This window comes from Rhinopithecus roxellana, chromosome 8, assembly GCF_007565055.1.
Source record: "Rhinopithecus roxellana isolate Shanxi Qingling chromosome 8, ASM756505v1, whole genome shotgun sequence".
NCBI classification, from domain to species: domain Eukaryota; kingdom Metazoa; phylum Chordata; class Mammalia; order Primates; family Cercopithecidae; genus Rhinopithecus; species Rhinopithecus roxellana.
In genome coordinates, this window is record NC_044556.1 from 94,343,581 (window position 1) to 94,610,970 (window position 267,390).

The window sequence follows — 267,390 nt, forward strand, 5'->3', positions numbered from 1 at the left end:
AGTGTTGGCCACCGCCCCCCCCCCAGCCTGGCTCAGTCTTTAATAAGCAGGTAAGGGCATCTATTTCCGGGGAGGAAGATGTTCCATGATGACTGGTTTCTAAGGACAGAAGGGTGGGCAGACGTGTAGATGTTTTAGACCATTTGTGTTACTATCAAGGCATACCTGAGGCTGGGTAATTTATACAGAAAATAGGTTCAATTGGCTCATGATTCTGCCAGCTGGAAGATTACACATGTGGTGAAAGCCTCTGGCTGCTTCCACTCATGATGGAAGCTGAGGGGCAGCCAGCCTATGCAGAGATCATAAGGCAAGAGAGAAAGCAAGAGGTGCGCGGGGAGATGCCAGGCTCTTTAACAATGAGCTTTGTGGGAACTCATACAGCAAGGACTTACTCATTACCTTGAGGATGGCACCAAAAGACATTCATGAAGGATCGGCCCCTGTGACCCAGACACCTCCCAATGGGCTCCATCTCCAACATGGAGATAAAATTTCAACAGGAGGTTTGAGGGGACAGACATACAACAATAAGGTGAAGATTACTTGGAGAAAGCTGGAGGCCTGAGTCCTCAGCACTGTGCAACTGACAAAGAAGGAGGGGGAGAAGAAGAAAGAGGAAGATGAAGAAGAAAAGAAAAAGAGACGAAGATGTTTGTATTTTCGTAGTCCGTTCTCACAGAACAGAGTTCCTTGTTAGGCCAGGCTTTAAACACCTTGAAATCAGGGACTGGTCATTCAGCAGCACCGTCTGCAATGCCCATACTGCTGGGTACGAGGTTGCATGCAACCATGGTTTGCTGGAGAACAACAGTGAGATGTATGAGGCAGGGCTTTAGCCTCATACAGGATAGTAGGGGAGATGGATGGGTACAAGAGCCATTACCATGTAATAAGATAGGGGATCTATGTGTGCATGGTATACTCAATAGTAGAGCAACACTTAGTGGAGAGAGTTTCTGTAGGCTGGGTCTGCAGAAGGCTTTATGCTAGTGGTCACCTTTGAGTTAAACCTTAAGGTTTTACAGGTAGCAAAAGCAAGAGCTGTATGTCATGACATTCACTCTGATCTCACCAGTGTCTGTTTCCTCCCACCTCTCCACTGCCTAACAGAAAACCAATTTTAATTCCGGCATCTACCTCTTGCCAACACAGGCTAAGCACTTTGGGAAATGCTTGACTGATCTTAAGCCAGTCAGCACTGTCCATTCCTCTGGCCATCTCATTATTTTGGTGAGAGTATTGTAGTAATTATATTTTCTTATTTTCTGTATTCTTGATGCTCTGACATCTGGGTCCTCACTGACTGGAGAGAGACTGCCTCTTCTAGGGCTCAGAGATAGAGTAGCAAAAGGTCCACCCAGGTCTTTCATAGGCAAACTAACAAATCCAGAGCTCATACTCTGAGCCACCTCTCCTATCTGGCTCTGGCACTCCAGGAAGCAATATTCCCGTGCCTTAAATCAACCCAGGGCCCGGTATAGCCAACTTGGGCCAGCCCCTACACTCCAGAGCCCACTGAAATTATTCAAACTAAGCCCATTGAAATTATTCAAACTAGCCAGGCCTAAGCCTGCTTACTGTGCCTTGCCTAGCCTTTCCTATAGCAACCACAGTAAAGGCTCCTGGTCATGCTTTTCCCTCTCTCCCTCTGCCCTGAGATCCACCTTGGCGTTTCCTCCTGCACCGGCAGGGATTGCTTCATCTCAGGAACTGTGAGTAACAAACTGTCTTTTCAGTGGTGGCCATTTCATGACCCATTGGCCTCATCATACCTGAATAATAATAAAGCCTATACTTTAAAGCAAGTATGACTTACGTCCATGCAATCAGGGTAAATTTCTGGGGTCTGCTTGGAATTATGGCCCGAGAAGCACTCTCTCTTTTCCAATGGATATCAGTGAGGAAAGGTTATGGTCTTTGTTGCATATGGCAGCCATCCAAAGATCACAAGAGGAGTCACCTGAGCTGGACAGAAGATTGGAGAGGTGGACACAGTCTTCGAGGACATCACTGAACCTCCAAGCCACTGACTAACTACACCCGAAGTCCACCTATCTTGTCAGTCAACAGAGCTCCCTTTAGATAGTTTAAAGGCAGTAATATAATAAAGACTATTCAGAGGCTCAGAGAATGGTGGGAAGTAGTCTCTGGGTTGCATTTATAGGGATAGCTTCCAGCTCTCCTTTGCAGAACTGATGTGAAATGGAAACTGTTACTGCCATCGACCTCAGCTGCCTCTGCTTGGGCCAGCACAATGGACGCCTCGGCCCTTGTCTTCTATAGCTGGCTTCAAACAGAGTGACCAACTCAGCTCAGGTTACTCAGGACTTTGCCAATTTTTGCACAGAAAGTCTCACATTCAGGACTCCCTCAGTGCCAGGCAAACCAGAATGGCTGGTCACCCTACTTCCCAATAGAAGTTATAGGAGAGTGCAACTGAGTGATAGAATCTATTTCCCTAGCAGCAAGAGGGAATGGGTCTCTTCATTGGAAAGGTGGGATTTACAATGTGGGGAATGACCAGAAATGTGGAGAGGATGTTTAAGCAATTTTGAGCAGTCAAGAATGACAAATGTATTTAATACAATAAAGCATCATACCCAGACTTTCCAGGTCCATAAGCAAGATAAGGCGCTTGTAACTGGGCTTGCAACCAGAGCTCCCTACTTGATACAGAGGCTTTCAGCAGCTTCTATTTGAGAGCCACTGTGCTAAACTGAGAGCGAGTACCCTGGGGTTATTCACAAGAGGATGAGGTCTGATGTCTAGGGTTTTTCTCATAGGATTGCAGATTTACCATATTTTACCTTGTGGTGCCAGGGACAAAGATGTGAAAAATAAGCAAATAGATAGAAAGGGGGGCAATAAAATCCACTATTTATTAAATTAAAGAATAAATTTAATTTTTTAACCCTTGATGAACTGTGCCACCTTCTTGCAACTATGACACCAAAGTCCAGACGACCAAGTAATAAGCCTAGATGTCCCTGAATATATATCTGAATGAAGTAGTGAGTGAGAGGCATAGAAGATGATGTTTCACGAGTCATTTATCAAACTGTCTGCCCTACAGTATTCAGCATCTGGAACAGCTCTGTCAACCTCACTTGCAGTTGCTGTTGAATCACATGTGACATGACAAGTCCCCAACAGGTCTGGGCTGGTAGCCAGCCTGCCTCCACTGCAGTGACACCTAGTGCAAAACCTGTATTTGTGGCTCAGCCTGTAAAAGAGGACCACCCACCCCTGTCCACCACCACGGTTGCCTGCCGTGGTTGTAGAACAAACTACAGGAGAATGTCACACATACCCTAGGGGACACATTCACTCTGCTCTTTGAAAAGTCCTTGCATAAACTGTGTCTCAGGTGAGCCCCTCCTATGTTGCCTGGAGAGACAGGCAGGATAGGTGTTGTGATGTCCATGTTAGAGTAAAGTAAACTCAGATCCCAAGAGAGTACAACACACCTGCTGTGATACCGTTTGTCACAGGTAGCTCTTTGCCTTTGACGGGTGAGAGAGACAAAGAAGGTGGCAAGACTAGTCTCATCTGTTAAATGTCATTCATCAAAACCAAAGTTGAGGTCAGGCACTGTCACTCACACCCATAATCCCAGCATTTTGGGAAGCCAAGGTGGGAGGATTGCTTGAGCCCAGGAGTTCCAGACCAGACTGGACAACATGGTGAGACCCTCATCGCTACAAAAAAAAAAAAAATTAGCGAGGTGTAGTGGTGTGTGTCTGTGGTCCCAGTTACTTAGGAGGCTGAGATGAGAGGATGGCTTGAGCCTGGGAGGTTGAAGCTGTAGTGAGCCCTGATTATGCTACTGTACTCCAACCTGGGTAATAGAGCCAGACTCTGTCTCAAAAAAAAAAAAAAAAAAAAAAAAAAAATGACAACAACAACGACAACAACAAACCAAAGTTGATACTTTTAAAACATCAACTTTGATATCAACTTTTAAATATTTTAAATATTTTTAAAATATCGACTTTTATATATTTTAAAAATATTTCTAAATGTTCCCCAACTTTGGGCAGATTCATTTCATTCTATAGCAAATTGGTTTCTGCACTTGGGCTGAACCACTTGATAGACACATATTCTGCAGTTATATATATAATATATATTTTATACTCTATAGTAAGTTGCCTGAAGTGCCCAATATATTCTAAGAACATGAAAGAAACGATTCCAGAATAAATGATTTCCATCAGCCACTTGAAAGTGTCTGAGACCTCACTCATTTCTCTATTGTTCTGCCTCATTCTGTGGTAATTGCAGTGGATAAAACATTACCTGGTCTAAATTGTCTTGTCAATAGAACTTTCACTTTCGCTTTTGTGTGCCTCTGCTTCTCACTCCTATAGCCATTCAGACCCCGGCTTTGCTTCCTTTCATCTCTCCTGAGCCCTCGGCTTATGTCCACAGGGACTGGCTCTCTGTGGAGGAGAGAGGACTGGCTCTCTGTGTGGAGATTTCTGGCTCTCTCTTCAGGGTCCCAGCTCTGCTCTGTTCTCCTCGCCCCAGCCCTCACCTTCCAGCAGTGCATCTAAAATGGGCCCTTCTGCCCTATTTGCATTCCACGGCTCTCCCATCCAGTCCCCCACTGACCTCCCCAAGCCTTCACTGTTTGAAGCAGAGGTAGGCATTTTCCTTGATTCCACCAAGCAGATTTTCAATTCCTAGGATTCTGGAGTTGAGCCTCAGGGATCGTCCGTAAAATCTTTTAGGTGGTGAGAGTGAGAAGCCACCTGAGACCAGGTCTGGGAGGGCCAAGGTTGACCTTGTCAGTGCAAGGTCAAAAGCTGTAGCGGAGAAAACCAGATATTTTAGATGGTCATGAAGCCAAGCAAAAGAGATCGGGAGGCTCTGAGAGGCCACATGGGAACCTGGTTCTTGTGGAGATCCCAGTTCTGGGAACCAGCCCTTTGGAACCTGACCACTTTTCCTGTCCTTGCCCTGTTTTGCTTAAGTGGCAGGGAGGGGGATTCTGTTTATTGTACTCCTAACCATGGCTGCTTCTGACCTCACCTGTAATTTGCTGGGAAGTTCTAGCTAACAGCACCCGTCCCACATTCACTGCAGCTTTATTCTGCCTCTAGCTTTACCATGTCAGGAGGAAATCTGATATAATCTCATCTCTCTACATTATGGGCTAAACTGTTTCCCCCCAAAAGTTCACGTGTTGAAGTCCTAACCTCCAGGATCTCAGAATGCAACTGTATTTGAAGACATGTGCTTTAAAGAGATAAACAAATTGGAATAGAATGAGGTCATTAGGGCAGACACTACTGCCATATGAATGCTGTCCTTACAAGAAGAGAAGCCTAAGACAGAGATGCATTCCAAGGGAGGACCATGTGAGGATGCAGGGGGCCATCTGCAAGCCAAGGAGAGAGACCTCAGGAGAAACCAACCCTGCTGACACCTCAATCTTGAACTTCCAGTCTCCAGAATTGTGAACAAGTAATAGAGCTGAGGGCAGCCAGCCACCAATTTTCATTGCTCAGGGAAAAATCTTGGAACCAACCTTACCTCCTTCTTTCTCCCAAACCCTACCTCCCACTCATCAGGAAACCCTGCTGGTTCCACCCTCACTGCTGGCTCTTCTCTTCTGCTTGCTCCCACACTGATCTCAGTACCAGCCGGCTGGAGAGTTTCCTAAAAGGTCCGAAAGACTGCTTCTGCCACTGCCTTCTATAATCAAACTCAACATAGCAGCCAGCATCAGATATGTTTGCTCTTCTGCCCAAAAGCCTCCACTCTGAGTAGAAGCCAATCCTGAGAGCAGCCTGCAGGATCCTACATTCTCCAACTTGCTGTGACCTTCTAACCCAGCTCTGACCTCTTCCTTCTTATTCTCAATCCACCATGCAGGCTGGACAAGCTCTGCCTCGGAGACTTCACCTGGCTGCTCTAGCTCCTGCGTGGAAGACCCTTCTCCCAGGTGCCTGCTTGGCTAATTCTCTCACCTCCCTCTAGTTTGGGCTCAGATATTCCCTCCTCACCATATCTGGGGTGGCCAATGAGTCCACACTCACTGTCACTCTCCCCTTCTCTGCTCCACCTGTCCTTGTGTGCAGTGTACATGTGACCTTCTAACACACTACAGGGGACCCTTGAACAACATGGGGGCTAGGGCACTGACCCCCTTTGCAGTCAAAAATCCACATATAACCTTTGACTCCCCCAAGACTTACCTACTAATAGCCTACTGTTGACTAGAAGATTTACTGATAACATATGCAACCCATGACCACGTATTATGTATATGTCTTATATACTGTGTCCATACAATAAAGTAAGTCAGAGAAAAGAAAATATTAAGAAAATCATAAGGAAGAGAAAATACATTTCCTATTCATTAATTGGAGATGGATTGTCATAAAGCTCTTCATCCTCATGGTCTTCATGTTAAGTAGGCTGAAGTAAAGGAGGAAAAGAGAAGTTCTTGCTGTCTCAAGGGTGGCAGAGGTGGCAGAAGAGCCACCTATGAGTAGACCTCAAGTGGTTCAAGGGCCGATTTGTATTTACTCTATCTACTCATTGTGTTGAATGCTTACTGCCAGTCCCTCCCTTCCCCATCCACCACTGTGCTACAATAGGAACCCCAGGAGGGCAGGGACCTAAGTCTGTTTTTGTTTGTTTGTTTGTTTCATTTTGTTTTGTTTTTGGAGACAGTTTCACTCTTGTTGCCCAGGCTAGAGTGCAATGGCATGATCTTGGCACACTGCAACCTCTACCTCCTGGGTTCAAGCAATTCTCCTGCCTCAGCCTCCTGAGTAGCTGGGATTACAGGCATGCGCCACCATGCCTGGCTAATTTTGTATTTTTAGTAGAGATGGGGTGTCTCCATGTTGGTCGGGCTGGTCTCGAACTCTCAACCTCAGGTGATCCACCCACCGCAGCCTCCCAAAGTGCTGGGATTACAGGCGTGAGCCACTGTGCCTAGCCTGGTTTTCTTTTTTTTTTTTTTTTTTTTTTGAGACAGAGTCCACCCTCTCACCCAGGCTGGAGTGCAGTGGCATGACCTGAGCTCACTGCAACCTCCTCCTCCCAGGTTCAAGTGATTCTCATGCCTCGGCCTACCAAGTAGCTGGGATTACAGGGGTGCACCACCATACCCGGCTAATTTAGTAGAGATGGGGTTTCACTGTGTTGGCCAGGCTGGACTTGAACTCCTGACCTCAGGTGATCCACCCACCTTGGCCTCCCAAAGTGTGGGGATTACAGGCGAGCCACCACGCCCAACTCTAAGTCTGTTTTGTTCCCTGATGTAACCCAAGTTTCTAGAACAGTGCCTGGCACAAAGCAAGCGCCTAATAGAGAATGGCTGACGGAATAAATAGAACTTCTCACTAAAGTCCACCCATTTCCTTAAGTCTGGGGCTATGGGGGCGTCTTTAACCACGAGTCTCCTTTCCTGCCTAAACCTTCCCACTCAAGTCCAGCTGCTGCTGCTTCCCAGCCAGCTCTTGTTTGACTCCTCCCTGTTCCCTCAGAGACCTGACTGGAGCTCAAATCCGCCCCACCCCCATCCAGCGGCAGAGCATCGACTCATCCCCTTACCCCAACAGGTCCTGAAATCACCTATTAATCTTGTAAAATGTTGCTTTTATCCTACCACTCCATTGCTCTAAAAAAACCCACCAGCCCTCTCTTAGCTGTTGGATCAAGTTCAGGTATAGCAGCCTGAGAGCCAAGCTCCATTTGCATCGGCCAGGGATCCAGGGCCTGTCCTCCTCCACCACAGCTGTCTGTGGTTTAGAACACCTCCCAGAATGCTCACCCTCATATCTGAACCGTACCCATCCTCCAAAGCCCAACTCAAACCCTCCCCTCAGCCCTTCCTTGGAACTCCAGCCCACACCGATGGGTCCATTCTCTGACTTCTCCCAACAACAATTGAGGGCAGCTCCTGATTTAAAAGTTGGATCAATGCAGCAGGAGATTAAGGACAATAAACCTTTTATCATTTGGAAATCCCCAAGAGATTTTGATAGCAACCTGGCTTGCTGTCCGTCATATATATTACATCTTAAATTTTCTGTTAACCTCTTAAGTGTCCATATCCAGCATTTGCCACTTTATTTATTGCCTTACTATCTATTTCACATATGCATGCTCTGTTTGTCAAACAAGGAAATAAGTTCCTTGAGGGTAAAGGCTGGTTTATACAGTGATACGCTGATTAGAAATTCCTCAGGAACAAGGCTCATTTATTCAAAATCGACTATGCTCAAAAATAAAAACAAAACATCTTCATAAATCATTCTAAGCAGAGCTGCCAGCTTGCAGCTGCATGTCGGAAATATTTCAATGCACAGTTTTGGTTTGTCTCTACTGATTCTGAAGTCAACAAGACCCGTCTTGGGGAGAATCTGCAGTCTGGGAAGTTTGCTCTTGGCATGCAGAGCCTCCTCATTTCCAACTTAAGCTTCAGCAGCACCACTGTCAGGTCCCTGAAAGGCGCACATCTCCACCTCCGCACTTCCCCAACCCCCTGCAGAGTGGCTGGACCTGGGAGACTGCTCTTTTTCTTCATGGATGCATTGAAACTGACTCCCTCTGCACTATGTGCACTACACTCACTCTTAGAAGGTATGAGATTTTTTCTGAAAGCAGAGATGTTCTTCGCCTTCTTCATCCGTGCACTCCAGTAATCTAGAATAGAGCTTGGCACAAGGTAAATACTCAATAAATATTTGTGGAATCGGTGATTGTTATCTCAATGGGCATTGATACTTTCAACCTTTTATCTCCAGTTGTTTCATAAATGGTTGAAGATTTGTCAATCACCTACATGGCAGAAATGTTCTCCCTCCCCATACCTTCTTAAGCAAAAATGCCCCTGAGGTTATAATTAGGCTGGTCAATCTGACCTGTAGCTGGTCTGGCCTCCTTCTGGAGGAGGTGATTCATGGAGACTTTCCCATTGTCTTTCCAGCTCACTGCCTGATTCTTGTAGAGGACAAGCTGTGGTGGGATCCCTTTCTCATGGCCCATCCTCATCATGTCTACAGACTCATCCAGCCCCTCTTTTGAGCTCCCTTCTCTCCAGGGCTCTCCTCTATCACTTACCTCTGCAAAGGTCAAGCATTCACCCTTAACAATGACCTAATTCTGCCCTCCCTTCCCCTCCCTAGACTTCCAAATGCACCATTTTATGTTGCCTCTATTTGGGATCTGATTTAAGGACTTTTCTTAGTAAAATCTCTCTTTTCTGACATCCTGGAGAATCCTATATCATTTATCTTCCTGGTTCAGAAGTTTCTAACAAAGATAATCTGCCTGGTAAAGAAACCTGCTTGCTAACAGAGCTATAATTTGGGTGCTTTTAAAAAACCTCCCAAGGAATTATATCCAGGACAAAAAATCTTCATGGAGCTGAATTTAATCATTAGCAGCTCAAGGACAGGAACCCATAGGGTACATTTTTGGTTTTATTTTTTTCCTCACTGTTTGTAGAAGTCCTAGGCCCAGCATAGACCTGTAATAAACACCTGTTGAATAATTGTTGAATAACTGATTGATTGACAGCCTGCTGAGCATGCCGGATGTTTCTGTCTGGCTACAATGTCTGGGTTTTTCTTTTCTTCAATAAAAGTTGTTATGATTTGCACTGCAATTATTCACCAGATTTTCCTCATGTGCTCTTTCTTTTTCTTTTTCTCCCAGCTTTTCATTTTGAAAAGTTGAAGTTATAGATAAAAGTTGAAAAAAACAGAATAATAACCCCATTATGCTCTCTACCTGGATCCAACAACGAGTGCTTCCCCACATTTGTTTTTATCTCTTGCTATACTATGCCTATATTTTTATAACTCTCTACAATATAAATACTTCCGTTGCTGGGTCATTGGAAAGTAAGTTGCAGACATCAAGAACTTTACCCATAAATACTCCAGCACACAGCTCCTAAGAATGAGGACATTTTTCTAAGTAACCACAATAGCAATATCACAGCTAAAAAGATTAATAATAACTCCAGAATATAATCTAATATCCCTTCATTTATTCTCAAATTGGAAAAGCTTGCCTTTTGATCAGACAATGACTTTGCTTTCCAAAGTGGAATTCTAGTCCTAGTTCCCCACAGATCCATTAGGATTTATAGGTATAGTCAATATGTACAGTTCACGTAAGAGTTGCATTCTCTGGTTCTGGTATGACAAAGGGAAGTTCAGGCCCCCAGAATGGTCTGTTTCTAGGGTAGACCAGGTCCATCATCAAGCAGGACCAGGGAGATGTTGCTTTGGGACTCTGAGGGTTGCCATGAGCCCCCACATAGCTGTTAGAGTTTCTAACCCCACAGCTCCACAGTGTATGCTTGCTCTGTTTCTTTCTAAAATCCCTGTTTCTACTCTCCTTTGTCTACTTGCATTGGCAAATGGAAACACTATACACTATTCAGTTCTACTCTTGGCAGTTCTGATTCAGTAGGTCTGGGATGGGAATCTCGAGAAATTTTATTTTTAAAAAGCTCTCCAAGATCTGCAATCTGGCAGGGGGAGGGGGGAATGGAAAATCCCTCATGAGTTACGTGGTCTGCCTACACAGCTCTGCACATCTTATGTATATGTGTTTGTGGGTTTCTGTGAAATGTCTCCAATTATCTTTGGAAGTGAGTGGAGTATAAACTATAAATAAATGAGAGACTTTCTCAGAACATCTATGTGCAGTGGGACCAGTCTTGGGGACTCTGCAGCTGATGGTGTGGGACGGTGGAGAGAGGCTGTGAACTTTGAGGGAGATGACCGGCTGGGTCTGTGTTTGGTGCTACCATTGGCCAATTACATGGATAGTTTGGACAAGTTGCCTGAGTTTTCTGAGCCTCAGTTTGTCATCCTCTAAGATGAGCAGAGTAATATACACCTCATGAGACCTTGAGGTCGTGCATGTGAAAGTGCTTTGTAAACTATCTGCAGGGGTCTAAGCTGAGCCAGAGATAAGTTCACCCAAGAGTCGTATCTACCTGGGGGCAGGGGCAGGGGCAGGGGCAGGGGCAGGGGCAGGCACACCAGGAACCGGCTACTGGAGGAGCTGTGGGGCCTCTTGGGAAGAAGCTTACCCTAAAGGTAGCAACCACAGGCAGGACGGGTAGGAAACGGGAAGGGGCATTGCTGGGGTTAGGGAAGTATCATCTGGGGCCAAGAGGGTTCCACTGGCTCCTTTCCCCAGGACATAGGGAGGAAAGGGCTGTGATACAAGAGCGTACACGAACGAAAAGCACTGGCTGGAGATCATCTATGTGGAATGTGGACAGGGCAAGGTGCCCTTAGCCCCTATGGCTGGAGGAATAAATGGAACTCACTAAAGTCCACCCATGCCCTTAAGTCTGGGGCTATGGGGGCGTCCTTAACCACGAGTCTCCTTTCCTAGCACTCCTGACACTGGCCTCCTCCTTCCTAGGCCCAACTCACAGGCTCACTCAGGGACAGCCTGGGCTGGTGGGGCATCAGCAGAGGCCATAGTGCTATGAGTGCTGGCTGGCGGCACCGTGACATATTCCCTGGGAGCCTGAGATGAGAGGGTACACAGTGGGGAAGGTAGGGACAAGAAGACTGCCTCTCAGCAGAATATCCCCAGGATCCCCTAAGCCCCCATGATGCTGTGTTTGGTTGAGTTCCTGCCCCACCCTATCCAGGTAACTGCTATCTTGCCTAATGGGGAAGATTCCTTTCCCCCGCGTACCCCACCCCTACCCGGCATGTGGCCAAGTGCCTCCTAGTGACTCACTCTCCCTGACTCTGCTACTCGCTGAGCTGCCTTGGGCAAGGCACTTAACAGCACCCTGCTATAAAACTGAAATAGTGAGAGCAGTTACTTGATAGGACTGTTGTGAAGATTTAATAAAATAATACACAAACAGTGCCTGGGATATGGTAAGCACATCATTAATGTTTATATGTTCAGGGCAATTGATTCCTTTAACCTAAATCACATTGATAAACTATTTCTCAGTCACAATTCAAGTCAAGCAATTTCTGGGAAGACAGCAGCAGGTGGTTAACACTGTCCGCTGGGTGTGGGGATTTTGAGCTTAGTGTCACTAAGAGCTGCTCACTGAGGATAGAACTGTAGTACTTCGAAATGTTCTCTCTCATTAAAGACAGCCCACTGTGGCTCCTGGGAGTATGATAGGGCCTGGGCAAGCTCTTTAACATCTTCTTTTTATAATAACCTCCATAGAAAAGTGCTTTCAGTTTGGTAGGAGGGGTGTGCAAACGATTTCCAATTATCCAATTTCAGTGTTTAATATTTTGTTCCTTTTAAGCAGTCATAATTTTGTTTCTCCTTTTCTCCTGATTGGGTATTGTCCTCCTTTAAAGTATTTTAGAAAAAGGGAAATTGGACAATCAGATTATAAGAAAGGTTCTATTATGCAAAATCACAATATATCATTAAATTGTACAGGGCTCCCGACATCTCTGATAATAGTAACTGGTACAGTGAATTGGCAGCAGAAATGCTGAAGCTATATTTATGTGCTGCTACAAATATGAAGTGTTCTTACTGTACTATACAGTCAGGAAAAAGCCCTAAGGGCTTCTGGCATGAAAATATTACATTGATAAATGACAGCCATGGTGCTGAACAGTACTAGGGTCTGACAAAAGGGCAAGTCAATGTATACAGAGTTTCCTACTTACCTGTAAACACTAGAAATCATGCACAAGTGGTTGAAAGTGTCTGTGGAGATATGTTAGGAAAGTAAATGAAGGTAGAAGAAAGACAAGGAGGGGATGTATATATGCCAGCTGCCTAAGGAAGCAAGTTGTAGTATCGTCTGGAGGCTTGGGCTGTGTGGTTGTTGCAGTGGAATGTTTTCAGGTTTCTGCCTTTTTCCTAACCAGCAGAATGAACTTCAGGGTCACCACATTGCAAGTAAAACCACTTTTAAAGAAAACGATTTTGAACGTACAAAAAAAGTTGCAAAAACAGTGCAGAGAATTCACCTATGTACTTTATCCAGACTTGTCATTTTAAAATATTTTGCCACTTTTTTAAATCATCCTCTGTCTATATTTTTCTTGAATCTTTTGAAAGCAGCTTGTGTATGTCATGCCCCCTTAACCCTTGACACTTTAGTTTATATTTCCTAATAAATATCATCTTTCCTAACATTCTATGCAACTATAGCACAGTTAGCAAAATCAGAAAATTTGACATTATACTATTTACCATACTGTACCATGGTATATCAGACTAAGATATTACCCACTCTATAGTCCATAGTCCTGTTTTGTTCATTGTCGTACTCATGTTCTCCACAGTATTTTTACTCTCCACTCCAGGGGCTTTATTGCATTTAGTTATCACGTCTCTTTAGATTCATTAATCTGGGACATTTCTTTACTCTTTCTTTGTCTTTCACAATAGACAAAGTGACATTTCTGAAAAATACACACCACTTATTTTACAGAATATTCCCCAATTTGTTTTCTTGATATTTATTCACAAATCAGGTTATACATCCTTGGCCAGAATACAAAAACCATGATGCTGTCACCTTCTTAGGGTCTCTCTGCAGACTCAGGATATCCATCTGACCCTCACGAGTGATGCTAGTTTTGGTCAACTGGCCAAAGTGCTGCCTGTTTCTCCACCAGCTACTAATTCCCCCATCCCCCTCACCACCACCACCCATACCCAGCAATGAATAATATGTCTATTATGCAACTAACAAATGTCTGTTGAAAGACATTTGAAGACCTTATAAATCTCCTCCTTTTCATTACACTCCTCACCTAACCACTTCAGCATCCATTGAGGTGTCTTCTCCAAACAAACCTTTACTGCGATGGTTGTGAGATGGCGATCCACCCTTCCCTGAATGTCTATCAGTTGGCATTCTACTCAAAGAGTTCTCCCTTTTTTCCATTTATTTATTATCACTCTGTATACCTAGATTTCTACTTTATTCAGTGTTTATTTTGATGCATATATTGTCTTACATTTAGCCAGTGGGGCCCCTTCAAGCTGGCTCCTATGTCCTTTTAACATTGTGCTCCCTGTCTCTCTGCTTCTCTCTTTCTCTCTCTCTCACTCTTTCTGCCCTTCTTTACTTTCTAGTACAACAAGATGTTCCAGGCTCATTTAGTACCCTCTAGACTCCAGTCCTGGAATCAATAATTTCTCCAGTGAAATCTTACAGTGGAGAATGGTATTTAGAAACCAAGATCTGGGTGCAAGGGGTGCTCATTGCTACTGGGATATTACTAATCAGTGCCCTTTAAGTGGACAGATCTAGGAAATATATATGTGTATTTATTTAAATATGCATACATATGAGCATAGATATGTGTGTGTATATGAAATAATGAGTTCATACTGCTATATCTGATTCCAAATCTACTCCACAGGAATCTTTCTTGCCTTCTTCCATCCCATACTATATCTCCCTTCTTCCATAGTGAAAATCCTAGCTCCCCAAAACAATGTATTTTCTGATTTTCTCAATTGCATACTATGCATAAAATAATTTAATTGCTATACCCATAACACTATGACAAAAATAAAGGGTTTTTAAATTCTTTCCAGTTCTAATCTGACAGCACATAGCTGGCAAACAAAGTTATGAATATTGATTTTTTTAACCTTTATATTATTCATTTATAATGTAATGGGATTCAGATATTTCTGTTTGAATTCAGTTTTTATTCCTCTCCCCTCAGCTTTCTTGACTTTATTTTGTTTTTTTTTTTTTTAATATAGAGAACACTATCATGTTTCCAAAATTTAAGCCTGGGAAAACAGTACACTCAAAGAAGCATCAATTCTTCTCCTATCCCTTCTACTTTTCCCTCCCACCCCTTCTAGGTAACCAATTCAATTGCTTTCTGGTTTACCACTATTGTGTACGTGAGTGTGTATGTGTGTTTTGCCAAAATACACAGATACATGTATCTTTTCTTTTCCTGCATGGAGTATTTTCCAGTGAAAACCAGCAAACCTAGACAAGTTCTAAAAGAGCTATAACACTTACATGTATGTTTTCTAGTCCCTTCTTTGTCACAGAAAATGTAGCAGATGATATATACCCTACTGCAACTTCCTTTTTTCATTTAACAAAATATCCTGGATATTACCCTATATCTGTTCACAGATGTCGTCCTTTTTATTTTATTTTAATTTAATTTATTTTTTTGTAGTCTTGCCAACAGAATGTTTTGTCAAGCTTTTGATTTTTTTACCTGTTTGATGGGAGGATAAATAGTATGTTTTGTGGTTTTAATTTACAAGTCTATTACGAGGAAAGTTTAATGTCTTTTCATATGTTTATGGACTCTTTGTAGATCTTTACTATGAATTGCCTGTTCACGCTTTTCCCCATTTTTTATAGGAGATTTGGGGTTTTTCGTTAATGTTTAAGTACTTTGTATGTCAGAGATATTACCCTTTTATCCATAATGTTGTGGAAATAATTTCTCCCAACTTGTCATTTGTGGTTTTTCCAAATTGTGACAAAATTCACGTAACATAAAATTTACTATCATAACCATTTTAAGTGTATAATTCTGTGCCATTAAGTACATTTACCATCCATCTCCAGAATGTTATCATCCCCAACTGAAACTCTGAACTCATAAACAATAATGGGAACTCCCCATTCCTCTCTTCCTCAAGCCCCTGGTGACTGCCATTTTACTTTTTGCCTCTACAATTTTGGTTACTGTGGGAAACTCATGTAAGTGAAATCATTTGGTATTTGTCTTTTTGTGTCTCGCTCATTTCATCTAGCATATCATCCTCAAGGTTCATCCATGTTCTGGTATGTGTTAGAATTTTCTTCTTTTTTAGGGCTGAATAATATTCCACTGTACGGATATACCACATTTTGTCCATTTATCTGTTGATGGACATATGTGTTGTGCCACCCTGTGGCCACTGTAAATAACACTGATATGAATGTGGATGCACAAACATCCGTTTGAATCCCTGCTTTCAGTTCCTTTATGTATACAATCAGAAATGGAATTGCTGGATCACATAGTAATTCAGCCTGGCCAATATGGTGAAAACCTGTCTCTACTTAAAAATACAAAAATTAGCTGGACATGGTGGCACATGCCTGTAGGCCCAGCCGCTCAGGAGGCTGAGGCAGGAGAATGGCTTGACCCCAGGAGGTGGAGGTTGCAGTGAGTCGAGATTGTGTCACTGCACTTTAGCCTCAGCGACAGAGCAAGACTCCATTTCAAAAAAAAAAAAAAAAAAAAAAAGTTTTATATAATAGCTATCCTAATGGGTATGAAGTGGTATCTCACTGTGGGTTTTTGTTATGTTTTTTTTTTTTTCATAATCAACACTGGAGGTACATTACAGTTTGTCCTCATGAATTCTAGTTGTTCTCATGAGACATATTTTGTCTTTGTAGTTTCAACTTTGCCTTTGAAGTGTGCCATGTCACATCTAGCTATTCTTCTGATTCCCAGGTCTACAAACTACAGCGACTTCAGACGTGCCCCATGTACAATGGAAAGGCTTCCATAACCTGTTTTCTTCTACCTCTAACATTGTCTAAAGTCTAATCCCTATCATATATCCCTTATTCCATCAAACTAATAATGATTTTACTTTGCAGATCAAATCCTAATGATATATAATTGATAAGTGTTTAGGAAGTGAGGTTTGGGGCTATAAATTTTTCCTCTTCATCTCATGTAATGCTTTTTGGCTTACTCTACTTTGTTTGATATCAGAATTACAGCACCTGCTTTTTTAGAGTTGGGGTTTCCTTTATGCCTACATTTGAAAATCTTTTCTTTTAAAGGGCGAACTGAGCCCACTTGTAAATTGGTATGACTGATGTGGGTTGGTCTCAGCTCTATCATATTGTTTCCTATTGTAACTACTGCATCACTGTGCTATACTTACTGTGTTTCTTTCATTATTTGGTATGTATTCTTTGCTATTTTTAGAACTTTTGGGGCTTTAGAATAGGGTTTCCAGTATTTGGGAATATGTATATTTTTAGTGATTTTTACTTATATTTTTAATATATTACCCCTAATTCCTATTTTTTGTTTCTAACCTTTTAACATTTGGTCTGTCAGTTTTACACGGTATCCTTTCACTCCTGCCTGCTACTGATATTGCAGACAATGATATTACTCTATTTTCCCTTCACTCTTCCCCTTCTCCTCCAGTTGTCATTAGTTGCACCTGTTCTAAGTTTATCAGAAAGTATAATGTGTATACACTATTCTTTCACCTACTGAATATACAAAATGTTCTCCGCTAGTCACTCTGCTGGCTTCCTCAGCTGTCTCTTGGTTGGAGGAAGCTCATTCTCTAAGATTCCTCATGAAAGGCCCATGTGTGTGATGTTCTCTGAATTTTTGCATTCAGATCACATCTCTTTGCCTATAACCTTGACCCTTGAGGGCTGGGGTATAAAAATCACTGCCTGGTACTTTTTTTTTGTGATGGAGTCTTGCTCTGCCACCCAGGCTGGAGTGCAATGGCATGATCTCAGCTCACTGCAACCTCTGCCACCTAGGTTCAAACGATTCTTCCACCTCAGCCTCTCAAGTAGCTGGGATTACAGGCACCCGCCATCACACCTGGCTAATTTTCATATTTTTTTTAGCGATAGGGTTTCACCGTGTTGGCCAGGCTGGTCTGACCTCAGGTGATCCACCCATCTCGACCTCCCAAAGTGATGGGATTACAGGCGTGATCCACCATGCCTGGCCTGCCTGGTACTTTTGTTCCTTGTTAATGCTGCTCCACTGTTGCCTGGTTTTGCCTGTTGCTGTTCAGAAGTCTGATGCCAGCATAAATTTTTATCTATATAAGCAATTTGATCTTTTTTGCCTTTAAAATCTAATCATTTTACTAAAATATATTTTGGAGTTGATAATTCCAGATCATTTCCCAAGGTACATGGAAGTCACTTTTGACATGTACATTTAAATTTTCCCTTATTCCTGGATTATTTTCTGAGGTTATAGTTTTAATATTAGTTAGATTTTATCGTTTAATGTTTGTACTTTAGGGACTCCAGTTACGTGTATTTTGGTCTTTCTTTCCTGGCTTTTATTTTAACCTTTTCTCTCTGAACCTTTTTACTTCTATGTTTATATTATTTTCAATTTCTTGATTGTTTTCTTGCCATTCTTCGGTGTCCTTTTACATATTTTCATTTGAATATATTCTCCCTTGGACACTTTATAATTATTCTTTGTTTCTGGGATAGTTTTTGTCATTATTTTCAATTTCCTTCTTGAATTTGCTCAACCCTTGTTGCATTTCTTCCTAATTTTTGTCTAGTATGTCTTTAGTTTTTGAAATTTCTTATTCTAGCTGTATGTGTGTGTGTATATATGTGTATACAAATACATGACACTTTGTTCAGTTCGATATGTAGTATTACAATTTTCTTATGCTTCATGGTTTTTATTGTGGGGGTTTTCATCAGCGAAAATGTTATGATTTATTTATCATCAGAAATGTGATTATTTTTCTGTTTTCTTTTTGCAGAATCTTTGTATGCAGTTGATTTGATGTTTTTCTGTTACTAGTCATTTTGAGGCAGGGTTCCCAGTTCAAGAGTGTTCTATCTGTGTACTGAAATGCAGTTTTTAATAGATAATGTTGGTGTTTGGGGAGGGGACTGGCGGTTTTTTTTATTTCTGCAGGATTTGTAATTTTCCCTTCTGACTTCCTTCTTTCCTTTCATTGCCAGGCCTCTGAAGGACATTATCTTTTTTGTATTTATCTGACGTTTTCCCAGAAGCAAGGCTCCTTCAAGGCTGCCACCTCTTGTCCCATTTTCTTTCAAATCTCTTCCCTTGATCAATAAGGCCCCTGACCTCTGTTCAGTTTTTAGTTCTTGGTGTTGGACTTTCTATTTATAAAGTGATGACAACCCTGTACTTCACTTAAGTCGTTGGCAATAGTGGAGGGAGCTCAGTTGGAATCTGATGTCTTTTCTTTCTTCTACTTAAGTAATTTAATGTTCAGTTCATGGTATTCTCTCTAAGTAATGCTGAAGGCTTGTTTTTGTTTCGTTGAGGATATGGGTAGGGATATATTCAGGCAGCTGCCATTATCCTCTGACTGAGAAGCTCCTGAAAACATTTAACATATCAAGTCTAAGTAAAATTTCTCTCTTCCTTAGGAAACACTGGAAACTGCGTGTTACAAGGGCATCACCAAGGTTAATAGATTCTGTTACAAGACAGATCGTTTCCTTGTATCATTCAAGATGCTTGGTGTGCTTTTTAAAGAAAGCAATGAATGAGAACGAAAAGATTTTAAACAATATATTATTGCTCTCCTTCTTCATTTCGCGTTTATTGAAAAGAACAACTCTACCATTGATAGCTCTGTCACCCACAGAAAAATGTTCTTTTGAAAATTACCTTCTCAGTTCCTACCTCAAAACCTCCACATCTGCCTAAATAGATAAATAAAACCGATACCAGCGGGTCAGGAATGTTTTGCTGCAAGGTTAGTGAGAAAACTGCAGCAAGCAGCAGCAAAGTCGGGTTCAGGCGGGCGGTTTGCACCAAAAACTCAGGTCAGTTGACCAATAAGAGCAAGCCCGTTAAGGGTGTGAGGTGGCCCCAAAGACCAAGGCTGAAGAGGTGACAGTCTGGGCAGGCAGTGCCTGGGCCACTACCGCCCCCGTAACCGAGAGGCCCCGTGTGCGTTAGCAAGGCTCTGTGCCCACGTGTGCGCCCGCTCCAGTCGGGTCCCGGGGCAGCCACCTGTCACTCACAGGGGAGGGGGCGGCCGGCGGAGGGAGCACGCTGAGGGGGCGGACGGGAGGCCGGGGGCGGGGCGGCGCCCAGGCCCTCCCGACTGAGCCCGGCGTGCTGCAGCCATGGAGACGCGGCAGTCCCCTCCCGCGGCCCGCGCCCCGGCCCCCGCAGCCGCAGCCGATTGGTCGCCCTTTGCTCCCTGACCCCCCCTCGCCGACTCCGAGGCCGCCGCTTCCTGCTCGGGCGCCGCGCGGCGCCGCCGGCCCGGGGCGGAGCTCGGGCGCCGAGCGCGCGCCGCCGCCAAGCAGTAGCCCCGCGCGGGAGGAGGAGCCGCCGCCGCGCCCTTCCCCTTCCTCCGCTCCTCCCCCGGCCCCCACCGCGCCCGCGGCCGGCCCAGGCAGCACTCGCGAGCAGCGGCGGCCCGCCGGCGGCCGAGTTAGGAGAATGCGGCGGCGCTCGCGGATGCTGCTCTGCTTCGCCTTCCTGTGGGTGCTGGGCATCGCCTACTACATGTACTCGGGGGGCGGCTCCGCGCTGACCGGTGGCACGGGCGGCGGCGCCGGCAGGAAGGTGAGTGGAGCGCCCTGCCGCGGCCGGGCCCCTGCGCCCACCCCCACCCTGCGCCCCTGTCCCCTGCCCGCTCCGCGCCGCCCCTACGCTCCTCCGCCCAGACCTCCGCTCGAGCCGCCCGCCCCCGTCCCGGGCCTCCGCGCCAAGTGCCCAGGGCAGGGGTGCACCCGGCCCCTCTGCGCACGCCGGGCTCGGAGAGGGCGGCCCCCGCAGTCTTTCTCACCCCTCCGCCCACTCTCGTGGACGTCACCCCTCTCTCTGCTCGTCGTAATTCGAGTCTTGTCCGGCCGCCGGGAGCCCCATCCCCTGCCGTTGGAAGTTTAGGGATGGGGGTGTTGGGAAACACAAAGGGGGTGGGGAGGAGAGGAGAGAGAGGCGACTGCCTTTCCAACGCGTCATGTACAGCGGGAGAGAGGAGTCCAAGTTTCTTTTCAGCCCTTTGATACCAGCGGCTGCAAATCCTCGTCCCTTTCCCCCTGTCGCTCCGCGGGGCGTGGGTTCCCTGTTTGTGCCACCTTCTTTGCCCTTTACCTTTTGGGGGCAGGGGCGGCCACTCCCGTGTCCACTAAAGCCCCAGGGCCCGTGCAAGCCGGGGGCTAGTGCGCCCCTGCGCCCCGAGCGAGGCCAGTCCTGGCCGTCCCCCTGCGGTCCCAAGTGTTACCCTCTTGCCCAACCGGGCCCCTGGCCCTCCCGCGCGAGCCGGACGTGGCCTCCTGCGCTTGCATTTTCCATCCCCACTCCCCGCTTCAGGGAGAATCCCTCTTCTATGGATGTGTTTTTAAGCTGCTCCGGGAGCCGAGTGATCCGGCTATGGGGACCGTGTGAGCCTCTCTGCGGTTCCGCGCCCTCGTCCCGCCGCTCCGGCTGGCCGGGCCCTGGGCATTCGGGAGGATGCTGAGCGCTGAGAGGAGCCGGGACGGCGCGGTCCTGCGGCCGGCCGGGAGAGCAGGGCGTCGGGCTGTGGTCTGGAGCATGCCGGCTGGGGACGTTTGTAGTGTTTTACTGGCTCCTTGGCTTTGAAAGCAGCGTTCTCTTTTCCGAATTCCTGTAACCCTCGTTACTGTGACATTTAGTGTCACTGCAAACCCAGGAAATTCTGAGTTAATGAAGATGGACTACGGGTGATTGGGTTGAAACAAGAGAGTGGTATCCTGAAACAAGCCAGAGGGAACTAACTAGATGAACAGACTTCAGTTCCGAAGTCAGACCCCTAAATGTCCATGCTGGGGTTTGGCTGCTTCAGAGGCTTTTTCTTTGCTTCATTCATTCATTCATAGCCGAAGATGTTAGGTGGAATGAGTGCCTTAGTTGGTTTCTGGTAAATTACATGGATATGTGAAATAAAGCCGTCTTTCCACGTGCTGAATCGGCCTAGCTTCTGAGCTGACACTGTACTGTTAGCGCTGTTTTTGTAAAAAATGGTATAGGTAGTATATGTATGCGAAGACTTGGTTTATTCTTGAACAGCGAAGAGCATGCAGCCATCAAAAGCCATGCAGTCCATTCAGAGATATAATCGTGTCAAACTGGAATGATTTTTTAAAACTTTGCTTCCCAGTAAACTGTGCCTTGGCCACTCTGCATAGCCTGGTGTGCTGGTGAGATCTGGCAAAGCTTTCTGCCTTTCATGCAAAGTAAACCAAACACGTTAAGCCACCCTTGGCGTTTCTCTTTCCTTAGTCTGCCACTTTCATTAGTACACGTGATTAGAAAGAGCAAACGTGCTTGTTCGCCTCTCGGAGGCTGATTCCTCACTCTGGTGGACTTCAGTTGCTGGATGGTGTGAGGGGTCTTCCATGCAGAAGTCTTCAGACACTCCTGAAGTGTGTGATTCTTAGTTTTTCTTTATTTTTTTAAAAGAATTCCTGGTGGCAATATAGAAAGGTACGGAGACCAGGTAGAAAAAGTGGGGGAAATGAACAATTACACATAGATTGGTGATTTGGGATTCTATTCTTTCTGTCAACGAACCATTAAATTTAATCCTAGCCCTTAGAATGCTTTAGTGATTTGTCGGTTGAGGAAGAGGTGTGTAAATGCAATAGCTTTTGAAATTGCAGTGGAGGACTCATTAACTGTGTGGTAGACCCTGGGAAGATGGTTTCTGAAGGGGGTAAATAGAGCCCTGATCTATAGGGCTGATCTATAGGAATGCCTGATCCTATAGGAAATCGTGATCTACAGGAAAATGCCTGATCTATAGGAAAATTGTGTAGTCTTCTTTCCTCCCCAATTGTTTCCATGGATTTAGACACTAGAAGTGTCTCTAAATTTAGTTCATTCTCATACCAAAAAAAAAAAAAAAAAAAAAAGCACGTGGTTTGTTTGGCTTGTAAAGCATGGACATAAAAAAAGATAGCGGGCCATGCACAGAAAGGCAGAATTTAAAAGCTCGCTATAGTTTTTTAGAGATAAGTGGACCTATATTTTTTCTCTTGCCTCATACTGTTCGAGTCAGGGCTCTCATTCCATATTTAGCCAATTTCTGCACATCCTAACGTTTTTCATAGGGTACAAGGCTGCAGTATGGGGCTTTGGGGATCGTTTGAGGGGAGTCCAACTAGGATTTCTGCTGCTTCAGCAGCCCAGCCCAGACTTGTCATTGTGTGCCCTGCCTGTCAAGTAACTCATCACAGAACTGTTATTCTCCACTTGGCAAAACCCAGAGAGCCAGCTCACCTCAGATTGCAGGTTTAATAAACTAAGCAGGAGGGAGCGCTGAAAACCAATCTCAGGCACTGCTGCACAACTCAGGACTCAACACCCAGGCTGAGGACATGTCTGTTAAAGCAGTTTATGCAAAATATTATTTAAAATTACATTTCATTTACTTTTGTGTCCATACCCTTTCCCCCCATATTTTGCTCTTTCCCCCTAAATTGATGATTTGCACTTCAAGGGTTCCTTTCCTTTGAGCTTCTTAAATGCTTTAAAATTTTAAGCATGTTAAGTCTCCCCTGGGCTTTGGTATGTTGGCAGTGGATGGAGCCGCAGAAGTGTGGAAGGGATTTCTCTGGAAATGAAGCTGCCTGTGGCTGGAGTGTGGCTGTTTAGGGTGGAAAGGGAAGGGTTTTCTCTCTGCTCTAAGAGTGTGTGGAGCCTGAGACCCCTTGCCTGTGCGCCTGCATGCTGGGAGGTAAGGGACAGTGTTAGTTGAGGGACATGATCCAGAGCCCTGGGAGCCTGTCCACTTTGCACAGTAGCATCACCCTTACTCAGTGAGCTGGCCTTGCCCGAGAGTCCAAGTGTGGGGGACTTTAGGTGGGATCTTCGAGGAATCATGGGGGAAGGCGGGCAGGTTATTTCTTGGAACAGTGAAGGACCTTGCCGGGCTAGACCGTGGTACACATGGAAGGGAACGTTAGGGTGTAAAGTTGGAGAAATTCAGAACTAAATTGTAACGGGCTTCAAATGCCAAGCTAACTTGTTGGTTCTTAATTTGGGAGCCAGTAATGTTTCTGAGCTACTAGTAGACATTCAAATAAAGGGAAATGGCACAAATCCACTTATTGGCGTTGAGTGAGACCTAGCTGTTTACCTCTTTGTGCTTAGTGACCTTCACTGATGCATTGAACCTCCCTGACCCTCAGTTTCCTCATCTTTGCTGTGGGAATAATCATTCTTACCTCATGGCCTTGTTTGGTGAATTAAATACTGTTAGTGGGTACTGAATAACTGCTATCTCTAAAAGAGGAAAATGAAAAAGTACAAGCCTGAATATCGCCTTGAAAGTATAGTGAACCGGGGAATCTTAAGGTCACGATATTCCTGATTTACTTCTTGCTTTCTGGAAGATTGTTGTCTTTCTTTTTTTTAATCCCTCGTCCCCACCTCTGAGATTGATCTGACTGGTTTGTTTGGGGTTTGGGTTATGAATCTTAAATGCTGTTAGAGAGGGACTTTTTGGGAAGTTGTCCAGACACCATGCCAGCTCTCTTGTACCCAATTGTGGTGTCAGAATGGGGATCTCAGTAGTGGGCAGCCATCAGGAATGTGGGTGGAGGGTGCAGCTTGCCTTGGTGGTTAGGCAGTTGGAGTGTCCACCAGTGGGTGGACGTGTCTGAGTAAGGGGTTCGTGGAGTGGGGTCCCAGGTTCTGAGCTCCACCACTCTCCCTCTGTATCCCTGCCCCTTTTGTTAGAAGGGCAGGTCGCTGTGATCACTGGAAACATGCGTGACTTGAGGTGGAGCATGGGGCCCTCATGTGGTTTAATGGGTGTCAAAAATCTGAGCGTGTCTGGGTGGATGCGGAGGGGGACACCAATACCACTCCTTGCCACCTATCATCAGTTTGGCGTTTAAAGAAAGTCCACTTGAAGTGAGAGTTTGAAGTTGACATAGGGAGGACAGTAGCAGGGAAAACCACTGTGTAGCCGGATCATCTGACAATGTCACTGTAACATAAATTTCTGTCTTTAAAGAAAATAAAGTTTCCCTATTCTGGACTGAAGTTGTGGCTGCCTCTGGGTCTGCAAACGTAAAGGAAACAGATTGTGTGACTGCTAAACAGTGCAGAAGTAACAAGGTCTTCCCTAGACCCTTGAGCAAAATGGAAAAGTTGCTGCTATACCCAGCACGGAGTGGGCTCAGCTTGCCCAGGCTCTGTTGGACCTTGGGGTGGGGGACACCTGGGAGGCTGGTGAAGGTTTTCTGAGTCTTCAGGCCCACTGTCAGCTTTTCCACCCTAGCTCCTGTTTGGATGAGTGATGGGTGAGTGGTTGGTTTCCCATTTGGAACAGAGGAAGAGGTGGTCAGAAAAACGATGGGAGAGGGGGTGGGGGAGATAGGGTCAGGGAAGACATAGTTTCTTCTTGCTACTGCTCATGTTTCTCAGGGCTTTGGGGAGAGGGAAGTCAGTTTGGGAAGATACTGATTTTAGTGTCAAAGCAGGCAAGGCCACTGTTCTGCCTAACTTCCAGCAAGTCCAGAGGCAGTGGGCTTAGTGAAAGGAGGTGTGGTGGGGCGGGGAGTGAGGCTGCCTGGGACAGAGACACAGGTGTAAGCGGGAGTTGACTGTGAGGCTCTGGCTCCGATCCCAGGAAGGGAAGCCAGGTATTCCTGGGAAAAGCCTGTGAAGGCTCCCGGAGCGCCCAGCAGAATTCACGTGATGAGAAAACACACAAACCTGGCCAAGTCTGCGCTCCCTGTTCGTTTTTGTGCTTTTGTCCTTGTGAAGCCTCTTCTGGAAGCTCTGTGTGGGTGATGCTGAGCCACGCAAGTCAGTGGATATGCAGATGGAAACACCCTGGCATAGCCATGCCACACGCATGTAACAGTGAGGCACTTCCATGCTGGCTGTCACGTATGCTTTGTCGTGAGGCCTCCCGAGTGCCCTCCAGTTCCTAGCTGCCCTGGTCTTTCCTTGGGATCTCTCTCCCATGTTCAGCAGTTAAAAGGGTTGAATCCTGCCACTTGGGGGGCCTCTTGGACCCACTTCTGTGCCTGTGCCATAGTGAACATGCTGATTGTCACCCCTGAAAATGTGCCACTTGGATAGAAGGAGGCCTAGCCCCACTTCCATGATGGGAACAATCCCTTTTCCCCTTGAGTAAGTCTTCGATTTGGTGTTACTGTTGAGAGTCCTGGTTCCACCATTGTAATCTTGTGGCCTTGCCTCTAGACTGCCTTATGGGTGAGGTGTTTTTAAGGAGAAGGGATGTCTTGGTACTTCCATATGCAAACCCTCCTGAACGGGTCTCGGATAGATTGGGCCTGGCGGGGAACTCTCCTCTCTGGAGAATTACGTTGAATTCATTGGTGTGTGCTCACCAGTGATCACTCCTGTCCTTAGAATGAAACTTGACCTTGTTCTCTTAACAGTGTGAAGATTCCCTCACCTTGGCCCTGTGCTTAATCTTCATGATGAACCCAGTGTGGAGTTGGCAGGAAAGCTGTCTTCAGATTACCTGCCTAGTCCAGAAAGCCTCTCCCACCTTTTTCTGTTGTAAACCATGGAAATAAACGGGAACTCAAGGCACTAATCTGTCTTCCCTGATGGGCCCCCACCTTTCTAGGGTTCCCTGCTCTAAGCAGGTGGCACTGTGCTCCTGCCTGGCTCTTGCCTCCTGCAGCACAGGGTGAAACACTGGCATTTTTGCACTTAGTCATGTCTACTAGTATGGGCCCCAGAAGCATGGGGTGTGTTATATGGATTAGGTTTGTTAGCATGCTGAAATGTAGATGACAGTGATTCATCAGGGCCGGATTTGGAGAAAAACAAAAACTGTCACATAGAGTCTCACTCACAGGCTTACATTTAAAAAGCTTTTCCAGGCTTTTTAAGTTAAGTGACTTTTCCAAGGTCACAGACCTCACAGGTGGCAGACCCAGGGTTGTCTGGTGGAAGAGATCTCCTCAGGGCCACTGGAGGCAGTGGGGTTTTTCTGCAACTCCTGGCCGAGGGTTTCTGGCAGCCATCAGTGAACCTGGCTCACTCCTGCTCCCTGGGCCTCTCATGTCCCTTCCTTGCCTTGGCAGTGCCCTTGTACTGTGGCCTCATTTGGAACGTTCCTGGAAGGCATCTTGGAGCAGATGCACATTCGGTAATGCTTTGATAGTAGTGCTGGTCTGTTTTGCTTTTTTTAAAAATTTTTTATTTTTGAGACAAAGTCTCACTCTGTCACCCAGGCTGGAGTGCTGTGGCACGATCTAGGCTCACTGCAACCTCCACCTCCTGGGTTAAGGCGATTCTTGTGCCCCAGCCTCCTGAGTAGCTATGATTGCAGGCACCTACCACTACCCCTGGCTAATTTTTGTATTTTTAGTAGAGACAGGATTTCACCATGTTGGCCAGGTTGGTCTCAAATTCCTGACCTCAGGTGATCCACCCACCTCGGTCTCTCAAAGTGCTGGTTTTACAGGCGTGAGCCACTGCGACCACCTGCTTTTTTCTTCATTTTTACCTTTTGCTCCATGGAATTTGTGTTCTTACCTTCCAGGCCTCTGCCTCTCCTGAAGGCAGCAGTCCCTCCGCTGCCTCTCTGGAAGGAACAGAGATTAAAACTGGCTCTGGTTCTTTTCACTGATTCTTTGAATGAGTATCTCTTGAGACCCTCCTATGTGCCAGGCACTGCTTGAGTGTTTGGGAGTGCACCAGTGCTTGTAACAGACATGAAATCCTTGTGGTCTTGGAGCTTTCATTCTAGTGGGGAGCTGTGGGGAGCCAGACAGTAGATACAAAGTCAGTTATGTAGCGTGCAGAAAGGTGCTATATGCTGTGGAAAAAACAGAGCAGTGCGTGGGGATTAGGAAATCAGAGCGGAAGGGTAGTTGCAGTATTAAAGTGGTGATCACGTAGGCTCATGGGGAAGGCAGGATTGGAGCTGAGACTAAGAGGGAGCCATTGTGGTTCCCTCGGCTTCTTTGGCAGCCCCTGGTTTCAGCTTTGTTCAGCCTCTTTTTCGGTGATCTCTCTACTTCTTGGTTTCTTTTGCTAAACAAGCGAGCCAGTTTTCTTTCCCGAAGGATGTTGCCTTTGGTTGGCTAGTGGTGGAGTTTCCCTCCATGCTGTGGACATCTTGGTCACCTGTTCTCGTTCTGGTCTCCTCGATGAGGCACGAACGCATCCTGGTTAAAAGGTTGTGTGTACTCTCATGATCGCCTCCCTTACTACAGACCTGCAGCTGCTCAAGCAGTTTAATTTGCTGATCAGCTTCATAAAATATGCTTGTGGAACAATCTCATTTCTTGATTCCTGAGCCGACTTCTGTGAAGCGCCAAGTTGGATCAGGTCAGTCATTCATTGTTAGGTGCCCCGTTGAAGAACACTACACATTCTTAAAGTGCTTTCTGCACATATTGCTATTTAACGAGGAATCCCCCTAGGTCCCTGTGCACTTTTTCCAGGACAGGATTTCCACTGTGATGTGATTTTTGGGAGTTGTTGGGGGTGGGAGTGGGGGTTGTTGATTCATGTTTGCAGGAAACCAGAGATCAGATGCCTGCCTGGTACCCGGGCTTTGGAGATGGGGGTTATTCTTGGCAATGTGGGTAACACTGAGCTTCTGTGATTGATAGTATTGTACTTGGGAACAATAAAGTGGAGATGTGACTTCATCACCCACAGCCACTTAGGGAGGTGGAACTGTGGGAAGTTGTAGCTGGTCCTGGTTCTCAAGGTGAGGGCATGCAGGTGCTTTTCATAGACGCCATTCGCATTTATGAGGGGTCATTAGATATTTTATGAGATTGGTAGTTACCAATCCCATAAAACCATTGAGATGGTTAGGCACCCAGCGTCCAGTGTTACTTCTGGATAAAACAAGTGGAGCATTTACATGGTGGCAAAAAGAACAGGTAATTTGAGAGGCCTTCGCATTCAAGAGTGGCCATCAAGGTTTCTTCCTCTCTGTGTCAGAGACTAGCCCAGGGAGTGAACTCTTTTCTTCCAGATAGGGTGCTGCTCTAGAAAAATGACGCACTTCAAATGAAAGGTCTTTCTTAGCTAAATTGCCCTGTGAGAGCTTGAGGAGCCAGTGCAAATTAAAGGCCTGTGTTTTGGAGATGCCCATAAATTAAGTACTCTGTTATCAGGATTTGAGTAAGTGTAGATGACTGTTGGGTAGGGGGATTTGTATGGCTGTCCTGGATGATGAGAGGGTAGGCCTAGCATGGGATGCCTCCCAGTCTCCTTGTCTTACTCCTTCCTGCCTCTAGGCCTTTCCCCTTGACCTAGATGTTGAGCTTTTGATCTGTGACCTTCGAAAGGCCTGCTTTGCCGCACTCTCCTTCCCCTCCCGCCCTTGTCCTGCCCCCATCCCCTATGCCAGAGAGCTCACTTAGTTGTCTTCTTGTTTAGATCATCACTAATTTCCCCTGTGTCTGGAATACACCTTTTTCATCAGTTCTGAGAGGCCATTATTTGTCAAACATGCCATTATTTTGTGGACCACGAGGAAAGAAAAAACACTGTCCATTGAACTGTGACACGATGGGTTCTTATCAGTTGGTGTTCTTATTTTCTACTTATTGAAAGAGCTCTTTCAGACTGAGACATCGATTTTTCCATATATCACTCTCGGGCATAGATAGATACAAAGGAAAATATAAGTGAAATACATTGAGCAAAGTGTTCTAAAACTTTTTCAGAGTCCAAGCACTCTGAGTCACTTTTTGACTCAGATGTTAGTGCCTATTTTCTTCAAACAGAGTCATCCACTGTGTCACCAAGAGTGCTGGTGATGTAGCATTTCCTAAGGAGAATAATCCATAAAAACACTAAGAGCCATTGGTTCTGGACTTTGAAGACAGCTTGGCAATTAAGTCGAGGTAGCCAGCTTTTGACTCTTCTGGGAATTTTGCCTAACTCCTCAATTTACCATCCATTCCTATCCCACTGTGATTTGTTTTTTAGGGATTAAGAGTGCTTGCTTCATTGTTATTTCTGGGATTTTCTTCTAAGTCATTGATGTGTATGTCCTGCAGATTTGGATGATTGAGCATGGGCTGGTAATAATGCATCATGGGCCTTGTCGTCCAGCCCATAGCATTGACGACATCGTTGATCGTGAGCCGCATTCCAATTGGGGGTGGCTGAAAAAAGGGCATCTTAGAATTGACCAATTACAGCCTTTGCTTTTCTCATGTGTCACACTGCAGTTGGGCCTTCGTATCTGCGGGTTGCACATCTGCAGATTCAACCAACCTTGGGTTGAAAATATTTGGGGAAAAAAATAAAAAGTAACACTACTACAATAAAAATAACAGATTTAAAAACCAATACAGTATAACAACTATTTACCTAGCATTTACACTGCATTAGGTATTATAAGTAATATAGAGATGATTTAAAGTATAAGGGAGGGTGTGTGTTAGGTTATATGCAAACATTACACCATCTTATATAAGGGACCTGAGCATCTGTGCATTTTGCTATCCTTGGTTAGGAGAGTGGGGTTTCTGGAACCAGTGTTGAGGATACTGATGGATGACTGTACTTGCTCACCTTTATAAGAACTTGGCTTCAAGCCTTCTGTCGCTGATGAAGAAGACTGAGAATCCTCCTTTTAATGTGTATGTCTTCACCTGTTTACTCCCGATTCCCAGAATCCACATCAACTGAAGTTCTTCTTCTGGTTCTTATTTTTGACAGAGCAGCTGATGAGCTGATGAGTATGAACCAATTCAGAAACATTTTTGAGCTTTTTTTTTTTTTTTTTTTTTTTTTTTTTTTTGTGGTAGGGTTTGGCTCTGTCACCCAGGCTGGAATGCAGTGTTGTGATCATGGATCACTGCAGTCTTGGCCTCCTGGGTTCAATCTGTGCTCCTACCTCAGCCTGTCAAATAGCTGGTAGCACAGGTGTACGCCACCACACCCAGCTAACTTTTTTGATTTTTTTTTTTTTTTTTTTTTTTATAGAGATGATGTCTCACTATGTTGCCCAGACTGGTCTTGAACTCCTGGGCTCAAGCAATCTTCCTGCCTCGGCATCCCGAAGTGCTGGGATTATAGGTGTGAGCCACTGCGCCCAGCCTTGAGCATTTTCTGTACACAGGTTACCAAGTTGAGTGCTGGTATCTGCAGGGGAACGCTTACAATCCCTGAACAAACTGACATATTTTGAGAGGGAGACTTTGATTTACAATTAGGGGTAAGTTGAAAAAGGACTGAATAAGTAGATGAAATTAAGACAATTCCTACTTTATTAGTCGTTATATTATTCAAAAATCCTTATTTTTTGAAGAACAATACAAACTGTGGATACAGTGTATCATATTTGGGGGAGAATCATGGAGGAAGCCATATGCGCTCTTGAAGTTGACCAGTGGATTCATGGAGTTCATTCTACTGTTTTATTTTTGTGTACTTTTGAAAAGTTCGTTTAAAAAATTTAAAAAGAGATTTACTGATGTATGCAGTATAAATTAAAGAAGTAGCTGAAAACTAGTATTTTTGTAAAAAGCAACTCTAAGGGGTTGTGATCGCATTAGTCCAGAGGTGCTTCGGCCTCACACCTCTTCCGCAGTTTGGGATATTCCACAGTGATTCTTTTCACAGGGAGCTTCGGAGGTCACGTTAGATCCTGGCTTAGTACGTGTATCACCAGGGAAGCAACATTGGTTGCTGTTTCTTCTGTGAGGAGTATCTACATTCTTTGGAAATTGCTAATCCTGGTGCAGTCTCTGGCAGTAGAGAATGAGCTCAGGTAGTCTGTGAGATCACTTCTGCCTAAGCAGACTGCCCTGTGGACCAAAGGCCCTGTTACCCACCAGAGTTCACTGTAGATGTTTTATTTTATTTTATTTATTTATTTTAGAGTCAGGGTCTTACCGTGTCGCCCAGGCTGGAGTATAGTGGCATGATCATGATCATAGCTCACTGCAGCCTCAAATTCCTGGACTCAAGCGATTCTCCACTTCAGCCTCCCAAGTAGCTGGGACAACAGGCGTGAGCCACTGTGCCCAGCCAGATGTTTTATTATCTTGACTACACCCTTCTCATTTGCCAGGCACCTCTTTATGTTCAGTCTTTCTGCCAGATTTTTCTCTCATGCTAGGCAGCTTTGCTTGCGGTTATAAGCTGTCCATCAGGAGCTGTGGATGACTTGGGAAGCTGAGTGGGAGACCGTTAATAAATATGTGTTAGTCCTTTTTGTTCTCCCAACAAGATATTAATGCTAAAGGCTATTTTACATGGTATTTGTAAATGAGAGATTTCAGCAAATTATGATACTGTGTGTCTTCTGTAAGGTATAGTTCCTGGTGCTTCAAATTTATATCAGCTTTGTCTCTGAGATGTCTGGAACGCTTTAGAGCCATTGCTCATTTATCTTGCTTTTCAGCATGCCTGGGAGAATGAGCAGCTGGGGAGAAAAGAACAGTTTTCTTCCCACATTCACACACAGTTTCTGATGGACCCGAAGGTTATTAGCCTGCCCCATGGGTCATGCAGTAGCAAAGTTGGGACTAGAATTTCAATGTGCCTCCACCTGCCTAAAATATGGCTCTGGAGAAAGTCAGCCCTGGCTGTCCTGGTCTTAGAGCTATGGTCTCTGAAACATCAAGTTACAAATAGCAGGTTTCCCTTTTGCTGATGCAGAACTGCAGCTTCAGGCTTGGAAGGTGCTGATTACTGGGGCTGGTGATCATCTACTAAACCTTTATTGAAACTGCTGATGTGGATGACCGAGAAGCAGAGAGCTGGGAGAAGAATGTAATTCAAGTCTGGGTTCTTGGGTGGTCTAAGCTCCAGGCCTGAGGCTGGCTGTCATGAAAGGAACATAACTGTGGCTGTCCAGGCCTCATAATTGGGCTCATGGAGGCAGACAGGGGCTCATGAGGAATGTCCCTATGCCAAGGGCTGCTGAGGCTCGGCCTCTGTCTGCGCTTCATTAACTTAGGAGCTCACACGTTCTTATGGATCAAGAAGTAATCTGGGTCACTAAGCATTTGCCTAGGAAGATGTGAGTTGGGTGTCCTTTGTTTTAGAAAGAAAAGGAATAGAGGTAAAGTTTCCCCTCTTCCTGGTAATCAGTGTGACTTGGCATATGTCATAATTGCAGTAGTATTTGTATCTAAGACATAGGTTTTATTTTAGAGTATTTTTCTCCTCATCTGGCAGTGGAGAGTGTGTGGAGTCATATTCCTTGTGCTGGCCCCGGAAGGGTATTTTTGATGATCTAATAAGGATCTAATTTTTTTTTTCCAGTGTTGCAAAGCACCGACATCATTATCAAATATGCCATAGTTGTTTGGAAGCAAAGCTGTCATCCGCCGTATAAGTTTTTATTTTAGGTTACTGTGGAGAAGGGGAGGCCTTGCTGGAGGACTGATATGTGTTCAGAGTCAGAGCTTTCTGCAGAAATTCAAGTCCTGTTGACCTAGGGAGTAGGCCTTGACATCAGGCCCGGTGCATGAAGCAGTGTGATGTCCCAAGCAGTAGTTGCTCTGACCACTTGTCCTTTAGGTCCTGGTGCCAGAGGGAAGGTCTAGCATCAGCAGGTTGCCAGGGTGACTCTGTAAATCCATACTGGGGGCTTTGGAAGCAATTTTGCCTGTTTCTGTCTGTAGCCTTGTTTGACAGCAGAAGCCCAGGAGGCTTGTGCATGGGAGCTCTTGGTGGACAGCTAGCTCTGGGTGTCTTTCTGGGGCTGCTGTGACATGGCAGAGAGGATGCATAGCACATGGGCCACTGGCCTGGGCTCCAGAGCAGACTCTGAGTGTGCATTCTGGCTTATCCAGTTAGCTCTGTGGCCTCGGGCAAGTCACTTAACCCTTCAGTGCCTCAGTTTCCCCATTCACCGATCAGGTTTTTCAATGATGAATAAATTAGTTTATGTAAAATGCTCCGAATGGTGCCTGGTACATACGTAGTAAGTGCTTAAAAGTGTTAACTGCTGTTGAATGTTAACTGTCACTTTAAAGGCGGAGAGGTGTTGACACGGGTTCTTGGGGAAGCTGCACCAGTGTGCTCTCACACCACATGTGACACGTCACAGGCATTCACGAGCCCAGAGGCTCCTGTTCCCCAGCCAGAGCCAGCCTCCTCTGCCAGGTTTAAAGCGAACCAACCTACTTTCCTCGAAAGCGCCTCCAGCCTCCGCAGACCATGTCTGAAACAGGCGTTCCTAGGTAGGTGGCTTGTCTTGGAAGGAGTGTGAGGATGAAGGGGCTCCTGCAGCCCTTTGCTTCTTCCTCAGGTGGGGAATCTGAGCCCCAGACAGCATGAGGAAGCTGGGCAGGGTCCCCCAGTCAGCTGGTGTGAGGACCGAGTGGCCCCTGGGGGTCTGCAGGTAGCTTCGGGCCAGAGCCCTTTCCCCATCTGGTGTTCGGTGGCCGGGAGATTATTTCCCAATCACACCCTTAATCTTTTTCAGCTTGTCTTTGAAAAATTATGCAGGAATATGGTTTTTAAGTGCAGTGCTGTTTAATTTTTTAATACTCTTATTGGCAATTGAATTTTTCGACATCTTGAGCTGTTAACTATCTGAATATAGCGTGTTATTTGAAAACTTTTCTGCAAGGTTTTAATTAGTAAATGTTCTTTCATTAGTTCAGTTTCTGGCTTGCTTTTGAAACTGTAGGTGAGTGACAAGTGGAAGACAAACTAATAATTGTGGCAATGCAACAAAGCCACCTGTGAGGGCTGAGGACTAGTTCTGTCAATTAGCAAAGTGTTCCTGTGGCTTTGCTGATGGCTGTAATTAAGACAACTCACAACTGGATTGCAGATCAATAGATACAGTCTGTGATGATTTTAAGGAGGAATAACCTGTGTAAAAACCCGGATGTTTGGTCGTGATAACCATGATGAGGAAGGATGGCACAGTGGTTGGGAGCCTGACCTGTCACGTTAGACCAGGTTCAGATCCTGCTGTTACTATGGAGTAGCTGTGGGACACTGGCTTGCCTTTCCTCATCTGGAAAAGGGGGTTAGTGAGCTGGTGAAGATGATGCTGACGAGCTTAGTAAGGGCGTTTATTTGTGCTTGCTCCCGCTTCCCGCAGGTACTTCTGGGGCCGGTCAGGCTCAGCTTCTCTGACCCAGGAGGGGTCTTGCTTGGAGCAGACCTGTAGGTCATTGGTGACATCAGGTGTGAATTTTTGGACTAGGAGTGTCAATCGGGTGCAGAGGCCTGTGGTGAAGCAGGCTTTTCCTTCCTTCTTCTCTGTTCCATCTCTCTCCTTTGGGCCATGTGGAATTGCCTTCTGTCTGGGAAGGTCTCTGTTTCTTTGTGTAAGGTGAAGCTGTGGTGATAAATGAAGCCGGTGTCACATTTGGGTTACATTTTTAAGGTTCTCTAATTGGTCAAAGTGCTGTGTAAGTTCCCAGGGGCACCATAGAACAAAGCAGGCCTAATGGATTAATGGATGTGATTGAGTGAACTGATGGGTTGGTGATTTCGTGGGTGTCTGGCTTTAAGCCCTGCCTTGCCTTTGCAGTTCCACAGCCATTCAGGCTGGTCATGTCTTCCTAGGGCCTCTGGAGCTGGCCCACGTTGGAGAGATCTCCAGTGTGCCATTCCTTCTGCAGCGGGTTCTCCTTGTCCCTACTTTCTTAGTGCTGAGTCAGAGGAGAGTACCTTTGATCATTTCTCTATTATTTATTTATTCCAGGAAGGGAGTGTAGTGGTTGTCAGGAGAGGGAGGCACACATATAAATCATGGACAAAGAGTAGAAACCTAGCCATTGCCCCTGCTCAGAGGAAGTCATATGCATGGAACATACACACTGGAGTGCTAGTTAGGCAGCTGGGATGATAGAGCAGGGGATCCAGGCTGATACATCAGGGGAGCTTGCAGAGAGAATAGGGGATCCAGGATGATAGAGCAGGACCAGGACAGCTATGGGATGGAGCAGGACAGCTGGATAATGGAGCAGGGAGCCAGGATGATGGAACAAGCAGCCAGGATGATGGACAGGGAGTCGGGATGATGAACTGGGATGACGGAGCAGGGAGCTTGGATGATGGAGCAGGGAGCTAGGATGATGGAGCAGAGCAGCTGGGATGATGGAGCAGGGCAGCTGAGATGAAAGAGTAGGGAGCTGGAATGATAGAGCATGGCTACTGGGATGATGGAGGACGGAAGCTGAGATGATGGAGCAGGGAGCCAGGATGATGGAGCAGGGAAGCCAGGATGATAGAGCAGGGAAACCAGGAGGATGGAGCAGGGAGACAGGATGATGGAGCAGGGAGCCAGGATGATGGAGCAGGGAGCCTAGATGATGGAACGGAGAGCCAGGATGACGGAGCTGGCAGTTGTGATGATGGAGTGGGGAGCAGGATCATGGAGCAGGGAGCCAGGATGATGGAGCAGGCATCTGGGATGATAGAGCAGGCAGCCAGGATGATGGAGCGGGGAGTGAGGATGATGGAGTGGGGAGCTGGGATGGTGGAGCAGGCAGCTGGGATGATGGAGCAGGGAGTAGAATGATGGAGCAGGGAGCCAAGGTGATGGAACAGGGGAGCCGGGATGTTGGAGCAGGCAGTTGGGATGATGGAGCGGGGCCTGGGATGATGGAGCAGGGGGCCCAATGATGAAATAAGAAGCCAGGCTGATAGAACAGAGGAGATGATCTGAGAAACAACTTTGAAAGGTCACATGCGGCCCCCTGATGCTTGCAATATGTTAAAATATTTGAAGATTTAGAATCCTCATTTTAAGGCATTGATCTTTCCTTCAGAAAGCCATCCTTGCTGTTAAATGGTGCCCAGAGAGTAAGGAGATGGTCAGCTCTGAGCATTTAGTTTCTTCAGAGGATGACAGTGGGGAGTTACTCTGTTTTTACTGGGAGTATCTGGATTGTTCAGGACCAACTAAAACTCTGTAAGAAGGATTGGAAATCCTGGTGGGCCTCTGTTAGCTGTTCCCCTGGGAGGGGGCTGGAGGGGGCCCACTGTCTGTGTCCTCTGACCTGAGTGCAAGCTCAAGGAAGTGGTGCCTACTGCACATGGAAGAGCTGGAGCCATGGACGGGCCTGAGCTCATCTCCACCAGCACCCCGATGTTGGTGTACATGCCTGTGAAGGTGGGGGTCTGCACTTCCAGGAGCCTTCCCCCTTTGCGTGTCACTTTGGACACCCGAGATTTCCCTGATCTACCTGGAGCCTCTGTATAATTTTTAATTTGATCCCCTGCGTCCCACTAGACTGTGAGTGTCTTGAGGCCAGCACAGGCTTGGCCCCTCCCACAGCAGGGAGGCAGTGGGGAGCCAGGCTAACATGGGCCCAGGGATGTACATTCTGGAAGGAGGGCAGGGTGGGGGACGGTCATGCCAGTATCAGACAGTGTGAAGTGGGGCTCCATGAGGGGTGAGTCCTCATCAGGAAGGGCCGAGGAGGGGACCTATGGGTGAGGCCTGGTGACCAGAATGATCCAGTGTGGCAGAAGGCTGTCTGGGCTTGGAGAAGATCCTGTGCAGAGATCCTGGCACCAGAATGAACTTGGCATGTCTGGGCAACCAAAGGAGGAGGACAGGCTGGTGAGTGGGACGTGAGGTCAGCAAGGCAGCTGGGGGATGGTGAGCATTTAGGATCTTATTTCGTCTGCTCTGGCACTTCCTGTGTCTGGCTCAGCACCGAGACATTGCTAGACGAGGGAGATGAGGCTGAGACTGGTGGGCTCAGGGGAGAATGGCTGAGAGCCAGGGTTGTGGAGCGTCTGCCACGTGGGGGACCATGCCGCACAGGTTCAAGGCATCCGTGGCCCTGGCCCCTCCTACTCTCCTTCAGCTGTCCGCCTGCTGGGTGACTCAGCTCTGAGCTACCAAGTCATTTTGCCTTTTTCTGCTGGGATCTGCATGCTGAGTCTCTGACTGGTAACATGCTGTGGTTTGGCAGCATGCTTGGTAGTCGACATCATTTCTGGGTGCAAGTCTGGCTTTTTCTCCCTGGTGCAGGGTGAACATTGGATTAGGGGAGACAAGAATGTCTGCTTTTTCGTCCAGACATGCTGCATTGCTCTCGCAGCTTAACAGACCCCAGCTGTATTTGTAAGTTAAGCCCTTAAATCCTTGTGCACTAAAGGTGGAGGTGCCGTTTCATCTCGGAGGAGTGGAGAAAGATTGTGCAGGGATGCTGAGGTATAGGAGAGAGCTGATGAGGAATAGAATCATCAGTTGTTTGTAAGCAGTCTCATCTCTTCTGGCTGTCTTTAGCAAAGGTTTTTATTATTAACCCTCCTTTCACCACTGTGGATGGCAGACGTATCTGGTGGCAATAACTGAAGCATACACTGACAGTGACCCTGTGGGGCAGACGCACCTGAATGTGTGTTTGGAGTATTGAGCTAAGGAATCCGGAAGTGGCCAACCTGGAGATTCATTCCTTGTTTATGAGGAACGTCTGAGCCCCCATCCTGTCCCGTGGAACACGGGGCATACGGATGAGTGAGGCCCTTTGTTTTGGGTTAAATGAAGGTTTCCGTGTGGAGGCTGTTAGAGGATGCTAGGTGGAAATGCTGTTTATAAACCGCGGGCCTCAAGCGGTTGCAGTTTTCCTGCCCAGTCCAGTGCCACTGGGCCGTCCTTATGTGCAGGTTTCCCACTCATAAGCCCCTGTGTCTCATTTGCTGGCTGTAGGTCTCCTTCAGCTTCTTGGACCTGGTGCCATCCCCAGAGAAGTTCATTAGGGGTCTGGCATGATCCGACTCATCACTGGAAAATGGTTCTGAAAGTAGGCGGTAATGTTTATGATTGTCTATGTTGAAGTCTAGGACAGTCTACTGTTTCGAGAAGATGGGGTTCTCTTATTCATTGCATTTTGGATCTTCTGGAGCTCCTCCTGGCTGGTTACTTTAATGCTCTATACTTTAGCCAACCACTTACAAAACTGTTTTGATATGCCACTGACTTCTGGTGTAGACGTTGGGGGTGAAGGATGTTTGACAGATGGGATTTAGATGGATTTATGTTTGTGAAATGTTGGGGAAACCCGAGGCAATACCTGGAGCCCAGAAGTGTGGACTCACCATGTGTTCACAGCTCCATCAGTGCCCCTAAGGTGATTGGAAACTGCTTGCTGACCTGCCTGGTTAAGGAAGGAACTCGGGTTCCACCAGAAATGTGCTGAGAGATTTCCATCCACCTTCATGGAATTCACAGAGCAAATGACAAGGTTTTAATCCAGGGCTTGGGATTCCTAGGGTGCCAGGAGTGAAACCAAGAAAATACTGCTTTCAATTATTTGGCGAGTTTGTAGGTAGAGAATAATACGAGCTCCTGGAGGGCTGGAATCTGGAAGCATTTCAATAAGGGTTTAGAAAGGGTGAGTGATGGTGACTAGGGATACAGCACGTTGCTCAGCTCTGGGCTGAAAGGTAGTTAGTTCAACCTGACGACCCGGCAGAGCACCTCCTGGTCATTCTGCCAGCCCTTTATCTGGTGAGGCAGGGCAAGGAGGGAGTTGGAGTGAGGAAAAATGCCCAAGTCAAGGGAGTAGAGGGAGGGCAAGATAGGAGATGGCCCTTGTGTGAGAACTGTCTGCATTGCTCGCTCTTTGGAGATTGATGCTTTCTCCATTTTACAGTTTTTAGGGGGATGTTCTTAGTGGCAAAGGAGGAAAACAGCTGTAAAATGAGCAGTTGTTTTTCCCCCTATGTGTTAAGGGAATTTATTTTCCTTTTCATTCTTTTTTGTTCCTCCTTGGCTCACCCCTGCTCAGGACATAACTTTTGCAGAAATGAGGATTTTGCTGCAGCCTGAATCTCCTGGGTTGGATCTCTTGGTGCAATGAATAACTTGTTAATTCAAGTGTTCAGGGGCGCAGCCCTTTGTACTCAGTGGTGCGTTGGCCATGCTGTTTGTGCTACTGGGGACCACTGAGAGTGCTCTAGAAAGTTGGTGTGGGCAGTGCTGAGGTTTGGAGTCACTGAGTGGCTCAGGTGTCAGCCCTGCCACTTAACCTGTGTGCCCTTACCTTTCTATGTGTCTGTTACTCCTCTACAAGATGGAGTTTATCACAGGTTTTACCACATGAAGCTGTCACAAGGCTTCAGTGAGATGTTGCCTGGTGAGCACTTACCCGACACCCAGGCACGTAGGGAGAAAGAGCTCAGTAGAGTGAGTGAGGGAGTGGTCTTCACCCATCCCAGGGAGGAGGTATTTCACCTGGGAAGGTCCTGGCTGGGAGCTGACTTCTACCCCTTCTTCATGCAGCAGGCTCCAAGCCAGCGTCTGGCACCGCCCCTTCCAAAACAGTGCACACTCTCCCCATAGGGAAGGGGCATGGCCTGCTGGGGCATGCTTAGTTTCTGTATTTTAAGAGCTCCCGCATCTGATGACCAGTACTAATTACTGAATTTCACAAATGAAATATGCGCAGGGTGAAGGAATGTGCCTGTTGATTGCACTCGAATTACTGCATTAAAATTAAATTTCAAGGAGCCTAACATCCTTCTGCTGTCCTCCCCTCCCCCCACCTTAACTGGTTTTCCTTGCCACCTGTCTTTCTTCCCTTTACTCCCCCATAACTGCCAGCCTGCACTGTTATCCAGCGGTTCTCAATCTGGCTGTGTGTGAGGAACACCTGGGGAAAACTTTGGGCTATAGATACCTGTTACCCACCCTAGACTGATTCAGTCAGAACATCTGGCTGTGGGGCCCAAGTGTGTTTTAAAAAAAGCTCCCCATGTGTGAATGACTCTCACTCAGTCAGGTCTGGGGACAGCTGGTTAGAAAGGCATCACTGAGAGTCTCCATCTTTTGGGAGTAACTGCTGATGGTCACGGAGCCCTTGAATATCCGTTTGGGCTTTTGGGGGGCTTTGAGCTTGAGCTCGGTCTTCTCTTTTGGAATACCTGGGGGTTTGCTTTAATATTCAGAGTTAAATATATATTGATGGGCATATAATGAAATGCCTACTGGATTACTGGATGATACTTTTGGCTATGAGTACGTATTCTGGAAGCGCTGAGAATACTAAAAACAATGAACAGCAGATATTAAGTGACAGTTTAGAACTGAAGAAAAATACAAGTTTTCTTACAGGCTCTGGGCTAAATGAATGTGGGGGTGGACTGGGGTATTCAGCAGTTGAGCAATCCTGGATTCTATTGTAACATATTTGTATCCCCCCCACAATGTTTCTGCTTTATTTAACAATTTTTGGGGTAAAAAACATGTAACATAAAGTTTACTGTCTTAACCATTTTTAAGTGTACAGTTTTGTAGTGTTAAGTGTAGTCCTGTTGTGAAACTTTTTTCATCTTGCGAATCTGGAACTGTGTATCCATTAAACAGTAACTCCCATTCTCCCCAGCCCCTGGCACCCACCATTCTGCTTTCTGCCTCTATGCACTTGACACCTCTAGGTGCTTCATGTAAGTGGAATCTTGTAATATTTGTCCTTTTCTGATTGGCTTGTTTTCACTAGCATGATGTCTTCAAGATTCATCTCTGTTGTTATGTGTGACAGGGTTTTCTTTCTTTTTTTTTTTTTTTTTTTTGAGACGGAGTCTCGCTCTGTCGCCCAGGCTGGAGTGCAGTGGCCGGATCTCAGCTCACTGCAAGCTCCGCCTCCCGGGTTTATGCCATTCTCCTGCCTCAGCCTCCGGAGTAGCTGGGACTACAGGCGCCCGCCACCTCGCCCGGCTAGTTTTTTTTTTTTGTATTTTTAGTAGAGACGGGGTTTCACCGTGTTACCCAGGATGGTCTCGATCTCCTGACCTCGTGATCCACCCATCTCGGCCTCCCAAAGTGCTGGGATTACAGGCTTGAGCCACCGCGCCCGGCTTTTTTTTTTTTTTTTAATTCATTTTTATTGAGGTAAAATTCATGTAACACAAAATTAGCCATTTTAAAGTATACAGTTCAGTGGCATTTAGTACAGTTGTGCAGCTACCACTTCTGTCTAGTTTTTTTTTTTTTTTTTTTCTTTTGTCTTTGAGACAGAATCTCGCTCTTGCCCAGGCTGGAGTGTGGTGGCACGATCTCAGCTCACTGCAAGTTCTGCCTCCCGGGTTCACGCCATTCTCCTGCCTCAGCCTCCCATGTAGCTGGGACTACAGGTGCCCACCACCATGCCCGACTAATTTTTTGTATTTTTAGTAGAGACGGGGTTTCACCGTGTTAGCCAGGATGGTCTTGATCTCCTGACCCCGTGATCCACCCGCCTCGGCCTCCCAAAGTGCTGGGATTACAGGCGTGAGCCACTGCACCCGGCCACTTCTGTCTAGTTTTAAAACATTTTCATCCAAATAGAAACCCTGTGCCCATTAAGCAGTTGTTCTCCATTTCCTTATCTCCCCAGTCGCTGGCAACCGCCAGTGTACTTTCTGTCTCTATGGATTTATCTATTCTAGATACTTTGTATAAATTGACTTGAGCAGTGTGTCCCCTTTAGTGTCTGACTTCTAATTGCCATAGTTTTTGAGGTTGATTCAGGTAGTAGCATGTGTCAACTCTTCCCCCCTGACATTTTTTTAATTGTAAAATACATATAACAAAATTTACCATTTTAACCATTTGTTTTTTTCTTTTTGAGATGGAATCTTGCTCTGTGACCTAGGCTGGAGTGCAATGGTGCGGTCTCAGCTCACTGCAACCTCCACCTCTCGGGTTCTCCTGCATCAGCCTCCTGAGTAGCTGGGACTACAGGTGCACGCCACCATGCCTGGCTGTTTTGTTTGTTTTGTGTTTTTAGTGGAGATGGGGTTTTGTCATGTTGGCGGGGCTGGTCTTGAGCTCCTGACCTCAAGTGTTCCGCCCACCTTGGCCTCCCAAAGTGCTGGGATTACAGGTGTGAGCCACAGCACTGGTAGCCATTTCTAAGAGCAGTTCAGTGACATTGTGTTCACATTGTTACCACCATCCATCTTTAGAACTCTTTTCATCTAGCAAAACTGATACTGTGTACCCAAAAAACGGTAACTCTCCATTCTCCCTCCCTGCAGCCACTGGCAGCCATGGTTCTGCCTTCTGCCTCTGTGAATTTGACTGTTCTAGGTAGCTCATGTAAGTGGAGTCATTCAGTATTTATCCTTTTGAATTGGCTTATTTCACTTAGCATAATATCCACAAGGTTTATCCATGTAGCATGTGACAGGATCTCCTTTCTTTTTAAAGCTGAGTAATAGTTCATTCTATGGACATACAACGTTGTGTTTATGCATTACGCTGCTTAACACAGTGCGACACATTTGCTATTCATGCTACTGTGAACACAGGTGTGCACATAGCCCTTCGAGACCCTGCTTTTCATTCTTTTGGGAGTATACCCGGTGGAACTGCTGGATCATATGGGAGTTCTGTTTTTTAATATACTGATGAACCTCCAAACTATTTTCCGCAGTGACTACACCAATTTTACATTCCCACCAACTGTACATAAGGTCTCCAGTTTCTCCACATCCTCACCAATACTTATTATTTTCTGTTGTTTGATAGTAGCCATCCTAACTGATATGAAGTGGAATCTTGTGATTTTGATTATCATCTTTTTTTTGGATGAGGGAAGGTTTGACCCCATATGTGGGTGTCTGTCACCAAGATAGATTTAATGTAATTTCCAAGGAAAAATCATCCCAGGCAACCTCTTCTGGATCATGTCCCAACTGATTGGAAGTGCTGGGAACTTTCTATGATTGAAGGACCTTGACATTTGTTGTCAAACTGCCTGTGAGTGAGTCACTTACCTTCTGATGGGAAATAAACACAACGATGTGTTCCAGTCTGAACTGGAGTGGGTGGGTGATTTGAAGCATCGCACACAACAGAGCCTGCTGCCCCTCCACAGCCTCTGCATGTGCCGGGTGAAGGTGGTTGACCTGCTAGCAGAGTGGGTGTCCTGCTGTCTCTGTAGTTAACTCTTAGGAGAAATAATGGTTGTGTGTGCGGAGGTGAAGAATGGGAAGGGAAGGAGGGGTGGGGAGGGCTGGTGCTTCTGAGGTTCCCCAAGTTCCTGGACTCAAATTTTCTGTTGGCAAATAAGCTGGTCAGAACTTAGGAATGTGGTAAGTTGATCCAGGAAGAAGTTGAAGGTTTCTGTCTGTGCTTTTCTTTATTTTATTTTATTTTATTTTATTTTTTTATTATACTTTAAGTTCTAGGGTACATGTGCATAACGTGCAGGTTTGTTACATATGTATACTTGTGCCATGTTGGTGTGCTGCACCCATCATCTCATCAGCACCCATCAATTCGTCATTTATATCAGGTATAACTCCCAATGCAATCCCTCCCCCCTCCTCCCTCCCCATGATAGGCCCCGATGTGTGATGTTCCCCTTCCCGAGTCCAGGTGTTCTCATTGTTCAGTTCCCGCCTATGAGTGAGAACGTGCGGTGTTTGGTTTTCTGTTCTTGTGATAGTTCGCTAAGAATGATGGTTTCCAGCTGCATCCATGTCCCTACAAGGACGCAAACTCATCCTTTTTTATGGCTGCATAATATTCCATGGTGTATATGTGCCACATTTTCTTAATCCAACTGATGAACCTCCAAACTGTTTTCCTCAGAGCTAAAGGAGGAATTACGTACCCAGCGCAAAGAAACTAAAAATCTTGAAAAAAGAGTGGAAGAATTGATAGCTAGAATAATTAATGCAGAGAAGGTCATAAATGAAATGACAGAGATGAAAACCATGACATGAGAAATACGTGACAAATCCACAAGCTTCAGTAACCGACTTGATCAACTGGAAGAAAGAGTATCAGCGATTGAGGATCAAATGAATGAAATGAAGCGAGAAGAGAAACCAAAAGAAAAAAGAAGAAAAAGAAATGAACAAAGCCTGCAAGAAGTATGGGATTATGTAAAAAGACCAAATCTACGTCTGATTGGGGTGCCTGAAAATGAGGGGGAAAATGGAACCAAGTTGGAAAACACTCTTCAGGATATCATCCAGGAGAACTTCCCCAACCTAGTAGGGCAGGCCAACATTCAAATTCAGGAAATACAGAGAACACCACAAAGATACTCCTCGAGAAGAGCAACTCCAAGACACATAATTGCCAGATTCACCAAAGTTGAAATGAAGGAAAAAATCTTAAGGGCAGCCAGAGAGAAAGGTCGGGTTACCCACAAAGGGAAGCCCATCAGACTAACAGCAGACCTCTCAGCAGAAACTCTACAAGCCAGAAGAGAGTGGGGGCCAATATTCAACATTCTTAAAGAAAAGAATTTTAAACCCAGAATTTCATATCCAGCCAAACTAAGTTTCATAAGTGAAGGAGAAATAAAATCCTTTACAGATAAGCAAATGCTTAGAGATTTTGTCACCACCAGGCCTGCCTTACAAGAGACCCTGAAGGAAGCACTGTCTGTGCTTTTCTATGCAGTTGTGTATGTGTAACACGTTGGCAGAAATAGTTGACGCTTATTGATTATTTTCTTCAAAATATCTTATTTTCCAGTGTGTAAATCACAGGTAATCAAATGTGAGTTAAAGTAAGAGAGAGACCCTTGGACTATTTCAGACTGAGCTTTGTGATAGAGAATGATCGTGGGTCTAAGGCATCACTCTTGGTTTTATAGGTTTGGAAACTCAATGTTACTAGTTCCTTCTAGGAGTTATCAATGGGGTATTGGGGTTTACATGCATCAGAATTGTAAGATACTGCTAACTAAGAATGACAGTTCATTAATTGATGAGAACTGTGCCTCTCTGAGAAAGACCTTGCTCCTGGGGTGTGTGTACTCTGCAAACCTTTTCTTTTCTTTTTTTTTTTTTTTTGAGACAGAATCTCGCTCTGTTGCCCAGGCTGGAGTACAGTGGCACCATCTCAGTTCACTGCAGTCTCTGCCTCCTGGGTTCAAGCAATTCTCCTGCCTCAGCCTCCCAAGTAGCTGGGGCTACAGGTGTGTGCCACCACGCCTGGCTAATTTTTTTGTATTTTTTTTTTTTAGTAGAGATGGGGTTTCACCATGTCAGGATGGTCTTGATCTCCTGACCTCATGATCCGGCCACCTTGGCCTCCCAAAGTGCTGAGATTACAGGCATGAGCCATCGCGCCTGATCCTCGGCAAACCTTGTCTATCGGCCTGTTTCTATCTATTTTCTGTCAGCCACCTTTTCTGTCGGTCTATTTCTATCCGTCTGAGGCATCTTGATGCATTGGGCTTCCTCGTTCTGGGGATCTTTCTGTGTATAGAATCAATACCCTCTCCTAAGGTAGTGATGGAGATTCATTTTTCAAAAATCCCAACGTACAATTTATGAAATTATTGTTTCAGCTCCAGACTCCGTGCTCTGTTCTGCAGTATTGGAGCTGGGACCGCACATCCCGGCTGCTTTGCCAGTGGCTTCCGGGCCGCCTCCATCAGGAGGGAGCGGTAGAAGCACCAGTAAGATGGGGCTTTGGTCCTTCCTGTTGCCCCAGCTGTAGCCGTTGAATTCAGTCTTCGGTTATCCCAGCACTGGCCAGCCAGCCTCATTGTCCACACTCCCTGCAGATCCCACCACTCCCCCAAGGAAGTCTGTACCTCAGGGCCCTTTGGCTGCGCTTCTAAGGTTAAGTCTAACCCGTTCCCTTTGTTCCCTCAGTCGCAGGGGTGGTGGCTGCTTCCTGTCCTTGCTGCTTCCCTGATACCTATAATTTTCCTTTTTCTCACCCAGTTACTTAGTTACTGACTTTCTACCCAGTTAACAATTTATGTTAAAGCCCTTCTGTTCAAAAAGCTTATGTAATTTCTGTGTTCTAATTGGATCCTAATACATCTGACTTTCAACATTCTTTAGTTATCAGTCAGCAAAATGATTTCAGGAGATAGACATATTATATTTAATTGGATTACAGTTCACCTTATATTCCTTTAGATTTTTTTTTTTTTTTGCACTGATCTTTCTGATTTTAGTTAGGCTCTTCTATGTGATTCGAGACATAACTCCTCTGATTAGCTACTTTCTAAATCATCAGACTGAGTTCTTTCCTGGAAAGATCACCACAGATGGCTAATGTCATTAATTTTGTTGGCTCTTTTGGCTTTATTTTTAGAGGGTGACATTTCTTTTGTTTTTGGGTTTTTTTTTTTTTTTTTTTTTTTTTTTTTTGAGCTGGAGTCTTGCATGACCTCACTGCAACCTCTGCCTCCCAGGTTCAAATGATTCTTCTGCCTCCCAAGTAGCTGGGATTACAGGCATGCGCCACCACGCCTGGCTAATGTTTGTATTTTTAGTAGAGATGGGGTTTCACCATGTTGGCCAGGCTGGTCTCAAACTCCTGACCTCAGGTGATCCGCCCGCCTCAGTCTCCCACAGTGCTGGGATTACAGGTGTCAGCCACCGCTCCCGGCCAAGGGTGACATTTCTAAACTTTATCTCTAAATTGTGTGTCCATTATTCAGTATTCCTTCAACTTGTAGATCATGGCTATTACATGTTTAAGCAACATATATCTCTAAAAAGATTTGAGGCAGCTTATAAGAAAAAGTATATTATATGTAAACACAGATTCATTATAGTAAGAGTTTAAAAATCTAGGGTCAAATTTAGGGGTAGAGGGGATAAGAGATAAAAAGGTGAAGGAAAAAAGAAGTGGAGAATTAAAGAATGAAGGAGAATTAACACTGGGCACCCCTCTGAAGCCGGATCCTGGCTAGGAGTTTGCCATCTGTGTTTAGTTTAATGCTCAGCATAATCCTGCATGGTAGGTATGTTACCCCCATTTATAGGTCAGGAAGCTGAAACCCAAAGAGCTGGCTGATGGTGGTCCAGTCCCCCTATACTTTTCTGCATGTGTCTACTGACACTAAGCTGAGGGGAGCTCCTTCAGTTGAACGTGCAATTGTATCTTGGTAGCCAAAGCAAGGAAGGAAGCAAATTGGGTTGCATAGTTCTCATTTGATAATACAGTGAAACATTTTCTTGAGAGAAAGAAACATTTTCTTAGCCTTCAAGCTTGATAAGAATCTAGTGGATATTAACTTAAAGGTCATTGAACATGATAATAGTGTCCGTCGGGGGGAGAAATAACAGAAACCAAATGCAGAGATGCACACCTGGCCATTTATTTAAATCAATACCTGAAGCAGAAGCAGAAACATTAAACCACAGTTGTGTAAAGGCAATTCTAGGAGAAAAGGATTGACTGTAGCTAGTTTTCTGCAGCCCTGACCTGGCCAAGGGTAAAACTAGATCAGCTGCGGGCTGTGTTCCCTGTGCTCCCTGCTACTTCACTCCTGGGAGGCAGCACAGAGTGGTTGCTAAGGGGCAGACTTGCATAAGTGCTGTGAATCCACCCTGGGCCATTTACTAGCCTTGCAAATGTGGGCAAGGTACGGTCAAGCTCAGCACGATGACATTTTAGTGAGTGACAGATCGCATACACAATGGTGGTCTCATAAGATTATATACTGTATTTTTACTGTACCTGTGTGTTTAGATACACAAATATTGTTATGTTATAGTTGCATACGGTATTCAGTACAGTAACAAGCAGTACCGGTTTGCAGCCTAGGTGTGTAGTAGGCTATGCCACCTAGTTTTGTGTAAGTCCATGCTATGATGTTTCCACAATAATGAAATCACCTGAGGGCACATTTCTCAGAAGGTATCCCTGTCATTAAGCAACACATGACAGTACTTAATCTCCCTAAGCCTTAGGTTTATCCCTTATTAAATGAGGGTAATAATACTGTTTCGTCCGTGTGTGTGTGTGTGTTTGAGATAGGGTCTTGTTCTGTCGCCCAGGCCGGCATGCAGTGGCACAAACATCACTGCAACCTCGATCTTGTGGGCTCAAGCAATCCTCCTGCCTCAGCATCTTGAGTAGCTAAGAATACAGGTGCGTGCCACCATGCTGGCAATTCTTTTTTTTTTTTTTTTTTGATAGAGATTGGGTCTTGCTATGTTGCTCAGGGTGGTGTCAAGTTCAGGGCTTCAAGTGATCCTCCCGTGTCGGCCTCTTAAAATGCTGGGATTACAGGCATGAGCCACCACGCCTGGCCTTATTTTTATTTATTTAAAAACATATGCTTTTGGCCAGGCGTGGTGGCTCATGCCTGTAATCCCAGCACTTTGGGAGGTCGAGGCGGGCGGATTACCTGAGGTCAGGAGTTTGAGACCAACCTGACCAACATGGTGAAACCCCTTCTCTACTAAAAATACCAAAAAATTAGCCGGCCGTGGTGGCGGGCACCTGCAATCCCAGCTACTTGGGAGGCTGAGGCAGGAGAATCACTTGAACCCAGGAGGCAGAGGTTGCAGTGAGCCGAGACTGCGTCACTGCACTCCAGCCTGGGCAACAAGAAGGAAACTCCATGTCAAACAAAAACAAAAACACCATATGCTTTCCCAACACATCTGGACAGCTGGCATTAGAAAAGGGTGTATGTAGTAGAATTAAAACTATTACAAGAGAAACAGAGCCAGATAGTTTGGGGAAGGGAGAAAACAGATAGGTTGTAGGGCACTTACCTTGAATCTTCTTAGGTCCATTGTGTTATTTTGCCTAATCCTCCCGACGCGTCTGCAAAGAGGATGATCTCCCCACCTAGCGACAGGAAGCAGATTCCAATTCCTTGCCTTACCTGTGTGTTAGATGTGCCCATAGCTCCTAATGAGGGTGAGGATTAATTGGAGATGATGCAGGTAGAGCTCTAAGCACGGGCTGTGATGATATCCATAGTTCACGGTCACAGGAGTGTCTCTGCTGTTACAAACTGGCCCTTCTGCTCAGACCCTGCTGGTCCTCAAATGGTTCCTTTCTGTCTCTGGTTGTGTTGGTTAAGACAGAGTAGCTGCAATCAGGGAGAGTGTCGACCCTGAGCCCCACGAGCAGAGAGAGCTAGTGCAGAATGTGGGTGGTAGCAGCAGACCCACGGGGCTGTGACGCTGTCCTTTCTGTGGCTTGGGTGGACTTCAGGGTGACCCATCTAGCAGAGAGTAAAAATAGTAACCCCAAGTGCTGACCGTGTGCCACCCGTTTTCATGCACTTTTATGGGTGAATTCACCTAATCCTTGTAGAAACTCCATGAAGTGTTTTTATTTTTCCCATTTTACAGATGAAGCTGGCAGGGAGAGAGGTTGAGTTGCCTGCAGTCTCACATGTAGAAGTGGTGGAGTGGTGGAATTCAGACACACCCCTGCGGGCTCCTCGGCCGGGCCCACTCTTAGTATCCCAGTGTGCTGCTCTGTGACTAGCCCCGGTGTTGGAGTCCACTCCCCAGACGAGGTTTGAAAAGTTCTGAAGTGGAACGTCTTTCTGGGTTGGCTGGTTGCAGTCGGGTTGGTGACTCCAGTGTCCTGTGGTGGCATATGGTCTCCAGCCATGGGCATGCGCTTCTTACCTCCCTGCCTTGTGAATCTGGTCAGTCTGGTGTCAGACTTTAACCAGTAGACTGCTATGGATGTGACACTGGGTGTGGTGCAGGCCCTGTCCTTGAGGGGCCTGGTAGCCCCACCTGGGTCCCCTGGGGCCCAGCTGCCGTGCTAGAAGATGTCCAGGCTGCTCTGCTGGAGAAAGAAACCGTGTGGGATCTCCTGGAGGGTAAGACACATTGGATGGGAGGGAGGGAGAGGCCAAGGCCTTAGACAGGTGAGAGAGCCCCAGCCGCCAGGCACCTGTGGTCTCACCATGGGACGTAAGAACTTGTTTAAGCCATGACATTTTGGGAGGGCTTTTGTGCAGGAATGGCACCTGGAACTCCTGTTTCCCATGAGCCCGAGGCTGTGGGCCTGGCTGCTGGGAGTGAGCCATTTGCTGGGCTAGGGGGGCTTACCTGGGGGCCCTTTTGATTTGGAGAGGACCTATACCTCAGCCTGCGTTTTTTTCTTCTCGCCAGCACCTGTCAGCCAAGGTTGAGCCATGGTGGAAAATTTTTCCTTTTAAGAAGATTCTAGTTACTGAACCAAAGATATTAAGTATGTGCTTATCTGTGGTAATTACAACTAAAACATTCTTTATCACTGCAGCTTAGTCATTTGCTTAAGTGATTTAAGTGTGATATTTGTTAATATGCATATCTCATCAAAGGGAGTCATGGGGGCGGCATGGTTAGACCATGCTGACTGAGGGCAGGAGGCTGGAGGTGTCTGCGACTCCCTCGTCCATCTTGTTCTTCCCTCCTGCCTTCCTTCCCTTTTCCCCTCCCTCCCTTCTTTCCGTCCCACCAGGCTCTCTTTAAGGTTTGCATTTCACCATCATCCTGTTTGAAAGTTTTTTTTTGTTGTTAATCCGTCAGTCTTTCTCAATGCATAATTAATTTCTTCCAACCTCCCTCCCTGCTCCCATTCTTGGCAGCCTGGGGGCACCAGGTTGAGAACTACCCTCAATGTTGCATCCTCTTAATATTCTTTTATGTATCTCTTCTCAAAGATAGAATTAGTTTGGTCCGAATTATACATACAATCATAGGATCAAAGTGGCTTGAAACCTAGATGGCGTATTTTCTTTTAGGGTTTAATTCACTCAGAGGTCCTCCAACCCAGCCTCTCATTCAGTAAAGACTTCCTTCAGCAACAGATGGTAAATAGATTCTGCAGAATGAGTAATTCCTTCATTTCTGTCTGAATGGGTTGTTTAGAAGCAAACAAAATGATTCCCTCCTCTTATTAAATTTGTCAGGAGAACATCAGGATCATATTAAGTTACTGTCCAAAGCTACAGCTGTGAAGAGGGGGTGCACAATGACAAAAAGAGAAAGAACTCACTTGACACTTCTGAATTCAGGCCCGGGATCATCGGTGCCCTCATAACATTACATGCCAAACCCTTTCATAAAACTGTCAATCCAGATTGTGAAAACACTGGGCAGTTTGCTCAGGAGATAGAATATTTATCATACTGAGGTTCCCAATTTTTAATGAGTCAAATATATTTCCTTATTTTTTCATTATCTTTAATTTATAATTTATCATCTTAACCATTTTTAAGTGCACAGTTAAGTGGTATTAAGTACATTCACATTATTGTGTAGCCATGTCCACTGTCCATCCACAGAGCTCTTTCATCTTGCAGAGCTGAAACTCTGTGCCCATTAAACAAAACTCCCACTCCCTACTCTCCCAGCTCCTGGCAACCACCGTTCTACTTTCTGTCTCTCAATCTGACTACTCTAGATACTTCTGTTAGTGGAATCATACAGTATTTGTCCGGTTGTGACTGGCTCATTTCACTTAACTTAGTGTCCTCAAGATTCATCCCTGTTAGAGCATGTGTGAGAATTTCCTTTTGAAGGCTGAGTAATATTCCCTTTTGAAGACTGAGTAATATGTGCATGTGCACATTTTGTGTATCCATTTATCTGTCAGCTGACTTTTGGGTTGTTTCCGCTTTCTGGGTATGGTGACTAGTAATGTTGTTCCTTACATTTTAACATTCAAATGAGACATCATAATTTCATTTATTCTTGATATCTCAGGAAAATTTTAAATACCTTTTAATAGTGGAGAATTACAGTAACATGCACCAAATATACATTATATTTTTAATTGCTTGGCAATTTAGGACAACTTATAAATTCTGAGTCTTTAGGTTTGGTCGCTATACAACAGGTAATGCTGCTAATTCTGCTTTAGTTTCAGCGATCAAAATGAGTTAATACGTATGAATGTCCTTTGTAAAGAGAGAATGTAAACGTTTGTTGATAGAACCGGAATACATTCTGAACTTTTTTTTTTTTTGAGATGGTGTCTCACTCTGTAGCCCAGGCTGGAGTGCAGTGGCGCGATCTCGGCTCACTGCAAGCTCCGCCCCCCGGGTTCAGGTTCACGCCATTCTCCTGCCTCAGCCCCCCGAGTAGCTGGGACTATAGGCACCCGCCACCTCGCCCAGCTAGTTTTTTGTATTTTTTAGTAGAGACGGGGTTTCACCATCATTCTGAACTTTCTTGTTTGTATTCTGGGTTGGTAGACATTTACAGTAGAGATTTCGCATAACTTAGTTCTTCCAGAAACTTCAGACACTTTACACTCACACTTTTTAGCCCAGGTTTGAATTATGTGGGATCATTCATGGGGTTTATGAGGTTTGAAGACATACTTAAATAACATGTGGGTTCTCTAGAATGAATGTGGAAGGAAACGTTGTACTCCTGTGGAATGCCGGCACCCTAACAGGAGTGGCTTTCTCTTTTCTCTCTCTTTTCTCCTTTTGGTCAACTCTGTTTGTATGTAGTATGAGGTCTATACTGTGGGATCGTGTTCTTTTTAGAATGCATGCATGCGAATTGTGTAGTGCGGAGATTTGCTGTATCCATTTCTGGAATGTACATATTGAACACTCTTTTGTGAAAGGCAGGTCTGTGCAAACTACCCCAAAGTCCGAGGAAGCTGAGAGGCTGAAGGAAGAGCCTGACAAATCCTGTTTCTTAGAAAGAAACATTTAGTAGAGACCTGCAAACTGAAGCCGTGTCTGTGTCTAGGGCAGCGGTAAGACAAGATTGTGGAGCCCCATGCCATTACCTCCCAGACCCAGAGCTTCTATGCCATAGGGGAGGGAGGGGTGGTTCCAAAGGGATATGTAGGACAGTTGGAGTAAGATGACATCAAGGTTGTTTGATCTGAGGGCAGGATTTACTCTAAGTACCTGCTCTTACACAGGAATAATAGATAAATGGGAAGTCTTAGAGGCCTTCTTGGACCAGGGGTTAATCAGAAGCCAACGTGGAAGATTAGCATCCAAGATGGAATTGCTTTAGCCTCCACAAGCACTGACTGTATGCCAGGAGTTGACCAAGATGTGGTATGAGGCACTGGGGAATTCACTTCTATATGAATCTGGATGATTGACAAGAAATTTTAGCGGAAGTGGCGTATAGGTTGAGCTGTGCATTGAGTGGGCTGGTCACGTGCTCCCCTTTAGATGTTCCTGATCACACCGAATCACGACATGAGAGGATGAGATGAGATCAGAGCTCTGTCAGCTTCACGTAGCCAAGGACTTTCAAGTTCTTTCTCAAGGAGGTGGCCCTCCCTAGTCTCCTCTGTCATCGCTATGTTAGCAGCTCTACAAAGTGCATATCATGCTGCATGTGCTCTGTGGGTGCTGTTGGCCTGAAGCATTGTCGTGGCCCTGCCCCGGGTTTGCTTCCCTTAAGGGCACCATTTGGTCCATTTTGTTAAACCCATTTGCTTACACAGGCTGCTACACTATTTCCATGATTGCAATTCCAGGGTTTCTGAGTCCCGGGATGGGGGTGTCTGATGTTAGTAGACCATGCCATGGTCAGATGTCTTGGGGAAAGCATAGTTGAATACACTCTCTGCTGCAAGTTTCTCAAAAATGTGAATACACCAACGGTGTTTCATGAATCCACCAAGACCATACAGAGCTACAGCTTTGCTTGGAGATTTTTCTCTCCTCAGCAAAGCTCTCCACCTGTCCCAAGTTGTGATTCCCAAGAAATGCCAGCTGGGAAGCCTGGTTTGGGGGTAGCATATGCTCCATTGCCATGGCCAAGTCAGTACAAGCCTTTTAGCAATGGTGTGTTCTCTCAGAAGGTTTGCTGTGGCCCATTTAGCCATATTTTGGCTTTGGTTCCTGGAAGGGAGATGTCTGCCTTCTTCCTAGTGGTGTGCTGCCCACCAGGCATGCCCAGTGGCTCATCTGACTCTGAAGATAGCTTGGCTGAACCCAAGGGGACTCAGTCCTTCCTGTGGGCTTGATGCCTGTAGGAAGGACCAGTCTTGTCCCCATGTCTGCAGTGTGCCACAGCCTCCTTTCCAATTTCTTTCCATTACAGAGTTATGAGACCTCCTGACTCTAAGGAACTATTTTATCTGGGGCTTGGTGTTGCAGGCACAGCACCTGTGAATAGTTAATGACATTTTTTATTCCTAACCAAGACCTAGGCTCCCTTAGGGTAAGGGCCAGTGTGGATCTGAGGATATGTTGCCAGCTCCTCATACAGTCTGTGGTGCAGACTAGGAGTTCCATAGATCGTTGAATGAATAGTTTAAAAAATGAAGGGATCAAGTCCTGGAAGTGGTTTTAATTTGCTGTGACTCCAGGTAGCTTGCTTAAACACTCTGTGTTTTCTAAATTTTAAAATAGAGCTAATATTTCTCAGATGGCTCCGTAGGACGTTGGTGAAACTCAGTTCTGCATCAGCTCTGTGCCTGGCACTGTGCAGGATGGGGGATGCCCAGGGTATCTTTTTATTCTTAAAATAATCCTGTGAGGTGTACGTAGTGTTCACCTGATTCTGCAAATGTGTAGGCATAGGGAACTGAGTAACTTGCTCAAAATCACAAAGGCTTTAAGTTTGAGAAGTGCAGTGAAAATGCAGGGCTGCCTCACTCCAAAATCGGGGTGTGTATATGTACATATAAGTATATATGCATGTGTACATGTACATATAAACAAAAGTACACATTTAGGAAGTATATGGGAACATACATGTACACATGCATATATGGCCATGTACTGCATAAGGACGTTTCGGTTAACAGTAGACTGCATATGTGACAGTGGTCCCGTAAGATTATAATCTTGTATTTTTACTGTATCTTTTTTATATTTAGATAACAAATACCATTGTGTTTCCTACAGTATTCAGGACAGTCACATGCTATACAGGTTTCTAGCATAGGAGCAAAGGCTGTACCATCTAGGCTAGGTGTGGAGAAGGCTGTACCATTTAGGTTTGTATAAGTACACCCTGATCACACGAGCAAGAAATCGCATAATAATGCATTTCTTAGAACAGATTTCCATTGTTAAGTGGCACATGACTGGATATACATATGCACATATGTATATGCCTGTATAGATGCATGTATTCTACATACTCCTAAATGTGTCATATGGCAAGGGTGCCTCATTGTAATTCTGGCTTTTGCCATAAATGTTAAACAAGCATTTTCTCCCACCGCCAGTCCTTTTCTTCCTTTGAGGGGTCAGGGCCTCTGGAGCTTGCGCCCAGCTCCTGTTGGATGCCCCCGTGTTCTGGTCACTTGTGTGCCCATCTTTTCACACTCAGTTTTCCCACCCCTGAGTGCCTCAGGTGCCAAGGTGTGTTTGTGGAACTGAAATTCTTAAGCCTGCTGAGTATATTCTCAGTTTGTCAGATAAAACAAATACCTTTTTAAGACGATTTAAAAGATTCTTGACACAATCCCGATGGTGTTTTCACAACTTTTCAGGTCCTGATCAGCCAAACTCTGGGCCAAATGTAAATGTTTAATAAACAGCATAAGAATCATGGAGGAAAAATGTATCTTAAGTGGAACTGTGTGTTCTGTCAATCTCTGACAGATTACTGTTCCTGCGTTTGTTGTGTATAATTATTCTTGTTCCTCCTGAGAATTGCCCTCTCTTTCATCATGAAACATATAAGATGGCCTCCTCCTCTGGTAATTTGGAGCAATTGACCTGGGAGAGGATGGATGTGTATGTAGTAAGGACAGTCTGTAGGAGAGATTTAGTGGGGGCAGTTTCCTTATCTTCTATTCTGTCCCTTTGCCAGACAGAAGCACAAAAAGTAGTTTGAGTGAAAATGCTGCGTCCTGAAATTAGCTCTCTGCTTTGTTTTCCAAATGCTTTTACTGGTTGATGCGGGTACAGTTTGCCTTTCTTGGTGAGCCTTCTGCATTGTATAAAGTGCAAAGAGAGATCTTCTATCACAGAAGCTAATTTTAGGTGCCAGTAAGTTTTAAGGGCATGCAAAGCTCAAAACTTTGCCTGTTCCCTTGGAGGAAGCTTTTTCCCTCCTGAAAAACAAGCTTCCTTTCAAAGTCAGCAAAGGGGAGCTTAGACAAAGTCCCAGGAGGGCAGGTATGTCTTGTTCACTGCAGTCTCCAGTGCCTTGTGAGGGCCTGGCACACTGTGCGCTCAGTAACCCTTGGCCTAATGTAGAGTTTTTCATACTGTGAATCGGGAATAGAGCAACATAAGGGGCGTTTCTGCTTGAGACAGCAATTGCAGCATCGAAATAAACGTGGCAATTTTGGTCTTAAGAGTGAAGTTGTGTCTCTGAAATTATAAGCCCAAATGGATCATTTCCTCTTTTAGGTTTTAGAATTCCAGGTTTATTTTCTGGAAGAACTTGCAGCAGATGGGCTTCTGTAGGGGAACGTTTCTACCTTGGGGGTTCCGTTTCAGGAGTCCTTGATTTATTATTGTTTACAAATGGTGGTTGGAAATTGTTCATTGATTTGACACAAAGCTACCCAGGCTTATTGTAAAAACACCTCTGCATCCAATTAGAGTGACAGACACTTAGTGTGATAACTCAGGACAGTTGATAGCCTTAAAAAAAAGAAAAGTGGACAGATTAAATCACTCTCAGTTTTTTCATAGCCATTGATGGAAACAGGTTCTGTGGGGTAAATAACAGAGACTTGGGTGGTGGAAAGGTTGAAGACATCTAGTAGTTGTGGCAGGGCAGGGGTGGAGGACTGGTAGAACTGGTAGAAGTCTAGTTTCCAAATCTGCCTTCTGAATCGCTGGCTTCTTTTCTATGTCCTCAGAAAAAAACATGGATGAACCATCAATATCCAGATAATACAAATATAATTGCTAATTCATTTTCCCAAGATCCTCCACCAAATGGAAGACTCTTTGCAGGGACAGTGGAGAGGCTGGGCCATGGGAGAAGACTAGAGAATACTCAGAAGGTAGCGTGGACAAGAGTGTTGTCTGATGACTCTGCATGTGACCAGTAGTGACATTTTACTCACTGTGGCTCATATTGAGGTTAAGCCCAAGGTCTGTTCGCCTTCCTGAGATCGTGTTTAGAACACAGCACTGCACAGTAAGAGACTCTTATAACTCTATCAAATTTGGATTTGGAGGAATTGTAAAGAGCCTCTACTACCTCCTAGGTGAGGCAGTCCAGGAAAACAGTTGCTAGGAGCTATTTGCAGAAATAGACAGTTGTGGTCCTTTCATGTTTTAATAATTGTTCCCTGGATTTCAAGGAATCCAAAAATCCCCATAATAGATGTTAGTAACGTTCATGGAATCTCAGTTTGTACATCATGACTCCTTTAGTGTGGTGTTTACGCTCTTCACCTTGATACACTTTGTGTCCATGAGCAACCTTGCTGCAGTTGTGCAAAGATGATTATTTTTCATTCAGCAATAATTAGCCACAGGGATGAGCACTGAGATGCTTTCCTGCAGCAGCCACCTTTTCTCCCCAGCCAGCATCTGCAACTGTGAACAGGTTTCCATCTTCAGCCTTGGTGGTTGGGAAGAAATGCAAGTTATCTTTTCTCCTGGTTGGTTCTGGGGCAGATGCCACCAGGCTACAGGGCTGTGTCTGTGGGGCTCACCAGAGCATGAGTTCTGCTCCCAGGAAAGAGATTCTTGCGGGATTTTGTGTGTGGTTCTAAGGAGACAAGTAGGTGGCACACAAAAACAGAAAATGAAAGAACCTATCTCTCCAAAACCACACACACAAAACCAAAAGGAAAAAAAAAGCACGTAATTATCATGTAGGCACTGTTGCAGCTAACCCTGATTTTGGCCTCAATTCTGGAACAAGTTAGCTGGTTTAGACAAACCCCTTATTAGGTAATGGATTGTTATTCATTCCTTCCCTTCTCCTAGTCATTTACTCTGTGAGAGCTGCTCCTACCTGACCTTCCACTGATTTTGGCAGCAGCATCTCCCAGAGCGACTGCTTCCTTCTTCAGCAGTGTTCTTTACACAGGGTGTAAGATCTTAACCCCACAGAGCCCTGTATCAGGTTTAATTAACTAATTGATTCAGCTTGAGCTTACTGAGTACGAGACAGTCGTGTGCTTCTGTTCAGTAAATGGCTGCATTTTCCCTCTAACTCCTGAGCATCCCGAAGCTTCTCTAATGGTGCTCTCCAAAGGAGTTAGCCTGCTGGCTCTGCAAGGGTCAGTAGGCTCTGGGGTGGTGGGGGGCCGAGGGAGGCATGGAGGTTGGCTCTGTCTTTATTTGGCATAGCTCCCCCAAACGGGGTCTCTCCTCCTTTCTCCAAAGGTTAATGGAACCACTATCTTAAAAAGCTGAAGTCTTCTCTTCTGGGGTATTTGGGTAGAGAAGGCTAGAGAATCCCTTTTCCATAGTGCTGCAGTAGGTTCTCAGAACCAGCTGGTGGGCCTCAGAGGGAGGCGGCTGTCATTTTAGCCTGATGATCTTGATTCCCGGTTTCCTGGCTCTGTAGCATCAGAAATGGGAAGCTTTAAAAGCCGTGCCTTGTTGGATGTATCGAGTCATAAAATAAATGTGATGTGTTGGGTGGGGGAAATTCGGGAGGAGGGAAACAGGTGGTTGGAGCTGCTTCGTGATGGCCGCCCACCCCGGCTCTCCTTTCTTAATAGGCTTCAGAAATCCTGGAATGCATAATTCACCAGCTTACGGAGTTCCACCCATGTCCCCAGTGGCTTCAAAATGTAAATGACATTTGCAGTGCTGGGAGGAAGGAGGCCGATCCCATTCCTTCCCTGGGTCTCAGTCGCGGAGGTGCTGGCTTGTGTCTGCGTGCAGCGGCTGGCCCGTCATTACTGGTCTTTGCAGGAAGCTGCTCTGAAGGCACTTGGGCCCTTGCCAGGCTGAGTCACAGCGGACTTAGGGAAATGCTACACAGGACGCTTGCAGTCCCCCCATTCTACGCGTAGGTTTTGCAACTGCATACTCGGAAAATGAATCAGAGTAGGGGAAAGTGTGAGAGAAACAGCAGAAATGGAAGTGTAGGCAGGAGGGCCACAGTGGCACTGTGGATTCAGACCACACCTTCGGCTCTGCTCGGTGGCCCTTCCCGTAAGGTGCATCCTGATGCCAGAGGCTGGGGGTGTAGAAGGGAAGCTGCTGTGCTGTTAGATCCATTCTGTTATTTAGCCAGCCTTTCTTTTCCCAGCTGGCACAGACAGGGTGTGTTAGAGAGGTGCTCAGACCTCCTTTCAGAGCAACTGAATCATTCTCCAGGAAGGGACAGGGAGTCTGAAATGCAAACAGGTTCCCAAGGTTATTGAAGAGCAGCCAAACACCCACTGCTCTGTGGGCTCAAGCTGGTGTTGGACATTGTCTGGTCAGGACCAGAGCCTGAGCTTTGGGGCCCACTGGGGGCTCTTGTCGCACCATCTCATTGATTGTAAAATGCACATTTTCCCCCTCTGTTTTAACGTGTTTGAAATCAGGATGCATCTTCCATGGATGGTGTTTCAGGGTTTTATTGATCATGTTTTTCTTCCTGAGTGGCACATAAAATTAATGGTGCTCCATAGAGTTGATGGTACCTGCGGTTCAGTGAACCGTGTTGCTCTTGCGTAAGCTCCTATGGGAACATAGAGTCTCTCTGTCCCACCTTGTTTCTCGCAGTGGTCAGCACGGATGAGGTGGGAGTTGTATAAACGTCAGCATTCAAAAGTAAGGGCTTCTATCGGTGCTATCTCACTCTGGGGCTTCAGAGAACCTGAGCACCTGTGTTTGCATTCTCCATCAAGGTTAATGTCCTGTCAGCTCATAAGCATGATTATATCCATTATACAAACTGGGGCACTGGCACCCAGAGAGAAGTCAAAAGACTTGTTCAAGATGGACAACTAGAAAGTGGTGGGGACAGACCAGTCCTGTCTGATGCCAGATCCAGCGCTGTATCTGCCAGTCAGCATGCACACTTTCATCTCTCCAGCCTCTTCCCACTCACCTTTATTCCCAACATTTCTGGGCCCCCATAGTATTCGTAGTAATTCAGGAAAGATGATTCATTTCTTTAGTCCGGTCTTCGAACCTGACTTCTTAGAAGCAGGTCTTGTGCAATAGTTGCATATTAACCACTTGGTGACACAGTGCATGAGGGCATGCCAACTCTTTTTGCTCATGGCCGTGCAGTGCAGAATTTCCAGGCATTGTCTGCTCTGTTTCCTGGACTTTGGAGTGATAGCAGAGTTTTGTATTCCCTGCATGCATGGATCGGCTGCGTATCTCTGAGCAGCAAGTTGATTTCTGTGTATAAGGGTGACTGTGCCCATGAAGGACGGCGTGCAATTGCCTAAAGGTTTCAGTCCGAGAAACAATACTGAATGGAGATAACAGGCTGAGTGCCTGCTTCCAGGAACCATGCCTCCTCCTGGCCTGGGATGAATACCTGTACCCCTGAGGCTCTGAGTTCCGGCAGTATGCTGAAACTGCTGTTGGTCTGGCCCACTGCCCCAGAAACCAGCCACCTGAGGTTGTGACTTTAGGGCTTCTAGTTTTGTATTTAGCTTTAATTGCCTCTGTGAGGCAGTGGAGACTGTTCATTTTATTTTACATCAAAGGCTTTTGGAGGTTGAGATGGGAACAGGATGATAGAACAGTAATGCATAATTATGGAGCATTTGCTGTATGGCAGGCATTCGTAAGAGTGCATTTGTTGATATTCTTGTTGTTTGGCCTCTCCTTCATTAGCCCTAAGCAGCTACACCTGCTAAGCTCTGTGCTAAGGCTGCAGTAAGCAGGCAGGCAGTGCATGCTGGTGAGCTTGGGCAGTGCTGGAGTGTGTCTGTTGTCCAGTATGGGGATGAACATGCACCCTTTCATGCTCACAGGTGCCTTAGCCTGGATGATAACGTTTAAGTTCATTCTGTTTATATGCACCATATCATTAAACAATGCTGTGAACAGGGCACTATTATTTTCCCCATATTTTCAGTGATAAGGCAGAGGCCCATGGGCTCCTTGTAGCAATGGGGGCGTTCCTTGAGGATCCAGGTAATCTGACTCCCAAACCCAGGGGCTGGACAAAAGGAAGCTGGCTCCGAGCTGCAGTGCAGTGAAATCCCAGGCTCTGTAGGTGCTGTCTTCAGAAGGTGTGTCTTGTCAGCAGGATGAGTGCTTTTGGAATAGACAATCTTAAATGTCATAGTGTGGTGACTTACAGAGGTAAGGAAGGACGCCAGCCTCAGGCACTGACTGATGAATTCAGATGGTGACTTCCTCCTTGCAGGAGAATCAGCCACTTACACAGATTGGGAGGGACTCTACTGAGGGAAAAAATGAATTCTAGGCCAGGGACAGTGGCTCACACCTGTAATTCCAGCACTTTGGGAGGCTGAGGAGGCAGGAGGATCACTTGAGCCCAGGAGTTTGAGACCAGCTTTGGCAACAGAGCAAGGTCCTGTCTCTACAAAAACAAAACAAACCAACAGCCAGGTGTGGTGGCACACACCTGTAGTCCCACCTATGCGGGAGGCTGAGGCGGGAGCATTGCTTAAGCCTAGGAGTTTGAGGCTGCAGTGAGCTGTGATTGTGCCACTGTACTCCAACCTGGGTGACAGAACAAGAATGTTAAAAAAAAATTCTCATTTATCCTTGTGGACTTTGTGTGTCTGTGTGTGTGTGTGTGTGTGTGTGTGGTTGGTTGGTTGGTTTAAGCCGTCAATTAAAGAAAGGAGAACTATTTCCTGTGATTAAAAGTGGTTTAAATATTGGTGCTTTAGCAGGAATTTTGGAGGGTCGCTTAAGTGAATAGTTAAAACAGAAATCTTCCTCGAAGATGTTTATTACACTCGAGACATTAAAAATTAGAATCAAGGGTCTGCTAAGGCTTGGGGTGCTGGTGGGTGAGGCTGCCTTTCAGGGAGGTCATGCTGTGAGTTGAGAATCCTGGGTCACCTTGTCTGCCCTGCCAGCTTTGCAGCTGTGGGCACTTCTGGATCCCCATTTCTGTGTGGGTGCAGACAGGTGAATGTTACCTGCATGCATCATAAAATGCCGTGAAAGGGGTCACAGGTGTTGCCCAGGCTTGGCAGACTCATTCATAGGACTCACTGGCTTGCATGAGGATGGGATGCTGGGCATGATAAACACAGAAGTGGAAGGCAGGCTCCGCTGCCAGGAGCTTGCACCCTGAGTCACGTGGAACTGGTTTGCCTGTGAAGCAACAGGCACAGTCCTGAAAGTGCAGTTCTAACTGGACATACAAGTAAGCTCAAAATGAAGATCTCCTAGGAAGTTTTCCTCATGTTTGGAAGATGATACACTTAGTCCCTGACTGGGGATGGTTTGGCTTACACTTTTTCAACTTTACAGTGGTGTGAAAGTGATACACATTCAGTACATTCCTCAATTAACAATGAAGCTGTGTCCTGATAAACCCGTCGTAAGTTGAAAATATCATAAGTCCATAATGCACTTCTGATATAATGATATTTTCAACTTATAATGGCTTTACCAAGACATAGCCCCATTGTAAGTCGAGGAGCATCCATCCGTGATGAGATATATACAGGATGAAATATATGCACAGATATTCCTCAACTTACAATGGGATCATGTCCCAGTAAACACACTGTAAGTTGGAAATATTTGAAGTCAAAAGTGCGTTTGATATACCTCAGCTATCAAGCGTCAGATCTTAGCCTCACCTGCCTTCAGTGTGCTTGGAACACTTAAATGTTAGCCTACAGTTGGGCAAGTCATATCCAAACAATGCTGACAGCACCATACACTGTAGGGTATCAATTGTTTACCCTCATGACAGTGTGGTGGACTGAGAGCTGTGAATCACTGACGTTGCCTGGCATCATGAGAGAGTATCTGACCGCATATTGCTAGCCCAGGATAAGAGCAGAATTCCAGATTTGAAGTACAGTTTCTACTGAAGGCATATTGCTTTCGCACCATCGTGAAGTCGGAATTGTAAGTTGAGTCATGGTAAGTTGGAGACCATCTGAATAACAGGGTGAGACGTAGAGCAGGATATATATGTTAGAAACAAAGTTTCACGAACAGTACGAACATTTTCTAGATGGACTATTTTACTCTTCTCAATCTCATGAAACACTTAGCTGGCAGCAACCCAGTGAGTTGAATTCCCACTCCACCAGTAGCCTCCCCTGGGCCTTGGAAGGCTCTACCCTGTGATGGGAGTCTCCCTGGGAGCCATGGCTGTGGAGCCCCATAGGTGGGATGCAGCTGCCCAGTGTGCTCCCTGCCTTTGCAGGTGAGCGGGTGCAGGGAGGCGTGGGGTGGGGTGGCAGCTGCAGCAGCGGTGTTTGGGGGCCCTGCAGGCTCCCTCAGGGGGTGTAGCAGGGACATGGTGTGGTGGTTAACAGGAGTAGGCCACTCACGTGGGACGTCAGGACTGGTGCCACAAAGGCAGCCCCGTCACATGAACAGGTTCTTAGGGGACAGAGGTCTGTCTGGGACCGGCTAGTGACCTGGAAAGACTGGAGAGGGACCGTTGTCTACCACCAGATGTATGGCTGCAGGGTAGGAGTTGACTTAAGAAGGAACACTATTGGCTGGGCGTGGTGGCTCATGCCTGTAATCCCAGCACTTTGGGAGGCCGAGGCAGGTGGATCACCTGAGGTCAGAAGTTCACGAACAGCCTGGTCAACATGGTGAAGCCCCGTCTCTACTAAATATACAAAAATTAGCTGGGCGTGGTGGTGGGTGTCTGTAATCCCAGCTACTCTGGAGGCTGAGGCAGAAGAATAACTTGAACCTGAGAGGTGGAGGTTGCAGCGAGTTGAGAGATCATGCCATTGCGCTCCAGCCTGGGCAACAAGAGCAAAACTTCGTCTCCAAAAAAAAAAAAAAAAAAAAAAAAAAAAAGAAGGAACACTGTCAGGGAGGCAGTCAGTGAGCCTCAAGTCAGAAAGCCAAACAAGCTCATTTCATGCATTTGCTAACATTTGACCTCTTCTGGGACATGTGGGTCTCTCAAGTTCTGTTTCTGTTTCTTGTCATGCAGATCAGTGATGTGAAACAGACCTGGTGTACACCCTTCTGGGGTAGCACTGGGACCCACGGCGTCCTGGCAGAGCTAGGTGTGCCTCCCACAGGCTGATGCAGCCATTCTCTGTGCAGAGGCTGAGCTGTCCTAGGAGCAGCTGTGGGGTGAAAGTGTCCTTCCTGAGGGACTCTTACACTCAGTGCTCCTGCTCATTCTCTCAGTATGGCTAATAGCTCATTTAAATATACTATGGTGGTTTTTAATTTTTGTGACTCATTCCCTCCCCTCCTCACCTGTGTTTTTCCTTTGTGTCAGGGACTTTTTTTTTTTTTTTTTTTGAGATGGAGTCTCGCTCGTCGCCCAGGCTGGAATGCAGTGGCGCGATCTCGGTTCACTGCAAACTCCACCTCCCGGGTTCACACCATTCTCCTGCCTCAGCATCCTGAGTAGCTGGGACTATAGGTGCCCGCCACCACGCCTGGCTAATTTTTTGTATTTTTAGTAGAGACAGGGTTTCACCTTGTTAGCCAGGATGGTCTCGATCTCCTGACCTCGTGATCCGCCCGCCTCAGCCTCCCAAAGTGCTGGGATTACAGGCATGAGCCACCGTGCCCGGCTGTGTCAGGGACTTTTTAGGGGGACCAAAAGGATCTTTGTCTCTGCTCTGTGCTTGCTTTGAGGATGAACAGAGAATGTTCAGGGCCGTTCTCATTTGAGTCACTGGAGCTGTCATGAGCTCTGATGGCCTGGGAGCCCCACTACTGTCACATGAGGACAGGGCGTGGGGTGGCTCAAGCATGGCCCCTTGGGGTTGGATCCCAGTGCTGTCATGTTGGAGGTGCTTAACCTTTGTACTGTGTTTCCCCACTTACACTAAATGGGGATAATCAAAGCCTTGTGTGGGGATTAAGTGAGTTATTGTAACCAGAACACTTAGAATGGTATGTTGCACGCAGTGATAATGCAGAGCTGCTCACTGCTGCTGGAGTGCGCTGTTATATTATGTATTTGGTCCTCAGACTTTTTCTATGCCTAAGCCTTGAGGGTCTCTCTCAGCTGTGCTTTTCTGTGTGTGTGTGTTTTTTTTTTTTTTGTCTTCAATAGATTTTTCTAGAGTCTTTTCTGGTAAAACGAGACTGGGAATGCAAATATATTGAGCTTGAGTTGAGAGGAGTTTGGACATCAGACTGACTTTGGAAAACTGGGGAGGCTTGCAGTGTATAGTTTTCTCTGGGTAGGCTACTGAAAGACCATGGGACCTTTGGGGGAAAATTTATGCTCTTTAAGTACAAGACACCATTACCAGGCAGAAACTGATAAAGGAATTAGAATTGTTGTTCATACCTGACTTGCAGGAAAGTGTGTGCGTGTGTGTGCATGTGTGTGTACATATATGTGTATATATAGTGCGTGCATATTTGTGTGCATGTACATGTGTACACACTGCATGTGTCGTTGCATTTATGTACATATGGGCATGTGGCATGGGCATATGGCACATGTATATCTGTGCATGCATACATGTACATAGCACACATGCACGCATGTGCACATGCATAGTATGCATGTTTGTACATGTGCACACCATGCATGCATGTACATGCATGTACACTGCAGTATGCAAGTACATCAGTATGTGTTTGTAGGCACATACATGTCCACATACCACCCATGCACATTTGCATACACACGTGTGCATGGCACACGTTTGCACGCACCTATGCAGTACAACATAAGTGTGTTTGCATTTGTCTGTGTACACGTGTGTTTGCATACATGTACAAACGTACATGTGTATATACCTAAATTTCAAGGTGAACCCTCCTCAGAAGGCTCTGCTCAATGAAGCTCTGAAAGTGTTCAAAAGCATGGTCTGAGAAAGCATCCCTCCTTCAGGGCTTGTACGCAAGTAGTCTTTCTCTTGCTGGCTGAAATCATCAGGGATTGTCTCAGAGTTTTAACTTCTGACTTTCACTCTTTTAAATCCCAGAGCCAATACTTGAACAGAAGTAAGTTTGCTGTTATGCCTCTCACTTTGATTAGCTTGTTGCATTAAATTAATTGTCAGATTGCCTGAAACCAAAGCTTCTTAAAATGAACACTGGTTCACTCGGGAAATGTGTGCAAGATCAAAAATGGAAGATTGTGTCACTGACGAAAGGGAGAGATAGCCAGAATACAAAATCTAGAGCTTTGGACCTGATGTCTGGTTGCAAGATGATTTTTTCCTGTCTTAGCTAAGAAGTGGCCCCCAGGATTCACATACCAGTAGCCTCTTTTTGTTATTTATTTATTTATTTATTTTAAAAACATATTTCCTTGTTAAAGATCCTCTTGATTGCAAGCAAAAGCAGCCTACTGTGCAGGCTGGCTTAAGCAGAAAAGGGAATTTATTGTGGGGACATGGAGGGGCATGTCTCATGTTACTGAGAGGAAGAAGGCTGACTGGCCTCAGAAGGCATGAGAACTGGGACCTGGGTCCAGCGCAGTCCACGGTGGCCACAGTGGGATCTCAGCTCTGCTCCTCCAGGCCAGGTGGCTGCTTTCTCCTCTCTCTGCGGTGGGATTTTCTCTGCCTAGGACTCCTATGTCTACTTGTGGGTCTAATCTCCTAGCATAGGCTGAGCCTGCACCTTCTTGAGAAAACCGTTTAGCTTAGCTTAGTTTAAGTGTTCACTTCAGGCACACCCTGAAAGGGAGAGCAGCGTGCACATGGGGTGGGTAGTTCTTAAAGGGAGTCTGCACCCGGAGGTGCTGGGGTGCCTGCATTTAGAGTGTGTGCGTGGAGCATGTAGCTTGTTCCTGTTTTCATGGAGTCCCAGAGATCAGAAAGCGTTTCTGCCTGTTTCTGACAGAGATGCTCACACCTGGTCTGAATGGGCAGGATTGGGGTGAGGGTGGTGGAAGAGGGATCTGGCCGCACAGGCAGTCTGCTGTGAGAGCCACTTCAAGCCACTCTTCCCTTGCTGGGCTGTGATTTGTTCTTTTCCAAGTGACTTAAACAGAGACCTTTTCTCTTGTTTGTGGGGGTGAGGATGGTGAAGGGAGGAGGAGGGAGAGGGTGGCTGAGTGAAGGAAGCATAGTTGTGCTGCGGGGATTCCAGCTCTGCAGCTTGTCTGCTGTGGACTGGCCCAGGGGGTAGGTGACACGGTGTGTATGGTGGGGGGATGGGGGCACCAGGCCTGGCTCCTCTGGTCCACTCTTGGGCTGTGAGCCAGGACAAAATCTTATACCAAGAAAGCTTCTTTTCCAGTAAAAGAGAGTGTCTCCATGCCCTTAGGAACTGTCTGGGACAGCCTCATTCTGGCCTGGATTTTGTTCTGGGCTCCGCTGCCTGTTTAGCGTGGACCAGTGACCTCATAACTGTGGCAGAGGTGAAGGTCTCAGCACCTTCTGTGTGCCCTCTTGCATGTGTGTTTGCCTGGGGCTTTCTTCAGGTGTTTCTGGCCTGAGGAAGTGTCTTACCCCCATGTTATTTGTGTGGCTGCACAGCATCTGGAGGGAGAGGTAGAGCCCCAGCCCTGGGCCCATTGGATCTGTGCTCTGAACAGCTTTGTTGGTGCCGGAACTGCCTGACTTCTCTGCATGGTGCTGTGAAGGTCAGGCTTGGAGAGTGAGGAACTGCTGAAAAAGGGTGGTTTTCTTCTCTTCTTCCAGGGCTCAGCCTTCCTTGTACCAGTTTCTTTCTCTGTTCTCTCCTTGACTCAGGAATCCAGTTTGCGCAGCACTTACGTGGTAGGCAAACTCGAGTTTATACCTGGAGCTACAGGGCAGAGCTGCTGTCAGCTGGGAGCTGTTTTTGAGAACCAGCTGTGGTGGGGTGGATAAGAAGAAGACCTGACCCCACCTGCAGGGGCAAGAAGCCTGCATAGCACAGCTAAAGAGCCGTGTGGGACAACGGCTGAGCAATGACAGTGCAGCCCAGTGTCCCATGCAAAGTGCTCAAGAAGTGGACGGATGGATCGCTGCTGAGTGGCTCTTGAGGACCTAAATGTGTCTTGGGGCCGATGTTGCCTGTTGGGACTTTCCCCAGCGCAGACAGCATATGGGATTTCAGATGTTCTTCTCCTTGCCTTCAGAAGCCCAGAAAGTGTTGGCAGCTTATTTGCACCTGATTAGATAAAAGAGGTCGTGATCTCTGTGAAGGTACTTTTCGGGGAAGGGGTCACTGGCCTTGCCAAATGTGGGAAGCGAGGCCTCTTCCCAGTTCTGCCTGTGACTCAATGGCTGTGGCTCAGGGCAAGTCATTGGATTTGTTTTTGTTCTTTTTTTTCCAGAATAACGTCAGCATGTGCTGAGCATCTGACTCGCAGGGTGAGGCAGTGAATGAAGGGTTTCATCTCCGTGCAGTGCTTGACGTCATGGAATGAAAACCCTTGCGTTCCCAGCCTTGGCTGTCAGATTCTCATTTTAAGGAAAGCCGTTTTTGATGTGTGTTTCCTTTCAGTTCGGAGCTGGCTTCAGTTAAGACAGGGGGTTTCTACCCACTTAGCTGTGTCTTTAGTAATCTGAGATTCTTGGAAATGGGCCACAGTGATTCCTCTGGCCACACTCAGGGTCAGGTTTTCAGTTCAGTGTTTCCTGGTGTTTCCACGCCTCATTCTAGGCGGAGGTTTAGTCGTTCCTTTCTCTGCCATCACCCGGTGGCTTCTGGCCATTCCTTGTGAAGGAATCTTCCCAGGTGAATCTTGCCTGGTAAAGACTGAGCCCTGGAAGAAGAGAACAAATCTCACCCTTTGTCGTTTGGGAATTTCACTGGCGGAATTCAGTGAGGCATTTGAGGCTCGTAAATGGGCACATGTTTCCCACACGATTACGTCTGTATGTTGGAAAGATATTTCAAGTTGCAGTGAGGTAGGAGGGATTCACAGCGAGAGGAAGGGCTTGGGCTGAACCTGGCACTGCCGTGACATGAACAGGGGAAACAGCGTTGGCGGTGGAGCAGGTAGACATTCCCTTGATCTCGTAAGTCCTGGATGCCACCCAGAGAACTGGCCTGCGGGCTGGAAATGATGCAGCTGACCCAGGAAACGCACTCAGCTCACCTTTCAGTCTGGTCCAGAATGCTGAATCAAGCTGTTGGATCTTGGTACTAAATACGTGCTGTGGCATTAATGGCAGTAAAGATGGATGGTTATGTACCATGCAGAACGTGCAAATCTATTTTCAATAGGCTTTATTTTTTAGAGCAGTTTTGGGTTCAGAGCAAAATTGAGCAGAAGGTACAGAGAGTGCCTGTATACCCCCTACCCTAACATCTAGCTTCCCCTATTAGTTTCCCTCCACCAGAATTACAGTCCACAAACCTACACTGACACATCCTTAAGTCTCCCAAGTCCACAGCTTACATTGGGGTTCACTCTTTTTTTTTTTTTTTTTTAAAGATGGAGTCTCACTCTGTCACCCAGCTGGAGTGGCACGATCTCGGCTCACTGCAACCTCTGCCACCCGGGTTCAAGCGATTCTCCTGCCTCAGCCTCCTGAGTAGCTGGGATTATAGGCGCGTGCCACTGCACCCAGCTAATTTTTGTATTTTTAGTAGAGATGGGGTTTCACCATCTTGGCCATGCTGATCTTGAACTGCTGACCTTGTGATCCACCCGCCTCAGCCTCGCAAAGTGCTGTGATTACAGGAGAGTTCACTCTTGCTTTTGTACATTCTATGGGTTTGGACAAATGTACAGACGCACCTCAGACACTTGTGGGTTTGATTTCAGGCCATCATCACATTAAAGCAAATACGGCAGTAAAGCAAGTCACACACAGTTTTTGGTTTCCTAGTACATACAGAGTTATGTTTACACTGTATTGCCATCTGTGAATAGGGCAATAGCTTTATGCCTAAACAATGTACGGATCTTAATTTAAAAATATTTTATTAATGAAAAATGCTAAGGATCATCTGAGTTTTTAGCAAGTCAAGTCATAGTCGTTTTGCCCGGATGTTGATGGCTGCTGACTGATCAGGGTGGTGGTGGTTGAAGGTTGAGGTGGTGGCTATGACAGTTTCTTAAAATAAGACAACAATGAAATTTGCCACATTGATGGACTCTTCCTTTCACAAAAGATTTCTCTCTAGCATGCGATGCTGTTTAGCATTTTTGCCCACAGTAGAACTTCTTTCAGAATAGGAGTCAGTTCCCTCAAACCCTGCCACGTCTTTGTCAGCTAAGTTTATTCTAAATCCTTTATTGTAATTTTGATATGCTCACAGCATCTTCCTTAGAAATAGATTCCATCTCAGGAAACCACTTTCTTGGCTCTTCCATGTGTTTATCCAGGTTCCATCATGAGTTTGCAGCAATTCAGTCACATCTGTCGTCTCCACTTCTAGTTCTCTTGTTGTTTCCACCACATCTGCAGTTCTTTCCTCTACTCTAGTCTTGAACCCCTTAAAGTCATCCATGAAGGTTGGAATCACCTTCTTTCACACTCTGGTTAGTGTTGATATTTTGATCTTTTCCGTGAATCAGGAATGTTCTTAATGGCAACTGGAAGGGTGAATTCTTTCCAAAAGGATTTCACTTGACTTTGCCCAGATCTGTAAGAGGAGTCACTATCTGTGGCAGCTATAGTTTTATAAAACATGTTTCTTTTTCTTTCTTTTTTTCTTTTTCTTTTCTTTTTTGAGACAGAGTTTTGCTATGTCACCAGGCTGGAGTGCAGTGGCGCGATCTCGGCTCACTGCAACCTCCGCCTCCGGGTTCAAGCAATTCTTCCGCCTCAGCCTCTCTTGTAACTGGGATTACAGGCACACACCACCATGCCCAGCTAATTTTTGTATTTTTAGTAGAGACGGGGTTTCACCGTATTGGGCAAGATTGTCTTGGTCTCTTGACCTCGTGATCCACCCACCTAAGCCTCCCAAAGTGCTGGGATTACAGGCGTGAGCCACTGCACCTGGCCACAAAATATATTTTTTAAATGAGACTTAAAGGTTGAAATTACTTCTTGATCCATGGGCTGCAGAATGGCTGTTGTGTTACCAGGCATGGAAACAGTGTTCACCTCCTTGTGCATCTCCATCAGAGCTCTTGGGTGACCAGGTGTGTTGTCAGTGATCAGTAGTCTTTTGACAGGAATATCTATTTTTTTCTGAGCAGTCTCAACACGGACTTAAAATCTTCAGTAAACCGTGCTGTAAACAGATGTGCTGTCATCCATGTTCTGTTATTCCATCTGTAGAGCACAGGCAGAGTAGATTTCACATCATTCTTAAGGGTGCTCGGATTTTCGGAATGGTAAATGAGCATTGACATCAACTTAAAGTCACCAGCTATATTAGCCTCTAGCAGGAGAATCCGACTGTCCTTTGAGGCTTTGAAGCCAAGCATTGGCAAATCCTCCTTAGCAATGATGGTCCTAGGTGGCATCTTCTTCCAATAGAAGGCTGCTGTAGGGCAGCCCCCTTCATCAGGGATCTTAGTTAGATCTTCTGGGTAACTCACTGCAGCTTCTCCATCAGCACTTACTGCTTCACCTTGCGCGTTTATGATGTGGAGGTGGCTTCTTCCCTTAAACCTCATGAACCAACCTCTCCTGGCTTTCAGCCCCTCTTCTGCGGCTTCCTCACACACGATTAGCTTTCATAGAATTGAGAAGAGTAAGGGCCTTGCTCTGGATTAGGCTTCGGCTTAAGGGAATGATGCAGCTGGTTTAATCTTCTATCCAGACTGCTCACACTTTCTCTGTATCAGCAATAAGCCTGTTTGACTTTCTTATCGTTCATGTGTTCACTGGAGTAGCACTTTTAATTTCCTTCAAGAACTTTCCTTTGCATTCACACTTAGCTAGCTGGCCTTCCTCACTAAACTTAATCATTTCCAGCTTTAGATTTAAGGTGAGAGATGAGCCGCTCCTCCTTTCACTTAAACACTGAGAGGCCATTGTAGGGTTACTAAATGGCCTAATTTCAATATTGTAGTATTGCAGGGAATAGGGAGGCTTGAGGAGAGGGAGGGAGATGGGGGAGTCAGAACACACACAATGTTTATCCATTAAGTTTGCCATTTTATATGGTTCATGGTGCTCCAAAATGATTAGTATCATCGAAGACCGCTGATCACAGATCACCATAAGATATAATAGTGACAAAGTTTGAAATATTGTGAGAATGGCCAAAATGTGACATATAGACATGAAGTGAGCATGCGCTATTAGAAAAAATGACGGTGATAGACTTGCTCGATGTAGGGTTGCCACAGACCTTCAGTTTGTAAAAAACACAGTATCTGTGAAGCATATCAGTGTGAAGTGCAGTAAAGCAAGATATACGTGTCTGATGAAAGCATTCGCCTCACTCTGTTCTGGGCAGTGTTGTATGGAATAGCTTTGCTGCCCTTGGAATTGTCTGTGCACTCCCTGTTCACCCTTCCCTCCCAGCCCCTGATAACCACTGATCTTACTGTCTCCATCACTTTGCCTCTCCCAGAATGTTGGAGTCATTCAGTGTGTGGCCTTTTCAAATTGGCTTCTTTCACTTAGTCATATGTGTTTAAGGTTCTTCCATGTCTTTTCGTGACTTGATAGCTCATTTCTTTTTAGCATTGAATACTATTCCATTGTCAGGCTATACCACAGTGAATCCATTTGCCTTAGATGTGTCCATCATGACAAAGAACATCTTGGTGGTTTCACATTGTAGCAATTATGAATAAAGCTGTTATGAACATTTGTGTGCAGGTTTTTGTGTGGATATATGTTTTCAACTCCTTTGGATAAATTCCAAGGAGTGCATTTGCTGGACTATATAGAAAGTGTATGTTTAGTTTTGTAAGATCCTGCCAAACTGTCTTCCAAAGTGTGCAAGCCTATTTTTTGACCAGGGTGGTTAGTCACACATAGCAGCCACATCTGTTGTGGTGCCTTCCTGGGAGGCCCCTCTCTGCTATGGTCCCATCAGTGCCACCATCTGCAGGGTCACCAGAGTCCCTGTAGGGCCAGAAGCACAAGTATGGCTGGACTCTTTATCTCCCTGGAGCCCTGGCTTCTTCCCACCTCTCTCCAGCCTCAACTATTTTTTGCCTTTGTCCTACAGGGACTGGCTGGCGGTTCACTCCCCGCATGGCTCCTTGCCGCGCTGTCTCGGTGAGAGCACCATCCGGCCTTCATACCCTGTAAGATGCGGTTCAGATGGAACCTCCTCTGCGACACCCTTCCTCTCACCCTAGCCCGATTAAAAAAAATTACTACAGTAAAGTTCAAATATATGTAAATAGACTCAATAGTATAATGAACTCTGCCTGCGCCTCACCCTGCCTTTATCCGATCAGTCCTGTCCTGTCCATGACCGCCCCCGAAATGGGCCCCAGAAATCATCTTATTTTACCTATAAATATTTTAATATGTGTCTCTAAAAGATAGTTTGAACTCACAGTACCATAAATCTTACTTAAAAACAATTAACAAGTTCCTTAAGAGCATCCATATTTAATTATCACTCAAATCTCCATCTGGTTCATATATGTTATACCTGTATTTATAGTTTTTCTTAATTCAGGATTTATATATTAGGTTACCCACTGTGGTTGATTCATACAACCACTGAATCTTGAAAATCAGAGTTTTCTTTTTTCCCTCTGCTTTTGGTCATTTTGTTGGCTTGTGCGTGCAGGTTTTTGTGAAGGGAGCTGGGAATTGCCTTACTGTTTTCCAGCCTGGATTTTGTGGCTTGCCTCTCCGTGGGGTAGTTTTCCATGTTCCTCTGTGCTCTGTGTTTCCTGCAAATGGGAAGTCGGGTGTAGAACCTTGGTGAGATTCTGATTTGATTTGTTTCTTCCTTTTTGAGGGACAGGCAAGGCTGCTTGCCACGTGGGGTCTGTGCTACACTCTTTGACCTGGAGGCACACAGCACTGGGTTTCTGTGGTGGAAGCAACCATTGATACTCAGTGTCTGTATCTCCCAGTTCTTTAGGCTTTCAACATTGTAATATTTTAATTCTATCTGTGTTTGTAATTTCTTTGCTAGACTGTTTGTATAATGAGAACTCCTCCCTGTCCATTATTTGTTTACCTAGTAGTACTGTCCATGGGGGAAGATAACACCCATGTCAGTTTCTTCCTTTGTTTATCAGTTTCCAGTTAATGGTAACCAGATAGGGCTTTCTGTTTATTTGGTTTTGTGGCATTATGTGGACTTACACATTTGTGTTTCAGCTTATTCCAGTTACTATTATTAGGGTTTACATTTTCCCAGCTTTGGTCAGTGAAAGCTGCTTGAGGTGGGCCCTACATCCCATTGGCGTGATTGTCCTGGCCTTTGAGGACTGTTACTGTATGGTGTGATAAGATTCCCAGGGTCACATTGTCTGTTCCTGCCCCAGACCTGGAGTCAGCCTTTCCCAGAGAGCCCTGGTTCTCTGTGCTGGGAAGTGTTTGCAGTTCGCTGTTGGGCTCGGGGAAGCCTGCTTTCCTGTTCCTGCCCTGTGTCTCGGCATCTCTGAGTGTCTGCCACCATACACTGCAGTCCTCACTAGCCTCTTGCATGTCGGGGACGGGGAGGTGGGGTGGGGCAGTGTGGGGCAGTGTTGAAGGCTACACCTGGGTTTCTCCAGGCCTCAGCAGCTGGTGTTGTAAGGTTACATAGTAACAGTGTTAACCAGCTTGCCCTGTCTCTTCTCAGAGTTCCACCCATTCAGTTCCAGGGGTCCAGGAGGTGCCCATCAGGAACAGCCCTTGGATACCCTTGGGTCCTGGCCTGCCTCATGGATGTCATCTGCTCCCATGTCAGCCACCTCCAGGGCTCTTCCTGAGAAGAAGGCAGTCCCCGCCAAGGGTGTTACCTCCCAAACCTGCCAAACTACACACCCTCCTGGTACCTCGGTCCTGTCCACGCATCCCCGGAGTCGGCTTCAGGGAACACTGTGTTCCATGTCTAAGTGGAGTCATGTGCCGCTCCCCTCCAGTGTCGCTCATGCCAGCTGGACACCAAGCAGCAGATCAATCATGAAAACGGCTGCTCAGCTCCGATCTGCCCTTCCCTCCGCAGAACTCAGGGGCACACAGCTCCCCAGGGCTGGTCACCCAAACAACAGCATTCCTTTCTCCTCAACCTCTCCCCAGGCTGCTTGAGAGAGAAAACTTCCCTCATCCTCCTTCGCACACACTAAATGCCCTGCAGGCATCTTCTTTCCAGTGACTGTGGCCCCAGGTCGTCACACATGGCCAGACACAGCTGAATCTCAGGCTAGATCGTGTTAGCACTGCTTCCACCCCTTGGATAAAATAAAATTCCCAGTGACTTCCTTAATATTTTGATAGGCTGAGTGGCTTATAAGCAAACTTGGATGTAAACACTAGGCCAGAAATTGGTTAACTGTGGTTTAGGACTCCTAATCTTACTCCGGATTTATGAAAATATGTCTTAGAATGGTGCGCACCAAGCGGTTCTCCCTGGCACTGCATCCTGCTGGCCACGTACCCTTTCCTGATGCTCCTCTGAAGGGAGGATGTTTAAAGCAATGAGCTCCAGCCAGTGTCCAATGGTGTGGAGCCACTTCCCTGTTGACACTCCCTGGGATCTGGAGGTCCATTTCCAGCTCTTTCCTCTTTTCTGCAAGAGCCATGGTGCCGCACATGCCTGCTGGGTGCTGGCACATGCCTGTGGGGATGTGAAGGCTTTGCATGGGTCCCTGGACCACACCTGAGGAGGTGCTGTCTTAGCACTGTGGCGGGCGGTGGGGCAGGCTCCCTGCACTGGAGGAAGCACCAGCAGGCTTTTGTGCATGAACAGAAACTCTGTTTGCTTTCCTGCCCTCCCCATGTGCCTTCTTGATTTTTCCCTTCTCTTTTTGCTTCTGTCTCCATCCTGGTTGCGTTCCCTCAGTCCCCTCTTTTTTTTGCCTGCCAGGTTTCTGATGGGTTACCTCTTTGAGGAAGAGAACCCTACCACCGTTCCAGAATACTCAAAGCAAGGTTTGAGGAGAGGATTAGGCAGGTGTGCATTTCACAAGGCTTTGTTTTTGTCGAGGAGAGCATCAGTGTCTGCCTTTAGTTCTGAGCAGCTCTTCTACTCCAGGCACCCGAGGATGGGTAGCTGTCACTGGTGTGTGCCTGTCCCTCCCTTCACCGCATCAGGGAGATATGTTGCCATCATCATAAGCAATAATAGCTGACTGTAACTCAGGCACTGTGCTGGGAACTTTCCATGCCCACAGAGTTAGTCCCTTCAGCAGCCCCGGGAGGGTGAGTGCTATTGCAAACCCCACTTTGCATGGATCCCAAAAAGGGGACCTTGGGACATTGGAAGCATCAGTAACTTGCTTGAGGTCACACAGCTTAGAAGAGGGGAGGAGGAATTTAGAATTTATTTATTTATCTTGTAACATTTATTTTTTGATATATAAATTTATATTTCCCTTTGTAGTTTATGTAAATGCTATTGTGCTTTTTTTTTTTTTTTTTTTTTTTTTTTTTTTTTTTTTTTTTAAGAGACAGGATCTTAACTATGTTGCCCAGGTTGGCGTTGAACTCTTGGGCTCAACCATTCAAGCCTCAGCCTCCCGAGTAGCTGGGACTGTGTGGGTTTAGAATTTGAATCCTTCCTCCTGAGCGGTGCTGTACCTTATGAACAGGCTGTTTGCCTGGAATTGAGAGGATGCCATTTTCCTCATAAACCTTTGCCCCACAAGCATGGGTGGACAGACAGCTGGGTGCTTTCCTTGGGTATATTTGGCAAACTGTAGGGGCTAGTGGACCAATTCTTTCATAGTTGGTTACAAAAGAAAAGATATAGCTTTCCCTCAGAAGAATTCATTCTCCATGAGATTGAGGTTCAGAAAATCTATTACATAAATCCCAAGCCCTGAGACCTCCAAATCAGTGGCTACTCTGTTGCTCCTCTCTCTCCCCCGACCTGGTCTCTCAGTGACCCCCACCATCTTTTCAAATCATAGCATGTTGGGACAAGTGTCCCAGGGAAGGCCTCTGTCAGTGTTTAGCTTACATTTCTTGGGTGTACCTTTTGGACACAATTTTCCCCCCAGGGATAAGGAAACCAGAAAACCATAGTGGATCAGCGTGCAGGAATGAGTAAGGGTGGCTCTGTGTGTGCGTGCGTGTGTGTGTGTGCATGTACGTGTGTGTGTCTGCATCTGTGTGTGTGCGTATGTGCGTGTGTCTGTATCCGTGTGTGTGCGCGCATGTGCATGTATGTGTGAATGTGCGTGTCTGCATCCGTGTGTGCGCATGTGCGTGTCTGCATCCGTGTGTGTGCGTGTGTGCGCATGTGTATGTGTTTGCATCCGTGTGTGCATGCGTGTGTATGTGTTTGCATCCGTGTGTGCATGCGTGTGTCTGCATCCGTGTGTGTGCGCGCATGTGCGTGTGTGCATCCGTGTGTGTGCGCACGTGTGCGTGTGTCTGCATCCGTGTGTGTGCTCATGTGTGTGTCTGCATCCGTGTGTGCGCATGTGCGTGTGTCTGCATCCGTGTGTGCATGTGCGTGTGTGCGCATGTCCGTGTGTGTGTCTGCATCCGTGTGTGTATGCATGTGTCTGCATCCGTGTGTGTGCGCATGTGTGTGTCTGCATCCGTGTGTGTGCGCATGTGCATGTGTGCACATGTGCGTGTGTCTGCATCCATATGTGTGTGCGCATGTGCGTGTGTGTGCATATGTGCGTGTCTGCATCCGTGTGTGTGTGTCTGCATCCATGTGTGTGCACATGTGCGTGTGTCTGCATCTGTGTGTGTGCCCATGTGCGTGTGTGTGCCTGCATCCGTGTATGTGTGCGCATGTGCGTGTGTGTGCGCGCATGTGTGTGTGTGTCTGCATCCGTGTGTGTGTTTTCCTCCAGGGCATTTTAAAGGCCTCGGCTATTATTAACATTGAATTGATTATCTATATTTAGGAAAAGCCCACTAAGGATGATTTGGGATGAGCTGTGAATCTGTGGTGTATATATAGATAGCTGCACACGCGTATAGTGCATATTTATGTCTGCACATACTCCTGGGCGTTGATATCTGCCTGTAGAATGCAGACATCTCTGTGCAGGGTTGTGGCCTATCGTCTCTTGATTGGCAATTGAAGTGTCCCATGTCCCCTTGTTAATAATAACTTATTTGAGGCTACATTGAGTTGGGGATGTGCAGTAGTGATTTATTTAGATATCGTTATAAAGACACAAGGCTGGTTGTAATAGGCTAATCAGAACAAGTGTATTCAAAGTGGCGAGTTTCAAACATGCTGTTTAGGAGGCTTCACACTTAGTTGCAGTGTTCAGAACATTGTTGAACCTCTGCTTTTGGCATTGTGGTCGCAGCTAGTCCATGAGCCTTATGAGAAAATTATGCTTGCCATTTGGTGCCTACTGTGAGTTTCTAACCAAGAACAAAATTTCCAAGCTCAATCACCTGCCTTATTCGTGACTCTTGGCTCCAAGTGGTTGTTAGCTGTTTCCAAAAAACAAATGTGCTTTAGAGGATAAACATTATGCTGTTGGCTCTGGGGGCCAACCCGTTAGGGGAGTTCCAGAAATATTTTGAATGATGACAGCATCATGGGAATACCGAGGGTCTCCCCAGGGGACTGCTTTGAAGAGGGGCACGTGCAGGTTGGTCATGTCTTTGTGTGAGTTCTGGGGTTCGAAAATAACTGACATATACTGGTTGTGTGTGTGTTGCCCGCACAGCTAACTTTAGACACCGAGCTTTGCAGACCTCTGAGAGCCTACTTTTGCTTTTCAGTTGTCTTTCATTTTGTACCCATTTGGTATTGTCTTGCTTGAGTCCTTGTGGAAATAGACCTTGAGTTCATTTCTTAAGTCCTTTTTACTTTCTACTGTTATGGAAAGGAAAAATATATATTTTATTTAGAAGGCAACAGGTGTACTTATGTTCTTCTCCTATGTGGTGGGTAGTGGAAATGTTTTAATTGCCTTCCTTTGTCTACTTTAACCTCATTTGTTTGCTAGTCTCTCAGCATGCGTGGTTTTGAATATGACCTGCACACACAGCAGATGTGATACAGAAACCAAACCCCCAAACCACACTGTCAGGGGACTCTAAAAATGTGAAAACACCTGGTTTTGGTTTCTTAGTCATTCTGTTTATCTGGTGAACTCTGTAGCTCCAAAAGTACGGCTTTGACCACTTAATGAAAGCATGTGGATAGTGACGTGAGGATGACCTGAAGATATGACTCCCTATCCTTTGGCCTAAGTGGCCCTTAAACCAGTCACATGCCTGGCTCAACTTTAAGAAGAAGTAAAGACATTGTCATCAGATCTATACAATGTCAAGAATATTACCTGGCCTGGATTTAGATGGAAATGAATTAAGTGTAAGTACTGATAGGTACTTTCTGGGGGTTAATTTTATTATTTTCTTTTCTTTAATTTTGATGGAGACCTGGAGACAGCAGAGGAAAAGACATCAATTCTTAAGCGTGTTGTGTGCTGGCGTGTTGTGTGCTGGCGTGTTGTGTGCTGGCGTGTTGTGTGCTGGCGTGTTGTGTGCTGGCGTGTTGTGTGCTGGCGTGTTGTGTGCTGGCGTGTTGCGAAACATTGCTGCGAAGAGCTGTCTGTCACCTGCAAGAGCCCTTCTGACCTTATCTGTGGCCGTACTGGACTTGTGACAAACTGGCATGTCCCCTTGTCACCAGTGGCATGTTAATATTACTTAAGGAAAATATAATTGAGTTCTCTCTACATCTACCTGTGGCATGAAAAAATCTCTCAGGTTGCATCATGTCCAGAAATAACTATGGTGGGGCCTAATGGGAGTAATTCCCTGGCTCCAGATATTTGGAGGAGGTGGGCAGCACTTCTCATTAGAGTGATTTGGAACCAAGGCAGCACATTTTCCTGCTGTTCCTGAACATTGAAGTTTTGCAGATCCTTGGAGGAATAAAAGCCACAGTCTTGGAACCTCCCACTTTGTTTTGGCCTAAGTCCTTCTTATGAATTCAGCAACCAAAATGGAGTCACGGGGACGGGTGGGACCTGCCGTAAAGGTCCCACCTGCATTACCCCCATGGCAGACTAGGGTTCAGTCTGTCTGAGAATGTGGTCTTTCTCTCTGAGAACCCAGTGGTGTGGTTAGTAACTCAGGGTTGTGGCCCTGTGGTTACTGTGCACTCATCAGCCCTCTGAACACTGGAAGAGCACACCATGGTGTCTGTACCACTGGCTGTTTTCAAGAGTGTTGTTCTTGTCCACCAAACAGACCACAGCCCTGCACTCAGATTTTGCTTTATTTGTTGATGAAGTTGGAAAGACTCCATGTGACCTGTAACCTGGTCTCCGCTAAGCAGTTGTTCTCTATTGTCAAATGTGAAGGCTACCCAAGCCTGGTTATGCATTGTTGGCTACCAAAGAGGGCCAAGCATTTGAAAGTGAACACCAGATTGGAGAATTCATAAATGAAGATGCAGTAACCCATCACACAGTTAGAGTGCAGGATCCCTTTCCCAGAAACAAAGTAACAGAGATGGGACTAAGGAAGGTTGTGTAGGCCAGAGAAGGGAGGGGGCTGTGGGGAGAAAGAAGGAATAGCTGGTTAGAATCTCCCCGTGTTTCTCAAGTTTGGCAGTTTCCTAGCGACCCCTCCCTAAGGAGTGTAGCAAGGCCTGGCTGGTGTTTGACAGCGTCACATATTTTAAATTAAAGGCAGAGTGAATAAGGAGAGATGAAAGGTTTACTGCGTTTGGATCGTGAGTCTTTCAGCCAAGATCGTGTCTTAAATTTTGTGTCTTGTAATATCGCATCTGTGGGATTTCGTCAATAATACTGACAAAATCTGAAGTTGTACAAAGGGATAGTGGGAGTTTGTCATCAGAGGTCGTAGATTTTGGTGGGTACGGGTGCTGCTTGCTTAGAGGGGTTTTAGGAGCTGCCTTCAGGCAGCGAGAAACTATGTGAAGGTAGGAAGGAGAACAGGCAACTTCAGCTTAGATGAAAAATTGTGAGCACTTTCCAATAGTGACATCCAGTATTCTGTTTAAGTGAAAAGCTGAACTCTTTTAAAACTCTTGCCATGCCTCATGTCATCATTTCTTCAGGATTGGAACCTGTGCCACTCCTAGAAAGGATTATTGGCAGAGTTTTAATGTCTCTCTCCTGTCTTTCTTCTCCTCTCTTCATTCCATGTGAATATACAAAGGAAGGTGGCTCCCTGCCCAGTGCTCAGAGATTGGGTGGAGGCAGCAAACAGACAGGTAGTGACCCTTCAAGCACGGAGAGGCCGCTGTGCAGAGGACGGGTGTGGGGGCTACAGCCAAAGAGGAGCGAGGAGCAGGGAGGCCTTTCGGGACAGAGACCCTGAGCCACACTTAAAGAATGATGAGGTTCCCTAGATGAGTGTATGGGGGCAGCCCCAGCAGAGCTGCGGAGATGGCAATGGGAACTTCCCAAAGCAGGAATGTGGGGGTGCTGTGCTAGGAGAGGGCTGTAGGAACATGCAGAGGGGAGACACAGGCAGGGCCAGATCGTGGGGGGCAGGCACCCCTCTGCAGAATGTGGAAAGGGTCTGGTGATGAGTATAGTTGAGGAGAGAGGGCAGCCATGCAGTTTTTGGGGCCTGCTGGGGTGCTCCGAGAGGGAGGGATGGAAAGTTCCGAGTCTGGATTCTTGAGACCTGGAGACCAGGGAACAGAGTGACCTTTGTTTTATAAGGGGGTTGCAGTTGAGGACTAATGGGTGCTGATGCCTCAAGGGGGCTTGGGGTGTGGGAAGAGAGGCCCCCGCCTCCATCCTACCTTACAGGTAGAAAGATGAGCGGGAATGAGAGTGGTTCAGAAGGCCATCCTCCCGCAGGCAGCCTCACTCACGTGCCTCAGTCTCTCCTCAGGAAAGTGTGCATGGGATTGTAATACCACATCTATGGGAAATGTCAGTGTTGACAAAAGTCTAAAGTTGTACAAAGGGATAGTGGGAGTTTCTCATCGGAGGTCGTAGATTTTGGTGGGTATGAGTGTTCCAGCCCGTATAACCCCACGTGCACACTTTCCTGAGGAGAGACTGAGGCACGTCAAGGAGTGACTGCACCCAGTGCAGGTTCAGCAGTGGCCAGAACGATCGTCCCCTTCAGGATCTGGAGTGAGGAGAAAAGGATTTATGGGACTGACACTAAACCATTCCTATAAAATTGCAACCTAATTGCTCAGTCTGGCGGTTTCCTCTTCCTGGTAGATGGTGAATGGAGGTGGGGGGAGCACACCCCCCCGTTTTTTTTAGATAGATGTTATTATTTTGCACTGCTTTTAGCACCTGGGAAAAACCCATTAAACAAATGTCCTGCCTCCCATTGCTGCCTGAGGCAAGGGCGTGTGACCAACACACCCCTGCTTTATTCAGAAACAGGGACTTTGTAGCGACCCTAAATCTGTGAGCCCTGTCTGAGCTGGTGCTACGTGATAAACTGATACCTCCTCCTTCATCTATGCGGAAGACTCTCTTAATAGTATAGTTTGATTTAAAATTCATTTTGAAGAGGTTTTTTTTTTTTTTTTTTTTTGAGATGGAGTCTCACACTCTCGCCAGGCAGGAGTGCAGTGGTGCAATCTTGCCTCACTGCAACCTCCGCCAACCGGGTTCAAGTGATTCTCCTGCCTCAGTCTCCTGAGCAGCTGGGACTACAGGCGTGCGGCACCATGCCCAGCTAATTTTTGTATTTTTAGTAGAGACGAGGTTTCAGCATGTTAGCCAGGATGGTTTCGATCTCTTGACCTTATGTTCCACCCGCCTCGGCCTCCTAAAGTGCTGGCATTACAGGCGTGAGCCACTGTGCCCGGCCGAGGGATTTGTATTTAATTTTAAAGAACTGGATCTATGTGAGCCCCTTGCAGTGGTGCTTGCTGTAATCCTCCTCAGTGATCCGCTCCCATGGTCAGTTCATCAGACACTTCTGGGTGTGTGAACTCTTTTGAGGTGTGAATTGTTGCGCTGTAATTCATTCCTCATCACCACGGTATTGCTGATGTGGCATGTAAGATGGGATGTCTTACAGGCCAAGACAGAGCCTCCCCTCGGTCCTTGCTGTGAAGCCAGCCGCCGTGGCCCTTGGCGCCCTCTGAGGAGCCATCTATCCCAGTGGCCCCGGGCTGTGCGGGGGATGCAGGCACAGACCGACAGGGATGATTCGTCCCAGATGCAGCTTTGCTTTCCTTCTCTGGAGTTTCTCATCACCAGCTGGGTGGCTGTAGAAAGGGTGTCGGAATCCTTGCCAATGCCCATGAGGGATCATCAGGCCCCGGAAGGCCTCTTAGGACCCTTCTGGCCATCTGGGGCCATCTGTCCTGTAGCATAGCCTCCCTGTCACACCCCACTCACCATGTGCAGGTACTTCTAGAGGCAAGTGCGCTGGAGAATGTGTGTGTGGGGTTATGGAGGAAAACAGGACCTTCGTTTGTCATGGTGTTTACAAGGATAGGTGTGTGTTCTCTAATGTTATATGGATTTTGTGGCCCTGAAGCCGTCAGCCACTTGGAGTTTTTGGGGGGCTCTGCCTCTTCCCTGAAGCTCTGTTCTGTGGAGGCCACAGAGCCCAGCGTCTGCATGGCTGCTTATTAAATACAGTGGGCCACTTGGGTCTTGTGCACCAGGAACGGAGCCACTGGCTTCTGGGTTGCCTCTGGAGTTGCTGGGTTTTGGATAGGGAGGTAAGGGAGAAAGTGAAGCAGGAATGATCTTAGAGAAGGGACTTTCATAAGGGTTTGTGTGGGTGGCGGGGTTGGGGGGAGGTGGGCTTTCCTTTTTTCCCCCAGGCTAGTCTCTCCTGAGTGTCACAGGGGCCTGAGTGTTGGCTAGGAGGTATCTGTCTTCAGGTCCTTCCTTGCTCCAGTCTCTTCTCCTCTTGGAAGTTCCTCTTTCTGCCAGAGCATCAGCTCAGGACAGGCCTCCTGAGCCCCCATCTTCCTATAAGTGAGGTACCCCGAGCCCCATCCAGGGCACCTGCACTTCCTGGTTCAGGAACATCTCTTGCCTCAGCACTGTTGAGAGCAGCTCAGCCTGGCACTTTCTGGATGTTTGAGTCAGTGGAGAGGGTTTTCTGGATTATCAGCAATACTTCCGCCAGCTCCTTCTTCCTGAAGCCCCCGCGACACTTGTGAAGCACACACCCTGCTTTTACTCAGTGGCCAAATGCTGCTGCTAGCGATGCATCAGTCATTCGGTGTATTTTGGGCTCTCTCATAATTTTATGATGAGTTTGCTGTTCGTTTGTAGTCTGTTTCTAATCTGGCTCATTAGGAATTAGCAAAACTTGTCTCTTGCTCAAAATAGATTGTGTTGCCAGGATTCAAAGCCAAATTCTGACTGCAGATATGCTGTGAATTTTTCTGTTTCTCAAGACTTTTTTCTTTCCTGTCCCATAACCTGTTAGTTACTGGTGTAGCAAATCCACAAATTTAACTCTTTATTATTTTATTTTTTAGAGATGAGATCTTGCTCTGTCACCCAGGCTAGAGTGCAGAGGCGTGATCGTGGCTCCCTGAGGCTTCAAACTCCTGGGCTCAAGCGATCCTCCTTCCTCAGTCTCCTACATAGCTGGGACTATAGGTGTGTGCCACCATGCCTGGCTAACTTTTTAATTTTTTGTAGAGATGGAGTCTTGCTGTATTACCCAGGCTGGTCTCAAGCTTCTGACCTCAAGTGATCTTCCCCCCCTCGGCCTACCAAAGTCCTGGAATTATAGAAGTGAGCCACTGCACCTGGCCCGCAAATTTAAGTCTTTCAAAAGGAAACAGTACACCTAAGGGTCCTTACTTTTTTTTTTTCCCCAGAATTCTGTCATTAAAAAGAATAAGTTCAGCGTTCGTTTTAGACTCAGGGTGCATGTGCAGGTTTGTTCATGCGTATTTTGCATGCTGCTGGGGATTGGCCGAGTGTCCTTCTGCTGTGACTGGTTGCCCTGACACTGAAGAGGCTGCTGAGTTCTGTTAGTCACTCAGCATCAGTGCACTGGATCTGAAAGGACCACAGGTTGTCCCCAAGCCAAGCTCCCAGCTCCACAGAGCAGGCATTGCTTCTGCAGCTTCCTGTGGACAGGCATCACCCATCTGCTGAAGTACACTGAATGGGCACAATGGCAGAATTACTGCCTTGAGATCTGCATGACCTCCATGTTCTTCCTTGTCGAACGTGGAGTCCAAATCAACCATCCCTGCAGTCCTCTCCTGTCTCTGAAGCTTTGAGTGAGCCGATGCCCATCATTGTGAAACTTTCTAGTCCTGATACCTCTTGCACATGAAAATCTCTCTGCTATTTGAAGACCTTTCTCATGCTGCCCTCTACTACCATCCATATCTTTCTTCTGTAAGCTAAACCTCTCTGATTGCTTCACATGATAAGGTTTTGAGGGATTTCTTCACCTACCCCACTCCACTGCCTCAGCCATCATAGCCTGGCTCATAATAGCCACCCAGTGGCTTAGGAGAAGCACTTAGCATGGGGTCTGGCACTTAGAAACCACTCATTAGATGCTCATTTCTGGACGCTGCTGGGCACTGGCAGATGTTAAGGACTCCCTGTGCTCAGCAGACTGTGAAGGGTTTGGGAGCCTGGTGTTTACCCCCACTGTTGGGTGAGGTGCTTCAGGGAACACCAGTTTGACACAGAGGCAGTTTGGGGTTTACTAGGGAGTCAGCCAGTGTGAGTCACATGGTATCAGGAACACTGGGGGTCGGGGGCTGACCCCTGTGTCTCCCCTGAGTAGGACGCTCCCATGCAGGGGCAGAAGGACAAGCAGCCCGGAGCTGCTGCCTGGCTGTGCCCGTAGTGGGATTTCTGCTGATCAAGAGTCTGGAATTTACACTCCAGCAGGTTTGGAAGTCTCAGCGACAGCTCCTGTGTGTTCAGTCAAGCTTGGCTGACCGTGGCTAAACCACTTTAATGAGTTTGTGGGACACCAGCGAAGCTGCAAACTGGGACGGGATGGAAGCTGAGTGGGGTAGGCAGGGGCTCAAATGGGAAAGCAGTGGGAGGGCTGGCCCACACTCGCGACTGCCCTGCGTCTTATGGGAGCAGAAAGGTGGAGGCTGAGCCTGAGACGGGGTAGGAACCCTTCTTAGGAGCCTGCCAGGCACCCTCCAATATAAAAATTTAAAAATTTTAGGTATTAAAAAAATTCTAGGCATCTAGCTAGGCTTGAGAAAGAAATCAACAACCTAATAAACAAGATAGTTTAAAATAGTATCTAAAAAGCTAGTCACAAAATGTTTTGTTTTTTATAAAAATTAAATAACATATGTCCCTGAGTCGTTTTTTAGAAACCTGGACTCCCACCAAATAATAAATGCTGTCTGTGGCACATAGACCTCAGGTAACGGAAAACTGAGGACAAAACTTTGACCGCCAGTTTTTTTTTTTTTTTTTTTTTTTTTTTTTTAATTTCTTTGCGAGGCCTGGAGGAAGACACTTCCACAGGGCAGATGCTAACATTCATTTCTGCTGATCCCAAATTTCTAGACAAAGCTTTGCCTTCTTAACTAATAGCAAATCAAAAAACCTTTGAATCCACCTTTGACCTGTGGGCCCTGCTTTGAGACATCCCACCTTTCTAGGTCAATCCCACACAGAGCTTTCATGTATTGACTTAGGACTTTGCCTGTAGCCTCTGTCTCTGCCTTTAAAAACCCTTACCTATAAGCCATCTGGGAGTTAGGTCTTAAACACTAGCCGCCCAGTTCTCCTTGCTTGGCACCCTGCAATTAAAACCTCACCTGGGCGACAGAGCGAGACTCCGTCAAAACAAACAAACAAACAACAACCCCCAAAAAGACTTCGCACTGTCTCGCTGCTATCCTGATGTCAGCGTTTAGCTCCACTGCACCAGGCAAGTAGACCGAAGTTCGGTTTGGTAACAAGCCTTGGAGAGATAAGTCAGGGGCTTGGCTGGTCCAGGTGTGGGGTCCTGTTGGAGGCCGCAAGAGTGAGGGTGGTGATCAACTCAGTATACCACTGGAGGCTATATAAGTAAGCAGCAAACTGTTTCTCATAAATGCAGAATGTAGGCAAACTGACAAACTGCGTCTGCCACGCAGAAGGGATGCTGAGGGCAGTTACGACCCAGGCGCAGGTGTTTCTTATGATTAGGCATAATTGAAGCCTGCTAGTAACAATATGAACCTGTGGTCAATTAAGCAGCTGACCAATGGTTACCTCCTTCCTGCTCTTGTTACCCAATAAATACAAAGCACTGTAGAAGCTTAGGGGGCTGCGTTTGCTGACTAGAAGCAGGTAGTCTTTTCCTCTTCTCTCTTCTTCCTCATGCTAGCCTTTCCTTGAAATGGTTACTTTTGTTTTTTGTTATTTCTGCATTCGTCCCTTCATTCAGTCTCGTAATGACAGTCTCAAGTAGCAGTAACAGTAGTAACTGCTGTAATGACGGTCTCAAGTAGTAACTGTGGCAGTCAGCAAGGGGGTCCTGGGGGTAACTGTCTTCTGATCTGGTTTTCACTGCCCCAAAATAGATAGGGGTAGGGGAGACCAGGACGTCCAGCCTGAGAACTGTTAAATCACCCGGATTTCCTAGGGGAAGAATACACCAGACTCCTTTCCTGTCCAGGGGCTTGGTGGCCATCTCTCCAGCTGATACTGGGAACCTCACAGGGGGATGAGGCTGCCTTCCATCACAGCTCCTTGAACCCTGGGAAAGCCCACAGAGGCTGAGTCCTGCACCCCCTCCAGTTGGCTCTGTCTCTTCCTCTGGTTTTCCTGCAGGGCTGGGTCTTGCTGAGAATGTGAGATTGGGAGCCATGAGGAAGGGACTGTACTAGAGTGGTGACATGCAGACTGCCTTGGAGCTTGCTTGGAAAGAGGTAGAAGATAGTGGTACATAAACAGAAAAGGCAGTCTATGCATTTCTTGAAGCAGGTACAAACCAGTGGTTGAAAGAATTAAACCAGCCATTTAAAAAAATGTGACCATTTTGTTGCAAAATAAAAGACTGCTAAATTGATTGTTTCTCTTCTTTCTAAATTCCTCTAAGAATATCCAAGTGTCTATTGTGCTGTCTTTCTTTTGCCCTGGAATTGTGTTTCTTGAGCGTGGGATGAGAGGGTAAGATTCTTCCTCTGTCATCCTCCACCCTGTTATAGAACTGATGCATATTAATTATAAAAATACAGCCGAACATAAGGAAGCAGGAAGAAGGAACACATAATTCATGCCACGTAAGCATCCCCACCACGGTGCCTTCTAGGCTTTATTCTGTTTGATTGTTTAATATACTCACGGTAACAATATGTTGCAGTTTGGTTTTTTTCTCTGCCTTGAAAATTTTAACACTATATTGTATTTTTACATGATTTAAAAATCTTTTATTAACATTGTATGGGTATGTTCAATCTACCTAGCTAATTTGGTCTTTTAACTTACGATGAACCTTTTTGTGTAAACTTTTGCAATACATTCTTCACTATTTCCTTAGAATAGATTTCTAAAAGTGGAATTACAGGGTCAGAGAGTTTGAACACTTTTAAGGCTTTTGATAGATGTTCTCAATTCCTTTCCAGAAAGGTTGTACCGGTTTACACTCAGACCAGAAGACTCTTTTGTACCTTTGCCACATTGTTAACATTTGCAAATAAAATCTTTGTTTATTGCCTAGGTGGTAGTTGATATTTCTATTTTGAGTTCTTCTTTTTTTTTTTGTTTTTGAGACAGAGTCTCACTCTGTCACCCAGGCTGGAGGCTGGAGTGCAGTGGCACGATCTCAGCTCACTGCAACTTCCACCTCCCTGGTTCAAGCGATTCTCCTGCCTCAGTCTCCCGATTAGCTGCAATTATAGGCATGCGCCACTACGCCCGGCTAATTTTTTTGTGTTTTTGGTAGAGGCAGGGTTTCTCCATGTTGATCAGGATAGTCTCGAACTTCTGACCTCAGGTGATCCGCCTGCCTTGGCCTCCCAAAGTGCTGGGATTACAGGCATGAGCCACCATGCCCGGCCTCAATTTTGATTTCTTTAGTTCTCCTGAATTGAAAAGTGTCTCGTGTGTTACCTGATCCCATAGCCTGCTTTTCGCATACTTTGTATTAGCTATTTAATAAATATTACAAATCGCAACCCTTTCTCTAATTTTAGGTGAGATTTTCCCCACAATTTTCCTTTTGTTTTTTAAAATAGAGAGGAGACTTAACTTTATGTAGTTAAATTCTCATTCTTTTGCTTTCTGGTTTCCTCCATTTCTTTTAAGCTTAGAAATGCTTGTCTCATCCAGAAATCAGATAAGTAATACTTAATTACATATTACTCTGATACTTGGTTGGTTTGCTTGATTTGATATTTAACTCTTCATCTACCTGGATCTTTTTTTCTTTTTTTTTTTGGTGGAGTCTTGCTCTGTTGCCAGGCTGGAATACAGTGGCGCCATCTCGGCTCACTGTAAGCTCCGCCTCCCGAGTTCACTCCATTCTCCTGCCTCAGCCTCCTGAGTAGCTGGGATTACAAGTGCCCGCCACCATGCCCAGCTAATTTTTGTATTTTTAGTAGAGACGGGGTTTCACCGTGTTAGCCAGGATGGTCTCAATCTCCTGACCTCGTAATCCGCCTGCCTGGGCCTCCCAAAGTGCTGGGATTACAGGCGTGAGCCACCGCGCCTGGCCTATTTGGTATTTTTGAGAAGTGCAGCTCTAAGTTGGTTTTATCCCCTTCTCCCGGTTTCTAACCAGTTGTTCAGGTGAGACAGCCATTTGTTATTTCTTTGTTTTCAGAGAAGCTGTATCTACCTACCTATTGTCTGTCCCTCTCAGTCCTCCCTTCATTCTGGGCTGGGCCCAGGAAGAGGGCATCCAACCCAGACCTGGTGGAGAGGAGCAGCTTTTTTTAAGGCCAGTAGTATTCGGTATTTATAAACTCCTTCTGTATCAGCTCACGAGACATCTCACAGTTGTACTCTTCGCCTGCCTGGCTGTGTACCTGAGAGGAGCTGGGCGTGGGGTGGGATGGCAGCGAGCAGGCGAGGTGTCAGGGCAAGCCCACCAGCATCGCTCCCATGTCATCTGCACTTCAGTATTGGATTCCTCCCCGTGGACCTGGTGCTCAGAAAATCCAAGGCCAGTCTGGGTGCTACCACTTGCTTACACAAATCACTGAGTCGTCTGTGTCAGCCAGTTTCACCGCTGTATTTGAGTATGATCAGTGTGAACTAAAAACCTGTTTGGCCTGCCTGTTACGAAGCTTAAATGAGACAAAGTATCTGAGAGTGTTTCAAATCATCTAAAGCATTGCGCTCATATAATTTCAAGGCAATATTAATGTATTAATTTGAGCCTTTAGGTGCTAAGGATTGTAAGATGCACCATCATTTTATCAATTTTAAGATGCATTCCCCATTTCGGAGATGCCAGAACAGGAAAGGCCGTGCATCCTGGAATTGGTGTTTGGTCCTGACTCTCATGGGGGGTGAGAAATGGTAGAGGCAGTGTCCTAGACTCAGGGGTGGGGTTGCAAGGGGTATAGAGGAAGATAGTCATGGATACCCATATTTTATTCTCTGATGGTACAGAATCTTCATTTTGGACTGATTCCTACAGCTCTGTTTTCTCTTTGTAATTCCACTTTGTGATGCAGGTTTTAGAAGAGAAACCATTTCTTCATCTCATTTCCATTGTGCTAACAGAGAAACTCTGCATTCAGTTGAGGTGCTTTTTACTTTTCTTTCAGTGGATTGTCAGGCATGAGCCATGGAAGCCGTCAGAATCAGGTTTCTGTGTGGAAATCACACGGCGGGGAGTTGGAGGCACAAAATGATCTTAATGATGTACACATCTTCCTGCTCCCTTGTGGAGCTGAGAGTGGGGGGCCCTTTGCAGTCTGGCAGGCTTGGCTCTGGATTTGAATTCAGTCTCTGCTGTTTATCACTTGAGGGATCTCAGATGAATGCTTTCTCCCCTTCCCCTTTCCCTTTCCCTTTCCTTGAGACATAGTCTCCCTGTGTCACCCAGGCTGGAGTGCAGTGGTGTGGCAGCCTCGACCTCCTGGGTTCAAGCAGTCCTCTTGCCTCAGCCTCCTAAGTAGCTGGGACGACAGGCGTGCACCACCATGCCTGGCTGATTTTTTCATTTTTTTTTTTTTATAGATGGGGATCTCACTCAGTTGCCCAGGCTGGTCTTGAACTCCTGGTCTCAAGCGAGCCCCCCACCTCCGCCTCCCAAAGTGTTAGGATTACAGGCATGAACTGCTGTACCTGGCCAGGTACTCTCTTTCTGATCCTTAGTTTTCTCTTCTGTAAAGTGAGGATAAAAAGATATATTCTGGAGGATAAAAAGATATATGTCAGAAGAATTGAATGAGCTGCATGTGTAAAGCCCTAGCAGAGTTTCCTGGGTTTACGGGAGGCATTCAGTCAACATATCCTCCTTCCTGTCCCTCTCAGGAGTTGGAGGGTGGCGCAGCAGAGGAAATTTAGGTTTTCACTCTCCTGGGGGTTGGTCAGGTAACTATGATCGAAGCTGCACACGTCGTTTTAGTGCCACATTGATTGGGACGTGCCTGATCATTTGCTTCTGGTCTGACTGTCCCAGATCACTGTCAGCACATGTCTGGCACCAGCTGTGCTCCGGTGACCCTGCCATAGAGCTCCAGTAGAGAGTGGGGCCTGTGCCTGGTTGCCTGAGTTGTTGAATTGTACTCTTTAGACATCGAACCTAGTGTTTCAAAGCACACATTCGTCTGTGAGGCCTGTCTGCCCCGATTTCTCTCCCGGGTGTGAGTTCCAGCACATGCATGCACCCCCTCACTGCCCCCCATCCAGAGCCACAGACTGCCTTGTCGGAATACGTCCAGCCCTAATGAGGGAGGCGTTGTCTTCAGATCACACACTCCACGGCGGCTCTGCTCTGCCCCTTCTGAAGCGCTGGGTGTGAGAAAGGACTTCAGAAATAATGGGGGCAGTGTTCTGCTTTGATGCTATTATTAGAATTTTCCAAACACCGCATGTTTGTAACTTCACAGGGACTTGGAGAGAGGCGAGTGGGAAGGGGTTGCTGCTAGTGCCATTGTACGGAAAGCTCAATGGCATTTATCTGGTCCAAGGTCATTCAACAAGAACAGGTTGAAATAACCCTCAGACCGAAGAGCCAGCTGTCTGTGCATTTCGCTTTTCCCACAGTTCAGCCGGGAGTCTGCTTCACGGATGCTTTCACCACACGCGCAGTGAAGCCAGACACATAGGCCCTGCCTGGTTGGGGGCGAGAGCATTTTTCCATAGTCGGTGGGCTGTTCCGAAGCTAAGAGACCATTTCCTTGAACCAAAAGTCTGATTCTTTCCTGCTGGAGCTCCTGTTTTCACACTCATTTCCTTGGGGAGTGGAGCTCAGGCATGTGGACTGTTCCCACCCCCACCTCCCCCCAGTAAGCTTTGGGGGAGCCAAATAGTGCTTCTCATTGGAGCCTGAGTGGATGCAAGGAGTCACACATGCTTTGTGGAAAGGAATCAGTGACATGTCCTGCTACTCTGGACCTCGAGCATGGAGCTTCATGTAGGCTGGGGTGAGGTTGGTTCTGTGTGACAGCCTGCACAGAGGTGGTGGATGTGGCTGAAGCCACTTCTAATTCATGCTGTGTTTGGGCCAGATGTCCTGGGTGGTTGGGAGGGTCTGCCGTGGAGGTACCCATGGTCAGAGAGCCTGCAGGCTGCAGTGGCTGACCTCTCTCCTCCTCACCTGGCATTGCTGAGCGGGTGCTTGCTGGGCGTTCTCAGCTGGGCAGCCAGCCGAGGCTGTCACAGCGACAAGGGAGGAATTATTTTCTCTTCAAGGGGTGGATGTGAATTACTTAATTATTTGCAGAAGGGTCGTTGCTTTTTACTTACATTCTCCTGGTTTCTCCCCAGTGGGAGCAGCAAGACCCCACTGCGACAGGCTCATCAGCATCTTGTCACAGCTGTGGATGTTTGCTATGCTTTCTGGATGAGTTCCGCTCTAGATTGCAACCCGGTTTAGCTACACACATTGAAAAGGAGAAGAAAAAAGTACAGATAAGCTAGGATTTGGCTCAGGATTGATGTTGTATAGGGTTTGACTTTTATTATCTTTCACTCATGGAAATTGAAACATATTCTCCTTTGATTTCTGTTGATGTTGTTGGAAATAGAGATTTCCTTCAAGTCTTTAAACAGCATTATTATAGTTTCCTAGGTTCTTAGTTTTGATTTGTTTTACAAGCAGTTATGCTTCATTCTAATTCTCCTGCATCCATTTTACCTTTTTCTTTTTGGATTTTGTTCAGTGATGACTTAATAGAAAAAACACCTTGCATGTCGTTGTGTGCGTCTTTTCCAGACCTCTGTATGTAGCCTCTTCTCCTTTCATCTGCCATTGCACAAGTGTTACTGGAAAGGGGTCCTGATCCAGACCCCAAAGGAGGGTTCTTGGATCTTGCTCAAGAAGGAATTCAGGATGAGTCCATGGAGTAAAGTGAAAGTGAGTTTTTTAAGAAAATAAACAGGGCCAAGCACGGTGGCTCAGAGCGCCTGTATTCCCAGCACCCTGGGAGGCCAAGGTGGGTGGATCACCTGAGGTCAGGAGTTCGAGACCAGCCTGGTCAACATGGTGAAACCCTGTCTCTACTGAAAATACAAAAATTAGCCAGGCATGGTGGTGTGGTGTGCGCCTGTAATCCCAGCTACTTGGGAGGCTAAGGCAGGAGAATCGCTTGAACCCAGGAGGCAGAGGTTGCAGTGAGCCGAGATCATGCCATTGCACTCCAGCCTGGGTGACACAGCAAGACTCTATCTCAAAAAAACAAAAACAAAAACAAAACAAACAAAAAAAAACACAAAAGAATGGCCACTCCATGGGCAGAGCAGTGGCGTGGGCAGCTTGACTGAGTATACTTATGGTTATTTCTTGATCATATGCTAAATAAAAGGTAGGCAATTTGTGAGTTCCCTGAGAAAGGGGCAGAGATTTTCCTGGAACTGAAGGTTCCTCCCTCTTTTAGACCTTCTTGGGAAACTTCCTGATATTGCTGTGGCATTTGTAAACTGTCATGGCACTGGTGGGAGTGTCTTAGCTATTGTGTTATCGTTAGCATATAATGAGCAGTGAGGATGACTAGAAGTGGCTTTCGTTTCCATCTTGGTTTTGGTGGGTTTTGGCAGCTTCTTTACTGTATCCTGTTTTATTTATCAGCGGGTTCTTTGTGACCTGTGTGTCATGCTGACCTCCTGAATGCCTAACCTCCTGGGAATGCAGCCAGTAGGTCTCAGCCTCATTTTACCCTTTTCAAGATGGAGTTGCTCTGGTTGGAACACCTCTGACAAGAGTACTCAGTGTCGACCCTCACGGGGGTTATGGTGTGAGGAAACCAACAAGAGCTTCTGGCTTTGCTAGCTGCTACTTCCGGTTGACCATTGACAGTCACTTCACCTGGCTAAGGTCCCCTCACCTCACTGTTCGAACGGTATCTAATCCCATTTCAGAGACTTATATTTGAATGAAGACATGTAGATGAGAACATCAGGGTCCTCTTGCTAAATCTGAAGAATCCCGATGTTATCGTTGAAGCCAAGTGCTCCTTCCTGGCCACATGTGTCCCTTCTGATGAGAAGTTGATCCCTCTCCATTCCCTGCTGCAACTTCCAGGCTGCATGGGACACACCAAGACCCCTCTTCTAGGCTAAGACAGCACAGTGCAGTCTGGAGTTCAGGGTCTCAGCCGCTGCCTTCAGCAACGCCTCGCTCCTTCTGCCCCATGAAGGGAGGACGGTTATTCTGCAGCAAGGCTGCTGGCGCTGGGCCTGGAGGAAAGCCGCTCATACCCCACACATGGGAAACGTGGAAGCAGGTGTGAGAAAGAACCATCTGAATCAAGGAAAACTGGGACATACACATCTTTGTTTGTTGTTGTTAGTTTTATTTTTTAATTTGTAATTTTATTCTTTGTTGTTGTTTTTTTCTTTTTTGAGACACAGTCACCCTCTGTCGCCCAAGTTGGAGTGCAGTGGCGCGATCTCGGCTCACTGCAGCCTCCGCCTCCTGGGTTCAAGCGATTCTCCTGCCTCAGCCTCCTGAGTAGTGCGCCACCACACCCAGCTAATTTTTGTGTTTTTAGTAGAGACCGGGGTTTCACCATGTTGGTCAGGCTGCTCTCGAACTCCTGACCTCATGATCTGCCTGCCTTGGCCTCCCAAAGTGCTGGGATTACAGGTGTGAGTCACCACACCCAGCCTTTATTTTTAACGTTACTTTTAGGTTTGGGGATCCGTGTGAAAGTTTGTTATATAGGTAAACTGGGACAAACATCTTGAAATTAAAACAGAGCCAGAAAAACCATAGTCATGCTGAGGTTCCCTTTGGGTCCAAGCCTAGTGGCCTGAGTGAGTGGATTTGCAAGGCTGTGTGCTTTTCAGGGCTGTGGGCACTTAGTGTGGAGTGTTTAGAATGGGTGATTAATTGCTGATAGTTCTGAATTACAAATAGTCGCAGTATTGGAGAACATTGTGTGGTTTTTACCCCATCCTCTTCAGCCTCTAAAGGAAAAACAGAGTGAAAGCCTTGGTTCTTGGGTGCATCTGCCGAGGTGAGGCTGTTTTCCAGCTTTCCTTAGAATCCAGTCATTGTTGGTGCTTTGGCCTGAGTGTGCAGAGCACCTGACCGGGGTAGAGGTTTCTGCCAGCGGAGGGAGTTGCTGAGTCGGGTTGAACGCCTTCTGTTTGTATTTGTGCTGGGCTGGAAACTCTAAGCCTATCACGCAGTCCAGACCCAGCACCTGTTCCACTGACAACAGCTAGAATTGTGAGAAAATGGCCACCAATGGAAAGAGCAGTAGAATAGTAAGGGATTTTTTGTTGTTTGGTAAACTTCCAAGGAAAATACAAGCAAAGTACTGCGAGCCTAATAATTTGCCATTGCTGGACTAAGGGGTAAGGTAGGATTAACTGGTGTATTAAAGGAAATCCAGTTTTGTTCCCAGCTATGAAGATTACTTAGGTTAATGGAGGGTCATTTTGCTTTGGGCTGTTATGGAAAGAATCTACTTGGAATGAAGTTCCTTCAGCTCCTGGGAACCTGTAATTGTCCTGTGGGCTGGTCATTCAGGTTGTACATTCACAGACTCACAGAATTGAGTAGCCTTGGAGGGAAGGGACCATAAAGATGAATCAGCCCAGCCTTCCTCAGACATCCTGCGACCACCCCAGGCCCAGAGAGACTGTCCCTGGTTCAGGCTGCCGAGTCCCTGCAGCAGCTGGACTGGAACTGTCTGCTGAGTGCGCCCTCCCCCACGGGGCTTCTGTCTGCTTCTTGGACACTGCTTTCTTCCCCTTGGGGGTCAACTTTTTAATGGCCGGCTCACCTCTGCCTGAGAGGAGGAATGAATCCCAAGGCAGGGCAGGCAGGGTAAAGGGGGCTGGGCTTGGGTTTAGGGGATGGCTCACCTCTGCCAGCCTGTGCTTCATGTTTGGAGACAGGTGATGGTTAACCAGGCAACAGTCCCTGCCAGGTAGTGTGTACACAGACAGTAGTGTGGCTGGTAGGTTTGGCCAAGGCCTGGAGTTGAATTCCTATCCCTGCCACTGCCTGGCTCCACTGCCCTGGGCCAATTCCCTGCCCTTCCCAGTGCGCCAGCCCCTGGACAGCAGTGCCCAGGTGACGGAGAGTGGTCTCTGTCCTGCTGAAGGGATGGGAGCACAGTGGCGCTTGACTTCCCGTGAAGCTGCTGTCCGTTGCTATAGAAATCCAGTCTCAGAACCAGGAGTACTGTCGGTGGTGCTCAGGAAACTTCACCCTTCTTCCAGCCTGTACTTCCTGGAGTGACACGCTGCCACAGCTGGAGGCTTCTCTGCAAACGTGTATTCTGGTTTTATCTTCTCCCCTCCCACAATGAGTTCTGTCTGTGTCAAGTGTTTAGAGATCATTCGAACCTTTCTTCTCACCCCTCCCTTCCCCTTTTCCTCAGGGAAAAGCTTGTGTATGACTCAGTAGTAAATGAATTGTCTAAATCATTTAGCATAACACAAAATAATGTGGCTCCCAGTAGTGTATGCCATTACACAACCCACTGTACAGTATTTCAGTGTATTCAGATTTCTTTTCCATTACCTAGTGATAGTGTGGAAGGGAAGATATGTATCCTTTCGAGTTCTGAAATAGCTATATTCTTATTTTCTCTGCTTTTGTGTCATCATTGAAAAATTCCAGCATTCCTTGCAAATGTGTATCTATTTGGAAACAAACCACAAACGAAACAAGAATGCATAGATCTGTAGATAGCCATGCTTAAAGACATTCTCTTTCTTCAAGGGGGGTGTGAGTGAACGTGAATTAGATCAGCCCACAGGAGAATAGTAGGAACTGATGTATTTTGTTGGCAACATTTGCTGACAGTGTGTCCCAGAGTCTTCATATTACAGCTGGGAGGAGAGAGCTTGCCCATCTTAACACTGCGCAGAAGGGAGTCGTTCAGGCTCTGGCTCCAGACCTGGGCTGGGTTCCTTGCTTTGTTTTTAATCTTTAAAAGTTGGTAAAATACATACACCATTAAAATTTACTATCTTAACCATCCTTAAATTTACAGCTCAGTATCCTCACCTATCCACAGAACTCTTTCATCTTGCAAAACTGAAACTCTGTCTCATTCAACACTAACTCCCTTCTCCCCTCCCCTCCCCCTGGCAACTGTCCTTCTACTTTCTGTCTCCATGAATTTGACCCCTCTAGGTTCCTCATGTTAGTGGAATCATCCAGTATTTATCTTTTTGTGACTGGCTTATTTCACTTAGCATAATGCCCTCAGGGTTCGTCCATGTTGTGGCACGCATCAGTATTCGCGTCAGAATTTTCTCCCTATTTAAGCCTGAATATTCCATTGTATGGTTGGACCACATTTTGTTGATCCAGTCACCCGTTGATGGACACGTGGGTCCTTATGGCTATTGTGAATAGTGCTGCTATGAAATATGGGTGTACAGATATCTCTTCAAGACCCCACTTTCTTTTGTTTTCTTCTCCTTTTTTTTTTTTTTCTGATTTTTTGAGACAGGGTCTCGTTCTGTTGTCCAGGCTGAAGTGCAGTGCCACAATCCTATTTCACTGCAGCATCAAACTCCTGAGCTTATTTTCCCGCCTCTGCCTCCCAAGTAGCTAGGACGACAGGTGCTCACCACCATGCCAGGCAAATTTTTTGTTTGTTTTTTTGTTAGAGGTGAGAGTCTCACCGTGTGGCCCAGGCTGGTCTTGAACTTCTGGCCTCAAGTGATCGTCCTGCCTTGGCCTCCCAGAGTGCTGGGATTACAGGTTTTTTACCACCCCTGGCCGAGACCTTGCCACCACACTGCTTAATAAAAAGCTGGGCTGCATTTTGGGATTCGGACTTCCTGTGGAGCAGGGGGAGGGTAGGGAAGGAGAACGGTAGCATCCCAGCCAGGAAGCTTGATGGATGGCCTTCGTCCACCAGGCCACTTACTTCCGTATCAGCGTTCTTCCGCACTTGGGCCACACAGGGTCTGCAAGAACTCCAGTTGGGTCTTAGAGTGGCACTGACCAAGTAGTCTGTGTAGGGGGACTCGCTGTGCCACCCATGCACAGAGGCTGTGTGGTGAAATCATTAAGGGCCCAGGCTTATATCCAGCCCTGCCAGTTGATCACTCTTGATCTGGGGCAAGTAACTTAACCTCTTTGTGCCTGTTTCCTCCTTTGTAAAATGGGGGAAAAAATAGTACCTACCTCCTAGGGCCGTTCTGAGGGTGACCTGGGTTAATATAATTAAGTGTACCTAGTATGTGCATAGTAAGCACCATTTAAGTGTCTAGAACATCGTGGGTAAAGATACGCCTGCCCTTGAGTCTGGAAGTCTAAAGTGTAGCTATCCTAAGCAGGTCGTTGCCTGCTCTGTTCACCTCCCTAAGTTCACATGCTCATTTGCTGAATGCTCTCTGGGTACTTGCTGGTCAGCTACTTCTTGTCCCCTGTCTTACTGTGGGGAAGGCTGGGTTTTTCTGAACACTGGCTTATGAATTATCCTCTTCCTGTTCATTTAAAGCCAGATGCTCTCTATGTGGGAATTGGCCCATATCCTGGGAGAAGGGCCCTGAGCTCCCCTGGGTCCTGGGGGCCAGCGGTTCCAGGAGAGCCATTTCCTTCCTGTGGCTGCTCTTCAGAGTGGCAGCCTGCAGGCTGGGCCCACCCCTGGTTCAAACTGTTTTTAGGGGAGTGGGCTGGAGAGCTGCCCACATCCGTGTCTTAGCAGCTGGTCGAGAGAATGGTGTTGGCTCCTCTAGGCTTCTGAAGCCTGAGTCCAGAGACTGAACCTTCTAGCCCTTCCCTTGCAGTGGATCCTCAGAATTGGGGTCCTGGGCACTGTCTGCCCCATCCCTGGTGAGCATCTGGGATTTGAGGAGGGTCCTCACTCTCTCTGGCTTTTAGTTTCTGCGTGTGAAAAATCCGGGGAATGCGCAGCCTGAGAGCTTCTCTGGAAGGTGTAGTTATTTTTCGGTAAGAGATGTCCAGTCGTTTGCAGCAGCTGCTAGGAATGAAATGCAGAGCCAGCACCATTGAGAGCAGAAGCAGCAACAGGGCGCAGTGTGTGCAGGTTCCACACCGTCACGCAGCACTGCTGCCCATCCTTCGGGGGGTCCTGAAGTCCCATGCAGAACTGCAGGGCGGCCCTGCTGAAGTTCTTGTGGATGTCACTGTTGCCCTGTAAAGAGACATGGCAGGTGCAGTAGAGGCCAAGGAGAAAGAGGTCATCCGTCGGCTTGAACACTGCCTTGCTTTTTTCTTGGCTTTATGCAGCATATTGCTTTTTCACATGGGAAAGTGTCAGCCCCACACTCTTATTAAAGCATTGAGTTCTCCCAGGCCTCTGTTGCTGCTCTGATAACCGAAAGGGTATTGTGCTTGTCTTTATCTGCCACACACACGTGGGTGACATTGATGAGCCAACCAGATGCCCCCAGCTGTGACAGGCAGAATTTAACTGTCGCCCTGCTCGGCGGTCAACAGCTCATCTTATTTTTCCTGATGATGGTCCCTCCTGTTATTTGGCTGTTTGTCAGATATCAAGAGTTCTCTTTGTAATGGCTTTAATTGCTAACTTTTAAATTCTAATCACTTTCAAAATAGCACTATTTTAAATGGAGGCGACACATCTTAGGACGTTCAGAACGATGCCTTCTATATTTGCCAGAACATATTCCGCTTACAAAAGCAGCACCTGTGGGTGATTGATAGCTTTGTCTCGAGGAAGTGACTTGATGCAGATCCTCCTGGCCACACCTGCATGGGGAGGCAGAGCAGGTTGGGGAAGGAGATGTTTCGGGGCTGCCTTCTGGGCCACATGTCAAAGAGTTGACTCTGTTATTTCACAACCCTCTCCCTATATCTAGAGTGACCATGCTCTTTAGTGTCCAGACCTGAATGCATTTGAGAATGAAAGGAGAAATGTTAATAATTACATGGAGAGAGTAGTTAGTATCCAGAACATTTGTCCTGTTTCGTGCCTGAAACCGAGAAGGACTACTGCACTCAGCTTCCCTATAACCAGAGTATCACAGAGCCAGTGTCACCCAAAGTACCAAATGATAAAAGCTCAGAGTAGCAGGTGCCTGCACATAAAGGGCGATTTGTGTTCCTTGCCACTGGAAGTAGGATTATGGTTGTAATAATTATGTCGACTTGAGTATTTTTTTCTTTAAGAAAGTTTTATTGTGCCAACATCTGCAGAAATAGGCACTGTGTACTCTTAGGTATCGAGCACCCAGCAGGATTTCGCTGTGCTTGTTTTGTCTTGTCCTGTATGTGCTTGTGTGTGTGTGGCGGGGAGTTAGGGGTGGTAGTGGTGTGTTTTAAAGCAAATCTCAGATGTTATTTTTCTTCTTGTGATGCTTACTTTAAAGTAAGTACCACTAATCTTGTGCCAGCGTTCTCATGTGGAGTGAGGATTAATTAGAGACTAAGGGATTTGAAGAGCAACTATAAAGTATTAAAAAGCCTGGGAGTAGGTGGTTGATTTGGGCAGAGGTTGTGGTGTTGCTGATACAGTGGCTTCTAAGCTTCTGTGGGAAGGATGAGTTTATCTTTGGCAGCCTTCAGTGATCTCCCCGCAGGCCTTGAGGTGAGGCTCCTCTTTTGCTTGGTAACCTACAAACCAAGGTGAGAGGCCCGGCAGAGCATCCCAGGGGTCTCCCGACGGCTCTTCCAGAGCTACGTCCTCTGTTTTCTGCTGCAGCATCTGAAGGTTCTCACTCATCCTGTTACACTTAGAGCACCCCATGTGCCTGTGGGCCCCTCCTGCCTCAGTACCAAGATTGTGCTTGGCACCCCCTCCCCAACCCCATTCCCAAATCGCCCCATGTTGCTTGTTAGCAGGCAGGTTCCAGTGCAGACTGGCTGAATCTGAATTTCTCAGGGAGCGTCTCAGAAATCTGCACTGTCAGCTCCCCCAGCCTCTTAAGTTTGTGGGGTCTCCGGGCCAGGCCTCATGCTCCTGGCAGTCGGGCCTGGGCCTTCTGAGGGGGTTTGTCCTGGAAATCCCGTCTTCCCCCACATCCTTTGGTTCCCTAAGTATCTGGTATTTGAAGCCAGTACCCCATTTCCCTCTGTTTTTGTTATTATCACACTGTACGGATGGTTGTAATAAATACATAGACTTTTAGAGAATGCAGCCAATTCAGTGGTTCTCTGGGGATTCCTCCGCTGAGGTCAGGGCTTAGACATTTATACGGTTTTCTTTTGCCTTTTGAGATTCTTGTCCACAGCTAGGTTGATTGAAAGCCACCCACCTTGGCATAGCACCCGTAGGGGCCCTGCCCCATGTGATGTTTGATGCAGCAGAGCAGGACGTCAGGCAAGCCCAGATGTCAGGCAGGCCCAGAACGTCAGCTGTCTTCTTGGTGGCAGTGGTTCCATCTGGACTTGGAAATACCATGTTTGAAACAAGTTCCCTGTAATTACTTAATTATAAAGAAATGAGAGCACTTCCGGCTTTCTTGCCTACCTGCCCAGCCCCTCTGGGAAGTGTGCCTTTTAAAGACGCTCATCTCTTGAATTTTTATTATCCTGTGATTAAGAGAGAGGACATCGGTCCACTCCTTGTCCAGGCTGCTTTGGGCTTTAGTGGACCCGCTTCTGGTGTTCCTTGAGGTTCTACTTTCTTGTGAGGGTTCTTTTCTCTCTCCTCTGCTCCTTATTGATCTGTAGCTGCTTATGTTTTTTGGCTTGGCTAAAAATAAGCACTTTTCCTTCTTCCTCTTGGGCTAGGAATGAAAAAGACAGTCTTTGTACTTCTGCTGTTTGGAGTTGGATGTGAGAAATTGATAAGCTAAAAGACTGTGGTTATTTTTCCCCTGCCTTTTCATGTATCTCGTTGGGGAGCCCTGGAGGAGGAAGCTTTGGGAGGAGTCCTGAGCCTTCTCTCTCGCACCAGGTCTGAGAACTTGTGCGCAGCTGTTCCTGTCTTGTGTGTGCCTGGTCACCCCTCTTCCTCTTTCAGTTTTTGTTGTTGTTGTTGTTAATAGCCGAATCATATTTCTGGTTATTTCCTTAATATGGACAGTATTTTCATTTTCTCTGGAGGTGTTGATCGGAGGCCACTGCCTGCCTCCTTTCCTGACCCGGTTGGAGTGAAGCAGGTATGGGCTTGGAAAAGCCTGCTTGGGAAGCACTCCTGTGTTCATTTACAACTCACCCACCTTCTACCGACCACACACTGCAAACTCGGCTCTCAGGGAGCTGGGCCATTTAGGAAAAGGAAACAAATTAGTGCAGTAAGGTGCATAATAAAACGGCATTGGGACTAACCTGGAGGGATGGCCCAGGCTGCAGGGGGAGGGGTGGGAAGGAGAGAGGGCATGGGGTGGGGGTTGTGCATGTAAGTGAAATGGCATGCCAGGAGCTGCACATAGCTCAGAGTGGCCCCACGTGTTGGCGAGGATGCTTTATGCTGGAAATGTGACCGGTGAGGAGGTTAGGTAAGAACCACACAGGGTCCTGTATGCTGCAGTCCAGAGCTGGCTACCTTCTGCACTGTCAGATCTCAGTGTCTGTCCCGCTGGCTGCACTGTGCGGGAGGAGTCCTGGGGGAGGGGGAGGGGACAGACAGGAGACACGTGGGCCGCTAGAGCCCAGGTGAGAGGAGAAGTGGGCCTTCAGCTGTGGCAGGGTGAATTGGGAGGAAGGATCCAGAGTTAGAGAAACAGGAGGCAGTGTCTGCAGATCTGGCCAGCTGGTGAGATGTTGGGGATAAGGGGTGGGCAGTGCCAAGCTGGGGGAGATTTCAGATGACGATTCTCAAAATGATGCTCTCTGATTTGACAGCCTTCTCAATTTGGAGGAATTACCTTTGTGTGCCTTCCAGGATGTTGTCACTGGACTGAGAAACTGAAACCCTTTCCTCTGGCATTTTCTAGTTTCCAAGATTGACCGTGAATTATAAGGACTTCATTTTATTCAACATTCATTGTGTTCAAACCTTCTAGCTGAAAGCTGCCTACTTAAGGGTTAAGGTGTGGCTTTGCCTGTATTCACTTTGCTGTCCTTGACTCTTGGCCGGCATTCCTAGAGCCCCTGCCACGGGACTGCTATGGGCTGAGACTGGTGTCGCCTCTCCCCTGAGAGCATGGCCTGCTCTGCTGTGTGCCTGGCTTGGCCACTGGTTCTCCTTTCCTGGTCCTGCAGGGGCTTTTCTTTTCTTCTCTGTTTTAAAATAATCTCAGGCCAGGGCCACTCCTGGCCTAATCTTCGATTCTGCGACAGTGGCTGGCTAGTTTTACGGCCACATTCCCCTGCAGTGGTTGAGGCTAAAGGGTCACTGTGGAGAGAAGCTGCCTTCCTCCTCCAAGAAGCCCTCCTTCCTGCCCTACTGCCCTCCTCCCATTGAAGGAGAGCTTCCGTCTCCTGAGTGAGGGCCTCAGCTCTGCCGGTGGATCAGCTCTGGCTCCCAGCCTGGAGGGCATTGCAGTCTTGGTAAAGAGAGCTCATCTTTAGCTGCTGTTTCTAGGTGTGATTGCTTGTTGGAGATTGGCAGTGGGAGGTGCTCCTAGCACACGTCCACACCTTCAGGGCAAATGCTCTGTCCCCAGACTTTGTCCCTGTTTAGTTTCCTAAATTGTTATCACTCAGCAACCTCTAGGATAGTCACTGTTAATAGTACGTACAGGGGCAGCCCTCTTACATACCTGTGTGCGTGTGTCCAACCCCACTGGACACCTGCCTCCCACTTGCCCACACTCTTCCCCATCCCCCTTTAAATTTAGCTTCAAATCTGAAAAGACAGTGGTACTGCATAGCTGAGAGCTGCGAGGTGGACTTTGGGTGAAAGGCTGCCCACCAGGACCACCAGATCAGTGGCTAGCTCGGGGCGTGCACAATGCACTCAGAAGGAGAGCCCTGTGGCCCTGCGTTATTTTCCTCCCAGAGCTGAAGCCAGAAACCTGATAGGGAAAGGGGGCATTTTCAGGGCTGGAATAGTTCTGCACAGTCCCTTCCTCACTGTGGACTCCTTTTCTAAAATCTGCAAGTCATGAGTAACCTGGATGCATCCCACAGGTCCCACAGGTCCCACAGCCCTGGAAAGCCCTCGTTTAACACAGGTGCTCTCTCTCCTTGCTGCGGAGGCAGCTCCACGCCTTGCGTCTAGAGGTCCCTCACTCACCTTCCTCGAGTTAACTCCAGGATGTGGGTCAGCCTTTTCAAGAGGTTTTGTTTTCTATTTCTTTCTTTCTTTTTGTTTTTGAGACAAGGTTTGTCGCCCAGGCTGGAGTGCAGTGGTGTGATCACAGTTCACTGCAGCCTTGACCTCCCTGGGCTCAGGTGATCCTCCCACCTCAGCCTTCCGAGTAGCTGGGACTACAGGTGTGCGCCACCATGCCCAGCTAATTTTCGTATTTTTAGTAGAGACAGGGTTTCACCCCATTGCCCAGGCTGGTCTCAAACTCCTGGGCCCAAGAGATCCACCCACCTCAGCCTCCCAAAGTGTTGGAATTACAGGTGTGAGCCGCCATACCCAGCCCTCCTCCTCCCCACCTTTTTTTTAAACAGGGCCTTGCTCTGTCACCCAGACTGGAGTGATCATGGCTCACTGCAGCCTTGACCTCCTGGGCTCAAGTGATTATCCTGCCTCAGCCACCTGAGTAGCTGGGACCATAGGCATGTGCTACCACGTCCAGCTAATTGTTGCATTTTTTGTAGAGACGGGATTTCTCCATGTTGCCCAGGCTGGTCTCGAACTCCTGGGCTCCGGCAGTCCACCTGCCTCAGCCTCCCAAAGTCCTGAGATTACAGGCGTGAGCCACTGCGCCTGGCCTGCTTGTCTAATTCTTGATTGCCTGATTTCAGAATGTGCTGCTTCTGGTTTTATGGCTCCTAAAGTCATTTTATGGTCTTGACCTTGTCTCTCCTGGAGCGGGCGGGGAGAACATTGCAAGGCCATCTAGATTTGACTTGTGTGGCTGAGCACTGGGTTCAGGAGCATCCCTGGAGGGTTGGTGATGGTTGCTGCCTGCTTGCTGTTTTGTAGGGTGTTTCTATTACAGGCTGCCAATAGCTTGGTGGTTTGAGCATCATATTATTATAGTGATTCTTAGGTCTGGTGTTGAGGGCAGCAAGATTTCTGCCGAAACATGTTCCTTCTCCATAGTAGTGAATCTAGGATGAGCCACTATAGACGGGGCCATGTATTGACTACAACAAGTGGTTGAGGGATCTTGGATTTTGAGGGTTTTTAAAAACCACCTTATTGGTTTGTGTGTGTCCTGCCACAGTGTTGCCTAGGTGGGCTTAATGAGGTGGGAGTGGGCTTTTTGTTTTGTTGTTTTATGCCTCAGCCATGTAAATATAGACAGATACATTGAATCATTCAATGTCCAGAGTGGGAAATTGCAGCCAAGCCCTCTTCACTTTTAGAATAGCACGGCATGAAGAATGGCAAAACCTCCCTCTGGTCTTTCCTGCCTCTTTAAGAGTTCTGTCTTCAGAGACTGGCAGAGCTGTCCCTGGGCAGATTTGCTGAATTGTCTCAGCAGGGCTTCTCTGGTGGCCATCAGATCAATTGATCTTGACACATAGGGGTGCCTCTGAGGGCTTCTCACTCTTGATTTAATTCTCAGAAACGCTTCTCAACACGGTTGGTGTCTTACTTAATTATACCATAATAGAGGTTGACAGCCACACCGTGTGACAGACCCCAGGGTGAGGATGGCTGGATGGGCTTGTGGGGCTACTGAGGCAGAGACCCAGGAGGGTGCTCTCCATTCCTGGACGTGGAGCCCGTGAGTGGCTTAAAAGACACGCACTGGCCCCGCTCTGGGGCCAGGAGAGCCATCGCCTGTTTGGTGACTGCAAAGCTGCCCACCTCCATGTGCTGCCGTTTCTCAGTACTGAAGCTTCCCTCTTTACCTCACCATAGGAAGCCTGAGATGTAACACCTAGAAGAGGCTTGACAGGCTTGGAATCAAAGGCATGACTTCATAGATCGCCCAAGGTGTCATCTTTCCTCCCAGAAACTTATATTTGGATAAAACAAAAATCCTTTTTTAACCTTTGAAACGGTTTCCAACAGCTGCTTTAAAAAGACATAGTACAACAACTCCTTCCACTTCCTCTTTCTGCCAACTTTGTTTTTGTCCGCAACCTTTGCAGAGAAGTGAAAGTCTCTGTTAGAGTTAGAGTTGGAATTGGGGAGGGATGTGTGACTTGATTCTGAAAGGAAAGTCTCATCTCTTCAGTAGAGCGTTCTTGTTTTGTTTGTTTGTTTTTAGACCTTAAGATCTACTTATAATTCTGTCTGAGACACCTTTGTGGAGCAGCTGGAGCGCCTGGCTCCTCATGAGAGAATGCGCTGCAACAAACAGCCTCTCCTTGGCCTTCTAGGATGGCGGGAGGCACAGACATACACTCCTTTTCCTACCCAGGGATTTGGCGTTCAGAATGGGGGCTTTGACTGCTTGACTCTGACTGTGCAGTTTTCTGGATGAAAGCCTGCCGTCTTCTGAGCACAAAGGAATCCATCTTTTTCTTTGCTTCGCTGAGGAATCTATTTTCACAGTCCCAGAGCAACTTAGAGAATTCCTAGCCAGGGCCACCGTTCACAACTCTTCAGGATGAGGCTGGTGCACCCGGCATGCAGGTGTCTGTACCTTTGTGTGATTTGTTGAACTCTTTTCTATTGAAGGTGCACTACCTGGGTTGCTTTCTGGAGCAATTCTTCCTCTTGCGGAAATATGTTCAGGATCTTGTATGGTGTCCTGGGTTGGATTTTATAGCTTTGCCAACATAATGATTACAGTTGATGATCACCGTGGCCACCGTTCCCCTACAACTTTCTGGACCTCCGGGATGTCTTCCTGGAGGAAAGTCCCCTGGAGAAGTGTCCCAGTAGAACCCGCTGTTGTGTCACTTGCTCTGACCGCCATTGCCATCACAGCACAGTGCTGCACATCCGTGACAGGGTGATGGTAGAAGATGAGGGTCCCATTGTCCATGTAGTGCCTCCAGGAAGCTCAGGATGATGGCCAAGCCAGAAATGTAAGGTGGCTTTGGAGCACAGGATGATGCTCTCAAGATAATGCATGGTCTAGTTGTTTTGTAAACAATGCTGTTTCCTGAAGAAGCAATGATTTTCTGACTACCCAGCCTCCCCAAGATAGCCCTGGGAGGAGAATTTCTGATTCTCACTACAGCAGTGCCTTTTTCTGGAGGATCTCCCCCACATGTTCCTGTGCCCACCACGTAAGCGAAGGAAGGAAAGCAGAGCTCCTCAGTTCGTTGATGGCTTCAGCTACAGATGAACCAGTGTTACAGGAACGGGGTCCCCATCCAGACCTCAAGAGAGGATTCTTGGATCTCACTCAAGAAAGAATTCAGGGCAAGTCCGCAGTGCAAAGTGAAAAGAAGTTTATTACAAAAGTAAAGGAATAAAAGAATGGCTGTTCCATAGACAGAACACCCTCGAGAGCTGCTGCTTGCCCATTTCTGTGGCTATTTCTTGATGACATGCTAAACAAGGGGTGGATTATTCATGCCTCTCCTTTTTAGACCATATAGGGTAACTTCCTGACGTTGTCAAATGGCATTTGTAAATTATCATGGTGCTGTTGGGAGTGTAGCAGTGAGGACGACCAGAGGTCACTCTTGTGACTGTCTTGGTTTTGGTGGGTTTGGGCCGGCTCCTTTACTGCAGCCTGTTTTATCAGCAAGGTCTTTATGACCTGTATTTTGTGCTGACCTCCTCTCTCATCCTGTGACTTAGAATGCCTTCACTGTCTGGGAACGCAGCCCAGTAGATTTTAGCCTCGTTTTACCCAGCTCCTATTCAAGATGGAGTTGCTCTGGCTCACATGCCTCTGACAAAAGGGAAGGCTCTCCCAGGACTCAGGCTGATGGGCTCCCTTTAATTCTTTGAAACGGGCTTGGAACCATGGCCTGTAAGCGCATCCGACACTTAGCTAGAATTTTGAACCTGACTCTTTCAAAGATGAGGACAAGGTTTTTCAAATTGTAAGTTGTGACTCAGTAGCTCATGAAACTAGTAGAGGAGAATGGTGTCAGTATTCATGATGAATAATTAGATAGAAAATACTGAAGCACATATACATGTAAGAGTAGGTAGTCTTTTATGACACCATATGTGGATGGATGGGCTTGCGTGTATTTATATAACATATATATTTAAATACATGCATTGGGGACTGGATGTCTACATCAAATTTATTTGTTACTGTGGGTTTTGGTGAAAAAGTTTGAAAGCTGCTAGGTTTAGTGCATAGCCAGGAGGGAAATAAAAAGAAGCTATCAGAGAACTAGATAATCCGGCTCCTACACAGACTCGTGTTTTGTGTGAGTGGGACACTCCTCAGCCTGGGTCCACTTTCAGGTGGCTTCCTCTTTGAACCGCTTGCCATTGTGGGGCAGGGACCATCTGCACCTGCCCTGTCCTCAGCTCTAACGTGAGGTTCGTTTGCTTACCTTCCTTGACCTTCCTTTCCCTCCTCGTGCTTCAGTTTCTTGCCCTCCTGCCTGTATCTATGGCCGTGGTTTGGGAAGAATCACTCCATCTTTCTGTGCCTTCAGTGTGTTTGTCCACTGTGAGTGAGATGTAATCAATACTTGGTGACTTGGGCTAAACTGTGTTCAGTCCTTCTGAATACTTATTTACATCTTATTTATTATTTTTATTTTTAGAGATGAGGTCTTACAGTGTTGCCCAGGCTGGAGTGCAGTGGCGTGATCATGCCTCACTGTAATCTCGAACTCTTGTGCTCAAGCAGTCTTCTCATCTCAGTCTGCGGAGTAGCTGGGACTATAGGCCTGAGCTACTGCCCCTGGCCTGAATACATTTAAATGAGATGAAATTAAATGAGAGAATGAAAATGAATAGGCCCATTGCCATGCGTGAGACAAACTCACATGTCTGCTAATGATCGGTTCTCTTCTCCTTACATGCAGGAGTGTTTCTGTGGTCATACTGGACACCTACACACTCCAGCAGCCATTGATGGGGGGATCAGCCTTCAACATTTGAAGGGTCTCTGCGTTTTTAGTTTCATTTTTAATCACAGTAAGCATATTTTCATGTATTAGAGAAAAAGAGAAAAAACACCCATAATGCTTTCTGTGTAGAAACGAGCATTACGGTGACCTTGGTGGTGGTTTTTGAAAGGACTAGGGAATTAATTCATCGAGACATCTGAGGACGCCTTCCAGATTCGCCAATCGTCAGGCCCCTAAGTACCCTCCCATCCCCACGCCCCTGAGTTCTTTTCACAATTCCAACCCAGAGGTCTCGGTTGTGAAAAGTTTCTTTTGTCAGACACAGCGAGCGCAGTCTGTCTGGCCCAGGCCACTTCGCTCTTGGAGATGGATTACAGCCTTTGTTCCTGCTCCCGGTCCTCCTGGCATGGCCTCAGGGGCCCCTGGTTGGTGGTACTCACCATTCACTCTGTGGAGGGGTCTGGTGGAACTGATATGTTCATAAAAGCTACTGGTAAAAACAAAACAACGACAAAAAAGCTACTGGTGCTCAGTGCTTCTTACGAGCTCTCATGCAGATTTATCGTGTGGGTCTGTCTGCGTGGGTGTCTACCTTATAAAGACTCAGAATTGGTTTCTCTTTTCACCCATTGTTTGGAGAATAATAAGTCTCTGTCAGATTAGCTTCTTGGGGCCTCAGTGCTTTTTGAAAAGAGCTTGCATAATCAGTGTCTGGTGAGCTGTGAGGCCAAGAGCATATTCCCATTGTGCAGTGGGGATGTGGATTTTGTACGTTTTCAATATTTCCCCGTTCAGTCTTGTCAGAAGTCAAGCTGTCATCCACCCTGCGCTTGCAGTTAAGACATAAGCGCTTCGTCCACAGTGGATAAGTTTTTCTCCACGTGGGCCATGTTCTTACTAGAAAAGAAACCCAGGCTCTTTAGCTCGTCAACCTCTGCTCCAGCTTTCCCAGAGGTGGTACAGAGCTGATGCCATTAGTGTTTTTAAGAAATAATCTTGAGTCAGAAGGAATGTGACCAGACTGCCACAGGTGAAAGATCTCTGGACCCCCTTATATTTGCCTATTCTGCCCTTTCTGAGACGTTTCTGGGAGAGGAGGTAGTATTATGGGTATCCTTCCAATAAAAGGGGACAATGAGGCTCTAACCCCCAGGACCTCAGAATGTCACCTTATTTGGAGATAAGATCTTTACAGATATAATCAAATTAAAATGTGGTCATCAGCATGGGCTCTAGTATGACTGGTGTCCTGATGAAATGGGGGATTCAGACAGAGCCGGACACACGTGGAGGGAAGACAGTGACAAGAGAATAGAGAGCAGGCACCATCTCTAAGCCAAGGAGAGAGGCCTGGAACAGCTCCTCCCCGCACAGCCCTCGGAAGGAACAAACCCTGCCGCCCCTTGAGCTCAGACTTCCAGGGCTGTGAGACAGTGTGTTTCTGCTATTGAAGCCTCCCAGTTTGTAGTACTTTATTATGGCATCACTGGCATACTTACTCAGGTAGTCTCTGTGAGGTTATTTAGAACTCACCTTATCACACTGGTAACGTGGTTTTATCATTTGGCATGACTGTCCAAGGCCCCTTGCAGTTCTAATATTTACGTATTAGCACTTAAAAAGACTTTCTGTGACCACAGGGTCTTTGCTGGATGGGGTCTTGGTCTGAGGCTTTGGTTTCCAAACATTGGGGTCCTCCCAGGTGAGGCTGCCCTGCGCCCCGTGCACCCCCCCACCCCGTTTCCGCGTGCAGTTTTCTACCGAAGTATTTCCCAGGTCCTCGGGATCCCTTCTGTGTAAAAGCGTCACTTTCTCTCACATCTGTGGAGCGGAAGTCCTAAGGCAGTCACCGTCTGGGTCCTGCCTGGGGTTGTGAGAGCCCCTTGTGCTGGCTCCTGCCCGCCCTCTTCTTTGCTGGCTGCCTGAGGCTCTGTGCAGGTTTTTGCTTGGGGGTGGGGCCCTGCCTGCTGCCACTGACCTCCCGGAGAGACGGCCTCTCCCTAATTATAGCTCATCTCTTAATCCCGGTCATCATTTCAGCTGGCTGTCCTTGAACTGAAAATTGGAATACAATTCAACCTGTAGCTGTGTAAAAACTGCCTTATTCAGAGAGGGTCAAGATAACGGAATTTTAGCTTCTTTCAGGATCTTCCAAAACAGATCAAGAATGATTCAATCAGGGCAGGGTCTCCTCCTTTGGGACTGGGAGGGACAGGGCAGGACTGCCCCAGAACAGTCCCATGGGCAGAGCTGGGTTTTGTGAGGACTGGAGCTTTTGTCATTTGAAGAGCATTTCTAAGAGAAAGAGTGATTATAAACCCAAAACTGGGCTCCCAAGTGCATGGCACAAAGGACCCCACAGAAGATCACAAATGGCCCATCCTGACTGGAAGAGAGAGATTAGATTGAGGGCCAGGTCATGAGGGCACTCTGAGGGTCACAGAGACATTCGGCGTCAACCTCCAGACAGTTCACCCAGGAGTTCTGAGTGGAGGAAAAAAGTCTTGCTTTAAAAGGACTAATTCTGTAGTGATTTTGCCACATGGAGAGGGGAGGGAACTATTGTGTCAGATCAGAAAAACCATAGAATCAGTGCTAAGGGCCTGTGTGATGGGCTCTGTCTGGGTGGGAGAGACTGTGGCCTCGTCATGGGGCTCAGTCAGTAGGTGGGTGATAGAAGAGTAAAGCTTTTGTGTTTTTAGGATGGGGAAGAGAGAGTCATTGATTTGAGATGCAACTGGAACACCATGTAGACCTGGCCTCTGGGTGGTGATGACCTTCTGGGGTTAGTGTCTGGAGAGAGTACGGTTTTGGGATAGGGGAGCAGAGGAGGGAGGGAGGGAGGGAAGAAGGGGGAGAGAGAGAGAGCGCGCGAGCGAGAGCGTGTGTGTGTGTGTGTGTGTGTGTGTGTGTGTGTGTGTGTGTGTGTTTTATGGCAAAGACCTGGATCCTGAATCTTGGGGAGAAAACTGTCTTTGCATCGTACAGATTGGGCTGGTTACATGGCTGAAGTCCACTGTATCATTTTAGGCCTGTTTCTGGCTTCCACACTGGTTTGCAGTGTCATCCTAGGGAAGTCAGCTTGTCCTTGGTAGGATATATTCATTGGTGAGTTAACAAAAGAGACTCCTTTTTGTGTTTCTTTGCCTTCAACGTTCATTTCCTAAAATTGATTCTTCCTTCATAAAGTTGCCAGCATTTTCAACATGCTTCCTAGATGCTGGATATTTTATTATCGTTTGTCATGGATCAATTTATTTTTTTGGCCCTTAACCTATCACATTTTCTGCAGCTAAATTGGCTTTACTTTCTAATGCAGGGGCAGAATGTAACCTGCAGGTTGTGGCTTTAGAAAGCAGTGTGGAACTCGGGCCGTGGCAAGCAAGTTGGTGGTGGTTTTTTTAATAGCACACCTTCTCCTGTGATGTCAGGACACTGTCTACACACTCTGATTCATTTCAGTCAGTCCTAAAATGTGAAGATGAAATGTTGGGGAGACAGACCCTCTGGCCTCAGGAAGCTAGCCATCTTGTTTGGGAGATAAGAAAAATCAACTATTTTGAAAATACTTTGGTTCTGTCATTAGAGAGCTGATCAGGTGTAGTAAGACGCAAGGTCAGACTGGGCTGTATTATGTTTTGATTTGGAGAAACTGTCACAAAAGAGGTAACATTGAGTCAGAGCCTGAGAGAATTGTGGAGAATCCCTGCAGGAGTCAGGAAGACCATCCCAGGAAGGCTCTCGTTTAAGGCCATGTGTATTGTGGTCATTTGACCTTGGTTCAGATGGCACTTCAGTTTAGATGCATTTAAAAGCAGAGAAAACATTGGAACTTACTGTGTAGTGTTGAGTGAGCATTAATTGAGATATGTGTGAACCATTGAGCATGATACCTGGTGTGTCATAAGCACCATTAAAGCAGACTTACAGAAAGCTGCATCATGTCACTGTACACCTAGGGAATGGCTTTGGGGGAAAAACAAAGCAAAAACACCACCAAGTACTGGCAAGGACGTAGAACAACTGGAACTCCCATCCCTTGCTGGTGGGAATGCAAAATGGTACAACCACTTTGGAAAATAGTTTGGCAGTTTCTTGTAAAGCTAAACACATGTTCTCATACAACCCAGTAATCCCACCTTTAGACATTATCCAAGGGAAATGGAAATTTATGTGCTCATGGGATTCACAATGGCATTATTCATATTTGTGAAAACTGGAAACTATGTAACTGTCCCAAGACTGGGGAATGGATAAACAAGCTGTGGTTTGCTTACACGTGGAACGCAGCATGCAGCAGGATACCCCCTTGCAGTGGAAAGGAGACAAGCACGGTGCACACAATGTGGATGGATCTCTATACATCATGTGCTTTAAGAAGCCAGGTCCAAAGGCCACATACTGTATACTTCTATACTTATGACATTCTGGAAAAGGCAAAACTACAGAAAAAGCAGATCAAGGATTGTCAGGGGCTGGAGGAGGGAGTTAACTACAAAGTTACTCGGGGAGTTCTGGAGGGTGGTGGCACTGTTCTGTATCTCGATTCTGGTGGTGGTTGCATGACTATATGCAGATGTCAGAACTCCCAGATCCGGATACTAAGAAGAGTGAGTTTTACTGTATGTAAATTATACTTTTAATTTAAAAGCAGAGAAAAAAAATCATGAGCCAAGTCAGAGAAGTGAGAAGGATCTTATAATACATGGAGAACCGTCATGGAAGAGGCCAGAACTGAGCACAGATCAGGCTGAATGGGTAGGATGAACTGTGACTCCAGATGCATTGAAAGGGAAGTGTTTGCACGGGGCATGGTGGAACACAGAGAGCCCTCCGGAGGCCCGGGCAGCAGGGAGGCAGGATGAAGGGAGCATTTCGTGTTGTGTGAGGGATGGGTAGCGTGGGGAGATAAGAGGCCAAAGGTTCCAGCCAGGAACTAGTGCAGTTCTCTAGTCTGTAGATAAGGCCTGAACACAGCAGTTGGTTGTTGGATGCCAGAGAGACTGGACCTGATTATATTATGTATATGCTCTGTCTTTTTCAGAGATGGGGAAACTAAGGCATGAAAGTACTTATGTTTTATTTTGGAAAAATGCTAAACATAGAAGTAAGAGCTAGGCCTCCTGAGGCACTTTGCTGAACTTTATGCACAGCAACTGTGATCTGCACAATCTTTTTAGCCTGGGCTCCCTCTTTTCACCTGAGACTCTTCCAGGGAGCCTGGTATCCACAAGAGTGGAGGCAGCTGGTCAGGGCCATGGAGCTGGAGATGCTCCATGGGACAGAAGGCCTGGGGCTCTAGCAAAGTGTCCTGTAAGTGTTCCTGTCATTTCCCTCCACATAAACCAAGTCAGGCTTGCAAATCAGCAGCCTTTCAGGTCCTTTCTCTCCTTCTGGAGCTCTTGTATGTTGTAACCCCTACCCACTCTCCCACCTCCCATCACAGATAAAGATTTCGTACCCTCAGCCTACAAGTGAGTTGGATGAATGCCATCTGAAAGGCTTTGTTCATTTGCACACGAAGTCGTGAATAGCTGGCAACAAAGAGGATTGAGCCTTGGACCTAGTGTGTCTGAGCAGTGCCCCAGCCCCCATGCCGCTTTGGATTTCAATGGCCTCTACAGCAATTTATTATTCTTACATCAGATGTTTGAAGTAGGTGCAGGGGCAGGTGGCATGTGTCTGGTGAGGTTGCTGACACTGCTTTTGGATGAGAGAGTAGTGATTGAAACAGAGCATTCAGAAAAGCATACACTTTAACCTGTAATCCACAAACATTCCTTTGAGTTTAACCCAGCCCTGGGAAAGGACGCTCTACCCCTGCCCTATTGGCTGCAGCCCTTTGCTGTTGATGTGAGGCTTTATTTACCTGGGAATTGACAGGGTTTTGGTCAATGGTTGCTCCTTTCTCCACAATCACATTTAATGCCCCATCAGATCTCATCTTTGCACATGAAGGCAAACCCTTCTACTGCTTTTTCTCTTAAAGTGTTTAGTACTCCCCTGAGTTTATTAGAAGGACCAGAAGAAAGAGACCCTGAGTGTGAGGCTAGGTCAACCGGAGAAATTCACCCAATTATTTTGTTTCTTTGTCTGGATCCCTGCTTTTCATTTCTACCTATTCTGAAAGAGACACTTAAAACTAAAGTCTGGTTAGTTGAGGATCAGATGCGTCAGATTTTTCTCGGGGGGTAAGGCATAGTCACATTGCTCTAAGCTTGGGCCATGAGGTCCACACCAAGCCTACATAGGGTGGGGGGAAACCATGAAGTGTGCAGTGACCTCAGGGTGCCAGATCACCCTGAACCATCGTGGTTCCCACTGGACAGGCTGTACATGGTGAAGGTGATGGACTGCATGTCTCATGTGACGTGAGGCCAAGTGCCTGTTGGTCAGCTTGACGAAGAAGATACCGAGTCTACCTCCCCCCACCTGCAGGCTGACTGGCTCTGGGTGCAGTGACCCTCCTCTTCCTTGAATCGCTGTTTCATTGTGGACCTGTTGAAAGTGCCAGCTTGGCTGGCCTTTGGCTGGATCCCTGTTTACTAGAGCTTTGCTCCCTGCTCTGGAGGAGTCAGCTGCTGTGCCTTCTGGGACTGCCAAGAGTTGTTGAAGGGAGTGGGGAGTTCTCTCTGTGGGGTGTCTTCTGAATCCAGCAGCCACACCACCCAGGTGCTTCCTTCCTCCCCAGCTCCTAGGCCAGTGTCCTCAGTTTCTGCTCACTGATCAGACCATTATCCCTTCTCCGGGATGACCACCATCATCTGCTTATAGTCCTTCCTCGCTCCCTTCCACGAAGTGCTTCTCCAACCCGTTGTCTCTGTCATAGTGAAGTGATTCTACTGTTAGTATCGAGATTTTCCATCAATGCTAATAACAATCCCTGATGTTATCAAACATGTAGGATGGGCCAGACACTGTACCGGGTGTCTACAGAAATCCTTTGCAGTGACTGTTGACCACTATCCCCATTATGTAGGCGAGAGTGAGCCTTAGGAAGGGCGTTGGACGTGGCCAGGATCACACACCATGCCTTGCACTCACCTCTGATCTCTGAAGGCCGGGCCCTCCCTGTATACCATGATCTCTGCATCTCTTCTTCCTAGCAAAAGACTCAAAAGAATTTTCAGATTAATAAATTGGTACTATCAGAGATGGCTCCTAAAGCTCAAAAACTGTTTTAGCCCTGTGGATGCACAGGCTCTCTCAGACCCTTTTTCTGTGTTATGGAAGGGGATGTAATACCCCAAATAGGGTTTTTTTTTTGGCACAAACTGTGGATAGCACTAGATTTTGCTCCATACAGAGTCCTTTTGACTGAACTGCCCTTTCATGTTGTGTATCCAGTGTTTTTATGGGCAACAGCCGTATACAGTCTACTTCCTGTCTATTGTAAAGTTGTTGTTGAGGATTTCCTGTATTATTTCACTCTGCATTCATGTCTCACTTATCTTTGATCCTTAGCAAACTGTCCCAAATGGAATGGCCTAACCCAGGAATGATTTATTACTTCTTACAATCCTGCGACTGTCTGGGCGGTCCTTTTGCTGACTTCCCCAGGGCTCACGTGTGCCCTGTGGTCAAGTGATAGCAGGGTTGGCTGGCTGGTCCAAGGTGGCCTCACATGTCCTATAGTATTTACTAGCTGTTATCTGGGGCTCCTCAACTCTCCACATGCCCTGGTAGCATAGACCAGCTTCCTTACACCACGGTGGTCTCAGGGCAGCGTTCTAAGAGGGCACGTCCAATGTGAAGATGCATATTAAGCCCCTCCTTGCCTCGTGTTTGCTGGCATCCAATTGGCCAAAGCAAATCACACGGCCTAGCCCAGAGTCTGACTCCAGCTGGCTGTTCAGGGGTAGCAAAGAAATATGGCCACTTCCAGTCCACCGCAGTCCAGTACCCAAAATCCATTCTTTTCATGGCACATTTTGGAATCTAGCAGTGGAATTTCAGTCTCTCTTAAGATACTCATGACTTCATTTGGATGGTGAGCATATGCTTAGTTGGAGCACAGGCTTCAAAGTCCAGCCTGAAATTGAGATTCTGACTTACTCTCTGACCATGGTGCCTTTGGCAGGTGACTCACATCCATTTCTTCATCTATGAAATGGATATGATGATACTTGCCTTCCTGAGATTGTTGTGAAGTTAAATTGAGACTATACATGAAGTCTCTGGGCTATGACTGATCTCATTACACCTTAATTCTTGTTTCTGTTACTTATTTTACTTCTGTCTCTGGGAAGCTCAGAGTTTAAAAATTCAACTTGACCACAGCATCTTTACTTGGTCATTTCCGCAATCACCATGTTCCGTTTCTTTTGTATTTCTACTTACGTCTTTTGTTTTAAGCCACCCAATTGTTTTTGGAAGAATATGGGGTATCATTAAAGTAAGACTGACTAGCAAAATTCTGTAAAAATTAAAAAAAAATCTTGGCACTCCCAGTTCATTGGTTTTGCTGGTAAGATTTAGGATTATAGTGCCGTTGAACAAGCTTATGTAGACATGAATGAGTTTCCACATTCCTATAGATTTCACTCAGGTGATCTTTGCAGATTTTCACAAGCACTGAAGACTAACCAGCCTTCCTGTGAGTCTCCCAGCACTTAATTCATCTGGCCCAATACATCCCGGGTTCTTCAGGGTGTTACAATGAAGCTCCTATATCTGATCACCTACCACATTCCACACATTTTCCATACACTCTTTCTCATCCGCTGAGAATTTAGCATTCTGAGTGATGCTGCTGAGATGGATGAATAATTTATAAAGTTTTAGAATTCTAAATCTAGTTCTTTCTAGTTTCTCTTGGGGCTCAGTAAACAATATCCCAAAATGAAGGCCTCAGAAGCAAAAGTTTTTCATTTTCTCCTGCCCTCTAGCTGCCAGTCTCCTTCTCCCTGAGGCTGCCCATGGAAGCTAGAACCCCTCTTCCCTAAAACAGGTCCTAGAAACCAGAACTTGCCAGCCCAAAACTTTCCCCAAAGCCAGCCATCAACCCTGAAAATGTGACTCTAACTTTCCCTCTGCCTTGCTACATAAATACTGTTTATAAAAACAGTGTGTGACTTACCTGTTTGACTGTAGATCATAAGACCCCCATTCCAGAGAGGGTCTCGCCCCCACCCAGAATGAAGGAATGCTGCTCAGAGAGACTGAGAAAAATCTAGACGGACAGGCCTTGCTGGGCTTCTCCACTCAGTCTGTTAGCATTGGAACCTACCCTTTTTGTCCAATCATATTTCCACAAGGCTATCCATGCTGTGTTGAACTTAAGCATAAATATGGACAATTTCCCCTGTATCTTTGGGTCTTCATTCTGATGGCTCCTGTGTATACACATTAAATCAGTGTATGTGCCTTTTCTCTAATTAATCTGACTTTTTCAAGTTGAGTTTTCAGTGAACCTTCAGAGGGTGATGGGGAAAGTTCTCCTTGACCCCTGCATTTCTAAGTCAGTGGACACGTGAATCTTTGGCTTACAGAAAGATAAGAATCAGGTAAACACGTTCGTTGAAACTCCGCATTAAAACAACAACAACAAACTTTTGTGAAAAGGAATTGTTAAATTCTCCAACCTTAATGTGCAGTGAGGTGAGATCCAGGCCCCACTTGGAACAAGTTCCATGGAGTAGGCACATCTAATGGGCCACTGGCCACTCCTGAATTCCATGGACTCCCTGGGGCTGAGGTGCAGTGGAAAGATGAGCCTGAGTGTTCGCAGCACTGTTGCTCATCAGAGAGCGTGGGATGAGGTCACTCCAGCGATCTCTCACGCTTTGGCGTTCCCAGCTGTACAAGGGAGTGCGGTGTAACTTCTCGGGCAGTCGTATGGCTCTGGGATCAGTTTTTGTTGAGAGCCTTCTGTGTGTCAGACACAGCTGATGTCATCATATATGTTCTTTTATTTAATTCCTCCACATGACAGTAGACAGAAAACATGGTTCCTATTGCTACGAGCTCCAGAGCAGGAATTTGAATTGGCCTTCGAAGGCTGAGCTGCTCACAGCAGCTCACTCTCTTTTCAGCTTTCCCATCAGGATCAAATGAGATGAAGTGTGTGGAAAGGAGAAGCAACCTTTAAAAGTAGACCTTGGTAAAATTACTGCTTTCCAAAGTTGGACCAGGGAAGCTAAGAGGAAGGAGGGACATTCCCCACTGACTGTCTGGGCCGCTGTGGGCCAGGCCTGTGCCAGTCACTTGGTGTCAATGAGCTTACTGGATTTAGCCTTCCCAACCATGTGGACACGGGGTCTCTCTGTCCCAGAACTGCCCGGGGGTGGTGGATGGAGCCTGGACTCTGGACCAGTCACACCCTGATGTGACGCTGGATACACTGCCGATTAGCTTTGTGCCCTTGACCTTGTTTTTTGTTTTTTCTGTTTTTTTTTTGGGGGGCGGGGGTCTCAGTTTTGTCATCTTTTTTTAATAAAAGGGATATTAATACCGTACCTTAAAGATATTGTGAAGAACACGTACGTAACTGCAGTTGCACATGTGTAGCTACTCTACAATGCCCGGCACGTGGGAAATCCCTGGTAAATGCCAGTTCTGTGAAGGTGGTATCACTGTCGCTGTTACTCCCATGTTCTGGGTTGGGGGCAGAAGGGCTGTGGGGCCTGTAGGGAATTACCCAGCAGAGGCCGGTGCTTTGCTTTTTCTCCTTGTGTGTGTGATTGCCCGTAACTGCACTGTCAGAACCCAGGTTCCCTGTACACATTTACTGCTAACGGGGGTCATAAGCACACAAGATCACTTGGGTGATTGACCCGTGTCTTGGAGAAAGCAAAGATTCAGTAGGGAAAGTGATGTACATATAGGAGACAAGCCTCTCAGTGGGCGTGGTGGACTGCGTTGGATCATGCGATCTCTTTCCTGCCCAGGACAGCGCAGTGCTCTATCGGCCCTTTTCCCTTTTTTTTTTTTTTTCTTTTTTTCTTAGACGGAGTCACTCTGTCACCCAGGCGGGAGTGCAGTAGTGCGATCTCGGCTCACTGCGACCTCTGCCTCCCAGGTTCAAGCGATTCTCCTTCCTCAGCCTCCTGAGTAGCTGGGACTACAGGTGCCCGCCACTACACCTGGCTAATTTTTTGTATTTTTAGTAAAGACAGTGTTTCACCATGTTAGCCAGGATGGTCTCAATCTCCTGACCTTGTGATCCTCCTGCCTTGGCCTGCCAACGTGCTGGGATTACAGGCGTGAGCCAGCACACCCAGCCTCTGGGCCCTTTTTCTAATTCCAAGGGAGAAGGGAGGCCACCTCAGATTCTCCAGTAGTGCCTGGACCCCAAACCTAAAAGCAGAGTCCAGCTCACACCTGTTTCTAGAAATAGCTTTTGTGTCTCCTGCCCCTTAGGTTCCTGTAGTGGCTTTGGGCAGCATTTGGAACCTCTGGCCAAATAAGATCCCTTAATGATGTGAAATACTGCATAAGGTCGAAGTTGCAACTTTAACGTGTCTGTGCTAAATTTTTAAAACTATTCAACGATTCATGAAGATAATTTAAAAACATGAAAGTTTGAGAAGGAGAGCCAATACTCATCATTCTCCGCTCTTAACACAATCATTTTTATTCCTGTGCATTTCATTCCAGGCTAATCCATATGGATACAGATTTTTATATAGTTGTTTCATTGTGTACATAAAATTTTGTCTCCTGCTTTTTCATTTAACATAAGCATTTTGCATGTGGCTCTGTGATCTTTATAATTTTAATGGGCGCATAATATTCTTTGAAGGGGCTGTTAACAGAAATTAACCTTGTATTGGTGAATGTTCCAAGTTTCTTCTGTTTTTTCTCTTATAAATAATGCTGCAGTATTTGTGCATAAGATTTATTCCTTATTTTAGGTTAGTTCACTGGGATAAATTCACAGAAGTGAGATTTATTGGCTTAAAGGTTTTCAGTCGCTTTCTAGTTCTTGATGTTGGGTGCCAAGCCAAGTTGCTTTCCGATAAGGTTTAATTTACACTGTGTCCTTTTGCTTTTAAAATAAGATAGTGACATATCTGCAGCCTGTGTTGTGATGCCAAGTATTGAGATAGTATGGAAACTGTCCCAGCTGTTGAAGGCAGAGAATGGACATACAAATGAGTGGTGCCAGAGGTAGGGGATCTCACAGCTTATCCCTGGGTGGCACTGGTCAACCTGTCCCAGGGCAGCACTCAAGAGGAAGGGAGGCCCTCGGGGTGACCAGAGCCCCTGGAAAGGGCTGGTAGATGCCTCACAGGGCTGGAGGTTTCTGTATGGAGTCCTGTTGTAGGTCACTCATATTAGGCATGATGTACATGTGCTCCGCTCAGCTACTGTGATCTGACTGAAATAACCTTCTAAGAAAAGAGCTTGCAACTGTGGAAAACCACTGTTTTGGATCAGGTTGACGTGGAGTCTGGGCTTCAGTGGGACTGTATGAGCCACCTTAACCCCTGTGTTTACATGTCTTTGAAGTGGGCTAATAAGGCATGACAGTGTCCTCTGCACAAATCCTTTGTGAAAGAAGAATTTGTAATTAATAAAAAAAATACCTTTTGAAAAACTAAATTGGGACAGTCCTTATAGGGTTTTGGGGTAATAGTCACACAGCTAATAGCTGCTGAACCCTGAGCAAAGAAAATGTTAATGAGAAAATGTACGTTTTAAATGAATAAAAAGAAACATACAGTCCCTATGTACTACTCATTTGTTAGAAACTTTCAGACACTCCTCCCTGCAGCGTCACTCATGAGTTTCTTTTTCTTGGGTGCAGATAACACTCATTTTGCACGGTGTGCCTCACATGGTGTTTCTCGTCTCTAGCTACTTTCACCATCTTTCTAAACATCCCACGTGGGTCACATCATTTCACTAACTTTGAAAGACTTTATCAGGCCTTTTTCAAATGTCTGCTTTATCAGTCCTCAGGCTGCACAGCCTCGGCCTTGCCGTGGAGAGATGGTGGCAGGACAATGGACTCCAGGGATTCAGTGAGCACGCAGACGTGTCTTCTCTCCCTTCTTGCTGTGACCAGCGGTGTGATATGCTGGTGTCTGCCCTCCGCTGTCTCCCAGGGCAGCTTGGGAAAGCCTCTCCTCTCCCTGGACTTCCCTACTTTCTTCCTTTTTCCCAAAATCCAGGTCTAATTCTAATGGTCCCCAGAGAGAAGCCAGCTGAAGTGTGAAGTTTCTCCCTTTAAGGAGAAGGGGTAATTACTGTACAGAGAACCTCAGACTGGGGGAAAATTGCTGTAGTGGGGGAGTTGTGAGGAGTAAAAGAGAGAACATACTAGTGCTAGTCCTGGGGTGGGTGTTGAATAAGCCTTCGTCCCTCTCACTCATACTTGGGTTGGCTCTACTGCGGAATTTCCAACTCTGTAATGATTTGTAATGAGATAAGTCAGGGGAGAAGCTTAATTACAAATTTTCCGTTTCGTTTGTAACCCTCAACCCTCTTGGGGCTCTTTGCATATCATTCTGAGACTCATTTTTTTTCTTAGAGGTGCTCTTCAAAACAGAGTCAAGTGTTTTATTTTCTTGGTGGTGGGGGGTGACAGAGGGTCTCTTACTCTGTTGCCCAGGCTGGAGTGCGATGATGTGATCCTGGCTAACTGCAGCCTCAAACTCCTGGGCTCAGGTGATTCTCCTGCCTCAGCCTCCCAAGTAGCCGGGACTACAGCTGTGCATCACCACACCTGGCTAATTTTTAGCTTTTTTTTTTGTGGAAGCAGGGTCTCACCGTGTTACCCAGGCTAGTCTTGAGCTCCTGGGCTCAAGCTCTCCTCCCACCTTGGCCTCCCAAAGTTCAAGGATTACAATTGTGAGCCACCACTCCCAGCCTGGAGCCAGTTCTGACTCAGTGGTTACAGAACTGGCCTAGGAAGGAACCAGTTGTATGGAAGTTAGGCCCTCACCGGAAGGATTTAACCAGATGGTCGTGGGAGATGGCGGCACCTACTGGTAACAAGGAGCATTGCACTTTAGTTCTGTGAGACCTGCTCCTGGGCTGAGGTGAAGTGGGGAGGAAAGCAGCTTTGCAGGTGTATTGACATGGAAGTCAGGGAGCTGCCAAGCGTGGAGGAACGTGGTGGTGATAGGAGGAAGGGGAGGTGGAGCAGCAGGGATGTGAAATGTGCAGGGCTGCAGCCTGGTTGGCTGATGAAGCTGCCTCCTGCTGGCCTCCCTGCAGCTGCTCTGCTGCTGCCCTTGGGTCCTGCTCATCACCAAGTGCTGCCTGAGGGCTTCACCTCTCTCCTCCCACCTTTTTTTCTTACCTATTGACAATGATTATTATTTTTAAATTTTTAGAATGCAATTGATTTTTACATAAGTCACGGGAGAAAGAATTTTCTAAAATATCCCCTCCCCCCTTTTTTAATAAAGAGACATTTTCTAGTCCAGTTTGCAGAAATTCATCATTTTTCTAAAGTAAGAGAACCTGCTTCAGCTGTGGTTGAGAAACCCAGAACAAGAAGTGAGCTGCAGCTAAGAGAGGGCTTTGTGTGCCACCCCCTGACTGGGGAGGCAGTGGACTCAGAGCAAGTGTTAGAGAATGGAGCCATAAAAGACTCCTTAAAGTGTCAGGCGATCAGCTAACTTAGGGCTAGAATTGTATATCATCTCTTAAAGGACCTGCTGTTCTTGCCTTCAGGAATGGGAAGTTATCACCAGGAGCTAAGAGCTGACCTGCTTCATAAACTCTTATTTAGACCTAGGAATGAGGAAAAGCTGCAAGCGAATGGCATCCCTTGTGCTCACTTTCTCTGGGCTACCTTCTGCTTAGGTCCTCTTTGCCGAGCACAAACATTTAGGATGGTCTGGCTGCTCTTGAAGAGAGGATGGTGGTGTGGAATAGATTCCTCTGAGGCCTTGCCCCTCATGTCCCCGGAGCTGAGCTGATTATTCTCATTGGGAGATTGGCTTTTGAGTGAGCATTTATAAAGAGATTTATACCTGAGTTTTCTTGAATGAAGAGGGAGGGGAGAGGGCTTCAAATTGCCATTAAAAATGAACAGGCACCCTAGAAATACACGGTTGACAGATGTTGGTCCAGGAGTTTTCAGTGTAATTGCTTTCCCTTTAGGTAAATAGGATTATGCACACATTTTTGTAATTTTTTACAATTTTATTTTTTTCTAAAACAGTTTTAGACTTACAGAAACATTGGGAACATTGTGCAGAGAGTTCCTATATATCCCATACCAAGTTTCCCTGTTATTAAAATCTTACATTAGTATGATTCATTTATTGTAAAGAACCAGTATTGATATGTATTAACTAAAGTTCTCACTTTATTCAGATTTTTTGCAATATCTCTAGTGTTCTTTTTCTGTTTTAATATGTTATTCAGAATACCACATTCCAGTTAGTGATCATGTCTTCTTACTGTGACACTTTTTTAGACTTTGCTCTTTTTTTTATGACCTTGACAGTTTTAAGGAGACTCGGTCAGGGATTTTTTAGAATATTCCTTGTCTGGGCTTTGTTTGATGGTTTTTCTCATGATTAGATGAGGATTATGGGTTTGGGAGAGGAAGACCACAGAAGTAAAATATGCATAAATTCTTAAACAAGTTGGTGAATGAGTTAATTATGGAGAGGAAAGGAAGTTTAGTAGCCCTGAATAGTAACTGGAAGAGGAGTAAAGGCTGAACCCTCAGATTGGAAGAAGGCAAGTTTAATGTTCTTAATGATGGGACTTAATGTCTAATTTGTGTCATGCCTTATAGTTCAAAGGGGATGGGATAGAGTTGTTCTTATATTTCCATGTTATATCTTGGAAAACTGAGGCTCAGAGAAGCAGCCTGAGTTGCCTAAGGTCATAGAGATAGACCAGGATTTACTGGATGTGCCAATGCTTTTGCAAACCGTTCCTAGTTGCGTTTTCTATGCCCAGAGGTTCTAGACTCAACTGGCTGGGTCACTGATGGCCATTTCATCTGTGCATAGCTGTAGGGATTTAAATAGGAAGATTTTTGTTAAATGAAGGCAGTTGACCGACTGCATGGAATGAATGTGCAGGATGATTCACCAGGCCTTCTGCCTGTTAGAGAAGTTAAACGGTTGAGGATGAATAATTACACGATTGTAGTTCATGACTTCAGCACAAGTCATTAACAGTTCTCAAATGTTGAGCAGCCCCACGTTATTCCCCACCAGCCTGTTTTTCTCTGAGGTTCCACAATAAAATAAGTGAAGTGGTGACCTTTATGGTAACATATTTTTTATTTGTGAGCAAGTGGAATACGTATAAAGCAGTTTGTGACTTTGAATCCAAAATAGAAATTTGCCCTCCTCTCATTTTTGCAACATTGAGTTTCATAAACCAAGTGGGAGTAGTGAAAGTGAAACTGGAAATGCATGGATGAAGCCAGTGGTTCTGAACACTGAGAACTGCCTGGGAGTTTCTAGAAAAACCCCCAAGGCTGGGTCCCATTCCCTAAAGTTGTAATTATATTGGCCGGGGCGGGAACAGGCCTTGGGAAATCCAAAATTTGGCCTTTCTGTCTTGTTCCTCACTCTGTACACTACCCAGGTCTTCATTCTTAAACCTTTCATATCTTTTGATTCTTGCCCAATAAAGGTTTTGGGAGCTGTTGGGCTGGAGCTTTCAAAGCTTCCAGTAAGCTGATCTTACTCCTCCACCTATATTTTACCTGTTCTTACTAGGTGATGGAACTAGGAGAGCCCATAGCCACTTCTGCTACATGTGGCACAAAAGGTACTTCAAAAATATTTGAGAGACTGAATGAAGCCTGTCTCTGGTCTCTAAGGTATATTATGTTCCCTTTCTATTCTAATGATGAGTAGGAGGAAAGATACCACTCTTTCTTGTAAACCAAACTGTTGTTGCTTTCAATGGGAATTTTTATTAAGAAGCAAAAACTCATCTCTTTTATAAATGCATAGATACCAGTGCTTTACACAATACAGGCTTCTGGTTTTAAGAGAACTTTTGCCATGGTTCAGAGTGATCTTCTAGCCTAGTATATTAGTTTGTTTTGCATTGCTCTAAAGGAATACCTGAGACTGGGTAATTTAGAAAGAAAAGAGGTTTATTTGGCTCATGGTTCTGTAGGCTGTACAAGAAACATGGCAACAGAATCTGCTTCTGGTGAGGACTTCAGGAAACTTTTAATCATGTTAGAAGGTGAAGAGGAGCAGGTGTGTCACATGGCAAGAGAGGGAGTAAGAGAGAGAGGGGAGGAGGTACCAGGTTCTTTTAAAGGATCAAGTCTGTGTGAACTATTTCCTTTACGGGAGAGCACAAAGCTGTGCATGAGGGATCCACCCCCGGGACGCAAACACCCCCTCCAGACCTCACCTCCAAAATTGGGGATCACATTTCAACATGAGATTTGGAGGAGACAAATATCCAAATGAAATCACCTAGTTAATGCTGGTGGTTTTTTCAGGACCGTTTCCCAGTGAGTTAAAATTAATTTTGTGAGTTTATAAATAGGTCACACACCCTATTTGGAAAGTTAAAGTTTTTTTGCCTTCTTGTGAGAAGACCTGAAGATTATCCCTCTACACTATCCTGGTGGAACACCAACCTTGAAGAATTAGAAATAATAAATAGTCCTTCCGCTTCTCCCATGGGTCACTTTATAGGGAAAATGCTTGATTAGGGGAGGTCTTGGTCTTTAGCAGGAAACTTAAGTCTACTCTGTAAAAATTTGCTTTCGAGTAAACAGTGTTTTAGTTAATTCGTAACGTCTTAGCTTGGCAGCTTAGCTTCGTCTTCCCTTTTAAGAAATGGACTGTGAAATATAAATTATTACCTCATTAAAAAATATCTGGCAACCTGTTTTTTTCCCCCCAAAACTTGAGGGTTGCTGTATGGATTGGCTGTAGGGGTAATTACTGAGAAGTCATCAAATAACAATGAAAACTAGACAATTGATGAGAAGGAAATCAAGTAGTCATTCAGATGGTATTTTTGGTAATTTAATCTGCCTCTGACCATATGGTCTAGTCAGCTGAAATAATTTAACAGTGACAACATATATTTCAGTAAGCAGAGATTAAAAACAGCCCATTTATTTTCTGTTTTCTCCCACAGTAATATTTTTATATCTCTGTTAACAAATATGATGTTCGCCATTTAAATTATATGGAAGCAGCTTTGGATGATTTAGCAATATACATAACATTTATTCTTTGTTATTATCTAGTTTTATGTGTATAAGCATGTTTATTTTAGTGGTGTTTCATAATTCAAAAATGTTACCAAAGGTGGTAATTGTGTTTATATTGGACACGGGTAAGACGACAGCCTGAGATGAAGCAATACTTTTGCTGCACAGACTTGCTGCTTTTGTGACTCAACTCTTGAGCTTCCATCACCTCACAGCCCCTGCCCCTCACCCCTGCCCCACAGAAATGACTGGCTAGGTACAGCAGGCTCTGCCACTAGCAAGCCTTATGGCATTAATAAATGTAGTGGTTTTAGAATATTCTAAATATTAACCAATTTTTTTATTATCCTCCTCTCTAAACTGGAGGCTAGTCTCAGCTCCACCAAACCCGATTTCACGTGAGCTGGACATGGTGACTTATTTCTAATGAACAGACTATGACAGAGAGACAGTGAGACAGTGAATGATTTCTAAGACTAGGCCAAAAAAGGCATCAGGGAGTTTCCCTTGCTCTTGTATGTGCCCTCTTCCTCATATTCGTTGGGGAAGCCAGCCACCTCTTGGAAGGACTCTTAAGTAGCCCTATTGGATGGACCCCAGTGAGGAACTGGGGCCTCCTGGCAATAGCCATGTGAGTTACCCATCTTGGAAGCAGACCCTAGCCCTAGGCAAACCTTCAGACAACAGCAGCCCTGGCCAAAATCTTTGCAGCCTCATTGGAAATCGTGGGCCGGAACCATTCGAATTCCTGACCCTCAGACGCTGTGTGAGGTAATAAACATTTATTGTTTTAAGCTACTGAGTTTTGAGGTAATGTGTTTTGCAGCAGCTGATAAGTCATGTAGCCCTTCTGGATCCTTTTTTTCCAATCCTCTGGGAAACCAAAGGTTGGACTGCACAGCGCCCTGCACACCCAGATTTGATCAATAGTGCCTAAGGGGCTTGCTCCTCTTCCAGCCACTGTACCTCCTCACCCTCATGGCACTTTTCCTCCTCCACTGCCCTGACCACCTTGCCTTTGGCAACCGAACCAAGAACACTTCTTATTTTTTTCTTATTTGGATCAGAGACAGATTATACTGGGAATATTCTATTAACAGTTAAACCTATATTTACACTTAATTGTTTCCATAGCTATTTAATAAACTCACCTATTGGGTTTACTACTCCTGAAAATATTGTCATAGTATTTAGATGTCATTGCTGTTTTATCTACTGAGAAATAGGATTAATTTGAGCTGCTGTGCTCTCTAATTATGGCAGGTAAGTAGACGTCGCTCAGCTGTGGATTCCCATCTGATTGCACCCATGGCCTAGTTTAATTCCATTTGTGCCTCTGTTGTGTGCAGTTGTAAGAACAACATGGGCAGATACATATTTTGAAGTTTTGGGATACATAATTTTGAACCAGATTAAAATGTCTGATAACAATAATCACTACCAGTGGGGTAAGTTAGTAAGTAGGAGAGTTCTCATTAACTGGCCCAGATGCCATTTACAAAGGGAGAGGAGACCACAGCACCATACTTTGGGGCTTCTAGGTCTTTCCAGAGGCTGCGTGTGGATGCATCCAACACTCTGGACCAAGGGGTGATGCCAGGCAGGGCAGCAGTGTTCTCCTGCCCTGTGTTTCTCATTTGGTTAGCAGGGCATCCTAGACCCCTGGTTAAACTTCCCTGATGGAAAGCAGTATTTGGTCAGAGCTGCCGAGCCCTCCCTTGTCCACACTTTCCCGAAGCACCATCTGTCTGTGGCGTAATCATTCTGCATTCACTGTCAACATCCCTCCTTTGAGGGTGGTGGAAACAAAGCAGAGATGGGTCTGCATCCTGGGAAATCAAAGCGGGCTTACAAGATCACAGGCTTTGAATTCTCTGTAACTTTTGACCCAGCATAAACCACATCATTACTTCTCTAATCTCAGCAGTTTGTACTTGTCACTAAAAAGGTGACCTGTCTGTCACGGCATCGTTTTCCCCTTAAAAGGGAGAAAACACACAGATCTGTTGGTAGCACAGCCAGGATACCAGTGGCTACTGGGCGCAAGAGGCTTCTTCATACATTTGCATTCAGTACATTTCCATTTTTGAGCAGCGCCGACACTAGTGTAAGTAAGTCTTATAATGTATGTAAATGTATGGGAGGGGGATTGTAACGAAAAGCTTCCACTGCAGAGTAGGCGAAGCCGGGACAATCAATCTGAGTAAGTAGGGCGAGGTGTTTTTTTTCAGCTGCATTTATTATTGAGCAACTACCATAAGGCCACCAGCGCACTTGGTACCATAAGGATACAGAAGGAATATGACGGCTTTCCTACCCTCAAAGAACCTGTAATCTTTTTGGATATGAAACATGGGCGAAGCAGGTAGCAAATGTAAAGGACCCTCAAGTGCTAACTGAATGTATCGCCTACACAAGAACGCTGGGCAGGCAGGGACCCGCTGGGCAGGAGGCATTGAGCCCAGCCTTCTAATCTTAGAGAAGTTAGACTTCGACACCTACTGCCATTGGCAGAGGCATGGCTGGAACCCAAGGCTCTGGCTCTGAGGCCAGCGCTGCTCCCTACGTGCCATGTGGGGTCTCCTCCTTTCCTGCTTGTCCCTGCAGCGTTGGGCTCTCCTCTCCCCTGCACTGATACCCCACCCTCCTGGGTGGTCTCCTTCCTGCTCACCAGTAGCTTTAATTACCCTGGGCCTTTTCACAACCCCAGATTTGTGCCTCCATCTGTTTGCAGATGCCTCCTCTTGGTATCTCTTTGTAGCTTCATCATTTCCAAACCAAACTCCTCTTTATTTCCTAGCACTTCTTCTTACCCTACCCAGCAACTTTCTTGTATTTCTTCTTGGTGGACATCACACCTGCATAGGAAGTGCTGCAGTCAGAAACCTGGGGCCATCTTTGATTCTTCTTCCCCCTCGCACTCCTCCTGCTGCACTGGCAGCCCCTCCTAGCTGCACCTGTCTCCACTCTGTCCCTCTGGGACCTAGACTGGGTCCAGCATGCCATCTTCCCATGCTGCATTACTGAAATGGCCTCCTGGGCTCTCTTGTGTCCTCTAGTCTGCCCCCACCTTGTAGCCACAGTGATGTTTCTAGAATACAGGTCTCAGACTATCCTGCCACTTCCGTGCCTTCCTGTTTTTGACCTTTCCCTTGTTCCATCTGTCTGGTACACCCACCACCACTAGTGCCTGTTGTTCCTTCTTGCCTCCCTTTGGTCTCCACCGAGGTACTACTTCCGTGCACAGCCTTCCTGGGGGCCCTGCTGTACGCAGGGCCTGTGTCTCTGGGCCATCATTGCCCGCGCTTGTCTGTGGGTGTCTTTGCACAACACAGGCCAAGATGCCTGGTCCCCACTGTGTCTCTAGGAGCTGACTTTCTTAATACCAGGCCAAGGCCCTCTGTAGGGGTGGGGAGAAGAGAGTGGGACAAGACAAGCATCTACAGACCAGTGGTGGGTTGAGCTTGGGTGCTCCAGTCAGCCAGTGAACCTAGTCAGCCATCTTTGCAGAAATTTATTACTAGTGACCAGACATATTCTGAGATGAATGGTTAGTACAATGTCTTAACTGAACTTTGGCTGTTTAGTTAAGGGAGAGAGGAAGCTGTCTTATCTGGAGGCAGTACAGCTAAATGACTGAGACCATGAACTCCAGCCCTGAGTTTCCCAGGGTGTGGATCCAGCCTCATATGAACACTAAACGTTCAGTGCCTTGGCTTCCTCGCCTGTAAAATTGGAATAGTAATAGCATTGCAGGAAGATGAGCGTATGTGCAGTGTCCAGAGTGGGGCTTGGCACCTCATAAATACTGTGTTAGGCCGCAGCCACCACTGTGGTTCCTCCTTTTCATTGTCCTCCCCTCCCCCTCCTTCCCCTCCTCCTCCTTCCCCTCCTCCTCCTTCCCCTCCTCCTCCTTCCCCTCCCTCTTTGCCTCATTCTCCCCTTCCCCCTCCCTCTTCCCTCCTTCTCCTCCCCATCCTCCTCCTCCCCTTCCCCCTCCCTCTCTCCTCCTCATCCTCCTCCTCCCCTTCCCCCTCCCTCTCCCCTCCTCCCGCTCCCCATCCTCCCCTTCCCCCACCTTCTCCTTGGGGGCTCCTCCTCCCCTTCCCTATTTTTACTCTAGGAGCAGGTAGTTAAGATGATAATCTGCAGTTTTTGACCTGGAAGTCCAGAACAAAACAGTCCTCTGTGAGTGACCTCCTAGAAATGTATTCTTGAGTTTTTATGACATTTTGAGAATCAAGTTCTTATAATTTAGTTCAAATTGAGCCCTAGCCTGTCATTCCCACTCTGACTTACATAAAGGGCCAGATTTAGCTTTTTACCAGCTGTGTAACCTGGACAAATTGCTTAGCCTATCTTATGTGTCCTCATTGTAAGACAGGAATTATAAAATGCAGGATTGAGAGAGGGTCTATATGCAATGCTTGGCGCATAGTAGGTTTTTGTAAATGGCACGGCTTGTTCCATCTGCTTGCTACCTTGTCATGTCCTAATTATATGGGCATGAACTCACCCTGCACTAGTTTTATAGTAGGCGTCGTTGACTGGAAGAAAGAAGGGAGATTGAGGAGTGCTCACCCTGCACTAGTTTCATAGTAGGCATCACTGATTGGAAGGAAGAAGGGAGGGTGAGGAGTGTTACCTATGGGCAAATCAATCTTATTTGTGGGCACACACAAAAAAGTTTATTTTCTGGGAAAACACTGATGGTTGACCTGCAAATGTCAGGTAATGACTACAGATAATGACTTTATTTTTACGTGTAGAAAATATGCTAGAGTCACCAGCCCCACTGGCAATGTTCACTTTTGATTTTATTCAGTTACAAGTTTAAATGGTTTGATCCATTAGCTGGTGTAAGTAGGAGGCCAGATGCCTATGGGGCGGGGACTTGAGAGGTAGGAATTATCAACCACAATGCTACAGTCAAGCCTCAAAATAAAAACTAATGCTTAATTAAAAGTCTGCACAGTGACTGTGGTAACTTCATTTTGCTGATTTAGTATTCACACTTATCTCCTTACTTTGTAAAGCCAGTTGGTGGGTGAAATTCTCTCACTGTTGCCTATCTGCCAGGGTTCCCACAAAATCACTGCCAGTAGTAAATTGAAAATTTCTTTATAGCCAAGTAATCTCAAAAGCCAAGTCATAAATACATCTTTTCCAAACTTTTTTGCAGTAAAAATTCTTTAAATTGGGATACAGCTGCATTTTAATACATTTGTTGCAGCGTGGGATAAGACTTGCAAAAGTGCATGGGGCACTTAAAGGCCAGGAAGGCGTTCTGCTGGGTGGGTGGAGCTCAGATCCCCGGCTGCAAATGGTTTCTCTCACCAGCCCGCCAAGGCTACAGTTCTTCCTCTTCTGCCATTTCCATGGCAGCCCTGATGTGATAAACCCAGCTGTATCACTTCATTAGAGAAGCAGCGGAAGGAAAAGCTGGCCGAGAGATGGGGGAGGCTTAGGCACAGTTTCTCTCTAATTACCGTACCTCTTGAGTAAAAATGCAGATTATTGGCAGAGCAAGTTGCATTTGGAAAAAATGTGTCATTTGGCCCAGGCCCTTAGGTTTACCCTTCCGCAGATCTCACTTTACATTTTAAGTAAAGAACCAAAACGTCTCCAGTGGTGAACTTGTGTGCAGCATGCAGTCCGCACTGGTCCAGAGGAGTGCTGGTGGAATGAACCCTGGGAGATCTGGTCCCCCGCCCCGCAGGGAGGGATTACTGCTGCGCTGCAGCCTAATCGCATCTGCTCAGGAAAATGGCCAATTGACAATGCTTGGCTCACAGGAGTCTGGTGGGAAAATTACTAGCCTTGGGTTATTTCTGATTTGGGTTATATACAGAAACCTTTCTTATTTTAGTTACAGAAATCAGATTCCAAGTGGTGGAAAAATGTATTTAGCTCTGTGGTCGTGCAGTTGTTATTTAGTCTGATTTAATGTTGATAAATTAGAGTAAATTGTTTGCCCAGATGAGTTGAATAAATTCTACCAGAGCTTATACCTTATTCTGGTTTCATATTAAGTCCTTAATATGTATCTCTGTTTCAGTGGCAGTCCTATTAGAGTAAGCCCTAGAAAAAGCTTGGTGGCTCTACCCCCTGCTCTTGTGTTAGTCAATGGAATTAAATCATTTAACACTCTCTGAGGAGAGTTCAAAGGAGCCCTTAGGGAGAATCTGGTCCTAAGATGTCCATAAACCACTAAGATGTCTGGAGAGCTACCTTCCTTTTAATGGTTTTAATTTAACCACTCTAGAATTATTTCATTTAATCCACTTCCCCTATCTCGCTTCTCCACCCTCACAAATCCCCAAAGCCCTGGGAGTTTTTGGAGTATTTCCTTCCCACAGATACGCAATACAAGTATAAAATGGAGAGAGAAATGCAAACCCTTGGGAAAGGTCATGCCCATACTTTTCTCCCCTTACATCTTGACTCCCTAACAATTTCTGGTGTGTGGGGTCTTTAAGATGGGCCCTCCCTCCTACTCATCAGTGCATCCCCAGGGCCAAGTGTTACTCTCCAAAGACTCAGTGTGTATTGAACTGATGAATGAAGGTGTGCTTGAAGAACCAGGCAACTCATTCAGTGTCTTTGTTCCCCCAGGAGGACTGGAATGAAATTGACCCCATTAAAAAGAAAGACCTTCATCACAGCAATGGAGAAGAGAAAGCACAAAGCATGGAGACCCTCCCTCCAGGTACTGCCAGGGGCCAGGAAGCCATCTGGCTTTGAGCATGTTATTGGGAGTGGACTGAGCGTGGCTCTTGGAGCAGATGATCTGTGGGGAGAGGCTGGATTCCATAGGTCAGCAGGAGGCACTGCCCTAGAGCACTGCTTTGCCGACTTCCATTGGACCCATTAGTGGGTGGTCAAGTTAAAACTTTAATGGGAGGTGACCAAAATGTGTTGAAAGAGAAAATAAAAATAGAAGAAGTAGAAAGTATATTTTAGTATGTATTAGTTCATGAAATATTTTTAATAGACTTTATTTTTTAGGGCAGTTTTAGCTTCAGAACAAAACTGAAGGGAAGGTACAGAGAATTCCTGTATACTTCCTGCACCCCCACCCCCAACACACATACAACCTCCTCCATTGTCAGTATCCCCCAACAGAGTGGTACGTTTGTTACAATGCATGAACCTGCATTGACACATTATCATCACACAGAGTCTGTGGTTGACATTAGGGTTCGCTCTCGATGTTACACATTCTGTGGGTTTGGACAAATGCACAATGACGTTTACCCACCATTGTAGTATCATACAGAGTCATTTCACTGCCTGAAGAGTCATCAATGCTCTACCTCTTCATCCTTTCCTTCCCACCCCAGCCCCTGGCAACCAGTGATCCTTTTGTTGCCTCTGATGTTTTGCTTTTCTAGAGTGTCATGCAGTTGGAATCATAGGGTATGTCAGCTTTTCAGATTGACTTCTTTCACTGAGTAATATATATTTATTTTAATGTATTAGTATAATATATTAATATTTAATATACATTTAAGATTCCTCCATGTCTTTCATGGCTGGATAGCTCATTTCTTAATGAATTAATAATATTCCATTGTCTGGGTGTATTAGTTTGTTTATTCACCTAGTGAAGGACATCTTGGTTCCTTCCAGGTTTTGGCAATTATGATTAAAGCTACTGTAAGTATCTATGTACCCATTTTCAAGTAGACATAAGTTTTCATCTCATTTGGGTAAATACCAAAGGTATGATTGCTGGATCATATGGTAAGAGTATGCTGAGTTTTGTAAGAAACTGCTGAGTTGTCTTCCACAGCGGCTGTTGCATTTTCCATTCCCACCACAGTGGGTGAGGGTTCCTGTTGCTCTGCATCCTCGCCAGCTTTTGGTGTTGCCAGTATTCTGGATTTAGGCCACTCTAATAAGTGTGGAGTAGTGTTTCACTTTTGTTTTTATTTTCAATTCTCTAATGACATATGATGTTGAGCGTCTTTTCATAGGCTTATTTATCATCTGTGTATTTTCTTTTCTGAGGTGTTCAGACCTTTTGCACATTTTTAATCCAGTGGTTCATTTTCTTATTATTGAGTTTTAAGAGTATATATTTAGGATAATCGTCCTTTATCAGATATGGATTTTGTAAATGTTTCTCCTAGTCTGTGGCCTATCTTCTCATAGTCTCAAGACACTATCTGGATAGTGTCCTAGAAGATTTTGATTGATTAAAATCTGGCTTATCAATTATTTCCTTCATTGTCATGCCTTTGGTGTTTTCTCTAAAAAGTCTTCACCATGACGAAAAGATCACCTAGATTTTCTTCTATGTTATCTTCTATGAGTTTTATACTTTGGTATATTTACATAAATTTATTTGAGACAGAGTCTCACTCTGTTGCCCAGGCTGGAGTGCAGTGGTGCAATCTCAGCTCATTGCAACCTCTGCCTCCCAGGTTCAAGTGATTCTCCTGTTTCAGCCTCCCAGTAGCTGGGATTACAGGCATGCACCACCACACCCAGCTAATTTTTGTGTTTTTAGTGGAGATGGGATTTTGCCATGTTGTCCAGGCTGGTCTCAAACTCCTGACCTCAGGTGATCTGCCCGCCTCAGCCTCCCAAAGTGCTGGAATTACAGGCGTGAGCCACCGTGCCTGGCCTACTTTGGTATTTTACATTTAGGTCTGTGATTCATTTTGAGTTAATTTTGTGAAAGGTGTAAGAGCTGTGTCTAACTTCTTTTTTTTTTTTTTTTTTTTTTTTGCATGTGAATATGCAGGTCTTCCAGAAACATTTGCTTGACTTCTCTCTGCTTTATTGCCTTTGCTCCTTTATCAGAGATTAGTGGGCAATATTCATATGGTTCTATATTGGGGCTCTTTATTTGCTTCCATTGATCTATTTGTCTGTTATTTTGCCACTACCACACTGTCTTGATTATCATGACTCCATGTAAAGTCTTGAAGCCGAGTAGTGTTAGTCACCTTTGTTTTCTTTCAAGGTAGTTTTGGCCGTTCCAGATCTTTTGCTGTTCCATATACATTTATAAATTTTAGAATCAGTTTGTTAAGATCTACAAAACAATTTGCTGGGATTTTGGCACAAATTGCATTGAATCTATAGATCAAGTTGAGATTAACTGACATTTTGACAATATTGTCTTACTCCCCATGAATGTCAAATATTTTTTCATTTAATTCTTCTGATACCTTTTATCTGAGTTTTGTAGTTTTCCTCATATAGAATTTATACATATTTTGTCAGATTTGTACCTAAGTTTTTCATTTTGGGTGTTTCTAATGTAAATGGTCTTGTGATTTTCACTTCACATTCCACTCGTTTGTTGCTGGTATATAGGAAAGCAGTTGACTTTTGTATATTGACTTCACATCTTATAACCTTGCTATAATTGCTTATTAGTCCCAGGAAAATTTTGTTCATTGTTTCAGGTTTTCTGCATAGACAGTCATGTGATCTATGAACAAAGAGAGTTTTATTTATTTTCTTCCAATCTTTATACTTTTTTTTTTTTTTTGGTCTTATTTCATTAGCTAGGACTTCCAGTACAATGTTGAAGAAGAGTGATGAGGGGTCATCTTTGCCTTGTTCCTGATTTTAGTGGGAAAGTTTCCAATTTTTCACCATTAAGTCTGATGTTAGCTGCAGGATTTTTGTAGATATTCTTTATCAAGTTGAGGAAGTTCTCATATATTCCTAGTTTGAGAATTTGTAACATGAATGGGTGTTGGATTTTTTCAAGTGCTTTTTTTTTTTTGCATCTATTGATATGATCATGTGACTTTTCTTCCTTAGCCAGTGGATATGATGGATTACGTTAATGGGTTTTCATTTGTTGAGCCAGTCTTGCATAACTGGCATAAATCCTACTTGATCATGGTGTGTAATTCTTTTTATACATTGCTGAATTTGATTTGCTTTATTTTGTTGAGCATTCCTGCATATGGTTGTATGACAGCTGCTACTAATCAGTACCCTTCATTGCTTTCTTCTTCTTCTTCTTTTTTTTTTTTTTTTTTTAGAGACAAGGTTTCACCATGTTGGCCAGGCTGGTCTTGAACTCCTGACCCCAGGTGATCTGACTGCCTCAGGTCCTCCTGAAGTGCTGGGATTACAGGCGTGAGCCACCACACCCAGCCATACCTTTCTTTTCTTAAATATCTTTGTCTGGTTTTTGGTATTAGCGTAATGCTGGCCTCATAGAATGAGTTAGGAAGTATTTCTTCTGCTTCTCTCTTCTGGAAGAGATTGTAGAGAATTAGTATAATTTCTTTCTTTAAATGTTGGTCAGAATTCATCAGTGAACACACCTGGGCCTGGTGCTTTCTCTTTGGGAAGGTTATTAATTATTGATTCAATTTCTTTAATAGATATGACCTATTCAAATTGTGTATTCTCATGTGAATTTTGGCAGAGTATGTCTTTGGAGGAAGTGGCCCGGTTCATCCAGCTTATTGAATTTATGGGCATAGAGTTGTTCATATTATTCCTTATTGTCCTTTTCATATCAATGGGTTCTATAGTGATATCCCCACCTTCACTTCTGATATTGGTAAAGTGTGCCTTTTTTCTTTTTCACTTGGCCTGCTTCAAAGTTCATTGATTTTATTGATATTTTGAGAGAACCAGCTTTTGGTTTTATTGTTGTTATTTTTTTTTTCTATTGATTTTCTGTCTTCAATTGTATTGATTTCTGTAATAATTTTTTTATTATGTCTTCTACTTAACTTTGGATTTAACTTTCTCCTTTTTCTAGTTTTTAAAAGTAGAATCTTAGATGATTGCTTTTAGATCTTATTTTCTAATATATGCATTCAATACTATAAATATCCTTGCAAGCACTGCTTTTGCTGTATCTCACAAATTTTGGTAAGTTCTGTTTTCATTTTTATTTAGCTTGGAAATTTAAAAAAAAAAAATTCTTGAGATTTCTTCTTTGACCCCTGTGTCATTTAGAAGTGCGTTGTTTAGTCTCCACATACTCTGGGATTTCCCAGCTAGCTGTCTTTCTGTTATTGAATCTAGTTTAATTGTATTGTGTGCTGAGAGCACACAGTCTGATTTCTGTTCTTTTCAATTTGTTAAGGTATGCTTTATGGCCCAGAATGTGGTCTCTTTTGGTGAATATTCCGTATGAGTTTGAGAAGAATGTGTGTTCTGTTGTTTTTGACTGAATTAGTCTGTAGATGTCAATTATATCTAGTTGATTGATGGTGTTGTTGAGTTCAACTCTGTCCTTACTGAGCTTCCTCTTGCAGGATCTGCCCATTTTTGACAGAGGACTATTGAGGGCTCAAACTATAACAGTGAGTTCATTTATTTCTCCTTGCAGTTCTATCAGTTTTTACCTCATATATTTTTATGCTCTTTTTAGGCACATACACATTAAGGATTGTTGTATTTTTTTGGAAAATAAACTTTAAAAAAATCATTGTGTAATCCTCTCTTGATCCCTTAAAAATGCCCATGATCTAAAGTGTACATTGTCAGAAATTAATATAGCTATTCTTTCTTTCTTTTGATTAGTGTTAGCATGATAGATCTAACCTTTCTTGGTAAAGGCCATTCTTTATCATTTTACTTTTGATCTATGTGTGTTGTTTTATTTGCAGTGGATTTGTTGTAGACAACATATAATTGGGACTTATTTTTTGTTTCTCACTGACAATCTTGGTATTTTCTTTGGTGTATTTAGACCATTGATGTATAAAGTGATTGTTGATATATTTAAATTCATATTTACTATATTTGTTGTTTTTTATTTGTTGCCCTTATTCTATGTTTGTACTTTTGCCTTTCACACTTTTTCTGCCTGTTGTCATTTTAATTAAGCTTTCTGTATAATCCCATTTTCTCTCCCTTCTCAGCATATCTGTTATACGTCTTTAAAAAAAATTAGTTTGTCTTCTTTCAGATAACACTATACTGTTTCACAGGTAGTGCAAGTATCTTATAATAGCAAAGTATTCTTGATTCCTCCCTCCCATCCCTTATATCATTGCTGTAATTCATTTTACTTACACATAAGCATAGGTATATAATATATAAAAGAATACATGATAGAATATATTGTTGCTATTATTATTTCAAACAACCCATTATATGTTCAATTAAGAATAAGAAAAATAGGCGAGGAGCAGTGGCTCATGCCTGTAACCCCAGCACTTTGGGAGGCCAAGGCAGGCGGATCACCTGAGGTCAGGAGTTCGAGACCAGCCTGGCCAACATGGTGAAACCCCGTCTCTCCAAAAAATACAAAAATTAGCCAAGCGTGGTGGTGCATGCCTGTAATTCCAGCTACCTGGGAGGCCGAGGCAGGAGAATCGCTGGAACCTGGGAGGCGGAGGCTGCAGTGAGCCGAGATTGTACCACTGCTTTGCAGCCTGGATGACAGAGCAAGACTCCAAATCAAAAAAAAAGGAAAAGTTTTTATTTTACCTTCACTTATTCCTTTTTTGATGCATCCTTTCTTCGTGTAGATCCAGGTTTCTGATCTATGTTATTTTCCTATGTTTAAAGAGCTGCTTTTAACATTTTTTGCAAGGCAGGTCTACTAACAACAAATTCCCTCAACTTGTGTTTGAGGAAGTTTCGATCCCGCCTTCATTTTTGAAGATCAATCTTAAATGGTACAGAATTCTAGGTGGTGATATAAACAGGAGGCAGGGAAATACTGGGTAGGAGAGGGTGGTCCCTGGCGAGGGCCACACCCTCAAGCCTGGAATGGTGGAGGGAGGGGGGCCCAAAGTGAGAACATGCATTTCTGTTTTCCTGCCTGAATGTTGCCTTTTCCAAAACCACCCTGGCTCGCCCCATCCCCCATCCTGTACCCATAAAAACCCCAGGTCCTACCCGCAGAGCAACAGAGAAGGAGAGAAGAAACAGCCGGATGTTGGAGAGAATCAGCTTGATTTCTGACAGACAGCTTGACAGCGGGACTTTGGAGAAGAGTTTGGCCGGGGACAGCAGGACTCCAAGGGAAGACCACCTTCCTACTCCATCCCCTTTCTAGCTTCCCATCCCACTGAGAGCCACCTCCAGCACTCAATAAAGTCCTCCACATCCACCATCCTTCAATTTGTTTGCACAACCTGATTCTTCCTGGACACTAGGACAAGAATTCGGGTACCAAGAGGGTGGATGCAAAAGGCTGTCACCCTGACCCCGCACTGATCTAACAGTTAAGTCATCTGTGGACAGCAAATCAAAGAGCACACTGTAACATATGTCCTATGGGGTGCCAGGGGTCACAGGTACCCCCACCCAGATGCTGCTGGGGGGCTGCACAGAGTTCTACTTCTGCCAATGCCCAAAAGCACTCATCTCAGCCCCTGCACCCACTCACCTGCGTGCTACCCCTCCCATGAGGGGCTGAGAGCTGTGGGCTGAGTCCTGTGAAGGGGTCAAGGGAACTATCCCTTAGACCACCCCCGACACACATATATATTGAAATGCTCACTTAGGAATTACATGCATATTGACATATGGATCTGTTGATACATTCTAAATGTTACTCTATTTCTTGTCTCATTCATCATACTTTGGGGAAGAATCTGGAATTTGGATAAAGTGTACCACCCAAGTGGCAGTCCCAGCTGGAAGTCATGGAATGCGGACAAGAACAACAACCTGGGAGCACAGGATCAGGGTTCAGAACAAGGATAATGACCAGGAGCTCTAGGCTCAGCTGTGTCACCAGTCCTGTGGCCTTAGAATATTTAGGGAGCATTTGGGTTTTATTTTCCTCATCTGTAAAATTTAGATTTGTTCATGCTCTAAAACTCTTCGATTCTATTAACTCTGTCTTCCTATTTCCCTTTAACCTCTATTCTCAGATTAGAATCAACAATTTTATTTTCTTTTAGGTGCTGTAAAATTATATCTCTATAGTTCCCCCCACCCTCATACCACATTTCAGGTCTACTGTGGATGAGTTTTTGCCCATAAACTCTTGTGACCCTTGCTTCTATTTCAGCGTCATGCTTTCTACTTGGAACCACTGAACTTTTTTTTTAGCGTTGGTTTTTAAAATATTATCTTCAAATAGAGTATGTGTATTAGTCAATATTTTGTATTTTGAAAATACATCTGATAGAGAAGAATCTCATTTTTTCCCCTTGGTGTGGAAAAACCTCTGGATTGAAAAATAAGTTTCTCCCTGTAATTGTCCCTGAATCTGACCAGCCAGCCAGCTGGCAGAAGGACCGGCAAAGGAGTGGGGGGCCAGTAGAGGAGCAGGCGCCAGTAGAGGAGTGGGGCCATTAGAAGGAACAGGGGTGGCTGTAGGGGCTGGAAGGCCAAGGTCTGCCTCTGAGGACAGCTGTTGATGAGGTTCTTGTTGGACATCTCTCACTCTTTGGTCAACGTGGCCTTTTGGAGCAGATTTTCTCTATGCCTTTATGAGACCTTAGTGTCATTCTTGTATTCCTCAGTAACCTTGTGTAAGGGCCTGAGGCTTAGGAGAGACGTGGGTAGGGAGAGAGTTCAGAAAGGAGAGTCCTGAGGCCATTGGGATTCTCCTTGAGGCCCCTCCCCATCCCGGTCCTGGGCTGTGTCTTCATCCCAGCCACCCCCCCGCGATGTGTTGCTGGTTCAGTTTTCCCAGACAGTGGATTTCTCAGAACAGAAGTTGCTGATGTTCACGTAAAGATGAATGAAACGGGAATGATGAAATGTGTTAAGAGAACTTAAATCCAGGGTGTGAATTGCCACCGATCCTAACAGAGACGTTTTAGCTTTTCTACTTCCCACCTGCCGGAAGAAAGATGAGATGAACCACTTGTGTTATTTGTTCAGCATTGCTGCAGCATCAGAGAGAAATATTCCCCGACCCTTTGTTTTTCTAGGTGACTTGATGGGTTCTAGCGTTGTGCATTTATCTTTTTTAATTGTGATAAAAGATGCATAACGCTAAAGTTGCCAGTTTAAGTGTTTTTAAGCATACACGTCCGTTTTCTTTAAGCGCATTCACAGTGTTGTGCAGTCATCACCACCATCCATCTTTAGAGCTGTTTTCATCTTGCAAAATGGAAACTACCTGTGCAATTCCAATGTCCCACTCCTGCCTCCCGCAGGCCCTGGTATTCCTGTTTCTATGAATTTGGTTCCTCTGGGTCCCTCATATGAGTGCAGCCTTACAGTACTTGTCCTTTATCTCTGGCTTGTTTACTTAGCATAATTCCTCCAGGTTCACCCATGTTGTAGGTCAGAATTCCCTTCCTGGTCTCTGTGAACCATGTGCCCTGAGATACACGTTGTCTGGGGTGGAACCGTGTGACACTTGTAGGGAGCGAAATCTACATAGGTCTCCATGAGCCAGGCTTGAGGCCAGTGATCTACACAGTGTTGTCATAAGGAAAATAAGCGGCTGTCAGTGTCTTCAGGGAAGCATCTTTTAAAAAGCAAGCAATATGTGTATTGTAGATTTTAGAAATTCAAATAAGCAAAAATAAGAAAATTATATTCATAATTCTACCATCCAGAAATAACCACCATTCCTCTCCCACCACATGTGCCTCCATACTTGCCCTGGATGCATACCCAGGTCTTGTGCTGCCCCCATCGCTGAGACGAAGGAGTCTCCTCTACATGGGACGTGCCGAGACCCAGGCACTTGAAGCCTCAGGCCCTGCACGCAGTTTCTTAGAGTTGGCTCCTGGGACCAAATGCTCCTGAAGCATTTGGCCTCTCTGACAACAGGTCCTGAGTTTTATCCCACATTCAAAGTTCAGTCTTTCCATGAATTTCTATGAAAATTCAGGTCATCCACAAGGTGACTAACATTTCAGTAGATATGGGGGACTTGCTGAGACGCTTCTCCACACATGCCCATCTGTCTTTCAGAGCCCCTCATGGGCTTTGGCTCCCTGATCAGGGGACCACCCTCCTCTCTCTTCTCTCCTGAAATGGGGCCTTTTCCTATGGGCAGTCCCCTACCATCTGCTTACAGCTACATTTTTACAAATACAGCACCGTGGTGTACCATCTCCGCTTGGGCGATATATCGGGAACTCCTTTTCATGTCCGTAAACATCTCCTATAGCATTTTAATGGCGGCAATATCTCCACGGCCGTCGGCTCATTGAACTTATTTTTTGTTATGGGACACAAAGAGGGGCTCCAGCCAGTATCCTGAGAGGTCAATCTTTGTATGTCCATGATTATTTTCTTGAAATGAATTCCTAAAAGTGAAATTGCAGGGTCAATGGCAATGCATGCATTTTTTAATATTAGTTGCCATTTTGTCTTCCATGGGGGGCCTATTTTCTTACTCTAGCCAACATTGAAGAACAAGTCTTCCATTGTCTTTCTCCCGTTCCAACAAGCAAGAAAGTGGAGACCAAGGGCTGAGATCAGTAACCAGAAATGTAATGGAGCTGTTTGAAAATAGTTATCTTGGGGCCGGGCGCGGTGGCTCAAGCCTGTAATCCCAGCACTTTGGGAGGCCGAGACGGGCGGATCACGAGGTCAGGAGATCGAGACCATCCTGGCTAACATGGTGAAACCCCGTCTCTACTAAAAATACAAAAAACTAGCCGGGCGACCTGGCGGGCGCCTGTAGTCCCAGCTACTCGGGAGGCTGAAGCAGGAGAATGGCGTGAACCCGGGAGGCGGAGCTTGCAGTGAGCTGAGATCTGGCCACTGCACTCCAGCCTGGGCGACGGAGCAAGACTCCGTCTCAAAAAAAAAAAAAAAAAAAAAAGAAAATAGTTATCTTAAGCTTTATTAGTCGAAATACAATGTCCAGAAGCAGTCACATGACATCCAGTGTTCTCTGGGCTGCCACCCCATAGCTGAAGTGTTTTGGTCTCTTCAGAGCACAGAGTGTTCAGGGATGATGATCAACTGGTTGGTCCGGCTAACAGTGACTTGGATTTTGAGGAAGCGGAAGCAGTGTCCGATGAGGAACACGTGCAGTAACTGTGGATGTTTTTACAGAAGGGCTTCCAAGGGGAAGTGGGAGCGTGATGCCCCAGTATTTGAAAGGCTACCATATAAAAGAGGTCGATGACTTTTTTTCTCTTTTTATGTGAGAATTCTGTTTTTTGTATTTGAGCAGAAGTTAGAGGGAAGCTTTTTTTTGTCTCTGTTGTTTTGAGACAGGGTCTCACCAACCCAGGCTGGAGTGCAGTGCTGCAATCGTAGCTCACTGCAGCCTCGAACTCCTGGGCTTAAGCAGCCCTCCTGCTTCAGCCTTCCACATAGCTAGGACTACAGTTATGTGCCACCATGCCAGACAAATTTTTAAATGTTTCTGCAGAGACAGCATCTCGCTGTGTTCTCCAGGCTGATCTCGAACTGCTGAGCCCAAGTGATCCCCCGTCCTCAGCCTTCCAGAGTGCTGGGGTCATAGGCATGAGCCACGGTGCCTGTCCAGGAAGCAGTGTTTGTTTTCATCTGAGGAAGCCCCCACCAACAGTTCTTGCTGTGCAGTGAAACAGCTGCCTTTTGAAACGGGAGGCTCCCCGTACTCAGCACCTCTTAAGCTGTGGCTGGACACTGGGGACTGTAATGGAGAAATTTTCACACCTGGAGAGACGATGTCCACAGTTCCTTCTGAATCCAACAACAGGTGGTGCCAGGGTTTCAGAGACAGGAACACATGCTCTCAAAGTCAGAGACTCAGTCACTCCAGGGTGGAGACAGGACTGGCACTGCCACCTGAAAGGGGGCTGGGCAGCGGGGAACTGCACAGGCATGCAGGGTTGCTTTTTGGTGTTTCACTTCAATTTCCCCCACTTAAAAGTGAGTTGTTGGGTGCAGTGGAGGGAACACAGATTGGGCATAATTAGGAGTTTGAGTCGTGGTTCTGTCATCTTACAGCTGTGATATGTTGGATAAGTTTAACTTCTGTGCCTTAGTTTCCTAACTTGTAAAGCGGAAGCCATCATATTTGACATGGTTATGGTATGGTGTGGACAAGGTCCTGTATGAAGTAGCAGACCAAGTAGTCACTGGTTAACAGATGCTCTCTTTCTCTCCTTCTGTCTTTTTCATCTGTTGGCTGGGATTCTGGGCAGTAGATTCACTTTGATATTATTTCTGATATTTAAGATGAAAAAGAAGTTTGGACCGGGCGCGGTGGCTCAAGCCTGTAATGCCAGCACTTTGGGAGGCCAAGACGGGCGGATCACGAGGTCAGGAGATCGAGACCATCCTGGCTAACATGGTGAAACCCCGTCTCTACTAAAAAATACAAAAAAAAAAAAAAAAAAAACTAGCCGGGCGAGGTGGCGGGCACCTGTAGTCCCAGCTACTCGGGAGGCTGAGGCAGGAGAATGCTGTAAACCCAGGAGGCAGAGCTTGCAGTGAGCTGAGATCTGGCCACTACACTCCAGCCTGGGCGACAGAGCGAGACTCCGTCTCAAAAAAAAAAAAGAAGAAGATTGGTCAAAACCATGTGCAATAGGCTAAATTTATTATGGTTAGGTACTACAACATATAAGGGAAAATGAAGAATTTTCATTTCAGGTTTGGAGAAGGGATACATGGTGGTTCGTACATGAAGATTTACTGCACTTCATCAATTTGATACTGTTTTGTAGTATAGTTTTAGTTGTTTTGATAGCACAGATAATTTTAAACAAATGAAAACTGTTTCCTCTATAACATCTGATATTTTCTTAGGTTTTCTTTTAAATAACATTTTATCACTTCTTTGGATTTCCTGATTTTTTTTATCTTTAATCATGGATGTGTGGGATTCCTTATTTCAAGAGATGGTTTCTCACAGGTGAAGACAATTTCCTGTGATACCAGATATCCAGTGACAAATACTAAAGCATAATTTATGGGCCTTTGTAATTGAAATGGATCTATTTGTTTGTAATCCTGGCCTAGCCCTCGTCTTTTCTTTCATGGTGTAGCATTATGACCTTCTAGAGGAAGAATATTAGGATTTTTTTTTCCTTTTAAGCACAGTAAAATTACATTCAATTTGAGATCAAGCAAGAGGTTAAAATAAATCTGAGAGCCTTGTCCTTTGATATTAAATACATTCTGTTTTCCTTCCTTGGCTGCTTTCCCAGCGGTTGCTCTGTTTTACGTAGGGTAGCTTTACATTTGTTTAAGCTGTCTTTCCTGGGGAGGATTTGAATGAAGAGTTGCAGTACAACACTGAATACCTGTACAGAATCCTGAAGCCTCCTGTAGCCTGAATCCACTGAGACTCTCAGTTTCCTGCACGGTGGGACCTGCATCCAGGAAGATCCCTCCCCTCCCCTTGTACACCTGCGGGTGGTAGATGACAGCTCTTTGCCCAGGAACATATGTCAGAACGTTATGATCTGCTGCTGAAGGACATCGCAACTGAGAGTCCTCTAGAGACCGCATTTGTGCATGTGCCTGTGCGTGAGCCTCTGTGTACTGGGGTGTGCACATGCCTGTCTGTGCTGGGGTTTGCATGTGCCTCTGTGTGCCTGGGTCTTCATGTGCTTTGTGATGTTAATTCTTTGAAGGGTCAGTTTAATAGGTTTCTATCTTTTTTTTTTTTTTTTTTTCAAATATGAGGTTTAGTAAAAACAAAAATATTAAGAAAGAAGTGGCATTGTTTGGAATGGTAGCATTATTTTAAACCAATGTTTATTTGAACAAGTCATCCAAATACAAGTCGTCCCCTGATGATAAAAGCGTCTTTTTCAAAAAGTTCACTTGAGGATTGGTTATTAGGATCCCAGAATGAACTGTCCCATGGAAATGGTGTCCTGAGTGACACTTAGGACCCCTGTCTGGCTGTGTCTCAGGCCACAGCCAGGTCCTAGAGTGTCAGCCACAGAGCTGATGCTGGCGGGGCCCCGAGCACCCCTCCCAGGGCCTCAGTGCCTGTGCTCGGTCGGCCTCCACTCCCAGGCACCATGGACCGTGCAGTTACAGTCGCCAGCCACTCTCTGCTCGAGGGATGCCATGCTGCTCTCCAGCCTCGATAAGATAGGGAGAAAAGTTCCCAAAACGAAACCAGGAGAAAACAGATTCTGAAAAGGTAACTGTAACTCAGAGGCTGGTGGATGGGTTACAGGAGGTAGAAGAAACTCTGTACCCAAGGAAGTACCAAAGCGCAAAACCTTGTGCCGTGAACGGTAGCAGGTGTGATGAAGAGTACCAGCGGGGAGGCATGCCACCTAAGTCAAAGATAAGGAAGAAAAAAAAGAAAAAATTGCTAGGCCTGAAGTCTGTGTAACCCAGGGAGCAGTGGCCGGGTAGTGGCTGAGTCAGGACAGTGGGCAGGGATGTGTCCTGCAGAATGGACCGGCAGACAGAAGTGGCAGGAATTTCTCCTCCAACACCAGCCTTAGGACCCCGTTCTCCTGCACGAGTCCAGAGCCAGGACTTGTCAGGCCACCGTAGGTCTGCTCTGTCTGTCCAGGTCCTGGCCCTTCTCTCCCAGAGGCAGAACAATTAACCTGGGCTCATCCCCTCTCTGACTGTGTACATTGTTTTTCATGGCTACAGGGATAAGAAGGGAAGGCCTTAGGGCCGTCATTCCAAAGGTAGTAGGCAAGGAATCTCGCTTCCTCTTGCCGTTAGCCCAGCCCTTCAAATGGAGTGGCCTCCATTTGCTATCAGACATCAGATGCAGCTGCAAGGTGGCCAGGAGAGGAGGGACACTCTCCCCACAGTGCCGCAGGCCTCTGGGAACAGTGTCAGAACAAGTTGCGGGAACACCTATAGGGCTTAGCAGGATGTTCATTTTCATTACTGAAGTGCACTGCCTAGCAGCTTCCGGGCTGGGCCCCCCTCCACCATGGGGAGCAGAGAGAGCTGTGGCAGCCGATTCCAGTGCGTGCGGAGGGGTCAGTGTTGGAGATGACAAGCATAGGCCTGTGAACACAAGGGGAGGAGAGAGAGCTAGAAGAGCATCCCAGCTACGCAGTGAGAGGAAGCGGAGCCTGCCCGTTCCCATTGGGCCTCCATCTTCTCTGTCCAGACTTGATCTCCAAACTGAAAAGGGTACAGCAAACAAGGTTAGAAGGATATTGAAGCCTGAGTCAGGTGGAGAGTGACAGGACTCATTTTAAATGGCTTTCAGTGAATGTGTCTCCAAGTCCAGACCAAGGTCAAGACAGAGAGGGCACAGCCAGAACCCGAGAGGTGGCTCTAATTTCTGGGGAGTGACTTGGGAGTCATTGAGGTGCCGGCAGAGTAGGAACAAACACCATTGTCTCTGTGTTTGTTCCTGTGTTCAGCGGCAATTAGATGTGGTTAAACTTGAGCTCTAGCCTCAGTGGAATTTCGAGTTATTAGACAGAAGAGTGGAAGCACTTACAAGGCCCCCTGGCAAGAGGGTTTTAGAAAAGCTGTGGTTGGGATGGAGCTCTGTGTGAGCGGGCAGGAAGAGGCTTGCAGAAAGAGGAGAAAGAAATGAGAGAGGGTGCAGAGAGGCAGCGACTGGGGACCCCAGGGAGTGCTCCTGGAGGAGGTAGCCACATTGAGAGGCAGCTCAGCCGGCAGGAGGGGTAGACACAACATCACAGTGGCCCCATCTTATCTGTAAGTATGCACAGCGTCGGTGGTGCGGGCGTGGCTGAGAAGAGCAGGTTTAGTAAGGGTTCCCAGGTAAAACTTCTGGGGTTGCAGACGGGACTGACAAAACAGTAATGCAGTGTTAGCCAGGTTAGTGGAAGCAGGACAGCCTTCCTGAGAGGTGCTGTGCCTGCCCCGCCACAGATTCCACGGTGGCTCCTCCTGGAGGAGGAGGAAATGCTGGGGAGGCACTGCTGGCCACGCAGGCCGGAGGTGAGCAGAGACCTGGACGTGGGTTTGGGGCTTGCAGGGGCTGGGCTGGCTTGGAGGTGACATGCCATTTGGCTGGGGACACATCCTCAGATAGGGGCAGGGCCTTCATGAGCAGGGGCAGATGTGCACTGGGCTGTACACACTTGCACCGGGGTACTCAGCCACCTCGCTTTCGTCTCCCGTCTGAGCATCCTTTGTTCCACAGCCAGAGGCACATTCCTAGAGTGTGAAGTGGATCAGCACTCATTTGCTTCCAAATATCCTGTGTGCTCTAGAATGTGATGAGTAAGGTTTGAGTACTTCAGCCCGGGCTAGAGGATTTGCAGCCACTGGGCACAGGGCCCCCTCACCTCCCACCTGCCATCCCTCCCTACTGGGTCTCCCTGTCTCCAGGTGTCTTCCGTTACATCCCGCCTGCATCTGGCAGGCTCCTGCTCACGCTTCGAGACCCAGGCCCAGTGCCCCTTCTCCGGGGCTTTCTTGGAACCTTGACTTTGGTTATGGAGCTATCCCATCTCCTCCGCACTATTGGATGGTGGGTCTTTCCAGTGAGGCGTTTGTTAATTTCTGTACATTTGCTCGGGCTTGGCATTTTCACTGTACTGGGCTGTTCTGTTCAACTTGGGGAAATAGAGGGTGGTGGACTGTTTTTCTCCAAAATTAAGACCCAAAATAAAACCTCTGTCTTTTTAGGTCACCCATACATTCCTCAGGACAGCAAGTGCGAGACATCCCTTTAGTATTCTTCTAACCCTAGGATTGAGAGAGGGTGGGTCTGGATCTCGCCAGGAGATGAGAAGATACAGCTCCACCCGGGGACACAGGCTCCTGCGTTCTCGCCCCGTCCAGCACACAGGCTGCTGTCAGCAGGCAGGTCCCGCTTCTCTTCACACCATCCCCACTGAGCAGGAGAAGTTCGGCATCTGTGTGGGAGCCCCCAGAGGCTTTGTGGCCCTCAGTAGCCCTCTGGGTGATGCAGGGAGCAGGAGAAAATGGCAAAAGAAGGTGCCCATGACATGCACAGGTGAGGGGCAGAGGGCTGGTGCTTCCTGTCTCTGCACAGTCCTGGGGTTTCTCAGACCCAGTACCGCCAAGGAATGTTAAAAACAGCTTAAGTGGAAAACGTAAGGACCTAACTGATCATGATATGACTGATAGTAAAACTAATTTTCTCTTAGAGTAGGCCCCTGACATTTCCATTTTGGAAAGTGGGCTATGTCCAGACTATTCCTCTTTCAAGCGCTAACAACCCCTGGCTTCAGAGCAAGCCTCTCTTCCTCCCCACTCCACCTGACATGGGACCTGTCTCAGATCTCCCCCTGCCTGAAACAAGCAGAGAGTGACGTTGAGTTATTATTTCCAGGTGTTTCTTGGGAGCAGCAGATGGAAATGGAAGGATACAAGTGTAAACGTAGGTGAAATCATCCACTGGCCCCATCTTCTGTCTTCTCACAGCACTGTGGGGAGGGCGAGAGGTACTCGTGGGTGAGGCAGGGCAGGAATTCAGTGCATCCGCAGGTCCGCACCCCTGCTCACCTAGGCAGAGCCCACAGGAACCCCGAGAAGAAGGCAGGGATTCCCTCTATGCTTCCTGCTCACCTCCCGGGGTCAGTTGCAGAGTGGGACACCCCTCATGGGTGTCACAGAGCGCCTGGTGGCTGGGTGGTTCCCAGCAGTGCTTTCTGGGTAAGGGCATAGGGGGTTACATCAGAGAGGCCGGGGCATTCTGTTTGTCATCATTTCTGCCTGTAACTCTCAGTGAATTTATATCGGAGTTAGTAGTGTAGGACTTTTGCTGTGGTCATCTCATTTAGTTGTTATAACAACCCCAGAAGTGGAATATTATTTCCATTTTATACAGACCAGAGTGTCAGAGGGAGTCAGTGAGCCAGGCTCACCCTCATGCTTGGATTTTGTGCTGTGTGTTTGCGCGCGTGCGTATGTGCGTGTTTGGCTCCTCCTCTGCTCAAGTCCTTGAATCCTAATCGGTGACACAGCATTGGCCTGGACCCCCGTTGGCCAGCTCCGCACCCTCTGTTCCCCCGTGCTCCAGCCAGGGATCTGACTGATAGGGTAGGCAGACTCGGAAGGGCTGACAGGCTTTGCGGTGGAACACATTTAAAAAATGCCTGCAAATGAGCAAAAGAGGCGTAGGAGTGAGCGTCCGGCGCACGACCACAGCATGTCTCAGATGCGGCTGGATCGGCACGCAGCTATGAGATGTGTAAGAACTAACACGAAGCTGCGTTCCTCCCAGTCACACGCAGGATTGGATTCCTTTTCACGGTCAGCCTCCGGTACCTTCGACCCAGGACGCGACCCCTCAGTAGTAAAGCCATTGACAGGTGCTTATGGGCTGTGCATGTGGAATGCTGGGGTGCTGCGGGCGACGCTAAGTCTGTGAGGTGAGGAGCTCCGTCTTCACCGGGGTGGGAAGGGGAGCCTGGAGCAATATGAGGAGTGGTGCGGGCAGGACAGCAGCCCAGGAGAATACCAGGAGTGGCAGGGGCAGGACAGCAGCCCAGGAGAATACAAGGAGTGGTGTGTGCAGGACCAGCAGCCCAGGAGAATACGAGGAGTGGTGCGGGCAGGACAGTAGCCCAGGAGAATACGAAGAGTGGTGCGGGCAGGACAGCAGCCTAGGAGAATATGAGGAGTGGCAGGGGCAGGACCAGCAGCCCAGGAGAATACGAGGAGTGGTGCGGGCAGGACAGCAGCCCAGGAGAATGTGAGGAGTGGCGCGGGCAGGACCAGCAGCCCAGGAGAATACGAAGAGTGGTGCGGGCAGGACAGCAGCCCAGGAGAATATGAGGAGTGGCAGGGGCAGGACCAGCAGCCCAGGAGAATGCGAGGAGTGGTGCGGGCAGGACAGCAGCCCAGGAGAATGTGAGGAGTGGCGCGGGCAGGACCAGCAGTCCAGGAGAATACGAGGAGTGGTGTGTGCGGGACAGCAGCCCAGGAGAATACGAGGAGTGGCAGGGGCAGGACAGCAGCCCAGGAGAATACGAGGAGTGGTGTGTGCAGGACAGCAGCCCAGGAGAATACGAGGGGTGGCAGGGGCAGGACAGCAGCCCAGGAGAATACAAGGAGTGGTGCAGGCAGGACAGCAGCCCAGGAGAATACGAGGAGTGGTGTGTGCAGGACAGCAGCCCAGGAGAATACAAGGGGTGGCAGGGGCAGGACAGCAGCCCAGGAGAATACAAGGAGTGGTGCAGGCAGGACAGCAGCCCAGGAGAATATGAGAAGTAGTGTGTGCAGGACAGCAGCCCAGGACAGCGAGACCCTTGTGGGCGGAGTGCTTCTCAAAGGACATGGCCATGCATGTGGGGAGCAGGGCAGTCTGTGGGACTGCCTGAGGGTTTGGCTGGGACTAGTGCAGTCCTCATTCCAGCTCAGGTAGGTCGGCATGGGGTTGCAGACAGGTGACTTGTTCTGTCTGCAGAATAATCAGCTGTAAGCTTCTCATTTTCACCAAATCAGGAGTTTCAAGGCTGGTAAGGTCAAACAATTCCTTCTTTGGTTTCAAAGATCACATCTAAGAGAAATTTATCTTCTGGAAAGAAATTTCATCAAAAATATTTTCATAACCTTATTTAATAAGCAAACTGTTTTCACAGCCCTTCTTAGGGTAATGCTGTCTTTCTTTTCTCATGTTATTTAAATACCTTTCTCATGTTATTTAAATGTATGTTTTATTTTCCTGTCATCTTGGGTGATGAAGCTAGTTTCTGCCTCCTCATGTAAAATGTTATATCTTTGAAGTATTTTCCATCAGCTGCTTCTGCTTAGCCAAGTCCATTTTCCCGAGATTCTCATATATTTTTATTTTCTAAAGCTCTTTAATTTCCAGAACTATTTTTAAAGATTTTTAAAGCGATGGTAAAAGCACAAGATGATGTACGGATGTCATATTTTTAGGAAAGTGATATATTCAGACGTTTTGCTGGTTGTTTTGTGGCCGTTTCTCTCTAACCTCTAACTCATAACCCCACTCTCTACCTCTCACCGCGTCCCTGTCTGCTTGGGGCTGGGCTGGGGCGCATGTGCTCTCTACAAATCTTGTTCTCCATGGATTTTCCTGCCTTTGCCTCCAGGAGTGGCTTCAACCTAGCAATTCTATATAGTACAGAAATAACCAATTTTAGTAATGGTTCTTTAGCTTAGCGTTTTTCAAATTATGGGTTGTGACCCATTATTAGGTGGTGAAGCCAGTTTCGAGAGATACCTAAAGCAAAAATAGATGTGTTCATCACATATAGTGAGGGCAGGTTTGGCATTGTGAGACTTTTGTGTCAGTTGGGTGTGTATGTTTGCATTGTGACATCTGGGTCACAGTGTTAAATGTATGTCATTGTCAAGCAAACTTGAAAGCCCCTGTAGTATTCCAGTACTGCTAAGCTTTTATGAAAGAAATACTCTTGGTAGTCTGTCTCTAGTAAAACGGCGGTGTGTCTTGGGGAGTTTGCCGCAAGGCAAGGCAGAGCCCACACCAGGGTCCTGTTGAAGATGCTCCTGTGTCAAAGGAAGGGGGTGTGGCAGGGTACCGCTAAGTAGGCTCATGTAGTCTTTGGGTACTGAAGAAAGATACTATTTTTCTGAGGTTTTAAGGGCTTCTCCTAGTTCATTTTTTACTCATGATTCATATCTCAGCACAAATATTCCTTCTGCAGGGAAACCACCCCTGGTTTCCCAGTCTAGATAAGATTCCTCCGTTAGATGCTTCATTTCTCACCCTCAGAGCACTTAGTTCAGTTTTTATTGATACATTTATTCGTACGGTCATTTGATTCTTTTTTTTTGAGACGGAGTCTTGCACTGTCGCCCGGGCTGGAGTGCAGTGGCGCGATCTGGGCTCACTGCAACCTCCGCCTCTCAGGTTCAAGCGATTCTCCTGCCTCAGCCTCCCGAGTAGCTGGGATTACAGGTGCCTGCCACCGTGTCCGGCTAATTTTTTGTATTTTTAGTAGAGACAGGGTTTCACCATGTTGGCCAGGCTGGTCTCGAATGCCTGACCTCGTGATCCACCCGCCTCAGCCTCCTAAAGTGCTGAGATTACAGGCATGAACCACCACACCCAGCCTAGTACAATCATTTGATTCTTGTCTGTCTCCTTCCATCTCCTAGAACATGAAGTCCACAGCATGGGTCACGGGCCTGTGTGTACTGATTCTCCCTGCAGGATCTAGCATGACACCTCACGTGGAGTCACCTGGCATGCACCGCAGGCCAGGGTCTGAGCCACCCTGTGACTGATTGGCATTAGATGTCTTGCAAACCCTGTGCTGTGATGGTCTAATTCCAGAAGTGCGGTGGGGATGTGAGAGCACAAAAAGATGTTTGGGTGGAAATGGGATGGAAGCTTCAGGAGCTCTGCAGAGGCCTTGTCCCATGGCCACTGCTCTCCTTGCACACAGGTCCACACCAACCAGAGTCCTCAGACCTTGCTGTCCCCAGCACACCGGTGAGAAGCAAGTAGGCTGTAAGAGTTACATGGTAGGTTGAAACCTCTCTCAGGTGGCGGTCTCTTCTCTGGCTGTGCATGGGACTCCGTCATGGTTCTTTATTCCATAGTTCAAAGTTCCGTGGTGCAGGGTATACAGGACATTAAACACGTTTGTTAGAACCAGCTCATTGGAATTCTGCCGTAGGTGCTGCTGGTTTCGATTTTAACAAAGGCTTCAAAGCCTCTTTTGTATTAGTCTGTGAAAGGATAAACTCACTGGCGAGGAGTCGAAGTTGCTCGTTCTTGAGTACAGGTGGGTGTTATTTTTCTTCTCATCCTTGAAAATATATGAGGGTGAAGGCAGTGTTTTTAGGATAGGCTTTGCATGGAACACATGTTTCCAGTAAAACGTTTTGGAAACACTTTATTTGAGGCATAAGAAAATGCTGACACCTTGGCCGGCTCCACAGGCAGCTGTTTATTGGGGCCGTGGTATCATTGCTGTAGCCAAGCTCGTGGGTTTTGGAACTGATTTTCTGTTTGAGAGGCCAGGCTTCTGTGACCCCCTCTAAGCATCATTTCCACGGCAACCAGCTGTGATGAGATGGGGGTTCTGACCTCGCAGGACAGTTGCAACAAGAAGCAGATGAGCTTTTAGATAGAAAATTTACTCTTCTGTCTTGAACAAATTACATGTAACTGATTCTCAGTTTCCTCATCTCTGAAATAGAGAAAGGAACACAGTGGTCCTTCAATTGTGTAATGAGGGATTTCTGTTGGGAAAGTAGATACGGAGGTACACATGCTATTATCATACCGTGTTTTCAGGGTCAGCTGCATGATCCAAGAGTTGACATGCTGCAGAAGAGCTGTCTCCCCCTTGCTTCCCTGTTCCATGTAGCTGCCAGCAGCCCTGCCTTCCCCTCTCCAATGTTGGCTCTGACGGCCAGGCTCTTGCATGCTCCTTCATCACACTGGCCTCCTGGCTGGTTCCTGAATGGGCATGCTCATGCCCACACTAGGACCTTTGCACTGCAGTGCCCTATTCTCCCGGAGAGCTGCATGTCCACACCCTGCCTTTGTTCAGTATCTGCTCAAAATCATCTTGTTAGGCCTTACCAGACAACCCCATAAAGAATAGGAACCCTGTGCTCCCTACCCCCATAACAGCCTTATGTTTCTTCATGGCAGTTCCAGCCACTGGAAAATGTATGAGTTTCATGTGAACAGCATTGTTGGTGGTGTTTATTATTATTTTTTAGTTTGTCATGTCTATGAAATGGAACATCATAGGCCATTAAGTCCTCATGAAGAACCTTTTGTTATTCTGTTTACTTATTTTGTAGGAAACTTAATTTCAAACAATGAATAACATATCCAAGATCATATAGGTAGCAAAGTGAATGGTGCTTGATTGAAACCCAGGTTAACCAGAATCATATATGTTCTCCTTGCCTCAAGTCTGCCTCTCCTTCCACCTTTCTTCTGCTGTTTGAGCGTCCTGCCTTCGTGCTTTTTTCTGGCTCTGCCTTTATTACACCTGGGCTCATCCTGACTTCACTCGCCAGCAGGGCTCTCCCCTCAGTGCTCCTTGGTCACCACCACTGCCTCTACCCTAGGGTAGGGCTCCTCAGTGCAGTGGTGTGTTCTTGGAGAACCTTGTGCCTGGCATTCTAGGGTTCAGGCCAGTGCCAGGGGACAGGCAGGCTGCCTTGGGTTCCTTCCTTCCAGGAAGAGAACAAGTATGATGTGGGTGTTAGGAATGGCCAGGCCCCTGCTGTGCATTTGGGGACACCTCTGGGAGCCACATCCTTCACTTTCTGCCCGTGGGGTCAGGCATACTGACAGCTGCAAAGAGGACCCCTTGACAAGGTCTCACCAGAGGGCGTTTTGATATCCTGTTCTTAGGGGTTATTTTTTGTATAAACATTTATTTTTGTGTTACCTGATGTTACATGATGGAATACCTTATGTGTAGTTTATAGACGATCTTCTTCACCCTACCTGAGATAATGTCAACGTTATAATCCCTGGAAAGGTGGGACAAGCTGAGAATATCTCCTTCTATAGAGAACACGAATGATGCCAGCTATGGGTACTTTGATTTTACTTTGTTCACTGGACAGATGCCTGTACGCCAAGCCTTTAACTTTCACGCTGTAAACGGCAAACCTGCAATTTCCTGTTCTCTGGCTTGTAGACAGGATGATGCTTGCTTGTGCTGTTTTCAGCTAGTTTTTTCAAAATGGCCACTATGTGAAGAAGCCACGGATGTGATTTCTTGAGTTAACACTTACTGCAGTCTCTGTGATGAGCACTTGATCACATTTTCCCTCATCCCTACCCTCTGCTCTGCTCTTTTTAGGGAAAGTACGGTGGCCAGACTTTAACCAGGAAGCTTATGTTGGAGGGACGATGGTCCGCTCCGGGCAGGACCCTTACGCCCGCAACAAGTTCAACCAAGTGGAGAGTGATAAGCTGCGAATGGACAGAGCCATCCCTGACACCCGGCATGACCAGTAAGTACCCCACCAGCTTCATTTGCTTTCACAGAAACCAGTATGTCGCTTTCACCTGTGGTGCCAGAACTTCCCCATTACTCTGGGAAATTGAATGTGTGTTGTAAAACTAGGAAAAATCCTGAGGTGTATGGCAATGGAACTTCACCCACAGTTAGTGGAAGGATGGTTCTAGATTCAGTTCTAGTTTTAGGTGCCCTGTGGCAGTGTGCGGAGGCTGTGGGTTTCTGGCCAGAGCTTGGAAGTCAGAAAGAGTTGTGTGACTGGCTTTATTTATATTTACTGATCACTTGTTATTTTTCTGATCCATTCACAAAAATGCAAAATCTGTCATTGTTCCCAACCTTGGAGGAAGAAAATCTAAATTCCTGCTTATTGGGACAGCTTTTATTGGAAATGCTCTAGAGATTAGAAAGGAGAAGTGAACTACCCAGCACAGTAGGTGTTAAATTGAGCAGAAACACAGAAGGGACGGATGCCACCTCTCCACATCCTATACTGCAGGAAAGGCTCTTGTCCACATCTTTCTTTGTATTTTTAGAGATAGGGTCTCACTCTGTCACCCAGGCTGGAATGCTGTGGCGCCATCATAGCTCACTGTAACCTCACTCTTGGCTCAAGCAGTCCTCCCATCTCAGCCTCCTAGGTAGCTAGGACTATGGGCATTTACCACCACACCCAGATAATATTTATTTTTTTATTTAAATATTTTTATTTTTATTTTTATTTTCTGGTAGAGGTGAGGTCTTGCCATGTTGCTCAGGCTGGTCTTGAACTCCTAGTGTTAAGTGATCCTCCCACCTTAGCCTCCAAAAGTGCTGGAATTGTAAGCATGAGCCACTGATCTCCTGACCTCCTCCTCTTCTCTTCTCTCTTCTCTTCTCTTCTCTTCTCTTCTCTTCTCTTCTCTTCTCTTCTCTTGTCTTTCTTTCTTTCTTTTTTTTGAGACAGAGTCTTTCTCTTTTGCCTAGGCTGGAATGCAGTGGTGTAATCTCAGCTCACTGCAGCCTCTGCCTCCCGGGTTCAAGCAATTCTTGAGGCTCAGCCTCCCAAGTATCTGGAATTATAGGCATCTGACACCACACCTGGCTAATTTTTGTATTTTTAGCAAAGACGGGGTTTCACCATGTTGGTCAGGCTGGTCTCAAACTCCTGACCTCAAGTGGTCTACCCACCTCAGCCTCCCAAAGTGCTAGCAGCCTCCCAAAGTGCTGGGATTACAGATGTGAGCCACCACTCCCACCCCTTTTTATTCTTTAGAGATCTTGAGGGTGGAGGGTACTTCGGGGTCTATAAAGCTCAGCTCAGGAGGTTGCTAGGCATTTTAAAAACAGTATTTGTCACCACTTATCAGGAAAGTGGTATTCGTAATCCTCCTTGTCATCCTATACTTGTAAGGTTTGCTGTTAAGAACCTTGATTGGGAGGCCATTCACATTGGAATTCTTAGTGAATTAGTCTTGTTTCAGATTATTAAAAAATAAGGAGCTGCATTTTGAAGGCAGCTGTTTTCCTGGGTGCTTGGTATATCTTCCTGCTTAGTTACCTTTAGAGTCATTCATTCATCAGTGAATGGAATATGGATTACACATCTACCATATGTCAGACTCTGTGCTCGGATCTTAGACTTTCAGCCAGAAAAATCTGGCCCCATTCCAACTGCTAGGGATGGCAGGTGCACCAGGAAGTGAGGTCGTGTAGCTCGGGGGGTTGGACAGTCTACTTTGCATGAATGCTTTTGAGGTACTCAGGAGGATGGGAGGGTCAGGACAGGTCCCAGGAGGAATGAACTGGTTGGGGACACCCAGGAAGAAGGAAGTGCAGAAGCCCTACCAGGAAAGCATGGGGCTTCCAGAGAGCCAGCAAGGGTCTAATTTCATGGGCAGGAGTTTGAGGGACTGATGAGGAGGCAGAGGTGGAGAGAGACAAACGGCCAGTGAAGCTATGTTCACACACACTGTATACAGTGAGACAGGGTTTTTCTCTTCTACTCTCAAGGAACTTTATGGACAGTGTAGATGCCAGTTAACTTCCAGGAGCTTCCTTTCTTAACAGTTTTCTTTGGGTTCTAGTCAGCTGTGTTCACCTATTCCGGCTCATATTTAAGAAATATGTAGCTTTACAGTTTTTTTAGGGCCAGGGAAAAGTGTTTATGTGTGTGTGTTTGTTAATATCCGATACATATGAGTATATCTAAATGTACATATCTTATATAATGTTAAGAATCTCATCATTTTCCTAACTCCACTCCAAAAGATTGTCTTTGATTAATGTTTCCTGTCATCCATTAATTTCTTTTCTAAAGCCAGCTCTACTCAGTCCTTATGCTGTCCTGGTTAAAGTCAGCTTGAATAACTGTTAAATACTGTATCTAAAATAAGGGGTGACAAGCTGGTGTCCAAGGACCTCCAGGGAGCCATGCGTGGACTTTGGGATGTTGTGAAAGCATTGAGGCCGAAGCTGTGTGCAAGATCGCAGGTGCATATGTAGGTGCATTTCTGGGGACAGGGTCCTTCACTTTTTTCAGAGGGTCCCAGGTGTGTACTTCCCCACGTCCAGCCCATCCCCAGGCTAACCAGGACAAGCAGCCCATGCCAGGTGCTTCTCCGGCCCCCACCGACACGATCCACACCACCCTTAAAGGTAGGCTTGAAGCTTATCTTCATAAACAGAGAGGAAACGGAGTGCCTAGAATGTTAATAACTTGCCCTGTGATTAAGAGGTACTGACTTAAGACCAGTAAGGGTCCGTATAGCTTTTAAGAAGGGCTTGGCCTAAACTCAGGGGAATAAAGTCTAGCAGAATCTAGTGCAAAAATCTTCCCTGATGACTTCAATCGACTGCTTGGCATGACATCTCCATGAGATGGTCTGAATTTCTTTTCACCATGTGGTTTAAGAGCTAGTTTCCCACCGAGATTTTATCTTTACATACTTATCCTGAGCTGAGAGAAGAATGGTGTTCTTTCTCATGGCTCATCAGCCTGTGGGCTGGCTTTCTCATCTGCCTCCCTTGCAAGTCCCTACAAAGTCCCCAAAACTATATGTACATATTTTTTTTCAAAGTTTTTGAAATATGAGTTTGTCCAAACAGATGTTTGAATATTCATCCCACAGTGTGGGATACATTTTAGGTGGGTTTAATTTTAGTTCCAGCCAGTGTGTCATGTTCATTTGCATGTGTTAAAGGGGCAGCTGGGATGCCTTCCACATTTGTTGGATTTGGGCTAAATTAAAGTCTATCCATAGTCAATTGGATGCCTAGAGCTGAGCCGATTTAATGTCTCAAAGTGTAAGCTCTAGAATTATCATTCTTGTTGAATGTCGGGTTAAGAAGATTGGGTTACCTCTTTGAATTTCTCTACCAATATATCTAATGGAGAGCTGTTACAGAATTTGACCTTTCTATATAAAATGTTTTTTGTCTCTGCAGTATCTCCCTTCGTGTTGATCTATAGAAATGCTTGCACAGTAGAATTCGGTCTTTAGTTGTGATAAATCTGAAAGCAGTACAGGTGGAGGGTACTTAAGAATGAGGTGTTTGGAGTCCCACAGACCTGAGTTGAAAATCTCAGACCCTCCAGTTCTTAATTCTGTGACCTTTATTATCTATAAGATGACATAACATTACTCTGTCTGTAACCTATGAAGATTAAGCAACACGTTTACATGGGCTGGTTTCTCCTCCCCTGAGTCACCTCAGTGAGGTATCTCTTGACCATCTTTCCTAGGAGTTCAGCCCCCTGACCGTCACTCCAGAATGTCCCGTCCCCCTTTCCTGCTTGATTTTTCTCCACAGTTCCCCTCACCACCTACGCACTGTGTATTTTACTTATTTTTTTCTTCATTCGTCTTTACTCCAAATAGTGAGTTATTATATCCAGGGTTGTTATTCAGACACCTCCAGGCACTCAGTAAATTCAATAAGTATTTGCTGAGTGAGTGAATTGTTTAGCAGAGTGCCTGGCATATACTGAGTACCCAATAAATCATGCAAGATATGAAGAATAATAAAAGAATACAGGAGAAGGAAAGGGGAATATTTAAGTATAAAGGTCATGTGAACTCAAGATGGGCCACAAATAACCTTATTGTGTTTGTGTTCTCTCAGGACTGGAAAACTGCCATTATAATCCATCCCTTATTACCCTCAAGAATAGATAGAAGGAATCAAGGCTTCAGAGCCTCCCATACAGACAAACAAAAAATTCTGGGCTATGCTTTATTTACCTTTCTAGATGTATAAAATATATTGTACCAAGAAGAAATTTACATGGAATCAGGAAGCATACAAAAGCCAGCTGTGAGTGAAATACTAAATACTATGTATAGGATATATTAGGCTCTCTTAGATATTAGAAAGATGATAGCCCATCTTATTTTTTTTTTCTTTTCTTTCTTCAGGGCCTCGCTCTGTCAACCCAGGCTGCAGTGGCACAATTTCGGCTCACTGTAGCCTTTCACTCTCGGGCTCAAGCGATTCTCCTGCCCCTGCCCCCTGAGTAGCTGGGACCATGGGTGCGCATCACGATGCTAGGCTAAGTTTTTATAGAGATGGGGTCTTACTGTGTTGCCCAGGCTGGTCTCAAACTCCTGGTCTCAAGTAGTTCTCCCGCCTTGGCCTCCCAAAGTGCTGAGATAGTAAGTGTGAGCCACCGCATTCAGCCCCATCCTAGTTTTGAAAGCATGATCTCTTTTATTTTTATTTTTTTGTATTTTTAAATTGGTATATCATAGTTACTATCTATCTTGGGGGTACATGTGAGATATTGATACCTATCTACAATGTGTAATGATTCAGTCAGGGTATTTGGGATATCCCTCACGTCTAACAGTGATCTCTGCATGGTTTCTCAATTTAAAAAAAAATAATCTTCTTGCTTGGAAATTTCAAATAAATTATCAAGACTTAAAAGCAAATTAAACCAATGGGAATTCTGAAGTTTCTTTTTTGTAGTAAGTGTTTGTTTTCTCTCTCTCTCTCTGCATTGGGAAGCTGTTCTTACTGTCCAGGCAGAAGGTAATGGAAAGTAGCATTGGTGGTGGTGAGAAGTGGTCAGGTGGGCTATATTCTGAAGGTGGGGCCAACAGGATGTGCTAATGGACTGGACAGGGGATATGGCTTGGAAGAGGGTGCCAAGGATTGTGGCTGGCACGAGGGAAGACTTGCAGTCTACTCAGCTGAGATATGGGGAGGCTGTGAGTGGAGCAGGTGTGGGGAAATTTGGACATGTTAATGCTGCTCAGTGTAGGTGGACCTGTTTTGTAGGTGGTGGGATATGTGTCTGGTGTTCAGGAGGAAGGTCTTAGCGGGAATGTAAATTTGGAAATGTTCAGCGTATGGATGGTATTTAAAACCACGAGGCTGGGTGTTAAGCCCAAGGGAATGGATGCAGACAGAAGGGGCCCAAGGCCTGAGCCCTGGACGATTCCAACATTGAGATCTTTAGCTGTGAATCTGGAGCCAACGGCTGACACTTGAGGACAGTCTAACACTGTAGATTGCGTACTATTTTAGGCTGTGTTCCCGTGATCAGGAGATATAATTTCATGAAACGATGCAACTGTGAAGCTAAAAGGAGCCTCAGGGGAGTGTCTAATTCAGTGGTTCTCAGCCTCGAGCTGTGCCACCCACCCAGAGCGAAGATGGAAATGTGGGGGTGGAGGATCGGGGGTTGTTAGAATACCCGTGGGGTGCTCCTGGCATTTACCACCAGGGCCCAATGAAGCCACATGTTTCATATAGCCCAGGTTGGTCTGGCACATTGAAGAAACTGTCCTGCCCAAATGGCCACAGGGCTTCCTATCAAGCCCTCATTTACTTATTTCCCCCCATTAGTTAAAAAAAAAAAAAAAATGCATGTTGGAGTTGCTTTTTTGTTTTTTTCTGTTACTGGTCTGAGTCGTACCTGCCTTCTCCATCAGCCAGTCCTCAAAGGCAGGGTAGAAAGCCATCACCTCCTGAGCTTTGTAGCCCATACAGGCCCCATCAGAAGTCTCTGTCCCTCTGACTAGTAGTGCCGTGGAAGTATGAATGTGTTGTGGACTGAATTGTGCCCCCCTCAAGTTTCATATGTTGAAGTCCCAAACCCCAGAGTGACTGTATTTGGAGACAGGTCCTTTGCGGAGGTGATTAAGGTTACAGGAGATCCTAAAGGGTGGCGCCCTTATCCATCCCATCCTGATGCACCTGTCCTATGGGGCAGGTGTCCTTATAGGAAGAGGAAGATGGAGAGAGATCTTTTTCCCTACCATGTGAGCACACAGTAGAACGGGGCCACCTGCAAGCCAGGAAGAAGCTTCACCAGGAACCAGATCTGCTGGTACCTTGGCCTGAGCTTCCAGCCTGGAGAAGGCTCACACCTGTAATCCCAGCACTTTGGGAGGCCAAGGCCGGTGAATCGCTTGAGTCCAGGGGTTTGAGATCAGCCTGGGCAACACAGCGAAAACCCTCTCTACAAAAAAATACGAAAATCAGCTGGGCATAGTGGCTCACGCTTGTGGTCCCAGCTACTAGGGATACTGAAGCGGGAGGATGGCTTGAGCCCAGGAAGTTGAGCCTGCACTGCACTACAGCCTGGGTGGCAGAGCAAGACCTTGCCTCCAAAAAAGAAAAAAAGTCTATTATTTAAGGTCCCGTCTGTGGTATTGTCAGGCCAGGCTGACTAATACAGAGTGGAAATGATACCTCTTGACCAGCAGGCCAGTGGGAGGGCCGGCCAGCCAGATCCTGAAATGACTTGGGTAACATGTGCTTCCATTTTCTCTTAAGCTCTTCTGAAGCACCCCCCCCCCCCCCCCGGTGTTATCTGGTTCGGAGGTTCCTGGGGTAACATACCCTTGATGCCTTCTTTAGAGTATGCTGTGCTTAGGAAGTGAGTGTCGTCAGGCTAGAGCGTTTCTGGGATCCAAACTCCTTTCCAGGAGGGTTTTGATTTTTTGCCTGGAAATGCACCTGATAAGAAAATAAAGTAGAAGAACCCAGAAAGTTTATGAAATCTCTTTCTCTCTGCTAGGGAAAACTAGGGACAGTTTACTTTGAAATTGTTTACATATGTAAAATGCAATAAATCTTTAGGGGGGGAACCCATTTTCTTTGTTCTCTTCTTTCCCCTGTCTACTAGACACCATTCCTTTTCACTTATTTCATTAAATTCTTTAAAAACGAGACCTGCCTGGTAAAGAAACAGGTTTCCAACGTTTAGTTATTAGAAAGCTTTTCTCTGCCTGGCCCCCACTACATTTCAAACGTGGGGTTTTGAAACCTTTTTGTGTCTCAAGCTGAAATACCACCGCCCGTACCATATCCCCACAAAGGAACCTTCTTTGAGACAAGTATGTCCAAGTTGTATATCTAATCGGTTTATCTTTAAGCCAAGAATATGTTGTTTTTACTCCAGTTACAGATGATAGTGTCTCAGCCTTTGTTTAGAAGAATCACTACAGAACTCTATTTTGACCACTTTTGAAATGTCTGCCTTTAACGCAGCCAAAACATAGGTCAGAGCTCCTAAGGGTGTGTTCTTTTATTTGGTTTTTAGGGGCATTTTAAGAGGGCAGACATTGAAGGCCTGGGTTGTGCTGTTTACTCTCACTAGAATGTCAGCGTTGATGTCAATTGTTTTAAGAGTGGTTAATCAGGATTAAGGATTGTGGGGAAAGAGAAAGTCCAAACTTCCCATTCTTATTCTGGAAGAACAAACATTGCTGAAGCCAAGAAAAGGTTTTCAGCATTAAGTCAGCCAGCTTGGAGGGAAGCTTTGGCTAAGGCAACTATTAGGGGACTCGGAGTTTTCTTTTTGGGGGGGGCAGAAGATCTAGGGGAATCCACACAGCTCCCCAGTGGAGTGATTAGAGATCCAGACGGGGCTGGAGTCTTGTCCTTTTGTTGTACTTCTCAGCAGCTCGCGGTGTCTCCTCAACATGCGCCGCTGGCCTCCTGAGATTCTCGTGACGGAGCCGCTGCTCCATGGTGGAGCTGGCCCGAGCACCCACTCCTCCCACACTGATTTGCAGCCCAACTCCAACTCTGTATGCTGCACCACAGAGTCCTGGTGGAGGAGATGGGAGGCCACACGGGGTGTCACATGTGGGGACAGGCGCTTCTCTAGGCTTAGCTGTTCTGGCTTTGTTGGCATTTGTGGACGTGGGGCTGGTGGAGTTTGGGTGTGGTGTTAACAGCGAATCTTTAAAAGTCTGTTCAATAATCACAATAACAAAACAGTTCGTGAGCATTTTTTGTTGTCAAGGCCTGTGCTCAGCCTTTTGTGTTCATTAATTTTATTTAAGACTGGGCACAGTGGCTCACACCTGTCATTTCAGGTCTTTGAGAGGCTGAAGCAGGAGGATAGCTTGAGACCAACCTGGGCAATATAGTGAGACCCCATCTTTAAAAAAAATAATTACTCTAGTGTGATGGTGTGCACCTGTACTCCCAGCTGCTTGGGAGGCTGAGATGGGAGGGTCACTGGAGCCCAGAAGTTTGTGGTTGCAGTGAGCTATGATCATGTTATTGCACTCCAGCCTGGGCAACAGAGTGAGACTCTTATCTCTAAAAATAAAAATTAAAAAATTTTATTTATTCTGTATCACACTCCTGTAAAGTGGGTAGGGATGCTATGCTTCTGATGATGTCATATACCAGTTCCCAGAAGGCTCGGAACTCAGACCCCAGCTTGCAGAAAGTAGAAGAGTTGCATGCAGGAGTCAGGTTCAGCGGGATGTAAGCCCAGTTTGCAGAGCAGAGGTCACCTTTCCCGTTTTTCACATTGTCAGTAGGAACACATTTAGGGAGAGGCAGGCAGCTGGGATATCCCAGGGCCTCATAAGGCACCACCTTGTATCTAGAGAGCCTTAGCCCCTGGGGATGTTACAGTTATTTAGCCATGAAGTTTTATCACTTGTCTGTGAGGTGGATGAGAGAGGTGAGTCGCTTGACTGAGCTCTAACAGGCCTCACTGGTGGAGGAATTGGAGTGCTCTATATCCCTGGCTCAGGGTTCTGTCTAATAGTTGTGGCCCCCTTACTGTCCACTCTTCCGAGGGTCTTTTATACTCCTGGCTTTTAGGCATGAGTCTTGGCATGCTTGGCATGAGGCCTGAATGCACCTAAAAAATTGAAGAGATCACTTTGGGAGGCCAAGGTGGGTGGATCATGAGGTCAGGAGGTCGAGACCATCCTGGCTAACACGGTGAAACCCATCTCTACTAAAAATACAAAAAATTAGCCAGGGGTGGTGGCGGTCACCTGTAGTCCCAGCTACTTGGGAGGCTGAGGCAGGAGGATGGCACGAACCTGGGAGACAGAGCTTGCAGTGAGCCGAGATCGTGCCACTGCACTCCAGCCTGGGCAACAGAGCGAGACTCCATCTCAAAAAAAAAAAAAAAAAAATAGGAAGAGATGGTTGTTGGTAACTTGCAGCCAAACAACCTCCTAAGGGAAGCTGGCCACACGTTGATGGGATCCTGAGAAGTGAAGAAGAAATGGGGTTGTTTTTCCTTTTCCAGTTTCAGATTCTCAAAGAAAATGTACTGCAAGAGTGCATTCTCTTTCTGTTCCCTTGGAACATTGCTGATGCTGTTCAGGAAGTGAGACTTCTACTTGTGTGTTCAGTCGGTGTGACATCTCTGCCTGTCAGTGTGACATCTCTGCCTGCTGTTGGAAGGGTGCTGGCAGGCTCAGTGAGAAATATGAGATGTGGGGAGTGGAAAGTGGCCAGCAATAATGGCTCCTTGCTTAACAGGTCCGCCACCAACTCATTCCAGGTTCTAACTTGCATCTGATGTGCACAGTTCACACCAAAGCTATGTCGTTATTCATCAGCAGGCTCGTTTATGTTTTGTTTTTCTGTGTCTTTATAAAACCAACTTCTGGTTTCAACCACAGATCATTCTTTTTCTTCCCTTTATATGTTTCCTCCTTTTTTTTTTTTTTTTTTTTTTTTTTTGACTATTTCAGGCCTTATCTCCATCTGAATTAAAGAATGCATTGAGACTGGTATAAGTAGACTATTGATTTGACTGTAGAGATTTCGTTTGTGTCAATGTTGGCATCTCTGAAGGGCCCGTTTCAAGTCTCCTTTTCAAAGATCATTAGCAAATGTATTCTCAAAGCTTAACACCTGAGTGCCTGCTCACCTGTGTGGCTCAGTTTCCCCATCTGTAACTCTGGGTTATGGTTTGGGCAGAAGCACGATGATGCTAAATGAGTTGTGTAATTTGCTTTCTTTATTCTTTAGTCCTTTCTTTCTGCCACCATCCTGGGAATGCAGTGATGACCATGAGGATCATCTTTGTTGTCAAGAAACTGTAGTCTAGCAGGAGAGGCAGACAAGGAAACAGACAATTATGTAGCCTAGTAAGAATAACCTAACCACCTCTGGACCATTTACAATAGGGCTCTATTCTTTCTATTTTAGACCTGTTGGTGAGTTTCTGTTATTTTCTTAGTAGACTGGCCCTTTTATCATTATGAAATGCACTTCTTATCAGTGGTAATGCTGCTTGTCTTACAGTATCAGTATAGCTGCACCATCTTTCTTTGGTTTCATGTTTTTGCATGGTATATATTTTCCCATGCTTTCACTTTCAAACTTTTTAGGTCCTTATGTTTAAGGTGCATCTTCTGTAAGTAGCCTATAGTTGGATTTTGGACTTTAATCTGCTCTAACAATCTTTGTCTGTTATTTGGTGTATTTAGTTCTTTTACATTTAATGTTAAGTACTAGTTTATTGGGGTTTAACACCAACATCTCACTGGTTGTGTTCTATTAGTTCCACCTGCTTTGTGGTTCTTTTTCCCTTTCATCTTCCTTCTACATTAAGTATTTTCTTCTCTATTCATTTGCTAAATTCTTGACTAGCAAGTCCACATGTAGAACCTAATGTAAATGAATAATTTTATTACTTCTTAGACAATGCACAGACCTTATAATTATTTACCTCCCACTTAACCTTCAGCCCTTTGTGCTCTTGTTGTCATTCAGCTTAATTCTCTCTTTATAAACTCTACAGGATATCTTCTATTGTTTTATGCAGTAAATATCCTTTTGATTTATTCACATATTTATATTCCCATTGCTCCTCATTTCTTATATTTCTATTTTTCTACCTAAGACCATTTTCCTTCTGTATTTCATTAGTATTTATCTTAGTACCAGTTTGCTGGCAATGAATTCTATCCTTTTGTTTGTCTGAAAACATCTTCACTTTACTTTTTTTAGAGACGGAGTCTCGCTCATGTTGCCCAGGCTGTAGTGCATTGGTGCAATCTAAGCTCACTGCAACCTCCGCCTCCCCAGTTCAAGTGATTCTCCTGCCTCAGCCTCCCAAGTAGCTGGGATTACAGGCACCCACCACCATGACTGGCTAATTTTGTATTTTTAGTAGGGATAGGCTTCACCATGTTGGTCAGGCCGGTCTTGAACTCCTGACCTCAAGCCATCTGCCCACCCCAGCCTCCCAAAGTGCTGGGATTACAGGCGTGAGCCACCACCCCCGGCTTACTTTTGTTTGCGAAGTCTTTTCACTGACTGCAGAATTCTGGGTTGACGGTGACTGTCAGCACCTTTACATTGTCTTTCAGTTGTCTTCTGTTTTTTGTTGTTTCTGGTGAAGTGTACTTTTAGTCTTCTTGTTCTCTTTGAAGACATTTTGACTTTTCCTTCCAGCTACCTTTTCAGATATTTCTTTTTTTCAGCAATTTTGCCATAATGTGCCTAGAAGTTGTTTTCCTTGTGCTGAACCTGTTTGGGATTTGTGGAATTGCTTGACTCTTGAGCTTCATGCCTTGTCAGTTTTGCCATGTTGCAGTTCTGTCTCCTCTTCCTCTGAAACCCTCATTTCATCTTTGTTAGATATTTCTATATTTCTTCTGTCCCTCACAAGCTCTTTTCTGTACCTTTTATTCTTTTTGATTCCCTGTGTCTCAGTCTGGATATATTTCTATTGGTCTGCTTCCTGTTCATTGATCCTTTCCTCTGCTCTGTCTAGTCTGCTTTTAAATTCACTGCTGAATTCTTCATTTCAGTGATTGTGTTTCGTTGTGTATGAATAAATACAAAGATATTTCAGGGCTCTCACTGACTTTTTCCTCCAAAGAGGATTTAGTTTTGTTCTCCGGCAAGCAGTTAAAATAGGGCAGGTCACCTTAATCAAGTCTGGAATTGAGCTGGTATAAAGCTGGAGTTTGGTCTTTTATGAGAGAGCTGGTGAGTTTCCAGTTCTCTTTTGCCACTAGGAAGTAGCCCTACGTGATTCGACCTGGAAGTCTGGGCTATTTATCAGAGCCCAGTTTCCTCAGCAAGCCCTGAAGTCCATTTGTGGCCTCCACAGCCCCATGGCACCTCCAGAAGCTTTCACTTGACTCTGCACCTACAAGACCATCGCTTGTGCTCAGCCAGGCTCTGTCGGCCGTTTGGCTCCATGCTGTATGAGGGGAGGAGGACCAGAGAATGTTGACCTTCCTCTCTAGGTGCCTCTCCTTTCTGGAAACCTGACCTCACAGCACTTGGCTGCTTTGCTAGCTCTCCAGTGCCTTCAAATAGATCCTTCAGTGTATTTCATCCACCATTTCTGGTTGCTTCTAGTGAGTAGGTTGGTCTACAGCAAGGAACTTTAACTGTCACTAAAAGCAGGAAGAACACCTGGGTGTTTTATTTGGAATTCAAATCCACTCCGAATTTGGCAGTTGATAAATTTTGCCCTGAGCAGTCATGTCTATCTCGAAGGAGAGTAAATAGAAATATAGGCTTGAAGTTGGGATGTGTTGCTTTTATTAATAGCTCAGCCAGCTATTAGCTCCCAGACTGAAGTTAAAATAATCTCTCTGTAAACCCTGGGTTTCTTATCTGTAAAACAACAATTATGCCTGCCTGGCCTGTCTTACAGCATTTGTATTAGACTCAGATGTACACATAAACTACGTACATCACACAAATACAGGACATTAGTATAGTGACTAGTGGCTTGTATATATATCAGCTTTGAGTAAAGAATGAACTGTTACTTTGTTACGCTTTGCTCTCAAAATGTGTGACATGCCTGGCAGACTTTCCGCTTCCAGTATGTGAATGCCTCTGTCACATTGAGGTGGTATTGTATTGTTTTATCATAGAACCAAAAACAGTTGTGGAAATCGCTGTGAAGCAGTGATCCTACCTATTTCAGAAAGAAATTAGACCAGGAAAAATGGAGTCAACAGAGTTTTGCTTGATAAACGAGATCAATCTTTGGGTCCTAACAAACTGTCCTACTTCAACGATCCATTTAAAACCCATCACTTCGCCCCCCGGTCGTGGAACCACGAAATTGCAAGAACAACTTTCTTTTTCACTGGAAGGGTTTTGTATATTTTAGGAAACAGTCCAAATACTATAGAATTTATTTTAACTTTTTTTTTTTTTTGTCATTTAGGCTATACATTTCACTTGAATATGGTTTCAGAGATTACCTGTGACGTTTCTAATGAACTTAAAAGAAGCAGCATTGGCAGTTTATGGTACATTCATTATTAAGCCAAAACACCTATCTGTTCACTGGTGTTACTGACAATTCACGTATACTTTGGAGTTGTTTATTTATGTAGATGGGGTCTGACCCCATTGCGCAAGCTGGAGTACAGAGGTGTGATCATAGCTCGCTGTAACAAACTCGTGGGCTCAAGCCATCGCCCTGAGTAGCTAAGACTACAGGTATGCGCCACTGTACCTAGCTAATTTAAAAAATTGTTTAGTAGAGACGGGGTATTGCTACGTTGCCAGCCCTGGCCTCAAACCCCTGACCTCAAGCGATCCTCTTGTCTTTACCTCCCAAAGTGGTGGGATTACAGGCGTGAGCCACCATGCCCGGCCTGCACTCTGGAGTTGTTAAATGTTAGTGGTGTATCCCATGAGGCCCGTAATCCCCACTGCCATCTGTAAAATTTAAAGTTCAGACTTTTATAGTAACGACTCTCTTAACTGTATTGAATGAGTCATGATTTTCTTCATATGACAATAATGTGAGAAAATCCACACCTCTTTGGAAATTCACGTTATTTAAAAAAGGAAATATCCCAATAGGAATATTGTACTTGGATTTAAAGTTTTATATTCACTGAAAATTTCTTTTTATTCTTGGATTTATGCATTTATTTAGCAAAGATTTGAGTGCTAACTGCATGACAGGTGTTTTTCTGGTCACTGGGGAAACAGCTGTGAACAAAACATTAAAAAAACAACAACTCTGCCATCATAGAGGTCATATTAAGAGGACGGGGGAGAAAACAATAAAATAAATCATTAATTATGTGGTTTTTAAAAGCATGTTAAATACACAAGAGAAAAAAAATAAGCAGCGGAGGTTAGGAGTGTGGACGAGTCAAGGGTTTTAGTATTAAACAGGTGATCAGGGAAGGTCTCATTGACTGAAAGGTGTTTAGGCAAAGACCTGAGGGAAGGGACGAGGGAGTGACCATTTGAATAACTGGGAAGAGAGTTCTCATCAGAGGAGGTGGCAAGGGCAAAGTCCCCAAAGAGGTAGTGTGCCAGGCCTATCCAAAGGACAGCAGGAAGCCAGAGTCACTAGGCAGGAGGCCATGAGGAAGAGTAGAAGGAGGTGAGGTCTGAGAGGAGTCAAGGCGCCAAGCCCTGGGAGCCTGGAGGCGCGTGGTAAGGGCATTGGCTTTGTCTTCGTCATAGTCCATTTTGTGCTGCTATAACAGAATACCTGAGACTGGGTAACTGACAAAGAACGGAAGTTTACTTCTTACAGTGTGGAGGCTGGGAAGTCCAAGATCATTAAGCCGGCAGGCTCACATTGTCTGGTGAGAATCTGGTTTCTGCTTTCAAGATGGCACCAAGAACAGTGGATCTTCCAGAGGGGACAAAGGCTGTGTCCTCACATGGCAGAAGGCAGAAAGGCAAAAAAGGGACAAACTCCCTTCATTAAGCCCTTTTAAAGGGCCTTCATTCCTTTCGCAAAGAGAGAAGCCTTCATTATCTCATCACCTCTTAAAGGTTCTATCACCACTACATTGGCTGTTAAGTTGCAACACCTGAGTTTTGGAAGAGACTCATTCAAATCATAGCAGCCATTGAGTGAGATGGAAGCCATTGTAGGTTTGGGAGCAGAGGAACAGCATGACCTGAATTAGGCCTCTAAAGGGTCAGTCTTTTAAAAGGTTGCTGTGATAAGACCAGGTTTATTGGGGGTGGGGTGGGAAATGCAAGGCCGGAAGCAGAGAAACCTATTGCCATGATCCAGCCAAGATGACAGTGGCTAAGAACAGGGGACTAGCAATGGAGGTGGTGAGAGGTGGTTGGATTCTGGATGCCTTTGGAAGGTAGAGATGACAAGATATGCTGAATGGGATGTGGAGTGTGAAGAAGAGAGGGGTGAAGGATGCCACTGAGTTTCTTGACCAAGCAACTTGAAGAATGGACTTGTCCTTTGCTGAGCAGGGAGCAGTACAACCTCCTGGTTAAGGTGTGGATGCTGGCACCAGGTCTGCCATGTTGGAATCCCAGTTATCCCTTTAGCAGCTGCACAATCTTGGCATGTCACTTAGCTCCTTCATGCCCTAGTTTCCTCAGATATAGGTTAAGGTGATGATAAACTCATCTCATGAGCTGCTGTGAGGACTAAGTGGGTTAACACCTGTAAGTGACTTAGCACAGTGGCTGGCACATAATCAGTACTAAATGAATAGCTGCTATTCAGGAAGCATTGCTGGAAAGGTGAGGAGGGAAGTTTTCATCCAAGTGGAACTGTCAAGTAGGTGGATGAAGACACACAAAAATCCGGAATTCAGGGGGCAAGCCTGGGTAGAAGTTACACAATTGAGATTGTCAACATTTATGGATGGTTTTAAAATCATTTTGTTATCTATCCCTGAATGTGTATTTTTAAATGTGGAGGTATTTCTGGTTACCAAAATAGGCTTAAAGCAAGGGTCCCCAACCCCTAAACCGTGGACCAGTAGCAACACATGGCCTGTTAGGTACTGGGCCACACGCCAGGACGTGAGCAGGGGATGAGTGAGCATTACCGCCTGAGCTCCACCTCCTGTCAGATCAGCATGGGTGTTAGATTCTCATAGGAGCACGAACCCTATTGTGAACTGTACATGCAAGGGATCTAGGTTGTGGGCTCCTTATGAGAATCTAATGCCTGATGATCTGAGGTGGAACAGTTTTATCCCAAACCATCTCCCCGCTCCACCATCTGTAGAAAAAATTGTCTTCCATGAAACTGTTCCATGGTGCCAAAAAAGTTGGGGACCGCTGGCTTAAGCGACACTGGGTTTATTATCTGTTGCCTCTTCTTTATGATGATGATTGAATTTCCTCTGGCATCTTTGCCGTGTCCCTTTAAACCAAGTCTTTTTTATTCTTGGTAATTCTTTAAGTGCAAAGGCCGAGGCACTTGTTCTTGATATTCACATGTAAGTGCATCCTGTTGAAGTTGGAAAATTCCCTGTATGTTGCTATAGGCTAGAATAAAGCAATGCCCTGGTTGCCTAATGCTGCTTGGCCAACATGTACTGGCGCGTGGGACCATGAGCTGCCCAAGTGGCCTTGGTGGCTTTCTGTTCTGGCATCCCTCTCAAATTAACCCTTTCCTCTCATTGCCACTCTTGGTCCAGTCCCTTGTCCTCCCTTCTGAGTCACTGGACCTGCTTCCTCAGGTCTCTCACTACCTCCCCCAGGCCTGTATTCTGTATGCCCCTCCCACACAAGAACTAACCTATGGTGAGGGCACTTGGATCCTTCTCCTGGGCCCTGCATAGATGGCCTGCAGTAGCCAGTCCGGCCTTCCCCACCCACTTACCTTTCTTGAGACTTCTGATGTGGATGCATTCCAGATGTGGGGGCATTCTTTGCAAAGCATTTGTTCATTCGTGTTATTCTCCACTGCCCTTCTAAATCTTTCTAAATGGGTAGGTCCCTTAAAACACAGTTCACCTAGATTCTTCCAAAGAACCGCTTCTGACTGGCCCCATGCCATAGGATTGCTACCCTCACTTGAGACCTTGCCACCCCCAACCAGAGTCTCTGTGCCTGGGCTTTCTTGTTTTACTGCTGTGCATGATTTCTCCAGGTATTGCATAAGCTACTTTGGGACAGAGACTATCTGTAATTAGACAGTTTTCTAATTCCTCACTTAAATTCTTAGGGAATTCAGATTTTTTAAAAAAATATAGACGGGTATTAATGATATATGCACAATTTGTGAAATAATGTTTTTAATCTTCAGACAGTACCTTGTAATCAAACACACTAATATTTTTGCAGCAAAACATGAATATGCATACCAAGTGGGATAAATCAGGAGAACAGACATCAGGTTAGGTTTTACTACCGCATAATTCAGATCACAGCAGGCTTTGTCACCAAATAGGATACAGATTTTTTTCCAGGATTTTTTTTTTTAATGTTGGAATCACAGATTAGGAATTATGGACCCTCGCTAGGTAAATAAGAAGAGTACCATTGATTCTGCTGCCACATGATAAACAGCCAGTCCTGGAGGGACCAGAGCCTACTTTTGGGTTCCTATGCTATAGAGAGGGGGACAAGGCATAAAGGGAGTCGAAACTCCAGGGATGGTCTTCAGCTTGATCTCCTGCAAGGGCCTCTGGTGCACAGGTTGCCCTTGAGATTGGTTAGCACCCAGCGCAGCTCATGGTAGACTTTGCCGCTCACTCACTGTCCCCACATGTTGACTGGGCTGAACTAGATCTCTCTTGGTAGCTGCTTTTATGGAATCACTCAGTTAACCCAGTTGACTGTAGAATCCTATCTGCAAAGAGGCACCCCCTGGAGGCCAGTGCATGGTGGTGCCGTCAAACGAAGGCACTTCTGTTAGGGTTGGTCCATTCTTGGGCTTGATAAGGAAATCATGGTAAGATATGACGGTGATGGTAATGATCTGCCTTCTATTGTTGACAAACCTTATATTGGCCAAATATTAGCTAAAATCTCTGAATTGGTCTCTGTTTCACCTAGATACCAATGGTCTACGCAGTGGGCTGTTAGCAGCCTTGTATCACGAACTCCCCAAGTTCTTCTTTCTTTAAATACACCGAATTGCTCAAAACTGGTTTTTTCTTTAAAGAAAAAGCTTTTTAAAAGTAGATACGTGTTTGTTGCACACAGAAAAAAAAATCTGAAAGCTTCACATTGTCTCCTCTCTTGTGAATGTCCTTCCTAATTTGCATCATACCCTCTGATGTTCGATGTATGTCATTTTATATAAATACAATGAATAAAATGACACTGTATTTGCTCTTTGCCTGCCTGCTTTTTTTCATTCAGTAATACGTAGGAAATATTTTCTAGGACTGTTAAATATATAACTTCCCTTTTAAAAAACCATATATCCCATTTGATGTTTATTTAGCTAGCCCTCTGTTAATGGGCTGCTAGATTCTTTTCCTTTTTAATGCTAATAGTGTTGGGATGAGTATTTTTGAATAACCTCTTCGCTCTCTCATTTAAAAGGAAATGATATTTGAGATGACAGTGTGTTATTTGGTTCTGAAAATGTACCAGAATTTACTCAATTTATTGCTGAGTTTGGCTACTTTATTAGACTCTTAGCCTTTTTTTTTTAGTTTTATTCATTTACTTTTTTACTTTATTTTAGGTTTTGAATGAAGATTCATAGCTGAAAGTATCTGTGGCCGGCCAGCCTGCCTGCCTTCTTTTCCTCCTTCCCTCCTGTCTTCCTTCCTTCATCTAGCTTTGGTTTCAACATTATGTTAACTTTGTAAAATGAATTTAGAACAAATTCCTAAATTTCTTCAGATGCTTCAGAAAAACTGATTTGCAAAGGAGTTATTTGTTTCTTGGAGTTCACCTTTCAAAGTCATCTAAACTTAGAGCTATTTTTATTTTAATTACAGTAATCCTTTGAAAACCTTTTAAAATTCTTCCATAAATATTGACATACGTTAAGTTTTTCTGTGTTTTACTCGAATTAATTTGATTTATATCTTCCCAAAAGAATAAATTTCCCTTGGATTTTCAAATGTATTGGCATAGTGTTATATGTATGTGCACTTAAATCTTTATTAATTATAAACTTTTCCCTTTTTTCTTCTTTAAAAATGCCAGTGATGTGTCTCTGGTTTCTCCTCCTTACTTCTTTCTTCTTTTTATCCTTGACATCCAAGTGCTGGGACTTTATATACATTCCACTGCTTTTCTCTGTAATGCATTCATGTCTGCCTGTTCCCTCTGCTTTCCTCTGCACTCCCCTTGCCCCGTGAGAGTTGAATGTTGAATGTTTACTTTATGTCTCCTTAGTTGGTTTCTGAGTGGTTTCTTTGGCTGAGTCTCACACAATACGAAATACAGTGTGATAATTTTGGTTATTTTAAACCTACTTGTAAATGACCACTATTATTGTTTCTCACCACTCTGGAATTCTATTTTTGGTTTCTTTTTTGATACATTACTTATTTAGGAAAGAGTTTCAAAATGGTAAGAAACTGGTTTTTTTTTTTCTTTTTATCTTTTTAAACTTAGGTCATTGGGGATTTTTTCCCCCTCACTTTATTGCTGTGGAGTCAGACGTTACAACTTTGTGATGTTACTATTTTGCATATATGGAGGGTTTTACTTTGGGCATGAGATGTAGCTACCTTTAATTGAGATTTTTGTTCCAGGTGCTATACTAAGCAATTTCCATGGGTTACTCATTTAATTCTCACAACAACCCTATGAGGTGTAGGTACTGTTGTTATTGTGACTAAGATTTGATAGTTAGAGAAACAGAACTTGCCGCATTAAGCAGGCAGTGGTAAGGTCTAAACAACAGCCTGCACCTAGAGGCTACAGTCTTCTCATTTCTGTGAATATTTGATGGGTAGTTTTTTAAAGGCTAGTAACATCTATACTTGTTTCAAAGTTCAAATGTACATGTTCAACCAACCTGATTGATTACATTCAAAACCTTTATTATTGACAAAAGTGTTTGAAACTCACATTACAGTGCTAGAAGTTTCTGCTTATTTCTAAGCATGAGGGGCTTAGAAGGTGTATATGCATGGATTATACCCTTATCGACATAAAATTACCCCATTTTATTTTATTTTTATTTTTTATTTGTTTAATAGAGATGGGCTCTCACCGTGTTGCCCAGGCAGTCCTTGAACAAGTTGTCCTTTTTTGCCATACATTTTACTTTGCATAAATGTTAATCTCCTACTTTATTTCACTTATTCTTGATATGTTTTTGTATTTTATTGATTTTCTTTCTTTTTTTTTGGATACCATTTTGTCTTAGGTTTATCGTTTATCTTTTGTAACAGCATATATTTTGATTTTTAAGCCAACCTGATGGTCTAAAGTTTAATAGACTCTTGGCCTTTTTTTTTTTTTTAATTTTATTCATTTACTTTTTTGGAGACGGAGTCTTACTCTGTTACCCAGGCTGGAGTACAGTAGTGTGATCTTGGCTCACTGCAGCCTCCGCCTCCCAGGTTCAAGTGATTCTCCTGCCTCAGCCTCCTGAGTAGCTGGGATTACAGGCACATGCCATCACACCGGCAAATTTTTGTATTTTTAATAGAGCCAGGGTTTCACCATATTGGCCAGGCTGGTCTTGAACTTCTGACCGCAGGTGATCCACCTGTCTTGGCTTCCCACAGTGCTGGGATTACAGGCATGAGCCACCACTCCCGGCCTCGTAGCCATTTTTATCTTTGGTCTGTCATCTAATTTTTAATGTCATTTCATTTTTCTCTTGCTTTTTCCATCATGTTTCTTGTACAGACAATATATTTTGTTTCACTTCGTTGTTCTTGTATTCTGTTGTTTGCTTGAGACTTTTTTTTATTACCTGAGAATAACTTTCCATTCCCTTCATAAGAATCATAAGTTCATAATGCATATAATTCTTCTTGTGTCTTTTTTTTTCTTTAAAACTCTGTATGTGTTGTTTCATTGTGACTGGTTTAGTGTTGCCAAGAAGCAGGAAGCCATTCTGATTTTTTTCCATTTATTATGTTGTATCAGTTAGGATACTGTAGCAAAACAGACGTTAAATTATTTAACAAAATACCTGGAGAGGCCATCTAAGTCGGCTTCCCCTCGCCTGGGAGCTCTTTCTGACCTTCCTCAGCACCATCTTCAGCATTTGGGTTTTTCAGCTGCATCCTTTTTGCCTTACGTGGTTGCAGGAAGGCCACCATAGCTCCACGCACGTGATTGCTTTCAAGGCGGGAAGCCGGGGGCCAGAAATGGGCTTTTCTTGAGTGTCTCTCTGCTCTTAACAGCAACCTAAATGTCTCCCAGAAATCCCTTCTAGCACTTTCTATTATAATTCAGGGGCCAGAACTACGTCATGGCTATTTGTGACTGTGAAAGAGGCTGGTGACATGAGTTTGTCTTAGGCCAATCGAGGCTCGCCCCTGGGGCTTCACAGTTCTCCCAGAGCAAAATCTCTAAGATAGGAGCAAGAGGGAGACTTGGAGACTTGTATTTGTTTCGTATTAACGAGAAGGGCGCGTGCACCTTCAGGCATACGTTATAATAGAGTCACGAGGACCAAACATAAATACAGTAACTGTTGTGTTAGGAGCCATATACCAAATACCTTCTCGTTCTTTACCATAACATTCCATTCTGTCATCAACGGGAAGTTGATTTTTTTCCTCCAAGATTCCAAAAGAATGCTGTTGTATTTGACATGAACAAAGTTTAGGAGAACCAGACGCTGGGTTCGCCTGGAGAGGGTGTGAACAAGTCATGCCAAGACAAAGTTGGTTCCCTGTGTTTTACATGAACCCCCAATACGCCAGGGCCAAGGGAGGGTTAAAATAGTGACTCTTTTACTTCAAGCTGACATGCTTACTCTTATCCATGACTAGATGACCTGTTTGCCTTTCATCTTTGGAAAGAATAGAATCCGATGCAGCCTTTGATTACTGGTAATGGTAGAGTTAAGTGAAAAGTTGGTTTTTTGAGACGGAGTTTTGCTCTTGTTGCCCAGGCTGGAGTGCAATGGCACAATCTTGGCTCACCACAACCTCCACCTCTCTGGTTCAAGCAATTCTCCTGCCTCAGCCTCCTGAGTAGCTGGGATTACAGGCATGCACCACCACACCTGGCCAATATTTTGTGTTTTTAGTAGAGACAGGGTTTCTCCATGTTGGTCGGGCTGGTCTCGAACTCCTGACCTCAGGTGATCCTCCCGCCTTGGCCTCCCAAAGTGCTGGGATTACAGGCGTGAGCCACCGCGCCCAACTGAAAAGTTGGTCTTTTTAACCACAGACCAAAACAGAGCAATTCAGTGTATCTGAAAAAGAGTGGTGCCCTAAAACATCACCCTCCACAGAACTTAAGCTTTTCTCCTGTCCACTTGGGACAATCAGAACTGCTCAGTGGTCACACAGACTCCATTATTTGGCCCAGGTTTTGTGGAGGAGAACTGCAAGAGTAGGGTAGTAAAGAAAAGCAACTGCCTGAATAACCCCTAAGAAAAGTGCTCTAAAGGATTCACCACTTTGAGACAGGCAGGAGCAGATAAAAGTAAAAGCACATCTCTTCGTGGAGCAGTGGAAGTAAAAACTAAACCCTTAGCTTGGAATCCGGAGCTCACATATCCAAGAGGACAATGGTGGGCACCAGGAGGCAGAGGGAGTTACTGCAGTTACTCTAGCAGGACTAGGGGTGCCGCTTGTCCCAGGGGACTAGCAAGAGGGAAGAAGTGGAATGTACAGTGTTCACATTATCTGATGAGCAGCGTGAGCCTCCATCCAGAAAAGGCAGCTTGTCCCCTGGCATCAGGGGGAATGAAAGTTTAAAGGACAATAATAATTTGGTCTCTCTGAAATGACTCCAGCCTTAAATGGTGAGTGGGACCGAGCAGCTGAAGTGCAGCCCTCGGAGGGCGTGATGAGAGAGCTCAGATGGCTTCATCCAGGGCTGTTATTTTCTCAACTTTCAATAGCTCTTGACTCTTGAAAAGTTTTCAGCTAAAATTTCGTGTCGGTAAAACTGGAGGCAATAAAGGACAAATGGTGCTCTTTAAATGAAGAAAAACATTTTTATTCCGTCAAATGATGGCTTGCTGAAAGCTTCAAGGGGAAACCTAATGTTTTTCCTCTTCTGGTAGAGAATACTCACCTATTCTGGGCAGCATTTTCTGCGGTCGGTGCCGAAGCGTGGAGTGTTTGGTGAGCGAAAAGTGTGTGTTTGGATTCTCTTCTTGGCCAGAGTGTGTGTGCACTTTTTTTGCCTCTGGAACCCCTTGGCTTTTCAATGGGATTAGAGGACTTCAAAGGGAGTACAGTAAATGTGATAGGCTTGAGTTTCCTGTGTCACAGGGAGGATAAACATTTTGTTTTAGAACATGCTTCCGACTCCTATGTGTTGCAGAATGCAATAGCCTACAGTATGCAAGAAAGCTATTTTAGACTAATAATTTCAAAGTGAGACAAACCTAAGGTGATTAATGGAGCTTATTCAAATCTCCTGCCTACCAGATTTTTAAGAAGCTTGATTTCACAGGGGTCCTGCAGAGGTTTTTAAATGTCTTAGGATTTGGTTCTGTTTAGTTTTGAAAGATCTGTATAGAATAAACTCAGTAGCTATTAGAACTAATCGGAAATTAGTGGATTTGGTGGAATATTATGCCATTATCACTGTTTGGAGGATTATTAAGAGTATGTTTTAATTAAATGAACATTATACAACAGCTAGTGAACTTTTTTCCATTTTCCTTTTTTTGGCTTCCATTTCCAGTTTACATTCTATCCAGTAGCCTGCCTAGACTTTCTATAGACTCCATAGCAACACATCTTGAAAATGTGAAACTGAGCATCTGGTTTGGGATGGGCCCTAGTGGAAGTGCCCTGAGGTTGAGAGATTCATCCCCAGCCCAGTTTGGGGCTGGGCAGAGGAGGGCCTGTTTCCAGTGCCCCTTCTACCTAGTGATGGATCCAGACTCCAGCTTTGGCTAGGTCTTATTTTCAGCCTGGTCATGTGGAGGCCTTATTCCCAGTGGCTTAGTCTTGACTCTGTCTGTGTCAGGCTTCATAGTCATGGTAGACTTTGAGGAACACAGCGTGGGCTGGGCCACTTCATGCATGATGACCACTGGGGCTCAGATTGTGGTAGGGCGGGGGAATGGGAAATCAAAATCTGGAGGAGGCAGAGTTTTTTTTTGTTTTTTGTTTTTTGGGTTTTTTTTTGTTTTTTGTTTTTTGTTTTTTTTAAAAAAAGAAACCTCTTTTCTATATGGTCAAATACCAGAGTTCCAGGTCCAATTCCAAAGATCTCCAGATGAGTCTAATTATGGCTCCATATTAGAGAACTGTTGCACTAATAATACCTCTCACTGTGTGTTTCTTAAAATGAGTTCTAAGAGCAACCTGTATAAGCCTTGTCTTCAGGGGCCTTTTCAAATTCAGATTCCCGGGTTTCACCTAGACCTACTTATTCAGAATGGAATGGGAGAGGCAGGCAGAGCCTAGGCATGTTTGTTTTCATAATCTCCATGAATGAGTGTTATGCTCACTAAACCGTCAGAGCTTTGTGATAATCAGAAATCTGTGGCCTTAAAGCAGCTGCCCTTACCGCAGAAGCAAATCAGCATCCTGAATGAGGAGCACGTGCCCAGCCTGCGGTTGCCTCCGGCCTGGCTGGAGCCCCAGCTTCACAGCAGAGGCATATAGGGACATTCTGTGTCCATGGGCAGCTGCATCAGGCTGCCAGGACAGTCACCGAAACAACAGACCTGCCTGCCCTTTTCTTTCCCTTGAAATGGGAATCACGTAAGCATTTTCTATGGACCAGGGCAAGGAAACAGAAGGCATTCACCACCTCCATTGCATCACCAGCTGTGTCCAGAGCCTTCATCCCAGCATCCTGAGGTGCTAACACATTCCCCCTCCCACCGAAGATCTGTATATGAATGGGGAGATGGGCTGACAAGCAACAGAATCTATTTTAATATGTTCCTTTGATTTTTAAAACTTCTGGCCCTGCTGGCTAATTTAATGCCCCCACAGGCTCTCTTGGCTCATCTTGTCTGGCTGATGGGTGCACATGGAGACTCTCAGACTTTCAGGTGCTGTGTTGGCTGGAGAAATAAAGCTCCAAGTGGCTGCAGGACTCCCTGGGCTGCTCCATCTTTCCGAACACATGTAGAGGCAGGTGCCTTGGCCTGGCTCAGAGGCAGGGGCCTCGCCACTCTTCTCCCAAAGTAAGTTAGGGGAGCCAGTCATCGCACCCGTGGACGTTTCTCCCCCTCCCCATTTCACTCACCCATCTAATGGTTGAGAAAACTGCCTGTGTTTATTCAGCTATAGAATTTGCTTGGATTTTTAACCATTTTTCCTTATCTAGAGTAGCTCAGATCTACTCTGTGACTGAAGAAGGTGGGCAAAAGTACAGGGTGTAAACCTAAAGAAAGCAGAAGGAAGGAAATAAGGAAGGTAAAAGAAAAAAATTAACGAACTAAAAATCCATTGGAGAGTACTATATAAAGCTTCATCTTTAAAAAATATAAATCTCTAAAAATGCTGATTAACAAAAATAGAGAAGAAACATTAATATTAGGTGTAAAAAAACAGATATAACTAAGATCATAAGAAAATTAGAAGTATACTTTTATGCAAATAAATTTGAAACTTACATGAAATTGATAATTTTCTAGGGAAATTTAATTTACCAAAATCTCTTAATAAAAAAATATGAATAAGTACAAAGCATCAAAATAAATTTTCAGCAACAAAAAATTTGCTTTCTCAAAAATTCACAAAGCTCAAATGGGTTTGCATAAAACCCAGACTGTTTTAGAGAATAGAAAAGGAGGAAAGCTACCCTATTTCCTTCAGTAGTACCTGGCTATGAAACCAGAAAAAGAAAATATAAGAACAGCAAATTGTTCAATTTATAGTTATAGACTCAGAAAATCCTAAACCAAATACTAGCAAATCTGAGACAGCTTTATATATAAACACACACACATATATCCATATCCAAGAAGAGTTTATTTTAGGAATGTAAAAATGTTTGAATATCAGAAAATAATGTAATCTATCTTCTCAGTGAATTGAAGGAGAATAGCTGTAGGTCATATTAATGGATGCGGGAGGGAAAACAGTGAGATTCAGCACTCGTGAGGGAGTTTCCTTCACCTGATGAAAGGCATCTGTAAAACATCTGTGGCAAACACAAAGCTGAATGATAAAAATCTACTTGTGTTCAATTTAAAGATAGGATCAAGGCAAGGTTGTTTTTTACCACTTTTAAAAATTGTATATTGTGTTGCAGGCCATAATCACCGCCATCTTAAGAATCACAAGATGTGTAAGTAATGGAAAGATGGGGACAAAATGTAGATGTATTGATTTGTGGAAAATCTAAGAGAACCTGCAAACTGACTATCAGAACAAATAGAGCACAGTGAGGTGTTGAATACAGAGTCCACAAACAAAAATAGGTATCAGTAATGGCCAATTCAAAAATGTAATAGAAAAAGAGACTCCTTTCACTGTAGCAAGCAGAACTGTTAGATACGGAGGAATAAATGCAATCAAAGATGTGCAAGACTTTCATGGAGAAAATTATAAAACATAACTGAAGGGTATTTTAAAATGTCCAGTATTATAGAAATACTAATTTATTCAAATTAATCCATAAATTCAGTGCAATGTCATGCAGGGTTTTTTCATGGAACTTGAAGAGCTGATTCTTAAATTCATCAGGAAAAGCACATGGTCACAAATATCCACTGGCGTCTTGAAGAACATCGCCTAGTAGGGGCCATGAAGACATAAATATTTGGCGTGACAGCAGTGGCATTACTAATCAGTGATGAAATAATGAACTGTTAAATCGTGCTGGGGCAATGGATTATCTACACAGAAAAAAAGGAGATTATAGATCTCCTTCCTCTGTATATGAAGGATAGCATGGAACTTGTCTACATCCATTTCTGTTCTGGTCATCTGTGTGTGTAACCCTGCACCTGTACCACGCTGCCTTCATCACCGTGGCTCTGCAGTAATGCTTCACAGCTCCTCAGGCATGTTGTCCTGCTATGTGTTGTTCTTCAAGACTCCAGTGGATGGTTGTGACCATTTGCTTTTCCTGATGAATTTAAGAATAAGCTCTTCAAGCTCCATGAAAAAACCCTGCATGATGCTTCACTGAATTTATGGATTAATTTGAAGAAAACTAATATTTCTGTAATACTGGGCACTTTTAAATGTCCTTCAGTTATGTTTTGTAATTTTGTCCATGATATACATGGATATACATAATCCTTCAATGTTTATGAAGGATATATAACCTGTTAAAACCTGTTAAAAGCATTTGTAGAAGTTTAAACATTTGAAAGAAAATTTACAACAATATATTAATGACCTTCGGTTAAGAAAGCTTTTCCTGAACATTGTTACCCCAGCATCAACAGTTTGAAAACTCTTAAAAATATTTTGACGAAAAGCATTATAAACAAAATTAAAGCATCTGCCACAGAGATTTTTGCAATGCGTGTGGTTGACAAAGGATAATGTCCAGAGCGTATAAATTGCTACAGCCAAATAGTAGGTAAAACGTAATCAAAAAGTGGACAGAGAACATGAGTAGACAATTAACAGCAGAAACAATCTAGTCGGCTTCCTAGGCATATAAGATGGTATGTGGCCTCTCTAGTAATCAAGTACATGAAAGTTAAAATGATGACTACTTCATACCAATCTGGTTGGTGAAATTTTAAAGCATGGTGATACCTAGGGATGGTGAGAATACAGAGCAGTATGGTCTCATACGGTTCTGGGCAGGAGTGACACTAGGTCCAGCCACTTGAGATTAAGTTGGCTATGTCAAGTAAAGTTGAAGAGGTTCATAATGTGTGACAAGTAGTCCTACTTGTGGGTAAATAATGCAGAGAAAGTTTCTCTGCTATCTAAAAAGACGGTGTCCACTGCAGTGCTGTTTCTAACGGAGAGAATAGATAATCAGCAGAAAAGAGATGATGTGTGGTGTGTTCCTTCCTCCAGTGGAAAGCAGTATAGCAGTGAGGGTGAATGAAATAGAGCTGTTTGTGTCAGAACAGATGCACCTCCCAAAAGGTGAAAACAGCAAGTCACAGCACAGTGCCATCTCTGCAAACTTCGAATAGATGCAGAAAAATGCTCGATATAATTTGTGAATACATACATGGGTAGTTTATTTAAAATACACATAGTAACAATGAAGCACCAAATTCAAGATAGTGATTGCCCCTGGGGAAGATGAGGATTGAGGTAAGGGCTGTAATTATTACCTGTCATCCTGTCATGTGTCATTTTATTTAAAATTTTTAAAATCAAAGGCCCGTATTGCAAGATATTAAGACTTGGCAAGCAGAGTGGTACATGGATGCTTCTATAATATCTCTGAATTTTATGCATGAAATATTTTACACACATAAATACACAGTGATGTCCATTGCTGCCAAGAGGCCACCAGAGGCTTACTGCCTTGGTGAATTTGTTGCAGTCTAAGACTTGCCCCTCAGCTTTGCAAACCCAGAAACCTTTTTTTTGTCTTAATTTTTTGCCGGCAAATCAAAACCAGATTTGTCTCTCAGGGGCAGACTCAAACTCAATTTACAAATTGAATGTATCTAGAATGCCAATATGATAATTTGTAAATACATATCACAGCAATCAGGACTTTGGAAATACCGTGACTTTGCATGATCCTCGTGTTGTTTGCCCTGGAGTTTTTCCACAGGAACCTGAGCCACAGCGCAAATGCCTGCTCATAGACACGCAGTTAGACGTAGCTGCTGTGGAGACCAGCATTTCACAGTCCCATTGCCAGCAGATTCGCTCCTACGTGGGACTCCAGTCCCAATCAGAACACACAACTCCCTTAGAGGGACTTCACTGGAAGTGCCTGCCGGCTTCAGGGAGGGACTGAGCACGCCCCTGAGCACGGGATACGCAGAAAGTGCCTGCGGAGGCTTGGCATTGTTTATAACTTCCTTTTTTATTTTTGAAAATATCTATTCCCCATCTCTTCCATGACAGAATCCTGTCTTTGTATAGGTATAAACTAATGCTCACTTAATAATCAGTTAAGTTGTGTAGTATTTTCCTTACAAAATCTGAATTACAAGGGCAATTCAGGGAGATGGTGCATATTCATCTAGGAATTTTTCTTTCCTGTGACCCTCTGTTTGGTCTTCCTGGCTATCTCATAAGAAGTGGGGTCTTACTGTTGGCCACATCCCCTCTCTGGGCCTTCTAGAGGTTCTTGAACTCTTTCTTAAAGAGAGTTTATTTAAATATGTTTCTCCATCTTCTCCCACCTTTCCACCTACTGAGCCCTTCTTGCAGGCCTAGGAACCCTTCACCCTTTAACTGACAGTGTATTCTCTTTTTTTTTTTTTTTTTTTTTTTTTTTTTTTTTTTTTTTTTTTTTTTTTTTTTGAGACGGAGTCTCGCTCTGTCGCCCAGGCTGGAGTGCAGTGGCCGGATCTCAGCTCACTGCAAGCTCCGCCTCCCGGGTCCACGCCATTCTCCTGCCTCAGCCTCCCCAGTAGCTGGGACTACAGGCGCCGCCATCTCGCCCGGCTAATTTTTTGTATTTTTTAAGTGGAGACGGGGTTTCACTGTGTTAGCCAGGATGGTCTCGACCTCCTGACCTTGTGATCCGCCCGCCTCGGCCTCCCAAAGTGCTGGGATTACAGGCTTGAGCCACCGCGGAGCCGCTGCTGCCTGTGGACTTGAAAGGTGTCTCAGAGCCTGTCTTGTCGGCTGCCTCTCCAAGTTACTAGAGAAAGGTCCACTCTGACCTCCCAGTCACCATTGACGCACAGCTGCCAAATGCGAATTACAACCCTGCATTCCTTAAAGTGACCTTGACAGTTTTCAGAGTCCTTTTTCACACGTTTTTATTTGGTGTTCCCAATAATCAGGCAAGATTGTAAGGGCCATTTTCACAGATGAGGAGTGATGTTAGTTGTCACACATCACACAGTAACCAAGGTTACCAAGGGCCCTTTGCAAAAACACGAGGTCACCTGGGGTGAGGGTGGGGCATGGCCTTCCCGGGGTAGAGTAGGAAACCTGTTTCTTTATTCTTCCCCACACCGTGAAACAGCCTTCTGTGATGCTGGACAGAAGCTGGAGCTTCCCAGTCCGAAGAGCTTGCATTTGGTTATTTCATCGATACCTTGATCAAGCCCGGGTATAACATCTACCGCAAAGACAGATTCATTCTTCCACCCTGAGAGACTCACTAAACAATGTGGTTGTTTAGATTCACCAGTTTTTTCCATTTCCAGCTAACCAAGAGTTCAGGTACTGAAAGCCATCTAATCTCAGAGAAATTTAAAGCTAAATAAAGGATTCTTAAATCTTTATATGTCCAGTTTTTAAAGCCTCCATTTTACCGAGCAGGAAGTTTGCCGAATGATCACATGAGCACCAGAGCCTTGGACACTCAAGTGAACTTGAGCCCACAAAGTCAACCCGAAACCCCGCCCACTCTTCTCAGAGTCACTGCTTCTAGCCTGTGTTGTCTGGTAGAACAAACCTTACTGCGCACTCTTCCTGCCTCTGACTTCAAATAAACTACAGTTTCTACTCAATTCCCAGAGAAAGCTCAAGTATGAAAGTGCCCCTGGCAGCCGGCTCCCCTGTTGAGTTACTGTATTGGGTGTTCTTTCACTGGCTCTGGAGTAGTGAAGACTGGTTGGCAGGGATATGGCTCTTTAAATACAAAATTTATTCTTTTTCTTTTTAAAGACATTCTTTAAGCCGACCCCACCTTCTTGGCTCAATGTGAGGATTTATTATCTAAATTCATATACGTACACACACTCACTCTAACTCTGGGATGTAAAATATTTCTTAGTTTTTACTTTTTATCTCTCTTTGCCTTAAAAATGGGATCCCTCTTAAGTTTCCTGAATGCCAGTTCCTAGCAAAAATGGATACCTTATGAATATGTAGATGAATTTTAATAAAATGATATGAATGCAGCAGCTATGCGTGTTCTAAAAAACGTTTCCAGAGCCCCGTGAGACTTCCAAACCCTCCTGGAAGATGAGGCTTCCTGCAGAGAAAAGGAAAATGAGAGAATAGGACGTGATTGGATCGGTTCCGTTTACTACGATTTAGCATGAAAAAATGCTGCCTTATGTCTCTTTTTAAATTCTCCTATGGCTGCATAAGCCCATGTTGAGTAAGTCATTCAACCTAGGTCTGCTCGGCTCAGCAGTTCCCGCTGTGTTAAGTGGGACCTAATTGCAGAGGATAGCTGCCTCCTAGCGCGGAGTCCTTATTTCATTAGCATTACAGATTGGGTTCTTGGGAATGACATTCTTTGGTAATTTGTTTACAGTTGAAGTCTTGCAGATTCTCACTTCCTTAATCTAACAATCTGCTAATTCTTAAAATTGGAAAAAAGAAAGAAAAACCAGCCTATCAGTCTACTTGTCAGGAAAGACTTAGCTGTCAGGAGCTCTAATGAGGTACGATATTAATTCCTGACTGTATTTTTCCCCCAAACAACAGTGAAGAGTTTCCCCCCAAACAACTAGTATATTGTGCAATTTCTCATGATTAATTAAAACAGTAACTATAATAAACAAAAGAAGCTCATTTTGTGATTCCGACCCAGTTGCTTTTTAATTGCACTGCTTTTCATGTTTCTTTTCAAAATTCGCTTTTCTGAAGTAGTCACGAGGGAAAAGGAGTGTCTGTTGAACACTTTCTCTGAAGGTGCGGCCATTATTGTGGAATTGCTGGTCAATGTTTGACAGCTGCTAGACCATCCACTTCAGTTCTTAACTCCTTAAATGTTTTTAGCGATGGCTGAGTTCCAAATATGTATGTATTTTTAATCTATCTCCTTTGTTCACTGATTTCCCATCTTAGATAGATATTATCTCTAATTTTGGGAGCAGATAATTCATGGTTGTGGTAAACAATATTAAGAGCTACAGTGGGATTATATTAGGGCCGGGCATGGTGGCTCATGCCTGTAATCTCAACCCTTTGGGAAGCCAAGGCAGGCAGATCAAAAGGTCAGGAGTTCGAGACCAGCCTGATCAACATGGAGAAACCCCCGTTTCTACCAAAAATACAAAAATTAGCAAAGCATGGTAGCAGACGCCTATAGCCCCAGCTACTTGGAAGGCTGAGGCAGGAGAATTGGTTGAACCCGGTAGTCGGAGGTTGCAGTGAGCCGAGATCGTGCCACTGCACTCCAGCCTGGATGACAAGAGCAAGACTCCATTTCAAAAAAAAAAAAAAAAAAAAAACCCTACATAATTTTTAAAAAATGTGTTGGTCCCATGGAAGGCATAAGAGTGAAGGGAATGTGTCCCGCCCCCTGTGAAGGTTTGAATCTTTATGTCAGCTGAAATAAACTGACAATAGATTAATAAATTTGTTATTAGTGTGCAAATGTGCACAGGAGCCACACAAAATATGAGACTCAAAGAAGGGCCAGATGGTTGAAGCTTAAATACTCTCTTCATAGGGGAGAGGCAAGTGAGGGATGTAGGCAATTTTAGAAGAGTAAATGATGTTTAGGGGAGATGATTAGGATGGAAATGCAGACAATAGCCTGGAACAAATTTCCTCCAGGGTCTCGGGGAGGTGGCAACAAGTTATGGGAAGGTGAGGGGCAGAACTCCACTGAGAACAGAGGTTATTTTATCATGCAGGTAAATCAGGTGACAGCCTTTAGAAGAATAATTGAAAGAATAAGTGAAAAGTCTCTCCAGGAGTGGGATCTTGGTATGGGCTTTTAGTTTCTTCTGCTATATGAGTTAATCTCTGGTTAATGTAGATTCCAGAGAGGGGGTCCAAAGCAATTGCAAGTCTTCTGGATGAACTTCCCTCAGGCAGATAAGAGAACTTGAGACAAGGGAAGCTGGAGGGGGTGGGGAGGAGAAGAACAGAGGGAGACCTTGGTTTTGAGGCTCATTTCTGAGGTCTCTGAATCTGCTTGATTCAAAGCACTCAGCATGCCAAAGCAATATAATTTAGGGTATCATTTTCTGAGCCTCAACAAAGATTTTCTGCTTCTTCAATTCTGGTGGCAGTGTGTTTAACTGCTAGAGTTGCAGGAACATTGTGCAAATAATAAATGCCAGCAGGGAGGTAACCTCAGCATGGGGCAGACGAACAGGCCCCTCTTGCCACCTCACAGGCAACACTGTTCATCCTCATGACCACAGGGCATCAACATCACCATTTAAGAACTGTTTTTCTGAAGCCAAGGCCTCTTTTCCAAGCTTTGTAATATTACAATATTACTAATTGTAATATTACAATTTAGTAACTCTGAATGCAGTCAAACCAGAAATTAAGTGTTTCCAGAAGTCCTTGCGGGCTGTCGGTCCTGCCCAGGTGTGTTTTTCTCTCAAGATTCTCTGGGAACATTGCTGTGTACTAGGGTGCTCTTCAAGTCTGTAGACCCTGCCTTGAAGGGTTCCTCCTGATGGGTTCTGCTGAGCCTGGTAGACCTCAACTGCTTATTTCTAGTGTATGATACTTTAGCATCTTCCACCTACACCTATCAGCTATTTTTTAAAATAGCTGTTCTGGCTGAGCACCGTGGCTCATGCCGGTAATCCTAGCACTTTAGAAAGCTGAGATGGGAGGATTGCTTGAAGCCAGGAGTTCGAGACCAGTCTGGGCAACAGAGTGAGACCCCCATCTCTACAAAAAATCAAAAAAATAGCTGGATATGATGGCACACCTGTAATCCCAGCTACTTGGGAGGCTGACATAGGAGCATCACTTGAGTCCAGGAGTTCAAGGCTACAGGGAGCTATGAACGTGCCACTGTAGGATGGGTGACAGAGTTGGACCCTGCCTCCAAAAAAAAAAAAAAAAAAAAAAGAGCTACTTACTGTTCTTCTAGTCTTGTGTCTGTCTGTAGAGCTCAAATTTGAGAGGTGCCATGTTGAAATCTGCCCCTGCTTTGTAGGTCTGGCCTCCGAATCAGCTTCTGTGCAGAGGTGATCAGGTTCCTCCCTACCACTAACAGGAAAAGGAGAGCTCAGGCAGGCTCAGGGTCCCATTGACTGTACCCTCACTCCATCTCCCCATCTTCACTTCACCACTGCCCTCTGGGGGGTTTGGGGATGGCCTTCCAGGACAAGGGACATGCATCCTTGCTGTCCCGGGCAGGGAAAACCTCCAGTGGGTCCACTGTTCATGGTGAGAGCCAAGTTCCAAATATCACCGGAATACCACATGCTTGTTGTAGGCGATGTAGAAAACAAGAAAAGAGCAGTGGCACACAGTTGGTTCTGCCCCTCAGAAATTACGACTGCAATTTGTGAAAAGCGCATCTCTAGAGGTGTATCTGCTTGAGAGTAGAAATGGGATTTCACTGTTTTAAAACACTTTTTTTTAACGTGTTAGAAAGATGTTCTCAATATGTTACTTTTTGCCGGAATCGTTCATCTCTCAGAACGTAACTCCGGTTGTGTTTTTCTGTTTCCTTATGTCCCGTTGGCAGTTCATCTCAGAACAGGCCAGGAACTTCTGCAGATAACAAGTTAATCATAGCGTGTCCATCCCAGTTGATCGGTCTGCTTGTTCTCTCAAGGGCTAAACAAGCTGTGGCTGCTCTGGGGGTTGTTGTTCAGGGGACCATCTTTCTCTTCCTACAGGTGTCAGCGGAAGCAGTGGCGGGTAGATCTGCCGGCCACCAGCGTGGTGATCACATTTCACAATGAAGCCAGGTCGGCCCTGCTGAGGACTGTGGTCAGGTGAGGCCAGGAGATGCACCTGTCAGGGGTATTAAGACATTAGCTGTGTCCCAGGCATAGTCAGGCCAGGGCTGTCAGTGGGGGCTGCAGACAGGGTCTCCTGACTGCTCCGCACAGGGTGCAGTGGGTAGCTCCTCCAACCAAGGGTTAGGACCAAGATATGAGAATTTCCTACCCCACGCTAAAAGTTTATACCCCTAAAAGACCTTATAACCTTATAAACTTTATCTTCTTGTCTTTTCTTAGTGTGCTTAAGAAAAGCCCACCGCATCTGATAAAAGAAATCATCTTGGTGGATGACTACAGCAATGATCGTGAGTACTGATGCTGATTTCATCCCTGTGTCTGGCTCTTTCTGGGCACCAGTCTTCCTGTAGTGTAGCGGGGGTGCTAGTGAGGTGTGAACAAGCCAGAAATCAGATCCACAGAAAGAAGAGGTGCCTCTGTGATGCCCCAAGGAGATAATCGGCCCTTAGATGATTGAGAATGCTGTGGTTGAATGCAAAGCCCTTTATGAACTCCAGATTCAAAATGCTGTGCTTCTTTTCTTTTCCTAGCTGAGGACGGGGCTCTCTTGGGGAAAATTGAGAAAGTGCGAGTTCTTAGAAATGATCGACGAGAAGGTAAGATTCTTCTTAATTCAGTACCAAGACAGTTGAATTCTGACTTTTCCTGAGCCCAGTAATAACATAAAGAAGTGCTTTAGCTCAAAGAGCAATTAATTGTCTAGCTTTTTTTTCTGTCTCCCTCTATCAGAGCCACTTGGGAGACTTCTCACAGCAAACACAGGAAGGACATTAAAAGCTTGACTAATTGAAATTATTTGTATATTAGAGCAAGATCAAATTACATTTTTTATTTATGTATTTAGAAAATTGGCTTCTTTCTTTCACAACCTAGGAAGTTTTATCAGTCCCTTGAGTACAAAAGTTTAGAAGAAAAACAAAGATTTAGCAATAAGAAGTTGAGTGACTCCATGCTCCAGGCATCTGATAAAATAACGGGGATTCAAGTTTGACAGCTGCTGAAGGTGAACCATCCAAAATGGGGAGAGAGTACTGCAATTATATGCCTATGTGATTTTGCAAATGCCAGCCTTGGAACCTTCTGTCAGTCTTATCTGTGCTGGAGCTGAGCTCATGAAGACTATTTTGTTGGCAGTTAGAAGAGAGGCTGTAAAGGAGGAAAGTAGTACTTTGGAGTGTCTGGGAAGGAAGCTCCAGTCACAATGTAATTAACATCCAGTGTGTCAGTACTGTTAGATACCCTGATGACTGAATTGTTAGGCTCCTCTATGGTCGGGAGAAATCTTTCAGTATAGGAAAATCTCAGAGCTTTGAAGCCCATGCCACATTTGCTATGTAAGTCTGACTGTTGATCCAGGGGTGGTGATTGTATTCCTTGATCAGTGCAAAACTCTTTCTTCTCATTATATATACACTCTAGCTGGAGTCAAGGAGTGAAATTTTTCTTACCAAGAATCTTACTGGCCAACACGGTGATTAAGCCTGTTAGAACAGCATCATATTTTAACCAACTAGCGTTATCAACCTAGACATTCAGGATACGTAAACAGTGGGATAAGCCTTGCCTTCTAAATAAGCTCTCTTTGCCAGACTCACATCAGTCCGCCAAGCCTGGAATAAACCAAAAAGGGGGCAATTTACTGCCCCCTAAACAACCTTCAAAATAACTTTATGAATTTAAACCCAAAGTATCTGCCATCCCACCCCATCACCTGGCACAGGCTTTAAAAAAAAAAAAAAAAAAAAGAGGAGAAGTGGGGAAGGAGGAAAGAGGTAATGTTGGCACTGTAAATCACTTACTAGCCTTATCTAACAGTGTCTTTGTCTTTAAACTGCTGAGAAATCAGAACAATGCTTCTCAATATTAACTTTCCACTAGAATGTTCATTTGGGTTGAACCCATATTGATTTGTTGGAGAAGGCCTGAGAAAGGTGGGTTGCGAGAAGCCAGATTATGGGAAGCCTATATGGAACAGCTGAAGTCTGTAACAATTGAATGAGAAAATATGTGCACACTTGCACACACACTGATGTATATATGTACCTGTGTGTGTGTATAAGAGCCCATCTATTTAAGCATACACACAAAGTGCTTGTAGTGATGCTGCTAGATGACAAAGTAAATTAATTGCCTAAAATATTATGGTAGTGAAAGAGCAGTCTTCGGATCAATATTCTGTGGATTTTGTTGTGCATTGATTCTTAACCTAGCAATTTATTAGAAGCACCTAGGGAATTTAGGACCATGTCTTGCCCTCATTCACAATTAAATAGAAATTTCTGGATTTCTGTGGGTGGGACGTGGGCAGCTGCATTTTTAAAAGCTGCTAAAATGATGCCGACGTACAGTGGAAGTTGAGAGCCTAGTGCTTTCATTTTACAGATGGAAATACTAAAGCCTGAAGAGGTTAGATGGCTTTCTCAAGGTCCTACAGCTAGTTAATGACAATAGTAGGACAAAAACCATGTTAATAATGAGTTAAACCTTTTTCTCTGCATTTGTGGAGATAATCAAGTGGTATTTCTTTTTTAGTCTGTTAATATGGTGAAATACATTGGTTGATTTTCAGATGTTAAACCAGCTTTGCATTCCTAATATAAGCCACAGTTGGTCATGATACAGTATCCTTTTAATGTATTTTTGTTAAGGATTTTTATACCTGTGTTTTAATTTTCTTAAAATGTATTTTTCCAGTTTTGGCATTACAGTTTACTAGCCTTATAAAACAAGATGGAAAGTGTCCCCTTCTATTTTATTTTCTAAAAGAGTTTGTATAATAATTTAATTATTTCTTTTTTAAATGTTTAATAAAATTAACCAATCTGGACCAGGACTTTTCTTTATGGAAAGATTTTCAATAACTAATTCAGTCTTTTTAATGGATATAGACCTATTCAGATCTGCTGTTTCTTTTTGTGTCTGTTTTGGTGATTGTCCTTCAAGAAATTTTGTATTTCACCAGCGTTTTTATATTTATTGACACAAAGTTGCTTATGATATTGTCTCTTTTTTTACTGTTTGTTGGAGTAGTATTACTATTTTATTGATTTTGGCAATTTATATCTTCTTATTTTTTTCATCTGTCTGCTGTTCGTCGACTGTTCATCTTTTAAAAGAACCAATATTTGGCTTTTGTATTAGTCAGGATTCTCCAAAAGGACAGAACTAATAGGATAGATGTATATATAAATGGGAGTTTATTAAGGAATATTGACTCACACAATCATGAGGTGAAGTCCCACAATAGGCCATCTGCAGCTGAGGAGCAAGGAAGCCAATCCGAGTCCCGAAACCTCGAAAGTGGGGAAACTGACAGTGCAGCCTTCAGTCTGTGGTCGAATGTCCAGTAGTCCCAAAGCGGAAGAACTTGGAGTCCAATGTTCAAGGGCAGGAAGCCTCCAGCACGGAAGAAAGATGTAGGCCGGGAGACCAAGCCAGTCCAGTCTCTGTCTGCAGTCTTCTGTCTGCTTTTATTCTGGCCGTGCTGGCAGCTGATTAGATTGCGCCCACCCAGATTGAGGGTAGTTCATTTAGATATGGTATAATCATTGCTGTGATTGGGTTTGGGTCTGCTCTTTGGCTGTTTGTTCTCTATTTGTATCATGTGCATTTTGCTTTTTGTAACTGTGTTCCTACTTTCTTGCCTTCTTTTGGATTCACTGATTTTTTTGGTATTCCATTTGAATTATTATCGTAGCTTTTCAGCAATACTTTTCATGTATGCACGGTTGCTCTGAGAATTACAACATACAGTTTTAACTTAGGACAATCTGCTTAAGAGTCAATATCCATTTTGACTCTTTCCATTTCCTTTCCTATGTACTATGTACTATCGTTAATCACGTTTTTCTTCTACATTGGTCTTAAACCCCACGATACAGTGTTACATTTTTACTTCAAATAGTCAGCATCTATTAAATAAGGAGAATATGTGGATATGTTAAGCTTATCCTCATATTTTCCATTTGTAGTATCTGTTTCTTTCCATAGATTGGAGTTTTTATTTAGCCCAAATAATTTTCTTTAGAATTTTTTCTCCTAGGCAACACAATCTCAGATTTTATCTGAAGAATTTTTTTCTCCTTTGTTATTGGAGGCTATTTTCTCAGAGTAGAATCTGAGTTGACAATTAATTTTTCTTTCAGCCCTTTAAAGATTTCACTCTGGGCAGGGCACCATGGCTCACGCCTGTAATCCCAACACTTTGGGAGGCCAAGGCGGGCGGATCACGAGGTCAGGAGTTTGAGATCATCCTGGCCAACATGGTGAAACCTGTTTTTACTAAAAATACAAAAATTAGCCAGGAATGGTGGCCTGTAGTCCCAGCTACTCGGGAGACTGAGGCAGAAGAATCGGTTGAACCTGGGAGGTGATGGTTACAGTGAGCCGAGATCGTGCCATTGCACTCCAGCTTGAGTGACAGGGTGAGACTCCGTCTCAAAAAATTCATACTGTTGTTCCCTTGTATGTTGTGGGTCTTTTCCTCTGGCTGCTTTTCGTGTTGTCTCTATATCTATAGTTTTTTTTTAAGCAGTTTGATTATGATGTGCCTAGATTTAGTTTTCTTTATATTTATCCTGCTTCAAGTTTGCTGATGTAAATTGAATATGTAAGATGATGTTTTCCACCAAGTTTGGGAAATGACTGGCCTTTTATTTCTTCATGTAGTTTTTTCTGACTCATTCTTGAACTTCAGTTGCACATCTGTTATACCACTTGATATTGTCCCATAGAACACTAGACTATTTCCCCCTTAATTTTTTTCTCTGTCCACCAGATGGATCTATTTCTGTTGTTCCATCTTCAAGTCCACTAGTCATTCTGCCATCTCCATTTTGCTATTAAGACCAGTCAGTGGATTTTTCATTTCAGATAATTTCATTTTTAAGTTCTGGAATACCCATTTGATTCTTTTTTATAGTTTTTATTTCTTTGCTCAGATTCCCCACCCATTCACTCATTACAATTGTTGCCTTTGAGTTATTAAACATATTTAGAATAGCTGCTTTTAAATCTTCCCCTGCTAATTCCAACATCTGGGTCATCTCAGGGTGAACTTCTAATGGCTTTTTTTCTCTTTGGTGTGGTCCCCATTTTCCTATTTCTTCTCATGTGTAGTGATTTTGTATTTTATAATGGACATTGTGGATGATATGTTGTAGAAACACTGGATTATGTTATCTTTCTCTAAAGAGTATTCATCTTTGTTATACTGGGCAGTTAAATTACCAGATGATGCTGCTGAACTTCTGTAGGCTTTTTTTGTACTTTGCTAACTTTGCTAGGATGAGTATAGTTTTTTTTGTTTGTTTGTTTGAGATGACGTTTCTCTCTTGTTGCTCAGGCTGGAGCGCAGTGGTGTGATCTCGGCTCACTACAACGTCTGCCTCCTGGGTTCAAGCAGTTCTCCTGCCTCAACCTCCCGAGTAGCTGGGATTACAAGCGTGTACCACCTCACCTGGCTGATTTTTTGTATTTTTAATAGAAACGGGTTTCACCATGTTAGCTAGGCTGGTCTTGAACTCCTGACCTCAGGTGATCTGCCCGCCTCAGCCTCTCAAAGTGCTGGGATTACAGGCATAAGCCACCGCGCCCGGCCATGAGTCTGATTTTATGAGTCCCTTATTCATGATACATAGTCTATATTCCTATGTGTGGTCTTTCTGAAGTTCCTGCAGAAGAACTGAGGTCTTTACCAAGCATGTCACACTTGGCAGAACTCAAATTCTAAACTTCATTTTCTCTGCAGTGGATAGCAGCTGAAACTTAGTTTTTTCTGCCTTCTAACTGTTGCTTTTCATGTTGGCTTGTTCCTGCGTGGTTCAGGAGTCAGCCAAAGATTTAACAGGAGGTTATTGCCAGATTTGGGGCCTACCTCCTTTCCAGGATCTCCTCCTTCAGTTTCCAGATACCAGAAGCTCTGAACTCTCCATCCTCTGACAATTCAAGCCAATAAAGGCTGCATTGCAGTGGATTGGAGAGCATCCTCGTGGGAAACACCATATAAATATGGAGCTTGCTCAGTGTGATTTTCTTTTTTTTTGAGACGGAGTCTCGCTCTGTCACCCAGGCTGGAGTGCAGTGGCCAGATCTCGGCTCACTGCAAGCTCCACCTCCCAGGTTTTACGCCATTCTCATGCCTCAGCCTCCCGAGTAGCTGGGACTACAGGCGCCTGCCACCTCGCCCGGCTAGTTTTTTTGTATTTTTTAGTAGAGATGGGGTTTCACCGTGTTAGCCAGGATGGTCTCGATCTCCTGACCTTGTGATCCTCCTGTCTCGGCCTCCCAAAGTGCTGGGATTACAGGCTTGAGCCACCGTACCCGGCCATGATTTTCTTTTCTTAAGGGGTTGGATCCTGTCTAGTTTCTGTCTGCTTCTGGCTTTCAAATTGCTGCTTTTTATATTTTGCTCAGAGTTTATAATTGTTTTCAGAGCAAAGGTTTGCCCAGTAGAAGTTGTTTTGCAATTATCACAACTTGAAATCTTTAGTCTTTTTCCCTGTTACAGCATGCAGCCACATAGGAATCACTGAAAACCCATTTCGACTGTGGAAAAAAGTACTTAGCAGACTTGTCCTCACAAGTTATGAATAGTTGCATCATCTTCACATAGAAAATCCAGCATATATAGTAAAAGCCATTTATGACCACAGCATCCAGGGATAAATAAACTATTATTTATTTTATTTTATTTTTTATTTATTTTGAGACAGGGACTCACTCTCACCCAGGCTGGAGTACAGTGGCCCAGTCATGGCTCACTTCCCAGGCTCCAGTGATCCTCCCACCTCAGCCTCCCAAGTAGCTAGAACCACAGGCACAGGCCACCACCCACAGCTAATTTTTGAAATACACTATTTATATTTTGTGTCATAATGAACATGCACATTATTAACAGATCGCAAGTATATAAATTGTAGATTTGACCAACAGTATAACTAATTTTGCACAGCAGGGCTTTGCAACTTATGTTATTTGGCTCCTGATAAGTCTTAAAAGGCAGAGATATTCACAACACTGTTACAAATATTATCACCACTAAAATCACCACCATTAGCACTGGAAGCCTCTGGGTGACACCTTCCTTAGCCCGGTTAGTTAGAGAACTGTTGCTGTGTCAGAGGAATGTAGTTTTAAAAGTTCCACGTTTTGGTTACTTGATAAAGGAGACTTCAGTAATGTAAAGGCCTTTCTCAGAAGACAGTAGTTCTAGGAACGTTGTCCTCCCAGTCATCCAATATAACTATTAAAATTAAAAGTTCTGACAGTCATCTGTCTTGGTGACCAGGGAGCAGTTTGGATCTCATCCAGCAAGTTGACAGTAACCTCCGTGCCTAGAAAGCAGGCTGCAGAGCTGCGGGCAGGGAGGCATCGCCGGTTGGCGCGGGAGTGTGCTGGCCCCGTGGCTTCTCTCTCCTGACGTGCTTTCCAACTCACCTCCACAGGCCTGATGCGCTCACGGGTTCGGGGGGCCGATGCTGCCCAAGCCAAGGTCCTGACCTTCTTGGACAGTCACTGCGAGTGTAATGAGCACTGGCTGGAGCCCCTCCTGGAGAGGGTGGCCGAGGTGAGATGACGGGGGCGGGGAGGAGAGTCAGGTGGTGGGTGGTTGGTAGAGGGGACAGAGGGGAGCATGGCCCACGGGAGGTGTAACGCGGGGAGTGGGGCATCAGGGCTGGCAGGGGCTGAGCTCGCCATCTGCAGTTTTCCTTGACAGAAAGAAAATGCCTTTGGGGCATTGTAGAAAGACTGTTTTACTGGCTGTAGGAATCCATCAGTAGGAGGAACCATCCGTTGACAGGTAGGAGGTGAGGATCAGCAGAGGCTGGTGAGAGCCTGATTAGTTGAAGGCAGCCCTTTTCACGGGAGCGGTTTCCTTCCCCGCCTACAGCTTCGCAGAGTGCTTAGAACATTGCCCGGCATCTAACAGGTGCCGTCTCTTGCAGCTCGAAGAGCGGGGCGTGCTGGGGAAGCTGTTCCTGGGGCCACCTCTCTGCTCTTAGTGAGTAGGGCAGATTAGCCCAGCAGGCTTCCAGGCTCCTGTGGGAGAGTGGGGTGGCTAGGAAGCATACAGGGGCCAGTGGGGTTGTCAGAGGGTGATCCGCGGCTGCTCTTCTGCACCTTCTGCTTTCTAGAAACATCATGGCTAATATTACATTTGGCCTTTTGTCATTTCTCTTGTCTTCTGCTTGTTTTATTGACTTTTCTTTCCTTCCTACCAAGAAAGCACTTCCTTGGGGGCGATAAAGCAAACTTAATGAAAGGAAATAGAAAATGAACAAGTAGTTCTGCCTAAGCATAGCAAGGGTAGCTGATGGGCTTTGAGTCATGGAATACTAAGTTACCACAAGCTACTAGGAATTATGAAAATCGTATTCACGACCCTTTATCAAGTTGGGGCTACATGATAGACCTTTTTTATATGTTACCTTTGATGCGCTTGTTATCTCCGTTTGACAGGTAAACAGGCTGGTGTTCGGGGAACTTTAATAATGTATGCAAGATCATACAGGTGACAGAGCCAGGATTGCAAAGCCAGTTCCATTAAATCCCTATCTGAGCCCCTCTCTTAATACATATGCACACAGCTATATCCAATAAGAACCCGCCCTGGGATCCCCACCCACCCCAACCCCACAACTTCTTGCTCTCCCTGGCTATGCTCCGCCAGGCTATCTCTCAGGGAAGCGCAGTCAAAACCAAAACTGCCACAGCAGTGTTTGGGTGTGCGAAGGCCACTCAGCTCTGTGGTCAGATTGTCAGAACTGCTTTGAACACCCTCTCCTAAATTAAGGGGAGAAAGTGCCAAGCCTATTAACTTTCATTAAATCTAGCCTGATGAAACAAAATGTAAGGTAGATTATATTCTTTAACTCCTACACCTAGAACCAGACTGAGCCGGGCAAGGAAAGTTGTGTTCTTCTCTGCCCTCAATGCACCACACAGGTTACTTTTCCCTGTAAATTTGCACCTGGGCGTTACGGAGCTTTGCGGTGTTCGCGTGTTCCTAATTAGCTTGATCCTTCACCTGTTCCTCTGATGTGTGTATGTTCTTAGCTCTGCTGGTTATGTTACTAAGTTGTATTTCTAAATCTTTCTTCTGGCTAATAAGAGTTCTCTAAGTGGCTCAAGGAAAACACTTGCTCTTTGGTTAACTGTCAGCATGGGGCACAGTCCAGGGTCTGTCACCAGTGTCTGTCATTTGAACTTAAAGAGATTAGAGACGTTAAAAGGCCTTATGTTCACAAACTCTTACCAGAATGCTGACAATGTGGCATAAAGAAGTGGCTCAGTCTAGGGTTTTTTTTTTTTTTTTTTTTAATATAGAATCACAGGGGCTGGGTGCGGTGGCTCACATCTGTAATCCCAGCACTTTGGGAGGCCAAGGCGGGCGGATCACCTGAGGTCAGGAGTTCAAGAAGAGCCTGACCAGCATGGAGAAACCCCATCTCTACTAAAAATACAAAAATTAACCGAACATGGTGGCACATATCTGTAATCCCAGCTACTCGGGAAGCTGAGGCAGGAGAATCACTTGAACCCGGGAGGTAGAGGTTGCAGTGAGCCAAGATCACGCCATTGCACTCCAGCCTGGGCAACAAGAGTGAAACTGTGTCTCAAAAAAAAAAAAAGATAGAATTACAGATAAGGCAAACTTAGAATCTGGAAATCTCCAGTTGATTTGGTTAACCTTCTGCTGTGATAATAGCGGTACTTACCACCTCTCGCACACACACTCCCACATAGAAATATATTCCTAATTTTGATGTATGGGCATTTTAGCAGTGATTCCATTCCTCAGGTTTACTGCAGCTCACAAATCACTAATAGTATTTCGGCAAACAGAAAATGACCCTTGGGACACAGCAACACAGTTTTCGCCTTTAGCTAGGTGAACCGATGGCTACCTGTCCCATAACCATGGGTGTCTCCACTCCTTGAGTGACTCCTGCTACACACCCACTCCTGACCTCCCTCCCTGCCTCCCAGCAGGCCACAGCACATCTGCAGATGGCCAAGAGCAAGACCTTTTGGGTCTGGGTGGGGAGGCTGGGTTCTTGCGGGCCTAGGGTAATAGGTAGTAAGGGCCAGTCGGGTTTGCCCTGTGCCTGCCTAACACTAATGCCTTCTATGGTTGGGCAGGTTTTTTGTTTCGCTGGATTTTGATAACTACTCCTCTCTTTGTTTGTATTTTAGGACAGGACTCGGGTTGTGTCACCCATCATCGATGTCATTAATATGGACAACTTTCAGTATGTGGGGGCATCTGCTGACTTGAAGGGCGGTAGGTGTCTGTCATGGTGCCCCTCCTAGCTCGTCCCATCTACACCAGCATCTGATCACCACTCCCTCTCATTGTCAGGAGTGACAGTGACAACAGTGTTCACGCCGTAGTGTGTGTTCTGAGTAAAAAACGCCTGTGTGCTTAACAAGTAGGACTTCATAAAGAGAAAAAATAGACTTGCTCCCTTAAAGAGCTTCCTGGGTTTCCCTTTCTCCTCTTCCTTGACCTTCTGTCGCTTTTGCGAGCCATGTGGTTCCATGAACAGATAGGGCCTCCTTTTTGATCAGAGATGATGAAGCCCTCCTTGCAGGAATCTGGGGTGAGAAACTTCACGGAGCTGAGGCTTTGTGGGGTTCAAGGGGCTGGAGCCTGTCTTTGCTTTCTCTGCTCACCCCGGCTATTTCTCTGACAGGCTGTTCTCTTGCTGGTTGCTCAGATGGACACCTGTGCCATCCTCAGTCCCCTCTCCCTCAGCAGGCCCACATGTGACCCTGTTCTGCTGATACAGCCCCTTGCATATATCATGGTTTATTTTACCCCTCTTTCCCAGCCCAACACCTGTGCCTGCTTCACCCCAGTCCCCTTTCGTTGGAATGACCACTCCAGTTTCCTGTATGTCCTTACAGCACCTGCCCTGGAGCCCCAAGAGCACTTTGTCTCTGTACCCTCTTAAAAATTATCAAAGACCTCAAAGAGCTTTCATCTGTGTGAAGATGGACTATTGTAGATAGACAATGAGCAGAGGGTCAGCTGATGGTCTGACATCAAAAAAGAAGACAGTAAAACTATAAAATAGGGCCTTGGCCAGGTGCGGTGGCTCACGCCTATAATCCCAGCACTTTGGGGAGGCTAAGGTGGGAGGATTGCTTGAGCCTAGGAGTTCAAGACCAGCCTGGGCAACATAACAAGACTCTTGTCTCTATAAAAAAAAAAAAAAAAAAATTAGCTGCGTGTGATGGCATGCCAGCTACTCAGGAGGCTAAGGTGGGAGGATCACTTGAGCCTGGGAGGTCAAGGCTACAGTGAGCCATGATCAAGCCTGGGAGACAGAGTGAGACCTGTTTATTCGTACACTGACAAAGCCTCACTCCCTCCCCAGCTACCTCCCTCAGTCCCACCTGCCACTTGCAGGCCCCGTCATCATGGGCAGGCTGTTTTGCCTCTGCTCCTCAGCTTCCCCATCTGGGAAATGGGATGATAATTGTGCTGGCCTCACAGGGCGTAATGGAGTTAGACATCAGCGGGAGGGCAGGCATGCTTGGAGGACTGTACCTAGAGTGGGAAACATAGCATTCGGGAAAGATTCCCAGCGAATGGTAAGAAGTAAAATGTTTGGGGACATTAAAGAGGAGGGATCCTTAGGTAGCTAGAAAGCCTGGCCTTCAGAATGTTTTATTTCCCCAAGTATTGGAAGAGCTGAGATCTACCGGGCTCTATTTCTCCCAAAGCAGCTGTGTATGTCAGAGCAGGGGCAAGAACAGCCAGGTGCTCCATGTGGGGGTGCAGGTCTTCTGGGTCAGAGGAATGGGACCACATTCACCCTAAGAGCTTTTTATGAAATTCCTTTAGAAGAGGATGCCATTCTTAGCAGATCTTTAATCTGCTATAGCCTCTCTCTTTGGACCAAATTAATAAAGTAAATAATAAGATAATAGTAAACATCCAAAAAGTAAAGGAAAGGTTATGTCAGCTAATCCTTAACCTTCTCTGTTAGTGGAACAGCCAGGACATTGTTTTTCTGGTTTGCCTTCATGGCCTTTGAGGCACTGTGCTAAGAGCCAGCTCAGGGACCCGTGAGGGTCTCCTCTCTATGCATTCATGTCCCCACTGCCTGGCCCCCTGTCCATTTCCCTGTCTCTTTGCCTGAGGCCACTGTATCCTGCAGTGAGGGGGCTGGGAGACCTCTTTGTCCAGAGCCATAAATTCTTGGCCAGCCCAGGATGCTCAGAAACCCCCACTCACCAGCCTTCAGTCACTGGGGCTGTCAGAATGGACAGACTATGAATTCAAAGCATGCAGACAAATCCAAACTTGAACATCGCAAAAGCCCTGTTGACAAAAAGCCTGATGGCAGAGAGCTTAAGAGGATTGGAAGATACATGGCCCTAGGGTCATTAGGTTTGGCTGTCAGACCCTTAGAACTGGAAATGCAGCACCGTGAGCCATGTGTTTGGCAAGAAGTGGCCTCCTGATGCACCAGGACAGCTTCCGCAGGTGGGGCCTGCTGGCCTCCAAGAGGCACTATGCATGTGACCCTGGGAGCGAGAGCGGGACCTGAGGCTCTGCAGATGCCCACAACCAAGTCCAGTTACAGGGTTCAGGGTCTTCCATCCTCAGGGGTCTGTGGATTCCAAAAATGAAATGCAGCAGGTGCCAAATATATCTGAAATTGAAGCTTATTTGCCCAGCTTGGCAACTTCCACTGGCTCATTTTCCCTTAAAGTTTTCATATTCCCAGCGTGTTCCCACTCCATTCTTGCTGCAAATACAGTCTGAAGTTTGCTGGCCCAGGGGACTGACAAAGCCTCATTCCCTCCCCAGCATTCCCTTCACCTGGGGCAGTGTTGGAGGTGCCACGGCTTGATTTTCATAGCAGATGCTCTTTGTCCTCACATCCTTACGGGCCTTGGACATGCCCTGGTGATCACCACACAGACCTCAGTTCTCTCCCCATATTTCATTTGTTCTTATGCATTTCAATATTAGAAAAGCCTGACTCACATTTTCTTTAGGGAGGGGCAGAGAGATTTCAACATTCACCCTCCCTGCCAGTCTCTCTCTTCCAGCTACACCCACGCCCCCAGTCCCCTTCTCTCTCCTCCACACCTTCTTTTTTGGCTTTGTTGTGGTTTTCATTGAGTTCTGTCCAAACATCGAATATTTTTAAGCTGTGAGGAATGGGGGTGTCGGGAGGAAGTGGCCAGTCTCTTGTCAACACCCTGTTTCTTTTCCTGGCTGGCAGGTTTTGATTGGAACTTGGTGTTCAAGTGGGATTACATGACGCCTGAGCAGAGAAGGTCCCGGCAGGGGAACCCAGTCGCCCCTATAAAGTAAGTGCCAGCATCCTTCAGGGTGCCTCTCCCGGATGAGACCCCAGGTTCCGGCTTCTTTGCTGGGCCCATGCCGCCTGGAGACCCAGTGGGGCCGTTCACCTTCTGCCCTCCCGTTTCCCCTCAGCTCAAAGATGAGCAGATGACCACCTTCCACCAGGTTGTAGAATAAAGTCCTTGGAGATTTCTTTTCCACAGTCGAAGTCTCACATAGGTTTCTAAGGCGTATCTGCTAGGTCTGTGCATTCCTGTGTGTTGATACTGTAGAGCATTTCTGTAGCAGAGCAGGATCTCCAAGCTGACCCCAGGCCCAGGAAAAGGGGCTTGGTGGGCAGCAGGAGACTTACTGCAGCCACCGCCTAGCAGGCTTTTGCCCTCCTGCAGAGGAGGGAACCCATGCTCACGAAGCCCATGCTTTAAGATTCCCAGGCCGGGCAGTGGGCTTCCTGGTTGAGAGTCAGGATGCCTTCTCTAGCTGGGGAGAGAACGGGGCCACCTATGCCAAGTCGGCACATGGTTAAGTGAGAGAGCATTCACAGAGTACTTAGCACTGAAATATATTTGCTGACATTTAGCCAACATCTGCAGTGTGCTAGAGACCTTCCCAGCACTTTACACTGAATTCGCACAGCGTCTCTTCTGGGAACAAAGTAGGGAGCTCAGCGTACATCTGTTGTCAGCCGCTTCCCGGGGTGATAAAGTGAGGAGCATGGTGGGTTCCCTTGTAGAAGGTGGAGCCTCATCTATGATAGTGATAATGAGAGCTGGTGCTCTGGAACATTTCCTAAGTGTGCTCAGGGCTTTATGCCCATGATTTTTTTGCAATCCTCATAGCTACCCTATAAGGAAACTGACACACAGAAAGGCCGAGTTCTTTGCCTCTGGCAGCATGTCAGTGAGTGATCCAGCCCCAGCAGTCGCTCCTGCAGAGGGGAGGCTCAGTCAAGCCCCTGGCACCGTGGGAACATCCAGGCAGGGACAGTAGGGGAGGCATTTGAAGGCAGCAATGGTGAAGCAGAGAGAGCAGCACCCTGGGCACTGAGCAGAAAACAGTGGCAGTGTGGCTTTTGAAGTCAGCTTATTGTTAGGGAATCAAGGCTTGGCCTTGGCGCAAGGGTGCTGGCAATCTAACCTTGACTTTGCCCTCTCCTCCCTCCCCCCTCTTCTTTCTGCCTCTTTAGAACCCCCATGATTGCTGGTGGGCTGTTTGTGATGGATAAGTTCTATTTTGAAGAATTGGGGAAGTACGACATGATGATGGATGTGTGGGGAGGAGAGAACCTAGGTATGTACAAGCCTCGAATCTCAGGACAGAGAAGTGCCTCAGCTCTGCAAAAGGCAGGGTGTCAATTGGAAAAAAAATTTAAAAGGCTTCAGAGTGACCATTCACTGGGCTTAATCGATCCTTGCAAACACATACGTAACACCCCTTTTGCTCTTGAAAGTCTAATGGGTTAGGCATTAAAATGTGCCTCCCTAAGTTAGAGTGGAGGATGCCAGAATACTGATAAAGTCTTTGAAGGGAAATGCAAACTCTTTCAAGTCATCTGAACCCAAGTGTTTGTAATGCAGGCTTGCAGAAACAGAGGGAAACAGTCCAGGAGCTTGGATTCATGCTGAGTGGTGGAGAGTGGAAAATGAACCCTGGCAAGGCTGGTGGGATTGAATTGAAATCATGAAAATCCGATGGGGCAGGGAGGCCTTGGCACTTAATTCCTTCTCGACTACCTTTGTGAATGGTTCTCATTTGTTTTTTTGTTTGTTTGTTCATTTTTAAATACCCCGTGCAAATCATTTTTACCTGGGTTTAGGCACAGTGAAATTTTACACATTGTGGTCTTCGTTGGTAGCCTTATATTAACTGCATAAAAGATAAAAAGATTTGTTTTGTTTGTTTAGGGTTTGGGGTGGGGGAGTTCTTGTTTTTTGCTTGTTTCAATTAAAGCCTTTTGTTTCAAATGCTTGGCTTTCTGAGCAAATTCTCCTGGACTGCTGCGTGTTGTTAACTTACATTCGTCCTTGGGTGAGTGTACCCTGAAGGACAGGGGAGAAGGAAAGAGGAAAAAATGAGGCCACTCATTTTTCATAGTTTAAGACTTTGAAAATTTTTGTTACTTTAAAAGAAAAGACTAGACTAGCCTATTATTTTTCCATTGTTTTATGATGTTGAAGTCAGTGATACCATCTCATCTTTGAGGATTTCTCTGCCTTGGTTTGATGTTGAAAGCTTCTTTAGGCTCAATTACTATACTGCGCAGGTGGAGGGACTGTGAGTCAAATTCCTTTTGGGTTTTTGTTTTAAAATGATACATTAACCTCTAGGGAAAGCTTGAATTGAAGTCATTGGAGTACAAAAGCCTTCAGAATTGTTAACCCTCTAAAGAGAGTTCTGTCACCCTATTCCATGGGTATCTCCTACTGGTTTAGTGGAAATCCAGCAGGCCAGGGTCACCCAGTAGGGCAGCGTGTTACGTAGGTGGCCATTTTTCTTTTTTTTTTTTTTTTTTTTTTTTTTTTTTGAGACGGAGTCTCGCTCTGTCGCCCAGGCTGGAGTGTGGTGGCCGGATCTCGGCTCACTGCAAGCTCCGCCTCCCGACGCCATTCTCCTGCCTCAGCCTCCTGAGTAGCTGGGACTACAGGCGCCCGCCACCTCGCCCGGCTAGTTTTTTGTATTTTTTAGTAGAGACGGGGTTTCACCATATTAGCCAGGATAGTCTCGATCTCCTGACCTCGTGATCCGCCCGTCTCGGCCTCCCAAAGTGCTGGGATTACAGGCTTGAGCCACCGCGCCCCATTTTTCAAAAGCAGTGTGGTTTTCAGAAGTGTGCATACCATTAGCTGAAATGAGACATCAGCCGGCATTTTGTGTCATCGTGTAGGAAGAGTGTTGATTTAAATATCTAAGGAAGCATTCACCCAGAGACTGGGGGGAAGATTTGTTGTAAAGAGCTGCTTTATTGTGGTTTGGTGTTTGTATTTATTATGTAGCTGTGCCTAGGAGGTTCTAGGGCCTGAGCGGTTCAGGTTGGGGTGAAGGTGAACCCTGCAAGCAGGAGCGCATCTCTGCCCAGGAAGGCTGGATCGTCTTTCCCTCCATGACGGGCTCTCCTGGGTTATGCCAAGGACTTGGACTTCCCGTGAGGTTCAGTGGGCTCAAGGGCTTCCACATGAGAAGGCCATGCCATGAGCCTTTCTCCTTAGCACTGTTCTGGCTTCTGCTTCTGGGGGCCGTGCACACTGCTAGCCATTGCCGGCCTGAGGGGCCTTTGTGGGTGTGCATTGGAAGAGGTGTGTGGTTCAGAGAGGCCCAAGTAAGATCCAAAACTACCTCCTCAGTGTGTGCCCCACTGGAATGACCAGAGCTTCCCATTTTCCTAATCATGTAAGTCCTTATGTCATTTAAGCAATTAAAACGGAGAACTAAGAACTTAACCCTTAGCTCTAACGACAGGCAGTAAGGCTCCTTGGGGCATTATCTGTGCTTCTCTACATCCCTACTGTTCTTAAGATGGTGCTAAGTACTTCCAGGGAATCATCTGTTCGTGCTTTCTTAACAGAGTGTGGTCTGCAGAGGGCATGCACCTTGCCCAGGGTCTCAGAGCCAAGATGTAAATACTCACTGCCTAATTAAAAAGCCATTGAGTTTTACTAATTATCCTCAAAGTTATAGGGTTCAAATGAAATCAGCGCAGAAGATAACTGTAGTTGTACTTAGCCTTGAAAATATCCCACAAAAGCCCTGGAAGGATCCCTCGTTGGCTTAACAGACTCACTGTAGAGAAGCCAACGGGATTTCCTAGTCCCTGATTCTAAATCTTCTGGTGAGGCAAATGGATATTTAAATTTTATTTTCTGAAATAGAGACAACTTTTTTTTTTGAAATGGAGTCTCACTCTGTTGCCAGACTGGAGTACAGTGGCACATTCTTGGCTCACTGCAACGTTTGCCTCCCAGGTTCAACTGATTCTCCTGCCTCAGCCTCCCGAGTAGCTGGGATTACAGGCATGTGCCATCATGCCTGGCTAATTTTTTTGTATTTTTAGTAGAGACGGGGTTTCTCCGTGTTGGTCAGGCTGGTCTCGAACTCCTGACCTCTGGCTATCCGCCTGCCTCACCTCCCAAAGTGCTGGGATTGCAGGCATGAGCCACCGTGCCTGGCCGATAACTTCTTAGGTTGTGTGGGAACTGTAAAAAGTCAAGTCAGAAACTTTGACTGCTTATGCTTGCGTGATTGTAACCATATGTTTTCTATTACTACAAGACAGCTGCTTATTAAAGCCCCGTAATAGCTGCATGGATCACCCATTCCTAGTGAGTGAGGCATTAGTTTGCTGGACCCAAGTAGAAATTCATGGTGTTCTGACCCCTGTGTTGTATTTCCTGCCGTGTGCCTGGCAGTCTGGGCACCTGTTGCCATAACTAGGCTGACTGTCTGCAGGATTTGCCATCAATCCACTGTATGGTCTGTGATGGACCCACCCTATTTCTGATCTGTCGGCATTGGTGACAGTGACTGCACACACTGTAGATTTTATATGTGAATATTTGTACTTCTTTTAATTTGTTAATTGAAGATAATAATTGTGCATATTCATGGGGTACATAGTGATGTTTTAATACATATAATGTATGGTGATCAGATCAAGGAAATTAGCGTATCCATCATCTCAAACATGTATCATGTCTTTGTGTTGGGAACATTCAGTATCCTCTTTCTGGTTATTTGAAACTATGTAATATATTATCGGTCCCTAGAGTCACCCTACAGGGCTGTAGAACACAAGCAGGATCCCTCTTCTCTAGCTATAATTTTGTATCCTTAAACAAATCCCTACTCCTTCCTTCCCAGCCTTTACTATCCTCCATTATACTTTTTACTTCTATGAGATCAATGTTTTTTAGCTTCCATGTATGGGTGAAAACGTGGTGTTCAACTTTCTGTTCTTATTTCACTTGATTTCCTGGGAATACTATCCAGCCAGAAAAAAAAATGAAGTCCTGCCATTCGCAGTAACTCTGTTGACTTTTGTCCTGCCTCCCTAACATGTTCTTAGGGATCTTAGATGATACAGAGGAAAATTCCCTTTTGTATTATACAAACCTTGTGAAGAAAAACTGTTTTTGCCTTTCAGAAAATCCTATCTTAGTTTTTCTGTTGAATCTGTTTCTTGCATTCAGTCAGACCCCTGACTCAGACTCCAGTCACTCACCTCGTCAGTGGTGATACGGGCAGGTACCTGGTTGGAAGGTACCTGTGTGTCACGAAAGAAGCACCAGTCAGTCTAAGCTTCTACTAAGTTCCAGTGGCCAGGGCAGTCTGTGTGTTTAAGTAGGTATGGGTAGTGCCTAGCCCTGCACGTCTCATTCCTCCTACAGATCAGTTCTGTGTTGAAGCAGGTGAATAGCAGCCTTCCCCAGGGAGCATTCCACCTGGGCCAGTTGGTTACTGATGGGTCCAAGCCTGTGAGCAGCGTGGAGATATCAGTCAGTTACTTGACTGTCTTTGATCACTACCATAGTCCTTAAGGCAGTCCCTAAGTCCATGGTCCATAAGTCCAAACTCTGCCAGGAGGCTTGAGCCTGCTAATGCACAGGGACTTGTATTTAATAAGCTTTGCCATTTGAGGGAAGGGATTATTTTCCCCTGGATGGGAAAAGCCAAGATGCATCCTGGGGTTCAGTCTGTTAAAAATACGTTTTAGAGAAAGATGGCATATATGGTTGTCTAGAATATGTAACAATAAAGCTTAATTGTACATATTTATATACCTTCAGTTTTGCCGTTTCCCACAGTGTTGATACTAAGCAAGTGCAAATGATCGTGAGCCAGCTAGTGAGGAATTCAGCACAAGTGTTTCCTCACTCAGTAGTTATGATGCTACTGGGTATACATGATCTTATGCCAGGAGGCCTTGATATTTACAATAGGCCAAGAAGCATTCTTGTCTCAAGGTTTCTACTCCACATCTGAAAAATATTTCCTCATGAACCTTCTTTCTTGATTGTATTGTGGTCCAGAGATCCAAGTGTGTCAAATGTCCCTCCTGTAGAGAGTTCTGGGTCAGGTTCTGGAAAGAGGGAGGTCCTTATCAGGTCTTCTTCAGCAGCAGAGGGCATGGGAGCCCCATGATGGGATGGTGGGGGGGCCTCTGTACCTGCTTGGCATGTCTGCTGTTGCAGAGCGGCGTCCCAGGCTCTGCCAGTCACCCATGTCTTGTTCATCATCTCAGAGATCTCGTTCCGCGTGTGGCAGTGTGGTGGCAGCCTGGAGATCATCCCGTGCAGCCGTGTGGGACATGTGTTCCGGAAGCAGCACCCCTACACGTTCCCGGGTGGCAGCGGCACTGTCTTTGCCCGGTAAGTAGTGAAAGGCTGAGTGGGATCCAAAACATTGCTGACCACCCTGAAGGCAGGACTTGACCTTGGGCTGTTTGAGGGCAGATGTCCTTCAGTGGGTGTGGTGCATTTATACAATGGAATACCACTTAGCAATTGAAAGGTGCAGTCCACGGATGCAGGATACAGCCTGGGCGCCTGAAAGGCACAGTCCACGGATGCGGGATACAACCTGGGCACCTTTCCAGGGCATGCTGCTGAGTGAGAGAAGCAGTTACATACATGATTCCACTCATGTCATAGCCTCATAAAAAGCACAGCTCTAGTGATGGGAGCCAGACCAGTGGTGGCCAGGAGCTGGGATGGCAGGGAAGCAGGGAGTGTGACTGCAGAGGGGCAGCACCAGGGATGTTTGGGGGAGGGACAGAGCTGTTCCATCTCCTGGTTTTGGCGGTAGTTGGACAAATCTTCATGAGCATGAAGGTTCTTAGAACTGTACACCACCCCCGAAAATGTTATGGGAAAATTTTTTAAAGAAGAAAGCTCATTTTATATATATATATATATATATATATAAAACTATTCAAGGTACAATTAAAAGCAACATTGTCTTAGTCCATTTTACGCTTCTCTAACCAAATACCACAGACTGGGTGATTTAAAATGAACAGAAATTTATCGACTCATAGTTCTGGAGGCTGAGAAGTCCAAAATCAAGGTGCTGGTGTCTGGCGAGGGTCTTCTTAATGTGTAATCACATGGCAGGAGAGGAAAGAGCAAGAGGGGGCCAAATTCTCCCTTTTATAATAGCATCAATCCCACCCATGAGGGTGGAGCCCTCATAGCATAGTCACTTCTAAAAGGTCACCTCTTAAAGGCCTCACCTCGGCTGGGCATGGTGGCTCGTGTCTGTAATCCCAGCATTGTGGAAGGCCGAGATGGGCAGATCACCTGAGGTCAGGAGTTTGAGACCACCTTGGCCAACATGGAAACCCCATATCTACTAAAAATACAAAAATTAACCAGGCATAGTGGTGGGCGCCTGTAATTCCAGCTGCTTGGGAGGATGAGGCAGGAAAATTGCTTGAACCCTGGAGGCGGAGTTTGCAGTGGGCCAAGATCACGCCACTGCACTCCAACCTGGGCAACAGAGCGAGACTCTGTCTCAAAAAAAAAAAAAAAAAAAAAAAAACAGCCTCACCTCTTAATATTGTTACAATGGCAGTTAAAGTTTAACATGAGGTTTGGAGGGGACATTCAAACCATAGCAAATATTAAAAGTCAAGCTGTACTAAATGTGTATACCACAAGACATCATGATACAGAGTCACGATTCTTGATGGCCAGTAGATATATTTTAGTAAACACGAAGATGCCAACAGAAGGGCTTTCTGAAAGTAAAATAGAAAGTAGCCATTCTGTCAAGCCAAGTGTTCTCCTAGGGAATTGTCTTACGTGCTAAAGATAGAACATTGTACAAGCCAGACCTGAGGGAGATTTCCTTCTCTTGAGTGTAGACAGCAAATCACACAGCTGAATAAGGTAATTTCAAATAGTAATCAATGCTATGAAGAAGATAAAATGCAGTCATGTGGTCAGGCATGATTAGGACAAGCAGGAGAGGTTTTCAGGTTAGGAGAACCCTTGAGGAGGTGTTACGTGAGTTCAGACTTGAAAGGTGGGAGGAGGTCACTCTGGGACCACGAGGAATCAGACTCGCTGCAGGAGGAGCAGATCCAGGCTGCTGAGGTAAGAGTGCATTTGGCATATCGGCAAAATGGAAGCCAAGGGTAGCTGGAACCTAGAGAGTGAGGGGACAGTGCACAGGGGCAGAAGAGCTAGACGGGCCCAGGCCGTGCACCTTTGCAGGTCATGGGAAACGTTGGATGTTATTTGATTCTGGAGGAAACCACTGGGGCTTTTCAGCAGTGCCCGATGTCTGTTTTATGCTTCGGAAAGGTCCATGTGGTTGCTGGGCAGAGGGTGGCCAGGTGGTGACACTATGGTGAAACAATGGTACGAGTGTCCCCTCCACTTTTGGAGCCAGAAGCAAGGGTCCTGTGAGCACTGTTGGAGTAGCCCAGGCCAGAGATGTGATGCAGTCATGCACCTGTAACAGCGTTTCGGTCGGTGACAGCAGCCCCTTAAGATTATAATACTGTGTGTTTACTCTACCTTTTCTATGTTTAGATACACAAATACCATTGTGTTACAGTTTCCTCCAGTGTTCAGGACAGTCACCTGCTCTACACGTTTGTAGCCTGGAAGCAATAGGCTGTACCATGTAGCCTAGGTGTACATTAAGAATACACCATCTAGGTTTGAGTAAATACACTCTATGATGTTCGCGCAATGACAAAATCGCCTAAGAATGCATTTTTCAGATTGTGTCCCTGTCATTAAGCAGCACCTGGCTGTACCTGGAGCAGGTGTGTAGCAGTGGAGATGGGGTCAGATCCAGCTCCATGGTGAGGCAGGCAGTTGTTTGCTAATAGGGTGGCAGAGAGAAGGGAAGTAGAGCAGGGAATTAATTTAGGGTGATGCCCAGGAGCTTTGTTACAAAACTGTGCTGGCATGCTACCCCTGCTGAAATAGGGAAAGCTTTGGGTGGGTGTGGGTGTGGGGATTGCTAGCTTATCTTTTGTCTAGTTTTTTCCTTGAGACAGTCTTGTTCTGTTGCCCAGGCTGGAGTGCAATGGTGCAATCTCAACTCACTGCAATCTCCACTTCCCGGGTTCAAGAGATTCTCCTGTCTCAGCCTCCCAAGTAACTGGGATTACAGCCATGTGCCACCATGCCCGGCTAATTTTTGTATTTTTAATAGAGATGGGATTTTACCATGTTGGCCTGGCTGGTCTCAGACTCCTGACCTCAGGTGATCTGCCCACCTTGGCCTCCCAAAGTGCTGGGATTAGAGACATGAGCCACCATGCCCAGTCATTTTTAAACTTTATTTGTTTTTTGGTTTTTTTTGAGACAGTTTCAATCTCATTGCCCACATTGGAGTACAGTGGTGCCATCTCAGCTCACTACAACCTCTGCCTCCTGGATTCAAGTGATTCTTCTGCCTCAGCCTCCTGCGTAGCAGGGATTGCAGGCATGTGCCACCACACCCAGCAAATTTTGTATTTTTAGTAGAGATAAGGTTTCTCCATGTTGGCCAAACTGATCTTGAACTCCTGACCTCAGGTGATCCGTCCACCTCGGCCACCCAAATTGCTGGGATTACAGGCGTGAGCCAACGTGCCTGGCCATGTTTAAACTTCTTAGAAGTACAGATTATACAATATACCTATTATACAGAAGTCAGATTTTTAGGACAGGGAGTCTGATTTCTGAGAAAACTTTAATAGAAGCCAAAATAGCAAATAATGCTTCTGACCAAAGTATCGTCTCTCAAAAAGTATGTTTCTTCACAAATGTTGAAACTTCATTTTTGTTCTTTATTAGAAACAAAAATATGATCTTACACAGTAAGCTTTACAAAATCGAACAAAAACGTGGATATATGTGCTTTTTCCTGGGGCAGCATGAGATTCTTTATATAACATATCAGACACCCCACACCATAGCCTACCAGCAAACAGTGGGATTTCAGAAAACAGTACGTTAAAGTACTCAAGACATTGCACTCTTTGTTAGAAGAGAAACTTTCTCAATTGTGTTTCGCGGCCCAGGAGCCTGTATTCTCAAGATTTGGAAAAGAAGCTGACCCAGGGTTTCATTGTTTTGGGGCAGCATGGATCTGATTAAAAAGCCCTGCTGTTGACCTTCAGCCAGGCTGCCCTTTACCTCAGTCGACTCATCTGAAAAATAAAGACTTGGAATTATATGCCTGTATTTCTGAGGCCTCTTTCCAGCTGCAAGTTCTCTTAATCTCCTATACAGGTTGAGTATCTTTTATCCAAAATGCTTGAGACCAGAAATATTTTGGATTTTTGATTTTTTCAGAATATGGAATATATATATGTACTACCTAATGAGATATCTTGGGGGTGGGACCTAAGTCAAAATACAAAATTTGCTTGTTTTATATAGACCTTATACACATAGCCTGAAGTTAATTTTTTTTTTTTTTTTTTTTTTTTTTTTTTTTTTTTTTTTTTTTTTTTTTTTGAGACGGAGTCTCACTCTGTCGCCCGGGCTGGAGTGCAGTGGCCGGATCTCAGCTCACTGCAAGCTCCGCCTTCCGGGTTCACGCCATTCTCCTGCCTCAGCCTCCCGAGTAGCTGGGACTACAGGCACCCGCCACCTCGCCCGGCTAGTTTTTTGTATTTTTTAGTAGAGACGGGGTTTCACAGTGTTAGCCAGGATGGTCTCGATCTCCTGACCTCGTGATCCGCCCGTCTCAGCCTCCCAAAGTGCTGGGATTACAGGCTTGAGCCACCGCGCCCGGCCCTGAAGTTAATTTAATACAATACTTTTCGTAATGTTGTGCATGAAACAAAGTTTGTGTACATTAAACCATCAGAAAGCAAAGGAGTCACTGTGACCGCCCGCTGGGTTCATCTTGCCCGCTGCCGAGGTGGAGCTGACTTACCAAGATGGGAATTGCAATAGAGAAAGAGTTTAATTCACACAGAGCTGGCTAAGTGGGAGACTGGAGTTTTATTACTTAAGTCAATCTCCCCCAAAATTCAGAGGCTAGGGTTTTTCAAGGATAATCTGGAGGGAGGTGGGGACTAGGGAGTGGGTGCTGCTGAATGGATGGGGTGCAATCATAGGGGTGTGGAAAATGGTCCTTGCGCTCGCCGAGTCTGCTTCTGGATGGATGGGTCCACAGGACCAGCTGGAGATCTGGATGGAGTCATCAGAAGTGCAGAAGCCTGAAAAGACATCACAAAAGGCCAATCTTAGGTTCTGCAATGGTGATGTTATCTGCAGGAGTAATTGGGGAAGTTGCAAATCTGTGGCTGATTTGTTAGTCCAACAGAGGCAGTCTGGTACCCAGACAAAAAGAGGGTTTGTTTGGGGAAAGAACTGTTACCATCTTTGTTTTAAAGTTAAACTATAAACTAAGTTTCCCCCAAAGTTAGTTCTGCCTGTGCCCAGGAATGAACAAGGGCCGTTTAGGCGTTAGAAGTTAGATGGAGTCAGTCAAGTCAGATCCCTTAAACTGTCAATTTTGTCATTGTTACATTTTTTGCAAAGGCAGTTTCGTCACTATCTCATGTTGGTGCTCAAAAAGTTTTGGATGTTAGGGCGTTTTGGATTAGGGATGCCCGCCTTGTAATATATGACGTTTAATGTATAATATTTTGCTACCTAAATACTTGTAAATACCTGCAATAACAAGGAGGGCCTGGATAAAAGTGAGTCTCCCTAGGTGTCCCTGTATCTGCAGCACTGAGACTGTTTGGTGTAGATACCAAATAAATACCCGAGTGAACCAATAAATACATGAATAAAAGGAGCTAGCACTGAGTAGCACATGGAGGTCATTCTTTGAGGATAACTATCCTTTTCTATTATGAAGGCAGAAAAGAATTGCTTTGCATTTAGGAATTTTTAAGTGACTTAATCACTTCAGAACTTGAGTGATTTGAAAACAGTGTGACTAGAGTTCATAAAACCTTTAAACCATTAAGGCTGAAAGGAACCTAGGACATTCTGGAATCAAATCCTTTCATTTCCCTGTTGGGGAAATCCAGGTGCCAGATGTTACAAGTATTTAAGTTAATAACTGGTTAAAAACTGACTAGGCATAGGTTAAGGCTGAGGTCACTTAGCAACACCCCAAAACCTCACTAACAATATTTCTTAGAACTGGTATATATGATCCAGCATCCCCCAGCACTTGAAGTGCTCATTGCTATATCTGTATATTTTTTAACAGGGAGAAAGTAAAAATTCATCAGTCTCATTGCCAAACCAGTTGTGCCATAACGCTCTCGTAATTTGATGAATTCGTCTGTCAGTATCTATTTCTCTTGTTTGCGCACTGGCTCTCCTGCCTCTACACACATATCCACTATGTGCAATTCTGCAAACTATTTTATTTTCCCACAAATCCACAACATCATTTATGTCAACATGTAAGATGCACACTCGTGTTTTTAGTGGTCACAGAGTATTTCATTTGATTCCTTCCTCATATTTAGTCATACAGTTTCTCTCTCTTTTTTTTTTTTTTTTTTTGCTATTATAAACAAAGCGGAAGTGAGCATATTTTCATATGTATATTTCATTCCTAATTGATTGTTTCCTTGAGAGAAATTTCTAGAAGTAGAGCTGCTGGGTCAGAGAATAGGTGCATTCATATTTTCTTATCTGTGTTGAAAGGCATTAGAGGTAATAGTCCATATTCCACTTCCTAAAATGAAAAAGTATATATATCACCTTAGATATAGGCCCCGTACAGAAATTATTTTATTAATGGTATCTCAGATCAGTTGAAAGGTTCGCCATTTTAAGGAATTATTTTAAAAGGCTCGCATTGCCTCCTTACTGTATTTATTTTGGAAGAACATGGTGCCTTCTCTATGGGGTTCTTAAGGAGGGCTGGCTGTAGCCTGAAGTGGGAGCCTACCTTGTAGCTGAGACCAGAATATGGAAGCAAAGAGGTTTGCTGTGTGCTTGCTACTTCATGGAAGCTTTAAGATAATTCTTCGCAGGATACGCTGCTGATACCTATGCAGATGATAGCCTTTAATGCACGTCAGACACTCAAGAGTAGCTTGTCCCAGGGGCTTTATTTATGGCAAATCACGGTTCTCTCCATGAGATTTAAGTACATGGTTTTCTTCCCTTCTAGAAAAGCCGGCTGGGCGTGGTGGCTCACACCTGTAATCCCAGGACTTTGGGGAGCTGAGGCAGGTGGATCATGAGGTCAATATATTGAGACCATCCTGGCCAATATGGTGAAACCCAGTCTCTTCTAAAAAATACAAAATTTAGCTGGGTTTGGTGGCAAGTGCCTATAGTCGCAGCTACTCAGGAAGCTGAGGCAGGAGAATTGCTTGAACCCGGGAGGCAGAGGTTTCAGTGAGCGGAGATCATGCCATTGCACTGCAGCCTGGCAGCAAGAGTGAGACTCCATCTCAAAAAAAAAAAAAAAAAAAAAACAGCCCACTGCACACAGACACGGGGCATGGAACTACCGCCCCTTCCTATCACTATTTCTAGTGCAAACATGGCAGTCTTTCCACTCAGCCCTGCAGAAAAGAAAGTGATTTACCCAGGAACTCTTACCTTATGTAGTCTGAACTTTTCCACAGAGCTGTCTGGTAATGTCATAGCCATGATGGAGAAGGCCGTGGGGCCTGGAATCTCCTTGCTGTGCTCTGCGGCCCCAGCCCTCTGCGGACACGTGATGGGAGTTTTTAAAGAGTGACTTTCTTTTGTCCTTCATGATACAGCCCCCAGTCCCTCCTTTAAAATACCAGCTTGTGCTGTAATTTCAACTTTGCCTTTTGCCCTTTGACCATCTGTGTGACAAGAAAGCCATTCCAATGGTTCAGTAAGCACCCGCTGAGGCTGGCTCCCCACAGATCCAGCTCGAGGTGCTGGTGGAGACAGCCCGCCCTCTGCTGTGTGCCATGATCCCAGCTGGAGCTGCTGCACATCCAGAGGGAGCCGCCTCAGTCACACTCCAGCAGACAGGTGCAAATGGAGTGATGCAGACAGAAAGAAAGCAAATCACACCTCAAGATTTATTTTCTTTCTAGAAACACCCGCCGGGCAGCAGAGGTCTGGATGGATGAATACAAAAATTTCTATTATGCAGCAGTGCCTTCCGCTAGAAACGTTCCTTATGGAAAGTAAGTGGCAGTTCTGCATTCTCCCAATTACTGGGGATTCTTGGGGTGCGGGGGTGGGAGGTAAGGGACTGCCACCAGGGTTGAGGACAGCTACCCAGGTGCCAAGGCAGGAAGGGGTTGTGGGCACGGGAGCATGGGCAATCCACACCACACCACCTGCCCCAACCCTGATCTCAGCAGATTTTCAAGTTTGATGTAGAAAGCCCATCTATTCTTAAAATTTATAAAGGAATCTTATTTCCCTCTTCTCCAGTATTCAGAGCAGATTGGAGCTTAGGAAGAAACTTAGCTGCAAGCCTTTCAAATGGTACCTTGAAAATGTCTATCCAGAGTTAAGGTAAGTCCCCAGGGATCTGGAGTTTCACTTTGTAAGGGCTTAGAAGCCAGTAAGGCCAGAGAAGCAGCAGAGGGGAAATGGAGGTGGTGCTGCAGGCATGAGACTGGGCACCTGGGCCCCAGTGAGAGTCTGTGGTCTCACCCCGTGGCGTGGACCTGAGAATCTGTTCCCAAGTTGACCTGCTGCTCTCTCTGTCCTGCAGAGCTGCCCTCCCATGCTTCAGAGTCCCAGAGGCAGTCCCTGGGCCTCAGCTTGTTTTTGGCTTGTTCTCCATTGGCAAGGTGATGGGCTGGGTGACCCGGAGGACTGGTGTCTGACAGGCTTTTTGAGTGTCTGGGAGCAGTCTCCAGCCTCCGCAAGCGTGCGCTGTCTGCGGCCAGCCCTCGATCCCCCCCGCCGGGCACCTTTGCCCGCCTCTGATCTGCTGCGCTCACCCTTGCTGCTCCTGTGGGCCAGCAGGTAATGGCCCCAGCAAGGCTCCGAGCATGGGGACCTGACCACGTGCCTCCCTCCTCCCAGCTGGCTTAATCACATGTGAGACAGGAGTAATAATGCCGCTGCCCTGCTTCCCTCCGGAGGATTCATGGCAGAAACACCTTTCCGAGCATTATTTCCACACCCGGCCTCTTGTTTTAAGCGAATACGAGCTCCCATCCGGAGGGACCCGCTGATAACCTTGTGAGAAGACCTGTGGATCCGCTGGGGTTGGAGGAGCCACCTGCACTTCGTCGTCTTAAAGGACTGTCAGGCAGGTCGTGCCTTAATGCGGCGCATTCCTTATTCTAAATATTCCCAGAGCATTTTACAGCGGCTCACGTATCTCCAGCACAGTGCCTGAACGCACGACTTGCCACCATTATCTTTCCGCTAACGGCCCCTTCAGTGCCCTTGTCATGGAGATTTGTTGGACAGTTAGGTAATGCGGCCTCTCTGTGTTGCTCCTGTTCGCTCACTTGGCTTTTTGGAACCGTTTACTCTGCTTTTCAAGTAACATGTCAGGTGCCAGGTGGCCCATCCCCGCTAGGAGGAGAACAGGAGAGAACACAGCGTCCTTCTCCCTCGGATCCCTGCCGTGCAGGACGGCTTTTGCTGGGGATTAAGAGCAGCAATGGTCACCAGTGGGAAACCGCTATCATCAACTCTCCGTCAGCCGAAGCGGGGCTTCTCTTCAGTGGATTTTGACACAACCATGCTACTCACTTTGCTTTTTCAGTCACAGTGGACTGCAGTTTCTCACAGAGGTCACCCGTGGTTTGTAGTGACACTGGGCCCTGCACCCACTGAAGACCACATCTGAGCACCATCCCAGCTGGCAAATCTGCTTCCCCTACCTGTGGGGGGTGAGGGAGACACCAGCCTCATGTTTTGTGTCTGTAATATCACTGCCATTTACTGAGTGCTTCCTACAAGCCAGGCACCGGGCCACGTGCTTTACACAAGATGTTTTATGTAACGCTTGCAGCAGATCTGGGTAGCCCGTAGCCTACGAAAGGGCAAATCGAGCTTCAGAGAAAGGGAGTCTTGCCTGAAAGCCAGCACCTGGCAGAGGTGGGCTGAGGTTCCGATCTGGTTCTGAAGCATGTTGTTCTTCCTCGTGGCTGTGGCTTTGTTCGCATCAGGCCACCTGACAAGTCTACTCACCTTTCCTGTCTTGACTGGATAAAGGTCAGATCCTAAGTGTATTGGAAAGTCAAGGCAACAGGATCTGGCCACATTGATTTTCTAAATGACCTCCAATAAGACTAACATTGAAGAGTATCAGGAGTTTTTCCTTCCTTTCCAAAAAGAAAAAAAAAAGACCTGATACAGAATATAAAGAATACTTCTCCAACATACAGTCTTAAAGTGTTGGAAGTCCAGAGCCGGGGAGAAATGCCGTGTCCCTGACACACACTACCTGTGGTAGGAAGGGGCACGATGCCTGGTCACTGGGTCTTTCTCTTGTTCCTGTCACCTGTCATGAAACCACTGAGCAAAGGGGCTGGTGGACGGGAGCTAGTGGTCATGTGCAATTAAGCAGGTGATTCTCACCTTGTTTTTCAGGGTTCCAGACCATCAGGATATAGCTTTTGGGGCCTTGCAGCAGGGAACTAACTGCCTCGATACTCTGGGACACTTTGCTGATGGTGTGGTTGGAGTTTATGAATGTCACAATGCTGGGGGAAACCAGGTATGTGCCTGGGGAAGCCAGGTCACCTGCAGGCCCAGAAAGAGCAGGAGTCGGGGGTCCTGAGGTTAGAAGTCCTGGCTACCACCTTTCTCCTGGGATGAGTGATGTCTTTGAGGAAGCGCCTGGCTCCTGCTGGCCACAGCCTCTTTGACAGCCAGCCCCAGGGCCAGATAGGATGTCACACACTTTGGTGCATCAGCTCTGTCATCAGCTTCGGACCAGGCTCTGCTGCAGTGGCAAGGGTGCACTGGTCACAGTTGCTGGTTGCAGGGCCTTGGTCTTCTTCCTGCCAGCTCTGTCCTCTCGGCCATGTGCACTCAACACCAAAGCACCCATTCTGCCTCTGCGTCTGGCCCCAGAATATGATGTCTACACCTGCCTGGTACCCCTATATAACAGATTCTTAACTGTGGGCACTAAGGCAGCTGCTAGTTACAGCCCCTGCCTGTTAGATAATGATAGCTTAAGATAGAAGATATTCAGTATTAATTGCTTCAGTTGCACACATACACACCTTTTCCTAGAGGCATAAAATCTCACAACTGCCAGGCATGGTGGCTCACGCCTGTAATCCCAACACTTTGGGAGGCTGAGGTGGTTGGATCACCTGAGGTCAGGAGTTCAAGACCAGCCTGGCCAACATGGTGAAACCCATCTCACTAAAAATACAAAAAATTAGCCAGGCGTGGTGGTGGGCATCTGTAATTCCAGCTACTCAAGAGGCTGAGACAGGAGAATTGCTTGAACCCGGGAGGCGGAGGTTGCTATGAGCCAAGATCGTACCATTGCATTCCAGCCCGGGCTATAAGAGCAAAACTCTGTCTCAAAAAAAACCAAAAAACAAAACACTACCTTCTCTTCTCCCGTCATCGCAAAGGAGAGACAAAATGAAGGCTTGATGGGTCCAGCTGAGACTTTGGATTCTAAAAACAGTTTTCCCATGAGATAATAATAGGGATTGGGTGAAAATCCTGTGTCCTCTAACCCCCTTCCTGAAAACTTGCCTGGCACTGGGAGAGCCTGCAGTTTTTAAAAAGGCGGGTTAACTCCGTGTGTGTATCCTAAATGTATTGATTTCTTAACTTTCTTTAACTGGAAGTATTTTTGAAAGGGGGCATGTGCTTTTGTGTAAAGCTGGGTGCGCCTCCCAAGTGAGTGTCCAGGCAGACCGCAATCCACAAATACCTTGACTCCTTTCTTCACTTGGTGATGTGGTTTTAGCAGTTACTTGCAATGGCCTGGACATCCTAAATTAGAAGAGAGAGAGGAACCTGCCTGCCTGGGGCTTGACTGGGCCAGTCCCCATCCAGCATGGGCATAGGGCAGGTAGCCAGGGCCTGGCCCAGGTTCCCCTAAATCCCCAGCCCTTAAATAGAAGATACTTGGCTTTGATGAGTCAGAAAATAAGAGAGAGCCTCATTTTCTCATGTGATTTTGGTAGAGTTGATCCTGGATTCTCCGTATCAGCGTCAGCAGTCTCGATGGTTTGGAATAGCTAAATGTGATGCTGTGTTTGGGTAAGAGCCAATGGGTCAGGTTTGCTGACAGGTATGAGTGTGCTTCCAGTGCCTGTGCACGTGTGTGACACACACACACAATAGCACATATGCTCATCACATTCTCACACAACAGCTCTCTTCTCATGATTCCTGGGCTCAGTCTCCCTCTCTTCGTTATGCACATGCACCTAGACTCATGTCCTGCTTCTTTCTTCTTTTTCTCTATTACTCAGATGCAGAGCTTGTTTTGCTGTCTGTTTCTTATACATGACTTCATATCATTGATCTCTGTCCTTTTGAGAAATATTGTTGGAGGATTTTCTACTTGGCGGTACTATTTTGTTAGAGAAAGGGATTAGAAGGCAAACAAAGCAATCCCTCGCCTTCAAGAACTCACAGTGGAGTTCTTGAAGTGGAGGAGCCACTGTGGGTTATGAAACAGAGGAGGCACCTGCTCACCTCTGTGCTGTCCGGGTGGCTGCACCTCCTGTTATTCCTGTTGCCCTCACCTCCATGTTTAATCACTGGGCTTCCCTCTGCCACGTGGCAGGACTGCATGCCATTCCCAGGCTCCCAGGCCCTGGCATCTGTGTGTAGTCTCTGGGCTGTGAGGACACTCCTGGGGAGCAGGGTTCAGGTGTGGGTGCACACACAAGCCAGCCTTTGGCTGTAGCCTGATGGACCAGTTTTAGGTATTTCACACTGTAGCAGGTGAGTCCCCCTGGGTACTCATCACAGGCCTCACCAATGTCAGGAGTCACCTGGAGGGAGGAACCCATACAGAGGCAGGGAAGGACAAAGAGAGTGGAAGATGAAGCGGGTAAAAGGAGGAGGAGCCAGCTGGTATTGGCGGGTTGGGCAGAGGCAGAGGGGAAGGTGCCGTCCCCACTGTGACCGTGCTTCTGTGTCTTTGTAACCCCTCCTTCCAAGACCCTGCCGTTAACTGTGTTCTCAGTCACTGCTGGGAAGTGGGGGCCCAAGGGACTCACTCAGAGGTGATGGAGGGTGCTGTGCGGTGCTGCTGTGGCTCCTGTTGTGGTCCAGGTGTGATGGGAGGAGGCGTCTCGCAGGCTGTGTTCCTTCTACACTGATCACAGCGTGTTTCCACGGTTTGGGCTTCATTCTTGAGATCTGGAAAGCAGTGAGCTTGGGGAGAGATGTTTTATGTGTTTCCATCTAGAACTTAGTGAAAATGCACCAAAATGCCCTCAGAAAAGCAGAGCTCCGTGAGGAAGGGGGAAGTGCTGGTTCTCATTCTCAGCAAGCTAGGTTTCATCTAAACTGGACAGACAGTGCTGCAGGGCTTGGTCGGTCACACAGCATTAATGCAGATTTCACCAAACACAGACATGTGGATAATTCATGTGGGGCTGGGTGAAGCTTACCTCTGGTCTGTGGATGACAAAACGGACGACGTGCCCACCCAGGTTCCATACTGTCTGGGTGTTGGGCCTCTTGTGATCCCTGGCCAGCCTCACTTCGTGTTTAATCACTGGAGTTCCCGCTGTCACTCTGCACTGTTCCAATGATTCACGGAAGGTTGGAGAGGTCACTCCTTTCTGAGTCAGCGCCTCTGCTGGAAAGCGACACACCTTACGCTACAGCACATTAAACCGAAGCGTGTGTCCAGGCCCCAGCCAAGAGAGTTGGTCATCAGAGTCTCTGGCTGCAGCTTCATCCCCTGTGCGTCAGGCTCTGTGACTGGCTCGCCCCACCGCCAGCATTGCTCCTTAATTACTGCACAGCTGGTAACACGAGACAGAGTCCGGGCCCTGTGGAGGCGGCAGGTCTACGGGAACCAAAGACTTGTGTAGCTGCTGCCTGTGACCCTTCTCACCTGCCCTCAGGAGGACAGCCTGTGTCCCGCCTTCAGGGCTGTGGCCCTCGCCCCACCCCGTCCTGCCCAGTAGAGGGTCTTCAGGATTCCTCTCTGCACGGTGGGGGCACTGAGCAGAGGGCACAGTGCTGAGGGCAGCCATGGCACAGACCTTTGACACAGAGCACCCGTTCCTCGCCTCTGCACGAACTTCAGGGGTCAGCGAAGGGCTCTGCCAAGGAATCAACAAGATTGGATCTGCAGGGCGCTTCTCCCGCTCTGCTTTTGCTTTTCCTTTTCCTTTTTGCTAACGGTGCAGCCATTACTGTTCTCACACGCGGGCTTTCCCTTCGTTTCCAGCAGTAAGTGGTGACTCGCTGCCCGCTCTTAGTCCCCCTCCAATGGTCACATCCTGGAATTGCTCAGATAACTTTTTTTTTTTTTTTTTTTGAGATGGAGTTTGACTGTGTTGCCCAGGCTGGAGTGCAGTGGTGCAATCTCGGCTAACTGCCACCTCTGCCTCCCAGGTTCAAGCCATTCTCCTGCCTCAGCCTCTCAAGTAGCAGCGATTACAGGCACGTGCCACCACACCTGGCTAATTTTTGTATGTTTAGTAGAGACAAGATTCCACTATGTTGGCCAGGCTGGTCTCGAACTCTTGACCTCAGGTGATCCACATGCCTCGACCTCCCAGAGTGCTGGGGTTACAGGCGTGAGCCACCATACCCAGCCTGCCCAGAGAACTTTTACTAAATGCTGATGCCTGAGAGCCTGATCTGATTTGTCTAGGATCAGAGGGCACCACCAGATCTTTAAGAGCTACCAAGTGATTCTAAATGAGGATTTGGCCTGGTGCAGTGGCACACACCTGTAATTTCAGTACTTTAAGAGGCCAAGGCAGGAACATTGCTTGAGGCCAGGAGTTCAAGACCAGGCTGGACAACATAGGGAAGCTCCGTCTTTACCAAAAAAAAAAAATTAGCCAGGTGTGATGGCCTGTACCTGTAGTCCAAGCTACTCAGGATGCTGAGACAGGAGGATTGCTAAAGCCCCGGAGGTCGAGGCTGTAGTGAGCTGTGATTGCACCACTGCACTCCAGCCTGAACAGCAGAGTGAGACCGTGTTTCTAAAATAATATAAATTAGGGCCAGGCACGGTGGCTCATGCCTGTAATCCCAGCACTTTGGGAGGCCGAGATGGGCAAATCATGAGGTCTGGAGTTCGAGACCAGCCTAGTCAACATGGTGAAACTCTGTCTGTACTAAAAATACAACAGATTAGCTGGGCGTGGTGGTGGGCACCTGTAATCCCGGCTACTTAGGAAGCTGAGGCAGGAGAATCGCTTGAACCAGGGAGGTGGAGGTTGCAGTGAGCCGAGATCACACCACTACACTCCAGCCTGGGCGACAGTGTGAGATTCTGTCTCAAAAAAATAAATAAATAAACATTTTAAAAAATGGGAGTTGAGGAGCAAGGGTTTTCTAGTGGAAAGATGAACACATCAGCGATACAATGTGACGTGAGACGGCAGGATGATTGATGCATGTTGATGCATGTTATAGCCTCAGCTTGGGAGCACCTTACTCCCTGGGCTACTGTCTAATCAGTTCTTTCCAGTAGAACCATGTGCTATAAGGGGAATGCTCCAGATCTGCCATTCAGTATATCAGCCACATTGTGGCAACTGGGCACTTGAAATATGACTAGTGTGAATTACAAGTTTAATTTCATTTCATTCTGGTGAATTTAAATGTAAATGGCCCCGTGTGCCCTGTAGCTAGCACATTAGACAGTGCGGCTCAGATGTTCCAGCTCACAAACCCACTGTGCGTGAGTCCTCTCTGAACCGACAGAAAGGGTTGCTTTTTTGCATAGCATGTGACACGGATGAGAAACGAGAGGGTAAGTAATATCTCCCAACTGAAAATAGGTCCTGGTGCTTTGGAAGAGTGAGGTTTATTATCTGGTTTCCGGCTGAACCTTGGCAGACACACAGGAAATGAGAAAATGAATGGCCATGCCTTTTAAGAGTGGCAGCTCAAAAAAGCATTTCTTAAATATTGATGAACTTTATTTTACAAATTCAGATCATTGAAATGCAACGGAAGGACAAAACGGCACCTAGCTGTGTTGTTTGCCAGTGGAATGAGTTTTTCTGGAATCCTGTGTAAAGTATGCTTTACAGTAATGAAGCACACAATAGCAAGGAGGTTATAGAAACATTCAGACATCATCTTTAACTGGGTGTCAGCAGACCATCCAGCATCTGCCAACACCTGCTGCCAAGGACAGTCTGGAACCCTTCTCCATACCAGCGTTGTCCCCCTTACTCAGGACTCTCCTCTTCATCGTGAGTGGGCGTCTCTATGTGCCACAGTTTCACATGTCCGGGTGGTGTCCCTGGCACCTGTGAGTGCAGGGACAGAACAATGGGCTTCTTTCTGGCCCTCTCCATCCTGAGCGCCATCTGCATATGGGAAATACACACGACTTCCTCTGTACACTCCACACCTTCCGTACTCTGTGACCCAGTGAATAGGAAAAAAGCTGCTTTTCTTGCTTTATACTCTCACCAAACTTCTCACCTCTGACACCAGCCATGTGGGCTTTTCCCCCTACACCAAGCAATTCTCCAGTTATCTGCAGGCACTGAGTGTCCTACCTGTCAATTCAGTTCTGACACTGCTTACCCAGAGTTAGCACAGACCCCGTGGGTTAAAGGCTTCCTCCCACAAGATGCTCCTACTTCAGATGCCAGTCACAAGTCCAAGTTGTCACCTGCTGTCTGACTCTAACTCAAGGCTCCCACAACCTCACCTTGAATTCATTCATTTGCAAGAACAGTTCATAGAACTCAGGGAAACGGTTTACTTCCTGGTTTACCTGTTTATTAGGAAAGACTGAAACCCAGGAGCAGCTGGATGGGAGAGATGCATAGTGCACGGTGTGGAGCTGGGGTGTCGGAGCTTCCATGCCCTCTCCAGGTGTGCCCTCTCCAGGTGTGCCCTCTCCAGGTGTGCTGCTCTCCCAGCGCCTCCGCGTGTCCGGCAGCCACATCCCGGAGTGCAGGGACTTTGACGGAGGCCTCATCACATGGGCATGACCTCCAGCTCCTCTCCCCTTCCCAGAGGATGGGGTGGTGGGGGACTGACAGTTTCAAGCTTCTCGGCATAACCTGGTCTTTCTGGTGACCAGCCCCATCCAGGAGCCCATTAGAGTTGCTTCATTAGAACAAAAGACACTCCCATCACCCAAGAAATTCCAAGGGATTAAGAGCTGTCTGTCAGGAACCGGAGTCAAAGACAAAACACTAGAATGAAAGACAGTGTTAAAACCCCTGTAGCTCAGGAAATGGCAAGAGTTTTAGGAGCCTTGTGATTGTGCCAGAAACCAGGGGCAGAGACCAAATGATTATGTTTATGATGTCATACTGTCCTAGAGTATTGGTGATGTGGAGTGCCTGTGGGTGCTTAGAAGAGCTGGCTGGAACTCACCCATGTTGAATGACAACATCATAGAATGTTGGGATTCGACTCAAAGTCAGGTGGCCTTCCCCAAAGAATGTGGCCGGCAGGAGTGGGTGGGTCAGGGCTCCCTCCATGCCGTGTTTGGGAGGCCGCAGTGCACAGGCCAAGCAGGTGCTTCCACTCTAGGACTCTTCAGAGCCTTTAATAGACTGAATTTCCAAGAGATGAGCGCAGCACAACATCTGTTTCCCAAATTCATTTGACCTAGAATCCATTTCTCCTAGAATTCCTCACGGAGTAGAATGTGAGGAACACAAATTAGAAGGTGAGAAAATGGAAGACCCGGGAAGTGAGCAGGCTTGCCCAAGCCTCCCTCCCTGTTAGGGGAGAAGGAAGTCTTCAGACAGGTGAAAGTCTCTTCACTGATTCCTAGACGGGCATCCGTGCCTCTGCATCCCCTCTGCTGATGCTGAGGGCTGGAGATGGCGCACCCCGCCCGTGGTTATGTAAGGTCTGAATGCTGGAATCTTTAGGGTTTTGTTACGTTTTGTGACAGGGTCTCGGTCTGTCACCCAGGCTAGAATGCAGTGGCACAATCACGGCTCACTACAGCCTCAGCCTCCCAGGTTCAAGCGATCCTTCCACCTCAGCCTCCCAAGTAGCTGGGACCACAGATATGCACTACCACACCCGGTCAACTTATTTTTTATTTTTAGTACAAACAAGGTCTCGCCATGTTGCCTAGGCTGATCTCAAACTCCTGGCCTCAAGCAGTTCTCCCGCCTTGGCTCCCAAAGTGCTGGGATTATAGGCCTCAGCCACCTCACCCAGCTGTATCGTCAGCTTTTAATGTTTTTCTAATGACGGACTATTTGTTCCAACATGATGTAGGTACTAGGCAGTGAGGCTTCTTTAAACACTATTTGTTCCTTTCCTTACCTCTGTTTCCAAGAACCAAGAAAAAAGAAAAACAGTGCCTTCATAGCACATAATAGTTACAGAATACATTTATTTGTGTGTCTTTCATTTTCAGAATACACATAATAGCCTGTAGTTACAGAATACATTTATTTGTGTGTCTTTCATTTTCCCCACTAGAAAGTGAGCCTGGCTGTGTGACAGTGCCTGTGTCATGCAGGTGTGCAGCAGGTGGTCATGGGACAGACCGATGGAAAGACAAACAGATGAAGGGAGGGGAGGGCCACCGCAGCGTGCCGGGGCTTAGAGTGGAAGGGGATGGAAGTGGATAGTGAGTCCCTGTGGGGTTTTAAGCTGGAAAGGGCCTTGCTGCCTCTGGATATTAAGGGGTGTTCATCCCTTTGGGTGGGACAAGTGGAGAGTGATGGTCAGAAGCCCAGTCCCTGCTGTGGCCCTGCCTGGAACAGGTTCTGGCCTCCTCTGCCGCCTGGGACCATGTCTTGTTTAGTATCCAAAATGGTTGTCCTCTCACCCTGTCACAGCCTATAACTTGTGTGTGTTTATACGTATATATGTGTTTCTGTTTGTTAACATCATGGGCTTGTGATTTAAACACTCTGTAGCTCAGTTTTCTCATCTATAAAATGAGAATAATAGTAGCCCTCATGGAGCTGTTGTATAAAGGGCTTAAAATAATGCCTGGCACATAGCACCTAATTAAATTTAGCTGTAATGTGTGTGGAGAAATGCATAGATCTATTCCTCCAGTTTTCAGAGGGCTTCATGAGCATCCATAGATCAATTAGCATTCACTCAGGAGGCTATACATGATATATTTTGCTTCAGTATGCAATGTGTTATTTACTGCAGTCCACATTCTCATCAGTGCTGTTTGCAGGCCATACCTGCATGAGGGCAGAGTAATCTCAAAACAGCATGGGTGGACCAGTTGCCGACTGTCTACCTGGTGTATAACCAAGCTTGTGCCACAGTTTTTACAATTCGCATTGAATTATCGAAAAATGAACAAGGCAGTCTAACTTGTATTTGGGGCTAAAATAGTTAATAGTTTTGTTTTAGTTACTGAGATCCTCAGAGCACTTCTGCACATCACTCAGCCAACTGACTGCTCAATTGTGAGGTTCTCCCACATCTCTGGTGTTATAAATTTGCCCTTAGGCAAAAAGTAATTCTTTCGTTCTCAGGTGGCTCAGGGGTTCTGAATCTAAGCTCCGCACCCTGACCCTTTTCCTTTTGGAGCCCTCATTGGTGCCCCTTCTTTCCTTTCACAGCCCTGTGCATAGCACGCCTCTGACTTCTGGTTTTGTGTTCCAGGAATGGGCCCTGACGAAGGAGAAGTCGGTGAAGCACATGGATTTGTGCCTTACTGTGGTGGACCGGGCACCGGGCTCTCTGATAAAGCTGCAGGGCTGCCGAGAAAATGACAGCAGACAGGTACGGCTTGCAGGCACCCGTGGGTGCCCATGATTAACCCAGACCAGGGCAGCCACAGCCTCATGAAGCATCCGGCTCGGCGTGTACTTAGGTGTTCTTTTGCATCACTATGAATAATGTCTAGCTGCCCTATTGGACTTAAGCCACAAGCCTGCTGTTGCTTATTTCTGATTATATTCTCATTCTCTTCCCTATGCCACTGAAAAATTTAAAGAGAAATTAGCTATTTTTGTTTAATCATCAAATACTTTTTTCTATTTAAATTTATAGAAATTCTAAATGATTAATGTTCAAGTGGATGGTACTCGATACATAATGCAAGTATGTGTGTGTCTGTATATGTGTGTGCATATATATACATATATATACCACATATATACACATATATACACACCACATATATACATATATAGATACCATATATACACACCACATATATACATATATACACACATACACATATATATACACCACATATATATACGAACCACATATACACGCCACATATGTATGCATATGTGCACACCATATATACATATATACGCCACATATATACATATATATGCCACATATATACATATATACATGCCACATATATACACATTAAACACACATATGTATACATGCCACATATACATATATACATGCCACATACATACATATACATGCCACACATATACATATATACAAACACCACATATACATATATACCCACACCACATATATATACATGCCACATATATACATATATGTATGCTGTATATGTACATATATACACACCACATATACATACATGCCACATATATACATATATACATGCCACATATACATGGCACATATATGTACATAACACCACCGATAAGCATATATACATACCACATATATACATATACATAGCACCACCGATATATACACGTCACATATACATATATACACGCCACATGTGTACACATATATATACATACACACACACATATAAACACAGTTTCTTTAAACATTTCAGAATAGACTTTACCTGCCTTGTAAGCTGGTTTTCTCTGACATATTCCCTTGTGGCAGTTTGTCGGCACACCCTTTCTCAAGACATGGGGTAACTGTTAATAGGAATGCAAGCACAAAAGGTCGTCCTAGCATGCCCATACTTGGAATGCCTGCCCCTGTTCTTACAGTTGGTCCTTAGAGATAGATGAGATGTAGGGAAAGTGAGGCATGGAGCCTACTGGAGCCAAGAGCCTAAGCCAGCTTCTAGTCCAACCTTAATTTCACAGCACAGAAAGCTGAGGCTCAGAAAGTCATTGCCTCCAACCTAGAGTCATCTGGGAAGACCAGGCCAGGACCGAGTCCCCTGTTCAGACCCCAGTTGTCAGACAGGTGCTTACAGAGGGCCCTGTTTCACCTGTCTGTCTTTAAACCCCTGTGCCAGCTCTGGGTGCTCCTCCTTCCCTGCTCTGCAGAGTCCCAGATTCCTGGTAGCGGGAGCCCTTCTGTAGGGTTCTGGTCATAATCCACATCTCTAAATGTCCATCTGTGTTGATGACTTGATACCAAAATGTGTAAGGGAGTGCCTGTTAAACAAGAGAAAGCTACCATTGCTTGTACCCAAACCACCTAGAAACTGCCTCACTCACTGGCCCCTCAAGAGGAAGCTCCTCAAGGGCAAGGCTGGCATCTGCTAAGCCAAGTACCAGGTGAGTCTCAAACACATTCCCTGGGATGTAATGGAGCAGAGCTGTCTGGATGTAATGGATTGATAAAGTGATGACTTGATGACACTTTTTTAAAAAACAAATGGTTACTTCAATATTGCTTAATTTCAAGAACTGACAGGTGTTTCTGCTTCAGTCCCAGTTTTGGGGAACCATAACTGACATGCCTTAGGACCTTCGTGAAGCATGAGAAGACCTATCAAGAATAAGTTTTTCTGGATGTATGGCGTGTCTAAATGGGGATCTGTTAGGTTTTCAACCCCAAGACTCAGGCTATTATAGAGGATGTGGGGGCCATTTCAGTAGGGTCTGGCTGCCTTGAAAATCTGTGCTGCACCCCCGCCACCACAATCCCATCAGACAGACATCAGAGCCGACAAGGCCACCTGTGCGAGACGGAGCTGGGGTTTGGTTATTGTTTTTCTACGGTTCTTCATTTAGCTGATGCTTTGACACATGACAGGCAGTCCTTCCAGTGGCCAGAATCAGATTCCGTTCATTCCGAATTCTTTTTTTTTTTTTTTTTTTTTTTTTTTTGATTTGTATTTCCCTTTTATTGCATAAATTACCAACAAAATCCTGACCTGGGAATCAAAAATTTAATATAACCTCAGTTTAACACTATTAAATAAGCTAAATCACAGAGTAATACTGGAATGTTACCCAAATTAATAAAGTAGGCAAATGGCCAAGTATTACATTCCCTATTTCAAAAACGAGGCATTAAGCATTCATGTCATAAGTTTATTAACATATCTAGTATGCCATGAGTTAGAGTTTGATCCATTTCCAGAGGCTGTATCTCTTAAAATGCTCTTCATATCTGTTAAATGGACGAACTGAAACATCCTTATGATTTAAGCAGTTGGTGTCTTACTATAAGGAAGGGTGCAGCAAATGCAGATCCAAAGTACAAACACATCTTAACTAGTAACGCCCACTTGTTTTCCACTGAAAATGGCAAATTCTTCCCAGGGCCCTCCTCATAGTGGCTCCTACGGACCACAGAGGTTGTGAACCTCCGGATGCTGTGGCCCAACATAGCGCTGCTGGAAGCTCCGCACCGAGTACTGGATGAAATGGCGGCACCTCCCATTCCGAATTCTTTGTTGAGAAGATTCTGGCCGCTCAGAGTGACAGGGCAGCCTCAATACACACTTTACATGATAATGGGGAAAAACAGCATGAGGGGTGATTGACAGAAACGAGGGAGCCGGAAATGAAAGACGAAATGATGGGCACTTAGCAAAAGCCTCCCCTGGCTCCTCTGATTGCACTGTCTTTCCCTATTGGCAAGAACTCCAGGTGAGCAGGTGGATGGAAATAAGGAAGGCAGGGTCCAGGTGACAACATCCTTGTGGTGGTTCACGCAGGTCGGGTCCCCAGCACTGGGCTCCTCTGCTTGCACCGGCTCTTCCCTGCCTCACTCACTGGCCCCTCAAGAGGAAGCTCCTTACAGATTTTATCTTGGAGCTGAACTGGCTTTGCCAGTTGGAATATTTGGTTTCCAGGCACGTCCATGTTTTCGTATTATGTGCATATTTGCAGAGTCAAAGAGGAAAGGGTGGCAAGAGTGAGAAAATTTAATTCTGCAATGTCAAAAGGATTTGCAAAAAATACTTAGGTAAAGGAGCTTTAGTGCACACAGTATAAAAAATGAATTAGAACCACAGACTTCATTATTTGAAACGAGCTTTGGGGAGGAAAAAAATCGTTACTTTTTGTTTTTTAAGAACAAACATTAGAGATTTTTAAATGGGGATTTTTCTTTTCTTTTCTGAGATAGGATCTCGCTCTGTTGCTTAAGACTAGAGTGCAGGGGTGGGTATGACCATAGCTCACTGCAGCCTCAAACTCCTGTGCTCAAGCAATCCTCCCACCTCAGCCTGCAAGGAGCTAGGACAACAGGCATGCACCACCATGCCCTGCTAATTTTTTTAAAAAATGTTTGTAGAGATGAATTCTTGCCATGTTGCCCAGGCTGGTCTTGAACTCCTGACCTCAAGCTATCTTCCTGCCTCAGCCTCCCTCCCAAAGTGCTGGGATTACTGGAGTGAGCTGCCCGAACTCAGGCTGAAAGTATTTATGTTACTTGCTATAGACAGGGCTCCTCAGATTTCCTTCAGGCTGGGTTGTGTGCTTTGATTTCTGGCTTGGTTGGTGGGTAACGGGTGCGTGGGTTGAGTTTGGTTGTTTGCTTGATTTGAGTGTTAGTAAAGAGGCATCGTACCCTATACTTTACAAGTGGCATGTTCAGAACTCAGCAAACATTGGTCCCCGCCATACAGAGCACCATGGGCCTCAAGGGTAGCAGAGACAAGTTTCTCATATCCACCAAGGAGCTTGCACACCAGTAGAGAACAGACCGCATAGAAATAGGCTTCTCAGCCCTATGTTCTGTTCACACAAGCATCTCTCTTCCTGACATTTGGCCTGACATGGTTCCTCTGGCTCCCCGGAGCAGAAAGCCCTAAGTGGGAGCATGGAGGTGCCGAGACTAAGGCCTCCAGACAGGGCTGCTTTCCAGCAGCCAGGGGAGGAGCTGGCTCTGCTTTGTGTGGATCTCATCTTGGGGTGAACCATCACTGGATCAAGCTTTCTTACGAAGGCATGCAAATTCCCCTACATCAAATCCTTGTGTTAATGACGAAGGGGTGGGTGCCCAGAGTGCTGGGGCTCAGAGGAGGCCCACAGAAAGGTTGGGGCAAGAGAGGTTCTGAGTTTTGATCCAAGGCAGAGAATACGTTTCCTTCCTGGGCCCCCAGCAGCAGCACAAGCTCCTGAATTCACACAGATCTGTTTGTACTCCTTTGCTTGGGGGCCACACTCTAAGGCATTCTCCTGTGTCTTGCAGAAATGGGAACAGATCGAGGGCAACTCCAAGCTGAGGCATGTGGGCAGCAACCTGTGCCTGGACAGTCGCACAGCCAAGAGCGGGGGCCTGAGCGTGGAGGTGTGCGGCCCAGCCCTCTCGCAGCAGTGGAAGTTCTCGCTCAACCTGCAGCAGTAGGAGGGCCCGGGAGGCCCTGCCGTCCTGTCTCCTGCACCATCGGGTGGAGTCTGGTGATCACATTATTGATTATGTTTCTTAAACTTTCCGCGAAACTAATATACCTCAGTATTCCATCATGGTCTGAAAGTCGAACTTCGGCAAGGCACGGACGACTGTGCAGACGCAACAGCGGCAAGAAGCGAGAACTGCCCTCCCCCTCCTCTCGGTGCAGCCCAGCTGGGCCCCCTTCCCCAGGCCGGAGTGCCCCTCTTCCTTCCAGCTTTCACTTCCGCTGGCTTTGCAACTGAGTGACATCCAGCAATGGCCGACCGGGGAGTGGTAGAAGAAGCAACTGAAGGAACGCATGCGAGCTGAGGGCAGGGCGGGAGGAGGGGGCACACATGCCCAGGGGAGCGAGGAGAACTCTTGAAATCTCCATTTTCGATCCCATCGAAATCACATACGGTTTCCACAAAGCCGAGTCGTGTCACGTGGCAGGTTTACGTCGATAGCCCCTCTCTCTGCTCCGTTCCCAAGTGTCTTCCTGGTCCAGACTCCCCTCCACCTGATATACTTGCTATATCTGAGGATGAAGTTGTCTAAGGTGGGACGCTAAATATAAAGCTATATAGAGAAAGAATGTACGGTCAGTTCCCTATGGTTTCTGTAGGAAGAATGTGCGGTCAGTTCCCTATGGTTTCTGTAGAAAGAATGTACGGTCAGTTCCCTATGGTTTGTGTAGGTCATCATCATCTTGTAAATTCCCCACAAAGCCGTTCGCAGCTTCCGGGAGAAGGGGCCAGAGCCCAGTGGGGCCAGGTTCTCACGGAGGGAGGAGGTGGCCTTTGTCCCCTGGAGCCCGATCAGCCAGTTGGTGCTACTGCTGTGGCCAGCTGGGGGGGCTTCCTCCAGACCACCGGCCTCAGCCCGGGCATCTGTGTTGGGCGTCAGTCAGCCTGAGAGTCACTACTGTGTGTCAGAATCCACTCTGTGTGCTATGCGTATCTGTGAACCTGGAGGGGTTACTTATTTTGACAGATATCACTTTGGGTCTTTTTACATTAAATTTCTTTTCTTTAAGGAATATAAACAACACCCCATAGCTCCCAATGTGAGCCAGCGATACCGCTGCCCCCTGGCGACAGGGCAGACCAATGATGCCAGGCAGCTGTCACACGCTAGCATTGGCCTCATTGTGATCTCAGCCCTGCATGCTGGGCCTTCAGAATTAATGGCCAGCAGTGTCAGGGATGAGCCTCTCAGCCTGGGCACAGGCCTGGCTCACAGCCCTGCACACCTGCTGGCCTGGGGATCTCCAGCCAGGCAACGAGTCCTGCCCCGCCCGCAGCCCCCTCCCACACCCCACCTGGCCAACGTGACTGCTTCAGGGGGCTTTGGGGAAAGAATTAGGAAGGGTCAGAACCAAACAATACCTGCTCATTTACACTGAGGATTCAGGACAGGAGACAAGAGCCTTGGGGTCCTGTTAAACCACAGACAGTTATGAACCAAAAGTCATAATGGGGAGAGGTGCCTGGCGTCTGCCTGGGTGCTCAGCAATGTTCCTCGTCACCCCGCCACTCTGTGGTTGGTGCCCTGCTTCCTCCTCCATTCCCAGCCGCCTTCTCCAGCACCGCACACACAGATGCTCAGTCTCAAAGAGAGGCTGGCACGGCCTGGCAGTCCGAGAAAAGCATCAGATAGGCACACCTGCAGGCCCCTCGGAGGGACAGCGGCGGCCTTGGAGTTAGGAGCCGCCCTGGGAGGTTGTGCCAGTGCCATGCTCCTCCCTGTGTCTTGTATGAAAGAGGCCACTGTGTGTCCTCCTCCCCGGCAGGAGCCCCATGGGTGTGCACTGTCGGACAGCGGCCCAAGGTGGAAGCCTGGCTGGAGGCCTGCCCTATAGGTCTTCTCTTCCCGCCTCCCCTGCCATGCAACCAGATGTGTCCTGAGTGGGCAGTGTGGCCCCACACCGGAGTAACTCCGCACGCTTCTGTCTTTCACAGTGGGCTCTTTGGGGGAGCCTGAGGAAAACCCCCTTAGGTACCCGTGCAAGGCTGTGGAATGCAGGCCAGAGCAGGGCATGCTTAGCCCCCAGCACCCAGGTTCTTTTGTCAGACCCTGTCACCCGCAAGCTACTACTGCTGTTAGGAGGGGAAAAAAATGGATGAATCTGGCTTGTTTTAAAATCAAGTTTTTTGATTAATCCCTTGCCCCCACACCTTCACCCTGCCCGCACCCCCAGGTCCTTTCAGCCTTCGTGTCATCAGATATGTCTACCCAGGCCCTTGTGCGGCCATGCCCTGGGGGCAGCGTCCTCTCCCTGAGCTGGGGGATGGCTTTGGATGGTCCGGGTGTCAAGAGCAGAGGTGGGCTGGGGAGGGGTCCTTTGCGGTGAGCTATGTTTACATGACACAGTGTGCCAAAGTGACTTACTGTGGTTGCGTTATTTTTTAGTCATCGGGACTATCCCACCCTCCAAATCCTGTTTTTAAAACTCAGAATTCTTTCCTAAGAGCCCTTCGAGCAAAGCGTGCCGAAGTGAGTTGTCTTCTCTGTGGTGGTCCTTTCTTATGTCTTCATAAAAGCTCAGATGATGGTATCTGTGAGTATGTTTTGCAAATTCAAAATATAGTTTGGTAATTTTTTTTTCCAGTTGATTTTTAAAAAGAACTGCTGTACAGAGCTTGTACTTTGTCCATTTTATAGATGGAAACCATCCTTGAAAATTGTTTAACTTAAATAAAGAGAAGATACTTTCTAGATACTGCTCTTTGCTGGCCAGAGTCTGTCCTAGTGTGTGAGGGCTGGGTGGGGTGGGTGTGGGGACTGGGATCGGGGTCAGCCTTCTGCAGTTCCTGCTCAGTGGCCGTTTCTTATCACCCTTTGCAGATGTGCTTTAATTGCTGTGCCCTTTGGTTGGTTATTCTTATTTGTAATAGTAATCATTATCATTCGTGGAGTGTTTATGACGTGCCAGGCACCCAGCCAAGCCCTTAAATACATTTGCATTTTACAGCCACAGGCGAAGCTGGTGACAGAAGTTGCTAGCCTGCTCAAGGTCATGTCCTTCCTGTGTACCTGCCTGGAGCCAGCCCTTGGCACTCGAACCCAGACCCTGTGCTTCATACCAGGGAGGCAAATATTTTTACAGTTTTTCAAGTAGTTAAGATTTATAGACTTGTTTACCAGTTACCTGGGGCTCTCCAGTTCCATCCAAGCCTCTCTGAGGTTCTTCAGATACTATTTATTTATTTATTTTTATTTTATTTATTTTTTTGAGATGGAGTCTTGCTCTGTCACCTAGGCTGGAGTGTGGTGTTGCAATCTCAGCTCACTGCAATCTCCACCTCAGTGACTCCAGCGATTCTCCTGCCTCAGCCTCCCAAGTAGCTGGGATTACAGGCACTCACCACCATGCCTGGCTAATGTTTTGAATTTTTAGTAGAGATGAGGTTTCACCATATTGGCCAGGCTGGTCCTGAACTCCTGACCTCAAATGATCTGCCAGCTTCGGCCTCCCAAAATGCTGGGATTACAGGCATGAGCCACCGCACCCAGCCTTTTGTTATCTTTTAAATTCCTACATCTGATCCAGGCCACAGTAGTGTGTGCCTGTAATCCCAACTATTCAGGAGGCTGAGGCAGGAGGATCATTTGAGCCCAGGAGTTCAAGACCAGCCTGGGCAATGAAGCAAGATTCCCATCTCAACAACAGAAACAAAAATACCTACATTTGAACAGCCCCACAAGGGTTCAAGGAAACATAACCTTGACCAATTATTTAGCAATTTTTTTTTTCAAGACAGAGTCTCACTTTGTCACCCAGGCTGGAGTGCAGTGGTGCGATCTTGACTCACTGCAACCTCTGCCTCCCAGGTTCAAGTGATTCTCCTATCTCAGCCTCCCGAGTAGCTGGGATTACAGGCCCCCACCACCACACCTGGCTACTTTTTTGTATTTTTAGTAGAGATGGGGTTTCACCATGTTGCCCAGGCTGGACTCAAACTCCTGACCTGAAATGATCCACCCACCTCGGCCTCCCAAAGTGCTGGGATTACAGTTACAGGCTTGAGCCACCGTGCCCGGCCCAATTATTTAGCAATTTTGATTGAGATTGGGGTGAGGTAGGAGGTTGGCCACTGGCAGGACTGGCCCAAATGAATGTCTGAAACCTTCTAGAGACCACATGTAATCCATTTTCTTTCCCTATTATTTGGGACACTAAAAATTTGCTGCCATTTGAGAAAACTAAAGGAACTCTCAGCATTGTTTTGTAGCACCCAGCGGAGCCCCCTAGGGATCCCGTGCGTGGTTCCTGCTCTGATAACAGGGAGAGGTTTATTTATTCCGTAACTATTTGTTGAAAAACTGTTGCACTGATAGTCCCAAAGAAGACCTAGGGTGAGGAGGAAACATGTTAAATGTTGACAAATAGGACATGCCAAATGCAGGGTCTTGGGGCGGTGGAGGCAGGGGGTGGTCCACCCTTGTTGGCGCCATGTCTCGAAGGTTCTGTGGGATTGGGACTTGGCGAGGGAGAGCGTTGCCGGCAGGGGCGCAGCGTCTGAGAGGTCCCAGCACCGGGACACAGCAGCAAGACCCTCTGATGGGCACAGCACAGGAGGAAGAAGACAGACTGGCAGGCGGGCCCCGTGCGTGAGCATTGTGACTGCTGGGGAAGGCTCTGGGGGCGGGGAATGACGGGAGTTCCTGACTGGAGCAGAAAGGGTCAGGCTTGCAATGCTTTTCAGGATGAAATACCCAGCCCAACTCAGCGATTGGATTCTGCAGCATAACTTCACATTGTCAAGAATGTTCAGCCAGAAAAATAAAATGCCTCTGACACACTCTTCTGTTCATGGACTTAACCTACAGAAGAGAAGAGAAAACTCTCTTCTCAGCAGTTCTTGCCTATTTCTCAGCAATCTCCTAATACAATGTATATATGTTTGATTTTATGCATTGTGTGTGCCTGCAAGTAACATACATCCTGTTTCCAAAAGCTACTGTCTCCCCTAGCGTTCCAAAGGGGTAAATAGGAGTGTTCGCTCAGCAGTTTCTGCCTGAGCTCCTGGGGCCCCAGGCTGGAGTGGTCTGGGCAGGGGCTACAGAGAAGACCTTTTGGTCCTCAGCCCAGGTGACACCCACGGGTGAGTCAGATTTGAACCAGACTCTGGATGCAGTTATAAGGAGCATCATAGAGCAGTAGCCATGATTTCCTCTTCAGGAGTAAAGACCCAGTCTCAACAAGGCGCCAGCCTCCTGAAGGGCGTGGAAAGAACCCTTGGGGGGCACCAAAGCCACTGTGGAGTTTCCCCGAGACTGTCCTCTTTGCTCTCAAGTTGGGAGAATTCTCAATGGGAGAGCTTTCATAAAAAACCCACCTAAGTGGAGGTTAAATTAGAAGAGATGTTGTCTTGTGTAACAATAAATCCAAAGGTAATGGAATTCCACGTTGATCCTGGGGCTTGACATTACTGTGGACAAACTGCTCCCTGTCCGACCACCCCTCCCCTCCATCCCCTCCCACCGTGGTTCATTTCAGTACAGTGGGTACTCGGGACTCAGTCTGTTCACGTTGCTGTAAAGGAATACTGGAAACGGTAGGTTATTTGGCTCATGGTTCTGCAGATAGTACAAGGAGCATGACTCCAGCTTCTGCTTCTGGGGAGGCCTCAGAAAGCTTCCACTGGTAGTGGAAGGCAGAGGGGAGCAGGCATCACACGGCGAGAGGGGCAGGAGGAGCCAGGCTCTTTTCAACAATCAGTTCTCACTCACTCCTGTGATAATGGCACCAAGCCATTCAGGAGGGACCCACCCCCAAAATCCAAACACTTCCGCCATGCCTCACCTCCAACATTGAGGGTCAAAGTTCAACATGAGACTTGGAGTGGACAAACGTCCAACATTTGTCACTCAACAGACCTGGAGCATTCTTCCTCCTGTGCATCTTTGCTTTTTGACTTCGGGAAGATGCACCTTTGCCAATGACCATCCCACCCCTTAGTCTCCCCGCCCCTTAGGCTCCCCGCCCCTTAGACTCCCCGCCCCTTAGACTCCCTGCCCCTTAGACTCCCCGCCCCTTAGTCTTCCCAGGTTCCACTGCCCAGAGCCTGGTCCTTGGGAAGCCAGGAAGCAGCCACCTCCCGCCTCCTCCCATGTCATGGAAGTGGGTTCTGCTGGCAAGGAGGACAGGGAAAGGATGGCTACTCATTGAGCAGCCTAGTGCCCACTGCACTTGCCATCACTGGAAGAATTCTGGCAGCAGCAGATGGACGGGTGGCAGCGTGGTCTCAGGATTCCTTCGTCCTAAGAGAGGCCGTCGCAGACCCTGCTGAGCCCCTTCCCCCTGTTGATGCCACGGACTCCTTCGGCGTGAGCCATCAACTCAGGGCCTCCTCTCAGAAGGTATTCAAATGAATAAAACACATTGATTATATGGGATTACAAAGAAAACTAATTATACCAAGACACAGTTATCAAAATATTTTCCTAATATGTGCTTCTTAATGCATTAAATAACAAGTCTTCCTGTCTAATTGCTGCCATAATTTAAAGTAGTGATGAGCATAAACAATGTTTTCAAAAAGCTGCAATAATTAATGTGATGAAAATATCTGTGATTTTTTAATTAGTGACAAAGTTCCTATTTTGTTGTCAACATTCGTAGTAGAAGGAAATATTCCATTTCAGTTGGAGGCTGTGAAAATAACGTCATTTTTCCCATCTAAGTTGCTGGACTCCCTAAATTCTAAGCATCTCCATGTCAGTGAGATGTATCGTCCCCACTGTCCTGGAGCCTCTGTGACTTTGTCATCTCCCTGCTGCAGGGTCAAAGGGGTGTTCTCCAGGACCCAGGCAGCTGTCCAGAGCTCTGATCCTGATTCTGAGAGCAAAAATGGGAACAGACCGCCCTTGAGAACAGGCGCTGCTTGAGCCACGAGACTCACAGTCGGTCACCTGATTTGCATTTATATTGAGAAATCACAGCTGGTGGGTGCCCTAGCAGGTGGGTGAGGCTGAGCCACTCAGAGGCTGTAGGGAAGCCACGCCATCCTCACAACGCCCACCCATTGATCTGTGACACGTGGGCCAAGGGGAGTGGGATTTTGCTGGTCGGCTTCTCTCCCTGTTGAAGCCACGTGGGAAGGAAGTGGGCAGAAGACTGCTTGGCAAGCAAGGAGCCAGAATACAGAACGCGAGGACCTTCACAAAGTCCCACTTGAGGTGGAGAGACTGAGGCGTTTCTGCGCTGCTGCGGACGTGGCCTCGACCATGAAACTGTCACTCGGAGACTCCTTGGCCTGCACTCCAGCTCAGGACGAGCAGGGCGGGTGCTGCCTGATGCCTCTCTGAGCTCCTCATCTGGGCCTGCCAGGTCTGCGGCAGGAGGGCGGGCAGGATGGGAAGGAGCCTGTCTTGGGACAGAGCACGTAAATGCGTGGCTACCACTGTCGGGTGCCACACAGGAGTGAAGTCCAGGAGTGAAAAGAAAGGCTTGAGGGAAAGGAAAAGGGGTGAACAGAGGAGGTGACACTGGGTGTGACTTCTTAGGCCCTGGAATGGGTGTCCCACAATCCATATAACCTCTTATCTCTACACAAAGACGTTGTTACCCCCATTTTACCCCTGGGGAAACTGAGGCTCTGATCAGCTAAGTCATTTGCCTGATTTACCCACACAGTGCCAAGTTAAGCACCCAGCTGTGACTGTCCTCTTCCTGGTCCAGTGGGGACACGGGGACAGGAGGTGATGGGAAGCGAAATGGGCCTTTGGTCGTGGCCAGGGGAGGGGCAGTGACTCTTGTTGCTAACAGGGAAAGCTGGAGTCACTGCCACCGGCTCATGAGGGCTGGAGGGGAGGAGTCAGGAGGGTCAGGGGTGGGAGAGATGGGCTCCACCGCTGCATCCTGCCACCCACCACCTGTGTCACCGTGAGATGTCACTGAGCCTGCTCTCTGAAATGGGGATCCTTCTGTTCACCCTGGAAGATCATTGTCAGGATCAGAGGGGAAGAATGAAAAGTGCCTCCTGGCCACGCAGTGGCTCTGCCTGGAATCCCAGTACTTGAGAAGGCCAAGGCAGGAGGATTGCTTGAGTCCAGGAGTCTGAGACCAGCCTGGGTAACATAGTGAGACCCCCATCTCTATAATAATAATAATAATAATAATAATAATAATAATAATAAGCTGGGCATGGTGGTGCACCCCTGTGGTTGGGCTACTCGGGACTGCCTGAGTCCAGGAGTTTGAGGCTCCAGTGAGCCATAATTGCATCACTGCACTGCAGCCTGGAGCAAGACCCTGTCTCAAAAAAAATTGTTTTTTAATTTGCCTCCTGATCCAGGCCAGCCCAGAGCTGCAGCCCAGCTCCCATGAACATCCCCAGCTTTCCCTGCAGGTCTGCGGGGCCGTCCAGAAGGAAAAGGACTGGAGCAGGAGAGCCAATGGGATGTCCACATCTGCCAAGTCTTCAGGGAATGCGGGATGGTGCGGGGACCCAGGAAATAAGGGTGGAGGTGTTAGCCCTACATTTTTACAGCCTAGAAGTGATGTCAGAGACCACCAGAGAGGGGGACGGCAGAGAGAGGGAGGACGGGGGCCTGGAAATACAGATTCACACACAGGCTGGAAAGAACCAGCAAGACGCTGCTGGCTGGGCAGAGGCAGCTGGAAGGAAGGGAAGGAAGGGAAGGAAGGTGCGGGATAAATGAGGCTGCCCTGTGGCCCAAACCAGAGCGTGGTGAGCTCTGGGAAGAGGTACCTGGATTTTTGGCAACAAGGAAGTTGGTCTGATGCCGGCAGTTGAGGAACACCCTCCTCACGTGAGGAACACGGGGCTGGAGGAGGGGAGGACAGGGAATGTGGCCGCTGGTTCAGGTGGGGACATCTGGGAAGGACCTGAGAAGCTGGGGCTGATGGAACAGCGAGGGGCCAGAGAACTCTCCGGAAGCTTCTGGCTCTAGGGCATAGGGCCGAGCTGAGGGGCGGCGTGGGTAGCCACTGTTTTCCTCCCACTCTCACAGCCCTCTGCACTGGGGATTTTGAGGCTGTGTGCACTTCACATGTTTGAGAGAAAACCACAATTGTAGAGCTGAAGATGTGGAATTTGGCCTGCAGCTAACTGCACACCTACCAGGACCACCCTGCTCATGAGCTTCACTGCAGCACTGATTTCATCACACAAGGGGTCAACCAGAGGCCAATTCAGTAGTTGTCGATATCTGTGTGCCTCCACCCCAAAATTCATAGGTTGAAATCTTAACCCCTAACGCGATGGTATTAGGAGGTGGGGTCTTAGGGAGGTGGGCAGGTCATGAGGATGGCCCTGATCCACAGTCTGACTCCTATGCTTCTAAGAGATGATGCGGACACAGACACACACAAAGGGATGGCCACGTGCAGACACAGGGAGAAGACAGCCGTCCCACACCATGGAGAGGCTTCAGGAGCAACCAACCCGTTAAACGCCTTGATCCTGGACTTCTGGCATCCGGGGCTCTGCGTTGTGCAAGCCCCCCAGCCTGCACTGTTTTGTTCTGGCAGCCCCAAGGTGACGCATACAAGGCCAGTGCCCTCGTAATTTCCACATGCCACATGCACGGCTCAGCTGCACCTCCTGCCAGCTCCAAACCCCATGGCACAGGGTGCACACTTGTATGTCCAGATGGTCAGCTTTCAGCACCGGACAGGACTTCTAAGGTCCCATCCCAAGACACGCTCCCCAGCATCTAGGTCCTCCTTCCGACACTCTCAACGTGCATTCCGGCATCAGCTGGGGGCCATGCTTGTGCTGGGAGCTTAGAAGATGAGAGATAATGTTCACTGAGCACCTGCCATGCTCCAGAAACAATGCCAGCTTCTCATTCAGGGCTCATTTCCAGCTTTCAACAGATGGACCAAGTAGGACTTAGAAAGCTTAAGGCATATGTGAGTCATGTCCGAACAGGAATTTGAACCCAGCTCTCGAACCTCAAAGCCCTGTTCTTTGTATGACACTTGTGCTTCTCAAACCTTGCTGCATATTCCAATTACCTTGGGAGTTAACAACAATAACAACAGATGCCCACCTGCAATCCCTGGAGCTAAGCCCTGCTGTGTTTGCAAAGCTCCCCAGAGGCTCAGAAATTACAGCTGGGTTGGAAACCAAACCAGTGCTTCCCCAACCTCAGTGCACAGAAGAGTATCCAGGAGGGCTTGTTAAAACAGAGTCCAAGGGCCCAGTCCCCAAGTTTCTGATTCGGCAGGACTGGGGTGGGATTTGAGAATTCATCTTTCTTTTCTTTCTTTTCTTCTTTTTTCTTTCTTCTTCTTCTTCTCCTTCCTCCTCCTCCTCCTCCTCCTCCTTCTTCTTCTTCCTCTTCCTCTTCCTCTTCATTTTTTTAAGATGGAGTTTCCCTCTTGTTGTCGAGGCTGGAGTGCAGTTCAGTGGTACAATCTCAGCTCACTGCAACCTCTGCCTCCTGGGTTCGTGATTCTCCTGCCTCAGCCTCCTGAGCAGCTGGGATTACAGGCACCTGCCACCACGCCCGGCTAATTTTTGTAGTTTAGTAGAGATGGGGTTTCACCATGTTTTAGCCAGGCTGGTCTCGAATTCCTGACGTAAGGTGATCAGTCCGCCTCAGCCCGTCCTCGTCTTCATTTTTTTAGAGACAGAGTCACCCACACTGGAGTGCAGTGGTGTTGATCATAGCTCACTCTAGCCTTGAACTCCCAGGCTTAAGCAATCTACCCACCTCAGCCTCCTGGGTAGCTTGGGACTACAGGTGCACAACACCATGCCTGGCTAAATTTTGTATTTCTTGGAGACACTGGGTTTCACCATGTTGCCCAGGTGGTCTCAAACTCCTAGCCTCAAGCAATCACCCACTTGGGCCTCCCAAAGTGTTGGGATTACAGGCATGAGTCACTGTGCCTGGTGGAAATTTATACTTCTAATGACTCCCAGGTGATGCTGATGCTGCTGGCCTGGGAATCACACTTTGAGGAGGCACAGGGCACTTAGTTCAGGCCGTGGCTAGTTTGACAGCCCCCATTAGACAATAGGGATTGCCCACACTTCATGCCAAAGGGTTATTACTGAGTTGCATGGCGGCCAGGAGAAGCGGTAGTGGGTAGGGCTCAGGTTGTGGTTCTGGGGCCAGACTGCTTGGTTCATGGTCTCGGGTCCTCTATTCCTGTGCCCTTGGATGCTTCATGGCTCTGATGTGGACCCTGTTACATGACCTCAGTCTCGCCATCTCTGCTCTCTGTGCTCAAGTTTCTTCCTCGGTTAAATAGGGAAATGAAATTCACAAAGTTGGCCGGGCGCGGTAGCTCACGTCTCTCATCCCAGCACTTTGGGAGGCCGAGGCGGGCGGATCACGAGGTCAGGAGATGGAGACCATCACGGCTAACATGGTGAAACCCCGTTTCTACTAAAAATACAAAAATTAGCCGGGCTTGGTGGTGGGCACCTGTAGTCCCAGCTACTCGGGAGGCTGAGGCAGGAGAATGGCGTGAACCTGGGAGGCGGAGCCTGCAGTGAGCCGAGATCTCACCACTGCACTCCAGCCTGGGTGACAGAGCAAGACTCTGTCTCAAAAAAGAAAAGGAAAAAGAAAAAAGAAAAGAAATTCACAAAGTTAGAGCCATGGGGTGGTGAGATTCTCTCACTCCCCCTCTACCATGACCTGCCTCCTCAGAAAACCGTTCCCCCTTCTGCTGCTTGAAGGGTTTTAATATCATGGATCTGCACCTCGTAGTTTCAATTTGGAATTTTTTAGTTCAGAGGACTTTGAGTGACAGACATTTTAAAAATCAAAGTAGGTAACAAAAGGAATAAGGGTTGCAGAGAGTATTCAAATGCGGACAGTGAGAGCTCATGGAGGTGAAGAATCAGGCCTTGATCTGCACAGTTCCCCAGAAAGGAGAATCCCTCAGGGACACCGAGCTGGGGCTGAGGCCGCTGGCTCCCTCTCTGCACTTTAGAAAAAGGGCTGCATGTAACCCACCTAAACACAGCCCTGTAACCTCTCTGTTCTTCCCCTGGATGAAAGATTTGGGTGATGAATAAAATGATAGGCTGGGCCACCCTTTTCCACCTCACGGAAGGGCCAGGAAATAGAACTAAGAAATGTGTTTAAGGAATCATTTTAGGCCTGGGGCAGGAGCTCACATCTATAATCCCAGCACTTCGGGAGGCTGAGGCAGGAAGATCACTTGAGCCCAGGAGTTCGAGACCAGCCTTGGCAACATAGTGAGACCCTAATAAATAAAAAATTTAGCCAGGTGTGGTGTTGTATGCCTGTGGTCCCAGCTACTTGGGTGGCTGAGGTGGGAGGATTGCTTGAACCTAGGATTTGGAGGCTGCAGTGAGCTGTGACTGTGCCACTGCCCTCCAGCCTATGGGAAAGAGTGAGACCCTGTGTGTGAAACAAGGAAGAAATCGTCTTAGTACAAGTTCTTCCTTTTGAAGAATTTCAAACGCTTAATTACTTTGTTTGTGTTCACTCTTTAAGGAAGCTGCTGGGTATAGGACCAGCTCCCTGGGGAGAGCGGTGAAGTGGGGAGCCGGGTAAGGGGGGAGTGGTGAGGCAGGGAGCGGTGAGGGGGGGAAGTGGTGAGGGAGGGAAGTGGTTGGTGGGGAAGCGGTGAGGGAGGGAGCGGTGAGGCGGGGAAGCGGTGAGAGAGGGAGTGATGAGGGAGGGAGCGGTGAGGGGGGCAGCGGTGTTGGTGGGAGCAGTGAATGGGAGAGCAGTGAGGGAGGGAGCGGTGAGGTGGGGAGGGCCGGTCCTCTTCTAGGATGGCTGTTCTCTGCCCCTCACCCTGGGGGGCTGCTCTGCCGCCCAGTTTCTCACACTCTCCCTTGGATTCAAATGACAGCATGACCTCGGGTCCTCTATTCCTGTGTCCTTGGACACTCCGAGCAGGCGAGGAAGGGGAGGAAACAGGTTCCTGGGACTCTAGCCACGTCAGGTGAGTAGAATCAGGAAATGTCCACCACGTCCTCTTCCTGCTGCCAGGGACAGCAGGGCTCCTGAGAAGGACGCGGCATCCCGGCGAGGCGAGGTCAGAGAGGGGCTGGGGCACAACTGCCAGAGTGATGCTGTCAAAAGTCCCTTTTCATAATGGCCGTTTTGGGAGAAGAGAAGCTCAGGCTGGCAGCTTGGGTCTCATATACCTGACTGACTGACATATACCTGACTGACTGACATATACCTGACTGACTGACATATACCTGACTGACTGACATTAATTGCTTCTCATAGGCTCTTGCCCTCTCCACCTCACTCTTTCCCTCTCCCGCCCTCTCTCTCTTAACCTGCCTCTCTCTTTCCCTTCTCTCTCTCTCTTTACCTTCCTCTCTTTCCCTTCTCTCTCTCTCTTTCTGTCTCTACCTGTCTCTCTCTTTCCTGCTCCTTCTCTCACTTCCCTCTCTCTCTCCCTCCTTCTCTCTCTCAACCTGCCTCTCTCTTTCCCTCCTCTGTCTCTCTCTCTCTTTCTCTCTCTTTCTACCTGTCTCTCTCTCGACCTCTCTTTCCCACTCGCTCTCTCTTTCCTTCTCCCTCTCTCTCTTTTTCTCTGTCTCCCTCTCTCTCTCAACCTGCCTCTCTCCTTCCCTTCCTCTCTCTCCTTCTCTTGCTCTAAAAACTCAGATGTTTTCTTCCCAAACATGTTTTTGTTTTTGTTTTTGTTTTTGTTTAAATTTTAGCCAAGTTAACCCCAGAGGCAGCAAATCCAAATCGTGAGGCCACCTCAGGGGTGCATTATTCCAGGGAGGGCCTCTCTGAGGTGTCCGTGGGAGAGACTCTTAGAGCAAGGAGCAGATGGGGAATCTCACGGACACAGCCTGCATGTAAGTGGCCTGGGTCCAAAGCAAGGTCTTTCTAAGAGCCGTTGCCTGGGCAATGAAATGGAGAGATTTTGAAAAGCCCCCCTCAGCGTGTCCACACCTGTCCTGCTGGCACGACACCTGTGGTGTTATTAAAATCACTTGTCCTGTGGTGGCTCCTGCTAAAATGTGTCTCCCAGAGGGGAGAGCCACAGTTCATTAACCTGATTATTAAGCTTCATTAATTTGACTCATCCGCTACTAACTAACCCTGCACTGCCCTGAGAATCAGAAGATGGCCTCACAGGCAGCAAGAGAAGGCAGAGAGCCAGATGCACCCGTGTCCATGTGTGGACCAGGCAGCATGCTCTAGTGGAAGGCACCTGTGCTCCCGATGCCTGGCCGGACTTTTCAGGTGGGTGGTGCTGCCATCCTGGAGATGAAGAGCCCCCTCCAATAAGCTTGTCAATGCTTTTCCCTGAGAGCTTTGTATGAAGGCATCTTTCTATTAGGAAAACACACAGATGTTCACTGCCTTCAGGATTAAAGCACATGCATGCTGCCATCCAGGCTGGGACACGCTGGCATCCAGGCTGGGAGGCTCTGAGGACCCAGGACAGGTGGGATTTGAGGCAGAGAGTCAGTGAACAGGGGGAGTGAGCAGGCGGGCGTCAGTGAGCAGCTGAACGCAGTTGGAGAGAAACGAGAAGCTAAGCCTGAGAATGGACTCCAGCCCCATCACCCTCTCGGCCTGAGGATGCTGGATTTGCTGTGGTGCTGTCATTGTGGAAAGAGACAGATCCCAGGAACTTTCACACCAGGAGGACCGTGTCAACCTGCCTCTGTCCTCCTTCTGCAAGGACTATGCTGGCCTCTTCAAAGTCTGGGTCTTTCCAACCATCGTTTGTGGAAAGACTTTCTGGCAAGGACCTTGCAAGAGGCAGCAGACAGGGACGTCATTCATGAGAGAATCTGTAGTGTCTCCCCATGGGAAAGCCTGCTCTTTGGAGAGGGCAGAATGACCATAGAATTGCTTAGACTCGGTGGCCTGGCAGGTGCTGTGAGCAAATAGGTAAACAGCTTCAGGACAGGAGCCTTCAATCCCTTATCCTGCTCCCAAGCATTCGGGAATAGGGGCCTGGAGAGAGACTTGAATGGTACAATGTGCTCAAGGAATGAAACGGCTTGTGGAGGGCTGTGCAGAGATGGTGCGTCCAGTTCAAGTCAGCTTTGCCTCTGTTCATAATCCCACCCACACCAGGCATCAGCCAGAGCTGACCTGCAGGTCAGAAAGAAAAAAGGGGCCAGAAAGTTTAGTTCCATGAGGGCCAGATGGCCTGAGCAATGCCCTCCAGTCAGACTTGTCTTGGTGATCACCAAGATACAACTGTGCTGAAAGTGTTTTACTGTTAGTAAAAAAAATACTCTGAGGCTGGGCAGGGTGGCTCATGCCTGTCGTCCCAGAGACTTGGGAGGCCGAGGCAAGAGGATCCCTTGAGGCCAGGAGTTCAAGACCAGCTTGGGCAACACAGCAAGACCTCGTCTCTACAAGAATAAACAAACAAATAGATACACTTTGATACAGTTGATGCAATAATATCAGCTAACACTTGGATAATATTAGGTTGGTGCAAAAGTTATTGGGGTTTTTGCCATTACGTTTAGTAACTTTTGCACCAACCTATATTTATAGTAGACTGAATAATTGCCACACAAAGATATTAGGTGTCATATAGGAGCCATGAGCCCATAGGGTGGAGGCCCAAGCCACAGAGGGTTATCGCCAGCCCCGAGCCCTAATGGAACCTGCCCTGCTGGAACGCCTGCTGGAGTCCCTCATTGCATGAAACTCGTGACTCCTTTCTTCCTTTCACTGTTCCCTTTTGGAATGGGAATGTCTATCATTGTTTTACTGTTATACCACACCTGTCCCAACATTGTTTTTGGAATAAATAAGTAATTTTCTAGTTTCACAGGTCCAGAGATAGAAAGGAATTTTTTTCCAGGATGAATCAGATCCAGAGTCTAACCCATATCTTAATTAGATGCTGTGATTTGGAATTTCTGAGTTAATGAGATTTAGATGAGATTTTGGACGTGAGTGGATTGTAGTGGATTGAGACTTTTGGGAATGTTGAAATGGGGTAAATATATTTTGCATGTGGAATAGACATGAATCTTTGGAGACCCAAGGGAGGACTCTGGTAGGCTGAATAATGGCCTGTCCAAAGATATTAGGTCTGTTATCCAAAAGACCATCAGAATGGCTAACTAGTAGGAAGGAGAGCTATATTGCTAACATCAGCTTGCAAACTGGGAAGAGATCATCTCCAGTGTGGACTGAAGGTGCTCTCTTCAGAGGGGAAGGGAAAGGCTTGGTTTTATATCTAACAAGGTCCGCATTACACCAAAAAATTATACATATTCAGCAGGTTTGGGGGGAAAGCTATGCATGTTTATGAGGAGAGCTGAGCACATGTGCAACGGGTAACCATGTATATAACATACATCCCATGTTCATTTTGGGGCAAGGTTTTAGCATTAAAATTAGGTGGCATTTGGCTCAAGTCAGAAGGTGAACTATAGGACACAAAGTTTGTGTGCAGCCTCTATAAGCTGCTGAAACTGACTTCAAGTCTGCAGGTGTTTATCAGAAAAGGACATTTGTAAGGCTGGTTCTCTGTCCAACAGAGTTGCAGTGGTCTGGGGTGTAAAGTCGAGTTAGGCAGGATCTGATTATTTGCTTGATAGCTCTTATTGTTAGGGAGTTTTGCAAGACAGTGGTTTTCCTTACAGCCATAAGAATTTAGAAATTTGCCATGCCACTTGGGCCCCGAATCCTCGACTCGTAGGTACCTTTTGTTTATTTAATGTTAGGGTCTGTCTTAGTTGATAAAGGGGTGTCTATTTTGGTTTCTCAGATCACAGGTCCTAATTTTTAGAGTCTTAAATGTTACCTTATAAGGAAAAAGATTCTTTGCAATTATGATTAAGTATCTTGACATGGAGAAATGATCCTGGATTATTCAAATGGGCTTTCAAACCAACCATAAGTTTCCTTATAAAAGAGAGACAGGCTGGGCACTGTGGCTCACATCTGTCACTTCCAGCACTCTGGAAGGCTGAGGGAGGAAGATCACTTGAGCCCAGGAGTTCCAGACCAGCCCATCCAACACAGTGAGGTCCCTTCTCTACAAAAAAATTAAAAATCAAAAAATTAGCCAGGTATGGTGGCACATTCCTGTAGTACCTACTACTCAGGAGGCTGAGGCAGGAGGATCACTTGAGACCAGGAGGTTGAGGCTGCAGTGAGCCGTGTTTGAACAATTGCCCTCCAGCCTGGGCAACAGAGCAAGATCCTGCCTCAAAAAGAGAGAAAGACAGAGGGAGATTTCATACACAGAGAAGAGAAGGGAATGTAAAGATGGCGGCACAGATTGGAGAGATGCATCCACAAGCTAAGGAACACCAGGAAACGCCGGCGGCCCCGGGGAGTGAGAGAACGCAAAGAACAGATTCTCCCTGAGCCTCTGTAGGGAGTGCAGCCTCAGAAGACTGGCCTCCAAAATTGTGAACATTTCTGTGTTGTTCTAAGTTATCAAGGTTTTGGTAATTTCTAACAGCAGCCCTAGGAAATGAAGACTGTGCTTTACACAAAGCATTTGCACACACTTTTATCTCATTTGATAATGCGATGTCATTTCTTTCCATAAAAGATAAAGAACCCGGGGCTTAAGGGGAATCCATGATTGCTCGAGATCATCATCAATAACAGAGTGTGGTAGAAATTCACAAGTACTGACTCCACGGCCAGCGATCCTCTCTCCATTGGAGAGCAACTTCCTGTCTCTGGGTATGTGTGCTGTCACTTTGACAACCAGGCCCTGCCTCCACTGCTTTAAATGCAGGGTCAGCCTGAGGGAGGGAAGAGGCAGAAAAAGGGCCCGGGGGTGCCAGATCTTCCTACAGTGGCCCCGTGCCAAGCAGTTCACCCGGAGGGAGGTGAACCATGTGCTTCCCAACTGTCCTTTCTGTGTCTCCACACTGATTGTGAGGCTCTTCCCAGCAGACAGATCACAGTGGACCTGTCCCTGTTATGATCCTTTGTTTGATGACAGATAAACTGGGCAAAGTCTAGAGTCTGCCCCTGAGACCGTATTCATGATTACAAAGATTTTTCCAGCCGCATCATCCTCTTAAACTTTCATTTGACTCCTGTTCCTCACGAGCACAGGGAGAAATGAGGGCTTCGTTCCTTGAACCAGAAACACAAAAGCAAGTTCTCTAAACTGATCTGTGCCTGTAGCATTCGGAAAGGACAAAAGTGGATGCTCTGATGTGACTGTTCCCTGGTTCTTCCTCTTTGCATTGAAACCTGCTCTCTCCGCTCTTCGGCAAATTCACCCCGAGGGAGTAAGGTGCTGGGCGCCTGTCACCACTGGACTGACTCGAAACTCCTGAATATGCCCACTGCCCTCAGAATCCCTCCAGGGCCTGAAATCACCTCCATATTGATTTCTTGTTGCTGCTGTAACAAATGACCTCAAACTTGGTGGCTTCAACAACACAAATGTAGTACCTTATAGTTCTGGAGGTCAGACGTCTGACATAGCCTGCCTGGGCAAAAGTAAAGGTGTCTGTAGGGCTGCAGTCCTTTCTGGAGACTCTGAGGGAGGATTTCACTTCACACCATTCCCAACCTTTGGAGACTGTCCATGCCCCTTGGCTTACATCCTCCGTCCATCATCAAAGCCAGCAACATTGCACCTCCTACCTTCTTCACAGCTGCGTCTCCCCTGTGAACACGGCTGGGAAGGGTTCTTACTCACAAGGACCCTAGTGATGACATGGCACCCACAGGATATTTCAGGGTCCTCTCCCTGTCTCCCAGTCAGCTGATTGCTACCTGAACTCCTCTGCTATCTGAATTCCTGTTTGCTGTGAAAAGTAACATAGGCTTAGGTCCCGGGGATTAGGAAGTGGGCCTCTTTGTTTGGGGGTGGGGGACTCCTCATTCTGCCCACCACACCTCCCATTAAGGCCTGCCATCATGATGGGCCATTACTGAAATGAGGGTGTTACCTGGGCAGTGGGAGTTTAATGCCATTCCCACCGCTGCGCACCAGCCCACTGATCACGAAGCACAGTGCTGGTCATAGTTTTCTGAGAGAGGGAGGTCCTAGAAGACTCCAACAGCAGGAAAGGTAGGTTTCTCTAGCGCTCCCTGGGTGGATGCCTTAGAAATAAAAGAGAAACAAACAGCCTCTGGGCCTTGAGAGGTTTGGATTTCCCATTTGAAGCAGAGGTGGTGTGCAGGGGGAGGGCCGGGGCCAGCACCAGTTCAGAAAATGCATTCCCCACAGGTGGAAGCAGGTGATGGTGTTCTCACAGTTGTGCTAAAAAAAAAAAGTTCTTTGTTCCAGCTGTGCCCAAGGCTTTATTCATAGACTCCCGCCTCTCCCAGGGGTGCTGGAAAGACCCTGGGGACCTCCTCACCCTTCTTGCTGGAAGGTGCCTGTTCTGCAGTGCGTGAGATACTAGCTTTGCCGGGGTGGTCACACTGTCAACTCAGTGCCTGGCAAGGATGCACCCGGCTGGGCATAAAGACAGCCCGGCCCGCTGAGCAGAGAAAGCTTCCCCTTCACCACCAGGCTGCTGACAGGCGCGAGTGGGACAGGGCAGGGAGGAATCAAGGAGGCACACCCAGGAAGCCCAAGGAGGGGGGCCAAGCTCTGTCCAGACCAGACATGGTGGCCGAGCACCCTGCTGAGGCTCAGTGGCTCTGGCAGCCCCTCACCTGCTCTCTGGAGGCCTTTGCTCTCCAGTCCCCTCCCTTGAACTCTGAACTTCCACAGGGGTGATAGAATAATGACTTTATTTTCCCAGTCTGAAAAAAATAATAAAGGAGAAAGACCAGCTGGGCCTTCCTCTGCATGGAGTTTCCGCTCCCATGAGCGTGTCCCGTGTTCAGCATCGGCAGCCACCTGGCCATGCTGGAGTCGGTGCGGCTCTGTGTCTGCGGTCGCATAGACATTTATGGTATTTCCAGTGGCCTGTCAACAGTTCCTGGTGTTCTCTAACAAGTGCTGTGGCCTCCAAGGGCCTGACCACCTACAGGGCTTGAGAACCACAGTTCAAGCAAGGTGAGACAGGGTTGGCAAGGCTGACCTTGGCATCTCTGCAGGTTGGTTGGTCCCCAGCCAGGCAGGCCACCCTGTGGGCTTTGGGGCTGCTTTCCCTCTGGAATCTAACTCAAAGCCTTTTTTTTCTCTTTTTCTTTTTCTTTTTTTTTTTTTTTTTGAGATAGAATTTCGCTCTGTCACCTAGGCTGGAGTACAATGGTGCAATCTCTGCTGAATGCAACCTCTGCCTCCTGGGTTCAAGCGATTTTCCTGCCTCTGTCTCCTGAGTAGCTGAGATTACAGGTACCCATCACCACATCCTTTTGTATTTTTGGTAGAGGCGGAGTTTCGCCATGTTGGCCAGGTTGGTCTTGAACTCCTAGCCTCAAGTGATCTGCCTGCCTCAGCCTCCCAAAGTGCTGGGATTACAGGTGTGAGTCACCACACCCAGGCTCAAAGCCTCTAAATGAACTAAGTGTCCCTGTGTTTTTGAGGGCACTGAGAGCTGGGCTCCAATGGTCAGGGCAGCCTGTCCATGATGTCGGCACATGGATCTCTGGCTCTTTGTTGGACAGGGTCTCTGTGCAGTAGAGTGGCGGGAAGGTCACAGAGCCTTCTCTCCCCACAAGGTCTCTGGGTAAAGAGTGCCTGAGGTGTCCACTTCCAGCACCGCAGCATGCTGGAATTGCTGCTGGCCGTCTCTTGGGTTTCCTTCTAGAACCTTCTCTAGAGCTCTGCTATTCACAGAATGGATTCACAGCTGCTGGAGTGGTAAAACCCGTTGCAGATTGTTCAGACTATTAGACAAAATTCTCTTGTATGGAGCCCAAATTTGCCTCTAATTCTGACCCGAGCTATATTGAATTAGTCCAGTCTTCTTCTCATGGCAGGTTCAAATCTTTAAAGCTGATTGAAGGCCTCAGCAAGGCCCTTCCAGTTTTCCCACTTTTTTACGGAAGCTTCCTCCCAGGTGGGATGCACCCGAGACAGACCCTCCTCTAGATCCGGCCTCTTTACTCACTCCTCCTACAAATCAACTTGGGGGACCATACTTTGAGCTCTGTGCTCTCTCCATTCAAATTGCACTTTTAAGAAGCCACAATAATGACCTCTGAATTTCATGTTGCCTTGTGTATTTTCTAAGTGGTTCCACAGAATGAAAGCAGGTTTTTACAGGCTGGCTGAAATCTACTGCAACCACATCTTAGCCATGTGGTGTAATAATTAAAAGTATGGGCCGTGGAATCAGGCTGCTTGAATTCACATCCTGGCTTGATCACTTACGAGCTGTGTGGTTTCGAGCAAGTTGCTTAACCTCTCTGTGCTTCAGTTGTCCATCTGCCAATTAGCGATAATAAGAGTGCCTACCTCAAAGTGTTGTTAGGATTAAAAAGAGTTAATGTGTGTTAAAGCCTTTAGTAGAATGTGTGGTTCTTAATAAGTGGCATTAAAACGATGTCAGCTGTTTTTATCTTTAAGCTTCTCTGCAACCCCAGAGTCCCCAGAACTGTGCTGAGGACCCACTGTCTCCCAGTCAGTAATCATTTACAGGTCCAGATACTATAGCACCATGGGAAAGCACCCGGTTGTCTTAATACAGTATGTAGTCTCAACTTTCATCCTAAGGATGGTGAGTCTGGGGTCACAGCAGACCTCACCATCCATCAAGCTGGCCATCAGTTCCTTTGAGGGCAGCCCCTGTAAAACACACTGACAGCTCACCATCTGGCGAACAGATTCACAGCAGCTGGAGTGGTAAAACTCACTGCAGATTGTTCAGACCATTAGACAAAATTTTCTTGTATGGAGCCCAAATCTGCTTCTAATTCTGACCATTGTAAACTGTACATTGAATTAGTTCAAGTCTTCTCCTCACAGCAGGTTCAAATCTTTGACATGAGGAACTCTTCCAAAAGCTCTCAGTGGTGCTCTAAGTGACAAGGCAAGATGAAGTGACTTAAATAAGAGTAAAGGACATTGTGCTACTCTGGAAGTGAGGGACTCAGCTTCTGATTCCAGTCTGCACAGACTCCCCAAGGCCTGGGAATTGCCCTTTCTTACTCTTTCCTCCAAAATAGATCCTAGTTTATGAGTTTCCCTCTCTCTTCCTCAGTGAGTCCAGGCCCAGCACTGGCATTCTCATGCCTGGTGGGTGCAGGTTGGCTTTTCTGCAGCCACACTTGCCTCTGTTCCATACTTTTTCCACCTAAGAGTTAAAGTAAGGTTTGTTTGTTTCAGGTGGGGTCTTGCTATGTAGCCCAGGCTGGCCTTGAACTCCTGGGTTCAAGTGGTCTTCCCAAGTAGCTCAGACTACAGGGATGCATCCTGCACCTGGCTTAAAGTGAATTTTTGAAAAGAGATCTCACATGAAAAGATGCTGAACATCATTAGTCATCAGAGAAGCACAAATTGAAACCACAGTGAGACACCACTTCATACCCACTCAGAATGGAGGGGCAATAACAACGGTTGGGGAAGATGAGGAGCAATGGGAACCCTCATTCATTGCTGGTGAGGTCGTGAGACGTTGCAGCCGCTTTGGAAAACAGTCTGGCAGTTCCTCAAAGGATTAGCTGTGGAGTCACCACATGACCCAGAGATTCCACTCCTGGCCGTCTACCCAAAGAAATGAAAATACATTAAATCCACACAAAAACTTGTACACAAATCCCATAGCAGCACTATTCATGATAGCCAAAAAGTGAAAATCAACCAAATGTTTATCAACTGATGATGGGTGGATAAATAAAATGTGGTGTATGCCTACATGGGAATATGATTCAGCCACAAGATTGAAGTACTGATGCATGCCACAGCATGAAAGAATCTAAGCAAAAGTAGCCAACCACGAAAGGCCACACGTTATACAATATCACGTACATGAAATGTCCAGGATAAGCAAATCTGCAGGGGCAGAAAGTGGATGAGTGGTTCCCAAGGGTTAGAGGGTGAGGGAATGACGGGTGAGGAGTGGCTGCTGACAGAGATTATTTGGGGAATAAAAAAGATGTTCTAAGATTACATTATGGTGATGATTGCACAACCTCATAAATATACAAAAAACCACTGAACCTTACACTTCAAATGGGTAGGCTTTTTGGCTTCTAAATCATAGCTCAATAAAGCCATTATGTAAAAGTGAATTTTTAAGCTATTTTTTATTTTACTGTTTATATGTTTGATAGTATAATTTACACAATTTATCATACATGTTTACATCTTAATAAAAAGAAGAAAGAAGAACATATCGGGCCAGGCTATTAAGGAGTAGCATAAGGGAGTTTCTTTGGGGAGACAGGACAGTTTCGCATCCTGACTGAGGTGGTGATTACTGGAGTCTACATGTGTGATTAAATGTCATAGATCTATACACCAAGAGGAAGGGACGGAGGGAAGAGAGAGAAAGTTTAAAAATGGGTGGGGCCGGGTGCAGTGGCTCACACCTGTAATCCCAGTGCTTTGGGAGGCCTAGGTGTTTGGATTACTTGAGGTCAGGAGTTCGAGACCAGCCTGGCCAACATGGTGAAACCCCATCTTTACTAAAAATACAAAAATTAGCCGAGAGTAGTGGCAGACACCTGTAATCCCAGCTTCTTAGGAGGCTGGGGCAGGAAAATCGCTTGAATCCGGGAGGCGGAGGTTTCAGTGAGCCAAGATGGTGCCATTGCATTCCAGCCTGGGCAACAGAGTGAGACTCCGTCTCAAAAAAAAAAAAAAGAAAAAAAGGAGTGAAACCCTAAGATGGCGTGTGCCTGAGTTAATGATACAGAGTATATGAACAAGTTTCTTGGTTGAGAAAATGTGCTATGGTTGTGTAGGATATCATCATGGGGGGACACTGGATGAAGGTACAAGGGAACTCTCTGTACTATTTTTACAATTTTTTGTGAGTCTTGAACTATTTCAAAATAAAAAATTATTTTAAAAAAGACAAGAGGGTCAGGTGTGGTGGCTCATGCCTGTAATCCCAGCACTGTGGGAGGCCGAGGCGGAGGGATCACAAGGTTAAGAGATCGAGACCATCCTGGCCAACATGATGAAACCCTGTCTCCACTAAAAATACAACAATTAGCTGGTACGCACCTGTAGTCCCAGCTACTCGGGAGGCCAAGGCAGGAGAATCCCTTGAACCTGAGAGGCAGAGGTTGCAGTGAGCCGAGATCGCGCCACTGCACTCTAGCCTGGCGACAGAGTGAGACTCCATCAAAAAAAAAGAAAAGAAAAGAGATGAGCTTGCTTCCATATTTAAAAAAGCAAGAGGCTGCTTCCACACTTAAAAACTCAAGTGGCTTTGCGGTGCAGTTAGTGTGTGACTCTGCCTCCCGCCCAGGGTCCTCCTGGGGTGGGTGTTGCTACACCAGTCTGCCCCGTGCCACACTCCCTGTGGTCACTTGAACCAGCTGACATCCACAGACAGGGTCTGCACTCCATACTGAAAGGAAATATCTATGCCGAACATCTGATCTCCCACTAATAAAACTGACCAATGAACATAGAAAAAGATGCGTGAGTTACAAGGAGGCAGCAATACATTCATCATAAGAATGAGAGTGCACTCGACACCCTTTATCCTCTTTGCTTTTTTAAAGGGTTCTCGCTCTGTCACCCAGGCTGGAGTGCAGGTGCAGTGGTGCAGTCCTAACTCACTGCAGCCTTGAACTCCTGGGCTCAAACAATCCTCCTGCCTCAGCATCCCGAGTAGCTGGGACCACAGGTGCACACCACCACTCTGGGCTAAACTTGACATCCTTTATCTTGGCACAACCTAAAAAGACTAATGGTATTCAGTGTTGCTTTGGCTAAGTGGAAATGGGTACTCTCATAGGTGAAAATATAACTATAGACTGGCATAGCCTTTAGAAAAAACACGGAAGAATACAAGAAAATTCAAGACCCAGTTGCACCCTGAGGACTCTATCATACAAAAATACTAAACAATGGACACAAAATTACATACGGCCAGGGATCACACAGCAAGTTTTGTAAAAGCCAGGTATCCTAAAAGCTTATCAATGGGGGAATCATTTTGATATCTTTGTACATATATACTGTGGCATATATTACATCATTTAAAAATAGTGTAGACACATATAAATAAAGATCAATGATAACAGAAAAAGTGACAAATATGTATAGTCTGATCAAATTAATGTTTTAAAAAAAGAAAAAGGAGGCTGCGTGTATGTTAAAAGGCCTAGAAAGAGCTCTGTATAAATCTATTTTGCACTGCTATAAAGAAATATCGGACACTGGGTAATTTATCAATAAAAGAGGTTTATTTGGCTCACAGTTCTGCAGGCTGCAGAGAAGCATGGCACCAGCATCTGCTTCTGCTGAGGGCCTCAGGGAGCTTCCAGTCTTTGTGGGAGGGGAAGGGGAGCTGTCATGCCAAGTGGCAAGAGAAAGGGAGCAAGAGAGAGAGAGGGGAGGACATGCCAGGCTCTCTTTATTTTATTTTATTTTATTTTATTTATTTATTTATTTTGAGACGGAGTCTCGCTCTGTCGCCCAGGCTGGAGTGCAGTGGCCGGATCTCAGCTCATTGCAAGCTCCGCCTCCCGGGTTCCCGGCATTCTCCCGCCTCAGCCTCCCGAGTAGCTGGGACTACAGGTGCCTGCCACCTCGCCCGGCTGGTTTTTTTTTTTTTTTTTTTTTTTTTGTATTTTTAGTAGAGACGGGTTTCACCGTGTTAGCCAGGATGGTCTCGATCTCCTGACCTCGTGATCCGCCCGTCTCGGCCTCCCAAAGTGCTGGGATTACAGGCTTGAGCCACCGCGCCCGGCTCTTTATTTTATTTACTTATTTTTTTGAGACGGAGTCTCACTCTGTCACCCAGGCTGGGGTGCAGTGGTGTGATCTCGGCCCAGTGCAACCTCTGCCTCCCAGGTTCAAGAGATTCCCAGGCCTTGGCCTCCTGAGTAGCTGGGATCACAGGTGCCTGCCACCAAGTCCAGCTAATTTTTGTATTTTTAGTAGAGATGGGGTTTCACCATGTTGGCCAGGCTGGTCTTGAACTCCTGACCTCAAGTGATCCACCTGGCTAGGTCTCCCAAAGTGCTGGGATTACAGGCATGAGCCACCAAGTCTTGCCCCAGGCTTTTTTTTTTTTTTTTTTTTTTTGAGACTGAGTCTCGTTCAATCACCCAGGCTGGAGTGCAGAGTGAAATCTTGGTTCACTGCAACCTCTGCCTCCCAGGTTCAAGCAATTCTTGTGCCTCAGCTTCTTGAGTAGCTGGGATTATGGGCACCCATCACCATGCCCAGCTAATTTTTGTATTTTTAGTTGAGATGGGGTTTCACCATGTTGGCCAGGCTGGTCTTGAACTCCTGACCTCAAGTGATCTGCCTGCCTCGGTCTCCCAAAGTGCTGGGATTACAGGCGTGAGCCACCGCACCTGCACCTGGCCCCAGGCTCTTTTTAAACAGCCAAATCTCAAGGTAACTAATAGAATGAGAGCTCATTTATTGCCATGGGGATGGCACCAAGCCATTCCTAAGGGATCTACCCCATGATCCAAGCACCTCTCATTAGACCCCACCTCCAACATGGGGGATCACATTTCAACATGAGATTTGGAGGTGACAAATATGCAAACTAGATCAAGCTCTGAAAGTAAAACTCAATTGATGCACAGTGCTCACCTCTCCCAGACTCGGAGGGCAGCAGTTAATGCCCTTTTGTGGTGGGAGTGGAGTCGAAGGAAGGAAGATACGTGAAGGTCAATTTCATCATTTTATGAAATGCATGAATACTAATGAGAATTTCTTACGATGACATGTCCAAGTATCTTTTGGTAATTAAACAAACAAAAAAAAGGTTGTGCCAATAGCAAAACGGGGAAGGAAGGATGTTTATTGACACTCATCTACAATGACAGGAGTTTAACTCATTGGTCTCATGGAGGCATTAAAAGCATCTCTAAGTAGAGTTGATGCAGCCTTCCAAGAGTGTATCCCCAAACCTCACCTGGAGCCCAACAGGAAGCGTCACAAACAAGTCAATGCTTTTACAGTAAACATCCCTTAGTTTACTGAGAAAAAAAAAATTCAAAGTCTGAGGCAAGGGCACTTAAACAGTTGCAGGCTGATGGAACCTTTGTAAATCTGATGAAATCTATGGACTTCTTCCCAGAAAGAGAAAGAAAGTCACATACACATACATAAAACAATATTTTCCTTACAGTTGGAGCCCTGAATTCCTGCCTTACAGAAGAAATAATGATTTTCCTGCCCGTGAGGCCCGTCAGCACTGGGGTTTAATCCACTTTTTTGACTCCCAACTACTCCCTCCCTCACCCAACCCCATTCACTCATTGGCTGCCTACCCAACACCTTCACTCACTCCCTGTCTCTGTCGAAGGCCTTCCCTCCCTCCACTTTCCTGGCTGGCTCAGCTTCCCTCAGGTCCTAGTTTTCTCCTGGTCACTCACCGCAATACACTCTGGCCAATGAATTCTGTCTCTGCCTGGGTCTTACTGGTCATGGCATGCTGGCATTCAGGAAGTCGTTAAAGCTGCTTCTTCCTTGGATGACTAACCAGGTGAATGAAAATGAATGACAGACAGCAAGCAACTAATTGTCATTAAATAGTTAATGGAAGGAAGTTCTTCTATGTTACCTTTGGGGATAGTTTTAAATAAGAGACGCTTAGAGAGTGAAAGCAGAGAGGATCTAAGGTGGGAGCAGTGGTGGGGTTTCTTTTCAGTAGAGAAGATGCTCAGGGTCCTTCAGATCCCATCAGGGTAAGCAGTGCCTGCTGCCTGGGGTTCCTTCCAGCAGGCAGCTCACGATGGCAATCAAGTCTACTGTCTGCAGGAGCAAAGGAAGAATCTGTTATTTGTAACTCACTTCTCCTGTGGGAGCCAATCCTCAGATAATGGCAAAGCCCTGAGGGGTCCCTCTATCTGGGCTGCTATTTCTCGGCAAGATTAACCTGGACCATTCTGGAAAGAATGCTGTTTACCCTTGTACCAAAAAGACATTCGGAAAGAAAGATGCATCATCCTCCCTGCAAAGTCCTCTTGGGCTAACCACGCTTGGGCCTGTTGCTGGCTCTGTCTCCCTGGCACTTAGACCTGTGCAAAGGCGGAAGCACCTTGTGATTTAGCTGCGAGAGCCAAGCAGGAGTCTAATATCCTGCTTAGTGTCCGGCTGCCAGGTGGCTGGCAGCCAGGTCCTGTGTCCTGATGTCCACCCCCCTATTGTGGGACAGTCTTAGTCATCACCCTAGTCAAAGCCCTCTGGTCTGACTTGGAGGCAGTGCCTCCCGGATAATCACTTGGACACAGACAGTCAGCTTTGGGCCCGCCGGGTGTGCTGTATCCCTCTCCGGAATATCCACCGAGTTCTCAGCCCCTACTCTTGAACCAGGAGATTTGCAGGCATTAGTTAATCATTAAGTAGCAAGTGTCCCTTATTACCAAAAGGAAGGATGGACCCTCCACAAAGAGGGGCAGCTGGTGGCACACACAAATTTCAGAGGAGAGGGATTTCTTAGGGTTCAAGTGATCTTGAACCCTGCAGGGCTAGGGGTGGGGAGGTGGGAGGAAGGAGGGATCCAGGACCGGCTCCCGAAATCTATTCTGCACCTCTCAGCTCTCCTAGGCCCTAGATATGGCTCTCATGTCCCCTCCCCACATCCGTTAGACCTTTGCTGTCCCCGTCCCCACTGCACTTTGGGCTGGACTGCCTGTCATTCAGCTCCACTGGTTCTGCTGCTGCTTGTGGCTGGGGAGGGTGGCTTGGAAGAAAAAGAGACCATGGAAGACAGCCTCCTTGGAGTTGAATCTTTTAGAAAGTCTAGCACCTTCATACCAAAAATATTGGCATCTTCCTAGAATATGACCTGTATGATCCATGTTATGCTAAAAGTATGTTTCTTCTACTTTACCTTACATTATCGGGCCCTGGGAAAGCGGACACGGTGTGGGGCTTGTCTTCCCACATCAACGACTCTTCAGATAGGTACAAGGAAAGTGGAAGAAAGAGGGAAAGGGAGGCAGGAGTGTGGGGCCACTCCAGACAGCTTCCATGGTCTTGCCCGGCCAGGCTCTGGAGGTGCTAAGCTTCCAGAACCGTACCCTCCTGTCCCGAGCCCTCCCCAGTGCTGCCTGGCTCCAGTAGGCCTTGAATTGTTTTTTCTTTCTGTTTTTAAGAGACAGAGTCTGGCTTTGTTGTCCAGGCTGGAGTGCCGTGGTGCCATCATAGCTCACTGCAGTCTCGAACTCCTGGCCTCAAGTGATCCTCAGTCTCCCAAAGCGCTGAGATTACAGGTGTGAGCCACCACACCAGTCAGTCCTTGACTTCCACTGGACTTTGGAGGCCAAGGGCACTGGCACCATGTGAAAATGGGCTCTGCTTCCATTTCAGTTGTGTCTCTAAAGACCAAGCAGAACAAGCTGAGCCCCCAACCCTGCAAAGTGGGTCGGTCCCAGCCCCAGCACAGGGCTCAGCACCCCCTTGGAACACTGGGAATAGAGTTGGGGGATAGGCGACCTCTTTGTCCCAGCTGTCAGGGTGCTGTGGCCTTCCTGCCCCCTCGACACTGGTTGGGGGCCTCCTCCCACTGAGTGGGTGAGGGGGTGGGTTCCAGAGCTACCCAGGGCTCTCTTGCAGTTGGGCCACGGGAAAAGCTATCAAGCATCCTGGGGCATCTTAGGAAGATCTTTCCTGGCGGGACTTGGCCCCAGGCAAGGGCAGACAACCCTGCCCAGAGCCCAGGAAAGCCAGCGTCCCAGCGCCTTGGAGGCCGGTTGGGGATGGAGCGGTACAGGATTGGCTGGAGCTAACCTAAGCGGCCCACACCCCTCCACACCCCTCCACATCCCTCCATGCCCCTCCATGCCCCTCCACTCCTCTCCACATCCCTTACACCCCTCCATACCACTCCATGCCCCTCCAGGCCCCTCACACCCCTCCATGCCCTTTCTGGTGCTGCCTTTCAGATGGAGAGGCCAGAGCACGGGGCCCAGAGCAGCAGCCAGACAGATCCCACCTGGCTCCATGGGCTGCAGGCCTGGATAAGGGTCTCAAGTGGGATGGGTCCCCTGGGCTGAGCACTGCCCACTGTGGTTGCAGCTGAGTCTGAACCAGCATCACTGTGGCCCCTGAGAGCCCTGGGGCTGTGCCACCTAACAGTGTGTTTAACACAGGAGGGAGCAAGACCACTCGGCCAATGGAACCCTTCCTCTCCTGGGTTTCATGGTGTCCTGAGGGTTTTGCATGTGACTTTTGATACCTGGATAACCTGGGCATGCAGGTGGCAGTGCTCAAGACTGCATCTGTAGCCCTGAGTTCAGGTTCAGACTCACTGCACATGCTCTGAACCCTAAAGGAGTCAACAGCCTTTCTGGGCCTCATTTCCCCCCTACACAGTGGGCACAAGAATACCTGCCCAGCTTTCTTCCCAGGGTCCTTGTGAGACATCGGGAACTGGAGTGCCCAGGTACTAGAGTCCTCACTGAAAGCACCTCAGGGCTCAGCCAGCCGAGTGAGAATCCCAGTGCACACTGGGAGTAAGCACTGTGGCTTGACAAGGTCCCAGGCCACCTGCTCTCCATGCCCCAAAGTTTCTTGTGCATAGCCAGAGTCACCAGAGGCAGTGCGGGTCCTGGGAGAGCCCTGTAGCCCCCAGCCTGGCTTCACTTCTCACCATCTCGCAGCAGTTTGTGGGTGCTGCCAGTCTGTCTCCCACACATGCCACCACATTGGCTAAGGAAAGGCTTGCAAATGAGACATGAATTCCCCAATTCAGCTTGCTGGAACTGTGCCCCAAAATAAAGCAATTAATTAAAGTCTTTTTGCCAGCATCAGCTGGGCTGGAGGTGGGCTTGGACGTCCTGTCTTGGAGCTGATGCCTCCTTCTGAGAGCGCAACCTTAGCTCTCTGGTGTCTTGTGCATTGGAGGCAATAAAGGTCCAAGGAAGGGAAAACCTCAGAAGCTTGGGTGGCCCCACTGTGTCCCCGCTGCCTGTTGGTGGCCCACAGTGTCATACAGGGTCAGGGGGAGGCTGAGCTGTTCTGGGTCAGGAGGCATGACCTCCTTACCACCTTGACTGTGTCCCTGAAAGTTAACCAATGACACAGAACAATCCAGATGTTTGTTGGGAGTAGTGGCAGGAAGAGCTGCTTGCTCCTACATATTTTCCAAAAGAGAGATGAGTCACATGGTCTGGGAGAGGGTGTGATGTTGAGGAAATGCGGGAGCTTTGGGTTCAAATCATTCTGGGTTCAAATCCTGACCGTCCTTTACTTAGGGAGGTGTGAGCGTGTTTGAGCATCGCTATTCTCATTTGTAAAATGGAGAGGCAGTCATGAGGGACGAGAGACAGGGCTGTCCAGGAGCCTTGCTCTAGACCAGCGGTCCTCAACCTAGGCCTCGGGGGGGAACCCAGGCACCTGCAGTGATTCCAACGCAGAACGGCTGAGGACTGGACTGGGGTGTGTCCTCGGAGTCACTTGGCAGTCCCTCTTGTTAGACCTTGCACCAATCTGGCCTCTCAGGGAG

At 46.3% G+C, this 267,390-nt stretch overlaps 2 protein-coding genes and 1 non-coding gene across 7 annotated transcripts; 1 reads left to right on the forward strand and 2 right to left on the reverse strand.

The window, feature by feature from the left end:
* Nucleotides 1-14,934: 14,934 nt before the first annotated feature.
* LOC115899411 lies at nucleotides 14,935-14,993 on the reverse strand. The gene has a single exon (XR_004059124.1). It is a non-coding gene; the product is annotated as a U7 small nuclear RNA (small nuclear RNA).
* Nucleotides 14,994-20,076: 5,083 nt separating this feature from the next.
* Nucleotides 20,077-238,713, forward strand: GALNT2 (polypeptide N-acetylgalactosaminyltransferase 2). Of its 5 annotated transcripts, none has more exons than XM_010374036.2 (16): nucleotides 20,077-20,288; nucleotides 134,336-134,429; nucleotides 157,252-157,405; nucleotides 192,032-192,130; nucleotides 192,377-192,444; nucleotides 192,688-192,753; nucleotides 199,603-199,724; nucleotides 202,355-202,442; nucleotides 205,405-205,492; nucleotides 206,674-206,777; nucleotides 211,723-211,849; nucleotides 219,496-219,588; nucleotides 219,842-219,925; nucleotides 221,969-222,095; nucleotides 231,131-231,250; nucleotides 235,811-238,713. In XM_010374036.2, the coding sequence occupies exons 1-16, from the start codon at nucleotides 20,163-20,165 to the stop codon at nucleotides 235,964-235,966; spliced, it is 1,716 nt and encodes a 571-aa protein (XP_010372338.1). In that variant the 5' UTR covers nucleotides 20,077-20,162; the 3' UTR covers nucleotides 235,967-238,713. The 5 variants fall into 5 exon arrangements, with proteins under 5 accessions (XP_010372338.1, XP_030791326.1, XP_030791324.1 ...); XM_030935464.1 differs by lacking the exon at nucleotides 20,077-20,288 and adding an exon at nucleotides 79,397-79,516; XM_030935463.1 differs by lacking the exon at nucleotides 20,077-20,288 and adding an exon at nucleotides 102,649-102,746.
* On the reverse strand, nucleotides 233,687-234,067 carry LOC115899083 (cytochrome c oxidase subunit 7C, mitochondrial-like). The gene has a single exon (XM_030935467.1). It carries the CDS (start codon nucleotides 234,050-234,052, stop codon nucleotides 233,807-233,809), a length of 246 nt encoding a protein of 81 aa, XP_030791327.1. The 5' UTR covers nucleotides 234,053-234,067; the 3' UTR covers nucleotides 233,687-233,806.
* Nucleotides 238,714-267,390: the final 28,677 nt, after the last annotated feature.

Coding starts and splice junctions, on each gene's coding strand:
- LOC115899083 (XM_030935467.1), bottom strand. CDS start 234,052: ATGGGAGGTGCCGCCATTTCATCCAGTACTCGGTGCGGAGCTTCCAGC.
- GALNT2 (XM_010374036.2), top strand. CDS start 20,163: ATGCGGCGGCGCTCGCGGATGCTGCTCTGCTTCGCCTTCCTGTGGGTG. Junction 157,406..192,031: donor CCTGACACCCGGCATGACCA/GTAAGTACCCCA, acceptor CTCTTCCTACAG/GTGTCAGCGGAAGCAGTGGC. Junction 211,850..219,495: donor AGCGGCACTGTCTTTGCCCG/GTAAGTAGTGAA, acceptor TTTTCTTTCTAG/AAACACCCGCCGGGCAGCAG.